Source organism: Salvia splendens, chromosome 15 (assembly GCF_004379255.2).
Source record: "Salvia splendens isolate huo1 chromosome 15, SspV2, whole genome shotgun sequence".
Taxonomy (NCBI): domain Eukaryota; kingdom Viridiplantae; phylum Streptophyta; class Magnoliopsida; order Lamiales; family Lamiaceae; genus Salvia; species Salvia splendens.
Genome location: NC_056046.1, coordinates 12,126,805 through 12,415,162, shown reverse-complemented (window position 1 = coordinate 12,415,162; position 288,358 = coordinate 12,126,805). Strand labels below are relative to the sequence as shown.

General features: G+C 38.8%; 20 protein-coding genes, 2 long non-coding RNA genes and 1 pseudogene across 32 annotated transcripts in view; 12 read left to right on the top strand and 11 right to left on the bottom strand.

Annotated features, from left to right (window-relative positions):
* Positions 1–7,825: 7,825 nt before the first annotated feature.
* Positions 7,826–9,625, top strand: LOC121767531 (growth-regulating factor 8-like). The gene is made up of 5 exons (XM_042163815.1): positions 7,826–8,101; positions 8,170–8,298; positions 8,385–8,546; positions 8,649–8,895; positions 8,989–9,625. The coding sequence occupies exons 1-5, from the start codon at positions 7,843–7,845 to the stop codon at positions 9,434–9,436; spliced, it is 1,245 nt and encodes a 414-aa protein (XP_042019749.1). The 5' UTR covers positions 7,826–7,842; the 3' UTR covers positions 9,437–9,625.
* Positions 9,626–11,916: 2,291 nt separating this feature from the next.
* Positions 11,917–14,297, bottom strand: LOC121767453 (protein IQ-DOMAIN 17-like). Its single transcript, XM_042163720.1, has 5 exons — positions 13,885–14,297; positions 13,624–13,815; positions 13,309–13,548; positions 13,088–13,240; positions 11,917–13,017 (listed from the first exon to the last, which is right to left on the bottom strand). Exons 1-5 carry the CDS (start codon positions 14,020–14,022, stop codon positions 12,364–12,366), a joined length of 1,377 nt encoding a protein of 458 aa, XP_042019654.1. The 5' UTR covers positions 14,023–14,297; the 3' UTR covers positions 11,917–12,363.
* A 6,171-nt stretch (positions 14,298–20,468) lies between these two features.
* Positions 20,469–23,298, top strand: LOC121769474 (uncharacterized protein At5g39865-like). Of its 3 annotated transcripts, none has more exons than XM_042166290.1 (2): positions 20,469–21,598; positions 23,139–23,298. In XM_042166290.1, exon 1 carries the CDS (start codon positions 20,642–20,644, stop codon positions 21,566–21,568), a length of 927 nt encoding a protein of 308 aa, XP_042022224.1. In that variant the 5' UTR covers positions 20,469–20,641; the 3' UTR covers positions 21,569–21,598; positions 23,139–23,298. The 3 variants fall into 3 exon arrangements, with proteins under 3 accessions (XP_042022224.1, XP_042022226.1, XP_042022225.1); XM_042166292.1 differs by lacking the exon at positions 23,139–23,298 and adding an exon at positions 22,588–22,995; XM_042166291.1 differs by lacking the exon at positions 23,139–23,298 and adding an exon at positions 22,137–22,995.
* A 9,025-nt stretch (positions 23,299–32,323) lies between these two features.
* Positions 32,324–33,928, bottom strand: LOC121767615 (NAC domain-containing protein 43-like). The gene is made up of 3 exons (XM_042163935.1): positions 33,656–33,928; positions 33,276–33,550; positions 32,324–33,146 (listed from the first exon to the last, which is right to left on the bottom strand). Exons 1-3 carry the CDS (start codon positions 33,837–33,839, stop codon positions 32,595–32,597), a joined length of 1,011 nt encoding a protein of 336 aa, XP_042019869.1. The 5' UTR covers positions 33,840–33,928; the 3' UTR covers positions 32,324–32,594.
* A 34,791-nt stretch (positions 33,929–68,719) lies between these two features.
* LOC121766618 (alcohol dehydrogenase-like 4) lies at positions 68,720–71,766 on the top strand. The gene is made up of 9 exons (XM_042162901.1): positions 68,720–68,832; positions 68,915–69,051; positions 69,148–69,197; positions 69,906–70,237; positions 70,346–70,428; positions 70,771–70,908; positions 71,055–71,150; positions 71,231–71,392; positions 71,485–71,766. Exons 1-9 carry the CDS (start codon positions 68,751–68,753, stop codon positions 71,593–71,595), a joined length of 1,191 nt encoding a protein of 396 aa, XP_042018835.1. The 5' UTR covers positions 68,720–68,750; the 3' UTR covers positions 71,596–71,766.
* Positions 71,767–73,729: 1,963 nt separating this feature from the next.
* LOC121766711 lies at positions 73,730–83,166 on the top strand (annotated as a pseudogene).
* An 822-nt stretch (positions 83,167–83,988) lies between these two features.
* LOC121767924 (glucan endo-1,3-beta-glucosidase 11-like) lies at positions 83,989–87,044 on the bottom strand. The gene is made up of 3 exons (XM_042164254.1): positions 86,905–87,044; positions 85,705–86,816; positions 83,989–84,510 (listed from the first exon to the last, which is right to left on the bottom strand). Exons 1-3 carry the CDS (start codon positions 86,960–86,962, stop codon positions 84,436–84,438), a joined length of 1,245 nt encoding a protein of 414 aa, XP_042020188.1. The 5' UTR covers positions 86,963–87,044; the 3' UTR covers positions 83,989–84,435.
* Positions 87,045–93,761: 6,717 nt separating this feature from the next.
* Positions 93,762–98,256, top strand: LOC121768314 (serine/threonine-protein phosphatase 7 long form homolog). Of its 4 annotated transcripts, none has more exons than XM_042164784.1 (6): positions 93,762–94,913; positions 95,354–95,449; positions 96,010–96,870; positions 96,951–97,038; positions 97,117–97,548; positions 97,617–98,256. In XM_042164784.1, the coding sequence occupies exons 3-6, from the start codon at positions 96,212–96,214 to the stop codon at positions 98,124–98,126; spliced, it is 1,689 nt and encodes a 562-aa protein (XP_042020718.1). In that variant the 5' UTR covers positions 93,762–94,913; positions 95,354–95,449; positions 96,010–96,211; the 3' UTR covers positions 98,127–98,256. The 4 variants fall into 4 exon arrangements, with proteins under 4 accessions (XP_042020718.1, XP_042020717.1, XP_042020719.1 ...); XM_042164783.1 differs by having other exon boundaries at positions 95,250–95,449; XM_042164785.1 differs by lacking the exon at positions 95,354–95,449.
* A 3,822-nt stretch (positions 98,257–102,078) lies between these two features.
* LOC121768316 lies at positions 102,079–103,687 on the top strand. Its single transcript, XR_006043346.1, has 2 exons — positions 102,079–103,190; positions 103,268–103,687. It is a non-coding gene; the product is annotated as an uncharacterized LOC121768316 (long non-coding RNA).
* Positions 103,688–121,196: 17,509 nt separating this feature from the next.
* Positions 121,197–122,133, bottom strand: LOC121767763. The gene is made up of 2 exons (XR_006043198.1): positions 121,750–122,133; positions 121,197–121,393 (listed from the first exon to the last, which is right to left on the bottom strand). It is a non-coding gene; the product is annotated as an uncharacterized LOC121767763 (long non-coding RNA).
* Positions 122,134–130,875: 8,742 nt separating this feature from the next.
* On the bottom strand, positions 130,876–134,879 carry LOC121769047. Its single transcript, XM_042165706.1, has 6 exons — positions 134,025–134,879; positions 133,735–133,897; positions 133,454–133,630; positions 133,284–133,367; positions 131,884–131,965; positions 130,876–131,510 (listed from the first exon to the last, which is right to left on the bottom strand). Exons 1-6 carry the CDS (start codon positions 134,348–134,350, stop codon positions 131,071–131,073), a joined length of 1,272 nt encoding a protein of 423 aa, XP_042021640.1. The 5' UTR covers positions 134,351–134,879; the 3' UTR covers positions 130,876–131,070.
* An 11,564-nt stretch (positions 134,880–146,443) lies between these two features.
* On the bottom strand, positions 146,444–147,304 carry LOC121766710 (brassinosteroid-responsive RING protein 1-like). The gene is made up of 2 exons (XM_042162974.1): positions 146,888–147,304; positions 146,444–146,524 (listed from the first exon to the last, which is right to left on the bottom strand). The coding sequence occupies exons 1-2, from the start codon at positions 147,302–147,304 to the stop codon at positions 146,444–146,446; spliced, it is 498 nt and encodes a 165-aa protein (XP_042018908.1).
* Positions 147,305–150,964: 3,660 nt separating this feature from the next.
* LOC121766709 lies at positions 150,965–151,342 on the top strand. Its single transcript, XM_042162973.1, has one exon. The coding sequence runs from the start codon at positions 150,965–150,967 to the stop codon at positions 151,340–151,342; it is 378 nt and encodes a 125-aa protein (XP_042018907.1).
* Positions 151,343–174,301: 22,959 nt separating this feature from the next.
* Positions 174,302–178,169, top strand: LOC121766366 (metal tolerance protein 1-like). 3 transcript variants are annotated; one of them, XM_042162645.1, is made up of 4 exons: positions 174,302–174,574; positions 175,125–175,205; positions 176,267–177,553; positions 177,742–178,169. In XM_042162645.1, exon 3 carries the CDS (start codon positions 176,267–176,269, stop codon positions 177,539–177,541), a length of 1,275 nt encoding a protein of 424 aa, XP_042018579.1. In that variant the 5' UTR covers positions 174,302–174,574; positions 175,125–175,205; the 3' UTR covers positions 177,542–177,553; positions 177,742–178,169. The 3 variants fall into 3 exon arrangements, with proteins under 3 accessions (XP_042018579.1, XP_042018578.1, XP_042018577.1); XM_042162644.1 differs by lacking the exon at positions 175,125–175,205 and having other exon boundaries at positions 174,303–174,574; positions 177,694–178,169; XM_042162643.1 differs by lacking the exon at positions 175,125–175,205 and having other exon boundaries at positions 174,305–174,574.
* Positions 178,170–179,536: 1,367 nt separating this feature from the next.
* On the top strand, positions 179,537–182,057 carry LOC121769170 (soluble inorganic pyrophosphatase 1-like). The gene is made up of 9 exons (XM_042165890.1): positions 179,537–179,651; positions 180,041–180,173; positions 180,254–180,282; positions 180,681–180,746; positions 180,883–180,990; positions 181,255–181,320; positions 181,395–181,515; positions 181,598–181,679; positions 181,783–182,057. The coding sequence occupies exons 2-9, from the start codon at positions 180,047–180,049 to the stop codon at positions 181,823–181,825; spliced, it is 642 nt and encodes a 213-aa protein (XP_042021824.1). The 5' UTR covers positions 179,537–179,651; positions 180,041–180,046; the 3' UTR covers positions 181,826–182,057.
* A 344-nt stretch (positions 182,058–182,401) lies between these two features.
* Positions 182,402–184,038, bottom strand: LOC121767445 (mitochondrial import inner membrane translocase subunit Tim13-like). The gene is made up of 2 exons (XM_042163709.1): positions 183,844–184,038; positions 182,402–182,775 (listed from the first exon to the last, which is right to left on the bottom strand). Exons 1-2 carry the CDS (start codon positions 183,955–183,957, stop codon positions 182,629–182,631), a joined length of 261 nt encoding a protein of 86 aa, XP_042019643.1. The 5' UTR covers positions 183,958–184,038; the 3' UTR covers positions 182,402–182,628.
* Positions 184,039–203,109: 19,071 nt separating this feature from the next.
* LOC121766562 (B3 domain-containing protein Os03g0120900-like) lies at positions 203,110–206,345 on the top strand. 2 transcript variants are annotated; one of them, XR_006043032.1, is made up of 3 exons: positions 203,110–204,392; positions 204,627–204,707; positions 205,266–206,345. XR_006043032.1 is itself a non-coding variant. In XM_042162830.1 (2 exons), exon 1 carries the CDS (start codon positions 203,424–203,426, stop codon positions 204,390–204,392), a length of 969 nt encoding a protein of 322 aa, XP_042018764.1. In that variant the 5' UTR covers positions 203,110–203,423; the 3' UTR covers positions 205,266–206,345. The 2 variants fall into 2 exon arrangements, 1 of the variants encoding a protein (XP_042018764.1); XM_042162830.1 differs by lacking the exon at positions 204,627–204,707.
* A 7,698-nt stretch (positions 206,346–214,043) lies between these two features.
* On the bottom strand, positions 214,044–226,443 carry LOC121769353 (heavy metal-associated isoprenylated plant protein 30-like). Its single transcript, XM_042166133.1, has 3 exons — positions 226,235–226,443; positions 214,605–214,680; positions 214,044–214,524 (listed from the first exon to the last, which is right to left on the bottom strand). The coding sequence occupies exons 1-3, from the start codon at positions 226,397–226,399 to the stop codon at positions 214,202–214,204; spliced, it is 564 nt and encodes a 187-aa protein (XP_042022067.1). The 5' UTR covers positions 226,400–226,443; the 3' UTR covers positions 214,044–214,201.
* A 1,676-nt stretch (positions 226,444–228,119) lies between these two features.
* Positions 228,120–234,603, bottom strand: LOC121769352 (protein NTM1-like 9). The gene is made up of 6 exons (XM_042166132.1): positions 234,052–234,603; positions 233,124–233,428; positions 230,224–230,523; positions 229,816–230,121; positions 228,830–229,171; positions 228,120–228,628 (listed from the first exon to the last, which is right to left on the bottom strand). The coding sequence occupies exons 1-6, from the start codon at positions 234,206–234,208 to the stop codon at positions 228,419–228,421; spliced, it is 1,620 nt and encodes a 539-aa protein (XP_042022066.1). The 5' UTR covers positions 234,209–234,603; the 3' UTR covers positions 228,120–228,418.
* An 18,837-nt stretch (positions 234,604–253,440) lies between these two features.
* On the top strand, positions 253,441–263,088 carry LOC121768179 (nuclear pore complex protein NUP98A-like). Of its 2 annotated transcripts, none has more exons than XM_042164561.1 (13): positions 253,441–253,581; positions 253,878–253,943; positions 254,730–255,032; positions 255,877–256,461; positions 256,822–257,049; positions 257,143–257,771; positions 258,295–258,376; positions 258,500–258,560; positions 259,373–259,511; positions 259,601–259,717; positions 259,839–260,007; positions 261,088–261,141; positions 262,148–263,088. In XM_042164561.1, exons 2-13 carry the CDS (start codon positions 253,928–253,930, stop codon positions 262,849–262,851), a joined length of 3,087 nt encoding a protein of 1,028 aa, XP_042020495.1. In that variant the 5' UTR covers positions 253,441–253,581; positions 253,878–253,927; the 3' UTR covers positions 262,852–263,088. The 2 variants fall into 2 exon arrangements, with proteins under 2 accessions (XP_042020495.1, XP_042020496.1); XM_042164562.1 differs by having other exon boundaries at positions 253,457–253,581; positions 253,853–253,943.
* A 1,541-nt stretch (positions 263,089–264,629) lies between these two features.
* LOC121768159 lies at positions 264,630–268,906 on the bottom strand. Of its 2 annotated transcripts, none has more exons than XM_042164540.1 (5): positions 268,534–268,906; positions 267,672–267,806; positions 266,786–266,842; positions 266,074–266,208; positions 264,630–265,006 (listed from the first exon to the last, which is right to left on the bottom strand). In XM_042164540.1, the coding sequence occupies exons 1-5, from the start codon at positions 268,789–268,791 to the stop codon at positions 264,941–264,943; spliced, it is 651 nt and encodes a 216-aa protein (XP_042020474.1). In that variant the 5' UTR covers positions 268,792–268,906; the 3' UTR covers positions 264,630–264,940. The 2 variants fall into 2 exon arrangements, with proteins under 2 accessions (XP_042020474.1, XP_042020475.1); XM_042164541.1 differs by lacking the exon at positions 268,534–268,906 and adding an exon at positions 268,217–268,409.
* Positions 268,907–270,076: 1,170 nt separating this feature from the next.
* On the top strand, positions 270,077–272,830 carry LOC121766568 (MAP3K epsilon protein kinase 1-like). Its single transcript, XM_042162837.1, has 5 exons — positions 270,077–270,324; positions 270,426–270,560; positions 270,803–271,208; positions 271,990–272,104; positions 272,425–272,830. The coding sequence occupies exons 3-5, from the start codon at positions 270,898–270,900 to the stop codon at positions 272,557–272,559; spliced, it is 561 nt and encodes a 186-aa protein (XP_042018771.1). The 5' UTR covers positions 270,077–270,324; positions 270,426–270,560; positions 270,803–270,897; the 3' UTR covers positions 272,560–272,830.
* Positions 272,831–273,693: 863 nt separating this feature from the next.
* The window catches only part of LOC121768023 (nucleolin 1-like), a 29,019-nt gene continuing 14,354 nt past the window's right edge, over positions 273,694–288,358 (bottom strand). Inside the window, exon 7 of the mRNA XM_042164363.1 lies at positions 273,694–275,073. Within this exon, the coding sequence (XP_042020297.1) occupies positions 273,822–275,073 (1,252 nt within the window). The 3' untranslated portion in view covers positions 273,694–273,821. The remainder of the gene's footprint in view (positions 275,074–288,358) is intronic.

The following is a 288,358-nucleotide window of genomic DNA, read 5'->3' as shown; positions in this document are numbered from 1 at the left end:
ACTGGTTATCTATTCGTGCAAGGACACGTGACTCTAACGCCCACACCCAACTCAAAGAGGATCTAATTGAGCACGTTCAGGCAAACTTTAGCGGAGGAAATTATTAAATTATGTGTTTTTATTTTTTAGGAAATTATTAAATTATGTTTTTTTACGAATTTTATGTTGTAAGTTTATTTTATTTAATGAAGTGTGTTTTTATTAATTGAATTTGGTTGGAAATAAAAAAAATAGGGATGTCAATTTAGCCCGCAACCCGTGGGCTGACCCGAATAGCCCGTCAAATTTATAGGGTTAGGGCTGAAAATTTCCAGCCCGATTAGCCCGCACCCGATTAACCCGCAACCCGTTAGGGCCAGACCCGAAAACCCGATGGGCTGGCCCGGAAACCCGATAAAATTTATATTGTTCTATTTGTTTGACTCTAATTCGACACTTCATTGATTATTTTATAATACAGATTAATGAAAAAATAACTTTCCATTTTATATATTAAATATATAAATTATATATTAAGTTTTTATTAATATAATAATAGATAAATGAATTAGAAACTTCAAATTCACTAAAAAAATATATTTAAATTTCTAAACATGCTTTAAAATTTCTTGATGTTTATGTTTTATGTTGCATAAATCTCAAATATTAGTATTTGATCATGTTAATATTTGAGTTTAGGCATATATCTCAAATTTCTCATAATTAAATATTTTACATTTTATAAATATAACTAATTTTCACCATTATTTATTGGATTGATCGCATGTTAATTTTATCGGTAGCAACCCGATTAACCCGATGGGCTAGCCCGAAACCCGAGCTTTTAGGGTTAGGGCTGAACTTTTATAACCCGAAAAAATAACAACCCGATTAGCCCGCACCCGATTGACCCGCAACCCGAATAGGGTTGGCCCGAAACCCGGTGGGCTGGCCCGATTGACATCCCTAAAAAAAATGAAATTGAATGAATAGTAATTTAAGGGACGGATAAGGGACGGAGGGTTGCGGGTTCCGTCCCTTAGTTATGAGATGGAGTAAAAAAGGACAGTGAGCCCCTTAAATAGTAGTTTAAGGGAGTATAGTGACAGCGTAGTGGATGACCTTACACACAACCTAGGGGATTTGCGTGCCGCATCCTGCATAGTAGGGATATTTATAGTGCTTCACATATTAATATATTTCAACTACAAAATTCGAATATACTGTGGTAATTGCTGATTTGATTTTTGCTATTAATGCCAACACAGTTTTTTATATTTGTTGTAACTGTTTGCTATTTTCACAAACACATTTTCTAATAGCTGCTAATTAATACTCCACAAACACATTTTTTGGTAGCTGCTAATTGATGTAGCAGTTTGGTATAAATGCAAACGTACTGTGGCTTTTACATTGGGGGAAGTTATAGGTAATGGTGTAGTACTCCATATAGAATTAATTGGCTCTGATTTCGATTATGTTAAATAAACTCCGTGCGGTCCTTTCTCAATCGAGAAAATAACATGGGCTTGTTATCAATTTATTTTGCAAATTAAACAACGGACATAACCAAGATAAATACTTATTCCAATTTCTAAAAAATAAAGAATTTGGAAGACGTGTGCTATAAGTTCTAATGTGAAATTTATAATATGGGACAGATATGAAAAAAAAAGTATGAGTGAAGTATTACTCTGGAAAATGGTCAATTGGTAATAGAAATAAAATTACCAAAAATATAAATTCATAATTAAAAAAATAAAATAAAATATAAAAGTGAACTATTTTTATTGGAGCAAACAAATGTGCCCAGCAAAAGAATAGGATTTTAGTCTCGTATGAAGATGAAAGTCCGATGGGATGTTATTCTGGATATGATGTTGTGCCACAGTACCCCTTTTAATTTTTATAGAAATTGATTTGGATTCATAATATTTATATTTTTAATGCTGCAATTCCCATGTTTAAAGTTATGAATTGTTAAAATAGTAAGTATATATTCAAAAAGTTAGTATTTGTGTTTTTAAAAGCTACTAATACTACATTAAAGTGGAAAACGTACCATTTAATTAAAAAATGTAAATAAGGACAAATGCTTATGTTATTTTTATTACTATGATTTATTTAAATTTCATTAGTCAATTTTATTACACTGTACCATATTAATAGATGATCTTATCCTAACAATTTGTCAACAACAATGCCATATAACATTAAAAAAGGATTTGAATAATCAATGGTTTCGAAAATACATGAACTGAGCCAAATAAATATGAAATGAAAACAAAAAATTGCGGGTGAGATGAAACTAAAGTTCGGCTTAATAATTTACAAGGCAACAATTCGCGCTGCTATTTCACTGTTTCATCAATTAAATCAACCATACTTTGAAATAAAATTCATAAAAATATAGGGGGAAGTGGTGGCAAAGTAGATCCAATCCAACAAGATTGAGCAAAAGGAGAGAGAGAGAGAGGGTCATAAATCATAATCATAAATGAAAGGTGTACATTTCTGGGAAAGGTAAGAAGAGACAGAGAGGGGGTAGGGAATTTAAAGCAACGGTCCCCCTCTTCCTACGCCCGCCACGTCATCACATAATTCAGAATAGCAAACGGCGCGCACGATAGAAAGCGACGCCCGTCACATACATCCAACAAAATATCACGAGGAGACAAATCCATGGGGGTAAAAACATCTTCATTTACAGCTGTCTAACATTGAGCTTTTACTATTAATGAAAAGTACCTAAAGTCAAACTATGACTTTTTAGTTCTTTCCGTTTTATAATTATTCACCTACCTTCTTTCAGACTTATAGCCCTAGCTGCTTTACACCGTTGACTAGAATACTCTTTTACATAAATTATACTCCCTCCGTCCCGCACTACTCGCACTTATTTCCTTTTTTGGGCGTCCCAAATTACTTGCACTCTTTCCATTTTTAGTAAAAATTTTCACCTACAACCGTCATTTTTGACTTTCCTATACACTCATTCCTTAATCTCCGTGCCGAAAAGGAAAGGAGCGAGTAGCCCGGGACGGAGGGAGTACATTACTTAATCTTTCACTTTCACACATAAATAATTTCACATATAAATAATACATGATCTTTTTTATATCATTTTTTGTACTTATAAATCACATTTTTGGTATCTAATACAATTTTCACTTTAAAATACCATCTAAATAAATTTATTTTTCCATTTATATCATGAACGGTATTTTGGGCATTGACAAAACTAGTACCAAAAGTGATATTATAATATTTTCTCTCATTCTCCTCACTCTTTATACTATTATTATTAATTTGATGTTATAAATTAATAATTAATTTTTTTAATATCATTTAAATATACTTAATCATAATTATAGTTATAATTTTATTTAATTATTATAATAATATTATTGTTATAATAGTAAAGACTAAGCAGTAATTAGTAATAATTATTATTTTATATTAAATTAATAACTAATCAATATAGTCTTAATCAAAATTTAAAATTGTGAATTGTATTCATAATGATAAAGAGTTGAATATTTTTAGTTAGGTGTTTCAACCCTAAAATGAGTATAAATAATTTAATTAAAAATATTCAATTGATTTAATTACTTTAAATAATTAATTTAATTAGGTGGTTTGTTATTGGTTTATATTACGAATGCAATTAGATGTATGTATAAAACATAAAAAAGAAAGAAGAAAAAGAAGAGAAAAGAAAAATAGGAAACTTAAACTAAGGAGAAGAAAGGAAGATAAAATACTAAAAAGAAAGAAGAAAATGAAGAAAAGAGAAAGAAGAATAAACTAAAGAAGAAAAAAAGAAATAAGAAAGGAAGAAAAAAAAATCACATATTTGGTTCTATTTAATTTAAATTTCTAAAATTATCCTCCATAACAAAAAAAAAATCATATGTTTGGTACCTATGATTATTTTTGTCATGGGGTACCAAATACGATATAAAATAAAGATCATGTACCATTTATGTGCGAAAGTGAAAGATCAGATATCATTTATTTAGTTCACTCTTTTTATTTTCCTCTAGATGGAGTAGTACTCTCCCCCTCCCATAATAGATGATATATTCGTAGAATAACACGGGATTTTAGGAAGTGTTGGTTTGTGTTTTAGGTGGAGAGAAAAAATAATATATTTATACTAATGTGAGATAGAACTTTTACTAAAAAAGGGAAATGTGACATCTTTTGTGGGACAAACTAAAAAGAAAAGTGTGATTTCTATTATGAGATAAAGAGAGTACTTATTTACTTCCCTACCCCTTCTTCCACCGATACAAGTTGATTGGGCATAAATTTTAAGAAATACTCCATCCGTCCGTGAATAGGAGTCTTATTTCTTTTCGGCACGGGTTTTAAGAAATGTTTTAAAAAATAGGTGGAAGAAAGTTAGTGAAATAGGGGTCACACTTGCATATATTAGTTTTAAATGATATGTGAGTGGAATGCGTGACCTCTTTATTATTTATAATAATTTTGAATCCGGACTCCTATTCGCGAACGGACCAAAATGAAAAAACGGGACTCCTTTTCGCGGACAGAGGGAGTATAGAAGATAGTAAATGCGAAAATATTAATAAGAAGTGGGTCCTATTTTTATATACTCCTAGTTTTATACATAAAATGTGAGAGAAATAAAGTTAGTGGAATATGAAGTCTATTACAAAAAGTAATACAAGAACAAATGAGACATTAAATAGTGGACGGATAAAAATAGCAAAAATAAGACGTTTGTTGGTGAATAAAAAGAATAATTAAATCATTTTCATTTTTTCTTCAGCCATGTCACGTCTCGTGTTAGCAGGAAAAAAGATTAAAATATAGGCAACTTTGCATAAGATGACATTTTAGACATGTAACGTTTGGAGAAAATGTTAGGTATTGTTAGAGATTTCATTTATCTTTGCATATTATATTTTATAAGGTAAGTGAAGAGAAAATAAAAAAAATAAGATATTAAAATAGAAAAGAAAAAGTTAAGATAGAATACCAAAAAAGAAATCACTCATTTAACTTGTAACATTCAGAAATAAATAAGAATCACTTAACAATAGAGATAGACCGAGAGACTATAACATAAAATTTGATTCATATTTCAAAATTTATACTATTAAATTTATTTAATAAGTAAGGATTATCAATTAGGACTTAAAAATAAAATAATACTATATATAAAAAATAATAAAAATAATACTAGTAAAGATATAATAAGCAAAAATATTGAAATTAATAAAAAAAATGTAAGAAAAATTAGGAAATAAAGAATCATTTCTTGCATTACCTTTCTTATTCTCAAAAGTACTACTTTCGTTTATGATAAAAAATAAACCAAACACACAATTTTTTTTAAAAATAAATCATAATACTTTCACGTAACAAAATGTTGTCAAACAAACAATATGCTATGATTACAAATATTCATATTTTGTTCGTGAATATTAAATCATTGTGTTTCATTTGCATTAGGCCATCTGCACCGTGGATTAAAAAAATAGATTCATTTTGTCCCGACAAGATAAGATGTGAGCGAGATGCGTTACGAGCTTCTTCTCTAGCAGGTGTTGTGCGGCAAAGGGGAGGGAAGCGAGACAACTTGCCACACATAAATTTAAGAGTATATCAATCAAGTAATAGCTTAAAATTTAAAAATAAATCGAAATCAAATGAGAATTAAGTATCTAAGAGCATCGTTAACGCTCGCGGCCGGGCCGCAAAAAGCGAGTCCCGGCCCGAGCGTCGCGTTGGAGGGGGAGGATTTGCGGCCTGGGCCGGTCCGGGGGCTGCAGTTGCGGCCTGGGGACGGTCCCGGGGTCCGGCCCGGGCTCGCGTTAGATGGTTCGGGATGGGACGCAACGCGGCCCGACCTAGGGTTAATCCGTGTTCGGGCCGGGCCGCAACGGAATTTTGATTTTTATTTTATAAAAAAATTGAATTTTTTTATAAATACCACTCCATCCATTTTCATATACATTCTACTACATTTGTCTTCCTAAAATTCGACAAAATGCCTTCTCGTCAAAGATTTTTCGAAGCTGAAATGTCCCGATTGTTAGAAGAGGCGGTGCCGACAATCCAAGAAGAAATCAACAACGAAGTGGAATGATACCAAGCTGCTATTCAAGCTTGGAACGAACAACAAATCCGGGTACCACGTTCTTGGATGTATATTCACCGAGACCGTGAACAAGCTACTTTGCAGCTTTTCACAGATTATTTCTCTACCGATCCACGATGGAGTGATCAGATGTTCCGTCGCCGGTTCCGGATGCGGAGGCCTTGTTCCTACGCATTGTCAACGCAGTTTAGCTCGCGACTCGTATTTCTGCCAAACCACCGATGCTGTGGGCCAGCAAAGTATACCGACGTTGCAGAAATGTACCTCTGCCATATGTCAACTCACTTACGGTACTACATCAGATATGTTCGATGAGTATCTCCATGTAAAAGAACATACTGGACGGGAGTGCCTAGCTAAATTCTGTCGGGCAGTCGTTCAAGCATTCAAGGATACATACTTGAGAAAGCCAACGACCGACGACGTTAAGAAGTTGGTGAACTTGCACGAGCGGACCCACGGGCAGTGGAAGAATTGTGCAACAGCTTGGAGAGGACAATACACTAGCGGACACAAGGGCACACATCCCACGATTGTGTTGGAGGCCGTAGCAGACCAACGATTGTGGATCTGACATGCCTACTTTGGTGTAGCGGGGTCCAACAATGACGTCAATGTGTTGAACGAGTCTCCATTATTCAATGACTTGTATGTCGGGCGAGCGCCGAACGTAGAGTTCACGGCCAACCACCGTCGGTATAGTATGGGGTACTATCTGGCAGACGAGATCTACCCTCGATGGCCCGTGTTCGTGAAGACTATCACATGTCCGACAACAGAACGGAGGGCATTATTTGCCCAAAGGCAAGAGGCGGCTCGGAAAGATGTGGAGCGTGCATTCGGAGTCCTCCAAGCACGGTGGGCTATTGTGAAGGGAGCGGCCCATGGTTGGCAGCGTTCACTAATCGCCGACATCATGTATGCATGTATCATAATGCATAACATGATCGTTGAGGACGAGGAAGAAAATGTCACTTTGTGGAGCGACAATCCACTCGCCAGCACCGCGAGTGACTACGTTGTCACTGCCCCTCCCGTGCAGTGCCTTCCTCCCGACATCCGCAATGTCATGGCCCTTTCAGCTGTGATGCGCCAAGAGAAACAACACACTCGCCTCCAAGCCGATCTAATCGAAGAGATTTGGACTCGCACCAACGTGTTCCGACATTGACGATATGTTTTTAATGGTTTTTTTTTTGTATTTTTAAATTTCTATGTTGTAATTTTCAATCTTCGATCGAAAATTAACTTTTTCGTGTTATAAATTTCCGGCGTTTTTTATTTTACGTGTAAAATAAGTTGAAGTTGTGAATAGTGTCATTTATAAGTTGCGGCCCGGGTTGTGGCCTGCAGAGTTAGAACAGTTGTGGCTTGGGACTCAAATTTTAAGGAATGATAACGTGGAGGAGACTTGAGGGCCGAAACCGGACCGGGGTTAATGATGCTATAATCAACTGTGCATTTTAACCTAAGTAGTACATAGTAGAAAAAAGATACGTTTTGGGTTGATGTATATTGGCAAATAAAGGACATTGGGTCGTATAACAGTTATAAAAGCAAATAAAAATGATAGTACTACTAGAAATCGGAAAAGCTTAGATAAAGTAAAGAATAGTAAACCATATGATAAAGTATGTTGTATATGATGTGAATGATATAAGTGGGGCCAGCGCAATATGGGAGGAATGTGCAATGTAACGGGGGCGGATGTTGGAATCATAGGATGGAAAATGCCAAAACCACAACACAAATTCCCAAATGGCGGCACCCTAATCACCCAAATCATCAATATCTCTCCCCCTCCACATATTTCATATCATACCAACACATGCCCCCTTCCCTCTTTCTCCCTCACCTCTTCTTCTCACTTCTATCGCTTTTTTTCATTATTAATGAGGAATGGAGACGACAGAAAATCACTCTCATCTTCTTCACCCTTAGATTGTGAGGTTGGTTTGGGTCTGAAGATGCAGCTGCCGCCCTATTCCTGTAAGATTTCTTCCCCTTTCTGCTTCTCATAGATTTTTCTGCTAATGTTACCCGCTGTGACGACGCAGGTGACTCAGGTGGTGTTGGTGTTGGGCAGTTTCTCAACGGCTCTAGCAACCCGCCGCACTTCTATGACCTTTCTAATGGCGCGCTTCTCCAAAGGTCTCTCGACAACGCTGCTGCTTCCAGAGCTTACGGTCTCTCTCTGGAATTTCATTTGTGTTTTTTTTGAGTGGGAAAAGAAATGATCTGTATAATGATTTTGATAATTGATTATTGGCAGGAGGAGGCATGATGCCTGTGTGTGGAAAGGCCCTTTTCACAAGCGCACAGCTTCAAGAATTGGAGAGGCAGAAAATGATACACAAGTACATAATGGCCTCCATCCCTGTTCCCCCTCAACTCCTCTTATCCACCTCAACTCCTACTCCCTCCCAATGCAACAGTAATTAGAATCTGTGTCTTTGTCTGCTATGTGTTTGTATGAATTGAAATAGTTAGTAGTAGTCCTGAAAGAATTAATAGTGCATGTTTGGTGTGGGTGTAGCATCATCGGGTGGTGTGGAATTGAGGTATTCAACAAACGGGTCGGATCCAGAGCCATGGAGGTGCAAGAGGACAGATGGAAAGAAGTGGAGGTGCTCAAGAGACGTGGCGCCCGAACAAAAGTACTGCGAGCGCCACGCCCACAAAAACCGGCCCCGTTCAAGAAAGCATGTGGAAATCTCACCCCACAAACCCTCTGCTCTGCCATCTCCAAGATCCACTTCTCAATTCCCATATGACCAGTCCAGGTCGCTCTCCAATTTTTCTTCATTAACTAATTTACAAATCTACATCTCTTCTCATCCAACTTTTGTTAATATACTATTTGACATGTTGTGCAGATGCATCGAGTGGTTAATGAGAGGTGGCAACAGCGACCCGTCAAAGCAACAATGGGAGTATAATAAGAATGACAACAACAACAACAACAACAACGCCTCTGTTTATCACCCGCAATTTTCCGATGAGAGCGCCACGGCTCAGACGAGGCTGTTCATCGACGCAATCAGCAGCAATAAGGAGGAGGCGGAGAAGAAGCAATGGCAGCCGTCGCTGAGCCTGTCGATGTGCGATGAAAAGGGGGATTTAGGGATTGGGATGATGGTGAAGAATCAGTGGGTGAATCCGGTTTCGTGGATGAATTCCGGTGGGCCGCTGGGAGAGGCGCTGTGCCTTGGAAACGCTAGTACGACTTCCAATTTGACATATCCTCGTAGTTATGGGTATAGCAACAGCAATACTAATAGCAGCAGCGAAGATGGCAGCCATGCACTCAATTTTATTGGGTGAAAGGTCAAGGACGAAGTTGAGGCAAGAGCGTAAATGGCCTCTCATTTTCCTTTTTGCTTCTGTCTTCATTAAAGCTCATTTACTTTTCATAACTGCTACTCCATCGTTTAATTCTTCTTTTGTCTACCTTTACTGCACTGTAACCTCTTATTTCTCACCTAATCTTTATAATTACTCCATGCTTTATTATTCTAACATGCCAAATTATCAAACACTACATTCTAAACAAGGATCGGATAGGTTGTAACTTGTTAAATTAATTATTTCTATATTCATTTGCTTCCAAAATCGAACTAATTTCATTACGGCAGATGATTCCATCCTTACCCTGGCCATAAAGTCCGCCAATTGATTCAATTCACGACAACAATGGACAACTTTCACGTTTGGAACATCCTGGATTTGAAACTTGATGGTGTCCACCATTCCACAATCCACATCTATGTTAAGGAGGTAGCAAGCAGTTAGGATGTCCATTTCAATAACAAGATGATCAAAACCTCGAGAGTTTACTAGCACCAACGTGTTTCGCCCATGTAGTACTTCTCATAATAACTGCTTTTGCTATCGTAATCCACATTGTTAAAAATAAAATCATTTCGTTGTTTCCACACATTCACAAGCTATTCTAATTTTGCTCATACTTTTTCAATAACGTGAACTTTTGAAAAACTTTATCTTACCCAATCTTTCTGAGTTTTACCAAATATTTCGAATATATTAATTTTATACTTTACTTTTATAATATTATCAAATCTATAACTACATTTAGTTTTCTGCGCCAAATTAATTACTAATGACTAAAAATTATATATTCAAATCACATATCAAATTTAAAATAATATTTTAAAAAGCTTATCTTCTTCTTCTTCTTCTAATTATACTTGATCCATAATTTTAATTTTTTTGGAAGATAATTTTATGTAAGTCTCTATGTCATACCAAGAATCTAGCATAGAGTTGACATTTTTAAAAGATTGAGATATATGTGAAAAAACTGTAAAAGGTTGCCATAGAAACTATAACTTGGATAACTAATTAACGAATCCATATGAGCTATTGCATTTTATTTTTATTTTTATTTTTATTTTTATTTTTATGGGATGAACTGTTACATTTTTAATTAAGTTTCATTTATCTTTCAATATCCATTTGTAGATTCAAGTTCAAGTAAAGAATTTGCTCTACATTATTTGAGGAAATATAGTAGGAGTAAGACTAAGAGAGTTTGTGTATGTTTGAAACGTACAATTTTCCCTTACTAAAGAATAAAGATACTCCGAGGTCACTACTTTGTGATTTTAAATTATGTGTAATTCAGGCCTTGTTGCCGAACCAAATTCAACAATTAATGCTTTCTACTATTTCATTTGTATAAAAGCCCATTATATTGAAGATATCATAGGCCCATGAAATATAAAATTTGGTGGAGCCCATTAACAATATACTATTGTCAGTAGTATCCCAATTATTGTCACGATTTACTCAAGGACCTTCTTTTCGAAATAATTTTTATTTTATTCCAAGAAAATTAAGTCGAATCGTATTGAAATGGGGGCTCATAATATGTTAATATAAAACTTTGTGTTTATAATTAGCTTTCTTTATATATGCTATGCACTTCTATGATCTATCCAATGAATAAGTTATAAAGCCCATACCTGAATTAACACAAAGTTCAGTTTAGCCGATTTCTACAATTTAATCACAAAACATTACATTAAATCTCGTGTCGAATTAGAAATATTGTAGTTAAAGTAGGACGGAGGGAGTATATGTATAGATATATTTTCAATGTATTTATTTTAGTACTCCCTCTGTCCCGGCTAAAATAATAGTACATTTCTTAGCCGGCACGAAATATTAGGAGTTATTAATTAATGTGGTTAATTGAAGAGAGAAAATGAGTTGAATATTTAATTGGAGAAATGAAAAGTTAGTTAGGTGTTAATTGAAAAAAGAAAGTTAGCACTCTCTCTGTTCGCGAATAGGAGTCTCGTTTTTCATTTTAGTCCGTCCGCGAATAGGAGTCCTTGTTCACTTTTACCAGAAATGGTAATAGAGTCTCACCTTCCACTAACTCATTCTATTCACATTTCATTTAAAACTAATACATACAAATGAGATCCTTATTCTACTAACTATTTTCCATTCACTTTTCTTAAAACTCGTGCCTCTCATAAATGAAACTTCTAATGTCGGACGGAGAGAGTATCATATATTAGTTGAAGATTTTGTGTGTTACTAGTACACTTTATGTTTTGACTCGAGATAGACTAAAAATGCAGTGAATATGAAATCTCTTATTTGAAACTCTAGCTCCCCATTGGTACGGGCCGGATAGCTTTAGGAGTTTCCCATGTATGAGAGTTTTGGGCTTTCAGCTGCTGAAATTTAGTCTTTCAATTTAACATAACCGACATTGCTTTACAAAATCCATTGAAATTTGAAGGCATGAGAAAATATTGGCGCAAAAAGAAATTTGACTATTCAAAAGGCGAATTCACAACTCAAAGTACCACCATCATCACCTCATATCTTGGAAGACTAAAAATAAGATGGAGATCAAACTTCCACTCCCCACATGGATTGAAAGAGTTTGTAAAAAAAGGGGATAAAGAACTATAGTTTTTTAACCGACATTCGAATTGACAACTAAATACTGGAAATATAATTCATGAGGTACAATGACTAAGCTGAAAATGAGATGCTTAGTGGCGCTATTTTAGCATAAACAAAATAAAAAAAAAGGAAAAGAAAATCCAAACTAGAGTTGCCAACTAAATTAGTTATTCTTTCTTCAATTTTGCTGCCATTAACTCCTCGTCCTTTCCTTCATCAAATTTTAGGAAACATGAAATTGAGGCTGACATTGTCACCTGTCCTACTAACCGTTATTTCTGCACGCAAATACGCATCCAGCATCTTCATCTCAACCACCGCCGGAGTTCCGTTGTCGAGCACGGAGATATCTCGCCGCCCACACTCTCTGTGTAGTATGAATAATTAGACTGTTCCTCCATCCCTACGTACCCGGCCTGAACGCTCTTGAAGCTCGGACTTCTTTGATTCTGCCCCACGTTATTGCTTCCGAATCCGAAATTCAAGCAATACGGTTCCGGTACGGGGTACGAGAGGCGTTTCCTGGCCCCCGATCCGCCGCGCTCTCGCTCCGGCCCGCTCTGCGATCGGATTCTCGCCTTCGCGGATTCAGTCGCCGCCATGTAATTAGGTTTCTCAGCGGCGACGCGGTGCGCGGAGCGCAGTGACGGCGTATTCGCAGTGGAGTAGCTGCGCGGGCGGATTTGCGGCGATCTCGTTCTGGATGCGAGAGACGGCGTCGACGGAGCGAGCGATTTGTGGTGGGGAGAAGCAATTGAATGGCGGTGTATGGGGCTCTGGCAGAGGGATCGGCGGCTGTTGGTTGTTTTGAGGGAGTCGATCTGGACGGTTTTGATGGAGGATCTGCTGGTGGTCTCCCACTGCTTGGTGGCCATCCACTTATCCAGCCAGTTTGTTCTGTTGACTAGCTCGCTTTCGTCTCCGTTGTAGGCGCTCCTGTCACTGTCCAGTAGGTTGTTCTGGAAAAAAAATCAATCAATTTTCCGTTGCATTGATTCCAAATTGAAACAGGATAAATTGATTAATGACCTGCTGAGCGAAAGCTAAAGCCAAGGACTTTTCATGCGCCAATGCTGCTTCGTTCCTGGCTTTTAGTATAGCTTCAAGCTCTTCCAGCGTGCGCGGGCACTCCAATTGCGGCCTCCATTCGTCAGTCACGCAGCTTCCCTCTGTCTCTGTGGACTAAGAATTTATCATGTGAGAGATATATAGATATTTTTATGAGTTGGAGTGGAGTTATGGTGTTTTACTCTAGAGTTTCTGTGTCTGAGGTACTTAGAGGAGTCCCGGAAATTGGTGGTCTCTGCGAACATGGAGCGTCTCCCGGAGTCATGGGAGAGGCGGGCGCGATGATCGCGTACCCGCGCCTGAACCCGCAGCAGCGACTGCATGCATTTCATGGTCATGTTAGCTTGCTTCCTTACGTTCTGCCCTCGGATTAGAGCCTGCAGCTTCACTATTCCCTTGAGCGCCACTAATGCTCTCCTCGCCTGCAACCACTTAAACCTAAGTCCCCCTCTCTGCGTAATACTCGTGTATACTCCTATCATTTATAGATAAACTACCAAATAGCCTCTGAAGGCAGTTTGAATGACTCTCGCTGCTCCCGTCTCATTGGAGCTCATCCGGATCATCCCCACCGCAACTTTCGCAGTCGCCACCTCGATGGCATGCCTCTGCTCAGGATGCATCACCGGAGCTTCTGCGGCATTGTTGTTGGAATGTTTCCTGAACAGCCATCTCCTCCTCTCACTCTTCTGTGCAATTCCGTCATGCCAAACTTGTCAACAATACGAAAAATCTTGTATTTATAGTATGATATATACCTTGGCTTCGTCATCATGGTGGTGGTGTTCAACTTTCCTGCGGCAGCTCTTGCTATCGGCATCATCGGAGTCTTTGGTGGGAGAACGGAAGGCCCGTTTGACGGCGGTGAGCCAGGAAGTAGAGCTCTTCTTGGCCATTACATGTGCAGGAAAAAGGTGAAATATGTAATTCCTTCAGGATTCATATATAGAACAATTATTGGTAGGGGAATGGGATTAAATAGTAATGGGACTAATCTTTGATTGGGTGCTTATCTGTTTTGCAGCATCTAAAACTGTATAAGCCTCTATGGAGAGAAGTAGGTATTTTTGTAGCGGCATGGTGACATAAAATTTAGCGAGAGGAGAGGAGAGGAGAGGAGAGAGAAAATGATAGTCATAACATAAGATTCCAAGGACCCCATAAAAATAGCAGCGCATTTCTGATTGCTTTTACTGTGTTGCATAAATAATGGCTGACTCCCCCTTCAGGGCTTCACGTGTTATGTCATACAAATGCAATTGTAGCTGCGCCTGAGCAACCACGAAAGACACCCAAAATATAATTACGAAATGGGGTGTGTGTGTGTGTGTGTGTGTCACACTATATTTTTATGTGGATTTTAATTTACCACTCATGTTTTCTTACCACACCTGTAAATTAATAAAGAGTATTGGATATCCCTTAATGTACTTTGTAATCACGTGTGTTTGTTTCCGATGGAATTTTTCGTTATTGGATTAAATAATGCAGGTCCTGGCGTATAAAAGTTGGAGCAATTATGTTTACCGAATTCCGACGACGTTTGTATATTAGGCTCCATTTATTTAGATAAAATTATGGATAATGATAAGAGGAGCATCAAAGTATGTGAATCATTGAACTCGGTCGACTAGAAAAATGTAATGGATATAGAATCTGGTGATTGAAATGCTATCTATGCAAATAACGTTAATAAAGAGAGCTCCATTAAAAGTGATACTATTTGTTTATGTATATATGAGCTTGAAAGTGTGTGTGTGTGTCAGTGTGTGCGTGGTGTTTGTATGATTATGAGAAGCGGCCAGTGTATGATTGCCTTTCTCGATACCACCTCGCCCCTTACCATTTGATGTTTTCGTTGTCGCATTGCACAGAGAGAGAGAGAGTTCTCCTTTTAATAAGCTTTTGCCATCACTAAATCTTTTTTGTAATCTCATTTTGCATTCTAAAATTAGAATCAATCTAGGCCAGAAAAGAAAAACTCCGAAACTGAGAAAAAAAGAAAAGATGAAGAATATAAAGATTGGAGATGATAAATCCACAAATCCGAATCGGTGAGTGCAGGGAATCAGTAAGTATTGTTTTCTGGATAAAAGAGACGTTGGATAGTTGGTGCTTTTTAAAAAATGGACCGGTCAAACTTGTTTGCTTCTGCTATTTCAGTTTCCCAATTTCTAAATTAAACTATTCCAATTGTTTACCTTTTTTTTATTTTCTCAAGTCGAATGCATCTGAAAGTGAAACTGCAAATTCGCTGGAGAAATAACCGTCCTTAAGTCTTGCCGCACAACTTCTCATTCCTTCATGCATCGGACTTAAGGACTGATGGAGGGTTCAAATGGTATTTATTGGATGACTGAATCAATGAAATAAGGTGATTCACACCCTCGTTGTCCGAATTCAGGGGTTTTTAATTAAGATGACATGAGATAAATACACATTTATTTCACACCATCTTATATTATTTAATAAAGATTGCATGAGATAAAATTATTGGATGCAAAATTTGTTGATAGAAATCAAGGGATAAACGCCACTCAGAATAGTGAGGGGGTGGTGGGTTGGGTTATGATTTATTTTTTCAAATTTCAAATTTCAAATTCTGTAAATACATTTCATTTTTCATTCAACATATTTATTTCTAATGAATTAATTATTCTAAAAAAAAGAAATCGATGCAGAATGAAAATGCCATTCTCAAGCAGCCATGGAAATGATCGTAGATGTACTGAGAGCACCCGCAACGCGTGCCGTTGCGGTGCCTTATTTCGTTTCGGAGGAACGGAACCGCGGCGGCACGCGTTGCAGCCGCCCGTGTCGTCGCCATTCCGTGCCGGGTGCCGTTCCCGCGAGACGCGGCACGACACGTTCCGCCACGCGCCGAGGCGATGTGGCGGCCTCCCATTCGACGCGTGACGCCCACTCGCTGCCCCGCGAGTGGGCGTCGTCACGGTGACGCAATAATTCGATTTTTTTTTTAATTCAAATTTAATAATAATAAAAAAAATTTGCAACGGTATTGTTACCGTTTTTTTTTGCCGTTTTTTATTTTTTTTTAAATTTATTTACTCTATAAATACTCCTATTTCATACTCATTTCACTCACAAACACACATCTATTCCTCTCAAATCCTCTCTATTTCCACCCCAATTTTCATCTCAAATCAACTCTGTTTTTCTTCTCCCAAATTTAATCAAACTAATTGTGTGCTTTTTATTTTTTTAAGTTTAAGTTGTAACTTTGTTTTAATGTTGTGTGTTTTTTATTAAAGTGTGTTTGTTTTTTTATTAAAGTGAGTTTGTTTTAATTGAATTGAGTTGGAAATAAAAATAAAAAAATGAAATTGAATGAATAGTAATTTAAGGAACGGAGGGTTGCAGGTTCCGTTCCTTAGTTAAGAAATGGAGTAAAAAAGTACAGTGGGGCCCGCAAATAGTAGTTTAAGGAACGGTTTAGGAACGGTATAGGAACAGCGTTGTGGATGGCCTGAGACCGCGAGGATGTTTCAAGACTATATAGGCTGCTTGATTTAATCATGATTGCCTTTCCTTAGAGAACAGAACACGCTAAAAAAACCGAGGCTTTAGAGTGTCCACTATAGGCGAACAACCCCAATAGCCCGCCCTTTTTTGTCCACGGCCTCAGTTTATTTGTCTGCGCCCATAAAAAAAATTGTCCGCAGCTATAAGGTGGACACTTCCAATAGCCCTAAAATTTTTAGCCACTTATCATTTTTTTTCGTCTATATTAAATCAATTAAAATTATCAGAATGTAAATAATTAGAAAACGAGGTAATTTGGACCGAATATTCGTTGTATTCGAAACGGTAAAATTATACAACGAACATTTAAAAATAATACAAATAAAAACGCCGCCACCGTATACTCGGTGGCGGAGTCGGATTCCTCCTCCTCTTCTCCGCCGCCTCCCCCGCTGCCACCGGCCGCCCCTGCCAAATCCTCATCAGACAAGCCTAGCCGGGGCTGGATCCGACTTATGAGTTTCCAGTATATACCCTTGATAATCGGGTCGGTTGCGGTCTCGTAGAAACGACAGTTTTCCTACAGTTGTTTCATCAACTGCACATCTAGGTTTTCCCTCAAGACCTCGTGGGGACCAGGGGCTATGGGTTGCGGTATAGGGGCAGGCTGCGGGATGCGCTATCCAGATGCAGCCGACCATATGCGGGAGGAACTTCCAGCCACTCTAGCACTTCGGATAGAGGCATGTTGTCCCGGAGGGCGTGGGCGCCTAGAGTGTGTAGCGGAGGGCTCTTCGGTTTGCTCGTCGTTGAGGTCAAATGATTGCGAGCCGTTGTTGTAGTCCCCGGCTATGTTGTGTCTAGTACGCTTCGCCCCAGGAGCTCCTGCCCGCTCTTGCGCACAGATGACCTTGAATTTCGGACAGTGCTCGAGAACAAGATACTCCTCCCACATGGTGAACTTCGGCCAGCCTTCCGTGTTGAATTGGGTCATAGACAACGCCTTCACATCGGCTTCGCTTCGGCCACTCTCAGCACTAAGCAGGTTGTTCTCGTATATGCCCGCGAACCGCTTGGTGGCATGCAGAATCCTAGACCACTTTTTGCGGAGCTGTTCCCCGTCACGTGGTTTGATGCCTCGAGGTTTGAACACGTCGTATGCCAACAGGACGCGCTTCCAAAAGCTCCCCATGGTCTGATCGGTGCCCACTATGGGGTCCGATGTGACGGCATCCCACGCCCGCGCAACAGCAATGGACTCTGCTTTGGTGTAGTGCGTGGCTCGTCCACCGCCGGCGCCGCTGCCTCGCTGCCGCCGCCGCCGCCCTCTCTGCCACCGCCGACGCCGCTACCCGCGCCCCTGCCGCCACTGCCAGCGCCGCTGCCGCCTCTTCCGCCGCCCCCACCGCCATTGCTTCCACTCGCCCCACCGGACCCGTCGAATCTCGTCGGAACGGGCATATCCACGCGTGCTGCCGGCGTATTCGGTATGCCCGGACTAAGCAGACTCATCATCGTCTCCAGTGCGTCTCGATCTGCATCAGTGAAAGGAGATTGGCTGGAATGGAAAGGGGTCTCCGACCGCGGATGGTTAAGCGCGTCCAGGTTGGGTCTGTAATCTCCAAACGCCGAGCGGTTCAAATTCCTCTGAAAAGGTTGGGGCGTGGGACTCGACCTCCACGGCTGAGATGGAGGAGGAGTTGGACTCGATCACCACGGAGGGGGAGTTTGATTCCAACCCCACGACTGGGAAGGATAGCCGCCATATCCCGATTCGTCAGTGCCCGGTGATTCATCGTCTCCACCGTGCATTTTTTTAGAGTGAAAGTGTAGAGAGTGAATTAATGGAGAGTGTTTGAATTTGGTATAAAATGGGTGGTGGAGGAGTGGTATTTATAATACAATTTTCGAAAAAAAAATTCCGGCGCACTATAGGCGCGACGAGGTGTGACCGGCGCGTCCTCGCACTCTTTTCGCCGGAGGGCCTTCTGCCCCAGAAATGGCGTCCGCCTCGGGGCGTACACTGCCTGCACTATAGGTCGGTGGGGCGACGACAGAATGGGGGCGGCGGCGTGCCGCCCCTATAGTGGATGCCCTTAGTGCCGCAGCCGAACAAAAATTTGAGCTTTCCTAGGACTAAAATTTGTATGTTTATAATTTTTCCTTCTCGACTATAATTTCCTGGCTCCGTCCCTAACCTCTAAGTTGCCAATACAACAGGACGAGAGTGCTTTAGAGATTCTGTCAGAGGAGAATGCTGCTTTTTGAGAAATTTTTTTTGCTGAGACTGACCTCCAATGACGCTCACATGTTGGTGAACATGCATGAGTGTGTTCATGGTTTACCCGAGATGCTTGGTAGCATCGATTGTATGCACTGACACTGGAAGAATTTTTCTGTGGCATTGATGGATGCATTCACTAGCAGCCACTTTGGTACACATTCGACTACCGCGATGGAGGCGGTTGCGACCAACTTATGTGGGTCTAACAAGTGTACTTTGAAGTCGTTGGGTCTCATAACGACTTCAATGTGTTGAACGAGTCCCCTCTGTTCAACGAATACTGTGTTGGACACTCACCAGATATACCATTCATCGGCAACAGCAAGCCGTACAATATGAGCTATTATTTGGCAGATGAGATTTACCCACGATGCCCAGTGTTCGTGATGACGATAACGTGCCCGAAAACCTCAAATAGGACGTTGTTTGCTCAGAAGCATGAGATGACTCGAAAAGACGTGGAATCCTCCAATCACTGTGGGCTATAGTTAAAGGATAGACACATTCGTTGTACTGAAATATAATCTCTGACATCATATATGCATGTATCATAAGGCATAACATGATAGCTAACGGACAACATTGTGACTGTAGTAAATGACACCCCCCCTTCCCCCTCTCTCCCCACACTGCGCCCACAATTTCACGAGTTTGCAGCCCTCCATGCTTCTATGCGCCAAAAACAATTCCACGCAAATCTGTAAGATGACTTGATCGAAGAAATATGGACAAGCACCAACGTTTTCTAGAATTGACACACTTTTTCATTTTTCTTTTTAGTTATTTTAATTTTTAAGTATTTTTTAATTTTTAATATTTTTAATAAAGTGTTTTCATGTTATATATTACTATCTGGTATTTCAATTTTAAAAGTAAAATAATTAATATTGCAAATTAATGTTCTAGTATGATGAGAGAGTGTTCATTATAAAAATTAATGATCTAGAATAGATAAAGAAGGGAATAATGACATGACTTGACTAGAATCATGCTAATAAGGTTAGTACTACAAATTAGTAGAGTACTAGTTAATTCATTGGTTTCATGGCTTTGCTTGGCTACTCTGCCAACTCGGCCCATTTCATAACTCTTTGTCAAATTCTCCCTAAAAACAAAATTTACCCCACTTGTGAACCCAAAAGGCCAAGAAATCATTAATTTTTTTTTATTTTTGCCATAATCATGATTTTATTATTAAAATTTATATAAAATTATTGTATAAAATTTGAATTTTGATTGTGATCGGTACATATCAATTTAAGGGGGAAAAAACGACTGGCGACTGAACCAACTAATAAATTCAACTTTTGCAATTTTATTTAGATTCGATTATTCAGATCTTCTATATTTTATTCCTGGAAGTCAATCGTAGCGAGTTTGATTTGTAACGTTAATAATGAAACATTAAATGGTGCTTCATATTATCAACACTAGCCTGTTCATAAATGAAGTTGACTAACCTTCAATTTTGTGCAAAGTCCATTCTCGAAATGAACAAATATTTATGGGCAATGGCCAACATTTAGGAAAAATATTTGACTATATTAACTGATTTTTGTAAGAATTACGCTAACTTCCAGATGCTAAGATATTACGGAGCTATGGCTATGCTTTAAATCCCCAACTACAATGAATCTACCTTCGTTTTCAAATCAAACCCAATATTTTAAGCGCTAAAAGCAGAACCTACGCACTTCCAGATTTCAAAAATTGAAACTTCTCACACTCACAAACAGAGTAACTAAACAATGGGTTGTGTTTCCTCCACGCTGCTCAGCCAGGAAGAAGAGTTCTCCCAAATTGGCGGCGCCGCCGCTTTCAGCAACCACATTGTGTCCCTCACCTCCACCACCTACGGCTTGTTAACCCTCGACCCTCCGCCGGCGCAGACCACCACCGTCGCTCCCACGCCATCCCCGCCGCCAAGGATAACGCTCGGCTCTCTGTTTCCCAGCCCGCTATGCGAGCCCCGTTCCCTCCGATACGAGAGCATCAATTCATGGGACCTTATGTCTGGCCTCGACGCCGATCGTATCTCCCACTCCCCGGCGATTAAATTGACCGCTAATCCCTCGGGGAACGAGGAGAATGCTTGCCCCAATGTTAGGGTTTCTAATTCGTCCAAGGAGGTTAGCGATTTGGGGAAACCCTCTGCGGTTTTGGAATTGATCGATCGGTATGAAACGATTAGGCCGCCGAATGGGGAGAACAAGGTGGTGATCTATACGACGACGTTGAGGGGAGTGAGGAAGACGTTCGATGACTGCAATTCCGTGCGGTCGGCGCTGGAGGGCAATAGGGTTTTGGTATGCGAAAGGGATATTTCAATGGATAGAGGGTTTAGGGAGGAGTTGAGGGAGTTGATGAGTGGGAGAGAGCGTGAGGAGACGATCCCGCCGCGAGTGTTTGTGAAGGGGCGGTACATAGGCGGAGCGGAGGAGGTGATGAGGGTGGTGGAGGATGGCCTCTTGGAGGAGTTGCTGAAGGGGGTGGAGAGAGCCAGGGAAGGGTATGTCTGCGAGGGATGCGGGGGCGGGAGGTTCTTGCCGTGTTTTTCTTGCAACGGGAGTTGTAAGATGGTGGTGGCAGCGGCAGAGGATGGAGGGGAGACTGTGGTTGCTAAATGTAGTGATTGTAATGAGAATGGTTTGGTGCATTGCCCTATCTGTACTTGAGCTCTTTGACCTCCTACTTATCTTATTTAGGTAATTTTTAATCAGTACTTTGTCTAATGATATTTAGCTTCATGTTTTATGTTTTGATGCATTTTCTTTCTTGCTTGCTTGTGTTTCTTTGTTTGATTGCGCGCGCATGAGTGAAAGTAATTATAAAACAACATCAATAATAGTAGTATTTAAAAAAAACACCCTTTTTCCTTTTAAAGGTCAGGTGCCTTCATTATATAAACATTTGTAAAGAAAATCTTGATTTTTTTAGTATTTTAGTATTTGCACAAATGGAAATACAACATATTGTTTAGTTTTAATCTGTTGTCATGTATATTATAATGTACAATGACTCTTCTAGTAATCAGTGATGTATGGGTTCCATGACATGCAAGAATAGAGTAAACATGGATATATTTAGGTGAGTGTAGGTTGCTGGTAGAGAATTTTGTCAGAAGTTTCTTATAACTATTGCTTGGTCATTTTAAATACATGAATGTCTAGGTTAAAAGTAATGCTGGCTGGCCTTTTCATTACCATGGTTTGATGGTTGCAATGTTTACTAATCTTGAAATAGGAGTCGCCGATGTCCCTTACACAGCTGCCAGAGGAATTTTCACAATTTCTAGTAGTGATATGAAACAGGAAATATCATGCAATCTTTAAGTTTCTTATGCACTTTTCTGATTAGGACATCTTCTGGAGAAAGCTAACCTACCTGCATCGATTATGTGATGTTCCTTATTTGAGCCTCGTGACTTGAAAATTGTCATCCAAATTTATTCTTTTTCTTAATCAACTGTTATATGAGGCTTTAAAATTATCTTTAGGGTGATAGTGCCAGCCATTTGTATTATTGCCTTAGTACAATTATCTGAGGATCCTTCTTTATTAAGATCCATGGTTGGATATTAACTACAGAGATCTGTAGGGGCCTTTTGATACTTGATTGTGAAAAATTCCATAAGAAAACAATAAGTGCTAGTTACATGTGATTGCTCTAACACTAAAATGTTCAAGTGTAACAGCTTGTGATCTGAAGTATTTTTTTTACAAGAGTCCATGTCATGCCTTATAACTAGAAGAAATCGGAGGTCCCATTTTAGAAGATCATTCCATAAGAAATGAGGATGTTAGCTATACCATAAACATGTTGTTGTCGCAATTTAGTTCTGTTGTCATGTAACATGGGCTTGAGATCGTTTTTATTTAACTTGGGGGAAGAGGAGATGTGGGATTTGATTTCTGAACCCGTCTGCTTATAAAGAAAGCCTTCACCGCTTCGATGTCCCTGAAGGGGCAGACTTGTGATGGTTTTGAGACATCATTAATGGAATGAATATATTCCAAACTTCTTACCCCCTGTAGTCCTAGATTCTTCTGTGTCAATTTGTTCTCGACTTCCAGTTCTGCTTTTTTGGCGCTTGATTTTGTTACTCCTTTGTTCAGCTATTGAATTTGATTATTATTTGGGTGATATCATAGTGTTTTCTGGGGAAATTTAGCTTCCGAATTTGACTAATTTGCTATCAATGGTACCTATGCAAATTTGTTTCCTAACATTGATATTGTGGTACAGAATTTGTATGTATTAGTGGGCCCGGCTGATGGAATGAAGCTAAATATGAGATGACCTTGAATGATATTTATCGGAGCAACTTATTATGTTTGTGTTACTAATGGATAAATCAATAATACTACTATATTGTTTGGGTACAATAAATTGGCTTCTTATCTTACGCTAATCTAAACTGCATTATTGATTGGGGGATAATATTCAGTAATTCAGTATTATTCCAGTTCTTTCACCTGTTCTTAGAGTCAACAATTTTTGGTGGCTTTAGAAGAGAGCATCCAAAACATGGAAAAGAAAATGTTAGCACAAATCATCTTACTTTTGAGCTATGAAAAAAAAAACAAGTTAAAAGATAACTATGTCTATGCGTATAGAATCTATTTGAATTAATGATATGTAGTTTAGCCATAACAATGTATAATCAGCTATGGTTATTAATAATATGTTGATTATTTCATTTATGATAACAAATTTCTATAGGTAATCAGAGAAACAACGTTTTTTTCCCTTTTTCTGGAAACGCCTCATTTGTAAGAGAAATTCGGTTTACACTTTAAATGTCCCCAATCTTTTATAATTTATTTTGATTTTGTCTAGTACTAGTAGCTAGGTTATTGCGAAGTTTAGTTAAAATTTGATCCGTGCTAATTGTGAAACTCAGTAAAAAAATTATAAAATTTGAATTTATTCTCAATTATCCCATGGTGAAAATTTATGGTCGCCTACGTGTAATATATTGTTCAACGTTTTTTATTAATAGAAAAAATTGTTTAGTTTTTTTCAGGCTGTTTTCAAAATTGTGAAACATTCCAGAATTTTACTAAAAAATTGCCAAATTTATAGTATTGTCTCATTACATGCATGTGTTATCTCAAAAAAAAGGAATTTTTTTAAGGCAGTTGATTATGGTGCATCCGCAACCTAGCTGATGAAATATAGCATCTTACAAAATAAAAAAAAAAATCCCCAAAATTAAGACTGTTAAATTTTAAACTTGTAATCTGTGTTGATTCACTAAAAACTGACTGATCCCAAATCCAACAACACAAAAGATGAATCCAAATTGAAGTCTGATATATTTCAAATTTTATACTAATGTATATTAAAGCAGCGCCGATGCTACTGTATATGAAAGGAGACAAAACAAGTGTGTCGTATTGAATTATAGAGTATTTTAAAATATCTATCGTAGAAGTATGCACAAACGTGATACATATCCATAATAAGTAATATATTTAAAATTTTCGAACTATGCTCTATATTGAAATATTTTCATCAACTCAATGTATGTGTTGGAAAATCCGATTTCAACATTAGGGTGCATCTATATAGTAAGGCGATAACGAAGTTTGTTTTTATTCAATGGTTTGGCGTTAAAAGATTGCTATCAATAGGGTGAAAGAAAGTGAGACATCATACACAACAATTGAATATTTTATATCAAAGTTAATATAAGCATGAGGAATTTGTGCTGAATAGATATATATTAGTCGACCTACTTATGATTAGCATCAGTTGAAAATAAATAGAATTAAAGTGCTGATTATTGGCCCACAACTTCATCTTGAGCTATGATTAAACAAAACGTTGTTGGTCGATTATTATTTTTCTCAAGGTAGGCCCGTCGGTTAAACCGCATATTTATTCTCCTCTCCCATCTTGGTTTTATTTTTCAACATTTATTCTAATATTAATAGAGCATAATAAATATGGTAAGGTGTTATTTATGGTGCTTTGAAAACGACGATTGGATGGGACAAAATTATATAGTTTTGTTTTCAAGATTTGGACTCTTCGTAAGATGAAATCGTCATCAAATAAGAGTTGAGGTCATGCATAGTAGTACTATGTCTTCTATACCTTACTATCCAACCCAGAACTAGGTTATACTCGTATGTTGATGTCATAAATATAAGGATAATGTATATCAATAATGGGATGTATTCATTTTCTTTTCCTATATTTCCTCCTTTTTCCTTCTTAATATCAGCCATTAGATTAGAGAAATGGACGGTCAAGATCAACATTGGGTAATTAATCACGTGTTGCATTATTTGTCCTATTGTGTGCATTATGAGGGTACAATAGTAATCTAATAATGGCTGGAAACCGCTACGAATAATGCACCACATGGTCACGAGTAATGCATATAATTGACTATATAATGCACAATATGTGACCTGCAATGCATACGAATAAGATGTACCATGTTATGATGTTTGGACACACGTTTCTTGTTTCCCCTAAGGGTTTAATAAGCTTAGGGGCTAGGGTATAGTACGTAGACACGTATGTAATCTTCACATGGTAATGAGTAATGGATATAATTGACTATATAATGCACAATTTGTGAACTGCAATGCATACGAACAAGATGTGCTGTGTTATGATGTTTGACACACGTTTCTTGTTTCCCCTAAGGGTTTAATAAGCTTAGGGGCTAGGGTATAGTACGTACGCATTAATAACAAATTATAAAACGATACGAATAATTCACCAAATTGTCACGAGTAATGGATGCTATTAACTATATAGTGCACAATATGTGAACTGCAATGCATACGAATAAGATGTACCATGTTATGATGTTTGACACACGTTTCTTGTTTCCCCTAAGGGTTTAATAAGCTTAGGGGCTAGGGTATAGTACGTAGACATTACTAAATGCACGTATGTAATCTTCAATCCGTTGATTAACCCATATACACAATACCTCTAATAATGCATAATATACTGAGATAATGACAATTAACAGCTACATAATGCACTACCTAAACCAAATAATGCACATACGTATATTCCAATAACAACAATTTGTTAGTAATGTCTACGTACTATACCCTAGCCCCTAAGTTATTAAACCCTTAGGGGAAACAAGAAACGTGTGTCAAACATCATAACATGGTACATCTTATTCGTATGCATTGCAGTTCACATATTGTGCATTATATAGTTAATAACATCCATTACTCGTGACAATTTGGTGAATTATTCGTATCGTTTTATAATTTGTTATTAATGCGTACGTACTATACCCTAGCCCCTAAGCTTATTAAACCCTTAGGGGAAACAAGAAACGTGTGTCAAACATCATAACATAGCACATCTTGTTCGTATGCATTGCAGTTCACAAATTGTGCATTATATAGTCAATTATATCCATTACTCGTTACCATGTGAAGATTACATACGTGTCTACGTACTATACCCTAGCCCCTAAGCTTATTAAACCCTTAGGGGAAACAAGAAACGTGTGTCCAAACATCATAACATGGTACATCTTATTCGTATGCATTGCAGTTCACATATTGTGCATTATATAGTCAATTATATGCATTACTCGTGACCATGTGGTGCATTATTCGCAGATACCAAAATGTGGTAGTTACTTTTCCGTCAAATGACAATAATAACCCTGTAATGCATACAACCACCTTCTATAATGCAACACGAAACCAGTTTTATAGAATCAATCTGATCCGTTGATGCCTTAGATCTAACGCGTAATATTAAGAAGGAAAAAGGATCTAAGATGTGAAAAGGTGAATAACGCTCCCCTATCAATAATATTTTAACTATATAATTGTAAGTTCATATATAAATTTGCACATTAACAAATTTGATTTAAAATTTTATTCCACAAGTATCAAATAACAGCCTATAAGAAATTTTGTTGAGACTAAATTTTGCAGCCAGAAAGTATTCTTGGTATATGTATTTCTCAATGTTTAATGTATATGTATTTACATATCGCGAAAATTATATTCCACCTATCTCTTGTTAAGTGATTCATATTCTTTTTTTGGACGTCCAAGCTAAGTGAGTCATTTCTTTTTTGTTATAACTCTTAAATCTTATCTCACGTCGACTTGGTAATGTTCCTAGCTCATCTATGTAAGTATGGATAACACTCCTCCTTATAAGTCCTTTTAAGTGGTGAGTGACCCATTTCTAATGCCCAAGTCAATGATGAATTTTATCTCTTTATCTCTTCTCTTGCCTACCCACGTGATGGAAGTCCGATGTGTCCTTTCGGCCACACGTGAGGGGGCATGTTAAAACTCTTAAATCTTGTCCCACATCGACATGGTAATGATCATAGCTCATCTATATAAGTATGAATAATCCTCTCCATTGTAAGGTCTTTTAAGGGGTGAGTGACCCATTTTTAATAGGCATTATCTCTCTTACATTTTTCTCTCTATTTTTTCATCTATCTTACTTTATTCCTTCCACAACTAATAAAACTCCCTTTTCTTATATTTTGTGCTAAAACAATGTTTCACTTAACGAGGGACATAAGGAGTACTTATATGTTATAATCACTTATAACCTGAAAATCAAGCATTAACGTAGATCAATAAAAAAGAAATTAAATATTTAAAATTAAGAATAGTTCATGTGAACAATTAATGATGTATCAACGTTAACAGATAATTGAAGTGTCGTCATAATTTGAATTTTTTTAGTTTATATTCTGAACTTTCATTATTATTTTAAAGACGCGAACTTTACATTTCTTATCAATCATGGTCTGCGTAATTGAAGAAATCTACAATTTAGGTACGGAACATTTAAAAGAATAAATGGAAGATGACGTCATTTATCAAACAGTTGCCGAAATTTAGGTCATGAACCACCCATATACAAACAGACTTGAACTGCATCAAAAGGCCCTAACTTTTCGCTGTGTAACAGCAGAGGCCCCTAACTTTTAAAAATTCCATCAGAGGGATCTAACAAAATATGTAATCACAAATCGTGTTTTTTCAGACCATAACAACCTCATTGCTTGGAAGGGCAAAACCGCCCTTTTGTATGGCCGCTACTGCTGCATGCACTGTTGATGGGACATGCGAAAGTAATTGATGTGACAGCAAAGCATGGTTCTTGTCCCCTATTATTTTCCCACGCTCGGACCTGCATTGTAATTTATTAAGCCGAAGTTTATTTTCATTTCACCCGCAATTTTTTGTTTTCATTTCATATTTATTTGACTCAGTTCAAGTATTTTCGAAACCATTGATTATTCAATTCCCTTTTTAATGTTATATGGCATTGTTGTTGACAAATTGTTAGGATAAGATCATCTATTAATATGGTATAGTATAATAAAGTTGACTAATGAAATTTAAATAAATCATAGAAATAAAAATAAAATAAGCATTTGTCCTTATTTACATTTTTTTATTAAATGGTACGTTTTCCACTTTAATGTAGTACTAGTAGCTTTTAAAAACACAAATAACTTTTTGAATATATACTTACTATTTTAACATGGGAATTGCAGCATTAAAAATATAAATATTATGAATCCAAATCAATTTTTATAAAAATTAAAAGGGATACTGTGGCACAACATCCCATCGGACTTTCATCTTCATACGTGACTAAAATCCTATTTTTCTGCTGGGCACATTTGTTTGCTCCAATAAAAGTAGTTCACTTTTATATTTTATTTTATTTTATTTTTTTAATTACGTATTTCTATTTTTGATAATTTTCTTTCTATTACCAATTGACCATTTTCCAGAGTAATACTTCACTCACACTTTTTTTCATATCTGTCCCATATTATAAATTTCACATTAGAACTTACAGCACACGTCTTCCAAATTCTTTATTTTTTAGAAATTGGAATAAGTATTTATCTTGGTTATGTCCGTTGTTTAATTTGCAAAATAAATTGATAACAAGCCCATGTTATTTTCTCGATGAGAAAGGACCGCATAGAGTTTATTTAACATAATTAAAATTCAGAGCCAATTAATTCTATATGGAGTACTACACCATTACCTAACTTCCTCCAATGTAAAAGCCACAGTACGTTTGCATTTATACCAAACGGCTACATCAATTAGGAGAATGGAATTATGAAGACTATACTGTTTGACAAGACAACCCCTGCACATGCAGACTATGTGCAGGCATAGGGAGCAAGTGTAGTACGTAAAAGGTCTAAACTGCCCTTCAACCTATTTGGGCATTTTCATCCTAAAAATGGCAAAATATACACGTTTTGTGATTACATATTTTGTTAGATCCATCTGGTGAAATTTTTAAAAGTTAGGGGCCTCTGCTGTTACACAGCGAAAAATTAGGGCCTTTTGGTGCAGTTCACTCAATAATAATAATAATAATAATAATAATATAAAAGTTATTCGTTAACAAAGAATTGAAATTAAAGGATAAATATATACCCTAGTTGGATATAATCAACCTTAATAAATTAACTACAAAATTAAACTAAAATACAACACAATATATTGGACTTAAAGATGTCTTAAAAAAAGTGGTACTACTACACAACTAGGATGATGATGATGATGATGATGATGGATAATGGTCCGGATGAGATTTAGTGTTTTACTAGTATTGGTGTCTCACCGTCAAATTGCTTATTTTAATACCACTACTTATCATAAAATAAAATTCATCCTAATATAAAAATTACATAGGAGTAATTAAGATATATTCCCTATGTTTCATAAAAATATGAACATTTAGAATGACACGGGAATTAATGCACAATTGATAAAGTAAGAAAGAGACAGAAAAAGTAATTATAGTATTGTTAGTGAACCAACATATTAGATAGAAGGAAGTTACTAAAAATAGAAAGAGGATAATTTTATAGGACATCCCAAATTAGAAAATCTTCTTATTTTTATAAGACAGATGGAGTATTTATTATTTGTGAAATAAAAAAATTATGTACCATTCTATTTGTAGGGATCAGACTAGCTTTGGATTCACTATTTACCGAGACCTCTTTGGTCTTGTACAAGATAGCTCAGTCAAACTATCAACCAAACGACTTATTTACAAGCTATTACAAGCTATTACAACAATAACTAGTCAATTATCTCAAACTTTCAATCTTGGACCAAATGCTCTAAGATTTCACCGAGAACCTGCACACTTAATACCCAAGTTAGTAACACAAGGTGAGATCCTCTCGGATCTGAAACAAGTAATGCAGAATATAGAGAGAAATCAAAGGAATCGCACAGATCTTGTAGCTATGGCTCAGCCACCCGCTAATAGTACAGATCTATTCACCAAAACCACGATCCAAGGGAGCAAAGTTGAATCCAACCGTGAAATCCTTCACACACCACGGATTATAACCCTAATCCACTCCACAACACCGGATCTATCCACTCTCGGAACCACTCACACAGAAAACCTCTCAAACAAGAAACCCTAACTCCTCTGGAACCCAAGCAGTTGCTTATCTCCACCCACACCCCCGTTTAATCACTCAAACACTTGTGATAAACCATCGTGCAACAATCAGAGAATCATCAGAGAAGAAAACCCAAGGGAAACTCAAAAGACTTGAGAGAGTGAAGTGAGAGGATGAGAGAGTGCAGAATAATCTGTGGCGGTGGAGAAGTGGAGGGGGTATATCAGATACGGGATGGGCTAGGGCAACACACAGCCCACACAATTACATGGGCCAGAATAATTCCCAGGCCAATAATAATAGTCCACCAACTTAACAACCCAATTAATCAACACTATTAAATTGATCAACCCTAATGATTATTCTTTATGACATTAATTTAATTTTACAGTAAATAATTAAATCTTGTTAGGAATAATAAACCCTTAAAAATAAGGATAAGACACGATATGATTAATATGTATTCAACCGAAAAAGCTATGATATTAAAGACATTTGAATAATTAAGCAGAAGAATAATAAATTTAAAGGCATTTGAAAAGCTAGTCCATTATACCGTCTAACACGTCTAATTTAGAATCTAAATCAAAAGTTATAGGATTGATTGTGTACGGTGTGAGAAAGCTGTTTATACCTTTAACTGGTAAGTCTAAACTGAAATAATTTTATAATCGAATTTAATTCATCACCTATATATGTCACAATTTATACTAGTACTACTAGTTTTGCATGGCAACAATAAGCGGAAGAATGTAGTTGACACATCCACACCGCATATATACAACCAATATGACCTCACTATGCATAGTGATCAAATTTTATTTGTATTAAAAGAGAGCTGCTTCTTTCCACTTCGAAATGCAACTTTGAACGTCTACTTGGGATTTGTTTATTTAGAGAATTTTGAAACTCCAATTTTATCCCACTTTTTTTTATTCCCACATATATGTACGCAGTGTTTTGTACATTTTGAATAGTAGTATTCTTATTTAATCGTAAATGTTTAGTATATCTCTCAAGTCCCAACAAAATTTTTCTAATTACACCATCCCCTTCATTATTAAGCGTATACTTTGACTACACTTATGCCGGGTTTGGTTGCCAGGATTTTGTCTAGGAAAATAATCTGATTTCGTAGATTTCAAATTCATGTGTTTGTTTCGGTTTTATTCAAATTGGGAAAGTAATCAGAATTCCGAGAATAAAGAAAGTTAGTACAACTTTCTAGGATTCTGAATCCTAACTTTTCTTAGGTATTCTTTTTTCCCAATTTTAGGATTCTTACATATTTAATACAATATAGTACTCCCTCCGTCACACTTTAGGAGTCGCAGTCACTTTTCTGCACCCGTTTTATAAAAATGATACTCCCTCCATCACATTAAAATATGTGCATTTTTCATTTTCGTCCGTCCCACAAAAATAAGTGCATTTCTTTTTTGTAAAGTTATAGTATCAATTTAATAATATAGGTTTCACTATCCACTAACACTACTTTAACTATCATTCTCATCTCCTCTCTTACTTTACCAATTTTGCCTTTATTCCCGTGCCATACTCATTGCCCATACTTTTATGGGACGTATGAAGTGATAAGTAGTTAAAATGGAGAAATGGTAAAGTAAGCGAGAGAATAATGTAGAGAAGATTTCTAAATTCTTAGTAAACTAATAGGTATAGTTTCCTAAATTCTTAGTAAACTAATTCAGATTCATCTGCACATATTCTCTGAAAATGAACAAACAAACCGATCATCGAGAGACAAATTGGAAAGGGAAAAGAAAATAACGATACATCCATTATTGGTTAGCTAGAGAGATGAATGATTAAACGAGTAGACAAAAATAAAACTAGAAATGATAAAACTTTCTGAAACTGAAAGAAAGTCTTGGTGGCCATGTGTAATGTAGTAGAACCGATGAAATCAAAATGTGGCAAGAAAATAAATAGGAATATAGTAGGTAAAATATCACCTAGAAGTTAAAGCAGTTTTCCCAGATCAATCAACTGATCTCTTTTTCTTATTTCCTTTCATGTATTCTCGTATCTTGCTAGACAATGATGGCTCATCACAATTATTAGAGTACTAACAATACAATGATACATACATACTACACTTATATACTATATATATGTAATGTATGTAAGTATCTCATACTGATCCATTCCCCCTATAAGTGTATAACTTACACATAAACAAAGCCAACAAACACGTATACGTTTTTCAATTTCAGTATCATTACCACCCAAACCCTTATTTTTCAGTATTATCATACAGATAGGTGGCACAGTGGGTCCGTCGACGAAGACGACAACGCTGACGACCTGGCGAACGTCCACAGATCCGTCTCATTCCCCCTATCCGAATTATTCATGTTCATCAATTGCTGAACCTGTTCATCGTGATCGAAGGAGAAGGCGAAGTCGTCGCTAGGGAACTGTTTGGGAGGCTGGCCGCCGTTGAGCTGCGACGCCACCAACCGGTCCAGGGTCACCCATTCGCTTTCCATCTCATTTGAAGGAGCCTTGAAGCTGCAATCGTCGTTGATGTTCGGGCTCTCGAGGAGCTCCGGGAGGTGCAGGAAGGCGGCAGCGGGCTGGCCAGGAAAGTGCATTGTAGAGTGATCGGTTTCCTGCTTGCAGGAGCTGGATCTTCCCATATTGTACATGATTAGTTGATCCAAAACGCCGTCGTTTCGTGGGAGGATTGAGGGTGATGATGCGAGAGGGCTCTCTACCGCCTTGTGGTAGTTCTTCTTCTTGAACACGCGGCACACCACCCACCCTTCCTCCGGCACAGTGTCGCCGGCTAGATTGAAGGCCTGATCCATTGATTCATGTTAATTATGATAGTTGGTGGTAGTCATGATGAATAATACATGTTCGATCATGGGGAATTGTAAGTTAATGGCGGAATGTTTGGTGAATGGGAGTTAATGACATGTGAATACATTGGTGGAGTCGAGGGGAGTGTTGTCGTCGAGGCGATACTCGTGCATGATCCAATCGGATTTCTGGCCGTGGGGGGCTCTCCCGCGGTAGAAAACAAGCGTCTTCCGCATTCCGATCCGGCGGAAGTTGCTGTGGATGACCTTGTCACGCCCGGTGGCCTTCCAGAATCCAGCGGCCGTGGCGCGGTTGGTCCGTGTCCCTGTCGGGTACTTCTTGTCCTTGTGGCTGAAGAAGTACCAGTCATTCTGTGGAGTCGATCCTATCTTGCACTTCTCTGCAGAACATGATAAGAACACACAACACATTTTAGGTCAGATAACTCTAAGACAGATGAGTTATCTACACTAGCAAACAAACAAACAATATATGCTTACGATACCTTGGATCTCCCATGGTTCGAGTTTGTTGAGGTCGACATCGCGGATGACGTCAAGGTCGATTTTCTCGGCGGCGACTTTCTTGCGGAGGTAGTAGTGGAGGAGCTCCTCCTCGGTGGGGTGGAAGCGGAAGCCGGGGGGGACCTGGGAGTTGCCATTCACCGACAGGTTCATGTCTTGAGACATTAACTTTAGAGAGCGAGGCAATAAGCTGAGAAATAGACCGGTTTGTGTGAAAAGATGGAGATATAAAGGGGAAAGGGGTGGTGTGTCTAAAAAGGTTTGGAAGGGATGATGATTTATATCAAAGTGGTAGCCTTAAAATGCATGGAAACTTTTGGTATCATGGGTTTCTGTGGGCCCTTAATTACCAACCACCTAAAACAAGAGATGTAAGAAGAGGGGCAGGGGGAGTCCATCCATAAACGTGACACTCGACCTTCAAATCTTAAAGAAAAGCTCCCTCTAAACCACCACTATCTCCCAAGAATCTATTTCTCTCTCTCACACACACACGTACTCAATTGCGCAATGTACTCGTGGACCAATCCTAACGACATGAGGCCAAAGAACAGAAATGATGTGGGACCAAATTTCCTTATCATAAAATGCTTATATACCCATATGATACTCGTATTCTTGCGTTATTGCACTTGCTTTGTGTTACGGACTCAATTCCCACGTCGGTTGTGAGAACAACTGGTGTGGGATATATAGACTAAATGAACTCTCTCATCTAACAGGCTAGTTTTTTGGGTTGAGTTCTCCTGTTTGGTTTTTAACAACTGGTGCTTTCATTGAGAGCCCAAACGGTTCGGAGCGGTGGCCGGGCAACGAACTCGCCGTGACCAACGAGTACCTTTGGGCCCGACTCGGAGTGATGGCGACTAAATGGGCTCTCTCACCTAACAACCTAGTCTTTTAGGCTGAGTTCTCTTGTTTGGTATGTAAGACTTTGTCTCGCTAATCAACTACCTGCATCTTCTGTTTTATTTTTTCCTCATCTTATAATAATAGAACTTGCGCAAAGTCTTATGTATTACTGTATATGGTTTATGTGAAGACGAGTATGTTTCCGACGTGTATAGGCAATCCTCGATGCATACGTCTCAATTCAAATTACTCTTTCACTTGCGTGGGAATCAATATGATCTTCCGTTTATGGCATCACTCATCCCGCATTGGTGAATAAAAAAATTTGATTTTATGTAAATCAATTTTAATTAGTTTGAGTCTTTTTGAAAGTGATAAAAACAAATTCATGCAAACTTGGTTATGAGAGAAGAGAATATGCATAAAAGAGAGAGGGAAGATACAGAGGAGAGAGACGAAGGAATGTCTACGAAGAGAGAATTAAAAGGAGCAAGAAGTGTGGGAAAGGAGAGACTGAAGAAAAAGACAAACTGAAAAATAAAATTCAATTTTATTATATAGTTATTCTTATTTTATTTTTATTTTTATTTTTATTTTTATTTTATAGTAGTACTCCGTATTTGATTTTTTATGAATTATCATTAGCTTACATAGGCCGGAGTACAATATTAAAGGCCTTGAGATAGTCGTACATTCTAGCTAATATTCTATGCTATTGTATCCCTGCATCTAAACTAATTCTTAAAATCTAATTGGCTTTTAAATTGGTTGATACTTATAATTAAGATTATAAAAGATATAAGATCGGAACGCATATTTTTTTAATTTATTTTTACAATTTCTAATTAAGGTGCATTTTTATTTGAAAAACTTGTAAAAACCCTCTTAATCTCTTCAGTTGACACTTTTAAAACTTTATTAACCAGCTTATAAGTCAGACCAAAAACCCTCTTATTCTCTTCATCATAATCTTAACAGGTACACCTGTTTAAGGTTCCAAGATAGATCATGTTCTCAACATAATGATTATTCTGCTAATTATTGGGCCAAAAATTAATGTAAAATTGTCTCGTTTTAAGAGTTAATTATCTCTTAATTAGAAAATAAAAGTAGGGGATAATAAAAGTAGGGGATAGTGTTGCCCACGGTTCGAAAACCGGCGGTTCCGGTTCGGAACCGCCGGTTCCGGTTTTGGCGGAGGCGGAACCGGAACCGGACCGTGAGGCTATTTCACGGTTCCGGTTCGAAAACCGGCGGTTCCGGTTCCGGTTCGGAACTGCCGGTTTTCCGGCGGTTCCGATTTTCGAACCGGCGGTTTCGCGGTTCAATTATTATTATTTTTTAAAATTTGAAATTTGGCTTTATACAACAAATCGGAACAAGACAATGCATAATTCAAGCACAAATAAGACGAATAAGGAGAAAATGAAATAAATTTTATTGATTTTGAGTTGTAACGGGCAACGATACATTACAATTTACAATACATAAGTATACAATACAACAACATACAACAATGTAATATAATTTACAAGTGTCGTCGCCTCGTCGGACTCGGAAGGTAAATAAAAAAAACATGAAATGGGGGGGAAAAAGGAAAAATTGAAAAGGGCTTGCAGACAAAGAGAGAGAATTGGGAGATTGAAGTGAGAAACTCTTATTAACACAAGAGTGGGGTAAATGTAAATGAGGATAGAGGGGGGTATTTATAGATAAAAATGAGGGGGGAAATGGAAGAATTCGAATTTGAAATTTGAAAAAAAAAAATTGAAATTTCACAAAACCGGCGGTTTTTGCGGAAAACCACCGGAACCGCCGGTTTCCGGGACAAAACCACCGGTTTCCGGGATAAAACCGCCGGTTCGGTCAACGAACCGTCTGCAAAAGCTGCGCCATTGTCGCCTCGTGTTCCGCGCAACCTCGAAAGCCACTGAACCGCCGGTTAACCGCCGGTTTTCACGGTTAACCGCCGAAAAACCGGCGGTTCCGGCCGGTTTTACTGCTGAAAAGCTGCCGCCGCCGGCCCCATCCCCCATGCCTCGATATACGCACCTAAACCGGCGGTTCCGCGGTTAACCGCCGGTTCCGAACCGTCCCAAACCGCCGGTTCGATGACGGTTCCGGTTCGAAATATCTTGAACCTGAACCGGACCGCGACCTGAATTGCGACGGTTCCGATTCGGGAATATTGCCACGGTTCCGGTTCGGAACCGGAACCGGAACCGGTGGGCATCTCTAGTAAGGGACGTAAACATATCAGAGCATCCACAACCGTGCTCTTGCCAGCGGCACGGTTGTGGGCCCGGCCCCACTTTTTCTGCCTGCTCTCTGGCAAGAGCATAACACCCACAGCTGTGCTCTTCCGCAAGGACGAGCACAATTATTTAAAATTCAATTAAACAATAACATTTCAATAATACTAAAATTCATTAAAAAAACCTAAATAATATTACAAATGACAAATAAAATAAAAACGACATAATTAAAATCCTAAAAAAATAAAATTACATAATTAAAATACTAAAAATTAAAAAAACCACTACGCGTTGCCGAATTTCGCCCACATGTGTTTGATTAGGTCTTCTTGTAGTTGATTGTGGATTCGGGTATCGCGCATTGTGTGCCTTGTCTCGATTCTTTGGCCGACCGTCGTATGCTCGCCTCGGCGTGGGGGAGACCTCGCTGTTGAGCTTCCGGCTTCGTCCTTCTGCAACGGCGTGATACTTTGCCGGCCGGCTGCATCTGGACCTGTTTGGAAGAATTCAACACGTGCGGACAATGTGTTGACAATTCGCATGAACAAGCGCTTTGACATGCGAAAACGGCGCCTGAAGTAATCTGCCGGAAACCGCGGCTGGTCGGCAAAGTAGTCGGCAATGAGCCTTTCGTGGGCTCCCTCCCGGTCACGATGAATGTAGCGCCGATTTGATCTGGTTCGTTGAGGAGGATGAGCGGAGGTATTCGCCGCGACATATGCTTCGTAAGCGGCACGATGTTGTTCGTAGTATTCTTGTTCGTAGTATTCTTGTTCTTCGCGTTCCGCTTCCGCCATAATATGGGTGAAATCCATTTGAGGTTTTGAATGAGGGATGAATGTGTTGATAGTTTGTATGAGAATTAAGAATGAGAGATGAATGGGAGATGAATTGATGTGATAAATGGATGATTAATTTGTGTATTTATAGATGATTTTGGGGGAAAAAAATAAAAAAAATAAAAAAAATTCAGAAAAAACGGGAAAAAACGGCCATATTTTTGGGATTTGGAAAATTTTATTTTTTTAATCATTTTATATAATTTAAAAGTGATTTTTAAAAAAAAATTTAATTCAAAGGCAACGGCTATGCCGTTGCCCAATCATAAGCCGCCACGTCGCCTGCTCGCTGGCACGGACGACGGCCTTCACTCCCACTGACTCAACTTTATTTTACCCAAATAATACCCGCAAGTGTACGGGGTTATCGTAGCAAATAGCAAGCAAGAGTATATCGTATCCCACAGAGACAATTAAGTGTAAACCTAAGTACCACGAACAAACTTCAACTACTATCCAGACAATCAGGAATTTTGGTTTTGAAACTAACAACTAATGAAAACATGTAATTGCAAAGATTAAAATAGAACACTTAAACAAGAAAGCAAGGAAGCAAGTTGTGTAAGATGATGGAGAAATATGCAGAATTCAAGGATCCGATGCACAACTCATAGCCTAACCCAATTAAAACCAATTTACCATTTAAAGTCTCTAGATTGTTGAATCAATCACAAAGGTAGATTAAACCCCCTCCGAGGTGAGAAATCTGTAGATTAGGTGTAATAAGTGAAGTCCCCTTCTAAATCTTAGACCTAACTCCCAAAGGTTTGATTAGATTAAAGATCTCACTCATAATCTCAACTCTCCCGAGTTTTATTGAATTAAGGTGTGAATTATTCTTCTTTCAAGATTAATTAATTCATCTCCCGATTACTCTATGAAATCTTAACACTCCCAATTGGTGATCAAGCAATTGATAGGAAAAAGCACAAGAATAATTCAAACAATTACAAGAGCAAGATAAAAACGAACTTAATTGGATTAAAACTATGAATCAATGCATCTTCACCAAGAATTCCACATAAAGGGTTTGGTTACTCATGTTCATGGCGGAAATCAGACAAAAATTAAGAAAAACAAGAGAAACCATGATACGAATTACAATTGGCGGAGGAATCGAAGCTTGAATCTTCAATCTTCTTCCAAGAGTTCTTCAGAGAGAAGGAACGTGTGTTTTGCGGCTGGTAGAGAATGCTTTCTTTCGTTGCCCTAGCTTCTCTCTCTTACGTTGGGGTACCCCACTCCGTACGTTGGGGGCGGCCACGCCGTGGCTTGGACCGGCTTCATTATCATCGTTCATTATACGCTCGTACTCCTCAGCATCCCCACCACTCCCACCACTACCACCAGCGTTACTCATTTCTAGGTGTTGATCTTGTACAGAAATTAAGATAGAGAGAGTACTCGTTAATACAAGTGGTGCGAATGAAAATGACGGGCAAGTCGCGTATATATAGTGTTTCGGAAAGAAAAAATAAATAAAAATTCGCGCTAGGCGATTCGGACGCTGCAATAGCGCCTAGCGGATCGCCTAGCGCCACGGAACCGCCGAGCGGCTGCAATAGACCGCCTAGCGCACCGCCTAGCCGAGCGCTATTGTGGATTCTCTTAGCGACAACTAGATAGCCAATTACATGAGTCCGAACAAAAATATTAATTGATGCTAGAGGATAAAGAGCATCCACTCTTGCGAACGAGTACGGATGTGGGCCCGGACCCACTTTTTCTGCCTGCTTTTAGGCAAGAGCACAACACTCACACCCGTGCTCTTCCGCAAGGACGAGCACAAGGGTCCCACCATTCCATTATTCAATTTAAATAAAACATTTCCACAAAATTAAAATATATTAAAAATACCCGGAATAATATTACAAAATACATTAAAAATTAAAAATTACATAATTAAAATCCTAAAAAATAAAAATTACATAATTAAAATCATAAAAAATAAAAATTACATAATTAAACTCCTAATCAATAAAAATTACATAATTCAACTCCTAAAATAAAAAACCACTACTCGTGGCCGAATTTCGCCCAAATGTGTTTGATTAGGTCTTCTTGTGTGCCTTGTTTCGATCCTCTCACCCACCGTCGTATGCACACCTCGGCGTGGGGAAGACCTCGCGCTTGAGCTTCCGGCTTCATCCTCGTCGTAAAAGCTAGCCGCCATCGGTTCTTCGTCGGCTATAATCATGTTGTGTAAGATAATACACGTGTACATGATGTCGGCGATATTTTTCACGTACCACAGCCGAGACGAGGCCTTCACAATGTTGAATCGGGCTTGAAGGACCCCAAAGGCTCTTTCGACGTCTTTCCGCGCGGACTCTTGACGTTGCGCAAAAAGAACCCGTCTCGGGTCTTGCGGGTTGCTGAGCGTCTTCACGAAAGTCGACCACCTTGGGTAGATACCATCGGCGAGATAGTAACCCATGTGGTATACATTTCCGTTGACGGTGAAGTCGATCGCCGGTGCTACACCATTCAACACATCATTGAAGAGAGGTGAAGAATAGAGCACGTTCAAGTCGTTGTTGGATCCGGAAACACCGAAATATGCATGCCAAATCCATAGGTGGTAGTCGGCGACCTCTTCAAGGATAAGTGTTGGGCCGCCGCCTTTGTGGCCGCTTAAGTGTTGCCCCCTCCAAGCAATCGGGCAATTCTTCCACCTCCAATGCATGCAGTCAATGCTTCCAAGCATACCGGTGTCACGACCGCAACTTCCTAGTCAAAGAAAGCGCAGCTATTTCGCGACTAAAAATTCTAAACTGTCTCAACACATCCTCATAATTACGGAAATTAAGGAAATACTGTCTAAAAGTCATCAAAAAGCAAATTATTACATCAGAGTGAAAAGGGGGACATTGTCTTTACTGAGACAAAGCTAGGTTTATGCAGCGGAAGAGTTCCAAGACAAGTATAACATGTATGGAGACATACTATACTAGCTACCCTTCTTTCATTCCATCTTCAGTCCCAACACCTCCTCTGCCTCGATCGATCAACCTGCACATTAAGGAAAACAATATGCAGGGCTGAGTACTTGATATACTCAGTGGCTTATGCCGAAAACTGTTTTTCTTTTAATTGTCTGCCAAGCTGAGTGAACGCGGGGTTTTTTTCTGAAAACAAGTCCCGGTCACTAAAATCTGTTATTTCTTTCTGAAATAGACTGCAGTCTTTTAACTTTCTGATGATATACCATGTCAAGCTGTGTGAATCGGGAATGTGGCCACATTCCACGATCACTGGGTCGGCCAACCTGGCGCTAGCTCACGACCCACGAACCGGCCAACCTTGCGCTAGCTCACGGTCCCTATGTGTACACTAGTCCGAGTAGGATTTACTGACCTACTGGGACCCGAATTCGTCTTAACCATGAATGGCAATCACAAAATAAAACATGGCATGACAATTTATTCAAAGTTCACACTCATTCTCATAGAGTTCTGTAAATAAAAAGGAAAGAAGCCCACACATAATGTAGGATAGAAAAGCCCACCTCGTTTGCTTAACTCTTTCAAACGGGTACTGTCTGACTTGAGATTTACTCGTCGGGCGACGACGCCCCTTTTCAAAAAAAAGGTACTTAAATTAGGCTTTAAGTAATTATTCAAATCTTGCATGAATGCATGCCTAAGCGTGCTCTTTTATTTTAATTTCTGCCTTCTAAAAAAAAATTAGAAATCTTAAATCTTTAATTAAATCGGCGATTTAATTTTCTGAAACGGGCATTAACATTTTCCGCATTTTTCTTAAGTATTTTTAAAATACTTTCTGGGACTATTAAAGTTAGCTTAATTCATTTATCGCAAAGCTATCCCACACGGTTTAATATTTCTTTTCTTCCGTTGCTTAGGAAATTAAATTCCATAGATTAAATTCTGTTATGAGCAGTGGCCCAATAATATTTAACCTCTGCGGCCCGAAGAAAAAGATATCAGGCCCGACCTGTTTTAACTTGTAGTGGCCCGTTTAAAAATTCTTTTCTCTTCTTCCTCCTTTTTTTTTTTTACACAAGGAGCCCAAGTTTAAATAAATTGGCTATGGTCCAATTCGAAATACCCACCTAGCCCAGATTGTAAAATGGCCCAGATCCTTACTCTTCTTCTCCATCGGCCATTCCCCTTTTCCCCCAAAATCCCAATTCCAAAAGAAAGGAACCCTACTCTTCTCTCTTCCGCTTTCGACCTGGTCGGATGTCACCAGAGCACGCCGCCGCTCACAGGCGTCGCCCCTCGCTCCCCAGTTTACGCCAAGATCCCCCTCTTCCCTTTCACGTTTCGCTGAGTCCCTTACGACGACGTCGGCGTTAGGATGCGAAGCCACCGCCGCCGCCAGCCGTCAAGGACGAGCAGCCATCTTGCTGCTGCCGTTGTCGACTCCTCGGCGGGTCTGCAGAGTTGTCGCCTTGTCTTCGGCGTCTCGAAGAACAGGGCCACCTCCTGCGGTGTTGCTCAGCCCGAACTCTCTTCGCCGACACGCTCGCAACTGTCTAGCGGCTTTCGGGATTCAGCCGACACTTGCTCTCGTCCGGCAGCCTCGACTAATAAGCTAAGTTTTCCTTCTAGTTCATAGCTTATTTCGTGGATTTCTAAATGACAGTGGCTACGCGACAGTTGGGAGTGATGATGCGTAGTGTTTAAATGGTGTTTACTGCACTTAAATGTGGGAGCTCGAGTTACTAATCTGGGCAGCCCTTCAGGCTACGACATACTTGATTGAGCATTTTTGTTGTTGGATGCTTATCCTATGTTATTCCTGAACTAGATGGCAGGGGTGTGTTAAAATCATGCTGTCCTAAAAGGTCATTCTAGCATGCTTCGATTTTCTATATGATGATATGGAAATCAAAACAAGTTGGGACTGAGTGAGGTTACCTTCTCCTCACAATGCTATGCCTTCCCCTTCTGCTAGCCTTGATCTCCCCCACTCCTCCCCTTGTTGCTCAGTTTAGTGAGTATTTTGTTATGGGAATGAAGGGTAGAACCGAGGGGAGTTGGCTTATTTATGCCCAGCTTGTAACTGAAAGCTGCACAAAGGCTGTTCTTTTGCAGCTCTGCAGAGCTTACCCTGTTCTCTTGGCCTCTTTTGTAACTGATTCTGTTGTGTCATGGCAGTGGTTGTTCCCTCTGCAACTCGCAGGGATGTACTCGTGCATTTATTGGCATTGTAGCCTCTTATGTTATCAATTTGCAGGGTGTTTTGGCTCTTGTTTGTGACTGCCTACTCACTGAACTTTGTGTAACCTTTTCGCAGGTACTAGCTGGGGTACAAGTGGTTAGGATTGGAGTGAAAGTGCTGTGATTCTCTGTGCTTTGCTGCACTTGGCAGCCTGCGGTCTTACCCTTTTTAGCAAGTTGTTGGTCTCCAAACCTTAAAGTAGTGTTGCCCCTTTTCTTGTTTGTTTTGCCTATCAAATGCCTTATCTTGCTACAACATTTGCTTATTGTTCATTCTTGTTGTTCCTGGCAGGAAAAAGGCTGGCTACACAGGGCTCGTTTCCAATGCCCCAGCCCATCGGCCTCTCCGATTCTGGGTCGAGACGGCTCGCGCTGAAGGCCGATGAAGTTCACTAGGGACTCTTGATTGTTGTAGCTCGATATGAACTCCTTTTGTCTGCCTTAACAACCATGTAGTATCTAGAGTTGTTGGTGTGTAGTTCGTTTTTTTCCTTTAATTTCATCGTTAAAGATTGTAGTTCTAGTTTGAGATTCTGTAATTTGTAATTTGTACCCTTTCTCAAGAAATAACAATACTCTTTTCATTCGAAAAAAAAAAAGTTCTAGCGTTTTATTTCATAACTCCCGAGAAATCTAAGTCTCGGCTATTACATTCTACCCCCCTTAACAAAAATTTCGTCCCGAAATTTTGTCTCGGTTAGGCAAAAAGCTGTGGGTATTTCTCTTTCATCTGGTCCTCGAGCTCCCACGTCGCCTCCTCGCGGTCGTGGTGCTTCCAAAGGACTTTCACTGTCACAATATTTTTACTTCGCAGTTCTTTAACTTTTCTGTCCAGAATTGCTTCTGGCTTTTCTTCATAGCTCAAATCTGGTTCTAACACCACCTCTTCTTGGTGCACTATGTGTTTGGGGTCAAACACGTACTTCCTCAACTGTGATACATGGAACACATTGTGAACATTCCCGAAACTTGGCGGGAGCGCTAATCTGTACGCCACAGGGCCGACTGTTTCTAGGATCTCATAAGGTCCGATAAAACGCGGTTTCAGCTTGCCCTTGACGCCAAATCTGGTTATCCCTTTTGATGGGGATACTTTCAGAAAGACCTTGTCTCCTGCTTTAAACTGTAAATCCGTTCTGCGAGCATCTGCATAGGATTTCTGTCTATCTTGAGCTTCCTTGATTCTCCCTCGGATTTGTCGGACAATTTCTATCATTTCCTCTACCGAGTCCGGTCCGAGAATCCTTCTCTCACCAACTTCATCCCAGTAAAGTGGTGATCTGCACTTTTTCCCATATAATGCCTCGTATGGAGCCATGTCAATAGTTGCCTGGTAACTGTTATTGTAGGCGAACTCTATAAGTGGAAGTACTGACTCCCAGCTCACTCCACGGTCGAGCACTACAGCTCTTAACATATCTTCCAATGTCTGGATCGTCCTTTCGGACTGTCCGTCCGTCTGTGGATGGAACGCTGTGCTGAAATTCAGCTGAGTGCCTAACTCTCGCTGTAGGCTTATCCAAAATCTAGAAGTAAATTTTGAATCTCGATCTGAGGTGATCGTTACTGGGACACCATGTAAACGTACGATCTCTCGCACGTAGATCTGTGCCAACTTGTCTGAACCGTATGTGATACGAATTGGTATGAAATGAGCGCTTTTGGTGAGGCGATCGATTACAACCCAGATGGCCGTGTTTCCCCGTTGTGATTTTGGCAATCCTGTCACAAAATCCATTGCTATATGCTCCCATTTCCATTCTGGAATCTCGAGAGGCTGCAACTTTCCATAGGGTCGTTGATGCAAAGCTTTCACTTGCTGACAAGCCAGGCATTTTTCCACAAATGACGCTATGCTTCTCTTCATGCCATCCCACCAAAATTGCTTCTTCAAGTCCTGATACATCTTCGTACTTCCAGGATGGGCAGTATAGGGTGTCTCATGAGCTTCACTCATGATCTCATTTCTGAGTGTCTCCTTATTGGGTACGCATAATCTCCCTTTGAAAGTGAGAGCATTATCCGCCTCTTCGTGGTAGTATTCACCTTTTCCCGTCCTTACTCTGAGACGGATCTTTTCTAGAGCGTCATCGTCTCTCTGGGCTTCCACAATTCTGGCTCTTAAATCTGGTTCTATGACCAAGGTGGATATTCTGCTGTCCACTGTCTCCGGGGCTCTTACTATTTCCAGTCGCATCTTGGCGAATTCCCGGATAAGCTCTTCCTCTTGTGTGAGGAAAACAGCTGCTTGAGGCGCTGTCTTTCTGCTCAAAGCATCTGCTACTACATTGGCTTTGCCTGGGTGGTAGTTTATACCACAGTCGTAGTCTTTGACTAGTTCCAGCCATCTGCGCTGTCTCATATTCAGATCCTTCTGTTCGAAAAAGTATTTGAGACTCTTATGATCTGTGAAGATCTCACACCGAACTCCGTAGAGGTGATGTCTCCAAATCTTCAGTGCATGGACCACTGCTGCTAATTCCAGATCGTGCGTCGGATAGTTCAACTCGTGCGGCCTCAATTGACGTGACGCATATGCTATCACCTTACCCCTCTGCATCAGCACGCACCCGAGTCCGACCTTCGATGCATCTGTATACACCACATAGTCGACTCCCGCCTCTGGTACGGCTAGCACCGGCGCTGTGGTCAACTTTTCCTTAAGCAATTGGAAACTTGCTTCACATTCTGGGGTCCAGTTGACTTTAACTCCTTTCTTGAGTTGTTGAGTCATCGGCCTTGCTATTTTAGAAAACCCCTCAATGAATCTTCGGTAGTATCTTGCCAGTCCTAGGAAACTTCGAATTTCATTGGGCGTTGCTGGTGACTGCCAACGTTGCACGGCTTCAACTTTAGCGGGGTCTACTCGGATCCCTTCTGCTGTCACTATGTGTCCAAGGAAATTCACTTCATTGAGCCAGAACTCACACTTGCTGAACTTAGCATAGAGTTTCTCGGCTCTTAACGTTTCCAAGGTGGCTCTCAAATGTTCCTCGTGTTCCTTTTCGTTCTTCGAATAGATGAGCACATCATCTATGAAGACCAGAACGAACTTGTCCAGGTACGGGTGGAACACGCGGTTCATTAGGTCCATGAACACAGCTGGAGCATTGGTAAGCCCAAAAGGCATTACCGTAAATTCATAATGGCCATATCTGGTGCGGAACGCAGTCTTTGGTATATCGTCTTGTCGAACTCTCAACTGGTGATAACCCGATCTCAAATCCATCTTCGAGAACACTCCAGCTCCTTGCAGCTGATCGAAGAGGTCGTCGATTCTCGGTAAAGGATACTTGTTCTTGAGGGTTATTTTGTTCAGCTCTCGATAGTCGATACACATCCTTAAGGTGCCATCTTTCTTCTTTACAAAAAGTACTGGTGCGCCCCACGGCGACACACTGGGTCGAATGAAGCCCAGGTCTAGTAGTTCCTGTAATTGCATTTTGAGTTCCTCTAACTCCCTTGGTGCCATTCTGTAAGGCGCCTTTGATATTGGAGCTGATCCTGGTTCCAGATCGATGCTGAACTCCAATTGCCTGTTTGGTGGCAAGCCTGGTAGCTTTTCTGGGAATACATCAGGATATTCTCGTACTATTGCCACGTCCTCAATTTTCTTGTCCTTTTTCTCTTCTTCGTTCAAAAAGACGAGGTACGCAGGGCATCCTTTCCTCATCATGGTTGTTGCTTGTAGGGCAGAAATAATCGATTTTCGTTTCCTCATGGAGATCCCATGAAACATTACGGGTTCTGTCCCAGGGTATTGTAGCGCTATCTGTCTCTCCTTACAACGGATTGTGGCGTAGTTCTCGGCTAACCAATCCATTCCTAGTATAATGTCGACGCTCCACATCAACATCACATGTAAGTTATGAGCTACTAGGTTCAGGTTTCCCATGGAAAATTTTATGTTTGAGCACGTTCGTGTGATATCTATCAGGCCTCCTACGGGTGAGGACACCCTCATACTATGTTCCATCACGTCCGTAGGCAAGTTCAAAGTATCCACACAAGATGTTGATATAAAGGAGTGTGATGCACCGGTATCAAACAAAAGGGCGATTGGTACGTTGAGGAGAGTTCCCATACCTGCCAAATTGCCTTGCTCCCGTTTCCCTTCCCCGGCCCTGGCCTGCTTCTGCTGCAGTGCGAAGGCTCTTGCCTGTGGGGGAAGTCTCGGGCGTAGCTGTCGCTGAGGACGTGGTGCAGGGGGCATCGCCTTCTCTCTCCTTGGTTCAACCTGGAGTGCCCGCAGTTGCGGACGCTGTCCTCCCATTCCAGTCGCCTTGCTCGGGCAGTTTCTGGCAAAATGTCCCTTCTGCCCGCAGTGGAAACATCCACCAGTCCCGGCCTTACACTCGCCGTCATGTCTCTTCGAGCATCTCGCACATAGAGGTGCCTGGGCTCCGCGCTCCGCAGCTGGAGTCGGGGCAGTTTGGTACCAACGGTTCTGCTGTGGCTTAGGGGCAAACTGTGGTTTCTTAGCATCAGTCGGGACTCGGTCTCCTTCCCAATTCCTCTTTTCTCGAGGGAACCGCTGCTGTGGCGGCGGTGGAGCAGTGGTGACATGTGTCGTCGGCCTCTCTTTGGGCATAGCTGCCTCAATGTCCAGGGCCCGGCCCAATGACTCGACATAAGACAGACCTCCATGACTGGCCAGAGCCATTCTTATTTCCGATCTCAGGCCAGTACAAAACTTTTCGGCCATTTTCTCGTCCGTGTCTACTAGTTCAGGCGCATAGCGTGACATGTCACAGAATAACCTATCGTACTCGGTCACTGTCATCTTTCCCTGTTTCAAACTGTAAAACTCCACCTCTTTGGCCTTGCGGTAGCTCTTGGGGATGTACTTGCCGTACAGCTCATTCTTAAACTCCTCCCAGGTCAGGTGCTCCAACTGTTCGCGAGTCATAACCTTTCGCCTAGCTTCCCACCAGAAGTCGGCGGACTCAACCAGCTGAAACTTCACACATGAGAGTCGCTCTCTGTCGGTGCACCGAAGAAAATCAAAGATGCGCTCGATCGCACGTACCCAGGTCTCGGCTGCAGCAGGATTCCCCAAACCGTTGAAGACAGGTGGGTTCTGTTTGAGAAATGTTTCTTCCACTCGCCTCTCCGGCACTGCAGGAGGCGGTGGTGGAGGAGGTGGCGGTTGTGCTCCTGCTTCCCCAGCCTGGTCTCTCCTAGGTACCTGCTCTGGTACTCGCGCGTACCTTCTCGGCCTGCCTGCTTGTCTTCTGGGAGGCATTCTGTTTATAACACGATATCAGTACTAGTTATTCACTTTCATCAATACAGAGTGTGTATCTCTTTAGGATTCATTTCATATCTTATGCATTTTCTTTCATGCATATACTTAAAATAAATCAATAGGAGCCATAATTTGTGCAGCGTCATATGCATTCATCATAGAGTGGAAAATTGCCTCTCGCGAGGTCTTAATATCTTTTACACATGACATCATCGAAGTTCTACAAAAGAAAGGAAACTAATCTACTAAGCTAGCACGGCTATGTCCCGTCTGACCGACCCCTACTCCAAGTCACTGTCGATCCACATCGGGTCGTCGTGGCTCGTCCCAGGGAGGGGCATCTCTATAGGTGACCATACCTCCTCCTCGCCCTCGGAGGCGACGACCGGCTGCGGGATCTCTGGGGCCATGTAAGGCGCCACTGGTACGTCGAGGTCGGAGACGAAATCCTTGTCCACATGCTTGGCGTAGTAGTATAGCCCCTTGTAGAACGCCTCATCTATTGGGTGGAGGGGCTGCTCCAACTCCTCGGGAAATGGCTCCATGGGTGGTGGAGAAATCTCTGGTGGTGGCTCGAGGGGCTGTGGAGGGTTGACCCCCACTATCTGGTCCGTGAGACTGCCAATCTGCGGCTCCTCGTCATCATCATCGTCCCCTACTATGTCCTCCTCGGGATCCTCCTCCTCGGGATCCTCCTCCTCTGGATCCTCCTCCTCTGGGTCCTCCTCACTCTCTCCACCCCCGACACCGCTCTCTAACTGCTCAACCTCGTCGCTGGACCCCGACACATCTCCCATCTCTGCCCTACCTCTGCGACGGCCGGGAGCTCGGGACGACTGTCCCTTCTCGAACACTCCGTCTGCCGCCCGCATCAGGGCCAAAGGTGGCAGGCTACGGAACCGCTCACTACCCGGGGCCTGCATGTCTGGCGGGGGCCCGTTCCCAAAGTGGAAACACCCTGCCGAGACTGCACTCAAGAAGCCCGGCATGTCTCCTATCGGCTCATAGGTCGGAGGCCGCGAAGAAGTGTACAACTGGGCTGTGGTTGCCATCCACCCCTGCCACTCCGGTGGGAACAACTCCACCAGTCTCACGATGCCCTCGTAGGGTTTCACCCCATGCCAATTCGCCTCCTCCCATAGCTTACCATAATGGGCGACGAATTCGGCGAGAGTGTCCCCGTGGCAACGCCGGTACGTCCTGTAGTAACGTACCACCGCATCTGGATCAGCACCTGTCCGGAGTGAGCGTCGGTGGGTAAAACGCTGTCGTGCCATCTCTACATAAAAGAAGAAAAGCCCTCAAAACGGCTCGTAACTGAAAGTATGCATATACAAGTATGCGAAAAGCTGTAAAAGATGGTATGAACTGAGTCGTTGTCTCTCGAAGAGGTCGTACTAGGTTCGTCTGTGGCTATGTCTCATAACCGGCTGGTATACACATATATCTATATATGTACTATCTGTATGCTCAAAGGAATGGACTTCCTTTCTTTGCTGTCTATTGATATTGCAACGATACTTTCTGGTTCGTTGTTGATTGATTTTTTTTTTGAAATTCTGTGGAATTAGGGGTTCTCCCTAACTGATGAGTTCAGTTGGTCTCGTCGCCGTGGAAGGCGGTAACAAGCTCTCATTCTGCTAATACTTGATTTCTGCATGTCTCACCTAAGGTACTTCTCTAAAGCACTCTAGGTTCACATACATAGTCCCCATGACATCTATACATTCATGTCAAGCTCATAAAACACAGATACAGTAAGCATATCTCATGCAAAGTATCAGCTATCACGTTGCATCTTGCAAGCATTTCAAATAAACATTTTCGTTCCCATGAGGGCTGTGAAAATTATTTTCTTTTTCTGGAAAAACTTAGAAAATTTCATTTTCTTTCTCAAAATGGAAAAATATTTTCTTTCTCAAAATGAAAAAAAAATTTTCTTTCTTCAGAATTCTCTTTTCTGGACGAGCGGGCATCGACCCCTGTTTCTGGTGCAGTTGATCGTGTCGAGCTGAGGTGTTGGGATCTTGTACTGATCATTCTGTTCACCTTCTAGCCTAGTGCTACTGTTCTGGACTGAGGCTTAGAAAGAAGGTTCTTGGGTCAGAGCGAAAGAAAAGTGCTCTGATACCACTCTGTCACGACCGCAACTTCCTAGTCAAAGAAAGCGCAGCTATTTCGCGACTAAAAATTCTAAACTGTCTCAACACATCCTCATAATTACGGAAATTAAGGAAATACTGTCTAAAAGTCATCAAAAAGCAAATTATTACATCAGAGTGAAAAGGGGGACATTGTCTTTACTGAGACAAAGCTAGGTTTATGCAGCGGAAGAGTTCCAAGACAAGTATAACATGTATGGAGACATACTATACTAGCTACCCTTCTTTCATTCCATCTTCAGTCCCAACACCTCCTCTGCCTCGATCGATCAACCTGCACATTAAGGAAAACAATATGCAGGGCTGAGTACTTGATATACTCAGTGGCTTATGCCGAAAACTGTTTTTCTTTTAATTGTCTGCCAAGCTGAGTGAACGCGGGGTTTTTTTCTGAAAACAAGTCCCGGTCACTAAAATCTGTTATTTCTTTCTGAAATAGACTGCAGTCTTTTAACTTTCTGATGATATACCATGTCAAGCTGTGTGAATCGGGAATGTGGCCACATTCCACGATCACTGGGTCGGCCAACCTGGCGCTAGCTCACGACCCACGAACCGGCCAACCTTGCGCTAGCTCACGGTCCCTATGTGTACACTAGTCCGAGTAGGATTTACTGACCTACTGGGACCCGAATTCGTCTTAACCATGAATGGCAATCACAAAATAAAACATGGCATGACAATTTATTCAAAAGTTCACACTCATTCTCATAGAGTTCTGTAAATAAAAAGGAAAGAAGCCCACACATAATGTAGGATAGAAAAGCCCACCTCGTTTGCTTAACTCTTTCAAACGGGTACTGTCTGACTTGAGATTTACTCGTCGGGCGACGACGCCCCTTTTCAAAAAAAAGGTACTTAAATTAGGCTTTAAGTAATTATTCAAATCTTGCATGAATGCATGCCTAAGCGTGCTCTTTTATTTTAATTTCTGCCTTCTAAAAAAAAATTAGAAATCTTAAATCTTTAATTAAATCGGCGATTTAATTTTCTGAAACGGGCATTAACATTTTCCGCATTTTTCTTAAGTATTTTTAAAATACTTTCTGGGACTATTAAAGTTAGCTTAATTCATTTATCGCAAAGCTATCCCACACGGTTTAATATTTCTTTTCTTCCGTTGCTTAGGAAATTAAATTCCATAGATTAAATTCTGTTATGAGCAGTGGCCCAATAATATTTAACCTCTGCGGCCCGAAGAAAAAGATATCAGGCCCGACCTGTTTTAACTTGTAGTGGCCCGTTTAAAAATTCTTTTCTCTTCTTCCTCCTTTTTTTTTTTTTACACAAGGAGCCCAAGTTTAAATAAATTGGCTATGGTCCAATTCGAAATACCCACCTAGCCCAGATTGTAAAATGGCCCAGATCCTTACTCTTCTTCTCCATCGGCCATTCCCCTTTTCCCCCAAAATCCCAATTCCAAAAGAAAGGAACCCTACTCTTCTCTCTTCCGCTTTCGACCTGGTCGGATGTCACCAGAGCACGCCGCCGCTCACAGGCGTCGCCCCTCGCTCCCCAGTTTACGCCAAGATCCCCCTCTTCCCTTTCACGTTTCGCTGAGTCCCTTACGACGACGTCGGCGTTAGGATGCGAAGCCACCGCCGCCGCCAGCCGTCAAGGACGAGCAGCCATCTTGCTGCTGCCGTTGTCGACTCCTCGGCGGGTCTGCAGAGTTGTCGCCTTGTCTTCGGCGTCTCGAAGAACAGGGCCACCTCCTGCGGTGTTGCTCAGCCCGAACTCTCTTCGCCGACACGCTCGCAACTGTCTAGCGGCTTTCGGGATTCAGCCGACACTTGCTCTCGTCCGGCAGCCTCGACTAATAAGCTAAGTTTTCCTTCTAGTTCATAGCTTATTTCGTGGATTTCTAAATGACAGTGGCTACGCGACAGTTGGGAGTGATGATGCGTAGTGTTTAAATGGTGTTTACTGCACTTAAATGTGGGAGCTCGAGTTACTAATCTGGGCAGCCCTTCAGGCTACGACATACTTGATTGAGCATTTTTGTTGTTGGATGCTTATCCTATGTTATTCCTGAACTAGATGGCAGGGGTGTGTTAAAATCATGCTGTCCTAAAAGGTCATTCTAGCATGCTTCGATTTTCTATATGATGATATGGAAATCAAAACAAGTTGGGACTGAGTGAGGTTACCTTCTCCTCACAATGCTATGCCTTCCCCTTCTGCTAGCCTTGATCTCCCCCACTCCTCCCCTTGTTGCTCAGTTTAGTGAGTATTTTGTTATGGGAATGAAGGGTAGAACCGAGGGGAGTTGGCTTATTTATGCCCAGCTTGTAACTGAAAGCTGCACAAAGGCTGTTCTTTTGCAGCTCTGCAGAGCTTACCCTGTTCTCTTGGCCTCTTTTGTAACTGATTCTGTTGTGTCATGGCAGTGGTTGTTCCCTCTGCAACTCGCAGGGATGTACTCGTGCATTTATTGGCATTGTAGCCTCTTATGTTATCAATTTGCAGGGTGTTTTGGCTCTTGTTTGTGACTGCCTACTCACTGAACTTTGTGTAACCTTTTCGCAGGTACTAGCTGGGGTACAAGTGGTTAGGATTGGAGTGAAAGTGCTGTGATTCTCTGTGCTTTGCTGCACTTGGCAGCCTGCGGTCTTACCCTTTTTAGCAAGTTGTTGGTCTCCAAACCTTAAAGTAGTGTTGCCCCTTTTCTTGTTTGTTTTGCCTATCAAATGCCTTATCTTGCTACAACATTTGCTTATTGTTCATTCTTGTTGTTCCTGGCAGGAAAAAGGCTGGCTACACAGGGCTCGTTTCCAATGCCCCAGCCCATCGGCCTCTCCGATTCTGGGTCGAGACGGCTCGCGCTGAAGGCCGATGAAGTTCACTAGGGACTCTTGATTGTTGTAGCTCGATATGAACTCCTTTTGTCTGCCTTAACAACCATGTAGTATCTAGAGTTGTTGGTGTGTAGTTCGTTTTTTTCCTTTAATTTCATCGTTAAAGATTGTAGTTCTAGTTTGAGATTCTGTAATTTGTAATTTGTACCCTTTCTCAAGAAATAACAATACTCTTTTCATTCGAAAAAAAAAAGTTCTAGCGTTTTATTTCATAACTCCCGAGAAATCTAAGTCTCGGCTATTACAACCGGGAAAGCCATGGACTGTTTCGTGAAGACGAGGCAACCATTGGCAATCATCGGTGGTGGGTGCCCGAAGGAATTCATCACCGAAAGCTGAACGAACGCCCTCGCAAAAATTTTTAAGACAAAGGATTCCAGTGGACTCACCGACATGCAAATACTCGTTGAAGAGGTCGGCCGTTTGCCCAGAAGCGAGTTGTCGGATGGCATACGTACACTTCTGCAACGCCGAGAGACTTTGCCGACCGGCTGCATCTGGACCTGTTTGGAGAATTCAACACGGGCGGACAATGTGTTGACAATACGCATAAACAAGCACTTTGACATGCGAAAATGGAGCCTAAAGTAATCTTCTGGAAACCGCGGCTGGTCGGAAAATTAGTCGGCAACGAGCCTTTCGTGGGATCTCTCCCGGTCACGATGAATGTAGCGGCGAGTTGATCTAGGTGGTTGAGGAGGAGGGGCGGGGGTATTCGCTGCGACATATGCTTCATAAGCGGCACAATATTGTTCGTAATATTCTTGTTCTTCGCGCTCCGCTTCCGCAATGAGATGGGTGAAATCCATTTGAGGTTTTGAGTGAGAGATGAAGGTGTAGATAAGTTGTATGAAAAATATGAATGAGAGATGAATGAGAGATGATTTGATGTGAAAAATGGATGATGAATGTGTGTATTTATAAATGATTTTGGGGGGAAAAAATCAAAAAAATACAGAAAAAACGGCCATTTTTTTGGGATTGTGAAAAAATATTTTTTTTGGTATTATTTTCGATTTTTAAAAAAAATAACAAAAAAATAATTTTCCAACGGATATGCCGTTGGCCAATCAGAACGCGCCACGTCGCCTGCTCGCTGACACGGACGTGCTCGATGCATCGAGCAGCGTAGTGCCAGCGGCGGACAGCGTCTCCATGCCGCTGGCACGGACGGACGCGTCCCTACTCGCCGATGTGGATGCTCTAAGATATCTGCCCTTTTGACAAATTAAATATTTTATCTATTTCTAATTTGTTAATCAATTTTGGATCGAGGAGAGAACTCCATTTTCAATAGTGTCATACTTATCTTGGAGGAATCGCTTATCACCGCAAACACAACTTCAAGTTTGGTTTATCATTTCAAAACTCAACTCCAAAAAGGACCGGTGGTGTGTTTCCTTTTATGGCTAGGTGGCACTTTTTAAAACATTGAAAATAAATTATGGGTCTTATACCCTCTGCAACAAATGGTTGATTTAAGTGACAATAGAGTGCAAATTATAATTCTCTAGTCTTTCTTCTCAAAAAAGAAAAGAAAAGAAAAGAAAAGAGATCATATCATGCTAACTTGCATGCTTTGCGACACCATTGTTTTAACAATTTTGTCCATTACCCTCGTGTAACACTTCATTTTAAATATCTTTATTGGTGCTTATATAAATGACCACATGTTTTATTTTGTACTCATTTAATCGTGTTATTGAATGATACCGGAAGCCTCTTGTACTGATACTCTCAATTTTCAAAGCTTGGGCAATATATAACTCAATAATTCACTGACTTTTATGTACTACGTTATTCTATACTCCGAAATTATTATTTTCCGGAGCTTGAAGTGTACTTAATTGTTTTTTCAAGCCGCCATCAATTATTTTAGGAATTTAAAAGTACGTAATTAAGCTGTTACATATATTTATATAAAGTAATAAAACTGATATGCACAGTTCCACTAAACACAAACCATGCATACGTTCACTCATTCCCCTTTAATTTTATTATTTTGATTAGATGTGGATCAACTAGCTCCTATATCTAAAGTGAATTTAGAATATACACATTTTTACAATAATTATAGATCACAATAATATACTAAAGACATTTTAATTAAATGAGATTTTAGATATTATGTAAATAAATGTTTTTTATATTAATCTAATCCTCCATTCATAAAGAATATAAATTAAATAGGTTCCTTGGCTAGAAATTTGTTGGAAAATAAAGTTAAGTGCAAGTATGATATTAATAAGCAATGGAAAAATCTGAAATGACTAAATCGAGCAATTAGCATTGGTGGATTGACATATAGAAACAACAACGAGATTGAGATAGGTTAACAAGATGATACGATTAATTAGTTGGGGGTAAACTAATTGTCAATCTTGTCATTCTTTGTTGTGTTCATATTAAAAAAGCCTAATTAGTTGGGAGTACTTGTAACACAGAGATTTATCGAGGAATAAACGCTTGCGAGCACAATAAATACTAGTGTGGAATTATGGACCACCTTTTGGGCTTGGAATTAATTCGGCTGGGCCGTTTTAATTGATGGCCAGTTCTAAGTGTAATGAGTCCAACTCTTCTTGGCCCATTACTTATGGAGCGATTACCCGATGGCTGCCACGTGTCATCTTCACCCGGATTATGGCGCTGAGCCGTTGGATTGTGAGGTGTGTTTTCTCTGAGTCTTTAATCGACTCTCAACTCTTCACTCACTCATTCGATTCACTATTCTCTCTCTCTCTCTTCTCGAGCTTTCGCTCTGCCTTCTCTCTAAGAAACTCTCTCTCTCTCTCTGAAACTCTGGCCGATTTTCTTCTCCGATGGCTTCGATCTCTTCTTTTTGGTGAGGATCGAGTGTTATCTCTCAACCTCTGCGTTGATCTGGAGATTTGAGTGAGTTCAAACGGTTGAGGTCCCTGTGTGATTTCTGGGAGGTTTATCGGTTGGTTTCTTAGATCCGTGAGATCCGAGGGTTCTTGAGGCCTTGTGGCTGTGATTGAGTCAGATCTGTGGCGTGAGGTGGCTGTAAGTGGTAGCAGTCGGGTAACCCTAGCTCGGGGTTTAGATTGGTTCCACGGTGCTCCCTTGTGACTTGTTGGATAGGACGGAGGAGGTCCTTGGCCCTGGTGTAGTCGTGGTTGCGACCTGAGCCATTTCTCTGTTCCTTGTGTTCTGTTTTTGTGTTTACAGTTTTAGATCCATTCTGGATCTGTTCCTTATATTACTAACTGATTTCTTGAGTGTGCAGGTGAATTGTGGTGAGAAGCCTGGTACTATTGCAAGAGGTTAAGTCTTGTAATAGATTAGGGTTTAGTCTACCAATTCTTGTACTCCCTGAATTGTTCTTGTTTGTAATATTTGGTGTTGTACTTGGCTTGTACCTTCTGAGATTAGCCATCTCAGTCTCTGTCATATAAAAAGAGGTCCCGGTAATTAATGAACCCCGAGTAATCTGATCCCTACAACTAGCAATTTATTTTGCCCCAATATGCGGTGCCTTTATGTAGCAGAAAATTGATCTCACTAATATTTGCGAGCACGTAGTATCCACAAAATATTCTACTAGTATAAAAAGCCCTGGAAAAACATTCACCACTTTTTTTTTTAGTTTTCCCCCCATTTTTTTTGCAACTGAGGGGAAAATGGTGACAACCACTTAGTGCTCTTCAATTTGCGGAACAAAGTGCTCGCAAACATAAAAGCCAAAAACAGTGACGCCAGGGACGGATCTAGCTTACTGCTAGATGGGGCAAATGCCCCTGCTCATATTTAAATATATATATAAATATAACTTGCTATAACATTTTTTTGTTAATTTTCCATCAATTGTTTTTCTTGAATGCTTAAATTATCTTCATGTATATTTTTGCCCCTCTTACTAAATTTTTTTGGCTCCGTCCTTGAGTGACGCAACTTAAAACCGCCAAAAAGATATTATGTGTGTTTCTTGGCCTCACAAGCTACTAGTACTCCCTCCCATTGAAACAGGCCATTTATGATTTATACAAATTTTAATGCGTAATTGGTAAAGTAAGAGAGAGAAAAAAAAGTACTAGTTAAAATTGTAAAGTTAATAGTGAGACTCATAAATAATAAAGTAAAAGAAAATAAGAAAAAAACTGTCACAAAATGAATATGAAAATATGATCTATTTCTATAGGACGGAGGAAGTACAATATTTCATTGATCAATATGCTATGTTGGTTGCCCTTTAACGGATTAAGAGAATTACATTTTTTCATCGATCACTATAACGGATTAAGAGAATTACATTTTTTTCATCGATCACTATGCTATGTTGGTTGCCCTTTAACGGATTAAGAGAATTACATTTTTTGTCCCTATACTTTATCTATGGTTCTTTTTCTATAGTCATGTCTCTGAACGATGAAATAATATATAGCTAGAAGTTTGAACTTTTATACTCCATCCATCTCATTACATGTGCAATATTTATTTTGGATATAGGTTTTTAGCAGTGAAATAAAGAAGAAGGAAAAAATAAAATAAGAGAGAGATAGGGTGTTACATTTTACTACCATAAAAAGAAATGTCTCACTTGTAATAGATAGAGAAAGTGGAGTACTACTTATAACTTTGCACACTATGCTATGTTATTATCCAGCAAAAACAAAAGAGCTTTTTCCCCATTCATTAGTGAAGCCATATTTGAACATTGATATTTGCAGAAACCCAGATTTGTAGAGGCGAAGGGAATCAAAACAAAGAAAAAGTTTTATCCCAATTTCTCTAAGAAAACATTTCATACAAGAAGAATTAAGCTCAGATAAAATGTAAATGAGACGCTAAAGATTCGAATTTGGAACATCAATTTTTGCAGAACGAGAGAAATCAAGAGAAGCACCAACAACAAATAGCCCAGCGATCGAATCTCCTTGTCAAATGTCGTCTGGACGGTGGCGCAACTTGAAGAAGGGGCGGTGCTAAGGTGTTGGCGGCGTCTTGGTGGTGGCGGAATAGTTGAATGGATGGATGGGGTGGATGGTGGGGTAGGGTTTTGACTTTAATTAATTTTAGTTTTTTAAGATAGATTTTTTGGCAATTATTGAAATAAAAATATATTTTGGGTAAAGGGTGTTATGATTAGTAGTAGTAATTTATTTTTAATTTTGTGCTTGGATTCAATTTTTATGATTAGGAGTATATCAGAAAAGTGGCATTTGTTGGAAAAGTGAACCTTTCTTGGAGTCAACATTGAATCCAATAGAATTCTAATAGTATAAAATAGACTAAAGTCCCAAAATGGTCATTAATATATTGTGTTTTGTTTTGTCCAAAAATTATCTTTTGAATTATTTGGTCCCTCACATTTGAAATCGGATCACATTTGGTCCATTTTGGACGGTTCCGTCAAATTTTTGACGGATTTAATTACCGGGTCACAAATCCGTCACCTATTGGGAGAAACTGATCCGTCACAAATCCGTCACTAATTTGAGTAGGGGAGATTTATTGCAATAGGTAGGGCGGCGGCGAATCAAAGGTGGAGGCGGGAAGGGGATGCAGTGGTTGCAACCAAGGTAAGAAAATTATTTTATTGAAATTTTGGGGGATATTAACGACTTTGCAAAATTCTAAATCATCCAAGACATCAAATAAACAATTAACTAGGCATCAGAATCGCTTAGGAAAGTGATTTTGATAGATTACTAATTTGAAAATATTAAGAAAGTTGATGAGATTTTACATTTATGGAGTACTATTAATTAATTAAATTCAGTTAGGTAATAGTTATAATTATCGAATTAACGAATCAACATACTAACTAAGTATTTTTCTATTACTATATCTAATATATTCATTATTTTCCTAATACATAACTTTAATAATTAAATTAAGATTAGTGACGGATCAGTGACGGAATTATGACGGATTAGTGGCGATTAGTGACGGATTTTGTGACGGATTAATGACGAATCAATTTCTCCTAATTAGTGACGGATTAGTGACGGATTTATGACCCGGTAATTAAAACCGTCAAAAATTTGACGGAACCGTCCAAAATGGACCAAATGTGATCCGATTTCAAATGTGAGGGACTGAATAATTCAAAAGATAATGTTTTGGACCAAAATAAAAAAACGCAATATGTTAAGGACCAGTTTGGAACTTTAGTCTATAAAATACTACTATAATCTTTGGTCTTTTTTTTACGGTACTGATTAGTACTCCATATTCGTAAATCTCGACAGCCGCCAGAAAATTTACATTAAAATTAATTAAATAAAAGATAGGTTATATAGCTTAAACTATGTGAAAATGTTAAAAGAAAATAAATACATGTGAGTGAGCTAATTTACTGTTAAAATTATTTAAAATAAAAACACTTAATGTCGCCAGAAAATTTACATTAAAATTAATTAAATAAAACATAGGTTATATTGCTTAAACTATGTGAAAATGTTAAAAGAAAATAAATACATGTGAGTTAGCTAATTTACTGTTAAAATTATTTAAAATAAAAACACTTAATGTCGTTATATTCATAATTAATGGATTACATTCCAAAAATAATCTATTAATATTAAAAATAAAATTTTAATTTATGGGATTAAATCCTAGTGCTGCAGCCTGCAGTCATTCAACAAAAGTACTACATTCATTATAAATATTTTTTGTTGAAATGACCGAAAACCATATTTTTATTTATGCATTTCCAACCAAACAATTATTATTCATAGAGTAGTGTTTGGTGCATTGCCCTGCAGGTTCCGCTTTCAATTTCTTTTTATTCTTCAATTTTAAAAAAATGTTGAAATGGTCAAAAACCATGTTTTTATATATGCATTTACACGTACTCAATTATTATTGATATGAGTAGTGTTTGAAAATATATTCGACAGTCGTCTATGCCCTTTCTGGTGCCTTGCTTGTGTTCCCTTTGAATCTGCTTGTATTCTTTTATTCAATTTCATTTGCTAGTGCTAATACATAATTTAACGATTATTAATTTCAGTTAACTAATTCAATTAGGAATTAGGTTTTAAAATTTTATTTAATAGTAATTGATTAATATTAGGACAGATTAATATTCCATATTTAAGTTGTAAAATTCTTCAGTTTTAATTTTTCTGTAAATATTAATTACTACTATAATTTATCGTATAATTATTTTATTTAGAAAACAATACGAAGAGTTAAAAAAATTGTAAAACTGAAAACCTAACATATTTACACACAATCAGAGAGCAAAAGGATATACTTTAATAATAAAGTATTGATTACGCAAGTTCCTGACTATATCTCACCACTCATTGCCAATATAGTAATTTTTATCAAACATGAGTATTTCCACTAATAGCCAGTACATTAAACAATTTCTTCTACCTTTAAGATTATTTGTTTTGATAGTGCAAGTTAGTGTAACAAATAAATAACCTTAACCAAATAAATATGGTTTGCAATTATTAATGCCATGGAAAATTGATATTGGAGGGGTGATGATTATTTTTTGATAACGAATATAACATCACTAATGCAAAAACAAAAGATTAAAAGCTGAAAATACCGTTATGAGGTCATTACCATGGTGTTAATATAATGATGATTTTTCCTCAACGAAATTCCCAACTTTAATCATGAATTTAGCCAACAATTGACGAAGCAACCACTTCCCTCCCTTTTTTTACTTACCAGCACCACTCCCCTTCTATCTTGTCTCCCTCATATTTTATTCCATTTAATTACTTGTTGTTGGTTTGTATTTGAATTTCTTCTTCTCTAATTATATTATCAATTTGAAGTCTACTTTCTGTGTTCAATGTGTAAATCATTTTACTGTACGTAGTTACAAAAAAACTGACGTGGGTGTGATGAATTGGATGAAACAATAGTGTAGATTCTTTGTGTGTGTGTGTGTGTGTGTGTCTGCATAATTTTTTCAAAATACTACGCGTTGTGGTTTGCATGAGAAGCAAACTCAAAAATTCAATATTCTGTCACTGTTCCATCATACATAATTCTCCACTCTTAGTTAATATAGACACATCATATCTAATATTGGAATGAACGACACGATACTAATTAAGGCAAATTTTAAATTATGTGTTTTACTTAATTAAAAGTTAATTCTAATAACCGAAATAAATAATAATCATATGAGGAATGATGTGCTACATACTTTATGTGAGCTCCTTATGTGAGCATTGCTATCGTTTGACGCACGTTTAACGTTTTTCGTTTTGATTCATATATTTAGTTTGATTCTAATCCATTAAAAATGTTATTGAGGTTTTTTAATTTCACAAAATTCATAAAAATTAAAGCTCGATTTGTTCGTTTTCTCTATAATTTAAAATAAATTAATAAAATTACAAATCGAGCTTTGATTTTTATGAATTTTGTAAAATTAAAAACATCAATACCATACCATTTTATAATGTATTAGAATCAAACCAAATACTTCATCCGTCCCACAATAAGAGTCATATTTTGTCATTTCGGTTCATCCCACAATAAGAGTCATATTTCACTTTTACCATAAATTGTAAGTAGATCATACATTCCACCAACTTATTCCACTCATATTTTATTATAAAACTAATATATATAAGTGGGATCCATATTCCACTAACTTATTCAACCTATTTTTCTTTACATTTCTTAAAACTCGTGCCATAACTAAATAGGACTCCTATTGCGGGACGGATGGAGTATATAGCAGTATAACTCAAAACGAACAACATTAAACGTGCGTCAAACAAGAATGATGCTCCCATAAGATATGTAGCATATCATTCCCCGTAATCATAGAGTCATTAATACCTAAAATACCATTTTATTTTTATTTTAATATTAAAAATAAGTTTCAAAAAATTGATAGTTTAAAACTGAACCAGGAGTATTTAAAAAAAATAATAAAAACCTAAAATAGTTCTTAACCATGCCGCCCTCAGCCCAATTCTGACTAGTTCCCTCACTCAGATAGCCTGCCTCTGTCACTGGATGAGCGCTGATAGGAGGTTTGCGGTGGCGGAGAGTCAACGTCTACCATTCCGACGACAATAGGTCATCGGAGAAGAAAAACAACATTGTTAAAATTTTCATCTCAAATTTAGGAGAGAATGGCTACTAGTATAATAATTTTAAAAATTGACATCAGATAAGAATGATGATTGATAAATCTTGAATTGTTTGAATTATTTAGTGTATAATAATGGGTTATGATGTATATTGACATGTTATAAAACCTAACTTAAAATCAAACTAAAACTAAATAATATTTCAGGCTAAACTGACCCATGTCATTTTTTGAATACATACAAATGCAATTTTCTATATTAACAACCCAATATCTTGGCCCACTTCATTTTCACTAAAGGAATTACACTTCGTTAGGGCTATACCAATCCATTTGCTCTTAATCGTAAGCCCAGCCCGGCCGCGTGAAGCTTTTCGACCCTTTACTGGAAGTCCAACGTTGTATCGCCGTGTGAATTTACAGAGTAATAATTCACCCGGCCAAGTGCAATTTTCTGGACAGCGCAGTGTTCTTATAACGACCATAACTTCTAACGAACTCCGATTGAGGCGTGCGAGATACCGACGCGAAGCTCTTTCAAAGACAAAGAGATTGGTATGCATTAAGGGCTGATTGGACTTCAGAATCGCCAACAGAATTGCCTCGAACTAAGGCTGTTGCACATTCATATATTTTGTACCTTTTTCTAATTTTTTTTCTATCACATTTCAATAAACATGTCAAAATACAAAATATATAAATGTAGCCCTAATAATGTTAAACAAAGGCGAAAAATAATCAAAATCATCCAAGATGACTCCCTAAAACCATATAAAATCCAAGTATGTCAGGTACATTATGATTTCGTCCTGATTATGAATATCAAATTTTATTAACAATTAATAAATTTTTGAAAAGAGTATTACATTTAAATAGAGATTAATGAATTCGAATTAAATGTAATTAGTTCATATATATACAAAGCCTTTAGATATACGCAAATTTCGTCCTTTTCATTTAATATCATAGTGTCAAATGAAGATCAAGGCAAATCAATATAGTACTAATATTTATATGAATCAATATAAGAATCTTAATAGTAGTTAATAAACACTAGTACTAATATTTATATGAATCCGCACATAATTTTTTTTGCTGCAAGTCCTTATCTACATTGATCACAAGTTGACTTTCATGTTAAATACTTAGTCCTATTCATAATATATATATATATATAGCTTATGTGCTCAGTGTCTCACATGATTTTCCTTAATATACTTCCAATATTAGTATTCAATTTGAGATTTACCAAGAATCCTTATTTTTAAACAAACCACTTGGGAGTCTGAACTCAGAGAGAAACAATCTGTAAAGTAATAGGTGGAATCATTATTTGGTGTACCCAATCCATGTGGAAATTGTAAATTAGGTAGTATGAGCCAATCATTCCACGTGAACAATGTAAAGTGATATTAGCGAAATTGTTATATTAATTTCTTTTCTTTGCAACTTTTTGAGCTTTAATTCATTTTTTTACAACGTCTAATGGGATTTGACCAATTGGGACATTAAAGCGGCACGGGTGAGTCAGTTCAGTGTCGTAATTAAGAAATTGAGAAATTTTTTTTATAGAAATATATGTATAGTGTCAGTATATGAAACACTATCTATTACAAAAATTATTCTTTTCAATAATATGATAATACTCACATCATTAGATACTCAATGGTCCTATTTCAATTTCAGAGATGGAGCTCAATTTATTAACCAAATAACTGAATTAAAAAAAATTAAAGTGGGAGTGATTAACTCTAGCTCTTTATTTATATCGTAAATTTATTGGCATTCTATCTGCCCGAACATCTCATTATCAACCCTTCTCTCAGCTCTATATTTGTTCAGATTGGGATTATTTCTTATGATGTTGACACTAAAGTTAATTAATGGTAGTTTGGACCTCCAATATAAAATTCCTTCATCCACCACCAAGGGCAGATCTATTTGGAGAGGTTAAGGGGCAAATGCCCCTCCTCAACACATTTTTTTTAATTATTTTATTTTTTTCTTTTTCCAATTTTCTCAATTTCCTTTATAAATGCCCCTCCTCAACACATTTTTTTAATTATTTTATTTTTTTCTTTTTCCAATTTTCTCAATTTCCTTTATAAATGTCCTACCTGGAATTCTTAAAATTTCCTTATATAAATATTTTTGCTTCTTCTGAATTGTATTCCTGGATCCGCTCCTGTCCGCCACTCCAACTAATTACACATAAATTATATTCTAGCAAAAAAATTAGTAATTAGATTAATGAATTTTATTGCAATATCTTCATTCCACGTGAACCACATTAAAGCAAGATAAGCTTTCATAAATGCAAACAGTTGTGATTGGTTGGAAGGCCACCTTACGATGTATATCTGCAAATTGGCTTATTCACTTTAATGAGGAAATGAATGTGGATCTTTCTTTTAGTGAAGATAGTTTAATTTAGCAATGTCACATTATATAGCACTGATTTTGCCTATTAAATTTGGTAGTCCAAAATAAGGTTGACTTGCACACTCTCGGTCCCTCTCCCATTGATTTAATGGAGTTCCTATCTCATCGTTTACTTTACACAAGAAATTATTCTTGATCTATAATGTTCAAAATTCATATATTCGTCATTAACTACAAAGAAATTGTTCTAGATCTATAATGTTTGGATAATTATTTACAAATTAATTAAAAAAACAAATATATAATCACAGAATAATACACACTAGGTCGTGACACAAGTTTTAATAGATATTATATTTGTTCAAGAAAATAGTTTATACTTTTTCTATTTTATATCTTCTACAAAAATTATGTCATGGACACAGATGATGATGCCACCTTACATGCTCTTATGCAAATGTAGATGGAGGTCTTGCAACTAATCCAAAGATAGATAAAAGATACAATTATTCAACAAAGGTCGTATTCTGCGATCGAGGGTGTTGTTATGGACTCAATTCCCACATCAGTTGTGAGAACAACTGGTGTGGGGTATATACACCAAATGAGCTATCTCTCCTAACAGGCTCGTCTTTTAGGATGAGTTCTCCTGTTTGGTCTGCATCAATTGGTGCTTTCATTGAGAGCCCCAAATGGCTCGGAGTGGTGGTTGGGGAGCGAACTCGCCGTGACCAACGAGTATATTTGGGGCCGACTCGGAGTGGTGACCCACGAAATGGTGGTTGGGCAAAGGATCCTCCGTGACCAACAAGGACGTTGGCCCTTAAAGGAGGGTCTAATGTTACAGACTCAATTCCACATCAGTTGTGAGAACAACTGGTGTGAGGTATATAGACTAAATTGGCTCTCTCTCCTAACATGCTAGTCTTTTGGGATGAGTTCTCCTTTTTGGTCTGTATCATGTATACATTCACCGAGACATTGAAAACACTATTTTCTAGTTGTTCCAAGATTGTTTGTTGCGGAGCCTTGTTTGAGTGATCAGATGTGTTGATCGTTATTTCTTCATTGGCTGCTCGCACGTGTATATCCAACAATACAAATTTAAGAAGAGGTCTACACCGTTAATGCTCTTATGCTATCCAAATATGTGACCATGCGTGAATTCACAATTCACATGTTGATGGGAACTCAAAGTCAATTCGCATACATAAGGTCATCCACAACCCTGGCCCGGATTCAGGCCCCAAGTCCTCTTCACGTCATCATTATCCTAAATTTGAGTCTCTACAACTCCTCTAACCCTGCAGGCCTCATCCCATGTCACAACTATTAAATTGCACTATTCACTGCTACAACATATGTTACTCGTAAAATAGAATACGTTGAACAATTAAAACCGAGAAAATTCATTTTTATTTCAAAAATAATAAATTATAAACTAAAAAAATTAAAAATCAGAAAATTGGGGGTCCGTCGCCCCTCTTCTCCCTCTTCCTCCCTCTTCTTCATCTCCCCCTCCCTCTTCTTCCTCTTCCAAATGAAAAAAAAAAATCAGAAATTGGGGCTTCGTCGCCCCTCTCCCTCTCCCTCTTCTTCCTCTTCCTCCCTCTTCTTCCTCTCCCCCTCCCTCTTCTCCTTCTTCAGAAATTGGGGCCCCGGGCACGTATAACGCTGGGCCGGGATGGACCCTGGGCGCTACTGCGTCACCGGGCGCGGCCCAGGCCGCGAATCTCCCTCCTCCAACGCGCGGTGACGCGGGCCGGGACCCAAGCTCGGTTCGGCCCGCCGCGTTATCTCTGCTCTAAGACATGGAGATCCTCGTTTAGCATTTGTTGATGGGATATCTCTGTCAATTCACAATGAAGAATCTCGATTAAGGACAATTTGTGACGGCACGGAAATTAATGCATTATTGATAAAGTAAGAGAGCAAAGAAGAATGATAACTAAAATAATGTTAGTGAATAGTGGAATCTACATTATTATTATTAGTGTTTGTTGGTGGGCCTTAGTGGTATAAGTTATAAATAAGTTGATGTATATGATTAATGAGTTTGGGAAAATTTTCTATAAATGAAAATCAGATATTTTTATGGGGTAGAGGAAGTATGAAACTATTTTCTCTCTCTTTTCATACTTAAACATTTTCAAAGGCTCGTGATAACGTAGGGAGATGAATATTGTGCGATTGTAGAAAAATTTTCATACCACCGATTTTTCCGCCATTGGCTACTACTTGTTTATTCTTTGGATTTGAAACTTTACGCGTTAAATAAGATGTGAATAATCAAATTAATAATTTTGTATATTAGTAATGTAATGAGCACGCCATTTGAGTAATGTGAACGTCAAGTGTACGTATGAGTGATTGGTTTACATTGATTGAATCGAGATTAAAATATCTAAACCATTTTCCAACTGCATGTGCACGAGAGGGTGATTTTGGCCGTTAAAAACGTCATCCATCCCAATTAAGATGACTCATTTTTCTTGCACGTGTTTCGAGAAAATGATACTTCTCCGTCCGCCATTAGGAGTCCCGGTTATTTTTGCGCACTTTTTTTTATAAAAATAATAATAAATAGGTAAAGTGGAGAAATGATAAAGTAAGAGAGATAATAATATTAAGAAGACTCTTCTCAATATTATTCTCTCTCTTACTTTACCATTTCTCCACTTTAACTATTTATTACTCTCCCCATCCGCCATTAAGAGTCTCGGGTCACTTTTGCGCACTCTTTTTATAAAAATGATAATAAATAGTTAAAGTGAGGAAATGGTAAGGTAAGAGAGAAAATAATGTTGAGAAGACATTCTCAACATATCATATCATATCCGTTTATTGTTCATATTGATTTAAAAATAATCCAAGCCCATATAATTTTATCTATATATTTACTTTTATTTCGATGAATTGTAAAGGAACATTGAAAAAAAAACTTAATACGTACACTATAGAAAGAGCCTCAGAAATTCGATTTTTTTTATTTATTTAAAATCATATACCAATATTCAACTGTTAATAGTATTTAAATTTTGCGTAGCCGACAATAAGATCTCCCCACATCAACAAATATTCAGAAGCTATATTATGGAGATGCATGGATATAAATTAATCAATACAAACAGATGAATAAGTTTCTTTCATCGAAGTGTCAATCTAAGATCCAATTGAATGATTTATTAATATGTTAACGACGGCATTCTTTATTTCATTTTAGAGACAGCACAGATTTGACTTCTTCATTGTCTAAACCGAGTTATTAATTAACATGATCTGATGAATTTGGACGGTTTACTTAAATATATTTGTCCCCGTCGACTATATAATTTCGATAATGACCGAATTCGTATCGAAAAATTTTCTGATTATTGATGTTCAATAATATGTTGGATATGAAATTAAAAATAAGATGGGACAAAGACATGTAAAATTATGACTTATCTAGACTTAGGTATTGTTTCCTTTCATTGTCTTCCATTTGATAATTAATTATGATCACAGTTCATTAGATGGCGTGCAATTAAAATTCTTCCGATCAATGTAGTTTTTCATACATTTCAATGGAGGTCAAACAATTTCAGCCTCGTTTTGAAAAGTTGAATACTGGTTGAATTCCAAATCACTGAAAAATCTTTATTCCTGATCTGAACATGGCTTTAGACTTTTAGCTGTTTAATATTCTTGGATTGAATGTCAACCAATCCAATATAAAGTTGCTTGATTATATTACTAATTCATTTCTCTATTTTCGTTACCTTTTTAATTGTAAGATCAATACCAAAAATTTAATTTGAATTTGAATTTTTATTTTAATTATGATTTTAAATAAGAAATATTTTTAATGCTATAACATGTTGACTTTATTACTTGTGGGAGCTCAATAATGCCAAGTTTTGTCCTCCTATTAAAAATAGGCAGGCCCATATCTAAAAATAAATAAAAATAGCCAGGTCAATAAATGCTTTTCTTAAATGTAAATATGTTTAATTTATTTCGATTTGCTTGGCTTGAAAATGAGCAAGTTGACCAATTGATACAACGAATCAAACAAGCATGAGATAAAGATTCACAACATGACAACGTATTAACGATTCAGATAAAATTTAAATGGAAATAAAATATTGGGTATAATAATTCAAACTCGAAAGCCACCACCTGTCATATTTTCCCCCCTATAAATAACATGCCATAATTCATCGAATCTTCACATATATTACACACACACACAAATTCACACAAACCATGGGCAGTTTGGGAAGCAACAACAATTATGAAGATGGTATTATTTCGAGTGACACCGTCGGAAAAGTTATAACATGCAAAGGTACATCATTTATAAATAGAGCTAATATTTTTATCTGAATATTAATTTATTGCAAGAGGATTGTAATGATCGAGCGTTGCAGCGGCGGTGGCGTACGGGGCGGGGCAGCCGCTGGTGGTGGAGGAGATTCGGGTTGATCCGCCTCACAAAATGGAGGTCCGAATCCGAGTGCTTTTCACTTCGATCTGCCACACCGATCTCAGTGCTTGGAAAGGAGAGGTATCGTCAAACAACATTTATTCATCAATTTTGAATTCTGTATTTGATTTTCTCCTTATTAACAAGCTTTGTTCTTCTTAATTTAATTTTTTGAAGAGCGAAGCACAACGAGCCTTCCCTCGGATTTTGGGCCACGAAGCTTCGGGGTAAGAACTGATCATAATTAATGGCCGGCCTTCTTAAGTTCATATCACTAGAAATTTCCGGTTTTCACTCCCTCAAAATAATCTTTTTATCAAAAAAAAATTACAAGATTTTCAATTTTTTTATGTGTTAATTAGAGAAATTAGTAAAACACATGAAAGTAGAATAGGTTAGCCTAGTAGGTTTCTAGAGGGCGGAGTTTAGTTATATTTTAGGTGTTGATTTTAAAAATAGAGATTTTATTATCATTATATATAAATGTATTAAATAAAGGATTTGTACCTTGGGAGATACGTCGATGTTTTAGTGTGGTTGTCAGATCGTTAATATTTATAAAATATTATATCATAGATTATGACTATTTCATAAACCAAATCAAGAATAAGATTTTCTGCAGCGATAACACCTAATAAATAACAAATACTATTGTATTAAGATTACAAGCCAGCTATATGAATATTGACAAAATCAAGAATAAGATTTTTCATAGGCTAGATATGCATTTATTAGTCAAGGGAAAAGCCCAAAGAGAGATGATTGGATGAATATTTAGTTAGTTTTAAGATAAAGTTAGTAATCACAATAACAATATAAAGAAGTAAGTATTTATACTTGTTTTCGAATTTCACATAATAGGAAAAGGATGAGCCTATTATATGCATAACACTTTAAAATAAGCGTTTGGTTGGGGCATATTTATTGTGATGTAGAGTGGTGGAAAGCGTGGGAGAAGGTGTGAGCGGTTTAGAAATAGGTGACCATGTTATTCCCATTTTCAACGGAGAATGCGAAAAATGCGTCTACTGCAAATCAAAGAAGACTACCAATTTATGCGAGAAATTCAGAGTGAATCCGATGAAGAGCACGATGGCAAGTGACGGAAAGTGCCGATTTTCGACAAAAGACGGGAAGTCGATCTTCCATTTCCTCAACACTTCCACCTTCAGCGAGTATACTGTGTTGGATTCAGCATGCGTCGTTAAGATTGATCGCATGGCCCCCTTGGACAAAATGACTCTCCTTAGTTGTGGAGTTTCAACGGGTCAGTATTATTTAATTATAATATGAGTGTAGACTAAGGTGAAATAAATTAAATTATATAATGAGAAATTAATGGGAATGACTTGTGTGTGATTGTGATTCATTTCAGGTCTTGGAGCAGTGTGGAATACGGCTGACGTAGAGGAGGGGTCAACTGTGGTGGTCTTCGGTCTTGGAGCTGTCGGATTGGCTGTAAGTTTTTCAACCCCCGATTTTGTTATCTATTCGTAAATACTTTACTTAATAAATTAGTAAGTCTAAATGTTTCATTTTACTCTTATTTTTAATATAAGTTCTTTAATTTTTTTTAATAATTAATGTAAAGCATTCCATTTCATTGAACACGAGTTTTGACAAATTGGATCATTAATCTAGATCCATCGCAAAATGTAGTTCATTATCCAGCTTGCCTTTTTCTAGATTCAACGTGGCAAACCGGCAATTCCGGTTATCGGGTCATATTTTAATACATATAAATATTATCATAACAAGAGTAAGCTCTCAATAATAGTAGAGAATTGGATTATTGTGTAGGTGGTAGAGGGGGCAAGGACACGTGGCGCATCTAGAATTATTGGAGTGGACATCAATTCAGAGAAACAGATCAAAGGCAAAGCAATTGGCCTTACAGATTTCATAAATCCCAAGGAATTGGACAAGCCAGTTCATGAGGTACTTGAACCAAATTAGATCTCATACTATTAATTTATCAAGTTTCAAAATTGAATAATACTAGTATTTAGTGTTTTACTAATTTTCTTTGATGAAGGATATGTATATTATATAGTGTATTAATTTTAAAATAAAAATTGATGCAGAAATTAAGGGAAATGACGGATGGAGGTGTGGATTATTGCTTCGAGTGTGCAGGAAACCTGGAAGTTCTTCGAGAAGCTTTCTTGTCCACTCATGATGTAATAATCTCCTCTAATTTCTTTATCATAATAAATATTGACTTATTTTCTTCTCTGATAGTAATAAAATATGGGTGCAGGGGTGGGGTTTGACAGTACTTTTAGGGGTACATCCATCACCAAGATTGCTGCCTCTCCATCCAATGGAGATGTTTGATGGGAGAAGATTAGTGGGATCAGTGTTTGGTGACTTCAAAGGAAAATCCCAACTGCCTCATTTTGCCAACCAGTGCACCAAAGGGGTAAACACACACACAATAAATATACTATATTTACACTTATATTTGTTTGTAGTATTTCTCTACTAAATGAACATTCTATTCTTGTATTTCAGGAGGTGAAATTGGAAGAATTCATCACTCATGAAATGCCATTTTCCAAGATCAATGATGCCATGCAGTTGCTCCTTGATGGCAAGTCATTGAGATGCCTTTTACACCTTTGAACGTTTTAAATATTATTGGTGTGTTGTTATGTAAGTAATCATTGTTGTCATAAATAATACTCCATATATCTAAACATATTTTGTGTATTTAGTGGAACTACTCATGATATAATACCTGTTAGGTTGGAATGACTACCACATGATTATATATTGATTTGATATATATGAGTATATGACATCTCCAAAGTGCATACTCCTGCAAATTGAAGGGAAATTAAAGAAGTGCCATCATTGAGGTACTGGGGAGCTTTATTAATCTTGGAAGATGGCATCTCATTTGTGATGAATCCTATTAAATTGGTGTGGAATCGACTTATTGATATGAGGAAAAAGAGAGAGAAGGATGAAGGGAAAGAAGAAAGAGAGGGAAATTAAATAATTTTAATGGGAAGATAAAGTAAATAGACTAAATTACCTTCATGGCCATAAGGGTATTTTTGTTAAAAAAATAAAAAAAAGTAGCTTAAATAATATTAAGTGAAATTGACGAACCTAAAAAGATATTTTAAAATGTTACCAAAAAATGATAGTTTGGCAAAGTTTGCGGACTGAAAAATTGTTCACTCTTAATATTATTGAATACAAAAACTACATATATGCTACATAAATTTTACGTATATATAGGATAAGATATGTTAAAATTTACTAAGAATTATGATAACAAGGCTAGTGAATAATGAGATAGTGTTATATATAGTGAAAGGATTTTAGAAGAATTTGAAATTTTAAAGCACAACAGTGGAGTGGATGCACTTATTATATAAGTATTCTTCCCTTTTCTCCAAAAGATTGAATATTAGTAATTAATAACCTATGTAAAACGTATTAAAGTTTAATTAACACGAATGCATTTCAATATGTGCCTCAGGCCCTCAGTTCAAGTTCTCACCAACAACCAGTAGTATAATATTATGAGATTTACATATAAATCTTTTGCTTGCAATGTTTGCTGTCTTTTCAGAGTATATGATTATTAATGGAACCATCCGGACACCGGTTAGTAATGAAAAAGACACTATTCAGTTCCAGCTCTCTATTGGTCTATGAACAGAGGGTTTTTGCATGTGTGTCGTGTGCACGTGTCTCTCCTTCCAAAAAGATTTATAATTTCTCACTAATGCAACAAATATTACAAAGTATAAGCAGCAAGAGCGGGGTCGAACAACAGAGACTAGAGACCTACTCGAGATTGTTTCTACGACACAATCGGAAAAGGGATCGGCTGCTGCCTGATACGAGGCATTACCATATTTCTCATATCTTCCATATCTTTTATTTAGTTATCTTTTTTATTCATAGTATCTTTTCCATATCTTTGTTTTCTTATTCAATAAGTTAGGGTAGTAGTATTCTAGTATTATAAATAGGAGAGATGTTATCATTTTAATCATTCAATGAATATATGATTTAGGCCAAGTCCCTTGCATAATACGTTGAATCCTTAATCCCTACGCCACCTGCTGCCCGACGGAATCTCACCGCGCGCAGCCGGGACGTATATCTGATCTGCAGTCGCCGAGCACAGCCACCCAGATTCTTCCTCCGCCGACCCTCACGAGTGCCGGATTTATCTCTTCATAGTTGTTCTCCGTTCTACCGAACGTTAGGGATTTAGGTCCTTAACAACTGGTACTTTCATCCTGCTCTCGACCTCCCACCATCTCGAATCAAAGCTACACCGCTGCCTGACGGAAAACATTCCGCGCACAGTAACTGCTTTGGTTGTCGAGCCCAGCCTGCCTGCCGAGCTCTAGCCGTTGGACAACCTTACTTCTCCAACGCCTGACGGGAAGGATTCCCGCGCGCCGCGTCGAAGTGATCTCATCCTCCGAGTTCTATTATCATGTCCTACAACTATCATCGCCAATTCGACCACAAGCATGTGTCACATAGCTACGCCGGAGTTGGGCGCAGTGCACAATACATCCTGGATCGGCAGCAGCTATCCCGACCGCCTCACCAAATGGAGTCGGTCCAGACCTGCCGCCCCACCAATTGGGATCCTCCCAGTAACCGAAGACTCATGGATTTCCAACCCTATGATCCACCACAACCACCACATCTCCGAGAACCGCCTTCTCGACTCGAGATGCCACATCAACACACCTAAAAACAGCCACCACACAACACCAATATGGAGCGTTATGAACAATTGATCGACCTATTGGATGCCGCTACCTCCAGGTTGGAATCACGTTTTGAAGAAATTGATCGACGTTTGACAAAATTGCAGGCGTCAAGAGCAGCGTATAGACCACCGCCCAGGCGTCGTCCAACCTGCTGGGATCCGCCATTCCGAACGCAAGGTCATCATGTTGAAGAGATTCGCGCTCCTCCGCTGCCGGAGCCACCGCCACAGTACACGCCTTTACCGTTTCAACAACCGACGGTTGTGCATACCCGTATGCCTACTTGTTGGGACACTCCCGACCAGCGCCAATCACGGAGAAATGCGACCCATGAAAAACCCTATGGTGTGTCCCCTTATGAACAGTCGTCGCCAACACCGCGACAATATTCTTGTTGGGACCCATCAGGACAGCACACAAGGGAAGCCGCTGATTCCCGACACGTCTTATATTCTGTTGAGGCAACTGTTTCTGGAGGAAAACGAACCACTGGGCCTGGTATTAAGCCATATTTGACGTCGTATGGGGAGACGAGTGTTAATAAGGAAGTGGATCACAAAAGACTGCCCATTACATGTTCGAAGATTGATCACGCAGATGGCAATGACATTAGAGCAACAACAAATGAGCCAATAGATGAGGTGGGTAGAACTCTCTTTTTTGGGAAGACTCTTGGAGCTGAGCCCAAAGTAATCGGGTCGTTGGATTAAAACCTTGCACCCGGGGACCAATTAAACGAGTTGCCAGGCCTACCACGTGCGAGACTCAAGATAGAGGACGGGCCTTTCAATGAGGAGGAAAATTATGACCATTCTGCTGTCCTGCAGCTACCTTCGTTGTCTGCTGCTATCTCATGCTCAATGACAAGGATTGTGGTGAGAATTGGATTTGTCGTGGGAAGTGTATTGTTGAGAAAATTTTTCAAGGATTCACTTTATGTTGATAAAAGGAAATTTACATGTGATTCGGTAGTTGATGACAATGGAACTGCATTGGCTCGAATACAGCGACCGTGCACATTTACATTTGATCCCGGAGGAGATAAATCGCCAAAGCTTCTTCTTTCAACTCTTCGTTGCTTTGTGGTTCACACCTTGATGACAAGGTGGATTTTAACCGTGGGGGAGTTGATACGAGACATTGCCATATCTTCCTATATCTTCCATACCTTTTATTTAGTTATCTTTTTTATTCATAGTATCTTTTTCCATATCTTTGTTTTCTTATTCAATAAGTTAGGGTAGTAGTATTCTAGTATTATAAATAGGAGATGATATTATCATTCTAATCATTCAATGAATATATGATTTTGGCCAAGTCCCTTGCATAATACGTTGAATCCTTAATCCCTACGCCCCAACGGAATCTCACCGCGTGCAGCCGGGACGTATATCTGATCTGCAGTCGCTGCCCGACGGGTTGGAACCCGCGCACAGCCACCCAGATTCTTCCTCCGCCGACCCTCACGAGCGCCGGATTTATCTCTTCATAGTTGTTCTCCGTTCTACCGAACGTTAGGGATTTAGGTCCTTAACACTGCCACGTATTCATTAAGTGGGTTAAGACTCTAATCTACTTGACCTGGCGGAATTAAACTGGAACTATTTACCTGACCTAGCGGATGGGAAAAGTACGAACACTTGCATGACAACCAAGCTCATGGCAACTTGTAAACTGGAGTTAAACTAACTAGAACACCTATGATTGAAGGAACATGCTGAAACTTCCCAAAATAGGCAGACAAAGATGCAAAAGCAAGTGGGGACCATTTTTCCTAAACTGGCTGGGGCTGGCAGAAACTGTGAAAAGCAAAAAAGCAAAAGCAAAAAGCAGATCTGATTTCTAACAACCTCTTACTTCATCTTCTCCAAACAACCAAGTAAAAACAGAGCATGGAACAAAGCTTCAACACTATTGGCGAAATAAAACAGAGCATGCTTCAAAACGAGACGTAAACACAAAATTCAAGCTAGAACTGCCAGATCTACTCTCCTGTGTCAAGCAGAAAGTGGAATAAACACAGATTAACCTTGCATGCATAACCTAAACTAATAGATCTCATAAATCGAGCACATGAATAACTAGATCTCAACCTCTAAACTACTGAAAATCATGTAAACATCATGAATCTAAACATCTAAGCCACCAATTGCGAAAAACATCCAAGAAACATGAGTAAATAGCATCATCAATATGAAAATAAACACCAAAAGCTTCATAAAACTGGAAATAAGTCGAGATCCAACGGCGGAGTCGTCAATTCCTCCGATGAAACTCGAGATCTAACTACATCATCTCAAAAGCGGTAAAGAAAGCAAGGATCCAACGTCGGAGTCGTCAATTCTCCCGTCGAAACCATTGAACTAAGCTAAGAAATCAGCAACTAAACTAAACTAAGCTAAGAAAGCGGTGGCGTTAAGCGCCTATGAGAGTTTCCTACCTAAACTACGAAAATGGTAGCGTTAAGCGCTACCTTCTTCATTCATGTTGGTCCCTTTATATAGGGAGGCTTCAAGCTCAAATCCCTAGGGTATGCTGTTCATGATTTGACGTTTGTACCCTTAAAATATGAACTTTTAAAACTGCTCATTTCTTCACTTTTTCTGCTCCATTTTCCCTGCACCGGGTAATTTGTGTGCGTTCCTAGGTCCGGCAGATTTTTCACGCACCTGCTCTCCTGATAATTCTCCTCGATCTAGCGGATTTTTGACAATTTTTACTCCTTTTCTACTCATTTTGCATCTGCTCGGTCAATTTGCAGCATCTACTTGACCCATCAAATATCTGCACATTTAAGCTCAAATTTGCGCATTATCTCCCGCAAAAAGCATGTAATATCACCCAAAACCAATGCATGAAACGAGCCTTATCAGTGTCTGTGGCTTAAAAGAAGTAGGGAAATTTTAGGATCTACCAGAATCTTTAGAGGAGGGCAGCCTTGAAGAGTTCAGAGTGTCTGGTGTGTGTTTCGGGCGTGCATTAATGTTATCACTGTTTTGGATATTTGACTATTTTCTATGAAAAAAAAGTAAATACAATTCTGGAGATTTTGAAGTCGATATTGTCTTTAAGCATTACTTCTACGTTAGGATGTGCATAACCACATTAACTAAATTTGAGTTCTTTCTATTTCAGACTAATGGGAGTAGAAAACAACGCAAACTTGATGCTGATTCCCTGAGCATTGAATCAGAGGATAATGAAGATCATAGAGTAAAAGATTCAAAGGATGCTGGGAGTAAGAGTTTTGAATCCCATCCAAGAAAGCGGAAAGCAAGAAAACGCAGGCAACTTGCTTTACAGGAAAGACGTATTGTCAGGGGCGGCGAAGAGCTGGCTTTGTTAGTGATGACGAAAGTGAATCATTTTCTTATTCAGTGAAGAAGAAATACAGGGTGGTGGGACATCTGGAGTTGGCGGTGAGGTCTCAGCTAGTTCAGATGAGGTCCAGTAAGACTTCAGCATAATTGACACTGCTTAGTGAGCAACTCTACACGGCTTAGGCTACTGCAAATTTACCTATCATCAAGTGCAACTATCAGGTTAAAGAAATCGTTAGTGAGCAGCTCTACACGGCTTAGGACATCTTGTTTTGCTTAGGTTCAAAGTGTTAAACTTTAACTTTACGCAATATAAATTTGATATTGTTGGTTTCTTTAGGGAATTATGATCCATGTCACCATGAACCCAATATTAGATTTGTATAAATGGAACACTAGACTTGGTTTACTGTGGTAAGCATGTCTTGGTTTGGGCACCTTTATTAACATTTTATTTAATTTATTCATTATTGAGTTTATCAAACAATCGATTTCTCTAGCGTAACACACGCGCACTATTTAATTACAAATTGGAAAAGCAAAGGATGAGTAAGGTGTCACAGAGTAAAATTACCCGACCCAAGTTGGAGGGTGGACTAAGCTTGCGAAAGCTCCAGCTAGTCAATCTCGCCTTTGGGATGAAAGCATGTTGGGCGATTTTCAAGGATTCGACTTCTATGTGAGGAAGATTGCTATGTGCTAAGTATAAATTCGATCCCTCGAATGATTTTCATCCAAACATAGTTGTTGCTTGCACACCGTTTTGGAGATTAATATGTAAATCTTGGGCGATGATGTATGATAGGCTGATATGGTCTCTAGGGACGGGCTGATCTGTCAAATTCTGGAACCATCGTTGGGTTCCGACTTTAGATGGTCCTGACAAACACAGATTTTGCATGTTTTTAAAGACTAGATTTGACTTGTTTTAAATGTCAATCATGAAAATTATGTTCTTAAATTGCATATGTTATACATTTGGTATTTTTGACTTGTTTGTTGATAAATGATAGAAAAAGATAGAAAAAGGTGAAAAAAGGCCAAAGTGCAGCAGCCTCTGTTCGAGCCCATTCTGGAAGTGATTTTGAAGTCTAATCAGTGCCTACTAGATACCAGTCTCTTCGTCTTCGAAAGAGCTTCGTGTGGATACCTTAAACATCTAAATCGGAGTTATGTGGAGAAAGTTATGGTCATTTTACAAACATCGCGCAGTGCAGTCAAAATCTGGCGGAAATTCACGGAAGAAAAGAAATTATTATATTGTGAAGCCAAATCTCTCCTATTTCTTGTAGGGCACGAAATTTATCAAAAATAAACCCTTTTCCAACCTATAAATACCTCTGAACCTAATTCATAATATTTATCTCAGAGTCTCCAATCCTTCTCCTTCTCTACACCTCTTTCCATTTCATAATACACTCATAATTCATCCATCTTCCATTGGAGCGGAGCTCTGCAAATCCAGGTAAGAGAAGACTGAAGATTGAAGATTCAACCTTGGGTTTTATCAATTTCTTTCATGTCTCGTACTTTAATTGTAGTTTTTACTTGTCTATGAGTAGAACATCTTTTGTAGAATTTTTGGTATAGATATTCGATTGATTTTCCTTGTTAGCTCTTGCAGTTATTTGATTTATCTGGTGTTTTCTATGTTCAATTTATTAGCTATCTCTTGAATACATGTCAGAGTTGATTAGAGTACTCGAGAGACGAAATAATTGACTTGGAAAAATGGATAATTCACACCTTAATTCAATAGAACTCAGGAGAGTTGAGGTTTTGAGTGAGGTCTTTGATCTTATATGCTTTTAGGAGTTAGGGGTTTAAGGGTTAGAATGGGACTTCAATCCTATCACCTAATCTACAGGTTTCTCACCTCGGGAGGGGGTTTAATCTATAATTGTGATCGACTTAATAGCTTTGGAGATCGTAATTCAAGGAAGTCGATTGTGTTTTTGGATCCTAAAATTCTACATTCTTAAGCCTGCTTTGTATTATTTCTTTTTATGTTTTCCATTTTTTTGTTTATTTCTTTCAGTCTAGTTTAATTAATCAACCCAAAAATCACGTGTCTATAGATAGTATATGACTCTTAGTATATGGTAGTCAGTTGTAATCTTATTCTCTGTGTTCGATATCCGGTACTGACCTTTAGCTATACTAGATCTACCCTGTATGCTTGCAGGTATTTTTAGTGCTAATAAATAGTGCATCAAGTTTTTGGCGCCGTTGCCGGGGAATATTATTACTTTAAGCTGATATATGTTAGGTTTATTGCATTGAATGATAGTTTTGCAGAATAGAATGATACTCTGAGTTGATAAAATGATACTTTTGACTGACTGATAAAATGATAAAATGATATATGTTAGGTTTATTGCATAGAATGATAGTTTTGCCGGATAGAATGATACTCTGAGTTGATAAAATGATACTTTTGATTGATAAAATGATAATTAAATAAGATTTTACGTATTTAAATGAGCGAAATTTGTATATCACGGGAAATAAGATTTTACGTACAACTGAACCTCATACATACGTGTAACTGAACCTCATACATCTGTATATCATGGGAAATAAGATTTTACGTATTTAAATGAGCGAAATTTGGATACGTAAATTTTATCATGAGCGAAATTCAGAAATTAAATAAGCGAAATGACATATTTACCCTCTGCGCCTTTTTTATGAAGGAAAGCTAAGTTTGAATCTAGATCACGTGATTTTAAAAATGTGTGGTCCAGATTTAGTTATAGGGTTATTACGGAAATTGGGGTTATCATTATAATGCACATATTCATCCTTCTTAATATGGGCCGTTAGATCTCATTCATCAACGGTCCAGATGATCTGCATTATTATATTATAATGATACATTATTAGTCGGTGTGCATTATTCAACTGAAAATCTGCATTATTACACTATAATGGTGCATTATTAGTCGGTGTGCATTATTCAACTGAAAATCTGCATTATTAAATGACACGTGGCACCAATCTAACCGTCGGATGACAAAATCGTGGGGCTGAGATCAAAAAGAACAAAGAACAAAAGATACAAAAAGGAAATAAATACATCCTTATATATATATATATATATATATATATATATATATATATATATATATATATATATATATATTGTGATCATATAATAACCCTCAAATCACGTAATAACCCTATAACCAAATCTGGACCACACATATTTTCTATTCTTATGGTTCAGATTCAAACTTAGATTTACTTCATAAAAAAAAGCGCGGGGGTAAATATGTCATTCCCTCATTTAATTTCTGAATTTCGCCAAATATCACGTAAAATGATAAAATGATATATGTTAGGTTTATTGCATAGAATGATAGTTTTGCCGGATAGAATGATACTCTGAGTTGATAAAATAATAGTATGTCATTTCTCTCATTTAATTTCTGAATTTCGCCAAATATCACGTAAAATGATAAAATGATATATGTTAGGTTTATTGCATAGAATGATAGTTTTTCCGGATAGAATGATACTCTGAGTTGATAGGGATTAGGGACAATACAAATCAACGCTGGTTTGCCCAGTTTGTGACAAGATATCTATAACATTTGATCCTTTCATGTACCTATCATTGCCTCTTCCTTCAATAGCTACTCGATCTATGACTGTAACGGTGATATATGGTGATGGTAGTAGCCTTCCTATGTCATTCACTGTTAATGTTCTGAAGGAAGGAAACTGCAAAGATCTTATCCAGGCGTTAGGTATTGCATGCGGCTTACATAGTGATGAATACTTGCTCCTTGCCGAGGTAAATATATATGCAGTTCTTGTCTCTCATGTTAGGGCTTTTACATAGTCGAGTCATGCCAGCTTATCTGAAGGCAGAATTTGACTTTTGTCCTGTAGGTCTTTGAAAATCGGATATATCGATACTTGGAAAGTCCATCAGAACCATTGGCTGGAATTAAAGATGATGAGCACATAGTAGCCTACAGACTTCCAAAGAGGGATGCTGATTTGACAAGATTAGAGATACATCATCGATACCAGGACAAGTGAGTTCCTTTAATGCAGGCATCTCACAGGCTTGTGTGGTGAAATTGATGAGGAACTATCTCTTTTACTCTGTGCTACACTAACACTCAGTGCTATACTATCTAGATGTTTTTGAATAAAACTAGTGCAGACTTGTCTTACAATAAGCATATAAAACCATTCATCTTAAATTCAATTTACTTGCTTTTTTTGATAAACTAGTTATTAAAGTGGTTTAGTAATTCTACTTGTGTGGGGGTGAAGAGAGCCACTTGGAAACACTATGATGGTGGTTTTAGCTCTAAATTCAGTCGTGGAGTATTATAGAAAGTAATAGAATAACTGTAATGTCATTGTGAAAAGCATTCTATCCTTTCCATTGAAAACCCTTTTCTGTCAAACATACATCTGGTTGCTACTTGATACATTTGATTCGTTGGTTTCACCTTCAATCATCTCTTAATGGATATTTTCTTCAGCGACAGTAAGCTGTTCTTGACGCCATTAGTGACAGACTTGGAAGATCCACAATCCGGAGCTGATATTTATCTTGCAGTTAAAAGAATGCTTTCTCCTTTGAGAAGAAAAGAATTTTATACTTCAACAAGTATGGACTATAGCAGAGAGAATGGCTCCTTCTCCGGTAACACATGCACCGACCAATTAGGACCAGAATTTCAATCAACAGGGGAGGTAGAGGGAGAGGAAATGCCCAGTAAGGACTTCACATTTCAGCTTTGCATCACTGAAGATAATTGTTACAGCTGGAGGCCTATAATGAAGAATACACCCATAAGACCTAGTCGTTTGGCAAAATTCTTAGTTGAATGGACTGAAAAAGAACATGAGATTTATAGTGCTAGCTAAACAAATCTCAAATTTTCGCGAACAAACGCAAGCAAGAGGCTGTCTCTCTATTTTCTTGCTTAGATGCATTTCTGAAAGAGGAACCTCTAGGTCCTGATGATATGTGGTATGTAATTACTGAAGTCACTGTATTTTTTATTGTATTTTTGGGTCTGTTGGCTTTTCTTACCGGCTTAAACTTGGATGCAGGTATTGCCCTCAATGCAAGGAACATAGACAAGCTAGCAAAAAATTAGATTTGTGGAGGTTGCCGGATATACTTGTCATTCACTTGAAACGGTTCTCGTACAGTAAATGGCTGAAAAACAAACTTGACACGACTATTGATTTTCCCATCCACAACCTTGATTTAAGCAAATATGTGAAGAGTAACGATGGGAGACATATGTATAAACTATATGCTATTAGCAACCAGTATGGTGGCCTTGGTGGTGGACATTATTCTGCTTAATCTGGATTCAATATGCTCAACTAATTAACATGATTGTAATCATCATTCGTCAGTCTAGTTTTAGTATAACATATGTTCTTCCATTGAAATCCAAGAATTGGAACTCTTCTGTTTGTGTGGGTTTTTGGTGCATCTTTAACATTGCAATGATTGTATTTGCTTCACATTATGAACTTCTTACTTCGTGACTAAACTCAGATTTAATATACCTAGTTGCAGTTAATTGATGGGGAAAACAAGTGGTATCATTTTGATGATTCTCATGTGTCAGCAGTGAGTGAGTCTGAGATCAAGACATCTGCAGCTTACCTATTGTTCTATGAACGAGTTAAAACATAATTCCAAAGGAACATCTTATGAGCCATCAGAGCATCTTGTTCCTTTGTGATGTGTGGCTGATGCTCTTTTTGCTCTAGAAGGATATCATGCTACCTGTTTGATAAAGCAAACCCGCGCTGGAGATGACAGTGGGCAAAGGTATTTTTAGCCGTGCTAACGGCAAATGTGTGTGAAAATAGAACTGCAGTGCAATCCACACAAGAGATGGGGACCGTACACAAGAAAGGCATATATATGATACTATCTATTATTTGCAAGGGATTCAAATTTTGTAGGCAAGTTGTGGATGAGGCAAGGTAGTTGATCTAATCTGCAGTCATTCCTTGGTTGCAGTGATGATTTAGGACTTACTTTAGTTTTACCTAATCGAAAAAGTTCTGGCTTGCTTTTCTATTCTTTTGAAATAAAACGCCTACCAAATCTGAGAAAGTCAGAAAATTGTTAAATTTACTAGATACTCCTACTAGTAGATAAAGTCTCTCTCTCTCTCTCTCTCTCATGAAAAGTTAGTTGTGTTTGTGGTGTGCACATGGAACTCTCAGTAGTATATCGACTGAAACTGTTCATGCATTGTGATTCTGAACCAGCAGCAGTTTTCTAGTTACTATTTAATTAAAGCAAAAAGTTGAGAATGCAACTTTAATGTATCCAGCTTTAGAGCATCAGCCAGGGGGAGGTGCGGGCCGGGATGGGACGGCAAAGGGCCAGTTGTTTCTCGGCCACGCGCCAAATTTCTCGTACTTGCTTAAATTTTAAAGTTCATACCATTTCACTTTTTATAAAGAATTGATTGCCGATTAATGTACGTATATTCTTATCCAATGTACAATTCTACTTTTCAATATTCAGTTAAATGAATCCTCCCCTCATTGAGAAAGATGATTCAGCATAAAATAAATGCAAAGGGGACTGTTTTCTCTCTCTTTCCATTCAATAATTTGATTCGAGGTTGTTCGACAGTCCAAACTCTCCACTCCCCACATATTTTTTCTTTTGCACCGCTTTTTCATCTATGGTTATTTTCGATCTATTTGCAACCCACAAAATTAAATCAGGGGCAAAACAATCTCACATTTTGATATGTAATGTGCATTCAGCAATATCTTTAGAAAAACAATACTAATAAATAATAAAATTGAAATGCAACATCATGAAGTGATTAGAAAGTCACTAACCGAATTTTCAGACAACATCATGAGATGATTAGAAAGCGGAGTATAAATTTCAGGATGAACGAATAATATTTAACATAGGATCCCAATTCATCAAAAACGAATCATAATAATAATTAAAGAGGTGAAATAAATAATAGTGGGGGTCCATGATCCACAACATAAAACTAAATCTAGGGTAATAACAAGAAGAAGATGATTGAACATGTGCTTTTAGAGCTCATACCCTAGACAAGAAAAAAATACAGAGGAAAAAGCAAGACTCAATGCTATCCTAAAGTAATAAGGATCAATGCACATCACTCAAATAATTTAGACGGCCTTCCTAAAAATTCTTCATACCACTAATGAGGATGTCGCCTCAACCCTCGTGGGCTTACTCCACACTGCAAAAGGAAGCGGTACATAAGCTGCTTTGTCGTGTTCGAGTGAAGGATAAGAAAAATATGACAATGGAATCTGCCTTTTCCTAATCTGAAGCCCCCTGTTCTTCCTTTTCAAGTTGTCTCTGTAGATTGATTCCCTTGGAATTATGATCAGAGATGAAATGCTACTAAGGCTGAAACCATCAGGCACAAAATTGATAATGCCCCTTGGAAAGGAAGTCTCTCCTGCAAATTAAGCAGAGCACATCTTCAGCAATCAACAGCAACTCTAATCCTCAGATTTTCTATCATAAATGAGTATTAATAGCCATGGCATTGTAAAAGCAATATGTTGGATATCCCTTCATCTAGATGCTAGTACTTTCCTATTTCGATGAACCAAGCGCCATTTTGCTACAACTTTAACTTTCAACCACATATATATACCAATTGGGTAAAAAGTAAACCATGTGGAGACTTTGCAAATAAGAGTATATCCATCCATATATACTGCTGAAAGTCTGAAACATTATCGTTCTGCCTACACCAATATCTGTTAGCCTAAACATAAACCATAAAGAGAGTAGTATTTTTTTGGTATCTACCTTTATGTCTCAATACAAATTTACCTAAGCTAATTTTAAACCAATTTGGTAAAGGGAACAAAACTACCCTCTCGCACATACTACGCGCGAGAAGATTCACATTCTCAATAAGAAAGATTCACCTTCAAAAGCAATACAACATGGTGGGAGGGATTTAGTGTGAGGAAAAATCATAAGGCTGTGACATCCAAGAAGAATAAGGCATGATATAGTCTGATTTCGAATAAGCAGTCATATATATATAGATGCATTTCTTGGTGATATGTTCTATACCCTTCTAGTCATCTCCTAACTCAAATGAAATTACATCATTTCAGTAGGTTTTTCCCGTAAATCCAGTAGCACTAGAACAACAACCGACTGATAGTTTTCTACATTACCACACTAGCCAAAAAAACCGAACACAGATTTCTAATATCCCCAACTTGATGGCTGGAATATAGACTATGCATAACATTCTAAATCCTTTCTTCAGATCCTAAGCAAGCTTCAACTGTCAAATGAGATCCTTCTTCCCTTCTTTTTCCTTAATAATGAAACTCCTAGCAATTGTGTTTCGATGATATAATCATATACTGTGCTTGGTTGAATTCAACTCACTCCAATCACAACCTAGTTCAACGTTGTATTCGTTTTCTCATATCAAGAATTCAAGATCCAGAAAACCTTCCTCCACCATTTGATCCTAGTATTTAATTCCTACTTCAATAAACTAGAGATCTAATCTACAATCACCTCAAATAATCAAAATGTTCCTATCCGATTAGTGCAACAGCGGCAGCAATCTAGATCGCAGTAAAACTGGAGAGAGAGAGAGAGAGAGAGAGAGACTGACCGCGTCGTCGGCAGTAATTGCCAAGTAGCCGTTGGAAGAGTTGTCGGCGCCGACCGGCGAGAACCCTGACAACGCCGGGACGCCATCAGACACCGAAGAGTTGGTACTCACCAATCCCGTCGTATTGAACCCCAAATTATAAACCGGCGTGCCATCGGGCTTAAACAGCCCGAAATTCCTCTCGGAGGCCGGGCCGGGCTTCTGATTCTCATTAAACAAGGCGAAAACGTGCACATTCAAGTCCGCATTCGGCCTCATCGGCGTCCCCTTCTTCGCGGCGACCAGCTTCAGCAAATTCCCGTTGTACTTGCGCGCATTATCCGGCGTGGCCCCAGCCTCGTCGGCGTCCCCCTTGGACGGCCACCCCGTCTCCGAGATCTGCAGGCACACCTTCTTATACCCTAGCTTCTCGATGGCCGCGTAGGCCGCGTCGACCTGCGCGTGGAACATGTTGTCGTAGCGGAGGCCCGATCCCTGGTCCACCATCCCCGAGCCCGGCCCGAACAGCACGAAGTCGAGCGGCACCTGCTTAGGGTTCGATTTGTAGGCGAAGAAGGGGTATGCGTTGACGAGGAAGGGAGATCCGACCTTGCTGTGGAAGTCGAGGATGCAGGAGAGCTTCGGCGCCAGATCGCGGCGGAATGCGCCGGCGGAGGGCGGGTAGGAGACGTCTAACACGGCGAGGTTGTGTGCGGTGGAGACGGAGACCTGTTTGTCGAGGTTTAACGAGACGAGGGCGGTGTGGATGGATTCCATCGCCGGGAGGAGGTTGGAGGAGAGGGCGGAGTCGTTGAGGGTGAGGACTTCGTTGCCGATGGCAATGCAGGTGATTTTGGTGGCGGGGAGGTAGCACTGGACGTTGGACTTGACCCAGGCGAGGGCCTGCTTGGGGTCGCGCATTCGGGCGAGGTATTCGTTGCCGAGGCCGACGATGAATTCGACGCCGGTGTTGGCGAAGGCTTTTAAGACTCGGGGGTCGGCGTCGTAGAGCTTGACGCTGCGAACGCCGATGGATTTGACGAGTGGGACCACGGATTCGGGGTGGGGGAGGTTGTTTGCGATCTGGCCGTAGTTGATTCCCAGCGGAGATGCCGCATTCAACAGCAATGCCGCTTCATAAATATATATGTGCAGTGTTAATTACTTAATAATGTGAGCTTCAGAGAAATGAAGAAATTATTTATCCAGAGCTAATTTTACCTGAGAAGAGGGAAATCGGGAGCGAGAAGGAGCGGCGGAGGGGATATATTAGCTCCATTGTTAGCAATGACGGTGAAGAGAGAGTGACGTTATTTTGACTGTTGAACCTTGTCTCTCTGAGTCAGTGTCTCTTAAGAGTGTCCACTACAAGGTGGACACGCCCAATAGCCCCGCCCCAGTTTTTGTCTATAGCCCCAGTTTTGTTGTCCATAGCCCCAAAATTCTATTTCCGCCACTATAGTGGACACTTCCAATAGCCCCAAAATTTTATAATTAAAATAATCGCATTATAAATAAATAGAAAATTAGGTAATTATTAGGGCCGAATATTCGTTGTATTTCAAACCGGTAAAATTTTACAACGAATATGTAAAATAAAATACAACTAAAAAATCCGTCACCGCCTACTCGGTGTCGGAGTCGGCTTCCTCGTCGTCTTCTTCTTCACCTCCTTCTCCTCCTTCTCGTCTTCTTTTAGCTCCACAGCCATGCCAACACCTTCATATACTAACATGGAGTAGATTAAACAGAAAACCGAACACTTTCAATGTTTAATTATTGCTGTAGTGGAATAGAAACACAGCTAGCAAAATATAAACCCCAAAATCAAGTAGCTCTAACATAGTAAGGAAGAAATTTACCAGTAAATTAGCAGCAGAGAAGCTCAAAGGAGAGATTTCTCGGGACCGGCGAATTCGCCGCGGCGGTGCACTCCACTATAGCCGCCGCGCCTATAGGCGCGGCTATAGACCCCTCGCCGCGACATCGCCGCGCACACGGCTATCGCGCGTCCGCCGCGTCTCCCCCCCTCGCCGCGTCCACCCCCGGGCCGGACACCTTCTCCACTATAATCCGCCGCCCCACCGCCGCGCCTCGCGGCTACCGCCGCGCCTATCCATAGTGGATGCTCTAATAAAAACCTTCTTTTTTTCATTTCAAATAAAAGATAAAAACTCATAAAAGAGGAGTACTCTATTTTCTCACTTTTTCGAGTCAGGCTGCAATTTTTACTTTACTTTTATTGCATCATTTCTTTTGGGTTACCTCATTTCAACTTTTGTGAATGATTACCATCAATCAATCACAAATTAACATCTTTTAATTTTTATGCCTAATTATTTCGGAGAAGGATCCTCTACTCTGTAGGGACGTCAATCGGGTCAACCTGTTTGGATTCGGGCTAACCCGATCGGGTTGTCGGGTCATTCGGGTACGGGCTATTTGGGTTATGATTTTTTCGGGTTGTAAAAATTTAACGCTAACCCTTCGGGTTTCGGGCTAACCCGTCGGGTTATTCGGGCCAAAGTGTTTTCAAAAAGCTCGCATAGTCAAAACACTAAGTGAGCTACATATAAACTACTTTCATGTCAATCTATGTTCAAACTTAAAACTAAAGATATTACAGTACGATAAGTAGTCAAATATCACCAAGGTTTAGCCCATTACATATTTAAGAGAAACAACAAAGTACAATTAAAATAAAATCTAAGCATTTGAATGACGCTCTTCCACATCAATAACGTTTGAAGCATCAACTGGATCATTGGCATCGAGCTCATAGTCTTCATCATCTATTAAAACAAAAGATATTATATAGTTTTTGATAATTTAAGATAAAAAAAACTTACCAAAAAAAAGATATTATATAGTTTTTGATAATTTAAGATAAAAAAAAACTTACCATTGGAATATCCACGCAACCAATTACGTAAACAAATAAGAGCTTGCACTTTTTCAGGAAGGAGCCTATTTCTGTATTTATTCAAAACATGCGCTCCAATACTCAATGAAGATTCTGATGCTACCGTTGTTATAGGAATGCTTAGCACATCACATGCCATTGTAGAAAGTTCTCCAAAGCGGGATGCATTATCTCTCTAATACTTGAGTAAATAAGCTCACCATTTTCAGCCATCTGACCTTCCTCCAAACAAACATCCAACGGTGACTTTGCTTCAGAAGTTGCACCTGCTTGATTCTTATATATCTACAACGTTAATATTAGAAAATAGTCAAAGTCATAAATAAAATAAGCACAACTATAAATGCATGAAATATTTGAATAAAAATTAACTTACAAAAGTACATGAAATATTTGAAAAAAAACTTACAGCAAAGTCGTCTTCCTCCAAATTCAACAATGCTTGATTAATTTCTCCTCCCCTTACTTCTTCACCCATGAATTCAAGTTCTCTGACTTGAGAACGAGAACTTCCACTACTAGCTTGAGGAACTTTAAATAAAGATACCCCAACACCCCTTTTCTTATACTCATCATATAAAGCATACAATTTCATCTTCAGCTTCAAAATTTTATCCTTGCTTGTAAGAGGATCAATTCTTGAATAAAAATAATCCAAAACTTTGAACTTCATTCTCGGATCAAGCACTGCTCCTATAGAGAGTATTTCACTATACTCTTTCCAATATTTATCAAATTTCAGTTTCATCTTAAGAGCCATAGACTTGACCACTGCATCTTGATATTCGGACATTTTATTCAATAAAGATGCAATCTTCCAGATTTCCATAAATAGAGATTGGAAGTAGGGTATGATGAACCAGAAATCAAAGTAGTGATATTATAAAATGGCTTTAAGAATCTACACATCACTTCTCCTCTTACCCACTCTTCCTCTGTCGGGCATTGCGTATAATTCAAATCTTCAAATCGCAACATATCAAAAACATGCCGGTATTTAATTCCACTATAAAGCATCAAATATGTGGAATTCCAACGAGTAGGCACATCCAAGCAAAGTGAAGAAGTGAATTCAACACCAAATTTTTTAGCACATTCCTTAAACTTCATCAATCTGCCTTCAGATGCTTTTACATATTTAACACTGCCTCTAATCTTTTCTGTAGCATCACAAGCAACTTTTAACCCTTCTTGAACAATAAGGTTCAAGATATGTGCACAACATCTAACATGAAAATATTCACCCTTGCACAATAATGAGTTTTGTATTTGAAGCCTGGTCTTCAAAATTTGAACCATAGTATTATTGGCAGATGCATTATCCAAAGTTAAAGAAAAAACTTTCTTCTCTATCTTCCAATTTACCAATATATCAAAAATCTTTTGAGCTAATTCGGGTCCACCATGCGGAGGAGGCATAGAACAAAAGGCAAGTATTTTGCTATTTTATTTCCATCTATCGTCCACATAATGCATAGTCAAACAAATATAACCCGAATTAGTGCATGCAGTCCAAACATCTGAAGTTAAGCACAACATCCCAGAAAGATTATTCAGTCTAATCATTAGTTTCTCCTTTTCAGAATTATACAAGTTTATCACATCAGCGGCATGAGTATTTCTCGAGATGAATTTTACATCAGAGTTCAAATAAGCGTGATAAGCTCTCACATGTTCAAATTCAACCCAATTCAATGGAAGTTCATGTGCAACCATTATCTTAGTCATCATCTCCCGACAAATTTTTGGGTCTATTACTTTAGACCTAGCATTTAACTTACCCTCATGATCACGGAACATAACATTCAAATTTCCAAACATTGATTTTTTCTCACACACCCTCAAATGACGACTAAAAGTAGAAGTTTCGTGTTTTGTACCTTCATATGTGTATACTTGATCACAGTGATTGCACGTGACGGTAAACTTTCCATCCTTATTGGGCTCTTTTGCCTCCGTAAAGTGATTCCAAACGTCAGATGTTTTCCTTTTCTTAATTTTAGAATAATCTAGAATCTGTACATCTTCATCACTTTCTTGAATTCCCTCAACAAAACTTGGAGATGAGTCTTCCATATCGATCAACTGCAACATAAAAAGTAGAAAACAAAATCTATATATTAATAGAACAGTCTTCAACTTCGAGGTGTGGAAATAAGAATGCTCAAATGTGAGAGAAGAAAGCATACCTGATGAATGAGTTCTGGCGTCAAGTTAAATGTCACACTGTTTGATTGAAATACAACAAAAGAAACAAAAATGGGAGGTCTAATGTTAATAAATAGAATAACCATGGACCATACTGACGTTATCAAAATTTATAATAACGCAAGTTTCAGCTGATGCAATGGAATCAAGTTATATAAAGATTCTCGGTTAAGTATAATAAGTATTAAAAATACAACACAAAATATAATCGGTTAATAAATGAGGTTAGTCTAATTAAATTTCTTTGACATACTATATTCTTGCTAAAACAGTCTTTGTTCTTTCAATGAATTTCATCATAGCAAAGAAGAAAATAAGAGGGAGAGCCTTAAATTGTAGTCGAAGAGGAATAACTAAAGTAAAAAAATACTTTATTACTTGTATGATTAGATCAAAAGTGTTATCAGACATGATTTCAATATAATTCAAATGTACCATTGTATCTAAAGAATAGCTACGAAGAATAAGTAAAGGAAAGGAAAAACTCAGTATCGTTTTTCACCTTAACTCAACACCGAAAGCACAACAAGAACCACAATGGCCCTGATAATTAGAAAACAAATCAGGTAAGAATTTCCAAATATGATAATTAAAGTATGAGGAGTAGGGAGATAAGAGGAGCAAGTTACCTGATCTTCAATTTGAGAAAGACGTGACGGAGTTGGATTTGAGAAAAAGGCAATCTGAGATTTGAGAAAGATGTGAGAGAGTTGGATTTAGAAAAAGGTTGCGCATCAATATAAGATAAGAAACCCTAGATGAAGTTAAATCCCTAAATATTAATATTAATTTTTTTTTAAAATAGCAACCCGATGGGCCAACCCGCAGCCCGACCGGGTCAACCCGAATAGCCCGATTTCAAAGTCGGGCTACAAAATTGCAACCCTAACCCTATATTTTTACCAGGCTATTCGGGCTAGCCCATCGGGTCCGGGTTATATTGACATCCCTACTGCTGTGCACCAAATACGGTAGCGTTTCATTACCAATTCTTCTTCAATTTCATTTTTATTGTATTAAGAAGTAATACATACTGTCTTTTCTCATTTAGGTATTATTTTTTGTTTCTTTACTTATTTTTCCATCTACAAGATTATCATGCCATGGGAATAAAATTAGTTGTCAATTGTCACGCCCAAAAATTAATTAAAATTCAAACTTTTACTTTACATTTATTTACTTCTAAAATAAAATATAATAGGGAATTATTGTTGGGAAAATTCAAACTTTTCAAACGAACACCTTTAAATGTCTTCATTTATATAAAGTATAATTCATAATGAAATATCTAATCATAAATAATCACTCTGAATAATCATTTAAATTTTTAAGTGATTATAATTGAAAATATAATGTTATATGCTGCAAAATTAGGAAAAAAAATGTGTGATGAGCATAATATTAAAAAAATCCCATACTAAGATTTCCCTATATTTCACTTTAATTCTTTGTTATAATGTTAATAGATTTCATTTTTCTTCTCAATGTGTCACGACCACCACTCCCTAATAAAAGAAACTGTAGCTATTTCGCGACTAAACTTACTAAATGGTCTCAAGCTCATCGTAATTAAATACTCAATTCAAGGGAAACATAATCTTAATGTGAGAAGGGTACAACCACATCGAAATCAGAGTAGTTCACTAGTGCATAGTCTTTTCTAAAGCAGTTCTTAACTTTGCAGCGGAAGGTATCAAGACGAAGTAATATTTGTGAAGACATATTAAATCAGCTACCTCACTACTTATTTAATTTTCTTTCCCCAACACCTCCTTTGCTATGACCACAATCAATCTGCACATTAAGAAAACAATATGTAGGGCTGAGTACTTGGTATACTCAGTGGGCTCATTGCCGAAAACTTTTCTTATTTAGTTGTCAGCCAAACTTGAGTGAGCTCGGGGTTTTTCTGAAAATAATTCCCGGCCACTAAAACTTTTTCTTTTTTCAAAAGTAGACTGCACAGTCATATAACTTCTCAAGAAATACCATATCTGATTTGTGTGAACCGGGAATGTGGCCACATTCCACGACGGTCACTGGACCGGCCAACTCTGGCGCTAGCACACGATCCCTATGTGTACACTAGTCCGAGTAGGGTTTGCTGTCCTACTGGGACCCGAATTCGATTTAACTTGGTTGGCATAACCAACAGATATGTAATCATAAATAAAACAAGGCATGACAACTCATCTAAAAAATATTCACGTTTTCACATAAAATCACGTTTTGAAAGAAAAGCCCACCTTGTTCGCTTAAACTTTCAAATGATGTCCCTTGACTGGATTTTACTTGCCGTGCGACGACGCCCCTTCATAAACAAATAATATACTTACTTTAGGCTTAAGTAATTATTTATTTAGCGTGTATGCATTCCTAAGCGTGTGCTTATTTTTACTTCCTTCTTTCTGAATCCATAAATCTGTAATCATTAAATCAAGCGATTTACTTAATTCGGGAATTTCACCGAATTTCTCGAGTATTAGTTAAATTCCTCGATTTTTTTTATCTCTAATGATTACCCACTATTTTATTTGGTAAAACATTAGGGGAGTCTATAAAGAATTTCGATACTTTAATTAGCGGCTCACGCGATCTAAATTATCATAAGTCCAATTTTAAATTTAAATCCTCTTGGATTTAATTACTTAAGTAAATTAGGATTCTTACCTTGACTATTAAAAGTCCAATTTAATCATTTATTGAACACTGCTAACACGACCAACACTTTCCTTCCTTCCGTAGCTTACGGAATTAATTCTCATAGTCTCAAATTTGTTTAGGGTAGTGGCCCAAAATTAAATAGAGGAGTCCAATTCTTTGTTGATTAAACTCCCTGGCCCAAACTGAAAAGGCCCATATTAATTGGATTACCTAAAAAGGCCCATTTTAATTAAAGCAAATAATGGCCCAAAACTAAACATACACTCCCTCCCACCGTCAGCTTCTCTTCCCAATTCTTCCTCACATTCCAAAATTCCCAAAATGGAACTAAATCCCCAACTTCTCTTTTCTTTCCAAAATCCCGAAGTCAGCATTTAGAATTGGGGAAGGCAGATCCCTAGTTGAAACCAGCACATCAGCGGCGAACCCTTCGGTTTGGAGTGAGGAGCAGCGGCGGTTCCCTCTCCGTCGAGTTTCTCTCACTCCCGTGAATTTACCGTCAATCACCAAGTTTATCGGATGTCTCTTCCGGCGCCACCGATGTGTCGGCCCTCTCTCTCCGGCGAACCCGTCGTAGCCACCGCCCCTTTTCTCGCGGCGGAGGGTCATCGCCGGCGTGTTGGGCTCTCGCCCTTGCTCCCAGCTGCTCGTGGATGTTGCGAGCAGCAGCTTCCCCCGTTGCCGCTATCTCGCGCTGTTGCTGCTGGTCTATTCCGGCATCGGCATCGGCGCCGTTCTGTTCCTTTACGGTTCAATCCCCATTTCCGAAAGCTAAGTTCATTGCCTTTATTCCTCTGAGCTTGGTTTATTACTCGTGGGTTATGGGCAGTCGTTAGGTGTGTGCATTCCTGAGCAGTACCAAAGCTTCCCCCAAATCCATGTCTGCTCTTTTCTTTTTGCTACTGCTATGGTTAATGGAGGAAATCGCGTATATAGGCCACTTGGCCTTTAAAATAACGCAAATGTACCCATTTTGTTATCAATTCCATTTATGGGAAAAACGCCGATGAAGTTGGCGTGTTCATAAGTAAAAACGCCATTGAGATTGGCGTGTCTATACTGTAAAACGCCATATGTTGGCGTTTTACAATGACACCGTATTCTGCTCGTATTTTTAACCAAAATACTTAAATTTGAACACGCCAATCTGGATGACGTCTTTACTAAATAAAACGCCAAGTTCATTGGCGTGTTTAACTTAAAAACGCCAACCTGATCGGCGTCTTTACTAAAAGACGCCAACACCATTGGCGTCTTTGTTCAGAAGCATATAATAGCAGCAGACAGTCGCGAAAAATTAACCTCACAGACCAAATCCTTCGCAAATTTTCTCTAGCAGCGGCCAAATCCTTCGCAAATTCGTCCGTGTCTTTGTGATTTCGCCCTCCATTCATCAATTGGTGCTAGTTTTCCCCAAATTCGTCCAATTTATTCGGTTAGTATGCTTATCTTTTACATTATTAGAGTAATTGTTGGATACTTAGCTAGGGTTTGTAATGTGTTGCGATTTGAGTTGAAATATTGTGCATATGGATTATTTGTATGACGGTAGTGTTCATAAGTAAAAACGCCATTGAGATTGGCGTGTCTATACTGTAAAACGCCAACATAGTTGGCGTTTTACAATGACACCGTATTCTGCTCGTATTTTTAACCAAAATACTTAAATTTGAACACGCCAATCTGGATGACGTCTTTACTAAATAAAACGCCAAGTTCATTGGCGTGTTTAACTTAAAAACGCCAACCTGATCGGCGTCTTTACTAAAAGACGCCAACACCATTGGCGTCTTTGTTCAGAAGCATATAATAGCAGCAGACAGTCGCGAAAAATTAACCTCACAGACCAAATCCTTCGCAAATTTTCTCTAGCAGCGGCCAAATCCTTCGCAAATTCGTCCGTGTCTTTGTGATTTCGTCCTCCATTCATCAATTGGTGCTAGTTTTCCCCAAATTCGTCCAATTTATTCGGTTAGTATGCTTATCTTTTACATTATTAGAGTAATTGTTGGATACTTAGCTAGGGTTTGTAATGTGTTGCGATTTGAGTTGAAATATTGTGCATATGGATTATTTGTATGACGGTAGTGTTGATTATTATGTTGGATTGTTTGGGTTAAGTGAATTTGTGTATAAATTTGATTATAAACCAAAATCGTAGGGTTTGATAGCTTAAAAATTGGGCAAATTGATTTGGTTTATGTGGGTTTTGGTTAATGTCTTTTTTTAGTTTGAAATGTTAATTTTGTGTACATTGTTAGGTTGAAATTGAAATTATTAGGTTGGTTAAACTAAAATTGGGTAAGTTGAATTGGTGGAAAATTGATGTATATTGTTTATTTGAACTGTTACTTTTGTGTAGGTGAATTGTGTTATGATGTGTAGGTGAATTGTGTTATGATGTTGAAGTTGTGTATTGTGAATTGTTTGATATAGGTGTTCCATTTTGTGATATTGTATTAAATTGTTTGTAATAATTGAATTTGTTTAGGTTTGTTTGTTGTTTAATTTGGAATATGAATGTTGTGTAGGTGATTTATGGCATCTTCTTCAACTTCTCGTCGTCGGCTCTTATGTGGTCCTGAGGACCCCTCCGTATTATATCTGCAGAGACAACACGTCTCTAATAACATATGGGCATGAGTGCCATCGGAAGACGTACGGTGTAGAAGATACGAAGGAATCATATGGGATGTTCCCATAAATCCTCGTGTTTTGGCGGTTATAGATGAGATGGGGTTCGGCGGGATGTTGAGGTGTGGTCAACCGAAAGACATTGACCAACATCTTATCACCGCTTTGATTGAACGTTGGAGGCCAGAGACTCACACGTTTCACTTTCCAGTCGGTGAAGCGACTGTGAGCTTAGAGGACGTGGAGGTCTTATGGGGCCTCAAAACTGACGGTGAGCCTCTGACGGGTTACATCCCCAGTAAGGATGTCAACTATTGGAAGGATGTTTGTTTGGATTTTCTTGGCTTTATTCCAGATGCAGTTGATCTAAAAGAATTGAACTGGAAGCAGACAAGCTTATCAAATCAACTGCGGATTGAGTTGAGTGATGACCACGAGCAATACATGTACAATCAACGTGCTCGTGTGTATTGTCTGCTGTTACTGGGTGGTCTACTGATCCCGAACGCTACCGGTAATAAAATTCCCTTCTTCTACCTTCAGTTTTTCATGGATATAGAACAATGTGCTAGCTATAGCTGGGGAGGTGCGACTCTTGCCTGCTTGTACCACAATCTATGTGAAGCTGCACTTGGTAAGAGGACCGATGTCGGGGGAGCTCTTACATTGTTACAGCTGTGGGCTTGGGAAAGAATCCCAATTATTAGACCGCAGATGCTGAACCCCGCGCCCGTAGACTACTTACCATGTGCAGTCGCGTAAGTTGTCCACTAATTACTCTTTTAAGCATAATTTTTATTGATTTTTGTGTTGTTCGCTCATAATTTAATTTTTGTAGATGGACTGGTCGGGCCTCTTATGTAAAAGCACCGGGGCATTGCATTGAAACTTTCAGAGATCAGTTCTCAACAATGCATGCCAATCAGGTAATTTACGTAAACTAAATTGTTGCTAGTGTGTTGTTTTGATTGAACTTGTTTTGACTAAATAAGTTTCATATCTAGTTTATTTGGAGGCCGTATGAATCGCGAAATCTGCCGGATGTTTGTGTTGCCGGTCGTCCTATATGGACGTCGATGACAACACTAATCTGCTGGAATATGGTTGAGCCACACATGCCACAGCGGGTGTTGCGACAATTTGGGATTGTCCAACCTTATATCCCGATTGTCGACCGGTTCCACGGATCTGATTTTACGAAACAGGATCGACGTGGCAAAGCAGGTCGGAACTGGGTTCAGTGGCACGCCAATCATATACAAGATTGGCATAATAGGCACGACACGGTGTATGTTGATTTGGAGTACTCAATGGTGCCTGTTGCTACCGATGAGTACATAGATTGGTTTCGCCGGATAACCGTGGTGTACCTAACAAAACCTGGGGTGCATTCTCATGAGGGCTTCCATGAAACGGCGGCCTCTCATCACTACGCGGTAGATTTCAACAACTTTTCTTTGTTTAATTTCATAAGATGAAATGTAATTAACACTGAAAATTGTAGGTGGAGACCCTTCACAAAATACGCCACTTTCTTAGGGAGCAAGACATGTCAGGACGGCCGGATTTATTCACCATCTCGAGAATGGTTGAAGATGGCCTCCAGATATGTGGGGAAGCTGAGACGATGGACCACCGTCCTTCACAGCGCTCTGAGCTGGACCTTGACATGCCCGTGCGGCAAAAAGCGAAGCGGCGTGGAAAGAAGAAAGTTGGTGGAGAGTCGTCATCATCAAGGATGGATACCCAGTTGGTTGATGATTCTGATGACGATTTTGTGGCTTCACCTCCACCAAGATCTGCCGTGCGGGGTCGTCACTCAGTCAGCCACACGGGTGGTACAGGAGAAGATTTCGGTCTCAGCGATCAACAAACTCCACCTCGGTCTTCTGCGAGAGACGACATTGATTTAGAGAATGCCGTCGTTGAAGATACTCCTCCGTCTAGAATCCCTAAGACCAGCATCGGGAAGGGAATCCGTAGTCTGTTTATGCGTAAAAGGCGAGACGAGTGAACGTTGCCCGAACTTTTTATATTGGTGTTTTTACATTGATTTGAACGCTTTATATAAGTAATTTGATATATTGTATTGATATTGGTGTTTTTTCATTCATTTGGCGTATGTATATTAGTAATTTGATAAATCCGCTTTTTTATACGTGTGCATGTTGATAATTTGAACTCGTATAAGTTGGATTGGTACATTTTTTTGAAACACGCCACTCACGATGGCGTTTTTAACTTGAAACATTTTTCCAATCTTTTGCCACGCCAAGGCTGAGCTTCTGAACAAACACGCCAAGCTTACTAGGCGTCTTTTGAAACACGCCAACGACGATGGCGTTTTACCTATAAAACGCCATCGTCAATGGCGTTTTTTTAAACACGCCACTCAAGATGGCGTGTCTAAGTCCGAAATTTTTTTTGCAATTTTCTGCCACACCGAGGTTGAGGTTCTGAACAAACACGCCAATCGGCGTTGGCGTCTTTAAAACACGCCAACGAAAGAGGCGTTTCTAGGTAAAAACGCCAACTTAGATGGCGTTTTTAACACAAACCCGCTAACTTAGATGGCGTTTTTTATTAAAAACGCCATCTTGAGTGGCGTTTTTAAAAAACTAAATTTTACATTTTGCATATTCTGTGACTTGCCAAAATATTAGTAAAACAAAGCAATGTTCTATTCAATAAATAACTACGACGCCGCCAAAATATAAGTAAAACAGAACAAACAGAACAATGTTCAATTCAGCTAAATAGTTGTTACACATTCAGTTGTCTCGCCTTCTCCGGGTAAAGAAGCTACGGATACCCTTCTCGATTCTGGCGGTGGAGAGTCTAGACGGAGGAGTATCTTGCACAACGACATTCTCTAAATCCACCCCGAAATAATCGTCTCGCACAAAAGACCTAGGTGGAGAATGTGGGATATCACTGAGACCGATGTCTTCGCCTGTACCACCAGTGTGGCTGACAGAATGCCGACCTCGAACTACAGATCTTGGTGGAGGTGGAGGCATAACATCATGATCGGCATCATCAGTGTGGCTGATAGAATGACGACCTCGAATTGCAGATCTTGATGGAGGTGGAGGCATAAAATCGTCATCGGCATCATCTACCAACTGAGTATCCATCCTTGAAGAAGCATTCGGGCAGTTGCGTCTGTCGTGCCCTGGTTGACGGCAATGTTTACATCGGCGTCGGGCGCGTGGCTGGTCAGCTTCACGGACATCCATCTGATTAGGAATCCTAGTAGTACGATATCGATCTCGACTTTTAGGCATTAACTGGGCTCGTGAACATTGCAAAGTCCATTCAGGCACAGCCCAATAATCTTGGTGTCTGATTGGATTGAACACCGTAGAATACTGGTGTACCCAAACACTTGTGCGGTATACGTTATCAACAAGCGACAGCATGGGCTCGTTTCTAAACCGCGCAACTGCCGCTGCATGTGAACATGGAAGCCTCCACATCTGCCACTTTTGACATTTGCAGTTCGACTCCAAGTACTTTACCTTCCACTTATTACCGCCCTTTCCACCAATTCGACGCTTTGTTCGAACCACGTAAAGCCCTGCAATTGTGTTTGGGACTCTCACATTATGTAATTGACCTTTTACATCATTTTTGCACACCTTTGCATGGGCCCACGGGGTAAGTGGTGTGGCACACTGTGTTGATGCAATTGACCGCTCATTAAACCATTCTATTGTCCTCCAAAATATCAGATCAATGCAAGCTTTAATTGGGAGTTGTCTTGTGCCTCTCAACACATTGTTGTAAGATTCAACCATATTAGTGGTCATCTCACCCCATCTTTTGTGTTTGTCATACGCCAAACTCCATTTTTCTAACTCCACGGCATCAAGGTACTGCACAGCCTCGTTGTTGATGGTTCGAAGTAAACGACGTCTGATCTTAAACTTGCGTTTCTTTGTAGCAATACCAATTTTCCAAACAAGTTTTTTTACCATGATGCCTTTGTGATTCTGCAAAACATTTTTTCTAACATGTACCAAGCAAAATCTGTGATGCCCCACATTGGGTTCTTCTTTCCATATGGGAGAATTCATTGCATCTATGATTCCCACATGCCTATCAGATATTACACATATTTCATGCTTGGCTACGTGAATTCTAATACGTTCCATAAACCAATTCCAACTTTGTATGGTTTCCTCATCAACAATGGCATATGCAATAGGCAAACATTTCTTATTAGCATCAAATCCAACGGCAATAAGAATTTTACCTCGATATCGTCCACATAGATGAGTTCCATCAACGGTTAAAACTGGTTTGCATAGTTGAAAAGCCTCCACAGCTGGACCAAAAGCCCAAAATACGTACTTGAAAACCTTGTTCATACCGTTGCTTAATCTTTCATCATGTAACCATTCGACAATTGTGCCAGGATTTTGTCTTTGCAACTCATTCAAATAACCTGGTAAAACTTTAAAATTCCACGCCCACGAACCATACACAAGCTCAATAGCTGTCCTCCGAGCATACCATGCTTTCTTGTAACTAACTTTCACATGAAATCTATTTTCAATATCCGCGACAATTGCTTTTACCTTGTAGCAAGGATCGTTTTCTATCTGATGTCGAACACTCAACGCTATCATACCCGACGAAAGATTAGCGTGCTCATTATAATTACGATCCCCCATGCAAGTATGAGCAGTGCTAAACACTCTAATTTGCCAGTGTTCATCATGCTTCCTCAATGTTGCTCGGTACTCCCACAAACATGGCGGTAAGGACTTATCTTTCGGATTTCCTTGTGGCCACTTACAAACTGCATGCCATCTCTTTCCTTTACTTTCAACAACTGTATATTGTCGGATTTTTTCCAAATGCCAAAAAGTCACAGCTGACTTCAATTCCAATTTGGTTTTAAATTTAGTATGCAAACCGACATTGCTCGGATCTTTTTCACTCCAATAATGCACATTGAGATCATCAGACTCAAAGTTTTTTGGATCAAAACTATCATATGGACCTGGTAAGGTGCGAAAATAGTTCATACCAGGCTGTGGGAACTGTGGAACTACTCTTTCTCGTACTGCTCTTCCTCCAATTGATGTTTCGCCAACCACTGTTTCTCCAACCGGAATGGATGTACTTGGAGCAACAAATTGGTCCTCATCCGACGAAGCACCATCTGAATCTGTACTATCCGGATCGACATCTTCAGAATCATAAGGTGATTGTGGATCAAGAAAGTCGGCTTTATCAAGACCAATTATGTCCTCAACCACAGCTGGGTTGTCACTGTCCCCTAAATGCACGCCTCCAATATCAAAATCTTGTGTTGTATCGAAGCATGGTTCTTGGCCTCTCGTAGACGTACCAACATCAAAATCTTGTGTTGCAGCGAAATATGGTTCTCGACCTCTCGTAGACGTACCAACATCATTACTCATGAGATGATGACTATGTTGTTGAGTAATTGACGAATACTCAACATACAATTCAATTTGACCTCCTGTAGTCATACTCTCACTAAACATTAGTGGCATGTATACTTCTTCTAGTAAAATACCTATATACGTGATTGAAGATCCATAGAATATATGACGTTTCCATACTATTTGAAGTTTGTTTTCAAATATGTTTATCCCCATTCTTTCACAAATTGTTTCCACAAGCTTTTCGTAGGAAATACTTTCATCCAACATAATCAATCCTTTTGCAAAAGGAGGATCATATGAAATAACTGTTCCGGGAATTATATTTCCACCCCAATATAAATGGACACACCACGTCATACTATCTGCATTAATGTCAAACACAAATATTGGTCAAAAATATTTCTTTACAGTACACTACAATATATACTATCATAACAACCTATCAAATATGGGTAAAAAATTAGATATACTACAACATATAATACCATAACAATTGGTCAAAATATTTCTATTAATTACAATACAATTTATAATACTATAACAATCCATCAAATAATTATTTAAATTACACTACAATATATATTATCATAATAATCCATCAAATATTGGTAGACTAATGTTTGGAAGAATGAGTTAAAAATTAGATATACTAACCGATTGCGAGTACTAATATTTGGAAGAAATGAGCGAAAATAGAAATCTACACGCTTCAATCCACCACCGGGTTAACCCGACCAAGGCAAGCGTTTTCGCGTTTTTCAGCTTTGGGAAGGTTTTTCGCGTTTTGGGGAGGGAGGAAATGTGATTAGGGTCTGCGATTTTGGGGGAGATCTGAGATATATGGTTCAACCGAAAAACGCCGATCAGGTTGGCGTTTTTAAGTTAAACACGCCAATGAACTTGGCGTTTTATTTAGTAAAGACGCCATCCAGATTGGCGTGTTCAAATTTAAGTATTTTGGTTAAAAATACGAGCAGAATACGGTGTCATTGTAAAACGCCAACATAGTTGGCGTTTTACAGTATAGACACGCCAATCTCAATGGCGTTTTTACTTATGAACACGCCAACTTCATCGGCGTTTTTCCCATAAATGGAATTGATAACAAAATGGGTACATTTGCGTTATTTTAAAGGCCAAGTGGCCTATATACGCGATTTCCTCATGGTTAATGCACCGCTGTTTAATGGCCTACTTCTTATGCTTGTTATGGTGTGAGATCTAGAAGCATGCTCCTATTTATAAATGTTGCATTTCTCGGCTTTTGATGCTAACTCTATGGTTCTCTAAGTATGCTTCTAAATTCTAAGTTCTTGACTGCCCATGGTATGTTCTAATGATGCAGAGGGTGTGTAGTTTTTACTGTTTCCTCCCATTCACTTTATCAAGATTTGAAATGAGCTCTAACATGCTTGATGCTACATTATGATAGAACTTATGTTTTAAGTTTGAAAGGAGGTGGAGGTTACCTTCTGTGCATTGCTCTTGATTCTCTGCTCCTAGACTCGATCTCTCTCTCACTCTCCAACTCACTGTTTTGCTGATTGGAAAAATGTTGTGGTAAAGGGAGTGAGGCCGAGGAGTGCACCGCATATATAGGGATCTTGTAACTGAAAGCCTGCAAGGCAGATTTTGGTGCAGAAATGAAACCTCAAGTTTGTTTTCCTACAGCAGATGTCCTTCTTCTCAGTCCCTTGCAGCGCCTTTAACTGATTCTGGTGGTGATTTGCAGGTGCAAAAGGCGGGGCAGAGGCTGTTAGTTGAAAACTGCAGAGCTGATGCAGTGATCCCCTCTTTTCTTAGCTTGGAGCAGCCTTTGGTCATGGTTGGGAGTGCAGTGGCTGTTGGAGCTGTAATGCAGAGTTGCTGCAGCTTTCCTCTCCTTTCCTGGCTCGTGGCTGCCTATGGTGATGGCTGGTTGTGGCCGATGGTAGCCCTCGGCAGTTAGGCTGCATTCGTGGTCTAGGAAAGAGGTGGCTTGGTCTCGTGAAAGAAATAGATTCAAGGCGTTTAGCTCTTTTTTATCCCTATGTATATTTTTCTCTTTTTTTTTCCCTTTTTTTTTGTGTACACTATATCATAGCTTGGAATATATCAATGTTGTATTTTATTTACTTAAAGGAATAAACGAACACGTACTCATATTTTTTTATTCGAACCTTGCTCGTTTCCTTCATTTCCAGATCGACGTTCGTCATTAATCGTGCAAAACCGAACATAAGGATTTTATATTTCTCGAAATAAAGTAACTAGAAAATGACATTTGTTCTGTGGTTCGATAAAATCTTAAAAGTTAAGCTCATTAGATGATGGCCATTACACAATGTGTTGTTAATTGGTAATTAATTACTTATACAAATATGATACCAATTGGTACAATTATTGGAAGAATACTTGCACCAATTTATTATAGTAGTAGATTATTGATGCCCATGCTATAAAATGAAACTAATGGATAAAAGGTGATAAGAAAAATAATAAAAGAAATAAACGAAGTTGCAACTAAATTTTTATAAGAACTTTATTACTTACTTGAATATTTGAGAAGCAGATTTTATACAATGAAGTAGAGTATACGATAATAATGGGGAAAAGGTGATTTAAGTCAATTTATTCAATAAAAATAAAAAATGAATCTAAATGATAAAAGGCGATGAACACTTAGCAGTATACAATAAAAATGAAATTGAAGGAGTGGCAATGAAACGCTGCCGTATTTGGTGCACAGCAGCCTCTGGTGAGGTTGAGACACAACATAGGATCCTCTTCCAATTATTTCACCCAAACGACAATGTAATAACTATAGCAATTCAAATTGCACATATCCCAAGAGCATCTCCAACAATTACACTAAACTCAATCTCATTTTAGTGTAAATGTCACACTAAGTATTGATAGCACTCTAACATTTATACTAAACTCAAACCCAAAAGAATATTTCCCACTTACTTTTTTATATTTTTCAAGCATACCTATATAGTTTATCTAAATTACATACTTATCCCATTATACTTTATCAATAATTTAAATTAGATTAATTAATATAATAACATTTATTAGGCATTAGCATAATATTAGTACAATATAAATTATTCTGTCAATTTTCAAATTTAAATAAACAGTCCTTAATATTGAAAATTATGTACGTGTAGTATTGTGAATAATAATAATAATGTATATATAGTATTATGAATACTACTCCTTCCGTCCCAAGGAAGATGACCCCTTCCTTGGGCGATACGTGATTTTATGCACATTTATTTTGTGTGTTATGTGGAGAGAATAAAGCAAGAGACATTGAATAAAGTAGATATAAAGGGGTTTCTTCTTTTAGTAATGAATCATCTTTGGTGGGACAAACTAAAAAGGAAAGTGGGTCATCTTCGGCGGGACGGAGGGAGTATTAATTTAACTTTTCTCCAATTACGCGTGTAGTAGTATTGAGTATGACTAATACTCCCTCCGACCCATAATAGATGTCACACTTTCCTTTTTAGTTTGTCCCACAAAAGATGTCACATTTCATTTTTTAAAAAAAGCTCCCTCTCACATTAATATAAATATACTATTTTCTCTCTCCACCTTTCACACAAAACATCACCTAAAATCTCGTGCTAATTCCCAAGTGTGTCATCTACCTTGGGACGGAGGGAGTATTAATTTAACTAAAAATGTGTATTAACCTAATATGGGCCCAGCCCACTAATTATTAATTAACTACATATTAATATAATTAAATTAGGTTTTTTTAATATAATTAAATTAGGTTATTATTTCATATCTTCTTCTTCTCCAAGCCGCTACGCTTTTTCCAATAAGTTTTTCTGTTCTCTGTATTTTAATTTATCTTCCTTCCCTTTCTCTATTTAGATAAATATAAAATGATTTGGACTTGAATGCAATAAATCAAAACCTAAAAAGTGTTTTTGGTATAGTTGTAGTGTAAACCTAAAGATAAGTATTTTTTCTTCAAAAACTTATAATGGGATTGGTTTTGCAATAGTGTTGGAGGTTATTTCCTACTGCATTTTAGGCATTGCAGTACTGTCGGAGATGGTCTAAGGGCATCCACAACCTCGTCCCGGATTCAGGACCCAAGTCCCCTCCACGTCATCATTCCCCTAAATTTGAGTCCCAGACCACAACTCCTCTAACCTTGCAGGCCCCATCCCAGGCCACAACTATTAAATTGCACTATTCACAACTATAACTTATTTTACTCGTAAAATAGAATATACGTTGAAAAATTATAACACGAGAAATTCTTTTTTAATTCAAAAATAATACTCCCTCCGTCCCAGATTAAGAGTCACTTTTTGCCATAAAAGTCCGTCCCAGTTTAAGAGTCATATTTAAAATTTTCCATATTTGGGCATACAATTTTACCCCATTCTTCATCAAAATTACATAAAAATGTCATTCTCTACATTAAAATAAACCAAAATAAAAATCAAACATTTAATTACACACTCTACCATCTCACTTCATTTATTACACACTCCAAAAAAGTCAAAAGGGACATGCCTTCAACCAACTCAGTTCATTTATTACACACTCCAGCATCTCACTTCATTTATTACACACTTCACAATCTCACTTCATTTATTACACACTTCAACTCTTTCTTAAAACCCGAGCCATAACAATAAGTGACTCCTAATCCGGGACGGAGGGAGTAAATTATAAACTAAAAATTGAACAAAATAAGAAAATCAAAATAAGAGCTCCACTTCCAAATTTCCAACATATAATTATAAATTATATAAACTAAAAAAAAAGAAGATGAAAGAATCAAAATAGTCTACATTTCCCAATAAAAATAAGAAAATCAAAATAGTCTCCACTTCCCAACATTTATGCACGCCTCTTTCACTCTCCCTTACCCTCTCCATCTTCTTCCTCTTCCTCCTCTTCATTTCTTCTTCCATTCTTCTTCGAGGATTGAATTCCAAATGCAAAAAAAAAATCAGAAAAGAAATAAATAAACAAAAAGGAATGGGGTTTGGGGCACGACCCAGGAGGCTCCAACGCACAGCAGGCCGGACCCTGGGCGCGGCCCCGGGACGCTACTGCGTCACCGGGCGCGGCCCAGGCCGCGAATCTCCCTCCTCCCGGCCGCAGCATTGTGGATGGCCTAAACTATTATTGACCCAGCATGAAATTTAAAAAATATTACTATAAAAAAGATAGATTAATAAAGTTAATGGTATTGAATTTTATTTTTATATATTATAATTATATAGATTTAAAATTAAGTTAGTGAAATATAGGATTTACTATCAAAAGTAGTAAAAATGAAGTGAGACAATTAATAAAGAATTGAGTAAAATAAAATTGGGACACATAATGGAAGACGAAGGGAGTATAACTGTAATTTAAAAAAAGCAATCTAATGAATGTAGTCAAGTTGTATGAAACTGATATATCCTTAATTAAATGATTAGGGTTCGATCTTTGATTTTGAATATGGAGTAATCTTAAATCCTTGTCTCAGCAATTTTAAATGTTTAGACCAATTATCCCATTATTTGAGGTGTCTACAAATGAGAATAGTTACCGGGTCTATTAGTGGATACCCTTGGTGCAAAAAAATAAAAAGGGTTTATAGCCGGACTTTAACATCAATTTTGAATGTTGTGAATGAAAAAATACATGAACTTTTAGTGTTTTGTACTTTAACGTACAAGTATTATGAAAAATCCAATCATATATGACATTTCCAGTGATAATTTAAAATGACGTGGATATGATACAAAAAAAATAATATTCCATTAGAATAACAAGTTAGCACATCAAACCAGGGAAAGGATCCCCTGCTGGGCACAGCAGGGGCTGCCCTTAAAACACAACATTTTATGCACAACATGCAGCTGTACTTGTATTTATTCTTTTTCTTTTTCCTTTTCTTTTATTTAATTGTGTCGGTGGGAAATAACACAACACCTGCCCTGCACAATAGGGGATCCATTTCTCATCAAACCATATCGTTGAAGATTAACTAGATGGATTTTTTTGTATATAATGTGATACTTTCTAATTTTTATGTGTTTTTTAATAAAATAATAAGTATTGTTTTACTTTAGTTAGTCATTCTGGCATGTCACCTCGTATTAAGTTTTCATACTTAATTTGAGTGAAATTTAAAGTATTATAATAGATCGCCTACATGCTAAGAGTTCATATAATTTTTACCTACAAAGTTTTCATACTTAATTTGAGTGAAATTTAAAGTATTATGATAGATCGCCTACGTACATGCTAAGAGTTCATATAATTTTTACCTACACGTAACTTGAATTATTCTATGATTAGAGTATTTTTCGGAATTAACCCATTTAAAAATACGCTTGTACTAGTAGCTAGGAAGAAATTAAGGAAAACGAAAGTTTGGCACAGACAGCAGTTGATAGATGCTAGAAAGATCTATATGTAAGTTTTAAATTGGCCGGGCTTATTGATATGTGTGATAGCATGTGCTCTTGTTATAGTAGTCCATCATCTAACTCTTTCTTAATTCTATATATAATTATCATTCTTTATTGTCATAGATTTTTATTCTATCTGCTAGCTAGATTACAACCGGAGGATGTCTAATAAATAAATACATATATAGTGGTAGGGGAGTGATCAATTACTAACTCACTCTCTAGTTGCTAACTACAACTAAATTAAGATTATTGGATTTTAGAAATCTACTGATCTAAAATTTACCATGTGTAATTTTTGTTTTTGTTAATTAAATCGAAAAAGATAAAAAAACTACCAAATTAGGGTTTTGGATGAAAATGTCAATATAGTGTTTTGAAAATATCAACACAATGCTTTGAGAATGTTAACCCATTGCTTATGTCAACACATTGCTTAAAGAATGACATTCTACATGTATTACATTGGCATATTTTATATATTATGTTGACATTTGTTGATGTACGAAAAAATTGAAATTTTTTGATTTTTTTTTAAAATTTTGACATCGGAACATATGCAATGAGATCTCGTTAGAATCCTTATGAAATTATCTTTAATTTGATATATGTTGTGTGAAAAATTAATTTAAATCGAGAAAGTTATATGCGTTTTAAAGTTATGGGATCTTTTTCAAAAGTTAGTTTAACTAATTTGTTGTAAATTGACCTTAATACCCTTATTGACGTTTTTCATTGATCGTATTGACATTAAGGGCTGATGATCTAGGTCCTTGATTTGAATATCTAAGGACTATTATTTAATTGTAGTTAGCAATTAAGTATTGAGTTACCAATATAACACTCCCCTATAGTGATATTTCTTAACATTCATTTTTTAACATTTTATTCTTTACACTTTACCTTATTTTGTCACATATATTTGTAACAAAGTTAAACATAGTTCACCAATATTTACATTAATTAACTTAAAAAGATAATAATACGATTCTATTTTCACTCACAAAACATAGGACCAGACTTTTTAAAAAATTTATGTAGTACCAACTCTCAAGATATGCACTATTTTTGTGTGATGGATGGAAGAAGCATAAAATGTTGGGGTTTGGAGCCCCTTGCACATCAGAAGTTATGCATTCACAAATAAATCATAATTACAAATCTATTTGACCGATTATGTGATCACTTAACTACATGTTAAACACAGAATTGCATCCAAGAACGCACATAATTCATGTAAAAGGAATTAAAACCTAAAACATGAATTCCTACGGTTTAGAATTACCGATCTGATTCTCCAAAGAATCGTCGATTGCTTGCGCCTTCTCCACGTGATGTTCTTCATACTCAACCACGAACTTTCAAATCTGTATTCCGAACTCAGAATCCGACCTTTGGGTGGGCAAAGCTTGTCAGAATCGAAAAGGACTTGATTAGAAAGGAGACAGAACTCTAGTTCTGTGAAGAACCGATTTTTTCATCCACTCCCAGAGGGGAGCACGAAATTATGAGTGTTAATCTCTCTTAATTTTCTTTCTAATCTCCTTTTATATAGAGTTATTATGGGACAGATTAGGGATCCATGGAGGTTGGACTTAGGCCAAACATGTTGGACTTTTACTAATTAAATTGAGCCCCAATTTAATACAAGTCCAACAGAATATTATTATCAGCCACTATAGTAAAATAATATTGACTGCCCGTTCAATCCCAAATTACGAGTAATCCGGACTTTACCTCTTTAATTTATTATTTCCCATGTTTAAGATATAAATATCCATTAATTAATTTAAGCCTGCTATTTGACTTTAATTAATTAATATCTTTTTCCAAGAGTTGTCTAGTTGAAAATCTTTATTTATTATTCTGGAATAAATTTCAACCGGCCGGGTTTCTGAATAATAAAACCTTTTTCGAACACATCTTGAGGATATTATCAAACTGGACTCACCCAGCGCACGATTCATTGCAATAACAATACTATCACCTCTAGACATTGATCACCACTACCCAAGATACCAGGATTCTTGGATTGCAAAAACTCCGCACCATTTGATAAATCAAAGTAGTGCATAATCAATATCGTATGTTCAATCTTATGTCAACAATGATTAAGAAATAACAATCACCGAGACCTCGTCTTTCAGTAAATACCAAGAAAGACTTATCTCAACTGTTAGATCCTTCAGTGCTATACCACACCAGTGTCGTTTATTTCCAAAGGTAAGGAAACATGCGGATTGACACTGCAACCTTTCACGATAGGTAGCCAAAGCCTATCTAGGTTGTGAAATTATTTTTTCTCTTCTACAAAGAACCGACTGCGTCACCTTCTGTGAACGTCGTTCACGACCAGTCTACTATGCAGAAGAATTAGACTTATTTGCTTCTTATACATTTAAATGTTTGAGAAACATCTTATAAATGCATAAGCAAACACCAATGCGATAAAATTAACTCTTCTCGCCTTGGGTTAAAAATGGATTGTAGAGTTTATTGTATACAAGCAATTCTATCCGTGCAACATGCTCGAAATATGTTTTTTAGTATATCAATCCTAACATAAAATCATTTTGAGCTTTATTTATTACCTTTTTAAGATGACTATCCAAATGTGTAAATTCAATTAATTCTATTTGTAAATTATACTAATTCAGGCTCATAAATTTTTAACATTGAACTCATTTAGTTGGTTTCTGGATTGCAAGACATAACCGGGCGTAATAGAATCCAAAAGACGAAATACATAATGAAAAAAACACAGAAACAAAATTACAACGGAAAATGAAACAGTAAACCGTGAACAGTATTAGCCGAGTCGAGGAGTCCTCTTTCCGCAAGACGAGATACGTCTTGGTAATGCTCTTGGATTGGTGTTTCGTCCCCAAAGATAAAACGGTTACGTCTCTGATGAAGCAGCACTGCTATCAGCAGAGCTCCGACAAACTGGATAGAGGAGATGAGAGTTTCGATAGAAGAACAATGTAAACGAGAGAGAGAGCTTATGAATGCATAGTGTTTTTTGTGTATTGGTGTGGAGATGCATGGAATGACTAGCCTATTTATAGGCTCCGTCCACTGTAGGGATCAACCAGCCATGGTTGTTGGCATCATTGCGAGGCTGTAACCGACGAGCGTTACAAGCCGTTACGAGAGCTGGAGAGGTTGATCCTGGAGGGACGTATCGGGACACGCTGCGCATTTAGGTTCGTTCACGACGTGGACTTCATCACGTGTCAGCCACGTTGGCTTTACCGCGTCATACTGACGAGATGTCAAGGACACGAGCACGGGCTCGGGCTCGAGGCTCGCGGCGTGGCGGGCGGCAACGGCGCGCGTGTGTAGGTTCTACAACCCATCTTAGTCCATTATAATTATTACATGTAATAATCCTTTTTATTAGTACTTGTTTAATTACTTTCAATATGAGATAATTAACTCACTTAATTAATTCCATGAGTTCTCTCATAGCTCATTTAAATAGCTCACAATTTTGCACAATTTTAATCCATTATTTATCATTCACCGGGAATTGGATTTGAGAAAATGAATATGTCACGGTCATCTACTCCGAACGTAGATCGACGCTATATCATTTCATTTTACAAAATTAAATGTATATTTAAAATTATCCTTGGTCAAAGTCCTTTGACCGGGCATACTATTCCTACAATTAGTACATCATTCAGTTTACAAATGGAGTAGCAAATATGAATTGTAGTACTAGTATTTCATATTATCAAGTATGAAGACTTGCCTAAGCCGTATTTAGTTAAACTAAAGTTTGTACACCTTAACTTGACTCGTATAATAGAAATTAAATAATTATGAGGGTTTGGGTTTTATGTTGTATTATCGGAGGATTTTTTGTTTTGTGACGAAAGGATCCACTTTCACATTGTTGCAGAATATTTGAGCTTGTTTAGATTCTTTGTCTGTGATGTGACAAAATAGAGCAATTGTGTAATCGAGATAAACAGAAACGTAAAGAAGACACAGATTTACGTGGTTCACCAACGTTGCGTTGGCTACGGCCACGGGCGGAAACGGAGAACAAATTGTATTCAGATTGTTTTCAAAGTATAGAATTATGCGCCCTACTTCTATATAAATAGGCACGCAGACGACGGGCTAGGCCTAATACAAAATTAAGACCTAAAACAGAAACATGTCAACGAGACCCCGTTCGGCTAGCGGCAAACTATACGGATTAAAGGCATACTAAAAGCCTGCTTCACCATTATTTCCCTCATTTGTTGTTCATCATACACTCCATATTTTATTTTCGCCATACAATTTAACAACCATAAAAAATACAATTCATTCCACCGTCTGGTCACAGAATAAGTTTGTTTTTCCTCAACAAGAAATTTTGGCAAATATTGATGAGTAGGATATTATGTACTGTATATATAGAGAGGTGTGTACATACATGTAGTAGTGTCATCTTAATATAAAGAATCTGTTTCCATTGTTGAGCTCTTCCTTTTTTGGGATGTCAAGATATTTGATGATAAAATAATAGTAAAAAAGGTGTGATTCCTTGACATTTTGGTGATACTTTTCTTGAATTTTGGTTGCTTGGCCTACAAATATCCTCTTTGCTGCTTTCTTTTCCGCTCATACGCTCCTACAATCTTCATGTCATCTTTACTGGATAATCATCACGATTGGTGAGGGAACATGTTACATATACATGCCATAATTAAAATTAATTGATTCTTGAGAAATAGAATCATTATTGTTGGTGATTACTGCGACTGTAGAAAGAGTGGATCGCCAAAGATTAATAGTGCTAGCAAAAAAACACCACTTAATTACAAAAATTAAATAAAGTGCACTCATCTTCTCCCCACTGTCATCATGCACTGCAGCCTCTCAAAATAAAAATGCCGAACTACATAACATAATCTATATTTGACTCAAAGATGATTTTTGGAATATACCTACATTAGTTTTATTTAATTATACTAGTACTTCATTTCAACATTGACCTGACATTTCACCACTAATATGAAATTACGTAAAATCAAATAGATGCACATAACAACGAGTCTGAAACCGATTTCGATTCCAACTCAATTGTTCCCACTTCCCAGACGGTACTAATCGAAACCGTATAAACAAATCTGTCAGCACCTCCAATTTACATATGACAATTAGTGTTGCCAACGGTTCCAAAACCGGCGGTTCCGAGGAATTCGGAACCGGAACCGGACCGTGAGGCTATTTCACGGTTCCGGTTCCGGTTCCGGTTCGGAAGCGCCGGTTTTCGGACGGTTTACACGGTTCCGGTTCGAAAATCGGCGGTTTCACGGTTCGGTTTTTTTTTTCTATGTAATTTGAAATTTGGACTTATACAATAAATTGGAACAAGACAATGGATAATTTAAATTGAAATAAGACGAATAAGGTGAAAATGATATCAATTATATTGAATTTGAGTTGTAACGGACAACTATACATTACAATTTACAATACATATACAAGTATACAACATACAACAATGTAATATAATTTGCAAGTGTCGTCGGAACGTAAATAAAAAAAAACATGAAATGGGGGGATAATGGATGAATTTGAATTCAAAATCAAAATTTAAAAAAAATTGAATTTCAGAAAACCGACGGTTTTGGCGGAAAACCGTCGGAACCGCCGGTTCGGTCAACAAACCGTCTGCCTCGTGTTCCGCACCGGAACCGAAAACCGCCGGTTTTGGCCGACAAAACCGGCTGAAAAAGCTGCCCCCGATGCCGCCTCGGTTTTCTCACCGGAACCGTGAAACCGGCGGTTCCGAACCGTCCGGAACCGGCGGTTCGGTGACGGTTCCGGTTCGAAAAATCTTGAACCGGAACCAGACCGCGGTTCCAAATGCGAAGGTTCCGGTTCGAAAAAATTGACACGGTTGACAATATTAAAATTTAAATATTTCTAGGACCTCCAATTTACACACGACAAGAATCTAACGGTCATGGTTTCAAGAATGGGGTTCAGTTCATGCTCTTTTGCCAATTCGCAGATAATGGTAAAGGCTTGTCAACTAACTACCCCTTGCACACTTGTCGTGTTATCATCGACATGTGCTTACAATAAAGTATATACATGCGACAGCTATTACAACTCACGACAAAACATGGCCAATTTCCAAACTAGTTTGGTTGTGCATCAAGGTCGGTGCAAGTGCGTGCAACCTCCAATTATAATTCTACCAATGTTGGTACTCTGCATTTTCAAACCATTCCTAATATTATTCACCTTCACTTGAGCACCAAAAGAAATGAGAAGGCACGTTTCATTCAGATGCACAATACATCCCCTCATTTAGTTTTGATGGAAAAAAATAAATCCAACTATGTCTGTCTGTCTGTCTAATCCTTGATTTCAAATGTGTCCATCAATTTCTAATCAGATCTGGTGACAGCCTATCCACCAAATTGTGAACAAAAGTGATGTAGGCATCAAATGGCAAGTGATGAATGGGCGAATTTTTGATGGTAGTAAATGCAGGTAAAAGAAAATATAGATCACGACACAAGGAATTACGTGGTTCGATTTACTGAGGTAAATCTACATCCACGGGAAGAAAGGAGGGCAAGATTGTATTGCTTGATCTGGTTTACAGCTTACAAATACAGACTTGCTATATGATATTTGATGTCTAGAGAGCTCTCTTTCTTTCTCCTTAGTCTATCTGATCTAAGTTCTATTTATACATTGAACTAAGATCGTGGCTTGCATCACCACTAACTAGGTCGTGGCTTACATCATCACTAATAAGATCGTGGATGTCGTGGAGGTCCTGAGATCCTGCATGGGTCCACCACTAAATAGATCGTGTAGTGGAGGTCGTGGAGGTTCTGCATGAGTCCACTATCTCCCAGTTCGGTTGAAAACTGAGACCGAACTGCTGAACTATTGCCGAGCAGCTTTTGCCGATCTGAGAGTAGAGCTTGATTGGTCGGCTTTTACCGAGCTGTAGGCTGGGGCCGAACTCTTTGGTAATGCCGAACTGATACTCTTCCTTGGGCTTTGGGCTGATGGGCCGTCACTGCTATTGGGCTTGTTTAGTACGTACCCCATCACTACCCCCCCCCGAAAAGCGAAGTGAATCACTTCGGCGAAGCGAGTCACTTCGGCATTCTGGATAAAGGTACGGGGGAGGCTGACGTTAGGGGACGTGCCTTGCGCGTGACTGCATTAAATGCGACAGTAAAATCCGGCCGTTGAATCCTGAAAAGGTGGGATTCGAAACGGTGCGATGATTTTGAAATCTTCTCCGAATCTGATAAATACGTCCTTTCTTCATCATTTGAACACTTTTGCTATTGCTTCTTCTGCATTCTCTCTCTTTTGCGTAAAAATTTCCTTCCGCTTTCAAGAATTTCTTCAGAATTTCTTCAGACTTTCAAAGAGTAAGAACTATGTCTTCTTCTTCTTCTTCTGAGTCAGGTAGCGGTAGGAAAGGGGGTAAGGGGTCTTCTAGCCGGAAAGAATCCGGGGAGAAGACCGTAGAGTATTTTCACAGCATCTTGAGTAAGGATACTGTGATATCCCTACACGAAAAATATTTTTTTCCTGGGGGGAAGGTTGCGATTCCCGACGACCTTCATAGGGCTGACTCGCCGCCGGAGGGTTACGCCACCGTTTATGAAGCCGGCTTGGAATGCGGGCTTCGTTTCCCTCTTCCCCCTGCCTTTGTAGAGCTGCTTGATTTTTTTCAACTCCCTTTAGGTCAGGTGACTCCGAACTCTTGGAGGCACTTATCGGCCTTTGCTGCCGAACTGCGTAGGCTAGATAAGGATCTGTCTCTGAGGGCAATCCTTAATTTCTTCCAGTTTAAGAGAAAAGGATCTTGGTTTTACTTGATCCCTTTACAGCCTTTTAGGGCCTTCTGCAAAACCAAGTGGCCAAAGTGGCAACATCGCTTCTTTTTTTATAATAGGACAACGGCTCCGGGCTTTCCCTGGAGAGGGCCGAAGTCCGTGATTCCTCATCCTCGGTTAGAACCGTTGGACGAGCTCGAGGGCGAGCTCAATAAGATTCCTATGATTAGGAAGCAGTACCTGGAGTCTGAGCTCGTCAAGGGCGACTTCGTGTTCGACTCCTCGTCTTCGGACGAAGAGACCGAGGGTGAGGAATTCTTTTTTGTGCCTTACTGCTTTTGTGGCGAAAACTAACCTTGCTTTCTTGCTTTTTGGCAGTGAACTTGCTAAATAAGATTAGCCGCAAATCCTCCGAGCTTAAAGAGCCGGAGAAACAGAAGGCTACCAGCTCGGCGCCTGATGCCGAGAAGAATCCGAAGAGGCAGAAGACCTCTTCTTCGGATCCAAAAAAGCCGGAGTCCACTTCGGTAAAGGGGAAGGGGAAGACCCAGAAGCCCCCAAGAGCGCCGGAGAGAGACATCGTCTTGGCGCCCCCTTCGGAGCATGTCTGTGAGCCTTTTGCATGGCCAACGGACTTTGCCGAGGTAACTTCTCTTCTTGATTCTTTGGCTTTGCTTCTTTCCTATGTTTTTTTGGTGGCCCCTCTGTTGACTCTTTCCTTTTTCCATTTTCAGAGGAATAGCATGCTCAGCAAGCTCGTCGCGGTCGAACTTTCTAAAGCGTCCAGCGACTATGCTGAGATGCAGAGGAAGTTGGCGGCTGCTCGTCACCAGGCCGAACAGGCTAAGGCAGACTTTGAGAAGGCCAGAGCTGCTAGGATCTCGGCCCAGGATGAAGCCCAGTTTGCCAAAAACCAGCTCGTCATCCAGCGAGAGCAGACGAAACGGAGGGATGCTGCCGCCGTGGTTGCCCAAGGGGAGGTTCTCCGTGTTTTCGCGGAGAAACTCTTTCTGAGCAATCAATTTTCGGCCTTTGTCGGTGATCTGCTGAAACTGATGACCGATAATGCCGAGCAGGGGCCCGAAGTCGTCCTGCCGCTGTACGGCCGAGAGATAGCAGCTCGTCTCCAGAGTCTGCCGCTCCTTGAGGAGCTTGCTTCGTCCTCGGTCCTGCTTTCTGCTGACCGAGTTCGTAGTTGCCGAGCTGACCGGGACGAGAATATGGAGGCTATCTTTGCCTCCTTAGGGCCAGTTTCACCCGCTCCAATTTTCCACGGAGAGGGTGAGACCGAGCAGCTTGATCAGCAGACCGGAGACAGGCAGGCCGAGCAAGAGGTGCTGCTGATCGGTGATGGGGGCACCGAGCAGGCTGGGGGGAGCAAGGAGGCCGAGGCTGAAGCTGAGGCAGACAAGGAGAAGGAAGCTGAACCTCACCGAGGAGCCGGAGACGAAGTTGGCGGAGTATGATTTCGTCTCCCTTCTCTTAGTTTAGTTTCTTCCTTGTTGTAAAATGGCCTTGAAGCCCTCCTTGTGTAAAAAATTTTTTCTTATGAATGAAAAAATTCTTCTTTCTACACTTGTGTCTTCGTATAGCTTTTCGTACTCTCTTTTACTCCTGTTGTGGTTTACTACCTGCTCAGTAAACTGAAATGCCGAACTGACATAGCTGCTTTGTATTCTTAACTCTTAAGGAGCTGGAGGTACTTCACTGGAAGCGGCTGTACTCTTCCGCTTTAGACGAAGCTGAGAAAAAAGCCATAGCTGACCAGATGAAGAATGACGAACTCTTGGCTTGTTTAGTGAAGCTGGAGGCCGACAATAAGGACTTAAAGTCCGAAAAGAAAGATCTGGAGGCCGAGCTGAATACTGCCGTCGCTGAGAGGACTGCGTATGAGGATTTCATCAGCAGGCGCGGGGGAATGACCATCTCTGAAGTTCAGGAACGAGTTGACGAACTGTGGGAGGAATATCATGTACTCCGGAGGAACAATGCGCTGGAGAGCTCGGCTTGCCAACAAGTCGTGAAATCATTGCGGCGCTGGGCTTCTCGGTACGACATCATTCTTTCCCGGCGTCCCTCAATCGAGAGATTCCTTAGGCATTTCCCGCCAACAGATGGTCGCACTCCAGCTCGAACCTCTGATTCACTTGCTCAAAACCCTACTCCAAGTCAGCAACGAACTCAGGAACAACCGGAGACGTCAAGACGAGGACGGACTGAAGTTCGCAGAGGAGCGGTGACTATGAGTGAGCAAGATCGGCAAATGATTCGTGAAGAGACTCTTCGCCGCCGAGGTGCTAGAGCTTCCCGGGCTCAGGGAAGAGGCGGTAGGTCGATTAGAGCATCTCGTCGACCTGCTTATTCTTCAGCTGCCCGGAATGACCGAACTCGGCTTCACGAGGATTTTGTGAATAGATGGCTCAACTTTAGCAACCAGGGACAGTAGAATAGTCCTTTGTAATGGCGTAACGCCTTCTTGTAGGGCAGCAGAATTATATGCCGAACAAGATTTAATAAATAAAATTTTCATTTCGCTTCTATCACTGCGTATTTACAGCTCAGCGAAAAAATTTCATCGTGCTCGTCCTCGGTCTTATGAAGTAAACTTCTTTGACCGGACTCGTCCTCGGTCTTATGAAGTAAGCTTCTTTGACCGGACTCGTCTTTGGTCTTATGAAGTAAACTTCTTTGACCGGACTTGGTCCTCGGTCTTATGAAATAAACTTCTTTGACCGGACTCGTCTTTGGTCTTATGAAGTAAATTTCTTTGACCGGACTAAGCTTGTGTCCTAATTTGGCGAGTTTTATCGCTCGGATCGGACTTTCCCTTGTCCTAATTTGGGGATCGGACTTTCCCTTGTCCTAATTCGGCGAGTTTTATCGCGTGGATCGGACTTTCCCTTGTCCTAATTCGGCGAGTTTTATCGCGTGGATCGGACTTTCCCTTTGTTGCAGTTCGTTTCAGACGAACTGCTTGTTTCTTAAGCTGAATTGTGGTCTTGTATCCTCCTTAGAAGCTTGGACTCACAATCGTTGGCTTATATATGTTCTAAAAAGGGGATCAGCCTTCGAAGAACAAGATACCTCAGTAACATTTGTAAGAGACGACACGCACATAGACAGACAAAACGCACATAGACAAACAAAACGCACATAGACAAACAAAACGCACATAGACAAACATGAAAAACAAGTAAAAAACAAAGAAAGCACATACCCCTAGGACCGAACTAGACACAAGACTGACTGACCGGACTGTCTCTTACAAATGGAACTTCTTGAGGTTGGAAATGTACCATGTTCGGGGTACTTGTTCTCCTGACATGTGAGTCAATTTATAAGACCCTTTGCCGAGGACTTCTGACACCCGATATGGACCTTCCCATGTGGGTTCGAGTTTGCCCAGCTTTTCTGCTCGGCTTACTTCGTTGTTTCTCAAGACGAGATCTCCCACTTGAAATTGCAGCTTTTTCACCCTTTGGTTATAATACCGGGCTACTTGCTCCTTGTACTTGGCTGCTTTTATGCAGGCCAATTCTCTTCTTTCTTCGGCCAGATCTAGTTCGGCTCTCAGTCCGTCATCATTCATTTCTGAGGAGAAATTTAGAGTTCGGGGACTGGGTACGCCGATCTCAACCGGAATCACGGCGGGCGGGCGGCTTCTCAGGATTGAGACGTGGCCTCAATCGGTCTTGCACCGGAGTCCTTTGAATCCTTTCAAAAGGAGTTCGGCGAGGATGTCCCTGATCGCCAAAAGGAGTTCGGCGAGGATGTCCCTGATCGCTATGATCGGGCTTCCTCCCGTCTCCTCGGGATGAGCTGTCTAAAGACCGTTTGCGACGGTCTGCCCCATCGGCACGGGAGAACTGGTCCGCAATGTCCCACATCTCTTGAGCTGTTTGCGGACTGCATTCCACGAGCTTTCTGTAGAGAGCTCCGGGCAGGATTCCATTTTGGAATGCCGAAATGACAAGTAGATCATTGAGATCATCTACTTGTAGGCATTCCTTGTGGAATCTCGTCATAAAGTCGCTGATCTTTTCGTCGCGACCTTGATGTATAGAAAGCAGCTGAGCCGAAGTGATTCGGGCTTCCGCTTTCTGAAAGAACCTCCTGTGGAAAGCATCCATTAGATCTCGGTAAGATCTAATCCTGCCTTGGGGGAGGCTATCGAACCACCTTCTTGCGTTCCCGATAAGCAGCTCGGGAAACAGCTTACACATGTGAACCTCATTGAGACCTTGGTTCGCCATATTATACTGATAGCGTCCCAAGAAATCATGAGGATCCACTAACCCGTCATAAGTCATCGACGGAGTTCGGTAGTTCTGTGGCAAGGGAGTTCGGGTGATATCGTCCGAGAACGGAGTCTTCATTGCTCCGTACATGGCGAACCCGACATCTCTTCGGTATGGAGGAGATGGAGTTCTCCTGTGATTCCGGTACCGAGGAGGAACAGGAACATGTCGGGGTTGAGGATTCTTCTTCCTGGAAGACACGGCACTACTGCGGTAGTGACTTTCATGTCTGGATGAGGAGGGAGAATCCACCGTTTTCGTCTCCGGCTTTTGGCCCTTTTGCATGAAAATTAAGAACTCTTCCTGCTTCTCGGCCAAAAACAACTTGACAGCCTCGTTCAAATCGGGCTGCTGGGAAGACTCGGTGCGATGAGTCTTTGAGCGGCTTGTTCCTTCTCCGTGAGAACTGGAAGTAGATTTCTCCCGAGGCTGTTTTCCAGACCTGCGGGCTGGACTAGCTTCCTCATGGTTATCATGAACGGTATTATGGGTGTTACGTGATCTGGTATGCATTTTTTTGGGGTGGAAAAAGGGTCAAAAATTCGCTTTATCACAAATTTGGTTCTCTGTTTCCCACAGACGGCGCCAGTGATGAATGGGCGAATTTTTGATGGTAGTAAATGCAGGTAAAAGAAAATATAGATCACGACACAAGGAATTACGTGGTTCGATTTACTGAGGTAAATCTACATCCACGGGAAGAAAGGAGGGCAAGATTGTATTGCTTGATCTGGTTTACAGCTTACAAATACAGACTTGCTATATGGAGGTCCTGAGATCCTGCATGAGTCCACCACTAAATAGATCGTGTAGTGGAGGTCGTGGAGGTTCTGCATGAGTCCACTATCTCCCAGTTCGGTTGAAAACTGAGACCGAACTGCTGAACTATTGCCGAGCAGCTTTTGCCGATCTGAGAGTAGAGCTTGATTGGTCGGCTTTTACCGAGCTGTAGGCTGGGGCCGAACTCTTTGGTAATGCCGAACTGATACTCTTCCTTGGGCTTTGGGCTGATGGGCCGTCACTGCTATTGGGCTTGTTTAGTACGTACCCCATCAGCAAGTATTAAGATTAAAATGAAAAAGTAAAGTTAGAGTAGTAGCAAAAGCTCAAAGGGATACATTGGAAAACTATCATCCATGAGTAAATCTCAATCAAATTGGAAGTACCTACAATCCGTATAGAATGACATACTCAAACACACACCATAAACACAATTTCAACAACAGATTCATCTATGGGCCGTCACCAAGGTCTCTATGAACCTCAAACCGTCGAATTTTGGAGCATTGCTTCCCTTCTCCATGGATTTTACCTTCATAACCCAAACACAATCACAATATATTAATAACTAAATAAATTATCTCATGTTCATGCTAGTGTATGAAGATTTTGGGGATTAAATTACCAATGTCGAATTTTTGCATACCAATTAAGCAACAAAAATAATTTTAAAAAAAACAAACACAAAGTAATTCTGCGTAACAATTAAGCCACAATTTCATCTGCTATCGACATTCTCCAAAAATCACTATTCGTGAAGACAGAAAGGAAAAAGAAGAAGATCTGCAACCAAATATACGAAAAAACATTGCGATTTTCTTTCTTGCGCGAAAAAAAAGGTTCAATCAACCAAAATAAAGGCTGTATATTGAGATGAAGAATTAATACCCGGTCGGCGGTTGTAATGGCAGGGGCAGGGGAGGCGGCGGAAACGGAGGAGGAGAGAGCGAGGGACGAAGCTGCGATGAGCGACGCGACGAGAGTAGAAGAGGCCTTCATCATCTCTTCGTGGCCGTAGATCTGCTGAGCAATGGTGGAAATCCGACGAACAACCGCTCGCCGGATCTCGTGTTAAATATTCGCCCTTTCTCTCCGAATTTCGCACCTTTCCTTGATAGGAGTAGTAATTTAATCAACCTAGATTTTGCTTTTTTCAAATAAATATTTGGGCTATTTTCGAAATATGTTTCCCACCTTTCAAATTTTCCATTTACACACTCATCAATTTTGAAGTTATATAAAATAATTTTTAAATGTGATGTTTTGTTTATAATTTATAGTCTATAATTATACTACGAGTATAAAAAACATGGAGTATTTTCACGTTTTTATAGTTCTAAAAATATAGTACTACTGTACAAGATTATATGGAAAAACTTTTTAGGTCCTTAATTATTTTTGAAGGATTCATTTTTGGCAGATTTGTCAAAAACGTCGGCGTTCACATAGAAAAAGGGGAAGTCAAATGTAAAATAAAGATTTGTCTAAATTGTCGGCTATCGATTTTAAAATTTGAAGTTTCACTGGTTTATATTGTTTCTTAATTTTAAGTTTTACAGAGTATTGTATTAAATTAAAGATAATTTTAAGTGATACAATGTTATTTTTTCAGCTCGCATGTTGTTATTCATTGAACATTGCGTTGATAGTTGTTTTCTACTATAGGAAAAATACAAAGAATGCTATGAAATGTGAACACTGAATTGATATGGACCATATGGTCATATTATCCAACTCATATGATAATGTTCAACTAATACTTTTCGGATATTCATCTGAGGTGGATTAATCAAGCTAAAAATAATCTTGTACATTGTCTAGGTTAATCTTTTCTATAACTAATAATCCTATAATGATAGGATACAAATAAAAAAAAATCAAAATCTATAAGTTTGAATAATGATAAAACAAAGTATGGATTTCATATAACATTTATGACGAAAATTATTGTCAATGCCACCAACACATATTAATACTTACCACTATTATTTTCGAACTCATTGACCATGTTAATTAGGCCGACGCATACGATTCCTAGCCTGAATTTTCTTTTAATACTTTTAACCCCAAATACAGCCCAAGGTCAAGCCCAATCCCAGACCTTTTGAATTTTAAACTTTATTCAATATGTGTCACCTTATTTAACCATCCTACTCCAACTTGTCAAAATTTAACTCAATACGAGTCGATGTATTCTTATAGGAGTATTTAAACTTGATTGATTGACATTTGAACTTCGAATTAGCTGCATTGAAGGTTGCTTTGTAATTTTTATCTGGTTTATGGTCTAATTATTCTTTTAATAGAGCATGCTCGGGATTGTGTCGGAACCGTCAATAAAAGTGGAGTCAATAGCTATCTGCATACAAGTTTAAATGAAACTCTTCTCATAATAATATAGTAGGAGTACAATATTATATGATACACTTCATGTAATATTCTACTAAATCTTTTCTCTTTGAATTTTTTTTTGAACAACGACTTATTTATAATAATAAATACTTATTTATTTATTGGTGGACGATGATGGGTACACATCGCTTACATGTGACTACATGATTTTGTGTGCAAAACTTAGTAAAATCATTTTTTTCTACCTAAAAAAAAGGTAATACAGCATGCACGTTGTGTTTGTTGCACAAAATCTCGTATAAATAAATCATTTCCAAGTTCCACTGATACTGGCCAAAGCCAGTTACATAAATTTTTATCATAGTGAGATAAGTGCACTATGTTACTAGCAGCTTTCAAATTCCAAACAAATAAATGTTTCCTTGTATTATTATATTTAAATTATATATATTCGTCGTAGCACCACCTTTAGCGTACAGTCCATGTGCTATTGCTGACTTGCTGTTTTATATAAGAGTATTTCGTTGAGGGATTTTATATTTTTCCAAAGTTATCTTCCAAAAAGGGGTGGCCATGCAGTTGAACTTATCCTTTTTATTTTTTACAATCTTTTCTTTGTTTATATATTTTAAAGTTCCAAGTTCAATTTATTCCGAGGAAGGAAGTGGTGAATTAGAGCAACATCTCGGTAATACTTAATGAAACCTGACAATCAAATGCATATGAATAAGGGCACGGTCACACTAGATGTGTTGAAACTAGCTAGAATTGAATCAAACGTGTAATTGGAAATTAAATTACAATAGAACCCTCTCATTTCTTGGCGCAATGACGGGTTGGATTCCAGCATCTCCTAGGTCACCATAACTATGATAAGTACTATTGAGTAAATATGAAACAACTCAACAACCAGATTTGGGGTAGGCTTGAGACTCATGTAAAATTGAAAAATGGAGTAGAAGAGTGAGGAGTTGAGACTTGAGAGAAAATAAATGATTTAACAATTTGAGAGAACGCAAGAGTTGTGTTATGTGTTACTCCTATGATGTATAACTTGTTTGTGATTTTAAAATGGGAATGGGACTTTTTACTTATGAAAAATTGGGTTAAATTATAAAAACATTCAGTTCTATGCATAAAAATAGGGTGTCAATCGATGGTTAAGATTCTATTTTCCTTGAACCGAAATCAATCCAGTGGAATCGATATATTGGTTTTGGTTTAGTTGTGGGACATTGGTGTCATGGTTTGAAACCGAAATCGCGGCCTGGTTGAATTAGCGTTAAGTTGTACATGTATTGGGACATTGGTAAATGGTGTTGGAAGAGTTGATATTAAGGAATTGCATGAAGAAGGGAGTGCACGAGATTGCTTTAAGGATAAGAGCACGGGATCAAAACCACAAATCATAAATGATACATTGCCAGCTAATAGATCAGGGGACCGCATTTGTACCTTCAAGGACGTGCGGATGAGAGGAATAAAGGAGAGAGAGGTTGGTTAGGATTAGTGATCTTAATGAGATGTTAGTGAGTTAATCGTAACAGAATATTGATTCTGGATTGTTCCAAGTATGTGTATAAATACTGGTTTTGTAATCCTCTTATTCAATCAATGAAACAGTGCTACTAGCTCTATCTCTCATATACTATTTCCAGCTACATTCTACATAACTTTCATCAACATGGACTTTGGTTATTCTTTTCATGGTATCAAAGCAGGATCATTTTGATCCTGTCTCTATTCTTCTTTTTTTCTTTTTTGTCTCTTATCAAAAATGGCAAACTCCAGCTCTTCGTTTGGAATTATTGCTCAGAGTCAAGGGACTCAACCCCTTTATGCTCAGCTCCCGCCAATATCAGTGAAGCTGACTGATGCAAACTTCCTGATGTGGCAACAACAAGTGGATGTCACAGCCTATGGGTATGGCCTGAAAGGATATCTCAATGGCGAGAAGAGACCTCCACCTCCGACGATAATCACTGCAGAAGGAGAAGGAGGATTTGTGGTAAATGAAGAGTTCATCTCGTGGCAGAGGCAGGATAGGAGAGTGGCATCATATTTACTGTCTTCTCTCTTAGAAGGAGCCCTCGGTCTGGTTGTTGGACTTAGATCAGCAAGGGACATCTGGAGTGCCCTTGAGACAAATTTTGCTAGCAGATCTACAGCAAAGATAATGCAATATCGGCAGCAAATGCAAAATCTGAAGAAAGACTCACTGACTATGAGTGAGTATGTTGGAAAATGAGGAATTACTTTGATCTTCTTGGATCAGCTGGTTGCAGAATCTCCGAGGATGAACAAGTTCTGCACATTCTTGTAGGTCTTGGGCAAGAATATGACCAAGCAGTGTGTGCAATTAGCTCTAGATCTGATTCATGGAATTTGGGATATGCTACTGCCTTCCTGCTCACTTTTGAATCAAGAATGGAGACAACAAGATCTCATTCTTCCAGCACAGAAGGCTCACAGCCTGTTCTGAATCTGGTGCAACAATCAAACTAAAAAAAGGATTTTACTCAATACAATTCCAAGTTTGATTCAGCAGATGGAAGAGGAGGATCAAGAAACTAGAGAGGAGGGAGGGGTGGAAGAGGTTTTGGCAGGGGAAACAACAAAGTAATCTGTCAGTTGTGTGATAAGCCAGGGCACACTGCAGCAAAATGTTGGCACAGGTTTAAGAAAAATTATGCTCCTCCACAGTCACAATTCAGAGGAGGTGTCCCAAATCAGCAGCAGGGGTCCTTCTATCCTTCAACACACCTTGTTCAGACAGTTGCGGCAAGGCCTCCTCCATCTCTCACTTCTTGAACACCTTCTGAGTTTGGTTTTGAACCAAACGCATCAACTAGCTGGTATCTAGACTCTGGAGCTACACATCATGTCTCTGGTGATCTGAGCAACCTCAACATTAGCTCAGAATATACTGGAGGTAAAAATCTTCTGCTTGGAAATGGATCTGCTATTTCTATATCTAACATAGGAGAATCTTTTTTGAAACCTCACTCTGCTAGTTTTTCCAGAAAACTCACTTTGAAAAACATCTTACATGTTCCTAGCATAACCAAAAATCTCTTAAGTGTGTCAAAATTTGCTAGAGATAACTCTATTTTTTTTTAGTTTCATCCTGACTTTTGTTTTGTCAAGGATCTGGGAACCCGGGAAATCGTGCTCAAGGGAACTTTTGACAAGGGATTATACCACTTCTTCGTTGACCATTCACCAATCAAGAGAAGCTCTAGCGCCACCATCCACTCTTTTCCCATTCCATTCAATCAAGGCTGCCCAGCCATTCACTCAGTCAGCTCAACTGTTCCAACAGCTAGTAGTAGTTCAAATCACAATGCTAGTCTTGTTTTAACCTTGTGGCATAATAATAGACTAGGACATCCTACTCTAGAAGTTGTCAAAAATGTTAAGAGCTGTAATATCCCTTTCAATTCAATAAACGATTCTCAACTTTTTCATTCATGTTGCATGTCTAAAGCTCATAAATTGCCTTATAACTCATCAGAGTCAACTGTTTCTTCCCCCTTGAGCTCATATACAGTGATCTTTGGGGACCGTCCCTAGTTGTTTCAAGAATTGGTTACAGATATTATGTCTCATTTGTGGACCATTATTCAAGGTTTACCTGGATATATTTGTTGAAGAACAAGAGTGATGTCTCTGATATTTTTAAGCATTTTAAATCCTTGACAGAAAATCTTCTTCAGAAAAAAATAAAGTACTTTCAGTCTGACTGGAGGGGAGTTTCAAGGGTTAACCTCATTTTTTAAGGAGAATGAGATAACACATAGAATCTCATGTCCCTACACTCCTCAGCAAAATGGTTTGGCTGAAAGGAAGCATAGGCATATAGTGGAGACTGAGCTTACACTTCTGTCTCAATCTTCACTTCCAAATAAATTCTGGGATGATGTTTTTATTTCTGCCGTTTTTCTAATCAATAGGATGCCCTCTAAGATCATTGATAACATATCTCCTTTTGAAAAGTTATATTCCAAGAAACCTGATTATTCAGCTTTGAAAGTTTTTGGTTGCTTGTGTTTTCCTCTGACCAGGCCTTATAATAAACATAAACTTGACAACAGGTCTGTAAGATCTGTATTTTTGGGGTATAGTACATCTCATAAGGGGTATAAGGCTCTTCTTCCGGTTGGGAATGTGATAGTGTCCAGGGATGTGGTCTTTGATGAACAAGTTTTTCCTTATTAGTCATTTTTTCCTTCTGGTGGTGCTCATATTTCTATGTAGCCCAACCCTCCAACTATGCTTGTTCCACCAGCACAGCCTATCTCCGCTCCCACTGTTTCATCACCTTCTCCCCATTTATAACATGTTTCTATCAATTCTCCTGCTGATACTTCTCATTCACATTCCTCTAGTCATTCCTCAGACACATCCCCTCTTCATTCAGATTCTGATGATCAGTCATCTACCTCAGTTCCAGATGCCCCACTTGTTGAGGAACCTCATAATTCTGGTAAGCATCATATGACCACAAGGTCAAAGTCTGGAATTTTTAAGCCCAAACTATATACTGTGATGGTTTCTTCACACCTCCTTCCAAGATCAGCTCTTGAGGCATTGTTTATACCTATTTGGAAGACAGCCATGTTGGCTGAATTCATTGCTCTTCTCAAGAATAAAACCTGGATTTTGACTACTCTACCACCTGGGAAGAATCTTATAGGTTGTACATGGGTTTTTTTTTACCTTTATAGGTTGTACATGGGTTTTCAAGCTGAAGTTTCATCTCTCTGGAGAGATTGCTAGGCATAAGGTCAGGCTTGTGGCTCAAGGTTTTTCTCAGCAACCGGGTTTTGACTTCAATGAAACATTCAGTCCGGTTGTTGAGCCTGCTACTATCAGACTGATTCTCACTATAACAGTGTCTTTTGGCTGGGAGGTTACACATCTTGATGTGAATAATACATTTCTCAATGGTGAGTTGAAAGAGGACATCTATATGAAGCAGCCTATTAGTTTTGAATATGGAGGTCCTCATCTGGTCTATAAGTTGAATAAGGCCATCTATGAGTTTAAGCAAGCTTCCAGGGCATGGTCTTTACCATTCATTCAGTGCTTCTTTCTCTTGGCTTCAAGCAGTCCAGAGCAGATGCCTCTATGTTCATCAGAAAAAACAGGTTCTGAGGTTATTTATCTCCTAATCTATGTGGACGATATGTTGATCACTGGAAACTGCCCTGCTGCGATTAAGAAGGTGATCAATCAGTTAAATGCTCAGTTTTCTCTAAAGGATCTTGGAGAGGTGAGTCTTTTCCTTGGTGTGAAAGTTGTCAAAACTGAACATAATGGCCTCCATTTGTGTCAGTCAACATATATTAAAGATCTTTTGAAGAAAGCTAAAATGACTGGTGCGAAAGGCTGTCCTACCCATATGGTTTCTAGTTGTGAACTCAACAAAAATATTGGAGAACCAGTCTCTGATGCTAAGCATTATAGGAGCATTGTTGGTGCTCTTTAGTATGCAGCCATCACTAGGCCAGACATTAATTATGCAGTAAATAAAGTGAGCCAATACATGGCCTCACCTCTTGATACTCACTGGAGAGCAGTCAAACGAATCTTGAGATATCTGTCAGGGACTTTGGATTTTGGCATTCAAATTCATAAATCTAATGGTATTCTATCTGCCTGCCTTCTCTGACTCAGATTGGGCTGTAGATTTGGATGATAGAAGATCCACAACTGGTTTCTGCACTTACTTTGGTAGAAGTCTCATTTCTTGGTGTGTTAAAAAAGTAAACGGTTGTGGCTCGTTCTAGTACTGAAGCTGAGTATAGGAGTTTGGCTCATGCAGTAGCTGAAGTGACCTGGCTCAACTCCATGCTTGGAGAGTTGAAGGTTCAAGCAAAATCAGAACCAGTAATCTGGGTTGATAACATAAGTGTTATTGTTCTTGCTTCTAATCCGGTCTTGCATGCCAGAACCAAGCATATTGAGCTTGATGTCCATTTTGTCAGAGATAAGGTTTTGAATAGAGAGCTTGAGCTTCGGCATATTCCCACTCAAGATTAGATAGCTGATATTTTTACAAAGCCTCTTGGACAACAACCTTTCCTGAAGCTGAGAACAAGACTTGGTGTAGTTTCTCTAGCCTCACTCGGGTTGAGGGGGGATGTTGGAAGAGTTTATAAGGAATTGCATGAAGAATGGAGTGCACGGGATTGCTTTAAGGATGAGAGCACGAGATCAAAACTACAAATCATAAATGATACATTGCCAGCTAATAGATCAGGGGACCGCATTTGTACCTTCAAGGACGTGCTGATGAGAGGACTAAAAGAGAGAGGTTGGTTAGGATTAGTGATCTTAATGAGATGTTAGTGAGTTAATCATAACAGAATATTGATTCTGGATTGTTCCAAGTATGTGTATAAATACTGGTTTTATAATCCTCTTATTCAATCAGTGAAATAGTGCTACTAGCTCTATCTCTTATATACTATTTCCGGCTACATTCTACATAACTTTCATCAACATGGTCTTTGGTTATTCTTTTCAAATGGTAATGGTTCCAAAATAAAAAAATCGCGGATACATTGGTTTCATGGTTTGGGTTTAATTGTGGGACATTGGCTAAAGCATGCATTCAGTTAAAGGTGCATGAGGGCCCACAAAATTGCTGGCATATCCATTATATAACAACTCAGGTTTGATTGTATGCGCTATAAATACAAGTACACAAACTCAAACCTCTAATTTGCTACAATTCTGCAAAAAAAGCAAAAAAAAAAAAATTGTGCGAGAATTTGGTACGACGTAGTATTAGTAAATAGTTGATCGAAAAAGAAAAGAGGTGTGAAAATGAAGTTTTCAATAATGAGTTCGTTCGAAGCGGCATGCGCAGAGATGTTGGGATGGTCAACCTCAACCTCAAGTTCAAGTTCAACCAAAACATCTTCTCCTCCAACTCCAATTCCAAAGACACCAGATCAACCAAAGCTGGGCGGAGCTGCAGTAGGTCGTTTTGCACCGGAGTTTGACGGACTCAACTGCTTCGAAACTCTCATATCATCCACATCATGACATCAACTGAGGAGGTCACCTAAAATATTCTCTATTTCATTCATACACTTGTAAAATAGGAGTATCAATCTCATGATTCTCATCTCTGTTGTGATTGTGAATATGATATAACTATGTTACAGTGAGTATAGTGCGAATTCGTTAAGAATATACTATTATCTTAATTTTGTGTTGTGTAATGTTTCTTGGTTTTACATATATATACATGAGATGAGTGAGACATGGGATAACTTCAATTAGCGGCTCTTGACATAAGGATAAGACGATCTACTCGAATAAATAATAACTTCAACAAATAAAGAATATATGATCGACCATCTACAAGATCAATTTCTGCAAAATCCATACAAATATATGAACGGAAGAGACAACGAGAGACTTAAAATTTAAATAGGTCATTATATTATTTTTGCTATATTTTTATTAAACTTATTAGACCAAAAACTTTAAAATTGAACAACGGTTCAAAATCTTAACCGGGACCCCAACGTTGCAGGCCCGAAACAGCCAAGCTTCTTTCCTCGACCAGAAACATGAAAATATATGTATGATTGCAGCGTCCACAACACATGAATGATGAACATAAGTAGTACTAGATTCTATTCATATCATCTGTCAACAAAATTATCATATATTGGGATATTAATGAATTATAGGGATAATATCATCACTACATGGAGAAATAGGAAATAAAAAAGAATGAAATCTGCCTCTTTATTTCGCAGCTACAAATTTTCAACCAATGCCAATTCCTTGTGTGGGACTTTGCTTTACTACGCCACATAGAGGAATATGTATCCGTCATAACCTCTGCCCCGTTCTTGCAAACTTTCTTGCAACCCCGAAAATAACAGCTTTCGTCAGAAGGCCTCTTTCAAGGGAGCAAGCCAGGGCGATGGCTCCACCAATGACAAGACCCTTTGAGATGCCTCTGCGCGATGGCTTCTCTGTGGATACTAGATCCTTGGCCTCTGATGCACTAGTGCTTACACTCTCCTGGCTTTCCAATGCGTCCACATCAACTTTAGCGTTTATTTGAGCCATTCTTGCAGAGCGCGAGAGTGGTGCTCCGGATGCCCTGTGCTTCTGGTACGCACGCAGGCCAGGGTCGATTTTCTTGACAGCACCCCACATCCCTTGCCGGATACCAAGTTTTGCAATCTCCCATGGTATCCCCATGTCTTCGTAATGGAACAGTAGAACCTCACACGCAGTCGACCGCCCATCTCTCTTTGATTCAGCTGAATTCACCAAAAGGGAATTGTCATCAGATTTTTCAAACTCAGCAAAACAAATAAATATCTAATTCAAAGTTTTCTTGCCAAAAAGATCTCTCAAGTAACGGAAGCTGTTTCATTTTTATTTAGTTCAACCAAGTAGATAAAAAATAAATTATGGAAAACTTATGAATGCGGATTCAAGAGATGTCTTCCTCAAATATTCCTATTTAGTAACTTCATAGCATTTTAATCATTTAATACAGAAATACCAAAATAAAGAAAAGAAACTAACACACTTTTTTTTACACAATAAAGATATCAGTCTGCAGTTAGCTTATTTAGATTGCAACATTACAGCAAACTAAGTAAATTTACTAACAAGAAAAATCAGTACCTGCACGAATGCACCAACTAGAATAGTACAAATCAACTCTTCTTGGTTTGTTGCGACGAGTAATGGAGGACCGTGGCACACCCTATATCATGAAGTAAGAATATTAGCAAGACTGCCAATGAAAATGAATTGAATGATAAGAGTAATAAAATTTGTTTTCTAGCCTTCAATTCATCAACAGGGATGTACAATGTCATAGATACAACTATATCAATTGAATGATAAGAGTAATAAATTTTCTTTTCTAGCCTTCAATTCATCAACCGGGATGTACAATGTCATAAATACAACTATACCAAGGGGTTCATTATAACTAGTGCTGATAAATCGGTCGGTTCGGTTAGAACCGAACCGAAAACTCGGTTAACCGAGCCCAAACCTAACCGAAATTGAAGCACCGGAACCGAAACCGAATTGGCCTCGGTTCGGTTCGGTTCCTAACCGAATAGGGTCGGTTCGGTTCCGGTTAACCAATCGGAACCGAATTAAAAAAAATTTATGTGGTTGACAAGTATTGATCCTTGGATGTTGCACACGAAGATTTCCCATCTTGGCCACCACTTGGTTCTTAGCTGCGCGAGGAGCTGATGAAGACGATGATGGTACTGGAGGGATTGAACTGACGGAGCTGATGGTGGAGGCATGGAAGTGGCTGATGGGGTTTCCTTTTTAAACTTGATAACCTTATCCTTGATGGAGCTCATCTCGAGGCAATGCAACATTAGTAGACTTTTGGTAGAAGATGAAGCAATAATTCGATCAGCAAGCGACTTCAATCATGTCTTCAGCTTCGTTGGAATAATTCTCAACAAAATCGACTAGAAAATAAACTGTTTCCCGAAGAGGTTGAAAGTGGTAGTTGTCGAAACAATTGGAAATGAGAGGATGAGAATGGATCTGTTCCATAGTATTCAGCAACGACACGAGAACCGATATCGGTTAACCGATTGGTTCTCGGTTAGAACCGAGAACCGATCAACACATGCAGAACCGAGAACCGAAATAACCGAAAACCGAATTGGGCGGTTCTCGGTTAACCGAGAACCGAGAATATCGGTTCGGTCATCGGTTAACCGACTAACCGATGACCGAATTATCAGCCCTAATTATAACGGACTAGCCTAACAAGCAATATACTAGAATAACCCTAATCAAATTGACAAATGAGGCTGGTGTAAATTAACCTAAATGCTTGAAAATTTCTGAATTCATAGAGCTGCAAGAAACTAAGCAATACAAATTTACAAACTAGGAATCAGAAGAAATATTTAGAAAGTTATGTTATACCATGCATACAAATAGCAATAATTTAACCAACTCTACAAATTCAAGACTAGAACTAACAGAATGGAAGTATATCCGTCAACTACAAGCACCAAGATGTCAATTTCTCCTCTTACCTTTGTTATACAGTAATAGTTTCCTCCAGACTGCCAAATTCGACGGCCAATGATGTACTCTCTGTCACTACAAAAGAAGGGAAACTGGACACCAACAAAAATAACACGATCAGCATTTTCACAACACAATCAGAGCACAAAAATTTGCACGAAGAGAAACCGCCCCCTACCTTGCGTACCCACTGAACCACCATTGTTCCGGTTGTGGGGCATTCCTCGAGAGTTTCAGATTGTATAAGCATATCATCCCATTTCGCTCTGAACTCATCGTCCCAGAAGAAATCTTTCAGCATTTCAGGGGTGGCATCTTCGTAAATAGTTCTACTACGATATTGTGGAGGTCCAGTCTATGAGCAGAAAATGCAATATTTATAATCCAAAAACACCCTATGCAATATCAATTCATGATCAAAATGTATCATCTAGAAAATGAAATACTATATATGTATACCTCAAGATCTCTTCTCCAAGCTTGATAGCTCATATTGGGGGTGGACCTATCCATCATTTGGATCCAAACAGGACCACCATCTTTTTCCTCAACTAGCCTGTGAAAATGCTTGAGATCATCCTCATTCACAGCACTCGTTTTCTCAGTCTCCAACTTTGACGAACTAACCACATAAAAATTCAACTTATTAAGGGATAGATAAAAACAATAGGGCAAGCCCTAGGGCATCCCAATTGACTCAAACAAGCCAGTCAATCAATCAAATTCTGCTAAAGAAAAGTCAAATTCACCTGTATTCAAAGCACGGAACCGAAGACTCGGATGAGTTACTACCCTCAAGCGAGAAATGCCGCTTCAACGAGCTGAAGCTCGGGATTGAACCAACGAATTGCGACAGCGCCGCCGCTGATTTCTTCGCTTCTCCGTCGTTTGCAACGGCGGAATCAAGAAATCCCACACTGAGACTATTTGCCCACTTGGGCTTCCACGCCCAACCCAGAAAAACGCCGACGACGATCGCCGCCCAGATGGGGGTCGCCAACGCCATTAGCTCAAGCACCATTTCCCCAATTGTAGGCTTTTGCAAAATCTCAAGAAAAGCAGAAACCATCGCCATAGAAGTAGGAAAGCAGCAGAAACCCTCGATTCAATCGGCTATAGATTTAGCCTTTCAGCTCAGCGATGAGCCGAGGGTTGGCGGAGAAGATTGAGTAAGCCCCCAATCCACCCAAATGCAAAGAGGGGGCAAATTTAGACCCAAAAAAATCGAAAGAGAAGAAAGGTGGATAAGGAGTAGCAATTTATACAAGAAACAATTTAATTAAATTAATGGTACTAGTTAAGATGCCAAAATCCTTCGGAAAAGGATAAGGAGTCGAGAGAGGCGTTGCTGAGATTGCTGTAGGCCCGCTTGTATTGAACTTCACAAGAATCCCAATCGCAGCTTTTGTAATCTTCTGAATAAATATTCCAAGTCACCAAATAGCCGCACAAAATTCTCAGAAATTTAGCATTTATGGAAAAAGATATGTAAGTAATAATTTGAGGAAGAGGACTGTTTTGGTGGAATGGTAGTAATATTTTGTTTAGTGTTGTTTTTGAAGCTTAGATAGAGAAAGAGACTGATAATATTGACTGTGGCGTTGGTTGAATTGAATATATGTATATATATATATAGTGAAATTGGTGGTAAAAGCGTTGAAGCTAATTGATGTGTGATCTCATTTTACACGTTTGAGGAATTTTGATTTATGTTTGACTAAATTGTGAGCGAGTAGTGCACTAGTTTTTATTCACCGTCCATTCTCACGTGTTAGATCTATTGATTAATCTATATACTGATTTTATTTGGATTGATTAATCTACACTGTTAATCGATTAATTAATCATATAATTATTGCTGCAACGTCGAAGAAAGGATCCAAAAATTCTATTTCTGATGTCAAGTCATGATTTCCCTTTTCCGTATTCAAGTTCAGCAATCTAGGGTTACATTATAATTTAAGATTGAGAGTAATTTTTAAATTCATAGCTAACCGGATTGAAAATTGATTGTATAAAAATTTGAATTATAACCCTAAATATTTGTGTTTCAAGCTAATCCAATGGACTAAATATGATTCAAACCAAATACGAAAATTAATTTGTTTATTATTTATTTAAAAAATTTAAAGATATTAATTGTATGGTAAGTATACATGCAAATTCGATTAAGTACTAGTATAAAACTTTTTAAAAAACGTGACATTACATAAAAGTAACGGTTTAATAATCTTGAATACCATATAAGAAAAAATTATGATGAATATTTGCATATTAAATTATTTAATTTAAGATTTGGATAAATAAAATAAAAGTACATTTTTAATAAATTTTAAAGCTTGCTATAAAATTGAAAATATTTATTATTGTGAAACTTGTTTATTTATCTAGCATTATATATTAATAAAAACTATTGTCCATATATAGTAACATTTGGATGGTTATTTTTTTTAGTTATTCATTTTTTTTATCTAAATCACTATTAAAGTTTGAATTAATTGCCAAACAAAGTAATGAATAGACAATAATTGCATCGTAGATCACTCCATCAGGATTTGGGTCGGGGCTAATCGGATTAGATATTTTATTGGGCTATAAATTCCAACTCTAACTCTATTGTATATAAATCTAGTGGGAACATTTTTTAAAATATTATAATTAAATTAAATATATAAAATAAAATAAGTAACACAAAAATTAGATTCTGCGAGAATGATGCTTATGGATTGTACTCAAATAAAATACTATTATGGATTATACCCAAATAAAGTATGTCGCATAAGTAGTTATTTATCGTTTGTTGGATGAAAGGAGTATGTATGTAGACATTGTAGAGATCAAACATTTTTTTGTGGATCTATTAATGAAATTTAATTTGCACTGCAAATTTGAAATATTATAGGACTTGACGTTTGCAACGAATTAATATAAATGTTTTTTTTTGTAGGTTGTGTGTGGACGGAAACATGTACTAGGAGTACATAAGAATGTCCTTTTATATATCTTCATATCTAAAGATCAATAATACATAATATTAAATTGTTAATGACCACAAGTTTTTACGTTCGAAGTCAAAGTTGGAGCCTAACCATTATTAAAGTCCATGGATCATAACATTTTGTATTTTCTTTGGTAATTAAATTAATTTTATTTAATACTTAAATTCTAAGTCAATAAAGTTACATTGAGACAGAGTAGTTGGATATACAAAAATTCAGTTTATTACAGATTAATATATATAGTATTTCGGTGGTGGGTCTAATTCTCTAATAAGAAAATAATTACTTTTACATCCTACTTGCAAACTACAATAAAAATTGTCAACACAAATAACATATATAGTAATACCATTTGAAAGTGCAATGTGCTGTGATTTAATATTGTTAGGGAGACAGTTCAAACTTCAAACCTACTCGGTTGTATCGTTCAAGCCTCTCGATATTTCGTAGAAAGAGCACATGAGTTCGCCTAGTATGAAGAAATTAGGGTGATGGATTAAAATTTTAGGGCTTAATCAATTATATAGTACTCCATTTGGTTGGTTTAATAATTTTAAAACCGGATAATCTAATCCCCTCCCTTGGTTATGAGGGTTTAAAAACCCTTACGGATCCAAGTTTTATAAAAAAAATATAGTACTAACTTTATTTTCATTCTCATATAAATTATGATGGTATTTTACATCGATAGTCAGTGGCGTATCCAGGATTTTCAATTTGGGGGTGCAAAAATAATTACGACTTAAAATTTAAAAATGTGACTAATCTTTTTTATTTTCTTTGTTATGATTTTTCAATTATTATTTTTAAATAAAATATTTGTCTTATTTTTTTTATCAAAAATTTCATTTTAAATAAAAATAAACTAGTAGTATTATTTAGTATCACATAAATTATACATTTGAAATACAAGTATCCATGTTTTGTTAATTAGCAATATATAATATAGACATGAATACAATGAGAAGGTTAGATTTATAAATATGGAGTATTTTATAATACTTATTTCAATTTAGCAATTTATATTGAGCTTTTTTTAAATTGCAAAAATATATACTTTATATTAGTCACATAAGTATCTATTAAAAATGATTAATGGAAGTTAAATATGTAAGAATGCATAATTAAATTAAAAAAGAGCAAGTTAGTGATTAAACTAATAAACATATTTGTTAAAAACAAAATAACTAATAAAACTTAAATGTGAATTGAGATAAAATAAAATTGAATTAGATATGATATAGATTAAAACAAAGTTAATTTGGAGAAGAGAAAGTGTAAGTAAAAATTAAAAGTTGGAAATGTGCTCATTAATATTCGAACTCATCCCTCTTGCTTGGAGATTGAGGCAACTTACCACCGGGCTACCAACGAAACTTGCAAAAATAGGACTGCATATAGTATTAATACACAAAAGTTTGGGGGTACAGTTGTACCCCTTGTTCCAATGTGTATACGCCAGTGTCGATAGCTTGCATAAAAGAAAAATGAATGGGATGTGTGAATGTGGGGTCTTGGGATATATATATATATAGAGAGAGATATTTGTGATCATATGATAACCCCTAAATCACGTAATAACCCTATAACCAAATCTGGACCACACATTTTTAAAATCACGCGGTCTAGATTCAAACTTAGATTTACTTCATAAAAAAAAGTGCGGGGTAAATATATCATTTCCCTCATTTAATTTCTGAATTTCGCCAAATATCACGTAAAATGATAAAATGATATATTTTAGGTTTATTGCATAGAATGATAGTTTTGCCGGATAGAATGATACTCTAAGTTGATAAAATGATACTTTTGACTTACTGATAAAATGATATATGTTAGGTTTATTGCATAGAATGATAGTTTTGCCGGATAGAATGATACTCTGAGTTGATAAAATGATACTTTTGACTGACTGACAAAATGATAATATGATATATGTTAGGTTTATTGCATAGAATGATAGTTTTGCCGGATAGAATGATACTCTGAGTTAATAAAATGATACTTTTGACTGACTGATCAAATGATAAAATGATATATGTTAGGTTTATTGCATAGAATGATAGTTTTGCCGGATAGAATGATACTTTGAGTTGATAAAATGATACTTTTGACTGACTGATAAAATGGTAAAATGATATATGTTAGGTTTATTGCATAGAATGATAGTTTTACCGGATAGAATGATACTCTGAGTTGATAAAATGATACTTTTGACTGACTAATAAAATGATAAAATGATACTTTCAGCCAATAGAATGATAGTTTTGCCGGGTAGAATGATACTTTCAGCCGATAGAATGATAGGTATTTTTGGTGTATAAAATGACATTTTTATTTAATAAAATGATACTTTTACCCGATAAAATGATAATCTAAGCGGATAAAATGACAGTTAGCTTATAAAAATGATAGTTTAACTGAAGAAATTGCATATAAGCTGATAAAATGATACTTTAACGTGACAAAATGACATAAAACTGATAAAATGATAGTTTTGCCGGATAGAATGATACTTTCAGCCGATAGAATGATAGTTTTGCCGGGTAGAATGATACTTTCAGCCGATAGAATGATAGGTATTTTTGGTGTATAAAATGACATTTTTGTTTAATAAAATGATACTTTTACCTGATAAAATGATAATCTAAGCGGATAAAATGACAGTTAGCTTATAAAAATGATAGTTTAGCTGAAGAAATAGCATATAAGCTGATAAAATGATACTTTAACGTGACAAAATGACATAAAACTGATAATATGATAGTTTTGCCGGATAGAATGATACTTTCAGCCGATAGAATGATAGTTTTGCCGGGTAGAATGATACTTTCAGCCGATAGAATGATAGGTATTTTTGGTGTATAAAATGACATTTTTGTTTAATAAAATGATACTTTTACCTGATAAAATGATAATTTAAGCGGATACTCTGAGTTGATACCTTATAAAACAGATAGAATGATAGTTTTTACCTTATAAAAATGATACTCTGAGTTGATAAAATGATATGTTTACTGCTTTGTGATAAAATGATAGGTTTATTTCATAGAATGATAGTTTTGTCGGATAGAATGATACTCTGAGTTGATAAAATGATACTTTAGACTGACTGATAAAATGATATATGTTAGGTTTATTGCATAGAATGATAGTTTTGCCGGATAGAATGATACTCTGAGTTAATAAAATGATACTTTTGACTACTGATAAAATGATAAAATGAGCGAAATTCAGAAATTAAATGAGCGAAATTTGGATACGTAAATTTTATCATGAGCGAAATGACATATTTACCCCCGCGCTTTTTTTATGAAGTAAATCTAAGTTTGAATCTAGACCGCGTGATTTTAAAAATGTGTGATCCAGATTTAGTTATAGGGTTATTACGGAAATTGAGGTTATCATTATAATGCACCCCTATATATATATATATATATGTGTGTGTGTGTGTGTGTGTGTGAGCTTGTTAATCGAACTTGTTCGCCAACTTTCGATCAAGCTAGTACATGAGCCTCTAATCGAGGTCCAAAAATGGGTTGATCAAGACTACATTTTGAATGAACATTTACGAGTTTTCAATTCGAGCTCGAAGATATTTACTCAACCAAATTGTCTGGTGGCCGCTTACTAGAAAAGCCACGATCTACCTAAATCATTTTATTAGTCGTACTGTTGGACACTAGCTATCAACAAATATTGAAAAACCGATTGTTATAGATTCTAGAATCAAAATTTCCAACATCAAATGCATAGTTTTATACACGATAGCATTTATGAAAGATAAATATTTAAATTTATTACTCCCTCTGTCCCAAGAAAATTGTGTCACTTTCTTTTGGCACTCGTTTTGAAAAAATCGAAATAAATAGTTAAAGTGAATAAATAGTAAAGTGATAATAATATATTATAGAGAAGACTCTTACCTATATTATTCTTGTTTTAACTTTGCTATTTATTCCTTAAATTATTTATTACGATTTTTTTAAAAATGAGTGCAAAAAAAGAAGTGACTCAACATTCTTGGGATAGGGGGAGTACCTGCTTTAAAAAAACAAATCACAGAAGCATAAATGATAAAGGAAGAAAAAAATGTGATAGAATATATGAAATTCTAGAGAACTACGACGCCCTATATGTAAAGAGGTGTCACACATCAAAAAAAAAATTAGATGACCCAAGATCCAAAACCTTTTACATTTACAGATATTAGTATTTTGAAATTATCCAGACAAAAAGCATAATGATTCCGAATCATATCTTAGGAAAAAGAAACTCGCATAAGAAGGGGAATTAACAAGAAATTTCCATATAAATACTTATAAAGCGAGGATAAGTGATGTATACAAATACATATTGGAATGAGGTCAAATTAAAGAGTGTCGTGGGGTCATAAATAGTATAGTGAAAAAATGGTTTAGAGAATGAAATTATAGATAGCATAAAACACAAACTTTAATCATGGAGAATTTGAAAGAATAGTAGTAGTAAAGTTATTTAAAAGTGTAGTCTCTTGTTATCGTGCCCATTAGAGTATTACGCCACCAAAACGTTAGAAAGTGAAATGTGGCTATACATCAACTAAGTAATGCCTAAGAATAGAGATACAATACATATATGTAAATAGAGTTGTTGGTCTAAATTTCTCTAACTAGCTTCAAGTTAGTTACACTAAAAAATTGAGCACGTACATCAACAAATTGTTTGAACAAGTTGTTTACTTTCCCTATCTGATTTAGTATTTATTTAGTAAATTACATATGCATCTTGCGTTATTTATATTTGTCATGTAATCAACTGAAAACAAGTAAGTTTTCATTCAATTCCATATGTTATCGACTCATCATAAATGAATATGAGTTTTTGAAAATCATGTAATTATGTATAGCCTGTGACCACACCTAATTTTTAATACTATTTGTTTGCAATTTGCGTGAAGGTTGTGTGCGTGTTTTGCGCAACATGTGTATAAATACATGCATTTTAAAAACTTGTACGTATATATTTACTCCCTCATTTCACAAAAATACATATTTGTACAGGTGGAAAGACCAAAGAAACAGAAATTAAACTCATTATGTTTAGCGTGTCTTTAATATTAGACGATATTGGGGTTTCTGTAGTAACTATTATATGTGAAAATCATGTGTTTATCTTTTGTGGTCATGAATTAATGAATTATTATTTATGATACAATATCACGAGATAGATATATAGTATCATTATCACAATTTCATGTTTTCACAGCTCCACACAATAGTAGTATGAAACAAATGACGTGGAACAAACCATGTGAAGATGTTCAAAACCTTCAATTATTAATTGCTCAAAGGAAAGGAATCTGATTTATAATTGACTAAATTGTAATAATAATGTTAGTAAAAATGTTTGAATTTCCTGAGGCAGCTTCAAAGACTTTATGTGTATCGTATAATTAATTTTGAAGACGAAGACCAACGATTTTAAATGGTTCAATTCAATTTTATGCAGTCTTTGAAATTCTCAAGTATAGTTTGAACAATTCTAGAAAATTCCATTGTTTTATCATCTAAATTTTTGTGATGTGACCTATTTGATATCGATGAATCATATTAATATAGGCATATCGATACGTTGAATCCTAGAAACATGGATCTAAATAAATGGACGGTATATATGTACTGTTGCAAGTCAAAAATAAAATTTTAGTGCTGAAAAACATGAATAACTAACTTGTGGCTTATACTCATTTGTGGTATGCCACGGTTCACTTTCACCGTCTACCATATCTACACCTACCTACGCCGGAGGTAATAAAGTTGTTGATGATACATCTACGAAATTATGGACGAAGCTAGGAATTCAATTCAGAATGGACAAAAATATGTACTATTCCATATGAAGAAAATTTTAAGAGTTGGAGCAATTTTGAAGGAAATTGAAAATTTTGAAAAATTGAAGAACAAAATGGTATAAATAAAATAAGTTGAGAGCGGACATTTGACCCTTATACTTGTCAAGTGGCTCCTCCGCCTTGTTATATGAAGTTGTATAGGGTGCATCTTTTTTCTCATCACTTGAATTTTCGCTCAAGAGATTTAAATGATGCCCAATCTAAAGTCACTTTAATCTGGACGGCATTCTGCCACAACGTCACTGCCTACTGCTCCCTCCGCCCCATAATAAATAGCATACTTGAGAAATGGCACGAGATTTTAGGAAATATTGTTTTGTGTATTGGTGAAAAGAGAAAATAGTACTATATATATATATTAATGTGAGAGAGTTTTTTTCAAAAAAAGAAATGTGATATCTTTAGTGGGGTAAATTAAAAATGAAACTGGGACATCTATTATGGGACGGGGGGAGTACTTAGTACTCCATCCGTCTCACTTTAGGAGTCTCATTTGAGTTTGGCACGGGTTATAAGAAATGTAAGGAAAAGTTGGTGAAAAAAGATAGTGGGAATGTGAGTCCCACTTTTATATGGAGTATTAGTTTTATAATAAAATGTGAGTGGAAAAAAGTTAGTGGAATGTGGAGCCTATAACCATTTATAGAATATTCCAACCGGGACACCTAAAAATTATAAACCGGGATTCCTAAAGTGGGACGGAGACAGGGGCGCAGCCAGAAATTTGTAGGGACGGAGCAAATTTATCTATGAAGAAAATTTAAAAACTTAAGGAGGAGCATTTACTGACAAAATAAAAGAAATAAATTATATGAAAGGCAATATTTATATAGGGGAGAAAATATGAGGTGGGGCAAATGCCCCTCCTAAGGCATGAATAGATCCGCCCCTGGCGGGAGAGAGTATTATTTTCGCATTTTATTCTAGGTTTACTTGAATGGTTAGCTCGTGAACAACTTATTGAGTGATTTTACTTGAAATATAAAGCATTAATCACATACATAATTCTAATTCTTTCTATTATTAGTAATTACCGTATTAAATATAAAAATACTTTTCTTTATCATTGTCACCCAATGAATATGTTGTGTTATTATGGATAAAATAATTAATTTTGTATATATACATATATAAATTTAGAAAATTTGTTATGAATAAGCTCATGAATTTCGTATGATAAATAAGCCTGAGCAAAACACCTCGGTTTATGAATAGCCGTCGATTAGAGGAACATGTGTGCATTGTACTACTAAACTTTTATTTTATCATTGTATTTAACAATGAAATAATCTCTGTAAAAGCTCGGTAAATTAAACCAGGCAGATATATTAAATAAAATCGTATATATATAGTATAAAAAATTAAAATTGTACAGAAGAAATCCAGAAATTCAAACTCATAGAATTTTAGTCACTCACTCTCTAGACTTCACAAACCTAAGACGAGTAATTAAAACAATTTTTGTAGGGTAGCTAGCTAGATGGCCTGCCGTCCAATGTGAAAGCTGCTAATCATTTGGTGCATCATTTTTAGACCACAATTTACAAGTATCCTATATCAAATTTCAATCACAATATTTTACTATTATTATAATAACTAAACATTTCCAAATAGTAATAAATTTTTCGATTTAATATCATTTTCATCAGCTGTCATTTTCATTTTCACTTCAATAAACCCCGACGTCTCTATTACCGACCATTTTAGTTCATGATTCATTTATACCCACACATATCTTCAAACGTGCAATGTCAATCTTGTCTAATACTCATAGTAGTCTTTGTGTATCAATAGTATTATATTTAGACGAGACGTGTATCATCTGCAATATATTTATGTGGAAAACTTGGACCGTTTGTAAACGTTATTTCTATTTTAGTGATCTACTAATTTCTTCCAGTAACCTATTAACTATTAATATATCATAATATAACAATGAATACGTAAGCCATTCAATATAAGTTCTAAGTTACTACCATTAAGGCACTTATTTAAAGCCATTTTTAGTTACGTGTCTCTATATGTATATTTTGGTGCAATTATTAGAAGAATATTAGTAATATTTAACACCCCCTTTTTGGCCGAAAACTGACGCCATTTCCAATTTCATTTGCAATATGAGATCAAATCTGAAATTATAAAATCCTAACTTTATCTCAATTTCTGCGCGCTGTAAATCAATCATTTTATTTACCTAGTTATATAAACTTAATTTTAACCATTTTTGAAACATATTGGTTCATTTATTTGACTTCTTAATCTCAAAATTCAAGCTGAAAATTGATACGTATAACAAATCTAAACTACTACTACATATTAAGTTAAAATTTCCATTCTCCAGCAGAAATTATTGCCAGTCCATATTAGTATTAGCTCATGTTGCACAAAAGAGTTCATTGTTGGGCTGAATCTATATAAGCCCATCAAATTTTCGGCCTGATCCAGCTGTAGTTTATGAGCCTAGCCTATTCTAAATGGACTGGTTTTTATAAGCCGCGCCTATTGGGCCATTCTTATATTGTCCCGAGCCAGGACATTTTTTTTTATCAATAATACTCCGTTTATTGCCCAATTATAAACTGACTTATAATTTATAAATTTAGAATGACACCACTATATTTGTATTTTCTTATGATTAAGGAGTTTTAATTCGTGATTGATAAAATAGATGATTGAGTGTTTTTAATTTCGTTACTAGAATGTCTACGATCCCATCCTTTCAAATTCTCATGAATCAAGCAAAATTAACCCAAGTGATAGAAGAAATTAGGAGGAGTACTATTTTTTTGATACATAATCCTCAAAAGTAAAGATGCTCTTACAACAATTCAAGTGTTCCCAACCGGCATACATGATACTCATGATGATGGGTTTCCACGTTTCAAATTAGGCGCACACACTCTCTCTAGAAGTTTGATAGTATTGCCTAAAATTAAGGCAATTTGTTTGAGTGTATTGCCGAAAATTAAGGCATATGCTCCTCAGCAATATCACTAGGAGAGAGGGGGGTCCCAAATTATCCAATGCTACCCAGCCTCGAAAGTTTTGGCATTGAAGAAATCTAGCTATTTATTTTCACAGTCACAATTTATGTAATGTAAGTATCTTAAAACAGAGATAAGATATGGCAAGTTAGTAGGTACTCTCTCCGTCCCATTTAAGATGACACGTTTCCCTTTTAAATTTGTCTCAACTAAGATAGACACATTTTTTTTGGAAACTTTCTCTGACCAATTAATACACACAACCACTTTTTCTTATTCTTATTAAAATATTCATCTTTCTTTCTCTATCTATTTAAATACTTACACCCACATTTTCTCTCTCTAATTCAATACATTAACCAAGAAATGTGTCATCCGAGACGAGACGGAGGGAGTACAAACTAGGGCTGCAGCAGCCAGGCATGTGGGAAAGGGTGACAACATTTTTTATTTCTTATGGTGTCCACTATGGGCTGCCCGCGGCTATAGCCGCGGGTTGGGGCGGAGGGCGGGCTGGCTATAGTGGAGAGGCGCGGGCGGACACCGAAATGGGGGCGGTAGGGGGCGGACGGGCTTCAGCCGACTCCAGGGCGAGGACGCGGCGAAATGGGGGCGGACGCGGCTATAGGCGCGGCGCCTATAGTGGCGGCACCGACCGCCGCGGCTATAGCCGATTTAAATTTTTTTTTTCATTTCAATTCACCTATAAATACACCACACTACATTCATTATTTTCACACCATTCCAACTCTACATCTATAAAAATTTCTCTCAATACAATTTGGGGTCGGAAATGAACAATTTGTGGAGAGATCGCTGGAATGCTCTGATTCAACAGGTGCAACAACAGGCCGATAAATTTGTTCATAATTACTTGAAACATTTCTTGCTCGGAAATTAGTGATTTGTACTAGATTAAATGTAGTGTGTAATTTTAATTTTAATTTTACTTCGTATAGTCGTGTTCTTCTAATTACGTATAGCCCGATAAATTTGTTCATAATTACTTGAAACATTATAAAATGAAAGTTGATTATAAAATTTGGAAGCTATTGGAAGTGTCCACTATAGCGGCGGACACAAAATTTTGGAGCTATGGACAACAAAGCTGGGGCTATGGACAAAAACTGGGGCGGGGCTATTGGGCGTGTCCGCTTCTATAAGCGGACACCCTTGTGAAAATGAATAAGATGAAAGTGGTTTCTAGAAAGAAACAAAAGAGAGGAAAGAATTGGAGTGTCGGCCAACAAATGATGATCCATCATCGACAATTCAACACTCACTCCAACAAGTCAATAAAATTCAAAAGCAGCAACACCACACCACATGCACTCATCTTCATCCTCCACCACCACATGACAAGCAAAATCTCCCTAAAATTGAGTATTCAGTATTCACAAATAGTAGTACTAAAAACACTTTGCTAATGCCATTCAAAGCCTGCAATTCCTTCCCTTACCAATTCAAACTCTACCAATATACTAACAAAAATAAAATAGAATTAGCTAAACAACCTATATGAGCCACTACAACATTTTCAAAATGTCAAAACCAATTCTCCCTTCTTTTATCCCAACTAATTCAGTTTAAATCAAAGCAACAGAGATCAAAGCTAACTCAAGCTCTATATATACCAAATAATAAAATAAAATAAACTAGGAATTAGGAATTTGATTAGATCTGAGAAGATTAACTCTAGGAGGCAACAACATGGATCTACACAAAGGACAAGTCACCTGACCCTCATCAATCCACGTGTCCAGACAATCCCTATGGAACAAATGCCTACAATTGCAAAGCTCCCTCACCTCATCCCGCCCTTCTATACACTCCAAGCATATACTACACCCCTTCTCTCCTCCGCCGCGGCCCACCAATTCCTCGTACTCGATTACGGGCACCAGCTTCTTGATCGCGGCGGTCACGACGTGGACCCGGATCGGGACCAGCGAGGGGGAGGAGCTGTCCAGAATCAGGATGTAATTGTTGGTGGAGGAGCCGGATTCGGGCGATTCCTCCTCCGGCGACCGCTTGTAGAGGCCGAGATGCGTGAGGGCGGCGATGAGGATATGGTGGGCGTAGGAAATTAGGTTGAGGAAGAAGGCTACGGTGATGACTTTCGGAACCTTTATTGCGTAGAAGAGGATACCCATTTACTTGATTTTTTCGGACGGCCGGCGGCGGAGGAGAAGGGTAAGATCTATGGTGGTGGTTTATAATTATATAGTGGTGGCTTTTTTCTGGAGGCTTTGAGCGACATTTAACGGCATCCACAATAGGCGTCATATGCTCCGCCACATCATTATTCTATCCTCCTATCCTTCCACCTGTAGTGGAATGCCCTAAAGTCCGCCCTATAGGTTTCACTACTATTTTGTTAATTAATTTTATGTCTTCAAATATGTTATGCAAAATTATCAAAAACACTACGATTAAAGGCAAATCCTAGATCACTAATTAAAAAAATTACAGAAGTTAGAAATAAAAAACACTACGATTAAAGGCAAACACTACATTACTAATCCTTCATTCCCAGCTTGCGGCGCAGATCATCAATCATCCACTTGAGGTATTCGTCTTTGCCCGGGTCCTCGCACTGCATGAGGGCATGGTGCGTGTCCAATAACGTCCTCCGGTTGGCGGCCGCCACCAACTCCGCGTAGACATGTCCCGCAGCCGATGTCGGGGTCGGGGTCGCGATCTGGGTCGGGGTCGGGGCCGCGGCCTGTGAGGATGTCGCCTTCGTCTTGCCCTTGTTCTTGGCAGCCTTTATGCTTGTCCTTCAAGGGAGCCAGGAGTTGTAATGCTTGAAATCGCCGTACAATGAAATGTACGACGCAGGCGCTTAATCGCGCACATCGGTCAAACTCTCGCTGTTGCCCTGCTCCCTCAAGCACTTCTCGTACTCCGACGAGAACAAATTGACCTGCTTCTTCACCTGATCCCAGTGCTTGCGGAGCTGCTCCCTATGGCGCTTGTAGGCGGCCGCCGGCTTGGCCTCGTTGTAGCGATCAGCGATGCGCTCCCAGTACGCGATTTGCTTTTGGTTGTTAGCAAACACCGGGTCCTCTGAAATATCAATCCAACACCGGGTCAAGATGATGGTTTCATCCGGGTTGTAGTTCGTCCTCCCTGGGGCGAACTCTTCATTCTTCTCCGGAGGTGGAAACTTCTAAGCCCTTTGCCTGTTCCGCTTCTTCTTGGTGGCGGAGCCCGAGGCGGCGGCAGAGGCGCGGCGGGGTGGGGCGTGGGCGCGGGTGGGAGACGGCTCCATGTCTGACAACCCGTATGAATCCGTACTGAAATCGGGATCGTACTGGGTGTTGGAGTCAAAGGGTCGGTATTCATCAGGGTCTGTACCCGGCCACCATGCACCACCACTGAACAGCGGACTATTCGAACTTGGGTAATCACCGGGATTCATTTGTGGAGAGGAATGGGAGAGTGAATGGAAGAGGAAGAGTGAATGGAAGAGTGAAAGTGGTGTATATATATAAATTTTGGAGAATTTTAAAAAAATGGAAACTCGTTGCATCGTCTGTGGTATCGTCCGTGTGGCCATCAGTGGGGCGGACGATACCGAGGACGATGCGTGGTCGAAGGCCTATCGTCCGCGGACGATGCGTGGTCGAAGTCCTATCGTCCGCGGACGATACATAGGGCGCGGACGATGCCCGATGCATCGTCCGCATGGCTGCAGTGCATCGTATCGTCCGCCCTACTGTGGATGCTCTAAGTATTCTTGTTTCATATGCATATAAAAACAAATAAATAATACTACTACAATACTAATAATCAAAACACTATTTTGGGGTCGCACCCATAAGAAGACTACTTGGTTAATTAATTCTTAAATTAACTAATACTTATAATGGAGAAAATTTGTTTAACATGGTAACTTTAAAAAATTAGAAAACTTTATGTGACACAATTTAACTAGACAAAATTTTAAATTAATTCTTTGCAATTAAGGTCGTGTTAAGTTTTACTACATTTCTTCTCTGCTGAATATAAAGAAAAGTGTAGGATTAAGATAAATTAGACACGTTGAAAAGTCTTAAAATTTCTATTAAATTAATTATACGAGATTAAAGACTGTGTTAAGTTTTACATTCCTTTAAAACTAATTGTGTTCACTTAGTCAAGTGATGTGCTTTGTTTGGCAAACAACCTTTTGGCACGGACTGTGTGCTCAATGCACCGACAAGAACTGTATGTGAACATTGTCACACATGCCATGAGTGACATGTATTATGTGGAATATTGAGTACTAAATAATGATGTGTGCCTACTATAAAGTTATGCATACTACTCCATCTTAACTGTTTTTTTCTCTTTTTCTCAAACTTTATAAATTTTGTATTGTATTAAACCGAGCAATATACATTATGCATATCTATTACTAATATTTTATAGTAATTTGTGTGCTATTTGAAGTGGTGGTCCGTTGCATATAACTGAGACGTTATTGTGTTGAAAAACATTGAATGGCCCTCCCGTGAATCAAACGCCAAACCACACTCCAAATTGGAATATTAACACGTTATGTTTGTTTTATTGCCTTCTTTTTAACCCGAACCCAACCACTGCTTTTCTTTAATTATTACCTGCACAATTTTATTTGTATTATTTTTTCAGAACCCATTTGTACTACTCCATATTATTCATTGTTAAATATCAACCTGATATTGTTAATTAAAGGTAGGAAATAAATGGTTTAAATACCAAATTTATGAAGTAATTAATAGCTAACTAGAAAAAACTTTCAATATATAGCATACTTATAATAGTACTACTACTATATATTAAAACTAGACTTAATTGCCTGTAAAAATATTATATGTGCACTAAATTTAAAATTTTTATTAATTTTTTACTCTCTTCTTATAAGTATGATTAATAACGATTCTTTATTTTCATTGGCAATGACTTGAATACTTAATTTACCTTTTAATTCAAATGAAGCTATTTTACAAATTGAGTTGAATTTTATTGTTAGAATTTTGAAAGGTAATTATTTTGAAAATAAAATAGATGAAGTAAATGTAAATCATGTATAATCAAATCAAATTATTTCAAAAATATAGTATAACATACTGTATGAACACAGCCCCTCTCGTCATCGTGATGCCCTAAGAAATTGGCATGATATGCCCCTCAATAAAATTCAGCAAATTAAAATGCAAAAATAGAAGCATATCTTTTTAGATAATCGGTTGGCCAAGCAATCAGTGGCGGATCTACTAAGGAGCAAGGGGTACAACTGTACCCCCAAATTATGACATTATTATATAATCAATAGATAACTAAGTTGATTCCCTAGCCCAGCTGTAAATTCTTCCACTATCAATGGATTGCCCGAAGTCGATTCCCACTCATCTCGGTTTTTTTAATCCCTTTTCCTCTTTATTTTAGCTTATTCAGTTTGGTAAGTACTTTTTCTCCTCATTTTAGCTTCATTTTATTAAGTACTTTTCCTATTTATTTTAGTTTCTTCATTTCAATAAGTACTTATTCTCCTAATTTTAGCTTCTACTACCTCTGTCCGCCATTAGGGGTCCCGATCACTTTTGCGCACTCGTTTTATAAAAATGATAATAAATAATTAAAGTGTAGAAATGGTAAAGTAAGAGAGAGAATAATGTTAAGAAGGCCGACCCGCGCGAGACGCCGGCGGCGACGGAGAGCAGCAAGGCGGCCGCGGTGGCGGGGACCGCAGCGGGGGCGGAGATGGCGATGGCAGTAGTGGTCGACGGGGGACTCTGTACACAGAGGCGGAGTCTGTTGCTATTGCTAGGGCCTGGGACGTGGTCATGACGGATGCCATAGTTGGCACGGATCAGACCGACGTACACTTCTGGAAGCGCGTCCTGGCGGTGTACAATGAATTCAAACTGCCGTGTAGCGCCGAGCTTACACACGACCAGGTCCGGAAGAAGTTCGGCAGGATCACTACATCCCTCAAGAGGTTCATTGGCATATACGAGAACCAAATGCGCACTGCTGAGAGTGGTCGCAGCGAAGCAGACATAAAAACGTTGTCGATGCAGTTGTACAATACTGAAGGCAACCCCAAGTTCGCATACTGGGAAGAATTCCTCGTTCTGCGGAACTCCCCAAAATTCAGAGCCATCTGCGAGCAAGAGATTGCTCCTGGGCTGAAGCATACAAGGCGACAACTACAACAGTAGTAGCGGCTCACGTCCCTTCGACTCAACGACGATGTTTTGGAGGAGCCCCCCTCGTCACTCTCCCGGCGCCCACGTCCACAGGGGAAGCAGTCCTCAATCCGAGACGCTAGATCGGCCTCCCAACACTTTGTTGCGGGCGCGTCTGCATCCCGCCCCGAACCGGCCCAAGTGGCGTTGAACAACACCCTGGAGGTGCAGATGATGAAGCAATTTCAGGATACCTTGTCCTTGTATGAGAAGTCGGCCGACCCGCCCACCAAGCGGATGTACTACGGCCTCATACTGCGGCTGAGGTCGAGGTTGGGGTAGGAGGAAGCGGCGGCGGCTAGAGCTGAGGGCGGCGACGGTGACGGCGATGGCGATTCAGCTGGTGAAGAAGAAGCGGCGGATTCTGATGACGCCACCGAGTAGGCGGCGATGGCGGTGTTTTTTCGGTGTTTTGTTAGTGTTTTTTTTAGTGTTTTTAAAAAAATTTGGTTGTATAATTTTACCCATTTCTATAATACAACGAATATTTGGTTTTAATTTTGGTTTTTATTAAATTATGCATTTTTTATAATTATTATAGTCCGATAATTTTTATTGTAGTTAAATTAAAATAACTCAAAAAATGAAAAAAAAATTAATATTTGGTGGCTTGGGCTTGTCCACTATAATGTGAATAAGTATTTTTTGTGGTCCGAACAAGTTTTGTAGACTAGGCCAAGTTTTGTGGCTTGGCCCAGGGCCCAACTTGGCCTTGGGCTATGGGCTCTACTATTGTGGTTGGGCCCTGGGCTCTACTATTGTGGAGACTTCAGAAGATGATGGCATTCTAGAAGGATGCCTACCTGTCCCAAACAGTTTTTATATTTAATTCCAGAGCTTCGTAACTAACTACTGCCGTACTGCATGGGTTTCCTTCTAGAAGAAATAGATTTGATTTAGTGCCAAGTTCCAGTCTTTCAGTTATGTCAGATCAGGATATAATTTACACTTTAATATCATTGATATTTTATTTTTATTTCAATGTAACTAATTCAAGCTGTTAGACAAACTATTTTGTATACTATTACTATTAAAGTTTGTTCGAGTAGTGTCGAACAATTTTTTCGTTTTAGCAAGTATTTTGCACTTTTATTTAATCTCAATATATCATCAAACGGATTTATTTAACCTGTTAGCGTGATTAATAAGAACAAAATAGTAATAGCAGAATGTAGATTAAAATCCATTTTGGTCCCTTATATTTCCCCTAAAATTCTTTTTGATCTCATACATTAAGTTTGTGATCTTTTGGAATCAAACTATTGTTTTGGTACATTTTGATCCAAAACAAGGTCACAAATTTAATGTATGAGACCCGAAAAGAATTTTATGGAAAATGTACGGGACCAAATTTGGACTTTATTCCTAGATTATAATTAAGTTAATAAATTGATCAAATATTTTGACTGTTAATTTTAACGGAAAATGGTTATTTTGGACCAAAACCTATGTTTGGGACCAAAAGGTACCAAAACAATATGTCAAGAACTAAAAGGTCATGAACTTAATGTATGAGACCAAAGAATTTTAGGGAAAATGTAAGAGACCAAAATTGGACTTTAGTCAAGAATGTATTGCAGGAAACTCAAATGCTATACTAAAAAAAGGGTCTTGACTATGTTTATGTTTTATGCCAAAATTGTTATATTGAGTGTAGCCCGTCGTCTATGTGCCTGTTTATATAGAAATAGGACACATAACTCTGTAATCCAAAAACAATTTGAATACAATCTATTCTCAATTTCCTATCCGTGGACGTAGCCAACACAACATTGGCGAACCACGTAAATCTTTGTCTCTTTACGTTTCTTTTTGTCTCGATTATACAATTGCTCTATTTTGTCACAACAATTATTACAGCAGGAAGCAAAATATAAATTACACATTTTCAAAAATGAAACTAAAGAAATTAAATAAATACTCGCTTCTCTTATAACATTAGATTGGCAATGCAATGTGCCCTTGCTACACCTGTATAGTGGAGTATTACATACTGCTAGTATATTTAAAACCGGGCTGCAGCCCATCATTACGGGGCCTAGATTCAGCTAAAATTTACTCGCAGCCCAACATGTATAATTTCGGGCGCTTTTAGCAAATTATTCAATTGATTCAATATGTATGTTAAATGAATTAATTTAAAAACCCAAAAATTACATAATTGAAAAATATATAAATAAAAACCTAGAAATTTAAAAATTACACATTTTAAATCCAAAAAATTACTCTTTGGGCGGCTACGGTGGAAATTCCAATTGACCCTGAGAAACTCAAGTGCTTGGTTATGTATATACATGAAGTGTCGTCAATTGTGGCCGTGAAGAACATGGTTATTAAAGTTTTATCCGCCCCTTGGGTGGGGGTCGTCTGACTTCATTCGCCTCGTTCCCTTCCACAAGCTCCTACCGCCTTCTCGTTCCCTCCCTGACTTCCTTCACTAGACATTTTTGCACGGTGAGAGAGATGAAGATATGGAGAAAAATAAGAGAGATGAAGATGTAGGCAGTGTTTTGGTGTGACCATGTGAGAAGAATGATTGTGATAAAAATGAAGTATTTATAGGTAATTATGGAAATATAAAAATTTTAAAAAATATTTGAAAAAAGGGGGGGAAATGACTATTTTTTAAAAATATTTTTTTGTATTTTTCAAAATTTTAAAAAGTAAATAAAAAAATAATGTCAGATATGACCGTGAGTGGGCATCTCGCCCCAATACCAGAGCCCCACGTGGGGGGGGGGGGGCGTGGCGTACTGGCTTGCCGCTCCTCCTCCCAGTGCGGGCTACCTTCCGCGACAAGCCAGCAGCAGTGCTGGCTCACCCGCGGCTCGTCCTGCCAAGACGAGACTGAGACACGGTTGAGCTGCGTTGCAGCTACCCTTATGCCTGGCTGTACGCTTGGTTTAGCCATCACGACATCTTCCCGTGGCACGCTCGTATCATTATGTTTGTTTTATTGCTTTTTTTTCCAATAATTCAAACGACAGTTTTTCTTCAATTATTATCTGCACAATAATTCAAACGACAGTTTTTCTTCTTTTTTACAATAATTCAAACGACAGTTTTACTTTTGAGAACCTCATATGTACGTACTACTACTATATTGATTATTAAACCTAATATTTATTAAAAAATATGATGACTTTATCTTTATTGATTATTGTACAAGGTACTACTAGCCAAGATAAATGGTTCATTAAATGGCAATTTCGATTATGGAGTTATAATTAAATACGAAAATATTATACGTACACTAAATTTAAAATTATAATATTATTCATTCTTTGTTTTTAGAAATATGATTTGTAATGATTTTAAATTTTCACTAATAGTGACTTGAATCTTAACCTATTAATTCAAATGAAATTATAACCATTGAGTTGTTAGATTGTGTAAGGATATCAAATAAGAGTAATTCTGTTATCTTTTGTGTGTAAAAATTTCAGTTATATGAACACACACAGTTTGCACCACAGGAATGGCGCGCAGCTTCCATTTAATCAATCTCCTCGTCTTCCTCTCCATCTTCACCACATGCAAATCCTTAAGTCTCTCGCTCTCTACTGAATCAATGTTGATCGTCGATTTGTACCAATTTTTTTCAGTCAATCGATCGATCCTATTAAAGAATGAAACTGCATTTGATTAATGGAAATTTGAAATAAAAAATACGCAGGGTGGACCTGAGTGTGTGTACACGGTGTAATTCAGAACCGGGTCGATCTTTAAAGGCGGCACAGATTCGATCATCAGAGTAGCTATGCACGACGCGAGCGGCGGCCACGGGATCGGGATCAGCAATCTAGTGGCATGTACCCCGGATACAACTACTTCGAGAGAGGAAACATAGACATCTTCAGCGGACCAGTCTGCAAAATGAACCTCACCTCCGACGGGTCCGGGTCTACATCGAGGTCAGCACCACCGGAGCCCACCTACCCTGCGCGCAACAGACTTTCACCTTCGAGCAGTGGCTCGCCGCCGTATGAGCTCACTGCGACTAGGAATTACTGCCCGTCGTCCTATGGGAAGCGGCGGTTTGAGGCTTGTCATCTGAGAGTATCTTCGGGTCGGGTTTCCGGGCACGTGGTTTTGCGGGTTTTTAAAATCGGGTTGCATTCGAATTGTGAGTGTGGTGGGTTTTACCTTTTGTTGTAGGGAATAAATGTTGTAAAAGGACGGGAATGTCCTTGTTGTTTGTCTTTATGACGTGATTGGGGGTAGCGATAAAATGTTCCTTTCACAAAGTATTACGAATGGTTTTTGTTTGAGATCTATCAAACGCAACCTTGATGATTTGATTTGAAGTCTAATCTCGTTGTATGATAAAAGGCTTACAAGTTAAGGTGTGTTTGATTGTCATTACTATTATCGTCACGCATCCATTAATAAAGATTGGTGTTTTGGTGTTCTACTTAACTCTCTCACAATATGTAGGCTGTACTTTTTTTAGTAATGATTATTAAAAATTTATACTCCTATAAAGAGAAAATAAATCAAACATTTGAACTTTAAAAGTGGAAAGTAAAGCTCAGGAATCTATGGCTGTGAGTGCAAATGTATTGGGTAGACAATAACTGAAATGTGAACAAACTTATTAACTTAAAAGAAAGGTACGAAGCATATTAAAAACAAAAAAACAAAACGACTATAGCTTGTTCATGCAATTAGGTAAAAAAAGTACTTCCTCCGTCCCTAAAAATTTATCACTTATTTTCATTTTCATCTTTTCATAGAAATTTGTCACTTTTCACTTTTACAATTTTTTTATAGTGGAACTCTCATTTTACTAACTCATTCTCACTCATATTTTATTATAAAACTAATATAAAAGTAGGATCAACATGTCACTTAACTTTTACAACTCACTTTCTATTACTACATTTCTTAAACCTCGTATCGGGTGAAATAAGTGACCATTTATAAGGGACAGGGGAGTATGAATGTACCATGTTGACATAAGAAAAGTTGTCTTTTTGTATTTTTCTTAACAAATATTGTAAGTTAATTACGGATCTATACATATCATTCCTACTGACGTTCTAGCAACAAAAAATTATTGAAAAGTAGTACTCCTCCGTCCCTCAATAATTGTAACTCTTATTGTGGGCACGTGTTTTAAAAAATGTAAAGAAAAGCTGATTGGAAAAGTTAGTGGAATGTGAGACCCACTTTTTTATATTGGGTTTATAATAAAATGTGAGTGAGGTGAGTTAGTGGAATGTGTGACCTACTTACTATTTATGGTAAAAATAAAGTATGTCAATTACTATGAGACGGACCGAAATGAAAAGGAGTGATAATTATTGTGGGACGGAAGGAGTAAATGCGAAGGGGGTGTTAGAAATAATGGGAAGAAATTCTCAAGCCGTGTACAGGCGGTACTCTAACTATTACGATCGAAAGGAAACTTTGCAACAAAAAGAGGAATGAAAATTACAATGGAAATCAAGCAAACCAAATTTATAAGTCGAGTCGAGGAAAGCCCTCTTTCCGCAAGACAAATTACGCCCCGGCTAGTGCTCATGGAATGGCGTATTGCCCCCAAAGATAAAACGACTTCCTCCTAGTGTGTAGAAGCAGCTCAAACCCGCTAGGCACCGGCGAACTTGATGGAGTTCCGAGAATCGAGCTAGACAATGCTCCTAAAAAGCTAACTAGAATGCTTGAGAGCTAGAGAGAAGATAGAATGTTTTGTTTGTGTGTCCACATCTCTCAAATCCACATGCCTTATATAGGCACAAAAGAGGACATGGAAGGTCTTGATCATAATCCACCATTAAGCAAACCATTATGCAAAAGGTGGTTAAAAGAGATGGAAAGCCAAAGGATTGGCCATATCAAAAGTTTCCATCAATTTACACGTTTTTTTTCCAACAATCCCCCACATTGGTTAGAGCGCTGCAAGCTCAAACCAACACTAGATACAAATGCATGCATGCAGACTCTATGCTCAATTCTCGAGAAACAATATTGCATTTGGAATAGTAGCTTGGGGCTTTGAACTTTCCATAGTCAACACTATCGGGCATACCGGCGGCCTGGTGGACGTGATGCCTTGAACCATTCCTCCTTGGTGTATACCGAGACAATAATATTGACACAATATTATTTACAAACTCATCAGTTCTCACGTTTGTGTCCTTTACTGGCCATGGAACACCACTTTGGATTCATAAGTGATTCACATGTTGAAGCGGCCCACACTTCTTCACTTACATAGGTGATTCTTTTACAAGTATCCTGCAATACCCACCTCCTCGAGGTTTCTAAGAATCATTAAAAGTCAAAACTTAGCCTCTTACCACATGCAGGTTACAACACTCAATGCTTTCTAAAGAATGGGCGAAGATTAAAAATCTTCCGAGTGTTACAACTAGATTTATATAGCTTCGTTTTCCCATTGAACCAAGCCCATGGGATCTCCAATCGTATGGTTGGGTTACCACTATAATCATCTTTTAAGATGTGGTTTTCAGTCTCATTCCTTTCAGCAATTTATGCATATGATCACGGTTTAAACATTTTGTTAACGGATCCGCTAAGTTATCCACTGACTTTACATAGTCAACTGAGATAATGCCACTTGTGATCAACTGCCTTACGGTATTATGTCGCCGACGAATATGTCGAGACTTACCATTATAAAAGCCACTTTGTGCTCTACCTATAGCTGCTTTGCTATCACAGTGTATCAATACTGCGGGCACTGGCTTCTTCCAACATGGAATACATTCTAGGAAATTTCTGAGCCACTCGACTTCTTCCCCTGCTTTATCCAAAGCGATAAACTCAGATTCCATGGTGGAACGAGCAATACACGTCTGTTTCGTTGATTTCCACGAGACAACACCACCCCCCACAATGAACACATACCCACTTGTCGAAAATAAGTCTTTTGAATCAGAGATCCAATTTGCATCACAGTACCCTTCAAGTACTTGGGGATATCTTGTGTAATGCAACCCAAAGTTAATAGTATACTTCAAGTATCTCAAAATTCACTAGGTGACCTTCACCTATGAACTTTTCATACTTGGCCAATATAACATTTTCACACTCAAATTCTAGTGAAAATCCATGATTTACTAGAAGTGAGCCTGACACCAAATTATTTCGGATGTCTGGGACATGCAGTACATCCTTAAGGGTAAGAATTTTTCCAGATCCTAATTTTAGGAACACATTACCCACACCAACCACCTTAGAAGAGGCTTGGTTTGCCATACGTACTTTTCTACCTCCAACAGATTTGTAGATAGAAAAAACGCTTCTCTCGGAGCACACATGACATGTGGCACCCGTATCAACAAACCATTCATTTGGATTGTTACCATGGTTCACGTCGGAGACCATTGCGACCACCTCGTGATCTTTGTAGTTTATAACAACACGTTCAAATAATTTGCACAATATTGTCTCCACCAATAAGTACACAATTATATCGAACCATATGTGCATTCGTATATTCAACAAGCCATGCATCCCAATTACTACTACCAAGTCTAAATTGGTCTTGCTTGTCAAATGACAAACGATAAACACAATTCTCAAGAGAGTAGATCTCAAGGAATTAACCATTTCGTAGCCCATGAACATTGGTACTGTTCGTTTCTTCATTCCAGCTTTGGAGCTCATGTTTCCTCCAACTTCAATTGGTATAATCCTGTCTTAGAAGAGTACACTAATTTGTCCTGCGATTGTTAGAAATAATGGGAAGAAATTCCCAAGCCGTGTACAGGCGGTACTCTAACTATTACAATCGAAAGGAAACTTTGCAACAAAAAGAGAAATGAAAATTACAATGGAAATAAAGCAAACCAAATTTATAAGTCGAGTCGAGGAAAGCCCTCTTTCCGCAAGACAAATTACGCCCCGGCTAGTGCTCACGGAATGGCGTATTGCCCTCAAAGATAAAACGACTTCCTCCTAGCGTGTAGAAGCACCTCAAACCCGCTAGGCACCGGCGAACTTGATGGAGTTCCGAGAATCGAGCTAGACAATGCTCCTAAAAAGCTAACTAGAATGCTTGAGAGCTAGAGAGAAGATAGAATGTTTTGTTTGTGTGTCCACATCTCTCAAATCCACATGCCTTATATAGGCACAAAAGAGGACATGGAAGGTCTTGATCATAATCCACCATTAAGCAAACCATTATGCAAAAGGTGGTTAAAAGAGATGGAAAGCCAAAGGATTGGTCATATCAAAAGTTTCCATCAATTTACACGTTTTTTTCCAACAGGGGGCTATAGATCTAGATCGATCAGGAAAATTTGAAGCTTTATAATCCTGATAGAGATTATAAAATTCATGCTGTTTACTTGTGCACTTTTCACATGCACTAGATAATAGTACGGAGTAGGGATGTCAATGCAGCCCACAACTCGTGGGCTGGCCCGAATAATCCTCTAAATCTATAGGGTTATGGTTGAAAATTTCTAGCCCGATAAAATTACAACCCGATTAGCCCGCACCCGATCAACCCGCAACCCGTTAGGGTCAGACCCGTAAACCCGATGGGCTGGCCCGAAAACCCGATAAAATTTATATTGTTCTATTTATTTGACTCATAATTGGAAAATTTCATTGATTATTTTTATAATATAGATAACTAAAAAAATAACATCCAATTTTATATTAAATGTATAAATTATATATTAAATTTTTATTAATATAATAATATATAAATAAATTAGAAACTTCTAATTCAACAAATATTTAAATTTGTAAAACATGTTTTAAAACATGCTTTAAAATATTTAAATTTGTGTTTTATTTTACACAAATCTCAAATATTAGTATTTGATCATGTTTGTGTTTGGGTTTAAGTATATATCTCAAATTTATAATAATTAAATATTTATATTTTATAAATATAACTAATTTTCGTTATTATTTATTGGATTTATCGCATGTTAATTTTATCAGTAGCAACCCGATTAACCCGCTGGGCCAGCCTGAAACCCGAGCGTTTAGGGTTAGGGTTGAACTTTTATAACCCGAAAAAATCTCAACCCGATTAGCCCGCACCCGATTGACCCGCGACCCGAATAGGATTGGCCCGAAATCCGATGGGCCGGCCCGATTGACATCCCTAGTACGGAGTATGGTTTTGTACAGAAACCAAATTAGATTTGGTAAAATTGAGTAGAATTTAAGTGGTTCTCGCAAAAGCAACAATATTGCCAGGAAAGGACAAATATTTTTTTGGCAAAATACATATTGGGGATTTGTATTAGGACTATTAACGTTTAGAATAAAGATAAAACATGATTGTCTTTAAATTTTAAATTTAATTGAATTAAATTGAAAATTAGTTTTGATATTAGTTAGTATATTATTCTATAGCAATAAAAAAGAAATCATATGAAAATTTACTGTGATTTTGAACTTGATTTGAAATAATTATACAAAATAAAAAAAATATTTTTTCTTAAAATTGTTTATATTTAATCTAAAATTTTAATATTTTTATAAATAATTGCAGAATGATTAGTATGTTGTAATTTATTTTAAACAAATTAATATTTATAAATCAATTTTCAATGTGAAATAACCAAAATGTTCAATTATGTATATATAATTTATGTACATTTATCATTATCTGAAAGTTTATTTGAGTAGGTTCTTACTAGTATTTTTTTTGTTTTATTCAAGCATTTGCACTTTTATTTAATCCCGACATATTATCAAACGAATTAATATAAACTGGACGTAATTAATAAGAACAAAATAGTAATGTAACATGCTTTAAGGAATTTTGAGAAAGTGGCTAAACTATTTTATACTCCATATAATGATTCTTTTAGTTATATTGGGACACTAGGACAAGTTTTCCACAATTTAACTTGTGAATTCCTCCTTAATATTTTAGTTTTTAATCTTAATATTTCCTTCTTTTTGATATTTCAGAAGGGATGGTGGATTTCTAGACCATCCTACTTGGACTTGGGTTATTCTAAAGTCTAAAGGGACTTGAGCATTTATTTATATTAAAAATGCAGTACAACTGTAATTATAAAGGAAAATAACCATTTCTTATACCACATCATCTGAACTTAACACAATTACATTAGGAGGCAATGAATTAGAGCATCCACAATGGCTTTCGCCCGGCCATAGCTCAGCCACAAATTTCTCCTGCCACATCATCAGCACTAAAAATCCTCTTGCCACATCATCAGGACAAGCAAATAGCCCAGCAATAGCCCAACTGCGTCACTCCTAATTATATAAAACAAATAATTGACAATCACGCAAAATACGGAATTAAATTTACGATACAGATACGGGAAAATTCAATAATATTATTTAAATTAAAAAAATTACATTAAAAAATACATTAATTTTTTAAAAAAAGTACATTAAAAAAATACATTAATTTTAAAAAAATTATATTATTAAAAAAAAACCCGAGCTCCGCCTCACTCCTCGCCTCCGTTGCCGCCGGTACCCCCCCGTGCCCCCCCGGTCTTCAAATCTTCACGCATGCTCACGAGCAATGAGTGAAGAAAGCTCTTCTCCTCGGGGTCCTCTGCCATCTTCCAATAGGCTAAGATCTTGACCATCTGAGCACGCGCTTGTTGATGCGCGAAGAATTTGAGATCCTCTGTCGACTAGCCAAGGGGGGATGCCGACTGGACCTCCTGGGACCCCCCGGCGCCCCCTCTCCCGTTGCGCCCGCCTTTGACCAACCGGGCGAGTTCGGCGAACGAACGATGGAGAGGACGGGAGCTCCTGAGCACCCTCGGAGAGGTCGTGGGAACCACCGCTGCTGCCGCTGTAATCACCGGTATAGTTCAGTCGTTGCTTCTTAGGCTAGCCAGCGTCGACACCTGCCCGGAACTTCTCGGAGTCATTCAACACCTCATAGCAGTTCCGGTAGGTGAACTCCTTATACAACCCTGGCTCGGGGAAGGCTTTCTCTGCTATCCTCCTGCAGTCATCCTCCGTTTGGCCACTGCTCTGCATGTGGAGGGATACCCGAAAATCGGGATACCCCAGCCCTGATTCGGTCCCACGCCTTCCGGCACTCCTCCCCGTTGCGCGGCCACCCCTCCGGGCAAAATGCCTTGTAGGCTGCTGCTATTTTGACCCACATGTTGACGATCCTCTGATTGTTCGAAGTGAGGGGATCATCGCAAACACTCACCCATGCCTTGGACAGCGCGACGTCCTCCGCATCCGTCCACCTCCTCCGTACCGAGTAGTCGTCCTCAACCGGCTGCGACGACTCACTGACCCTCTTGCCCTTCCCCTTGCCCTTCTTCTTTGGGGGGCCTCGACCCCGCCCTACTCCCCCCGTTTGAACGGGAGTTTCCTTCGCACCGAGAAGATCAAACCCAAACTCCTCTAAGGAGAAAGTCTCATATTGCGTGAACCGCGCCTCCGCTGGGGTTGATGTGTGCGAAGAAGCAGTCAAAAAATCAAAACTAGGGCGATAGACGTTTCCCCCCCCCCCCCCCGGCGTCCCCTGCGTCGCCGGTACCACTCCCGGCATCATCTGCATCCCGAGTGCCCACCCCGGCATCGCCGGTAACCCCCCCGACATACTCCCCCCGGCTGCCAGCCCGGGCATCATCTGCTGCCACGGGTACATGTTGTAGTACCCGGGCATCGGACCTCATCCACCTCCCAGGGTACCGGGGGAGTTTGAGACCCGCTCGTCATTGGAGTACCTTCGTTGTTGTTCACCATTTCACGTTGTTGATCTTGTACAGAAATTAAGATAGATATAGTACTCGTTAAAACAAGTGGTGCGAATGAAAATGACGTGCAAAACGCGTATATATAGTGTTTCGAAAATTAAAAAAAATTCACTCGCCGGTCCGGAGCCTGCAATGGCGGCGAGCGGACCGGCGAGCGCATCGCCCAACGCTCGCGAATCGGCGTGAGCTCACCGATTTTTTCACCGAAAATGGCGCTCGCCGGTTACAATGGTTCGGCGAGCGCCGGAGATCGGCTAGCCGGTCCGCTCGCCGCCATTGTGGATGCTCTTACACATTTTTAACTATGAAGACTAAAGAAAATACTTCTCTTACAACATTAGAATTGACCAATATGCCCATGCTAATCCTGTATATATATAAGAGCATCCATATCGGTGTCTCGATGCGGTCTCGTCTCGCCCAATTACATTAGGAGGCAATGAATTACACATTTTTAACTATGAAGACTAAAGAAAATACTTCTCTTACAACATTAGAATTGACCAATATGCCCCTGCTAATCCTGTATATATAAGAGCACCCGCATCGGTGTCTCGATGCGGGCTCGGTCTCGTCCCGGCGAGAAGAGACCGCATCGAGACACCGATACGGGTGCTCCGTCGCGCCTCGTAGCCCGGGGGGAGGGGTGGTTGGCGGGTTGTCTCGCCACGCGCGTTGGCTACGTGTCGAGCAGCGGTTGGGGCGTGATGCCCACTCGCCGGCTCTGCGAGTGGGCATCGATTTTAGGCTATTTTTAATTATTTTTTTAAAAAAATCTGAAAAATAAAAAAATAATAATATTTGACCGTTTATTTCGGCCATTTTTTTTACCCTTTTGTTGTTTTTTTCCTTTTTTTCCACGTTCATCTATAATAACCCAATTCCCCTACCATTTTTTCGGATGTTGTAATTTTCGTAGTTTTTAATGATTTATGAATTATTAGTATTAATTTAATATTTCAATGAAATATTAATTGAATTTGTTGGAAATAAAAATAAAAAAATGAAATTGAATAAATCGTTAAGGGATAAGATGGTTAAGAGATGAAGGGATGTAAGTGTTGTCTCTTAGTTAAGAGATTGGATAAAAAGTGCAATGAGACCATAAATAGTGAAGAGGTGAGAAGGTATTGAGACAGAAACGTGGATGGCTGAAAGATTTGAAAAAAAATGAGAGTATTACTTTAGAAACATATGCATTCCGATCCAGGCAGCAGCCATCATTACTGGGTCCAGATTCGGCAAAAATATAATCATAACCCAATAAGTATGATTACGGCAAATTGATTCAATCAGATACTCCGTCGTTTCAAGTTGTCTTTGGGTATACAATTTGTGTTATCCATTTCATAACAACAGTTGATCTCTTGCTTACAACGCTTCAATTTCCATATCACCGCAAAATTACCCTTTTCAGAATGCTGAAGGTTAATATTTAATAATTGAAGAATACGACAATTAATGAAAGATTAAAATGAAAATTTCTATAGAAAATTATTTATGTATAGCTAATATGAGTAGAGGGATTCCCCCTTCTAGCTTAATGTTAGATTTGACCCCAGTCGAGCTACTCACCCCACCCATATATAGTGGCGGATGCATGATTTTAACGATACGGAATTCAAAAATAATTTATAATAAAATAAATATATATAATTAAAAATAATGTTTAAATATAAAGTCAAATAAATCATATCATAACATTTTGCTTCTATTTTTCATCTTCTGGAATCGCTGCATAATAGTTTCATTAGTGACAATAACAATGACATCCTTTTCAATGTAAGGAACTAAGTATCAATAATAGTTAGTCTCTCAAACTATTACTTAGAGGACTCTTGATGAATTTCATTGATGAAAATGTTCTTTCCACTAAGGCACTAGCAACCGGCAAGATCAATGACAACTTAACTAACAATAAACTAATGGGAAATTTTCATGCTTTCTTGTAGAAACCATCTTCTAAGCATGACAACCAATCCCAGATACTTGCGAAAAAATTTCATCTATCCAGACATAAAAAAAAGCTTTTAGGTTGATTTTCAAGCTCATTCAAAGCAACGCCAAAAAATTTTGATGGATAATAATTAGCAAGGCGAAGCAGTTCTCCTAATTAAATAATGTATTGATCACTCATGTTTGTGTGTATGTAGTAGGAGGTGGAGTATGAAATGGTATAGGTGATCCTCATTAGGTCGGGAGTTGATCCTAATTGTCTTTTATTTATTTATTTTGGACCAGGTTAATTTAATCTTTGGATTCATAACTAATTAAATTATTTGGGCAATGTACTTTTGGGTCGTGGGCCCAATTGATAAAATTCATATATTGGACAAATAATTGAAGTACTAAACATGCAGTCTGAACTTTTGATTTAATAATCGACCTAATCCTTCATCCTAATGGAAGAGCAGTTAATTAAGTCCGACAATTAATTAAATTCACAAGTTGAATATCTAATTGTATTTTATTAATTATTTCATTATTTTGGATTTGATTTAATTAGTAAATTAGTTCATAATTTTATTTAAATGTGTTTCAGATAATTTGAGAATTTAACTTTTATATGGGCTCCTAACTTAATTTATTTTTTTGTATAATTAGATCAAGGACTCAATTATTCTGAAAATAAGAATAATTTTTTGATTTTAGCACATACTTGCTTGGCTGTATGTATGTCTTGATCCAAGAATTCGTGTTCTAATTTTAATGTCGAAAAATTTGTTTGTTTTGACACTCTTTATTCATAAGACATATCAGAAAATATTACACAACTGTTATAAGTTACCTGAGCTAGCTCAATATTGAATTATGGCCCCATCATGATGTCTTCTAAGTTGTTCTTAAAGCAATTAATAGTGATCAGGGCCGTCCCGACAAAATCAGAGGCCCTGTGCAAAAATCTAAAATGAGGCCTACCACTATAGAAAAAAAGACAATGCATTTTAAAGCTATATAATAATTAAAGAAAAAAAGACAATGCATTTTAAAGAAATATACTATAGAAAAAAAGACAAATTGATGCGTTTGCGCTGCTCCCAATCGCAATGGCCGACGATGGCAGGCGCTGCAGAAGCGATCAACGATGGCTCTGGTGAGCTGGTCCCTGTTGCGGCGTTTGTCGATGAGGAACACCGAACACGAACAGGCGGCTCCCAGGTCTACGATCGGGAAAAGAAACCGATCAGAATTGGAGTCACGGTGCTAGAAAAAGGCCTGAGCGTTGCTATACAAGAGAAATAGCTTTGTTTGGCTGAAAAAATAGGAATACATGTATATGGGCTGAAATATTTCAGAGGCCCCTGAAAATTGGGCGCCCTGTGCGGTCGCACAGGCCGCACGGACCTGATAGTGATACACATTTGCTACGTAAAGTAGTTAACTCGTGCTTTATCTGTTAAACCAGTTATACACTTTGGCACGTAAATAGTTTAATCATATGACGTTTTTATTATATTTGTACGTGATACAAAAATCGTGCAAAATTGGTAACAATGAAACTCCTTGGATTAATGTCTCGCTTTTTCGCATATAATTTCGTACTAATACCTTTTTATATTAATTGTTAACATTTTTCATAAACTTCTGTATTTTAATTTAATTTTAAACGTGTTAACTAGAGTTTATTATACCCAAATAGAAGATATAATCTTGGTTGCATTACTTAACAGTAATTGACTATTAAGACCATTTCCAATCATTTACACCAAATTAACTCAAACCCATTTTTTAGTATATGTCAGGCTAAAAAATAATTTTACTTCAATCATTTACACCAAATTTAAGATTTACACCATTTTTTGGATTTTGTCTCACAAAACTTTTGCAGTAACACCGAATATGGTGTTGTGTCACAAAAAACCCCAAAAATGGGTTTGAGTTTAGTGTATGGTTGGAGAAGATTTCTACACCAAAACTCATTTTTGATATATGATTGGAGATGGTCTACGTCTGATGATTTTATTATAACTTTTGGTTTCAAATGATAGTTATGGTATTTTCAAATAAAAAATTTGACAGCGGACCGTGAGTGAGTCAAAAAACTGAATAAATTTATTTTGAACGTAATATATTTAGTACTAATTTGAAACAACCGTCCACGTTGAACGTGAACTTACCATCATTTTTAAATATTTTCCCCGAATAAAATTTTCACTCTAAGAGGCAGCCCCGTCATTGACAACGGTTATGATAATGATGTAACGAGAAAATAAGTTAGCAATATATTTCCATGATGAATTCAATATATCTTTGTCTGCAAAAGACTAACTGATTATGCAAATATGACATATTGATTTCTGAAAATTGGACAGTGACAAGTAGATAAGAGCATCTGTAACGGTGGACGGAAGGCATCCGTCCGTCCATGCCGCTGGCAAGGACGAGCTCCGCCGCCGTTGCGCTCGCGCTGCTGGCACGGCGCTGCTCGATGTATCGAGCACGTCCGTGCCAGTGAGCAGCTAACGTGGCGCGCACCGATTGGGCAACGACATAGCCGTTGCATTTGAATTTTATTTTTTTAATTAAAATCGGTTTTAAATTAAAAAAACTGATTAAAAATAAGAAAAAAAATATTTTTCCACTTCCCAAAAAAAATATATCCGTTTTTTACCACTTTTTAATTTTTCCCCCCAAAAATACACATTTCATTTATAAATACCCCCACTTTCACACCAAAAAATTCACACCACACTACACAATTCTCATATTCATTCTCACATATACATTCTCATCTTCATTCTCCCATATCCATTCTCAATCTTTCTTTCACTCCTACAACATAACAATGTCCGACTAAGGCAATAGCCCACGGGCTCCCACGGTTGGAACCCCGAATGGTTCTCTTCACAACCGTTTCATAGTCCGGAAACGAAATATTCGGCCCCTCCTCAAACCCAAAGTTCGGGCATTCCAGGTGGCTACCGGCCATACCCAATCGACGACCAAGATGCCCCCGAAGGGCAATACAGGTGGACACCCGAGCCTAGGCCGACCGCCCCCTCCCAAACTCCGACTCCTCCTACTCGCGGTGTCCGCACACCGTACACTCCGGTGGAGATGGATAAATTGTTCGCGGTGTACTTGGAAATCTCCGAAGATCCGGTGGTTGGCACGAACCAATCCGGCGATCACTTTTGGTGGCGCATCGCTCGCCGGTACAATGAAAACCAGCCGCCGGGAACAATGGAGCGCAACGAGAGTATGGTGCGCAACGCCATCTACCGAGCCAACGAAGAAATTGGCAAGTTCAATGGCTATTTCCTCCCGGAAGAGCGGTCGGCGGGGAGCGGCCGGAGCAAGGTCGACATCATCACTGCCGCGATGAGCACCTACCAATCCATGAACTACAAGCCATTCAAGTACCTCAACGTTTGGCAGGAGACGCGGACGCACCCGAAGTATAGGGGAGGCATAACATCCTCCTCTAGCGGCTCCTCCAAACGGTCAAGGTCGGTATCCCTATCCGACGCCGGCTCCGAAGAAGTGGCTAGCCAACTCGCCGGAGCTAACTTGGGTAGCCCTGACGCCGGCCCGAGCGGTTCCCAACGCCGACCGCAAGGAAGGAAGAAGGCGGCGGCCAAACCGCCAATGCTACCGAACCCGCTCCCGTTCCCGTTCCCGTTCCATATGCGCCACCTCCACCCCCCACCAACTCGTTGTGGACCCTCTTGGTCCAACTCAATATGGCCGATAGGTCAACTATGACCCCCTCGCAACTTCGATCGCATGAGGCCATGATATTGGGCCTCCAAAGACAATAGGGGGTAGTGCCGCCGGATGAGTAGTCTTCCACGGGGGTATTTTTAGCTTTTAATTATTAGGAGTTTAATTATGTAATTTTTAATTTTTAGGATTTTAATTATGTATTTTTAAATTTTTAGGATTTTATTATTTCATTTTTATTTTATTTTATTTGTCATTTGTAATATTATTTAGGTTTTTTTAATGAATTTTAATATTATGGAAATGTTTTTGTTTAATTGAATTTTAAATTGAATTGTGCTCGTCCTTACGGAAGAACACAACTGTGGGTGCTGTGCTCTTGCCAGAGAGCAGGCAGAAAAAGTGGGCCGGGTCCACAACCGTGCTCGCTGGCAAGAGCACGGTTATGGGTGCTCTAAAGCCATTTTTCATCTGTTTTTATTTTTTGCATAAGAACCGCTTTATTAAAATTTGTATTTTCTCTCTTCATTAAAACTGTCTTTGTCTGGAGAAGATTAGTTTTTTTATGTAACTGTGACATACTGATTTCGGGAAATCAATTTTATTATTCGAAAAAATATATGAATTGGTTATTGATGACTAAAAACACAACCATTGTCTCCCTTCTTTGAAATAGTCAATATTTGCATAAGACTAGTTGATTATGTAACTATGACATGGTACTATTTGTTGGTTCTATTTTATCATTCAAATAATTTGAAAATTGCTTACTGTATTTTTCATCTATTTTTTTTATTATTTTTGTAGTTGCTCTCTTCGTCCTAATAAGCAGAACCCGGTTTCTTATAATTATAGTAGTTTTCTTCATTCTTTGAAATAGTATCTGTTTGTGGAAGACTACTATGTAACTATGAGATTCTAATAATCCATTTAAAAATTTAAAAATATTGAATTTGGTTGTTAAAGCGAAAAAGATAAAGCTATTTTTCAACTATTTTGAAGACATTTCACTATACAGGCCAAAAAGACATTGTTAAACTTTGTCAAACAACTTACAAACATCCTCTAATATTTTTTAAAAAAAATTAACGTCGTCGTATTAAAGATATACTTCAATATGTAATACTACTAATTAACTAGGTAGCATACTAAACAGTATAGATAAACAATTATCTAAACTTATATCTATATTGACATATTCGAATCTGGGACACATTTAGTGATTTAGATCATCCCTAATTCCCAAGGGGACAATTTGAAAGTAATGTGACTGAATTATCTCAAGCCCAAACTCATTTCAAGTCCAGGCCCAAGAAAGAATCTCCAGCTCGATGATATAAAGTTCAGCTCATTGTTGAAGCTGAAAAGCGTTACTTTTCTGTTTTAAAACGGCTAGGTTTTGTCGTTTCATCTCTTGTATTGTGTTTCATATATAAGGGGGAATCAGAGAGAGAGAGTGTGAGCAGCACATACAAAACCAGACAACATTTTCATTTTCGTTCGGAGTTTTACAATTGAAATAGGGGTTTTCAATTGAGGGATTAGCTTTAGAGATTGGTTTGATTTGTATTGAGATTCCTTGTTTCTGCTTTTGAATAAAATCACCTCCTACTTCGTCCGTGGATGTAAATCTCGCAAGAGATTGAACCACGTAATTCTCGCGTCGTCTAATCGATATATTTGTTCTTGATTTAACAAATTGGCGCCGTCTGAAAAGTTCACCGGTCGAAATGATTTTGGGCTTTGGCGAATCAAGATGAAAGCCCTACTGAAACAGCAGGGGCTGTCCGAGGCGATTAAGTCGGATACGCCAGAAATTGTAGAAGGAGAGGATGAGAGAATCTTGGACAAGAAGAGGGAAACGTTCGAGAAAGCTCACAGCGCAATCGTGTTGTGTCTTGGAGATAAGGTTCTTAGGGAGGTATCCAAAGAGACTACTGTTGCTGGGATTTGGGCGAAAATGGAATCTCTCTACATGACGAAATCTCTTGCGAACCGCCTTTACATGAAACAAAGGTTGTATTCCTACATGTTTCAAGATGGAAAGTCCGTCGAAGAACAGTTAGATGATTTTAATAAGGCTATAGACGATCTTGAAAACATAGACGTTAGCCTTGATGATGAAGATAAGGCTATCTTGCTTCTAAATGCACTTCCAAATCCTTCGATCATCTCCGAGATGCTATGTTGTATGGGAGAGAGAAGACCATCACTCTAGACGAGGTCCAATGTGTTTTAAAAGCGAAGGAACTTCAGAAAGTTTCTGGCTCGAGCCGTGATCAGGCCGCAGAGGCTCTTGTGGTCAAGAAATTCAAACTTAAGAAGCAACTTAAAGGAAAAGATAATCAAGGCAAATCACATATTTTGGGCCAGAAGCAGGGTGAAGAAGTAAAGGAAATGAGGAAGTGCCATTGGTGCCAAAAACCGAGTCATCTCAAAAGGAATTACTACGCATGGAAGCAGAAGCAGTCAGAGTTGAATGGCGAGGCAAGCACGGCTGATTGTGCAGCTGAACTAGAGCCGGCACAAGTTCTTAATGTGGCTGAGAAGGAGATAGCTGATTCTTGGATCATGGACTCGGGATGCTCTTTCCATATATGCTCGCACAAGGATTGGTTTGAGAATCTTGTTGAGGTCGATGGATCAGTTTTGTTGGGCAATAATCAGGTATGTACCATTAAAGGAATTGTCAATATACGTTTTAAAGTTCATGATGGTTCTGTTAAATTGATCACGGGTGTAAGATACATACCGGCAATAAAGAGAAATCTCATTTCTTTGGGAATGTTAGAACTGCAGGGCTATTATTTTACTTCATCTCATGGTTGTATGAGGGTTTGTAAGGGATCTGTAGTTGTAATGACTGCCATTAGGAGGAACAACCTTTATTATCTTCAAGCTGAAGTTGTTGTTGGGAGCTCTTGCGTAACTGAGGATGACAGCTTAAATATGTGGCACATGAGATTGGGCCATGCTGGGGAAAGAGGAATGAAGGAGTTGTTGAAGAGAGGCTTGATAAACGTCAGTGATCCGGGTTCAACGAGATTGTGCGAATCATGCTTATTGGGAAAAAGTAAGAAACTGCCCTATAGTTCGGGTAAACACAGTTCCACAAAACCTCTTGATTATTGTCACAGTGACTTGTGGGGGCCGAGTCTAGTCAATTCTGTAGGGGGAGGAAGGTATTTCATGAGTATATTAGATGACTACAGTAGGAAAGTTTGGATATACGTTCTCAAAGAAAATCAGAGACTTTTGATAAGTTCAAAATCTGGTGCAAAGCTGTGGAGGTGGAAAAGGGGTACAGTCTGAAATGTTTAAGGACTGATAACTGTATGGAGATCCTGTCTAGCGAGTTTGACAACTTCTGCAAGGAAAGAGGGATTAAGAGACATAGGACCTCACTTGGGAATCCGCAACAAAATGGGACAACAAAGCAAATGAATAAGACTTTATTGGAGAGGGTCAGATGCATGATGCATCTGGGATTCCTAAGAAGTTTTGGGCGGAGGCTGTCTTTACTGCTGCAAAATTGATAAATAAGTGTCCATGCTCTGCCATAAATTTTGATATGCCCGACAACATGTGGTTTGGTAATCCTGGGAGCTATGAGAAGCTGAAAGTCTTTGGCTGTAGAGCTTACGCTCACATTAAACAAGGAAAATTGGAGGCAAGAGCTTTGAAATGCATTTTCTTGGGGTATCAAGATGGAGTGATGGGGTACATATTATGGTGTACTGAACTTGGTCATCAGAAGATTGTAATCAGTCGTGATGTTGTTTTCAATGAATCAGAAATGCCCTACAAGGTTGGTGATACAACAAAAGAGTCTATTGAGTTTGTGGATTTTGATCTAAATAATCAGAGTGGTCAAAGTGGCAATGATTATGAATCAGTCCAGATAGATTCAGATCAAGAAAGTGAACCACCTAAGCAGATACCTGAAGCATCAAACGATCATGACAGAAGAAGTGATTATTTGTTGGCAAGAGATAGGACAAGAAGAGAGGTCAGACTACCTAGTAGATATAGAGATGCATATTTTGTCTACTATGCACTTTGCATAGCAGAAGAGTTAGAGCTTACAGAGCCAAGTACTTATAAAGAAGTCATTGGCACAAAGGATAAACATAAGTGGATAAAGGAAATGAACAAAGAGATAGAATCCTTGTTGAAGAACAAAACGTGGATTCTTGTTTTAAGATCTCAGATTCAGCAAAGGCCTATTAGTTGCAAATGGATTTATAAGAAGAAGGTGGAGGTTTCACAAGATGACAAAATTCAATTCAAGGCAAGATTGATGGCTAGGGGTAGAGGAGGGAGTCGATTATAATGAGATCTTTCCTCGGTTGTGAAGCATAGCTCTATAAGGATCTTATTGGCAATTGTGGCCTGTAAAGACTGGAAATTACATCAATTGGATGTAAAAACCGCCTTCTTGCATGGAGAATTGGAGGAAGTCATATATATGGAGCAACCACAGGGCTATGTGAAGCCCGGTGATGAAGACAAGGTTTGTATGCTCAAAAGGAGCATCTATGGTTTGAAACAGAGTAGCAGACAATGGTATGTGAAATTTGATGATCAGATGTCCAAGATGGGGTTCAAAAAGTCAGCTTTTGATAGATGTGTGTAGATTAGATTCAAGATTAGGAAACAAGTAGCATATCTCCTATTGTATGTTGATGATATGCTTGTGGCTGGACCAAGCATATCAGAGGTGAATCAGGTCAAGGTGGAGCTTGAAAGTGTCTTTGAAATGAAGGATGCTTTGAAGTTACTTCGTTACAGTTAGATGATTTGCCACTTCTAGTCATTGCCCCCTTTGGCCGTTAGTGTACTTCGAATTAATTTTGCTTATCATTAACATCTTGGTAGCTTCTTTCGATCCTCAGTTAAACTGCTGGATTGGGGAGAAGGGGGCCACAGGACAGAGGCTCAAATACAAGCTCAGTATAGGTCTGCAAGTTAGTATAGGTCTGTGCAGAGTAGGTGTACAAGTTGGTGGCCATTTGACTAAAATGCTCTTAAAGGTTTTTGAGCATTTTTGGTATGAAAATTGGCTACAAATATACGATATGTGATTATATTTAAAGTTTGGGTCGTCTGACGATATTTTTTTTTATTAGGGATCAGTAGTGTCACAAATAAAAAAGTTATGGACTTTTAAGGTAGTTTACTCTTTATTGAAAAATCTTTATGGAAAAGGGAAAGTATTTAAAATGGATCTGAAAACTGACGAGTGCATTTAATTGTCATCCCAAATTACCAGATGACCATGGTCCATGGATGTCAGCCTGTCTGTCACATTACTACCCATTTTAAATTAGCATCATGTCAACTACAATACGAAATAAATCCAACCACACCTGATATCGATATGTACACCTCCTCCATAAATCCAACTATATGAGTCGAATATGTACTTTAAAATTCATAAATTAATCGAAACTAATAGTATTATACTCACCCCAAATAAGAAAAAAAATCCACCCAATGTAAGAAAAAAGTTATATTAATAAGTTTCGGTTTCAAGAAAAAAAAATCGGAAAAAGCATAAATTAAAGCACCCCCAAACTCCGGAAACAAAAAGATTATGTTATAGATCCAATCATTCTCGTAGCCAAAAAAATATAAATAAAAATATAGAATTTAGCTGTTGGAAATTAAGTAGAGCAGCTGCCACAGAAAAAGCCCATTCCAAGTTTCCAATAAAACCAACTCTCTCTCTCTCTTTCTCTCTGCGCGCTGCTGATTCATCTCCGCTCGGCATAGTACTCACGCCCTAACCCTCGCAAACTTGAGAGTTTTGCCGCGAATCGTTTCTCTAAAGGTAACTTTCTCGATCCTCCTTTTATTAAGTGATTTTATACTGACATTACTTTTTTTTGAAAAAAGCACAAAAACAATACTCTAATTACTTCCTTGTTTCGCATCTATCTCCTTACGCACTATATGATTTTTGTTAATTGGTGTCTAAGATCTAGTTTCTGATAATTCCCTCCCGCAATCAATGGAGGCTGTTCGATTTGTTCCTAGTTTTTTTTTCAATAAAAATGATAGTGGTTGGACCCCTGGAGATAATAATGTCTCTTTTGTTTTCTACCTTTATTTTTTTTATCGCGTCCTCATTTTTGTATCTATTTGGATTTAAGTGGCATGTTCAGCTCATGAATTTATATACACTAATTTTGTCGTTTCCAGATGTTCTGTTTGCGGGTGTAAGATTCCTTTGATGGATAGTGATAGTCTGGATATGAATTAGAACCATGAAATATGCCTGTCTAAGTTTTACTTCGTATTTTATTTCTTTGCATTGCTCTGTTTGGATGACTGAACATCAGTTGCATGATGGTTGCTCACTGGATTTAGAATTCTTGTAGCCACTCCTCCCTCTTCCAGTTGAGTCTCTCTAAACGACAAAAGCTCAATCCTCATCTCTCAAATCTGTATATCAAAATAAGGTCTAATTCTTTCAATTTCTGAGTTTCCAAAACTGATGTATATGTATGAATATCTGCACCTTATTATTTGTTGATCAGTTTTGGTGTATACTAATATGAAATAAATTCAGCATTCTAGCAATTTTTAGGAAGCCACGTGATAGCACTCTTAGTTTATAATAATCTTGCTAGGAAACTATTGACAGCATGGATTAGTTACTTTTAGCTGTAGAGTAACTTTTATTAATTCTATTTTCTAGACCAGAAAGTGAGAAAATAGGAGTTTGCATAGCGCCATTAGTTAATTTATGAACTGGTTCTTCTCTTCATAACACTCAGCTTCAAGTCTCTAAGGCCTCACTTTCAAGATCTTGTATCTTTTGTTGAAGCACATGTTCGGCATTTTATGCTGCCAAGATTGTATACTGTGCATTAAGTCTTGACTTATTGTCGTGTTAAGTTTAAGTATATTGATATAACAGAAATCTCAGTTGTAGTGTATTAGATCCGAATTGCTATCTGGCTCGATTTAGCACATAAGTACGTATTCTCTTCTTTTCTTCTTCAATATATATTGCTTGATATTTATCAAACACATTTTGACCATTGCCTGTGCATTTTTTTGTTAAATTTAGCTTTAGCTGAATTGTTGGTGCCATTTTATGCTGCGCTTGGGTTGTTCTTTTGTAGGCAATGGATTTGATTGGTGCTTGGGACTTTAAACTTCAATTTTTTGGGTTTCAGCTTGGTTTTTAACTACAGGCTCAGTGCTTAGCCAGTGTAGGAATCTTCATAATATAGTTTACCTGCCATATCACCTTTGGAATACATTCATTTAAAATTATTCATTACGGGGTGTTTCAAATTTATGCTGCCTGGTGTAAAGTTGTTATATCAAAGGCTTACCATCTCATAATGCTAAGTCTTAATCGTATTGGAGCTAATTTGATATTGTATAGTACTTTATGCTTGTGATCTTGATTTTTCACCTTATGATGTGCTTGAGGGGTAACTTCTTGAGAAACTCCCGGTAACTATATTATTTAGGAGATGGTTGACTGGTGAAACTTTCTTGTGTTTAGATGGAGGCACAAAGTTCAGTGGAAGGGCATCTCATTGAGATTTGTACTGATGCACCATCTACGGAGAGGGTCTCTGGTGGAAGCAAGGGTTGTGAGGGTGCAGCGTGTGGGTTCTCTGATGCCAAGACAAGCTCTAAGGATGCACAAGAACGTTCCGCCTCTATGAGGAAACTTTTGACTGCAGTTGCTTTATGTGTCATCTTTATGAGTGTGGAAGTTGTTGGGGGTATCAAAGCCAATAGTCTGGCAATATTGACTGACGCGGCTCATTTGTTATCAGATGTTGCTTCCTTTGCTATCTCTTTGTTCTCATTGTGGGCCGCAGGATGGGAAGCTACCCCGCGCCAGTCATATGGATTTTTTAGGATAGAGATACTGGGGGCACTGGTCTCAATTCAATTGATATGGCTTCTTACTGGGATCCTTGTCTATGAAGCTATTGTGCGACTTGTACAAGAGAATGGTGAAGTTAAAGGCTTTTTGATGTTTCTGGTGTCTGCTTTTGGACTGCTTGTAAATATTATCATGGCTGTCTTGCTGGGTCATGATCATGGACATGGACACGGGCATGGCCATGGACATGGCCACGGACATGATCACGTGCACGCTTCAGGACATGACCATCATGGACACGAGGATCATGATCATGGCTCAGAGGATGACCACACACACAGCCATGGAGTGACAGTCACCCGGTATGATCGTTCTACACAAGGGCATCACAAGCATGATGAACATCATGTACACGCTGTAGATACTAGCGAGCCTTTGCTAATCAAATCAAGTGAGGACAGCAATAAGGTGGATGGTGGACACAAAAAGAAGGAGCGAAATATAAATATTCAGGGTGCTTACCTTCATGTGCTTGGAGATTCCATACAAAGTGTTGGAGTTATGATTGGTGGAGCTATTATCTGGTATAAACCTGAGTGGAAAATTATCGATCTTATATGCACTCTCCTTTTCTCTGCAATTGTGTTGGGAACCACAATTAGGATGCTGCGCAATATTCTTGAGGTCCTCATGGAGAGCACTCCCAGAGAGATCGATGCCACAAGCCTTGAGAAAGGTCTTTGTGAGATGGATGAGGTTGTTGCAATCCATGAATTGCATATCTGGGCGATTACTGTGGGGAAAGTGTTATTAGCTTGCCATGTCAAAGTTAAACCTGAGGCCGATGCTGACATGGTTCTTGACAAAGTCATTGACTACATCAAGCGAGAATACAACATAAGTCATGTAACAATCCAGATAGAGCGAGAACAGGCCCCGTAATTTAGCAATCAGGTGGACTTGTTGAAACATTATAGTTCCTGGAAAATATTCATGTTCTATTAATTTGGGAACCACTTTCGTTATCTATTTTCATTCTATGCTTTTGTTACTTTGTTCTTCCTAATGGCCTTCACATGATTTGCTTTCTCCAGAGTTCTATTTATAAGGGTATTACTTACTGGAAACCTACATGTGAGCAGGCATCTTTGTTGAGATGGTGAAACTCCCTTCGTTTGCACTGGTTGAAAAGGTTAAGGAAACTCCATTCTATATGTGATGCATTGCTGAATGACTGTGTTCCCCTTCCTTGTATGGGACTATAAACAAAGGGCAAGGGTCTTTGACTTTGCAGCTTCATTGCACTTTAAGAAACTTTGCACTTGGAGATATTTAATATTCTGCAGATTTATAGCGCCTGCGTTTGCTCATCTTGGTTTAGATTGCTTGAAACTTTATTTGCACGTTTGTTACAAAGTTTTAGCCCAAACTTTGTCTCTACAATGACTTCTTAGAACTTATAATTTCCAATTCTTATATGTATATATAATTTGCTCAGTTCTATTGATGAATGACTAGTGTGATTTCACTCGTACCTGAAGAATGAAGGTCCATAACTAGTGTTATCTCACTCTTTGGTCTCTGATATTGTGAATTTTTGTAAGCTTTTTATTTTTTATTTTACCATGATATCTTTGATTTTTGTGTGTTTTGTAAGTTTTTGTTAGCAATTACACCTCAGAAACTCCCCCTAAAGAACAAGTAAAAAAAATTTATGGTCCTAAAAATTAGTAGTAAAAATATTAAGGTCCGTTGAAGAACTGAGATTGTCATTCAAAATTGTTCAGAAACAGAGTGTTACTTGACCCTAATTAAGGATGTTGGTCTTGTATTTATGTAAAATAGTGCTGGAGATCTCGTAATTTTGGCATTTGCTAATTAGTGTTGTAGAACAAGATGGGGATCACAAATTTTTTCTTGCTGTTTTGCATACAAAGTTTGGAGCAATTGGTATAGTTGATCCATGTTGTTGGGCATAAAAATCCATTTTGTCATTTGAAGCAATAATTGAAATTTGAGATGAATAAAAGATCATTAGCATGGTGGAGGGGCATTTCGATTTACTAATGAAAAAACGCATGACCTGATGGCCATCCACTATTCATTTATCCAATGTTGACAACACCAAAACGGATTACCAATTGGGACTTTACGTTACTCTGCGCCAAATTATACATCAATAATATTTTTGGACTAAATCAAGATTTGAATAATCCATGAAAATCTTTGACCTTTTCATATCCTATGTCACCATGTAGAGGGGAATGGATCCTCTCCAACTCACAAAAACGCGGAAACAAGCAAGCATTCATAAATCATTAAAATGGATCATACGGATAGAGTCCAAAGTAGAGATAATTGTTTTGTTTTTATCTGTCTCATATTTTATCCAATTTCGCATCGAAACTCTTGCCTTTCCCCAAATCTTTAGTTTTATAAGTATAGATAGAGTATAAATAGAGATCCCCTTCAAACAAAAAGAAAAGAAAAAACAGTAGAAATGTAATAGAACCACGTCAATGAAAAAAGATACTAATGCTATCAAAATACAAGATAATTACAAAAAAACATGCATGACTTGATCGATCGGTCATCCATTAGTTATTATCAAATAGTATTTGACAACACAAAAGGAATACCATGCTTCTTTATACATAAATACACTACAATAATATTTTTGTAGTAAATCAAGATTAGAATAATCCATGAATATCTTTGAACATTTGATATCCCGCACCGTGTAACAGAGAGACACATTATAATCGAATATTTCGTTTATCCAACTCACAAAAACGCGGAAACAAGCAGGCATATTCCTAAATCATAAAAATGGATACACATTATATAATCGAAATAAAATTATAATGTATGGTATCGTGAGAACCCACTATACCTTTATGCTGATTGGACTCTACGTGGAGTTGACAATCCTTTCATTTCATTTTCTATATAAACCCAAAACAAACCCCTCTCACAAACCCATCACCCCATTTTCCTCCCATTTTCGCGATTTCCTCCCAATTTCTGCTCTCACCACTCTCCTACTTTTCCGGTACGCTTTACTTTTCTTCTTCAAATCATTTTCTTTCTCTCAACTTTGTATCACGAATCTATAGTTCACACAATTTGTTACTCACCCGATCTTCATGTGCATTAACTGTATCGATCATTTGTTACTCCGATTTTGTTCATATCACTGTGTGATTTGCGATCTCTTTCTTAATCCATTTTGATACACGCATCGGATCTGTTTCGGGAAAATGAAGAAGATATTTCCCGCTCTGACATCAAATTAGTGTTTATAAACGTATTTGAATCAGTGATGTTAATGTTTTAAGTTTTCTGATGTCATGATAGGAGCGTATAGTTCGGGAGATTTCTGCTATGTGAAACGAGTGTTACTTCAAAGGTGCTTGTGTCTGATTTATTGGTTTGATTCAGGAAAATATGAGCAACCAAAATGGGAGCGAGTCCTCAGCTAAAAAGAAGCCAACTCCCAAACTGAATGAGAGGATCCTCTCATCTTTGTCAAGAAGATCAGTTGCTGCTCACTCTTGGCATGATCTCGAGATTGGTAATTCAATGTTTTGGACCTATTTTGTTGATAGTTCTTTGCGATGCTGTGATTAACCGCTTCTCTGTATATATTTGCAGGACCTGGAGCACCAGAAATTATTAATGTTGTATGTAATCTTTATCTTTTATCATACTACTATTGAAGCATGAGATATAGTTTGATGACTAACTCATGTCTTCTCATTTGAAATCTGAGATTAACTGTGCAGCTGCATCTCGGCACTATAGATATTCTTCTAGTTGTTGGATAATTTAAGGCACATTGCATATTTCTGTATGTTATAGATTTGATGATCTTAAGATTTTTGCATTAGCGTATACAGTACATGATTACTTGCTTAACATAAGTATAAGCCTAATGGAATTCGTTAATAGAAGGTGACAAATTTGTGATGCTTTTGATGCTCAAGCAACCTTCTCTTTTTGTCTGATTATTGGCTAAAGAAGCCTTTCTGTTTTGCAAATTCTTTCATTTCTTGGGAAATTGAGTTACCTTTCATTTCAGGTGATTGAGATTCCAAAAGGAAGCAAAGTGAAGTATGAGCTTGACAAGAAAACTGGCCTCATCAAGGTATGATTATGGTATAGTGTTTGTGGTATTAGTACATATGGGTTTGTTATGAAATATGAAAACATGCATTGCATGTTGAACATACATTCATGCACAAACAACTTTTGATTTATTGTTTTAAATCATGACCATGCAGGTTGATCGTATACTGTATTCGTCGGTTGTCTATCCTCACAATTATGGTTTCATTCCTCGAACTCTATGTGAAGACAATGACCCCATGGATGTCTTAGTCATTATGCAGGTAAACAATTTTATCAAGTATTCATAATAGTACGCGGGTGTTTGCTGTTGGTGATAGCTTAGACAGATAGAAGTAGTATAATGCTAATCTAAATAAGTTTGATCATGTAATCCCTTAAATACTCAATCCTATATATATCTTCAATCCAATCTTTATGTCCCTTCCTGTTCAATACACCAGGCATAGTTTCAGGATTTCCAATCTTGTTATGTGCATCTGTTCAACTATTCTGACCCTCCTGTAATAATGTAATCTCCTTTGCAGGAACCTGTGGCTCCTGGTTGTTTCCTACGAGCCCGGGCCATAGGCCTGATGCCAATGATTGATCAGGTACTGCAATTCCACCAATAAAATGAAATGCATTGTTTCTATTTGTTGTACACTAAGTTTCTTTGTCTGGATAGGGAGAGAAAGATGATAAGATCATTGCAGTATGTGCTGATGACCCTGAGTATCGCCACTATACCGACATCAGCCAGCTCCCACCTCATCGTCTTGCTGAAATCCGGCGCTTCTTTGAAGACTGTATCCTTTAATAAGTTTCCAGTTTCATTTTTCACTAAAGATAATTTTAGGTGTACAATGAAATTTCTTAATCAGTAACAAGATAAGAAGAACGAGCACAAGGAGGTTGCAGTCGATGAGTTTTTGCCTTCAGGTACCGCCTTAGAAGCCATCCAGCACTCCATGTAAGTTTTTTCATTATCGTTGCCATTCAAATATCCATCTTTTTAATTAGGAAGTAGCTTCATAATTCCCGTCCTGTAAAATCTGAATGTGCTGACCGTGTAGGGACCTTTATGCTGAGTACATCATGCAAACCTTGAGGAAGTAAATGAATTCAAGGGAAAGATACACACCTTGTTTTTCATGATTTGTCATTGTAATTTTGTTTTGTTGAGTGATACTACACAAGATTTCTGATGAAACAGCTTGTAATTTGTTACATGCCAAGGGAAGCATGGCATAGCCCAAATGCCAGTTTATCTTTTCATACTTTGTTCATCAAAACAATTAAATGTTTTGTAATTCTCAGCACCCTTTATGAAGAATACCCATTTTGAACATCTTTTCTGTTAACTTGCAAGTGTTTATCTTTGATGATAGTTTCTGGCAAATTGATCATTGTTTTGCCCATTGCTTACGACTGAAATCTGTCTACGTAACATTTATTCTAGTAGACTCTGTATACGTCGAAATATGACGTTTATAAAAGTCTCAATTAAGAGAGTATGATTTGCATGTTTCCACTGAAACTCCTTTCACCAAAATTTAGTTTATGCAAAGACTGAAGCATAACCATAGCACAAGCTTTAAGCACACAGTTTAGAATAAATCGACATAGCTTAACACAATAATAAACATAAAGATTATTTGGATAAGCTACAGTTGAAAATTAGGCAGCACAAGCTTTTGGCACACAATTTAAAATCAGCATAAAGATTATTTGGATAAGTAGCATTTCAAATCTAGGAAGCATAACAATTGTACAGCTTATTCTGAGGTGCATTTTTACTATATTCCAAAAAAAACTCTGGATACGACCTTGAGATGAAGAAATACAAAGACATAAAGGAGCACAAGTCTAAAAACAATCATCCTTCAACTCTGCAATGGCTTTCGTTCAGGAAAAAATGTTCAGCGTTGGTTAAACAAGGCTTTGCCAATGATACCAGTGGCCTCAATGTAACGATCTACGCACCTGGAGATGCAACTGCTCTCACTCCCACTCAAGCTACTGCCTGGTTTGGTGATACACTTGTCAAAGCACTTCCCTCGAACAGTCTACACGGCAGTTACACAAAGAAGTTTTATAAGGAACACATAAGAAATGCACAGAAAGAGTCACGCATTTGAATAATTGAAAGCTTAAAATACAATATGAATTTAATCTTTTTTTCATGGATAATCAGTTTAGACTTAAACACTGAAGTTTAATCTTTTTAACCTAGGCCCCAATATATGTAGTGAATGACATCATATCATCAAAAAGCAGTTTCTTTCACATAAGTTAAATTACTCTCATCTCCTTCGATGATAAAATTGTACAATCGAGAGGGCTTTTGTGATTCTGAGCAAAAAAATGGATGTGCAAGCTTGAGCAGGATAACAGAGAGAGAATCACCTTTTAATGAATCTCTAAGTTATCAACAATACGTGTTGAAACTGAAACATAGCAGCAGTTTCTAGTAGATTCTTGAACTAGTCTGCTGAGTCCATCTTAAAAGATTTCAATGTAACCCAACCCTATCCAGTTTAATGGTCGCCCTTAACATGATACAGGATCATTTTAAAGGTGGTGCTAAATGGATAAATCTAATGCAGGACCTCCTCTTTTCTACACTACAAGAAATCTTCAACTCATCCAAAGACAACTTGGGCTAAACAATATGAAACAAACTAGATATGCCAGGAAATTGCATTTTTTCTGTCAATGCATATATGAACATATACTTCAAGCAATAAACCAATCACTGATTAAAGCCAATCAGATATGTCTAGCCAAACTCCAGTCCAAAAACCTATGTTTAGCGACCTAAAAAGTGTCTAATTAAAGGTTTAACCAAGTTGATGCCAAAAGATTATTAACAAATAGTATGAGAGGCACATTAATAAACCACATGCTTTAAACAAAAAATCGAACATGAACATACTGCCCCTCTTCTATCGTAGAACACGCTGAATTCAATTGTATTATTCCCATCTACGGGGTGGAAAAACCAACATATAAATGGAGCATCTCTCAAAGTTCATGGACGACTATCGAATTGAAAATTAGGTTCGATTTGGGAATATTGAGAGACTAACAGAAGAAGGGAGACAATGTGGGTAATTGAAATTAGGGAGTGATACCTCGAGAAATTCTTCGGCATAAGCCTGCTCAAGCTGAGTCCTGAGCTGACTCATGATGTCATCCGTTGAGAATTTTGGAGATGATCCGCTTGAGGGCGAGGAGAATGAATCCATTGATCTGCCGATCGCCGTTTTTCGTTCACTCTAAATCGTGCTTCTCTAAACCCTAGCTCAAATTTGGTTGGTTCACTTCCCTTTCTCATAAAACCCTCCTCCTTCCAATATTAGACTTTTACTCTTTTGCCCCTTAAATTAGTAATAGTATTAGTATTCCTCAAATAATGATTTCATTACATTACTCGTATAAAAAGGGATTAGTATTATCACCATTTGAATCCTACTTATATTCTTTTCTTTTGTTCTAAGCTCATTTATTTCATGCGCAATTTTTATTATTAGTAACTTTTTTCTATACCTAGTCCACTAACATTGACACATCTAAACATCCCAAACAATGGGCTGCTTGTGATCATGGATTGTAAATTGGTTTTGGGCCCAGCCCAATCACAAAGAGGAAAATGACAACTTGATGGCTACATTATACTCCTATATATATGGCTCTATATATCGACCTCAATTTCAATTCAGGTATATTAATTTATAAATTAAATTATCCAAGTTTAATTAATGGAACATCATGAATTCGCATACACTAGAGTGTGCCTCTGATTTTTTGGATAACAAGAAAAACTATTAGATAAGGAAACTTCTCTATACAACTAAGAATTCTCATACTCATAATATAATTTATATTTTAAAAGTTGCCCACATTTACTTTAGCTATACGTTTATTGTACTCCATATTTTTGTGTTTTTCACCAAATAATCACGGTTTCAATAAGAGAAAAATAGTTAATTAGGTTTAGTTTACGTATAAATTCTTTACATTAGTATATCATGAATTGGAGTGAGTATATATTTAGAGGGGCGTGGACTTGAATAGGTTCATGAAAATGATCTCCATACCTCAATCTCAATACATGAAATCCATCATGATCAATCAAACAGTAGCTGAAACTGAAATCTCAAGGATTTATATAGTAACTTCCTTGTCACATATAATCGTCCCCAAACAAATTTAATAAATTTATTGCATGGATTTTGACATCCGCTGATTAGTTTCAAGATCAAGAATTGCTCAATCAAGAAAGTTAATATGATAATTAAATAGGAAGTGGAAAGTTGTCAATACAGATTTCAGTTTATCCAATGAAAAGAACATTTTCCAAGAATCCATTCCCACCCAACCACGTGTACACACACAAAAAAGAATGAATGAAAGAGAGAAATTAAAAAAAAAATTATCATCAAATGCATACATTAATTAATTAATTAATCTATATATACAAGTACTATTGCTATTTGCTAGTGTGTGTGTGTGTGTGTGTGTGTGTGTGTGAGAGAGAGAGAGAGAGAGAGAGAGAGGCAATGATATGATGAGATTTGGAGGTATTGAGAGAGAGTGGTCCATGACCTACAAAGGCTAGAACCAAATTGCATCGGCCTGCAAGTTGCAGCTCTGCCCATTACATTTTTAAGTTATCTCAAACACTTTTTCCTTCCTAAAACTAATATACAAAAGTTATGCTTCATATGTCTTTATGAATCGACTTATCTGATCAATCACAATACATGTCTCTACTCTTACCATTTTTCTTTCCCATACCTTTTAATTGTTCATGTTACTATCCCAATGATTAGGTACGCATATCTTTGTATAGAACACATTTTTATTGTCTTTTATATCTATCATATATTCCTGTAAGAGTTTATCAGATTTTAGTTTTAATATTAGGGTTTTAGTAACTAAGTTCTGCTTGGTCATTTACTCGATCGATCTCACATACACTTTTGCTTCATTTGTTGATGCTCTTTTAGTTTGAAGGGTGTTCCTTTTGGACTTGTTTTACTTGTTGTAGACTTCGTCATTATTTACTTATCGTCTTTTGAATGGTTTGAGCCTTTCTTTTTTATAAAAAATCCATTACTTGTACTTACAAAGATGTCGTTTGTATGTTTAACCCTACATGCTGTTTATTTGACCAGGTGTTCTTTAAAAAATCAATCAGTTTTGTCTTCTCAATTGAGCATATATAAGTAATTAATTATATAGCATATATTTCTTTTAAATGATAAGAAATGGGTAATTCTTTGTTATTTTAAATGATGGTGTATTCTCATTTCTCCATGTGTTACACTTGCAAAATTCGAGATATATCTAAACGACAATATAAATTTGGCATAATAGTCGACCAAATGAAGTAACCTTAATTAATTTAATACAAAAAATACTTTTGAAAATGGTTTTATAGTCGGTGATCGATATCCCTCAAGATTCGATATGCATTTAGTTTTTATTATACTTTCCCATGAACTTATAAAGAAAATTCAACACACAGGTTGATCCACTTTATTTTTCAAAGACTAAGTATGTAGTTTCAAAAGTTAGAAACCGACCAACTTGGACCATACATAATGTTCTCATAAAGTTTTAGATGATATAGTAATTAATTAATAAATAAATGCGACTACAGAACCTTGTCAATAAAATAAGTCTAATCTTTGCGCTTTTTTCCAACGTGGGCTAGTTTCAAATTTAATACTACTACTTATATTCAACAAATTAATTAGTACAATAATAATTTTTTTGAAATATTATTATGTTATATTATAAACATATTTAGTCACAACCCTATTTTTAGAGGAGTTCAGTGATTTAATTCAATAACACTGTTCTGTTTATCGATGATTGTGCCGTATCAATTTTCCAACTATCCTTGTTCGGAATCCTCTTAAATTACAAAATCCAGTGAAAGCAATAGTTTAGTAATGAACAAGCAGATTAAAAAATTGCTATAAAAATAATAAAATGAATAAACTTAAATTAATAAAATTTCAAAATAAGTAAATTGATAGAGCTAGGTCCCCCTAAAATAAGTATAGAGGTTGTCGTCGACTCGTCGCTAACAAATTAAGATACATTTCAAATAAATTTCGTAGGCCAACTTTCTTTATAATGCTCTCCAATCACAATTTCCGTGATTTAATTTATTTAAAATCACTTCCACATCATCCACGAGTAATTATCAGATACAGCATGTGTTAATAAAATTAATTAGTTGTAATAAGACAAAACGACATCGGCTGGAACTTGATGGCTCAAGGCAAGTAAGTTCGAATTTCAAAACTGCCTCAAATTAATTTATTAATCACACTTTAACGACGACTAGTTAATATAATTAAGTCATCGCTACAATAGGAGCATTAACCAGTTAATTAATCACTCGATAAAAGTGATTAACATTTACTCGATGATAAATTATTTCGAAAAATACAATCGTCAGCATGGTCAGATTTGATGACGACGGAGACATCTCAGTTGCAATTGTCTATTTATAATTAATTGTTTCTTAAGTACATTAAATAATCAAGTGCAATTATATAAAGGAGCATTCAGTGACGTGTCGAAAACTTCATTAGCGTTTGTCGTTTTTATGTTGAGAAGGATGAGTTCATCAATGGCGGTGCACTCAGTAGGTAGGTTTATATTTATGGAATAACCTAAAAACAGATTCTAGTAACAGCGGAAATGTTCGACTCATATCTAATATCGTCAATGTGTGTAAATTCCAACTCAAATAAGAAGAGATTCTCATTCTTGCTGTTTTAAGCCAATGATTATTATTAGGTGAGTTAATTTTTAGCTATATAATTCCATTCTTTGAATGCATTTAATGATTTTATGTTAATCCACCCATGTATAAACTCATACATATAGTAATGTTCAAGTAAAACCTTTTATATGGTAAAAGTTAGGACCTATTTTCGGCCATTAGATAGTATTGTTACATCCTATAAAAATGTGAACTTTTAAAACGACACTAGTTTTAATACACTTTTAGTATGTAGAAGCGCGATAAAAAGAAAAAGTGATTGCAACATAGTACTACCTCCGACCCACTCAAAATGTCCACGATCTTGAGTGGCACGAAGTTTTAGAAAAAAATATTTAGTGTAATATATGCCCTACATCCCCCATTAATTGGCATCGGTTGACTTGACATGAGTGTCAAGAAATGTAGTGGAAAAAGTTAGTAGAATGCGAGTCCTACTTTTATATATATCAATTTTATACTTCCTTCGTCCCTTATAATTTGTCACCATTTGACCCGGCACGGATTTATAGAAATGTAATAAAAAACTAGTTGAAAAAGTTAGTAGCATGTGGATCCTACTTTTATAAATTAGTTTTATAAAAAATGTGAGTGAGAATGAGTTAGTGAAATATGAGGTTCATTACCAAAAATGGTAAAAGTGAAAAGTGACAAATTTTTAGGGACGAACGAAAATGGAAATAAGTGACAAATTTTCATGGACGGGGGAGTAATAAAATATGAGTGAAATGAGTTAGTGGAATGTGAGTATATTACCAAAAGTAGCAAAAAGTAATGGTGTCAATTAGTTGAGAACGGATGAAAAAGGAAATTGATGTCAATTAATGGGAGACGGGGGGGCGTAGTAAAGAGAGGAAAGGCTGTTGGGTATTTTAATGAGGAGAGAGGAGAGATGAATTTGATTCAAAATATGGAAATTGAACATCTTAAATGAGACAAATTAAAAATGAAAATTGGACATATTGCGTAGGACAGAAGGAGTATATTGTTAGTGGAGAAAATAAGTCTTTCTCACTCCCACCTCATTAGGAAAAAAAGTATTTTTGAAAATTGGAAAATTTATAATTTTAAGTGACATATCTCCACAAGGCATTCATAGTTAGTTTCTTCATGATAGATTAGGTATTTCTTATATTCATTAAGTTGCTTCGGGTGTTACACGCGATTTATTACCCAAAAAAAAAACTAGTTCAAATTTTCAAAGATGAAGAATCTATGTATGACAATGCATCTCTCTTTCTGGATGAATGCAAACCCAAGTTCGTATCGTGGAGATGACAGAATTTGAATTTTTTTCAGTGTAATTTATGTTTTGTGCAAATATAGTTACTTTATGCTTTAAGCCTTTAATTTAAGTGTTATCACATATTCACATTCTCATAATATTAAAATATTTATATTAATCCTTCCTATATATTGGGACCAGTTATAAAGTATAAACACATTTTTAACTTTGAAACAAAAAAACTCATTTTATCATGTGAACTCAAGTAATTACACTGTTAAATTGACTGTATTAGAAAACTGATATCCCAGCCGGCTTCCATGAACACTCATTATATACAGAACAAATATAAACATGTGTCAATACAAAATCAGTTTTAAATGCAAAAAGATAAATTAAAAAAATAGTAAGTCATTATGATAGAGCACCTTAGATCATTTTTACTTCGGTTTTGTTTTAGTTCATTATATAAAATTCAAATTTTAAATTCATCTTAAAATTCGAGTTTTATAGTATAATGAATTAAAAATTCTTCACCTTTGTACACAAATATCCCATGTATCCACACCAAACCGACTTTTGTACTTATACATATATACGTTCAATTACAAGTAGCCATCCACGAGATATATACCTATTTCGACAGCAACCGTCCTATAATAATACACACAATCTCATGTTCAATTGGAATAAGTAATGGTCCTCCACCTCATCTATATAATAGTATTAAAAAATCATGCATAATAATAGTAGTACATTTTTCCCAAAAATCATCTCCACACCACATAGCTTTAGAGCATCCACAGTGGGACGGACGATAGTCCGCCTGATGTATCGGGTGGGCTATCGTCCGCCACTGTAGCCATACGGACGATGCCCACATGCATCATCCGTTCCCTATACATCGTCCGTTGACGATGGCGTCGGAACACGCATCGTCCGCAGTATCGTCCGCCCCACTGCGGGTCACGCGGGCGATACCGCGGACGATGCAACGCATTTTCCGTTTTTTTGAAATTTTTATCTATTTAAACCCCCATTTCTCTTCCATTTCCCACACCAATAATTCTCTCCCATCTCTCACTTTCCCCACACACCAATATTTCACTTCCAATCTTTCTCACTGAAAAAAATGAGACACAGCGACGACTGGAGTACCTCGGAGGGCATTACTCGAGCCTTATTCGATTGCGTTCATGAGGCTGCGGCGGAATGCGTGTCCGAAATGGAGCGCGAAGCGGCGGAGCAGGCCCAGGCGGTGCGGATCCCATGTCCGATTCGACGTCAGACGTTTGTCCGCCGCGAGCACAACGTAGTTCACCAACGTCTGTTCGCAGACTATTTTGACGAGCAACCACGGTGGGGCCCGACGATTTTTCACCGTCGTTTTAGAAAGCGGCGAGATCTTTTTCTCAGCATTGTCCAAACGTTGGAGGCACGTGATGAATACTTCCAGTATCGGGAAGATGGCATCGGCAGACCCGGACTTACGCCGTTGCAGAAGTGCACGGTTGCTCTCCGGCAGTTGGCCTACGGCACCACGGCGGACATGTTCGACGAGTACCTTCACCGGGGAGACAACTGGCCTCGAGTGCCTGAAGAATTTTTGTAGGGGAGTTGTGGAGGCTTATAGCAACACCTATTTGCGAAAGCTGACTGCTGAGGATTGTCAGGCCCTGATGAAGATGCACGAGACGGCGCACAACTTTTCTGGAATGCTAGGGATCATTGATTGTATGAACTGGGAGTGGAAGAATTGTCCGACGGCGTGGAGAGGCCAATTTACCAGTGGATACAAGGGCAGCCACCCGACGATGATCCTCGAAGCCCTCGCTGATCATCGGCTCTAGATCTGGCATGCTTACTTCGGTGTAGCGGGGTCGAACAACGACATCAATGTCCTCAACTCATCTAACCTCTTCACCGAGCAATGCAATGGCAACGGCCCGGCCATCGACTTCACTGCCAACGGACGCCAATATCATATGGGGTACTACTTGGCCGATGACATATACATGAGGTGGCCTGTTTTTTTGAAGACGATCAGCTGCTCAATGAGTGAGAAGAGAGTTTTATTCGCGCAAAAGCAGGAGGCTGCGCGGAATGATGTTGAGCGGGCATTTGGTGTGCTCCAAGCGCGGTGGGCAATAGTGAAGGGTTCGGCGCGGTTCTGGTACAAGGACGTCATCGTCGATGCCATGTATGCGTGCATCATCTTGCATAACATGATAGTCGAACACGAAGGTGGAAGAGTCACCGATTGGGGCGATGATGAAGGTGGATCTAGCTCCAGCACGGCGGCCCCGCCCCACGTTCGAGGATTACCGATGGGCTTCAAAGAGGTTCTATCTAGACAGGCCTCAATGCGCAACCAACAAGACCATGCTCAGCTCAAGAACGACATGATTGAAGAAGTTTGGGACCGTAACCGCCGTTGAGAATTTATAGTTTTTTTATTTCGTAGTGTAATGTTTGACTTTTAATGAAATGAAGTTTTTTTTTCCAATTTTTGTAGTGTTTTAAATATTCAAATAAATAAAATGCTTAGGGCGGACTATAGGGTATCCCACTGTAGGTGGAAGGGTAGGAGGATGAAATGCTGATGTGGCGGAGCATAGGACGCCCTATAGGGCAGACTATAGGGCGCCCTATTGTGAATGCTCTTATATTGACAAACAACCAATTAAATAAAATTATTGTATTAGTATCATTTTCACGTAAAGACAAGAAACATAACATAGTAGTGAATTGTAAGAAAGAAATAGATGAATTTATTCGGTTAAGTTGTCCGGACCAAACAGGGTGAATTAAATAAAAGGCACGCACCAATGTCTCATGAAGTTGGAATCAAACTATACATGTGAAAACAGAACATGGCATTCTCAGCTCTTCTTGGCTACCAAATTTAATTCCTCTTTTTTCTTCTTCAATAAATCTATACCTGGCGGTATGGGGTTATCATTTTAGTCATATTTTTTCGTAAAAGTAGAACTTTGTTTATTGATGTTTGCCCAAAAGTATGTTTTGTTTCTAATTTTTTATATGGGTCAATTCAATTTTCAATCATATATTTTAATGATTTGCGTCTATTTTTGCTGTCTTAGTCTAGGTGACGTATTTGGTGAACAAGTCAATCTATCATAGATTCTAGTATATCTTTCGATTTTAATTTTTTGTTTATTCTTGAGTGTAATAAGTCTCTCTTATTGAAAGTTTTGCATAATATTAAATTTCCCAAAGAATATGGAGTACATGTTTTTTAATGTATGGAAAATGAAAGTGGGCTATTTAACCTATTTTCTATCTTAATATTTGAGATTGGTTTCAAAAGCATGTCATCCTATGGATAACTGAAATCGTACGTACTTGAGCTTTGGACATTTTGATTAAAAAAAAAAAACTGGAGCAATATTCTGATTTGAAATATGACTTTTATACGCTCGCATATCTCAACCTTATTTCATAGTTGAAAAATAGAATTGCATTCGAGATTCATTATGAGAAAAATCTGAAGGATATAAAGAAGAGTACTATTACAGTCTCAATTTGAAAACAACATACTAATAACATCCACAAGAAATCTGTCTTACTTTTAAAATAACACTACAAAAAAACATTTTTTAGAAACACAAAAATTGAGACGCATTTACTTGTGCTGAAATTTTTTTTAAAATAAATAAAAATTAGGAAGCAAAAGAAAGTGTTTAAATAAAAGACAAATTAATCTAATTTTTTACTTTTTTAGGACACTTCCATTTGTGTCTTCTAATTAATTATAAACGTCTGATAGCTATATTTGTTGTTATAACCGTTTATAGTTAATTAATTATAGGGATATTGACACATAATATCATGAAACTTTCAAAAGTTGGGTTTTTCCCACGAACTTTGAAATTGACAAATAATATCACGAACTTTACCTCGAGTTTGTTATTTCCCACCAAAGAAAAAATTTCGGCCCAAGTCTGTTAGGATTGGCACACACAAGGCTTTCACACACTCAATAAGATCACACACACACTCACTGTTGTATGAGATCACACAATGCAGAAAACACACACACTCACACTTTGAGTATTGAAGATGATAATCTTGGAGAGAAAACTGGAAAACTCTTTATTGATAAAACTCTACTCTAAACTACATACACGGTGAGCTATTTAAAGCTCTATAATCACGTAGCAACTGCTACTAACTAACTACAAGAAGAATCAAGAAAGCAAGAAGAATAACCGCTATATCTCAGCTAACTAACTGCTGCTCCAACGGCTAGTTCGGCTAGGTTGCTTCTACCTTCTCGGTTCAAGACCGAACTCCTTCCTCGGCTTACAACCGAACTCCTTCTCGGCTTACAACCGAACTCTTCCTTCTCGGCTCATTCCAGCTCAACGCCGAGCTTCCTTACCGAGCTTCCTTACCGCTGAGCTTACCGACTTCTGCCTTCTTCTTCTTCTTCTTCTCGGCTAGTTCCAGACTAGTTCCAGCTCGGTAAGCCGAGCTTACCGAACTCCTTTCTAGCCGAGCTTCTTCCAACTGAAATGAGCACTCCATTATTACAATTCTCCACCTGAGGGCTCATCTCAGTTCTTGCACAAACATTGATCAATTTCTTGCAATGATCAAACTTGTCTCTACCTAGAGACTTTGTTAGCATGTCAGCCGGATTGCGCAAGGTGTTAATCTTAATCACCTTCACTCTCCCCTTTTCAACTGTATTCAGCTTGGATTTGTCCACCAAAATCCATGTTTTGTTCTTGAGTAAAGACTCTATTTCCTCATTCATGGCTTCAATCCATCTTTCTCTATCTTTACTCTGCATAGCTTCTTTATATGTGAGTGGATCTGCACCATCAATACCTTCAGCAGCACACAGAGCATAATACACAACATCAGAGAACTTTGTTGGTGGCCTTGTTTCTCTTCTAACTCTGTCCCTTGCAAGCTGATAGTCTCTGATAGAGTCTGATATAGACTCACCAGCCTGGTTGCCCTGAGTTGGAGCCTCTTCTTTATCTGAATCAGACTCACTCCCTGAGTCAATAACTCCACCTGCTCCTAGGCCAACCCCCACAGGCTCCACCTTGAAGAAATCACCCTCATCTTCATTGGAGTCCGGCTTATCTTTCAGGTATGGCATCTGATCCTCCAAGAACACCACATCCCTACTCACCAAGACCTTCTGCTTACCGGGCTCAATACACCAGAGCCTATACCCCTTAACACCCCTCTGATACCCCAGCAAGATACATTTCAGAGCCCTAGCTTCAAGCTTACTTTGCCTAGCATGAGCATAGGCCACACACCCAAACACCTTGTATTTTGAGTAGTCACTATGAGCTCCATACCACATGTAATCAGGAGTTTCAGATTTCAGGGCAGTAGATGGGCATTTATTGATGAGATAGGCTGCTGTATACACAGCCTCACCCCAGAATCTGCTGCTCAAACCAGACCCAAGAAGTAAGCACCTCACCCTCTCTAGGATTGTCCTATTCATCCTTTCCACAACACCATTTTGCTGAGGATTACCAGGAACAGTCCGGTGCCTCTTCATACCCTTCTCTTTACAGAACAGATCAAACTCAGCAGACAAGAACTCTAGGCCATTGTCTGTCCTTAAGCATTTAACACTTCTACCCTTCTCTAGCTCAACCTCCTTACACCATATCTTGAACTTTGTGAGTGTTTCAGATTTTTCTTTAAGAATATATACCCACAACTTTCTTGTATAGTCATCAATGATAGCTAGATAATACTTTCCTCCACCAATTGAACACACCGGTGAAGGCCCCCAAAGATCACTATGTATGTAGTCTAAAGGGGCTGTAGAAGAGTGAATACCTGTAGGATAGGGTGCCTTCTTAGCCTTTCCAAGTATACATTGCTCACAGGGGTCCATCTTGTTGAAATCTCCAGAGATCAGACCCTTCTTGATGAGTTCTTTCAAGCTTCCTTCGGCTGGGTGGCCCAATCTCTTGTGCCATAGCATTATGGAATCATCTGACACTGCATTGCTTTCTCCATCAACAGCCTTAGCCTTCAGATAATAGAGAATATGCTCTCTGTCAGCCTCCATCATCACTGCATCTCCAGATTTCACAAACAATTTTCCTTGACTCATCAATATGGTGAACCCTTTCTGTTCCAGCATTCCCAATGAGATGAGGTTCCTCTTTACTTCTGGAATATACCTCACCCCAGTTAGGATCTTTATAGAGCCATCTTGTAGGCTTAGCTTTACCTTCCCTATTCCTTTGATCTGACAAATGTGGTTATTACCAAGAACAACCGTACCCGATGCTTCTTGAAGATCATGAAACCAGCTTCTATTGGGGCACATATGGAAGCTGCACCCCGAGTCCATTATCCACCTATGACTGACCCCACTATCACTGATATTCATGAGTTGAGCCGGGGGATCAGCACTCTCCACACAATCAGATTGATTGTGTCCCTCAGAGGCCATCTTTCTCTTCCATGCATGACAATCTTTCTTCAAATGTCCAGGTTTCTTGCACCAATAGCAAGCTCTGGTTTCCTTCTGAGCATCAGAACTTGAGGGTTTAGGGCCCTCAAACTTCTTCTTGAAGTTCTGCTTCTTGAACTTCTTCACATTCAAGGCCTCTGCAGCTTGAACATTGGAGCTTGCAGAGCCTCTGTTGGCTGTCTTCTGGAGTTCTTTGGCCATCAAGGCTGAATAGACTTCTGCATAGGTGATAGGTTTATCTCTTCCATAGATAATTGCATCACTTAGCTGGTCATACGAGCTAGGCAAGGCATTCAAGGTGAGAATGGCCTTATCCTCATCTGAGATCTTGACATCAACAGATCCCAGGTCATCAATGATCTTGTTGAACTCCTCTAGCTGCTCAATGATGGACCTATCTCCAGAAAAACTATAGGCATACAGCCTCTTCTTGAGATACAGCCGGTTAGCCAAGGATTTGGCCAAGTAAACTTCATCTAACTTGTCCAAGATCTCCACCGCAGTCTTGGCTTCTTGAACTTCCCTCAAGACCTTATCTCCAAGGCACAGAATCACTGCAGAATGTGCCTTGAGCTGCATCTCCTCCATCTTTGCCTGAGCTTTTTCATCAAGCACTGGAGCCTTTCCTTTCTCCTCTGGTTTTGCAAAAACTGCCGCCAAGCCTTGTTGAATTAAAACCGCCTTCATCTTCATCTTCCACAGGCCATAATCATTCTTGCCTGTGAACTTTTCTGCATCAAGCCTTGCTGCCATCTTTGAAACCGGTTGATCCTCTGCAAATCAGTTTCAATATCCCTTTCCCACAGACGGCGCCACTTGTTAGGATTGGCACACACAAGGCTTTCACACACTCAATAAGATCACACACACACTCACTGTTGTATGAGATCACACAATGCAGAAAACACACACACTCACACTTTGAGTATTGAAGATGATAATCTTGGAGAGAAAACTGGAAAACTCTTTATTGATAAAACTCTACTCTAAACTACATACACGGTGAGCTATTTAAAGCTCTATAATCACGTAGCAACTGCTACTAACTAACTACAAGAAGAATCAAGAAAGCAAGAAGAATAACCGCTATATCTCAGCTAACTAACTGCTGCTCCAACGGCTAGTTCGGCTAGGTTGCTTCTACCTTCTCGGTTCAAGACCGAACTCCTTCCTCGGCTTACAACCGAACTCCTTCTTGGCTTACAACCGAACTCTTCCTTCTCGGCTCATTCCAGCTCAACGCCGAGCTTCCTTACCGAGCTTCCTTACCGCTGAGCTTACCGACTTCTGCCTTCTTCTTCTTCTTCTTCTCGGCTAGTTCCAGACTAGTTCCAGCTCGGTAAGCCGAGCTTACCGAACTCCTTTCTAGCCGAGCTTCTTCCAACTGAAATGGGCACTCCATTATTACAAAGTCGATAATGGATTTCTCTTTATCTCTTATCTATTTACCTCACGAGTGGAAGATCGATGTGTCATTCCTGCCCACACGTGAGGGGTGTGTTAAAACTATTAAATCTTGTCCCACATCGACTTAGTGATGATTTCATCTCATATATATAAGGATGGATAACTCTCCCCTTTATAAATCATTTTAAGGGGTGAGTGACCTATTTCTAATAGGGCCATTACTTCCCCACAAAATGAAACATAGAAAAATTAAAATCAACTCGCCGCGTTAATCTCAACGGTTTGTTCCCAAAAACTAAACACTAGCTATATGTATACCGTAGCATTTTTATTTATATTACACACATTCAATTATGATCAATATTAGACATGACACAAATCTACAGCTTTAAGTATAATTTGTAGAACTATTTTGAATTTTGGAGCACAAACGTCGAAATTCTTGAAAATTTACATTTTTGTCATCGTGACCAAGAATCCATCAACTGAAAGTGGAATTGTTTCGCTAGATTTCCTAGTATAATAAATGAAAATAGTGTTGGCACTTAAAATAAAAATAACTATAACAATATCTCATATCAATGTCACGTAAAAATAAAATTGAAACTAGTGGTATATAAGTTTCATAAGCCCCTAATTTTATTCCCGATTATTTTAGGATGAAACCCTATTGATTTCTATCATATTATTAGAGTGAGTCGCCGATTGTAGACTAAATTTAACTAATACTATAAATCTAGACTGAAACTAAAAAAATGAATGACCCAATAATATTTTTTTGGGCTTTAAATTTGGGCTAATTCTAATAATGGGCTGGCCCAATTTTATTAGAAAAAAGTTCAACACATCCAATGTTCACTTCGAAGGGTTTAAAGGAGAATGTTAACATATGAAGAAAAAAATAACCATAAAAATATCTCATATTAATTTTAATGAAGAACTAAAACTACTATATAAATTCCATTGACTGACTTTTCTTATCATCAAGAGATTTTAGAATGGAGCCATGTAGAATCCTCGCTTAATCTTTTAAAAGATTATCAATAATTATTAAACTCTCAATTTATTGCTTGATTGAAATAGAAACAATTTACATTTAAGATAGGCTTTATCGTCACACAGATATAATTGCATTGATTGGAATAAAAGAGCACAATCATTAAGTCATTTTGAATCCCACCTTATCATTGTATTTTCCACGCCAGAATTCAACGAGTTTGATTCAGTTTTTTAAAGTCAAAATTTTCAATCGCAAGCCAAAATTGAATAGGTTTGCTAAGTTTGATTGTTTTTTTATAAATAAACATCATTTATAAAAAATAATTTCGAAGTTTAAACCATAAAATATACTTATCAATCCATAAATACACGTAGAAAAGATGTGAGGAATATTGAAATTAGAAACAAGAAATTGAAAAATGAAGGCATAGATGAGGGACTTGGGATTTAGGAGTTAAATAAAAAGGTATTAAAGCATATTTAGTGAATGGGTAAATAATTAGAGGAATTAGTTGTAAAAAAAAGTGGGGGTTTTGATTGAAATATGGAATCTGAGATATGGGATGTAAATAAATGTACCACAAAAAATGGTGTAATTAATGTGAAAGAGTTATTATTAGGCATTAGATGTATATAGGTGCATTAGGGGAGGGGGCACATAGACACACATACTTTAACTAATCATGCTACCAATGGTCCACAACTCTCCTTACAAGTCCACATCCACACGCCCCATACGCATACATTTTAAGATATTGTCTAGCCCTTGTCACGGGACACTTGTACCATCATAATATATAGTATATCAAGATTTAGGGCACCCACCCACATTTCTCTACATTAATCCGACATTTCCCGATTATAATTTTGTTTATACAACCATAAATACAATCTAATTTATGCCCACAAAGATTATTGGAGGAGGGTCCAACAATAATTCTACTTATTAACTTTGAGGACTATAAATGATAAAGACACTTTGCTAAATAAATCACGAAAAATAGTCAAATTCTGGTTTGTCTCGTACTTTTCAAAACTGGAATGATAAATCACCAAGGTTTAAAATTTTGCAATTAACGTTTTTCCAATGACGTGATGATGTGGCAACCAGACTTATCTACGTAGACAAAACCTGACACATAACGATGTCGTGTGGTTTACTTAGAAACGATGGTTATATAATTTTGAAATTTGGTTGCCACGTCATCACGGGTTTTATCGGAAAAACGACATATGAGATAATTGCGAAATTTTGAATCTTTGTGATTTAAAATTCCAATATTGAAAAGTATGGGAGAAACCATAATTTGACTATATTTCATAGTTTATTTGACAATTTGCCAAAAACATATACTCCTAGTATAGTAATTTAAGGGTTGTGGGCTTCATCAAATCTAATGTAAGATCAAATTTTAAGCAACATGGATGTTTAGTGTGTATGTGTGTGTTTACAATTAGGTGATATATATTGGGTAAAGACTAATGGTGGTCCTGGAAAAGAGTGCAACACTGTTCACCTAAAGAAATAAAAGAGCTTAGGCGAGGGCAAGAAATGGAAAGTGAAAGAGTAATGGCAATGACAAACTGTTTATTACTTTTAATCGCATCTCAATCTATAATCATAAATCGCCCTCGCTTTTTTCTTGTATTTGTATTTATTATGTCTAATGCATGTGAGGCAAAACCTCTTTTGGTCCCAAGTGAAATTTTATTTATTTATTATCAATTATTTGTATCTGCATTTTTATTTTCAAGTGTATTCAGTTTTTTTTTTTTTTTGAGAATTCAAGTTGTGCAGTTGTTTAATGAAATTAATTGTTTTACCTAAATGCTACAGTACGTAAATAATCTAGTTGGTCTAGGTAGCATCAATTTTAATAACGTGCGACAGCGAGAAGTATATGGTGAGATTTTCCTACATTAAATTGCATATCGAAAATTTAAAAGACGAAAATTATATCAAATTAAATTTTGTTCACGTAAACAATCCTTGATTGGATTTAATTTATTCATTATCAGTTGTGTGCTATATCAATAATGGAAATCGGAAAATGAGTACAGCTTGTAGTTGATGTTTTAGTATACCCTTTTTAAGTTGAAAATACTAACAATTGAAGGTGTATGTATAAATTAAGTAACTCAGATTTTCCTCTCATCTACCGCTCTGGTTGAATATTAATACATCAAGTCAAATCACAATAAATAAATATATGGTTTATTGCTATACCTATAAGCTTTGATTCGTGCAGAGTTCACTACGATAACAAGTTATTTAAGTGTAGATTCGAGCTTGTTGAGAAATTATTTTATATAATTAGACTATAATGATTCACTTAATTCAACTTAAATATTTTTTAAACAATAAAACAGATTTGAATACGTCTAATTTGATAAAAATAAATACTAGTATTTTAAAACGGGTTGAAAATCAAACATAGTTGAAATTCGTTAGTATTTTAGCAATTGAACCCTTTTTGCCGACAATACTCTACATGGATTATTAATGACATGTCGAAACGAATTCGAACCTAAAAAATTTGCTGAAACTCAAGCCGATGAACTCATGTGTGACATCAGTCAATTTATGTGAACAAGTCTCTCCCACATAAAAATTTGATCAAAACTCATAAAATCACATAAAAATTTGATCAAAACTCATAAAATATGGCGTAAAACACTATTCAAAGTTGAGGAATCCGGCTTATCATTAAAATAATATTTATTTATGTCGGTGTAATTAACATGGAAAAAGTAAATGTTACTTAATACTGTAGAACGTGTGCGAGAGCAAGACTTTCTCCTAATTAAATCCTACTAAAAACTAAATTAAGGGTGTTGTACGGACTAAATTTTGAACAGTAAGTCAACAATACTAATAATAATTGTAGTAATAATAATAATAATAATAATAATGTAAGTAACCCTAACTACCAAACTACTTATATTATTAACATAGACGTGGCATTAGTTAGGAACACACACTAGTCTACAATTTAATTAAATTAACATGCATCATACTATATATATGCGTGTGTGATTAATTAATCATGGTATGTACTATAAATTAATATTCACCACCACAAAGCTATACCTATATACTCTGTAGTTTAATTATTTAATCCTGGCATAGATAATTAATTGAGCAGCTCTCCGACAAGTTACATAATTGCAAATGAAATTTCGAGCTAAACAGCTGGCTTTTAATTTATGTGTAGATATGCTATGAAAGTTACACATCACTGAGGAAGTAGTATATTAGTATATTTTAATGCTTCTAGTTCTTACATTTAAAAGTGACCAATAATTGTTTGTGTTTCTAAATTTCGAACCGGAAATATTGTAAATTGGAATCTTAATTAGTCTTTGCATTTCGTCGAAATATTCTACCTATGAGCATCTTACATATGGATTTACATGTTTATATATTAAATCTATTTCTCTATAGAAGAAGAATTAATTAAACTATTATCTCCATCTATGCCAGATGAATCGTTGTATATATTTAAAAGAGTCATTTTAAGAGATTCGAATGCATGTCGCATCCAGCAGCTTGATTCAAGAATAATAGTACTACATTTCTATTGATTAATTTAAATTTAATTTTATTAGAAGAAATGCACCGTGCAGTGCAGCCTGCAAATGCATCCGTTACTACACTAGGAATACTTTTAAATAATCTTACCTTTATAATTAGGCATAGTTGGATTTGAATAAAATAATGGAGGTGTTAGTTTGATGGGTGTAGTTGAATATTGTATATATATCTAAATTGTATAGACATGTGCATATAGATACAGAGTATGTGTATGCATAGAGTATGGTGATAAAATCCACACATATGACAAGGACGAGCTCACATGAACCCAGCCAGGTAATCGATGGGCCCCCACTCCTCCAAAAACAATTCCTTTTCACTTTTAGCTCTATTTCACCAATTAATTATTTATTGTCTCAATTCTGTTTTAACAATTTAATTCAACGTCAAGTAGTGCTATCTACTACACGTTAATAACACATTTTATTAGACTGCATAATTCATTACGAGTAATTGTTATAAATACTCTTCTAATCAATAAGCTCACAGAGTCTTGCTTAGTGCGGAATATATATTTCTACAATTATATAATACACATTCTTAGGCATGATTATATATAGGCTTGGGATGTCTCCTTAGAAACTCTTGTTAATTAAGTATTTAAAATAAAGATTGTAGGACAAAGATAAGCATTTTATATATTACTCCTATACTATAAAAAAGGAGAACTTAAGTGCACACTACCACTTCAGGGAGACCACATAATTAGATATGCATTAATCACATCTAATTCTCACTTAATTATAAATGATCCAAACGGATCTTACTTTATTTTAGGGGTTAGACTTGCTCAGTTTTGATAACATTTTACTTGAGTTAAGATTGAGTATGTCTATGTTTCTATACTTTGATATATTGACCATTCCATGCGAGAATAGACTTAAAATAGATAACAAAGTCCAAACTCCAACACGAAGATCCGTTGGGAGTGTCCTGGAATAACTTATCCAAGCCAGTGATCCTTGACCCGCTGACTTGACAACAATGCCAACCCAACGACCTACTTGGATGTGTCCGAGACTAGAGAGTGCCCAATGTCGTGCTAGAATTTTTGCTATGCAGAAACCCTAGATCTCTTGTCTTGTCAAGCCAATCTCCTCCTATCTATATAAGGAGGTCCTTGTGGACGATTTCAAAGACTCTTTTAGACCTTTTCATACTTTTAGACACATCTTACACCACTCTAAACATCATCTACCATATTCCATATACCTTAGTTCATATAGGAGTTGAAGGATTAAATCAAGCACCGAGGATCGAGCTTCATTGAAGGCGAGGACAATAGATCCTATCTCACGGGTATATCTAGTTTGTTTTCTTATATCTTCTTTGTTTCATCGCTTAATAATTTTAAGATATCTATCTATAGTAAGCTGAACTTATAGTAGAATTTTATGGGATGAGAGTACTTGACTCAACAAACTTTTGGTAATTATTTACTCAAACTCTAGACATCGTTTTGTTTTAATTATTAATTTCATCTAAATTGGCTATGCGACCTATATTTAGATACTTCTAATTATCTGACAAATAATTGAATGCATTTATTTATACATGCTTATACTAAAATTTATAGAAATGTTCGTGTGAACACGCACATGTATACAAAATTACATGGGAAATAGTATAAAAGTAGTGCTAGCTCAAACTACAGTATAAAGTAAATTAGTTCTTCTGGTCACTTCTAATTATTTTTATTTTTCTATGTTTTAATATAGGAAATGATACTCTTTAATTTTCTGGTTAATATTTATTTTATGGAGTATATATGTAAAAAAGAAAAAGGAACTCAATATATTCGATGTTTCTCTCTCCTAGGTAGGAATATATAAATTGAAAGAAAATGGGTAAGCTGTGCAAGTTCTGGGGTGGGCGAGACACCCCACCAAGAAAATAACCTGCATCCATTATATTCACTCACACACCCACAGATACATTCATTCTCACCTTTCTCTCTCTAAAATCCTATCTTTGTTTTTTCTTTAATTTATTTTTTCTCCCTTTCTTTCTCTACTCGCGAGAAAGGTCAACAACATAGTAGAAGAGGAAGAAGTAGAAGTAGAGAAAACATAGATGAGAATCGAGACGAGACTCATTTTTTCATCTCTCTAAATCTCAATTCCCTCTTTTCTCCATCTTCCAAACCCTAAATCGATGCAGATTTCGACTTAATTCGACTCACTAATTACCATCATGTCTTTCCATCCGAGGCCATACAGCAGCTACGGCGAGGGAGACGAGCCGGAGGATCAGGCGGCGGCACGGCGCGAGGGCAGCAGCTCCGGCGCGGCGGCGGTGCAGCGCGAGCACATGTTCGACAAGGTGGTGACGCCGAGCGACGTGGGGAAGCTGAACCGCCTTGTGATTCCGAAGCAGCACGCGGAGAAGTACTTCCCCCTCGACTCCTCCGCAAACGAGAAGGGTTTGCTCCTCAATTTCGAGGACCGCAACGGGAAGCCGTGGCGGTTCCGCTACTCGTACTGGAACAGCAGCCAGAGCTACGTGATGACTAAAGGATGGTCCCGGTTCGTGAAGGAGAAGAAGCTCGACGCCGGCGACATCGTCTCCTTCCAGCGCGGCGTCGGCGAGCTCGCGAAGGACCGCCTCTTCATCGACTGGCGCCGCCGCCCCGACGCACCGGATCTCCACGCCTCGTCCAGCATCCCCCACCACTTCTCCTTCCGCGCCCTCCACCACCACCCCTGGAGCCCCTTATTCATCCCGCCGACGCAGCCCGCGCCGCCGCCGCCGCGGGAGTATCTCCACACGACGACGCACCACCACTACCACCACCCGCCGACGGGGTACGGGCCCTACGCGTACGGAAGTGTGGTGAACGGAAGCCCGTGCCCCCCGGGGTCGATAGTGTACCTGAGGGGAGGAGCGGCGTTTGGAACGGCAGCGGCAGCGGGGCCGGGGCAGAGGGAGCAGATGGTGTTCGAGTCGGTGCCGGTGGTCCAGGGAAAAGCTGCAGCAAAGCGACTTAGGCTGTTCGGCGTGAACATGGACTGTCCTATCTCTGACTCGGATGAATGCGATATACTGTCCTCCTCCGCGGCCCACCACCAGCTGCTGGCGGCGCCGCCCTCCCTCCGCCCGCAGGATCACGACAAAGGGAAGGGATCCATGTCTTTGGATTTGGATTTGGATTTGGATATTTAGGTATTTTGCATTGTTGAGTTTGGGGATTTTGAGTATTCTATTCTCTTTGTACAATCAAATCAAAGAATGCTGCAACTGGATAAATAGATGAAATGAAACACACATTTCCCTTCAATTCCCTCGTTATTTTATGTTTTTTGTATCTATACACACTATTCCTATTCCTATTTCCATTTCTATTTCTATTTCTACTTCTATTTCTGCTGCTTTCTAATTCTTTCAAAATCAACAAAGATTGCAGAATTATCCCTTTTGTCTTAATTGCTTATATCTCTTCCACACCCACAACTACTGCTGCCTTCGCAGCTTTTGGAGGTACATGTACAACTATCATCTCTTATTTCCTTGCATTTATCATCACTTTCTGTTTTGCTGCTCTTCTACTTTTTTTACTTTTCACCAATTCTCTCCTTCTTTCTCTTTAATTCTGCCAATTCGATGTAATTCCTAACTTCTCAACTAAATGTTTTCACATTTGCATGCTATATGCATATATGGACTTATGAGTGTGATGAATTAACAATTTTATTTGAATTTAAGGTGTGCTTTTGCTGCCTGTTGGTGTAGGTAATCTAAGTATTCTTGTTAAAATGAAATACTTAGGTTGTTCTTATCTTTTTAGATAAGAGTAGAGCCTAACACTCATTAGAGATGTTTTTTTTCATTTTTTATACTATACTAGGGTGTGATTGAATCACAGACATTATGGAAAGATAGCAGTTAATAGTCCTTAATTGGTAATTAGTGGTTCATAAAGCATACTACACACACACACACTTATACACAATCTTGTGCCTGACATATGCAAGCAACATTTGCTTCTAATCCAGTTTGAATATATATAAATCATGGTGTGTGTGTGTGTGGTTTCAGATGAGTAAAACACGACGCAAGAATGGAATCGGGATAGAGATTGAGAGAAGATTAAGGTATGTATGTATGTATGTATGTATGTATGTATGTATGTATGTATGTAGGTGATGGAAAAATAATTATGTGGAGATATATAGAAGAATTAGCAGTTTGATTTGATAGTGAGGGGGAGAGGGGAAATTCAATACTACATCTTAATGAAAACTTGTAGCAATATAATTGGTGAGTTTGGTCCCTACATGAGATGAAAAGAGTATATCTATATCGTCATCTCCACACATGATGTTAAATGGTCAATTACTTAGAAACCGATGTTTCCTCTTCGACTTGACAATATCATTTTTCCTCTACCTTGTCATGTCAATTGTGGCTGTGGCCCTATTTTTATTGTTTCAAGATTGTGCATTTTCATTTAGGACCTAAATTTTTATGTTAGTTGCGAAATCATGAAGCTAGCTGATGGTAAATTCCACCATTTTTGGCATTAATTACAAGTATTTGTAATTGCTGAGTAAATATACATGAAGAGACTTCCCATGAATATGTGATTATATTTTATATTTTTTTCATCTCAATTCTATATGAAGGCTGTCTATTTTGGGAGTATCAAATAACAGAATGGCGTTAAATTGATAAATCTCGAGCTATGAGCATGTAGTGCAATCAGTGGACCTTTTTTCTACTTCTGGTATTAGCTGCTTGTATAACAAGTGAAAAGCTTTCTGCATCTGTATCTCTAGCATAAAGAGGGGCATAATACACACACACACACACATATATATTTATACATTTTGTGTGTGTACTTTGTGAAAAATTGTGCAGGACCATGCTTTAGTTGCTTGCCATTGCTGATATATACTCGGTACCAATAATCTTCTTTTTTTTAATGCTGATATAAATGGATATTGTATAACATATACACTGTGGCCACTCCAGCCTATGATTATAGCACAATTTAGTCAAGAATCATTACCTCATTTTACTTTTGTAACAGATCTATAAGTATGTGTGTGTTTGGAATGAAACCTAGCTAAACTCTTGTGAATAATTGTATTTGTGGTATATGAGTTTTTATTTGAAGTTTATATTGTAATTGTATATGAGAGAGGTGGTGGTTTGCTTAGGTCAAGAAGAAGCACACACTTTACAGTAGAATAAATGTGAAGTAGAGAGAAAAAGAGAAAAAAGTTAACCTAAAATAACCATGCATGCTTAAACCTTGTATGCATGTGCAGCATCATATGTCTTATTATCTCAATTCAATTGATATGCGGAAAATGCTCTGGCAGCTTTAAATGTTCGATTTAACTAAATATGATTCTCAGATTTTCATAATTACTAATGATGCTCTTGCTGTCTGAACGTATGCTGGTGCTGTGATGAGCCTGATTCAGTCTTTAAGTACTACTAACCCCTTTAATTTACATATGCTGCTATCATATTGAACTCATCTGAAGAAAGAACAAAGTTTCCTTTCTTTTTTCCCGTTTATTGAATCCTTTTCGTTTTCTTTAATTTCCCAGTTTCCGTTGTAGTAAAGGTTGTAATGACGCTTGACCCTTAAATCTTCAAATTGACGTCTGAGGGTTTTGAATTTTTTTTCGTTTATTTTTTAATAAAATAACCCTAGTTCAGCAATTTTTAAAAAATTAGAACACATGTTCTAATAAGGTATGATCATCAATGTGTAGTTGTATAGAAGAAATTGATTTGCAAATCTTATAATTAAGTACTCTAGAATATAGAAAACTCCCATGCATAGAATCCCTAGTGGATATTCCTTAGGTTTCAATTTTAAATCTCACTTATGCTTCTCAAATGTGATTTATCATTCTTGTATGGATTGAAATGAGTATAGATTCTCACAACATAACACACAAAAGAAGGACTCTAACCACTAATGGAGAAAACCTACCTACATGGCAAACAAAAAAATGGAATTTGTACATATATGCTCAGCATATATTTTGTTTCGCAGTGAAGTAATCATAGCATAAAATTACGCACATATTGAAATTTGTAATTCGTCTCTGGATTAATAATGAGTGTCCAATTCTTAGGTAGCAATATTGTGGGCATAACATAATGGTTTGTGCTTGTCTCGGGGAACAAAACTCTACTTTCAGAAGTAGCAGTACTAGAATCTTGATCAGTCACTAACATTACTGACATTCTAAATTTAATGAGAATTGGATCTTGTAGCATAATGCATTAACTTTTTATATGTGAATCTCAACTTCCGTAGACCTATTGTGTATTGATAATACACACACACATGATGGAAATGTAACTAAAAAGAATTGCAGAAAAATGGGACTTAGTTTTCAGTTAGGTGCAGTCCCAAAGTTGTCACAAGCAAAGCAATTCTTGCGATGTGACAATCTAGTTCAAAAGTCAAAACTGTACAACATCCCAAAAATCCCACAACTCCAAGAATGTATATATGTGCCTGTCTCACTAGCTAACAAAATATTAGTCTAATCCAAACCCCTTCACCAATATAATACTCCTATTAATATGAATATAATTAAGTAATACTACTAAGATATTACTACTAAGTAGTTTAATTAGAAATTTCACTCAGCATAAGTACTTACTAGAAAGATATATAGAGAGTCCGGCTGTCACAGTGAAGAGAGAGAGAGAGAGAGAGAGAGAGGGTTGCAGCAAGGCAGATTTCTCTCACTTTTTGGGGGGAATAGAGGATAGAGAGGTCCCCATGGAAAAAAAACAAGGTTTAGAGAGAAGTAGGTAGAGTAGTAGGTTTCTTTATGTTGTGAGTAATATGTGAGAGGGGAATGGGAAATGAATGAGTGTAGATGCAGGCTTAATTCATGTTAGTTTAGGCAATGAATGAATGTAGGTGTGTAGGATGGGGGCAGACCCCCAATATATATGTTTCATTCAAATATATTTGTTTAGAAATTAGAAATGAAGATGGAAGAATGAAGCATCTAGCAGAATAGTAGGTATTGATGATGATGGGTGAATGATAGTAGTAATACACTACACATTGTCACATACATATATATGTATGTATGTATGTATGTATGTATGTTGGATTCCATTCCATCTCAGCAGACAAAGCTAACGGAACCCATGCATATTCACAAATCCCTAGAAACACAGCTTTTTCATCTAATTCCCCCAACTGCCAGCTACCTGACTTACTCAGTCTGCATAATATCTCCTTCCTCTTGGATAATTACTTTATCCATTATCTATATATACTTAATTAATTACCACTTGGAATCATCTACTGGTCCGTTTCATATTTCAATATCATCAATCAGAATTTTTAATTGCACACACGTTATTTGATTTGATTTAAATGAGATGATGAATTATTGTTTGTAACATCTATGTTCCTTGGTTGAGGGACGACATATATATGTGTGTATATGGTATGGTCGGGAAATATGACACTTTTTTTACCACTTTGTTAGTTTTACTTTTTGGGAATTCACATGGTTGCTTCATTCAGAGATGAATTTACAATTCTATATAAAACTCAGCAGATTAGGCCGTATAGTTATTTTAGACTAAAAGACAGTTCCTTGCGTATCACCATACTACACTTTTTAAGGCCACCCTTCATACATATTTGTGAATTAAACAGAAAAATTAAAAGAATGGATATTGCTTAAATAAAATTTTGAGTGTTTAATTGTGTAATGTAGCTTGTGAAAGGTCTTGCTTGTTCATAGATTCTCAGCTAATTAATAATTTAGTTTATTGTTTAAATATAGAAAAGTTGCATATTTGAATTTGATGCATATATTGCATGAATTATTAGTGCATTCTTGGGTCGATATTAAGTGAGTTAAAATTGTTTGGGCCTATAAATTTTGATGTTGTTATGTGGAGAAATAGAAGAATTGGATGGAAGAATTTGAAGAAAATTAAATAAATTGGGATGGGATAAGAGAAATGAGAGAAGAAAAGTATTTATAGAACCAAGAATTTAAAAAAATAGAAAAGAACCATTGAAAATTGCTAAAAATGATAAATATATAGCAAAAACTTAAAATCAGCACAATGGTTAATTTATATAAAAAAAAAGTGGTCAGTCGACCCTAGGCTAACCGACGCACCTCGATCGCGTGTAATGCACAACACAATAGTGACACAATCCTATTCATATTAACACAACACAGTAATAACACGGTAACGACACAAACTCAACATGATACAAGAACCACACGATTACAATATGAAACGATTCAGTCATTTTGTGGTGTAATATACCCATCGACGTGGTAGTGACCATGGTGGCGATGACAAGGAGTGGAGGGGGTGCAGACTTGCAAAATAGATAATGAAGACAAGGAATGGAATGAATGTAATGTATGGAAAGTGAGAAAACAAAATTATCGGGTCCTTATTAGGTCGACTCAATGAGGATACAAGCACGATAAGACTTGACACTAATTCATTAATTTATAGTACTACTATTTTTTACTCCTAATTCAGTTGTCTATGCATTTTTAAAGAATAACGAAAATGAAAGAAAAAATTTAGAATTGCTGCGAATATAAATATTTGGATTCGTAATTATTATATTTGGTTTGAACATTGTTAAGCTGGATACTCAAATAGCTTATAGAAAATTCATGACATATTTAAAAGGGCACGACCAATAAAATTCTCAAAATATAACTAAGACTATAACAGTATATATGTCAATGTTCAACTCTATTAGTAAATCATTTACAGTCATTTTTGAAGCATAGGTGTCTAGGTGATGATGCATACGAAGTATTCCATCAACTTAATTTTTTATTTTGCAGTGGCAAACAATATCTCTTACGTAGTAGTTTAAAATTATTCAGAATCGTGCCTTGTTTGTAGCCTTTTATTACACCATATCTTTATAATTGTTAATTAGTGTTCGTGTATTTTAAGAAGGAAACACGTGGGGTTAAATGCCATTTACCCTAGCTAGTCATTAGATTCTTGATTCCAATACATAGGGATAAATAACTAACATGTTGTTTTGTTGATTTTGATTCTATTTCTTCCTGTACTAAAAATTAGAGATGTCCCTCATGTTTTGGAAAGGCGTCCTTTGCTAGTGAGTGAAATAAATATTTTAATTAGCTAATTGAATAGAGCTGTAAGTTGTACAATGTGTTTTTTTCTTTTTAGGTTAATATGTATCAGCATCTACAAAAGGGTGTTTATAGCACGATTTAAAGTTTACTAGGACTTTAATTAATTAATTAATTAGCCTAGGCCCTACTAATTCATTTGGGATTTATATCTGTTTGCCTCGAACATATTTAATTTGAAGAGTCATAATCCATTTTCACCCATGCATGTTTTGGTAGGCATAATCATATGCTACTCCAAAATGAACATTAGGTTCTTAAGTATGCATAATTACGTAGCAAATGCGACGACGTGTCCACTCCCTTCTTCTAATTAATCAAACTTAATTAAATCTTTCCACAATAAAGGGAGATCAGTTATTATAAATAAACCGATTATTAGTATTAATTAATTAATGTCTCCGTCAATTTAAGGACTAAGATCGAGAGTAGTGATAAAATGGAAACTCTAAATATTGTATAAACTTCAAACTATGATCTGAACCGTTAAAAATATCAGCAGATGACAAAATAGTAGCAATAAAATATGTCAGCACAGTTTCAACACAATGTCAACACAGCATCAACCGTTGACACTGTGTTGACATTTTTTGTTGTTATTATTTTATCATCTGTTGACATTTTGTAATGATACAGATTATAGTTTAGAGTTTGTACAATATTTAGAGTTTGCATTTAATCACGTCCCATAAGATTGTTTTTCATACCAGATTAGGAGTACTTCTTTAAATAAAAGTCAACAATTCATTCATCAAGCATCTAGAGAGAGATAAAGGTTGGCAAAGGACCAAAATTTTCAACATACTTTTCTAATTGGTCCACAACATAATTACACGATAATGTACCTTCCATTTGTAATACATTTTATTATAATATATACATTTAATTCATAGTATGGAGATGGTGGTGTTGCCTATGTGTGTGATGTGGAGATGAGGGGAGAATAAGTAAAGGGAGAGAGGTAGGATTAGAGAGTAGTAAAGGTGTTAAGAGAGAAGGGGGGCTGGTCTGGGCTGTGTGTAAAAGATATATTTATAGAAGTTATAGGTGTTGTTGTTTGGTAATGTAAAAGGAGAAATGTTACATTTGAATGCAAAAACCTTACTTCACAGTTCACACTGTCCCCACTCTAAACTCTTCCCATATCAAACAAACACATATTTCCCTACCCTCCACTCTATTTCGCCCAATTCTTTAATTCTAGTATTTCTTTTCTCCTAATAAATTTAATTCTTATTACTCGGGTATTTCAATTTAAGTAGTAATTCAAAAAAATGAAGACAAACGTGGATTGCGACAAGTAGCTTTTTTCCAAATTTGATTTAAAACGCGTGCTATCATATTACTACAAATCTCAGAATATATCCCATTCCCATGGCTATGGACCACGTATTTCTTTTTTTCAATTATATGTATTTATATACTACTATACATTGTGTTTATTTTTATTGCACCAAACACTGGACCCCCGTGAATGATCCCTTTCTCCCTCCATTTCTCATTTGGCGTTATCCTCTTCCTTTTCCAATAACTTTTTTATTTTATTTGACAAACTAATTATAGTACGGCTACTAAATGTTGCACTATTTTGGTTAATTCTCAACATTTTGTATAAATAGTAGCAAAATAAACATGACTAAATTTTGTATGGAAAATTTCTATTTTAATGGAGTAGAAAGAAATGGAAAAATAGAGAAAGGGGGAGGAATAAATTACAAAGGTAAAGCTAAGGGGGAAAGGCAGAGGCTATATAGGAGCTAGAAGCTAGTTTTTCTCGAATCCAGCAAGGTTATTCTTCTATTTTTAAAACCCAAACAGATCCTTTTCCATGAGTATGCTCACTTCCTATTTAAATGATAAAAAAAACTGCTTTTTATTTACCAACCCAAACTTCATTAAAATCTAATTGAATGCTACTGAGCCCAATATATTTTGAGGTGTGATGAAACAACATCCTTATACAGAAGATTTGTCAGATGAAAAAAATATATAGGTTTAGCATTTAAAAAAAAAGTAGAAGAAGAAGCTAAGGCAGCAGATCCCAGAAATGAAACAGCAGCAGCAATAATAATAACGAATTGTAGAGGTTGACAGCAACTTGTCATCACAGCCGTAAACAAGACTTGTGCATTTTTCTCAAGCAACCAATTCTAGTGGGACACATTTTACATTTATAAATATCACACTCACATTTTTATTTTATTTTTTTAAATATTTTAAAATTAAATTAAAATGAGGGGCCCACACGCATTAATTGGTGGATTGAGGCAATGTATCACCCAAAACTCCAAGACCAAATGCTCTTGTCCCCACAGGCCACCCATCCCTTTTCCTTTCTATTTTCGTCTCATCACATTCTCCTTTTTATACTACTCTTTTAATTCCATTATTAATTAGCACAATTCATTCCTCATAAATATATACCAACTCCTCTCCATCTAACATATCCTACTCTTTTCTTGTAAGTATCGTCTCTGTAATGGGGCATTGCCACATGAGAATGCTTATGCCCATGTGAATTTATATATATAGGATAGGATTTATCATGAAATAAAAGCATCACTTTGTGTACAAAATCCAAATAATTTGAACTTATCGTATAAAGAAATTGCACTTTCGTGGTCCTGTAGAAAGCGTAATTTACAACAATTTATAAGATCACAAATTTACTTTATACATTAAGGTTGGTAGGGTTTAAACAAAAACAAGTTTTTATAAATTAAAAAAAAATTGATAATGAAATTTCACTTTTAATATGTATGCATTAGTTGGAAAATGTGTATTAACTCAAATTTGAAATTTTTATGGAATTTGAATTTACGACCATAGCTTCATTTAAAATTATTGATTTACTATAATTAATTTTCATGATCTAAAGGCTAAAAATAATTCCTAATTTTGAATATGGTTTTTGTTTTGGCCAACCTACCAACCATATTGTTACAGTGTAGAATACTTGCATTGAACGTATAAAATAATAATATTGAAAAAAAAATAAAATTTTGTTCACTTTGGAATCCAAACTCAGATTTGCATTCATCCAATAAGAGAATGACATCTATAATAGATATTTACAAGATTAAATTGGATCCTGGCGAAGTAATATAGGCCAGGGCGATGATTGTACCCCAAATTTATTTTTTAGCATAGACTAAAGGATCAATATTCATGGTGGATATTCTACCTTTCTCGGGCCGGTTCGATATAAATATTGATGATTGGGCCCATATAGAGTCCAATGAAGCCCAAATTCATAGCTTGAATTAGCTTATGTTACTTTGTAAGATCATTTTGGCTGTGTTCAGATAATCAAAGTCGTCAATTTAATGGAATTTAGATTCACAAAACAAAATCCCTCGAGCAAAAGTTCAAAGCCCAGCCACGTTAAATGGGCTTAAGCAACCCCTTCAATTTCTTTTTATTTGGCCCAATTTATTTATGATACGAAGTTCCTTTGCGGTGAGACACTATCTCTAATGATTCGCTTAAAACTTATTTTTGAGATTATTATTTTGTAAATTGCAAAAATACAAACTCCCATTCACGCAATACTCACGTAGGCACATCTTACTATGAAATGCAAGTCGATTAGTGAACCATTTTCTCTTTAGTCAACAGCTTGATATTCGAGTCACTTAGTATGCGTTCTTATAGGTGTGTATAATTATTTCAAGGAAAACATATGGACTCACAAAGTCGAATGTAATATATACAAACCTTTTTTTCTTAAAATCGAGGTAAAGAACAATGTAGATTGAATCTGAAATCTCTTCAATTCACACAAAGAGGTTTACCGATTGCATAGTCATAAATGAAACAATAACATTACATAATATGACATGCATTAACATTGTCGTCGTTGAAGAAGTTGCTAACTTTGTCGTCACCACGGTGGGTGACGGGCAACGAGCCGTGGCGGTCGGGCATGTTGTAGCCGTGGCGCCAATAGTTATAGCTCTCCTTGTACTCGACAGTGGTGTCCTTGAAATAGTGGTTGGCCGTCGTGAAGTAGAGCGGCGGGTTAGGGTACGGCCAAAACTCCGCCCTCTTTCCCGCCCTCCGCACCGCCTTCAGCACCTTATTCCGGTCCACGTATCCCATAACCGTCACCTTCTCCATCTCCAATTCCACCTCCACTGAGTCCACACCTGCTCAATCGCACCGATTTTTATTATAATTAATTTAAAAATAATACTCCCTTCGTCCCATTAATCGTGATAATATTTACCTCGGAGTTTGTGAATGGCCTCTTTTACAACTCTCTCGCATCCAGTGCAACACATCCTCACTTTGAGCTCCACTGTCTGTAAAGTGGCTTATTAATTCATAAACTAAAATGTGCATTTTTTAAGAGATTCTGTTTCCACTACTGTTTACATTAATCAAACGCATATCCATCCGTTCATTCACCTTTCTTCTTATTCCACTTCCATTTGTTCCTTTTGTTATTTCAAACATATTATCACACATTAAAGTGGATTTAATTAATTAAGTTTATCATAAACTCAACCATGTCTCCATTTAATCATATTTTAAAAATCAAATACGGCGCGCGCGGAAGAACAGGAAATTAAGCAAAACAAATAAAAAAAATCAAAGGGTTGCAAACAAACTATTTAAGCTATTAATCAATGATGAATCCGCGAATTTCTGATGTTAGTAAATGCTGGTAGAGAATAAAGACTACGACACAATGAATTTACGTGGTTCGATTTACTGAAGTAAATCTACGTCCACGGGAAGAAGGGAGGGCAAGATTGTATTGCTTGATCTGGGATTACAGCTTACAACACAGACTTGCTATATGATATTTTATCTCTAGAGAGCTTAACCCCTCTCTATCAGATCTAAGTTCTATTTATATATTGAACTAGATCGTGGCTTGCATCGCCACCCTAAGTCGTGGATGTCGTGTAGGTCATGGCCTAAGATCGTGGATGTAGCGTAGGTCATGGCCTACGATCGTGGCCTGAGTTGACACCACGTGGTAGTGGGTGTGTTGGAAGTTGTGGAAATCCTGTATGGGTCCACTAACTCCTTGTTCGGTCGAATACTGAGACCGAACTGCTTTGGTTGCCGATCTGAGAGTAGAGCTTGATGCCGACCTGAGAGCAGAGCTTGATTGGTTGGCTTTTACCGAGCTGCAGGCTGAGGCCGAACTCTTTGGTAATGCCGAACTCATACTCTTCCTTGGGCTTTGGGCTGATGGGCCGTCATTGCTGTTGGGCTTGTTTAGTACGCACCCCATCACTACCCCCCCCGAAGGGCGAAGTGAATCACTTCGGCGAAGTGAGTCACTTCGGCATTCTGGATAAAGGCAAGGGGGAGGCTGATGTCAGGGGACGTGCCTTGCACGTGACTGCATTAAGTGCGACAGTAAAATCCGGCCGTTGAATCCTGAAAAGGTGGGATTCGAAACGGTGCGACGATTTTGAAATCTTCGCCGAATCTGATAAATACCTCCTTTCTTCATCATTGAAGCACTTTTGCGACTGCTTCTTCTGCACTCTCTCTTTTTTGCGAAAATTCTCTCTCCGCTTTCAAGAATTTCTTCAGACTTTCTTCACCTTCAAAAAGTAAGAAAAATGTCTTCTTCTTCCTCTTCGGAGTCGGGTAGCGGTAGGAGAGGCGGTAAGGGGTCTTCTGGCCGGAAAGAGTCCGGGGAGAAGACCGTAGAGTATTTCCATAGTATTTTGAGTAAGGATACTGTGATATCCCTACCCGAAAAATACTTTTTTCCTGGGGGGAAGGCGGTGGTACCTGACGGTGATCATAGGGCTGACTCCCCGCCGGAGGGTTACGCCACCGTGTACGAGGCCTGCTTAGAATGCGGGCTTCGTTTCCCCCTCCCTTCTGCCTTTATAGATTTACTAGATTTTTTTCAGCTTCCTTTAGGCCAGGTGACTCCGAACTCTTGGAGGCACTTATCGGCCTTCGCTGCCGAACTCCGTAAGTTAGGAAGGGATTTGTCTTTGAAGGCGATCCTTAAATTCTTTCAATTTAAGAGGAAGGGGTCTTGGTTTTACTTGATCCCTGTACAGCCCTTTAGGGCCTTTTGTAAAACGAAGTGGCCGAAGTGGCAAAACCGCTTCTTCTACTATGATAGGACCGCGGCTCCTAGTTTTCCCTGGAGAGGGCCGAAGTCCGTTATCCGTCATCCTCGGCCTGAACCGTTGGACGAGCTCGATGGCGAGCTCAACAAGATTCCCATAGTTAGGAAACAATACACGGAGTCTGAGCTCGTCAAGGGCGACGTCGTGTTCGACATCTCGTCTTCGGACGAAGAGGCCGAGGGTGAGGATTTCTCTTTATCTTTATGCTCTACTGCTTTAACGAAGAAAATCTGACTTTGTTGTTTTTTTTTTTTTTTTTTTTTTTTTTTTTTTGACAGTGAACTTGCTGAATAAGGCTATCCGAAAGTCCTCCGAGCTTGTGGAGCCGGAGAGGCAGAGAGCCCCTCGCTCGGCGTCTGAAGCCGAGAAGAATCCGAAGAGGCAAAAAACCTCTTCTTCGGATCCGAAAGAGCCGGAGCCGTGCTCGGCTAAAGGGAAGGGGAAATTTCATGAGTCCCCAAGAGTGCCGGGGAAAGACCTGGTCATCTCCGAGGTGGTTGCAGACATCCCGGAACACGTCCCTGAGCCTTTTCAATGGCCGACGAATTTTGTGGAGGTAAGCTTTCTGACTTGGCTTCTTTTCCACATTTTTTGATGGCCATTCTGTTGAGTTTTTTCCTTGTTCATCTTCAGAGAGCCAAGCTCGTCTCTGTGGAGCTCTCCAAAGCATCCCACGACTACGAGGAGATGCAGAAGAAGTTGCATCTTGCTCGTAGTCTGGCCGAACAGGCTGAGGCCAAATTTGAGAGGGCCCGAGCTGCTAGGATCTCGGCTCAGGATGAAGCCCGGTCAGCCAAAAACCAGCTCATCATCCTGCAAGAGCAGACGAAGCACCGGGAGGCTCAGAAGGAGGCTGCCGCCGTGGCTGCCCAGGGGGAGGCTCTCCGTGTTTACACGGAGAAACTCTTTTTGAGCGGCCAGTTCTCGGCCTTTGTCGGTAGTCTGGTAAGGCTAATTACCGATAAGGGCGAGCAGGGGGCCGACGTCGTGCTGCCTCTGTACAGCCGAGAGATAGCAGCTCGGCTTCAGAATCTGCCGCTCCTTGAGGAGCTCGCTTCATCCTCGGTCCTGCTTTCTGCAGACCGAGTCTGGAGTTGTCGAGCTGATCGGGACGAGAACCTGGAGGCTATCTTTGCCTCCGTGGGACCCGTTTCACCCGCTTCGACTTACAACGGAGAGGGTGAGGCCGAGCCGCTGGAGCAGGAGGCCGAAGTCGAGCGGGCCGGGCATCCGGAGAAGGAAGCCGATCAGGAGGCGGAGGCGAGGCCGGCAGGATGCGAGGCCGAGGCTGAGGTAGCTCAGGAGAAAGAAGCTGAACCAGACCGAGGAGCCGGAGACGAAGCTGGCGGAGTATGATTTCGTCTCCCTTCTCTTAGTCTAGTTTCTTCCTTGTAAAATGGCCTTGAAGCCCTCCTAGTGTAAAAAATTTTCCTTGTGAATGAAAAATTCTCTACACTTGTCTTCGTATAGCTTTTCGTACTCGCCTTTATTCCTGTTGTATTTTACTATCTGCTCGGTACAGCTGCCGAACTAATATAGCTGCTTTGTACTCAAGGAGATGGAGATACTTCACTGGAAACGGCTGTACTCTTCGGCTTTAGACGAAGCTGAGAAAAGAGCTATAGCCGATCAGACGAAGAATGACGAGCTTCTGGCTCGTTTAGTGAAGCTGGAGGCCGATAATAAGGACTTAGAGTCCGATAAGAAGGATCTGGAGGCCGAGCTGAATACGACCATTGCTGAGAGGACTGCGTACGAGGATTACATCCGTGTGCGCGGGGGAGTGACCATATCAGATGTTCAGAGTCGAGTTGACGAACTGTGGGAGGAATATCATGTACTCCGGAGGAACAATGCGCTGGAGAGCTCGGCTTGCCAACAAGTTGTGAAATCATTACGGCGCTGGGCTTCTCGGTACGACATCATTCTCTCCCGGCGTCCCTCAATCGAGAGATTCCTTAGGCATTTCCCGCCAACAGATGCTCGCACTCCAGATCAAGCCTCTGGTTCCCTTGTTCAAAATCCTACTCCAAGTCAACAACGAACTCCGGAACAGCCGGAAACGTCAAGACGAGAACGGGCTCAGGAGCAACCGGAATCGTCAAGACAGGGACGGACTGAAATTCGCCGAGAAGTTGTGACTATGAGCGAGCAAGATCAGCAGATGCTTATTGCAGAGACTCTTCATCGCCGAGGGGTTAGAGCTTCTGGGGCTCGCGGAAGAGGTGTTGGGTCGAGGATAGCATCTCGTCGGCCTGCTTATTCTTCATCTGCTCGGAACAACCGAACTCGGCTTCCAGAGGATTTTGCAGATAGGTGGCTTAACTTTAGCAACCGAGGACAGTAGAATAGTCCCTTGTAATGGCGTAATGCCTTCTCGTAGGGGAGCTGAATTGTCTGCCGAACGAGATTTAATAAATGAAATTTTTTCCTTTCGCTTTTATCACTGCTTACTTACAGCTCTGCGAAACAATTTCATCGTGCTCGTCATCGGTCTTATGAAGTGAGCTTCTTTGATCGGACTCGTATTTGGACTTTGAAGTAAGCTTCTTTGACCGGACTCGTCTTTGATCTTATGAAGGAAACTTCTTTGACCGGACTTGGTTTGTGTTCTAATTTGGCGATTTTTGTCGCCGGGATCGAACTTTCCCTTGTCCTAATTCGGCGAGTTTTATCGCGTGGATCGGACTTTCCCAGTTAACCGAAGTGGTCTTATGCAGTAAACCTCTTTGACTAGACATGGTCGTCCTCGGTCTTATGAGGTAAACTTCTTTGACCGAACTTGGTCGTCCTAATTCGGCGAGGTTTATCGCGTGGATCGGACTTTCCCTTATTGCAGTTCGTTTCAGACGAAGTGCTTATTTCTTAAGCCGAATTGTGGTCTTGTATCTTCCTGAGAAGCTTGGACTCACAATCGTTGGCTTATTGCAGTTCGTTTCAGACGAAGTGCTTGTTAAGCTGAATTGTGGTCTTGTATCCTCCTTGGAAGCTTGGACTCACAGTCGTTGGCTTGTTGCAGTTCGTTTCAGACGGACTGCTTGTTAAGCTGAATTGTGGTCTTGTATCCTCCTTAGAAGCTTGGACTCACAATAGTCTTTAATAATCGATCTAAAAAGGGGATCAGTCTTTAAAGAACGATATACCTTGGTACCATTTGTAAGAGACGACAAGCACATAGAGACAAAACACATAGAGAAAAAATGAAAAAGATGAAAGAAGAAAAAAAAACTTTAAACTTTTTTTTTAAAAAACGACAAGTAAAAGGTACAAGTAAGAAACAAACAAATAAAAACATATACCCCTATGACCGAACTAGACACGAGACGGACTGACCGGACTTTTGTCTCTTACAAGTGGAACTTCTTGAGGTTGGAGACGTGCCATGTTCGGGGTACTTGTTCTCCTGACATGTGAGTCAATTTATAAGACCCTTTGCCGAGGATTTCTGACACCCGATATGGACCCTCCCATGTGGGTTCGAGTTTGCCCAGCTTTTCTGCTCGGCTTACTTCGTTGTTTCTCAAGACGAGATCTCCCACTTGAAATTGAAGCTTTTTCACCCTTTGGTTATAATACCGGGCTACTTGCTCCTTATACTTGGCTGCTTTTATGCACGCCAATTCTCTTCTTTCTTCGGCGAGATCTAGTTCTGCTCTCAGTCCGTCGTCATTCATTTCTGAGGAGAAATTTAGAGTTCGGGGACTGGGTACGCCGATCTCCACCGGAATTACGGCTTCAGTGCCGTACACCAGACTATACGGAGTTTCACCGTTGGAGGTTTTGGGTGTAGTTCGGTAGGACCATAGGACTTGAGGGAGATTTTCTACCCATTGTCCTTTGGCTTGTTCTAACCGAGCTTTTAACCCTTTCACCAGAATCCGGTTCGTTACTTCCGTTTGTCCGTTTGCTTGGGGATGGGAGACCGAAGTGAACCGCTGTTGAATGTTCAGCTCTTGGCACCAATTCTTGAACGTCTTGTCGGTGAACTGAGTCCCATTATCCGAGATGAGGATGTGGGGTATGCCAAATCGGCACACTATGTTCTTCCAGACGAAGTCCAATGCCTTTGAGCTCGTTATCGTAGCTAATGGTTCAGCCTCCACCCACTTCGTGAAGTAGTCCACGGCAACGATAAGGAATTTCATTTGCCGAGGAGCTTGAGGAAGTGGTCCCACTATGTCTATGCCCCATTGCATGAAAGGCCAAGGGCTTTGCATAGTGTATAGATCGGTCTGCGGCATCCTTGGGACATTTGCATGAATTTGGCACTTCGTACACTTCTTGACGAGCTGCACTGCCTCTTGTACCATGGTTGGCCAATAATATCCCCATCTCAGAACTTTTTTAGCTAAAGCTCTGGCTCCGATGTGGCTACCGCACGATCCTTCATGAACTTCTCTGAGGATGTAGTCCGTCTCTTCTGGTCCTACGCACCGCAATAACGGCTGGAGGTAAGACTTTCTAAAGAGGACTCCTTCATGAAGTTCGTACCGAAGTGCTCGGCACGTGATCTTCCGAGCTTCTCTCTTATCCTCGGGCAATTGTCCTTGATCCAGATACTGCAAGATCGGCGTCATCCAGTTCGGCGAGCTGGATACTGAATGTACCTCGGCTTCATCAATGCTTCGATGCATTAATTCTTCCGCCTTTGAGCTCGGATCTGAGGCCAACTTACTTAAGGTATCTGCTCGGCTATTTTCCGCTCTGGGAATGCGGATTATCCGAAAATAGGAGAAACTTCGGCTGATGCTTTGCGCTTTGTCCAAATACTTCTTCATTCTCTCGTCACGAGCTTCACTTGTACCCAACATGTGATTTACTATGACTTGTGAATCACAATGGACTTTGAGAGATTTGACGAGCAGACTTTGCGCTAACTGGAGTCCGGCCAGGAGGGCTTCGTACTCGGCTTCATTATTAGTAGTGGGGAATAGGAACCGAAGTGAGTAGGTTACCTCGTGTCCGTCGGGAGCGACAAGTAAAATACCAGCTCCACTTCCCATCTTGTTTGAAGCTCCATCCACGAATCCGCTCCAGCAGTCCGGCGGCTCTACTTCGGATTCCAAGGGCTGTGCTAGTTCGGCATTGGCAGAATTCTTCTGTTCGGCAATAACAGGAATTGCTTGATCGAACTTTGCTTCTGCAAGAAAATCTGCCAAGGCTTGTCCCTTGATGGCTTTCCGAGGTAGATATTCAATTGTGTGCTCTCCCAACTCTATAGCCCACTTGGCGATTCTGCCTGATGCTTCTGGTTTGGTCAACACTTGCCGAAGTGGCAGATCAGTTAAGACGCATACCTTGTGAGCATAGAAGTATGGCCGCAGTCTCCTTGCTGCATTTACTAATGCCAGAGCAATCTTTTCCAGAGGTTGATACCTGGTTTCTGGACCTCTTAATGCTCGGCTTGTAAAATAGATGGGAAGCTGCTTTAGGCCTTCTTCTCGTACAAGCACCGCGCTGATGGTTTGATCCGATGCCGCTAAGTATAAGAATATTACTTCGGCTTCGGTTGGAGCAGAGAGAATAGGAAGCTCGGCTAGATAACTTTTGAGCTCGTCAAAGGCCTTTTTCTGCTCGGCTCCCCACTCGAACTTTGGTGCCTTTTTCAACACCTTGAAGAACGGCAGTTGCTTTTCGGCTGCTTGGGAAAGGAATCGATTCAGTGCGGCTAGACATCCGGTTAGCCTTTGCACGTCATGTATGGACTTCGGCATTGCCATGTTCTGAACGACTTGAACTTTTGAGGGGTTTGCCTTGAGTCCGTCCTTTGAAACCCAACAACCCAGAAACTTTCCCGAATCTACCAAAAGGTACACTTTTGGGGATTAAGTTTGAGGTTGGCTTTCTTGAGCACGTTGAGAGTGGACTTGAGGTTGTGCTCGTACTCCGAAGTGCTTTTGCTTTTGACGACTATATCGTCAACATACACTTCGACCTCCTTTCCAATCAGGTGCCGAAAAAGCTTGTCTACCATCCTTTGATAAGTGGCTCCGGCATTCTTTAAACCGAATGGCATCTTTTTATAAGCGAAAATGCCGAAATCAGTAATGAAGGCCGTTTTTGAAGCGTCAATCTCATCCATTAAAACTTGATGGTATCCTTTGTACAGATCAAGAAAACAAAAAATTTCAAAGCCTATCAAAGCTTCTACTTTTTTATCTATGTTCGGAAGGGGATAGCAATCTTTGGGACAGTGCTTATTTAGATCGGTGAAATCTATGCACATCCGCCATCCTCCTTCCTTTTTCTTGATCATGACAGGATTGGCCACCCACGAAGGATACTTCACTTCGAATAACACATCCGCCTTCAATAATTGACGGACTTCGTCATGGATGACTTGACTTCGTTCTGCCGCAAAGAGTCTTTGCTTCTGTTTTATCGGCCGGACCGAAGGATCAATATTTAACCGATGAGTGATTACCTCGGGGGGCACTCCGGTCATGTCCAACGGAGACCATGCAAAGACGTCTTTATACTCCTTGAGGAGCTGGATGGTTTTTTCCCGAAGTAGAGGCGTTCCCGCGAAGCCGATCTTAACCGTTCTGGATGGATCGTCTTCGTACAGCTGAACTGTCATCGAATTCGGCTCCGGTATGACTTCGGTCATTGCCTCTGACTCCGGCTGCTGTGATTGCTATGCTTGGTGGTGCCGATCTGACTGCTCGGCACTTCTAAGCGCAATTTGCAGACATTCCTTTGCTCTCTTTTGGTCACCTCGGATGACCGCTATCCCTCCTTTAGTAGGGATCTTGATGGTGAGGTGATAAGTGGAGCAAATGGCCCGAACTGTGTTGAGCCAGTCTCTTCCCAGGATGACGTTGTACGGGGACCGAGCTTTCACCACGAAAAACTCAATCATCGTACTGGAGCTAGTAGGCGCTTTCCCCACCGTGATCGGAAGGCTGATAATACCTTCAGGGCGGGTGTCCTCCTGGGCGAAGCTCTTCAGGGGAAGCGGAGCCGGACTGAGCCGAGCTGGGTCCACTTCTAGTTTGTCGAAGCACTCTTTAAAAAGAATGCTGACTGACGCTCCTGTATCCACAAACACCCTGTGGATCAGTTTGTTTGCCACTCCGGCTTGGATGACAATGGCGTCTTGGTGAGGAGAGATGGCCGGGACGGGATCAGCATCCGAGAACGTAATCACTTCGTCCTGCTTCAGCCTTTTATGCGTTGGCTCCTCTCGATTGGAGCCTCTGCGCTCTGACTTCAGGGACGACTTGGTCTTCCCGGCAGGGAGAGCGTCAATAGTCTGGATTACTCCATCATATTGCGGCTCGTCATCGTCTTCGGGATCCGGCTGCCTTTTCGGATCCTGAGGAGCGCAGTTCGCACCTCTCTGCTTCTTATTCTTCTTTGACTGCTTGCTTTGGTATTTTTTCAATGTCCCTGCCTTCACAAGAACATCGATACCTGCAGCCAAGTTTCTGCACTCCTCGGTATCGTGACCGTGGTCTTGATGGTAGGAGCAGTAGTTATCCTGGGGTCGGCGCGCGGCTGATTTCGTCATCCGCTTTGGCTTTTCGAACAGGTCAGAGTGCAGTTCGAAAATTTCCGCTCTCGGCTTGTTCAGCGGTACGAACTGAGCGGGCGGCTTCTCGGGATTGAGACGGGGTCCCAATCTGTCTTGCACCGGAGCCCTTTGAATTCTTTCAAATGGAGTCCGGCGAGGATGCCCCTGATCGCTATGATCGGGCTTCCTTCTGTCTCCTCGGGATGATGAGCTGTCTAACGACCGTTTGCGACGGTCTGCCTCATCGGCCCGGGAGTACTGGTCCGCAATGTCCCACATTTCCTGAGCTGTCTGCGGACCACACTCAACGAGCTTCCTGTAGAGAGCTCCGGGCAGGATTCCATTTTGGAATGCCGAGATGACAAGCAGATCGTTGAGATCGTCTACTTGCAGGCATTCCTTGTGGAATCTTGTCATAAAGTCGTTGATTTTTTCGTCGCGACCTTGACGAATGGAAAGCAGCTGAGCCGAAGTGATTCGGACTTCCGCTTTCTGAAAGAACCTCCTATGGAATGCATCCATTAGATCTCGGTAAGATCTAATGCTGCCTTGGGGGAGGCTATCGAACCACCTTCTTGCGTTCCCGATGAGCAGCTCGGGAAACAGCTTGCACATGTGGACCTCGTTGAGACCCTGGTTCGCCATGTTATATTGATAGCGTCCCAAGAAATCATGAGGATCCACGAGTCCGTCATAGGTTATCGACGGAGTTCGGTAGTTCTGTGGTAGGGGAGTTCGGGTAATATCGTCCGAGAACGGAGTCCTCAATGCTCCGTACATGGCGAACCCGACATTTCTTCGGTATGGAGGAGATGGAGTTCTCCTGTGATTCCGGTACCGAGGATTCTTTCTCCTGGAAGACATGACACTACTGCGGTAGTGACTGTCTCGTATGGAGGGAGAGGGAGAATCCGCCGTTTTCGTCTCCGGCTGCTTTTGGCTTTTTTGCAGGAAGGTTAAGAATTCCTCCTGCTTTTCAGCCAAAAACAGCTTGACAGCCTCGTTCAAATCGGGCTGCTGGGAAGACTCGGTGTGACGGCTTTTGGAGCGGCTAGTTCCTTCACCGTGAGAACAGGAGGTAGTCTCCCGAGGCTGTTTCCCAGAGCTGCGGGCTGGACTAGCTTCCTCCTGGTTATCGCGAACGGTGTTACGGGTGTTACGTGATCTGGTACGCATTTTTGGGGTGGAAAAGGGTCAAAAATTCGCTTTATCACAAATTTTGTTCTCTGTTTCCCACAGACGGCGCCAGTGATGAATCCGTGAATTTCTGATGTTAGTAAATGCTGGTAGAGAATAAAGACTACGACACAATGAATTTACGTGGTTCGATTTACTGAAGTAAATCTACGTCCACGGGAAGAAGGGAGGGCAAGATTGTATTGCTTGATCTGGGATTACAGCTTACAACACAGACTTGCTATATGATATTTTATCTCTAGAGAGCTTAACCCCTCTCTATCAGATCTAAGTTCTATTTATATATTGAACTAGATCGTGGCTTGCATCGCCACCCTAAGTCGTGGATGTCGTGTAGGTCATGGCCTAAGATCGTGGATGTAGCGTAGGTCATGGCCTACGATCGTGGCCTGAGTTGACACCACGTGGTAGTGGGTGTGTTGGAAGTTGTGGAAATCCTGTATGGGTCCACTAACTCCTTGTTCGGTCGAATACTGAGACCGAACTGCTTTGGTTGCCGATCTGAGAGTAGAGCTTGATGCCGACCTGAGAGCAGAGCTTGATTGGTTGGCTTTTACCGAGCTGCAGGCTGAGGCCGAACTCTTTGGTAATGCCGAACTCATACTCTTCCTTGGGCTTTGGGCTGATGGGCCGTCATTGCTGTTGGGCTTGTTTAGTACGCACCCCATCAATCAACATCATTAAATCATAAATAAATCAAGCTCAAACATTTGAATTAGATGAAGCCCTCTTTATGGATCCTTTAACAAAAATGATCAAATTCTTCAATAGCAACCGAGTTCAAAAAACGCTTCCCTTTCAGCTAATTGATCGGGCGTTCTAGTCATTTAGAGGGTTTATGGTGTAAGTAATTTCAAACAAGAAAAACACAAACATATGTAATCTAGAAATACATAATATTAGCATAATCATCACAATATAATAAAACTACATGGCATAATATATTAGTGAGCATGAAGAATTTCTATTGATGCATGTAAGTTCCTTAACATGAAGATATAGATAAGAAGAATGCATATATATGTTATAAACCTGAAGAGAGAGAGGGCGGCCCTTCTTAGGCATGGGTTTGAAATGAGTGGAATTTGCAGTGTGATGATGAAGATGATGATGGTGATGATGATCTTGATAGTTCACAAAGCAATATGTCAAGGCAGAAAACAAGGAGCCAAATAGCCTCTTTACCAACTTAGCCATTTTTTGGAGAGAATATAAAGAGAGAGAGAGAGAGAGAGAGTAAGTTGATGAAGAAAGGATTAGCAGACTAATGATCCAACTTGAACCCAAAATTATTCCTCAAAAAGGCATCTCTTGCTTTCTTCCTTGTCATATATTCCGCACAATGTTGTCTGTTTAATGCAACTATTCCCTTCCATCCAATTCTTCTTTTATTTCTATTTTTTTTTATGTTAGTGCTGTTTTGAGGGGTCTTGTTTTCGTGGCATGTCGACTAACTCTGCAATATTCTTTTCTCTCATCAAATATCTAATTCCTTGACACCATTAATAATAGTAATAAAGAAAAGATTGATTTTTGTGTATAAAATAAAAATGACCCTTTTGGGAGGGAATGACATCTGGACTATAAGGCCACTTTCAATCTCAAATGGCTGCTGACACTACTTAATAACAGAATATTTCTGCAGATGGACTTGATATCGTGAGTTAAAATACAAAGTTATCAAATAATATTCTATTTCATATAGCAAAAATCTACTTTTTTGTTTCACCTTCTTTCCTCAACATGTACAATCTACCATCTTCCATCCATTGTATTCTACAAATTATTCCCTCGCATCAAAATCATCTGATGGCTACACTTGTGTAGTCTCGTAATTTATAAAGATATAGGAGAATTTTTTTATTTAAAAGTATTGTTTTAAATTTTAATGCATAGTAATAAATTAATAATGACTGTGAATCCTTGTGATTTTATTTTAAAATTATGATTATTTGTCTGTTTATTTAATTTGTGCAAATATTGAGAAAATTGGGTGCTAAGTATAGTATAATACTGCATCACGTGTGCACAAAAAAATCCTACAAATATTGATGGGAGAGATCGAGATAGAAATGATATGGACTAAAGCAACAAAGATATTGGTTCCATTATTCCCACGATAATTATTGTTATCCGAATTCTTACTAATGGATAGGTGCAAATTCTGTATTTCATTATGTATTTATGTGTTTCATTTAGGCGCAGTTAATTGGTAGAATGTATATAAAGAATCGGTCGATAGCAGGTGAGGTGAGCTAAGTTTTAGCATCTTATTATTCGGCTCGGGTCGGTTCGATTCGGTTGCACCCTGTATGATGGACATGTTGATAAATGAGAATAAGAAAAATGCTAATCTACGATACAGAACAGAACCAAATCAGCATAAGAGATCGGTTTGGAATTTTATTGATGTTGACCAACTGCAGAGATATGAGCACCCACACTTTTCTTTATTCTTCATGCTGTCTTTACTTTGGAAATATCAAACAGATACAGTAACATGTGTGCCTCAGATTTCAACCAATGGCTATCGACAATGTTCGCCTAAAATGAAATTGCATTTCAGTTTGTAACATAGCCAATACTTTTTTCAAGAAAGAGCATTGATGATGATGATAATAATAATAATAATAATAGTGCTATTAATTATTATAGCACGACTAAACAAACTTGAATAAATAATGTAAAAAGTGTAGCATATAAAAAATAGGAATGTCACAACTCCTCTTAGTCCTCTACATCCCCACCACTCCACTTACAAAATAAAAGTGATAAATTTTTAACCCTAAACTAGAAAATTTAATTCTAAACCCTAAAAATTGGGCCACAAACATAATAATAAATCCCAAATGATAATGAGTAAAGGACATGCTACAGCCTATACTAGCACTGTCTCGGCCCCATACTTGAACACAAATTGTGCAAAAGTGTTTATAATATATAGAAAAATGCTTTGTATAATCTAGACAGATTATTTTACTGGATACACATCTAAAATAATAGCTCCATGGACCATGTCTGAGTAGAATTAGAGGAAGTCTGAGAAAGTTAAGAACTTCCTAAACCACATCATTTTCATTATGCAAACATTAACTACTAACGGACATCGATATCTCTCTACATGAACTAAATTTATGCAGGAAAGTGTGTGGTTAGAAAGAAAGGAACAATGTAATGCTAATAATTAAGATTGCCACACATAATTTACAGGTCGGCCTAGTAGAGCTGCAGCCTGGGGCAGATCCATATCCCCAGAAGAACAGATAGGATTATAGCTATGTATACGCCGACAGCATACACTTTCATAGAACCTGAACCTCCGCGAATAGAGATGCCTGTTATATGAGGGGAGGGCATTCTTAGATTGCTGTTTTGTCCATGTTTTGCAGCTAAGTTTGGATCATTTTTGTGGGCAATCTCGGCATCCTGAGACAGAATAGACAGGAAGGTTTATCAGTAACTCTAGTAGTACAAAGATGACATAATGCAATATGAGATGACATAATGCAATATGGTTCCCAGAATATAACATTTTAGATACGGTCGTCCCTTTCAGTTATTGGTATGCTTGAAATCTTAAAATATTTAGTTTAAGTCACACATATGTAATGTATTAATGGAACTCACCTGTTTGCTAAGTGATTGCAATTCATCTTCCTTGGATCTGTCGCTATACTTGGAATCTGGTCTGGGACTCAACCAAAGGCGCAGTCGCCTTGGAGCAGTTCCCTGGGATGTAAAGTCCATCAAACTGGGTGGATTTTGTGGCTGGCGAGATCGAATCATGATTCCAGTTTCACTAACAGGAGTATTGTCATCTTTGCTCCAATTAGGGTGGCAAGATGTCTCAATTCGTCCAAGGAATGATCCTCCAGCTGTATTTGCTGAAGAACCCACTTCTTCAGCAGCATAGCAGGAACGGGAATGATCGGTGGATGATACTCCGGAAAAGCTTGGAGATTTTTCATCCTGCAGGTTGTCAGTAGTGTAATGAGCATAACATGGCAGGATTAGAAGTATCAGAGCTGGGAAATTCCAAGCTCAATAGTCAAAACACAGCTAAAAATTATGCAAAGTATTTGTGTTTAAAAGGAAAGCTTGGAGCATGATTAATCTACAATTGCTACAAACTTGAAGTGCAATAAGTTCAAGATACTAAGGGGTGGTTTAGTTTCATTTTCTGTTCTAATTCCCTTTATTGAGTATTTACAGTACAGTTTACCAAATAGTATAAGAATTTGTGTGGAAATAAAAAATATACTGTACATTTGATGAATGATTTTAAGCCTTTTGAAATATTGGTTTGAAAATGAAATGTGTTTGGGTGACTATTGCATCTTTTGATAACAAATAGTGGAATCCAGTTCAAAGTTTCTTCGTACGAAATGGTATATGTAAATGATGGGTCCTAGTGTGAGTAAGATAAGGGATCAAAAGTTTTAGAAATTAGTATTTTAAGAGCAAATAAGAATGGTGCAATCATGTATGGAGCATTGAGCTTAACTAAAAAATAGGAAAAGAATATTTGAAAATAAAGAAGAGAGACTATGCTACCGCTGCTCGAACATTGCCATGTGTTTTATGACACATGAAATGAAGTTACAGAGTCTCACCTTACTAAATGCAATTGGTGCTTGATTTGGATCATAGGTCTTATTGCTAGTTGACGCTTCATAGAAGCAGTTTCCATAATTTTGAAGTCCCTCCAATAGGTCTGACAGGGATGCATCTGGTTCAGATGCGCCATCTTGAAAATGCAATCCATTTCTTTCGTAGCCAAAGTCAGCAGCAAAGGGCGAACCAATGGGATCCACCAAATCTGCATGAGTGTGTGATTCAAAGGCACCCAAGCCCTTGTCATCAAATTGATTGTGGGTGGCTCCTTCATGCACTGAATCAGCTCGCAGAGGCAGAGATACCTGATAATATGGTGGTAGAAAAGCTAAAGTCTGAGTTCTATTTTAGTTATAAAAGAGAAAGATGAAAATTAGCAAATGATATTCCAAATATTCATATGTCACCTCCATTGCTGTTTCTTCTACTGAGTGATCGATACCATCAGATGCACAGCTTTCAACAGGTGCTAGGTTAGTAGGAGTCAGACAGTCCACCGGATCCGTCAACCACTTCTTTACATCTCCTGGTTCCTTAACCATCTGCATATCCAGCATCGATGGATCTCGAAACACATCTGAAGATACATCATCAGGAGAAGATTTATCTGTAGATGGGACTGAGCCAATATGATCTACTCCAGTGCATTTCAAATTGTCAAGCCTCTCATCTGCCTTGTGGAACAAGCGACATAGAACATAGTCACCCTGAAGCAATGGGAAAAAAGAATTAATTACAAACAAAATAGCCAGTAATCTAAATCACAAAGGTGCAGAAGCAGTGGGCATATAAGCCATAAGTATACATCGGCTTTATATCGCATAGTAAATTCTTTTGACCTGAGCCCTAAGGGGTTGGGGTCCAGTACTGTCACTGCAGGGTGTAAATTAGAGGTATTTTAGTCAATTCCTTAACTAATTTTCAGGTTTTCAGGAGCATCTCAATAACAGACTAAATGGACAAATTGATGTTGCTAGAGACTATATAGTTGCACAACTCCGGTAGCTTGTTAGCAGTCAAATTGTGCATATTGTCATTGTCAGTGACTCAGTGGCATGCTCAAGCAGTCTATTGACCAAATTATAACTACTGAAGATGCTAAATAATACTCCCTCCGTTCCAAGAAAATGGAGGCGTTTCTTTTCGGCACAGAGATTAAGGAAAAAGATGTTTAGTGTTGAGTGGAGAGAGAATGAAGTAAGAGGCATGATAAAGTAGATAAGTGAAGAGAGAATAAAGTGGAAGAGAGAAATTTGTAAAGAGAATAAAGTAGAAGAGAGAAATTTGTAAAGAGAATAAAGTAGGAGAGAAAACAAAATAAGGGAGATTAAATGTGTTAACTTTTGCCAAAAATGGAAATGCCTCTATTACGTTGGAACGTCCTAAATAGGAATACGACTCTATTAACGCGGAACGGAGGGAGTAATAAAAGTCAATTGATGTTAAACAAATGATTTGTGCAAACTATAAACAAAATTACTACTGTACAAGATAATCTCTAAAGTAGTTTGTCAAGCACTACCATGACATATTATACCCTCTACATATGCGTCTTAGAATACTTAACTTAGTTAGTGTTACAATCTTTTATGTCAAACCAACACGGTATCAAACACGATTCGAACATGATAACCTAATTGACTCGTCAATCCTACTCAGAAGTTCTTGGTCTGAGGAGAAGAAACCGCTGCGTGTAAAGGATATTTATACAAAGGAGGGAAAATAAGTTAATCACACACATAACAAGCTACATAGATGATTGAGACTACTGAAGGCTTGTTTGATACAAGGGAATCATTAGGCAAGCAAGAAACAAAACTACTGAAGGAACAAAGACTAGTAAGATGATGTCGAGGCAGCAAGACTTAAAATAATATGAAAGAAATGCGAGTACTTATATTATTACACGCAAAAAACTAACTGCATGCATGGACCAATTTTGGTGTGTGTGTGTGTGCAAGTTAATAGAAATCCTCATTATATTGGATGGACATGGAAAAGAATTGGTGGGATCATATTTGTGGAAGACCCATCAGGAAACTGATCAAGTGAAACCAGACCTAGATCACTTCATGGTCTTTACTTTACATATAAACAAGTTTAGTTCTCAATAACCTCCCTTAAAATGTTTGCTATAAAACCATTGCTTCCCACATAAAACCCTCATTCTTCAAACAGTAAATGTCTCATCACTTCGAACTTATCACCCATCACTTCAACATTTTTCCTTACGATGGATTCACTCATGGAGTAACTTGCCAAAATGCAAGATTTGATCATGAAAAATTAGATATTTGGCCAAATCCAGTCCTATTGTCAGTGTTTACCTTGTTTAGCTCTTCTTGCTAGTGCCATCTAAATTCTTTATTTCAAGTAATTAAGGACATAACTAACACATTAAGTAGGAGTTCATTTACCAACTCATGTTTGGATAGTGGAAATTAGTTGGTTTTAGCTGTCACTTCTACATTACACAAGGGGAAAAAATATTTCCAATCCCTGTATGTCATGACTTAAATTGGAAACATATTTTCAAGATCACACCCAAAACCTAAGGCAATATGAATCTATTAGTTTAGAAATAGGAATTTAAATTCGCATCACTATCTTTTTCTTCAGTTTATTAGAACTATTTCATTAGTAGATTTTATTATCAGGTATATATACTTCCATATATAAATTCCAATAATGAGGCCATGGAATATTGAAATTCTTGTGAAATCCTGCAATTTCCAAACTAAGACTTCCTTGAGTTAGTTAGGATACTCAAAATCCAAGTCAAACTTATAGAAGTTTTGATTGAAATTTACCACACCTACAAAATTGTATATTATTAACAGATACAGAAGCACAAATCAAGTACTCCATAATAACATCAGTTTAGGAAGAAGCTAGTCAAAGCAGAATTCAACAAGTGAATTTTCACTTTCAAGTCAGGTAATTCCCAAACAGACAGCAATCTAATTTTGAGATGGAGTATGGTTTTGAATATGGCAAGTATTCGACAAATAATCGACAAACTGGTCACAAAAGGCATACACCACTACAGGAAAGACCACCAGTATGTTGTGAAAAACAATTAGTCAAAAAGAGTATGACATGTTGATGAACAATCTAGGTTGATATCAGTATAGCTAGGTTCACATTTTATTTTCTAAAATTACCAAAACTACATATACCACGTAAAAGGAATTTAGCATGGAACCTGAAAATAACAAGTATGTGACTATGTGGCTTTATAGTATTATGCATATGTTTCATGTATGTGCATGAGAAGACGAGCAAGAGACATGATATGATTATTGACCTGTCCAGGACCAGTGCCATCAAGATCTGGTTCAGTGGCACGATACTCATGCATTATCCAATTTGTCCGTTCACCCTTTGGAGCACGGCCCCTATAAAAGACTAGAGTTTTCTTCAACCCAATCACATGAGAATGGGAGTGGCCTGAGGGGGATGATTTGCGAGATTTTATGGTACGATCCTTTCCTGTAGCTTTCCAATAACCAGCTTCTGTGGCTCTATTAGAACGATACCCATTTGGATATTTTTTATCGCGGGGGCAAATGAAAAACCACTCTGGGTCATCAGATTTTATAACGGAGAGTGCTGAACAAAATCAAACAATAAGGAATGAAAATCTTCATTTGTTTATGCATTAAAAAAAAGCAAACAGAAGTGAAGTTTAGTCTACATATATGGCCTTATAATCCATAAGAAACTTCCATTATCTAACTAACCCTCACTAAATGTAGCTTGATCACACTTCAGGTTACTTAGAAACTATGCATAAAGAAGTAAAAGTAGGAAGTGAAACTTGTGACACCAGAAATTTCTCGAGCCTAAGTCAAAAGGGATTGGTATTTCTCTTAGTATAGTTTACAAGAAGATCCAAGCTAGCAATATTAAACAACAATTCAGAATAACATTTTACCTAGTCAAGCTCAGAAGCTCTTCATGCTCAACTTCATTCATTCTAAGAAAATTATAAAGGTGAAATTTTGGGTGACGAATCCTACAAGCATAAAGTAGATTACTAAATTGATCTACACTACAATATGTATGAACAGTGTAAACTTTCAATTGAGTATCAGACAGAAATAGCAGTTTCTCCCTAGTTAAAATACCAATTTGACAAAACAACAAGTACCAAAACTATTAGATGCCACCACATTAGGAGAAAAAAAACGTCAACAACAATGAAATTTGAAAGAGAGTAACAAAAAGCATACCAGGGAGATCCCACGGCTCCCATTTACAGACGTCAATCTCAGGGATGACCTCAACTTCAGAATGACGGCCGTTGATCTTGAGCCTCAGATAATGATTGACGAGCTCCTCATCCGTGGGGCGGAAGCGGAAGCCCTTGGGCAAAGCCTCCAATTTCATCACATTAAGCAGCAAAAATCACCGCAGTTGGAAAATTACAGCAAAGCAAGGGAAATTGGTGGAGCTATTAATCCCTAGAATCGATTTACTTTTTTGGGTTGAGCTTTTTGGTTTCACGTGGTGGGCAACAAAAAAAGGTGAAGAGCAGTAGTAGCCAATCACGATATCCTCTATAATTGCTTTCCGACCTCGATCACTGTAACAATCACTCACTCCCATACCCAATGCCTCATCTATTAGAAACAGTGAAAGACTCGTGTTTTTGGACACATCAATATATAAAAGAATTATCTTTTTTGTCATCTTATGGTGTTTGTTAGATTCTCTTCATTTCTCCCTTTAAAAAATTAAAATCTGGGTACAAAAATATTACGAGTCTGAAACTGAGGACGTAGATTATACATGGGGTGGACAGTGGGGAGGTCCGTACGAATATCGATCGAACTAATTTACTCAGATTGAAAGTAGCTCGTTCTTCTGTGTGAGGAAGGGAGACAGTTGTTTTTTAATTTCCTTTTATTTTAATTAATTTCTTTTTAAGATATTTTTGTTAGTTTTTATTCTATATAAGTTCATATTAGGGTATATTCTATTTGATTCGGCATTTATCTTGTGCCAGTAGTAATTCGAACCCTTGATTTATTGGTAGGAAAGAGAACTTCTTATTAGTAACAACCTAGAAGGCTAGAACCATTTAAACCATTTCTAACGTTATTTTCAGTTGCAAGACACATGGAGTAATCACGTCATTTGAATCAAATCCAAAAAAAACATATGATCAATTTAAATCAATAAGAGCCTCTGTAATAGGGACGGATGTCTCGACGGACATCCCAAAAACACCTCCTATCACGTCATAAGGATATTCCACAGCACTGCCACATCATAAGGACATCTCACTGCACAATAGCGGACATCCCCAAGGACATCCCTACGGACAAGAACAATAACAAAAATTCACAAATTCACAATTATTCAATTTACGAAATTAAAATTTCAACACGAATACTGGAAAAATGCAACCATTTTATTTCAAAAAACATACATAATTAAATATAAAAAAAATACATTGTTCAACGTGCACTCCTTCGCGCCAACAACTCTTCAATTATATCCTGCTGGAGTCGAATATGGGCTTCTTGTTGGCGCATGTCGGCAAATGCACGGATCCGATCGGCGTCTCCATGAGGTATCCTCATACGTACATCGGCGGTGGTCACGCCGTGGCTTGGACCGGCAGCATCAACATTATCATTGGCTCAATCAGTCAGTGTTGGGCCTTCATTTTCGACAATCATGTTGTGCATGATAATAAATGCGTACATGACATCAGCGATGCAGTCAGGATACCACAGCCGTGTTGGACCCTTCACTGCCGTCCATCGAGCCTGTAGCACACCAAATACCCGTTCCACATCCTTGCGCGCTGCCTCATGACGTTGCACAAAGTAGATCTTTTTTTCGTCTATTGGGCATCTGATCGTCTTCACAAAGACATGTCACATAGGGTATATCCCATCCGCCAAATTGGAGATATACCTTCACTCTTCGTAAGTATTCGAATCTCTCTCGGGCAGTGATTGACCTATGTTGGCGCAGTCCACGACCACCACGTCAAACACTACTTTCTTAGCCAAGTCCTGAGATTGACCTACGGCCGCATTATCGCGGTCTTCATCCCCGCCGTTCTGCTGCTTCTCGACCTCGACGTCGACGTCGGGAAATCCACCAACCATAGTTGCAGTACCACCATTCCGCATTTACCAAAACCAACAATTAGCGGCAGAAACGAATTGAACTGTTCTCTGGATTGGAGAATCGAACTACTATTTAGTTATCGGATTTGGGAGGAATGCAACAAAGGAGGCAGCACAGAGAATCAGAGGCGTAGATGAGAGGTTGTTGTAGAATTTACGTCACACAAGTGAAACGGACTAGTCAATAGAGTGACTTGAGTTTGCTATGATCTTCACTCGCACTCTAATTTTTATTTATTCAGATCTGATCATAATAAAATTATGTGTATATATTTATTTGAGTTGAATAAAATTATTTGAGATAACTACATTTTGACATTTTCAGTGTTTTATAGTTTTCTGTTAAGGACCTAATTCCTTAACGTCGATTTCCCCAGAAAATCAAGAAACGAGATGTTGTCGTTTGTCGAGCGCCCGACGTTGGGTCGTGACTTGGACGGCAAAAAGGGGCGGCTGAGCGCGAGAACAGTCTCGTCGGCAGCCTTATGAGAGGTTTCTTGAAGCATAAATAATTGAGCCAATATCGATAATTTCATGTATTCATTGACTGAATAAAGTGATAACAATAACTCCTATTTATAATGCTACTGACTTAATGAACAAGAAAACAAAGATATAGAAAAATATATGCAAAACCCTAATATATCTAAACTAAATAATAATAGTATAAGACTCGTATCAACTCCCACACGGTTAAAATCCACCTTGTCCTCAAGGTGGGAACCACGAACCAAGGATGAGAGTTGAAAGCAAAAGCTTTAGCTAGACGTCTCCTCTTGGATCAAACACATATCGAACAGCTGAATGTCTCCCTTTATCACCTCCAAGAATGCTCAAATATGGTGTGCCATTGCACGGAGGGATGAATCGTGTATCGACGTCGAGTGATGTCGAACGATGAACAATACTTGGGACATTGCCATCAAAGAAATCCACGTAGAAATAGGCAGTTATCCTTACACCAGTGCAAACACTTCCTCTCTTAAACCAACAATTTGTAACCTCCGTCGATGACATTTGAGCAACATTGAACGATGCGATTATCTTCTCCACTTCACCAATAGAACCATCCTCCTCTTTATCTTCTAGCAATGTCTCCTCCTTTTCACCAATCTTCTCATCATATACCCCAACGAGCACTTGCGGTGACTTATTGTCGTTCATGACAATCCCTTTGTTCTTGACGAACTCTCCAGGGGACTCGTTGTTTGGAACATCAAGAGGAGCGCCATCATTGTGAACATCGGTAATGTCATTGGGAACATCATCACCGAATACTATCGTGGGAGTATTATCAGTTTTCTCTTCGGCTAAATTCTCATCTTGAATGTTCTCCTCAAACTCCTCCCCATCATCCGCATAACAGAGAATACGTTGTTTACACACATGTCCCTCAGCCATTTCTCGGGACAGTGCCTGCAGAGACCCAACCTGGATCGTTCTGACTTCTCCGCCTGGGAGACCCGTATTAGCGGCAGGCATGGCTGCTCCGGAGTTTGACTGGTCACACGTGCAGGCTGACTGTACAGGTCCCGCGTTGGCTTTTCGGTGAAGTAGCGGGGCTGGTGGGAGGCGGGCTGGACTCGCGCTCTTACCTCCTCCCGAGGGCGAGGTCGGTCCCAGCACGTCTCCGAGCGTCGAGCCCGGTCAACGGTCGGGTAGCCGCGGTCCTGTTGTTGCGCTGGTGGGTCCCAGCACGTTGGGCGGTGCCGCTGCGTTGCGGTTGTCGGGTAGCGATCAAACCCTAATTGGGTCTGATGATCTCCGCGATCAGATAGGTGGCCACCCCCCTCGACGTAGCCACCGCGGTGTCGGGGCCAAGCGTCTTGCGCGCGATCGCGGCACCCGATGGCCTGGTATCTCGGCCGTGGGCGACGATCAGGTGGATCCAAGTGGTGTGAGACGTAGGGTGATTCTGGATCAGGCCACTACGGCGGGCGGAGTACTTCCACCCGGCTGCTCGGAGGGTCCCAACTAGTTACACGGCGAGGTTGGGCCGGCTGGTAGGGACGGAATGGTTGTGTGGCCTAAGGGAAGTCGTATTGACGACGACGATAGTCGGCGTAGTCGTATGACATGTTGACGGACTGAATCGTGGTTGCGGTATAAATGGTGGTGATTTATTTGGGGATATGGATGAACGCAGACAGAGGATGCTGAGCTCTGGATGAAAGCACCAGTTGTTAAAGACCTAATTCCTTAACGTCGATTTCCTCAGAAAATCAAGAAACGAGATGTCGTCGTTTGTCGAGCGCCCAACGTTGGGTCGTGACTTGGACGGCAAAAAGGGGCGGCTGAGCGCGAGAACAGTCTCGTCGGCAGCCTTATGAGAGGTTTCTTGAAGCATAAATAATTGAGCCAATATCGATAATTTCATGTATTCATTGACTGAATAAAGTGATAACAATAACTCCTATTTATAATGCTACTGACTTAATGAACAAGAAAACAAAGATATAGAAAAATATATGCAAATCCCTAATATATCTAAACTAAATAATAATAGTATAAGACTCGTATCATTTTCCAATTACATATTTGTGGTTTTCGTTTTTTGTTGTTGGACGATTTTTTTGTATTTTTTGCAATTATTGCAAGAGAAGAAACATTTCAATTTTGCATATGCAAATATGAGTCTGTTATGATTTCGCGTCATATAAAAAACAGAAGAGTGAATTACACCTTTGATCCCTGGATTATGAGTTTTTTCACGAATAAGTGTCTAAACTTTAAAAATATCACCCTTGATCCCTGGACTATGTCATAATCACTCCGGATGTAATTTTTTTCATTATTCATGGTGATTTTTAGGTAAAAATACCCCCCAAAGCAATTTCATAGTTGGAGGGCAATTTTGTCCATCCATAAAAACAGGATATCTGGATACCGGGTATGATATTTTAATCTCTCTAGTATTAAGTTTGATATTTTCTTATAATTTGCGTGCTTGAAATAATATTTTTCAATTCATTTTTTCAATCATTTTACATCAAATCCTCTTTTGCTATCTTTCTCTTAAATTTTTAGAAAGTACAAAATTAAATTAAAATACTTGTATGACATTATTAAACATATTAATTGTAAAAATTAAAATTAAAAAATTATTATCAAAATGACTTGTAGCTAAATTTATTTTTATAATGGTTTGATTATTTTTTTTAATATAAATTATAAATTGAATTATCAAAATCACTTTTTGAATCTATTTGTGCTTTTTGATGAATTAATTGCCCATCGAATATTGCAAGATTTCTCATATTTGTATACGTCAGTTTTTTAATTATTTTTTTTATGTTCTTGATTATTTTTAATTTAATTATAATTAAGGTCCACTATATGTACTTTATTTTTAAGTATCTTATTTAGTTAATAGTTACTTTAAATAATTAAATTTATAATTTAATAAATTTGGTGACTTCAATATAGTTTGAGCTGATGAATCTGAATCGGCTGAATTAAAATCCTATGGTCAATGGTTATTTCATCACTATGACCCCAACCCTCATGTCATATTATAATAGATATATATTGTAATAAGGAATTGCATGTTGCTAATTCATTCATAAATTGCTAATTATAATTAAACTATATGCATTGGATTATTAAATCAAATTATAAAATTATCCAGCCATGAATGAGTATCAATGCCCGCAGACATGGACGAACCTAGCGTAGGCCAAGCCACCGCTCCAGCGGGGGCTTGGCCGGCACCGGACCAGTGTTCTACCATGGTTGCCATGGAGTGTGTGTGTACCAGTATTCTATCCACTACTGAGTCAGAATACATTGCTATAACAGAAGCTATGTGGCTGAAGGGAGTGCTTTCTAAACTTAATTTTGTGAAAACTCCTCTTGTTGTGTTCTCTGATTCTCAATCTGCAATTCAGTTATGTAAAAATCCTGTTTTCCATGATAGAACTAAGCACATTAATGTAAGATTCCATTACATTAGGGATATTGTAGAAAAATGTGAAGTTTCTCTTTTAAAAGTGCACACTGATAAGAATCGAGCTGACATGGGAACTAAATGCTTACCACTTGAAAAACTTCTTTTCTGCATCAAGTTTTTACATTTTGACCTAGGAGAGGTGCATGTCCCGGGGGTAAAAAGACCTCAGTCACTTAATCTACTGTGGTAAGGATGATTAGTGGCTAGAGGCATTAAGTCCTATAGACTATTGGGTGCCAGCCCCTCTGGTGTCTATTAGGCAGACCTGGTGGTTTCCCTATGCTTATGAACTTTGTTCTTTGGTGCTATGGGGACTACCTTGTAGGCTGTGATGATTTAAACCTTAGCCAGTAGTGCAATTGGTTTCTCAGAATAATGTCTAAGGTGAAGTATGTTGGTTGTATTGGGCTATTAAATGGTGGACTATTATTTAGGCCTGGGAAATTAAGTGGCCCAGATGACTGTGGGTTTCTGACTTGCCCTAGCCCACTTCCCATGTGATATACACCCCTCTCCTCACTCTCACCGCCTCTTGATTCTTATTCTCTCACTCTCTCTCTGCTCTGTGTGTGTGTCGATTGTGATTCCCTCTTTTCTCTCATCTTTGTGATGATCTCCAGTTGGTTTTCACGGTAATCTTTCATGGTTTTAGAGTGATTGATCTTGTGTGAGTGATGGTGAAGGCAACTGCTTCGTTTTCCTGAGTTCTGGAGAAACTAGGGTTTCTTATCTTGAGAGTTTTCTGTAAGGTTTGTTCGGTGAGAGGTTAGATCCAGTGTTGAGGAGTGTTTTGGGGTTGGTTTCCGGTGTGTGAGGTGATTCACTTGAGGAACCTTCGGTGCTCCCTTGGATCTTGGTTCTGGAAGAGTAGATCTGCCCTATTGGCGGGTGGCTGAGCCATATTTGTGATCTATTGTGTTTTCGGTTGCTTCTTCTCTATTTCTTTGATCTTACTGCACTGCACTTGATCCGAGAGGATCCTACCTATTGTACTAACTAGGGTTTTGAAGTGTGCAGGTTCTCGGAGGCTCAGAAGCGCATCCGGTCAAGGAGTGTGCGGTCCGAGTTAGTTAGCTATAATCTGTTATAATAGCTAGTTCATTTGCATAAAATCAGTCGCGTGGGTGATAGTTCGACTGAGCTATCTTGTACAAGAAAAAGATGTCTCGGTAATTAGTGAATCCAGATAAGTCTGATCCCTACAATATGAATAAAAAAACATGGCAATTTTGAATCAAATAATTTCCATCCATACAATAACTTATGAGAAAACCGAACGCCATTGAAGGTGTACTTAATTAGAAAACAAAATTTCTCACAAGAATTGTAGATGCCAAATCGTTCAAACCAAGTTTTGAATTACTTGAACTCATAAATTAATTCAGCAATAAAATATTCATCCAAATCCATAAAATACAAAACTTAGATTTTGTGGATTCACAAAACAGGCTAGAACACGAAATCTCAATTCCCCTTTTCTCAATTCTCTGAGAATCATCAATAGAGTGACTCTGATACCACTTGTTGGAATAATTAAGTGAACAATTACATAAACCTCTCTACAATGATTAACCAAGAACGATGGAGAATGAGCACAAACCATAAAGCGGAAGCGTACCTTGATGTATGTAGAGGGAGTACAGAGATATCGAACCGTTTTTCTAACGTTTGGGGATCATAACCGTCAACTAATAGAAAATCACAAATTGGTATCTACACTTATTTCCATAAAAAATAAATACATTTTAGTCCAAACTTTAATCTTTATTGGATCACTTTATATAGAACAACTGAAAGATAGTCATGCACTTTAAATTAGTTATGTGGAAACTCAAATTTCTAACATATCGCACCACTACCGTTCTTGATTAATGGATGAAAGAGTAAAATATTATATTAATTCACCCGTTATATTGATGTATATGGTTTCGTATGCCTCCAATCAAAGTATTATTTTTTCTTTACATAAATTGATTGGGCCTAGATTGACAAAATATATATAGAAAAAAGGATCGATTTATACGAACATAAATGTGCAAACGCGGCATCATAGAATTCACCGTATAATTAATACGGTAGATAGGTAGGTCCATACCATACATAAAACAAAAATCCCATAATAAAATCAAAGATCGTATATTGTGTACATATTTAATTCAACATCCTTCCCCTCCCAATCAACTAAATACAGACAAATTTAAAATTCATATAAATACATATACTAATTAATAGGATTGAATAGTAGCAATCTCCAAACTCTACGAGTGGAATTAAGAAGAAGCCGTCCCATTTTCTGTAGGGACACATCCATGCATGGGTGCCGGTGCCCTCTGTTATTCCTCCATCTTTCACGTTTTAATCTCTCACTATTTTAATAAAACTCTGTTTCACGCTTCCATCATTCCTACTACACTACACTCTTCCATTTGGCATTCAATTCAGTATTCCATTTGTTTATCTCATTTTCCATGTATCACTCTTAATTCTTAACCTAATTATATAGTATATAAGTTTCATATACTCTATAATTGATCATAATGAATATTAGTAGAATGTAAAATATAACTCCATATACTATACTTTTGAATTTATCAACTCTAATAGTTACGAGTTTTTAATTATTAAAAGTGATAATAAATTTAATTGGTCCTCCAAACTTTTTATCTTATAAGCTATTTTTATTTTTATTTGAACGTCGTGACTCATGATAATTTATTAAAGCGTGCGATCCACAAATTAGTGTCGGTCAAGTATATATTTTTGGGAAGGAAATCCATTAAAACTTTAAAGTGTTTCAGTGAATGAAACAATGATTCCGTTAATTATACGTCTGTTTAAACTAAACAAATCTTTTAACTTGGCTTTAAATGTTTCAAGGACTTGATACAACTCCGCACTGGCCAGTGTAGAACAAGGGGATATAGTTGTACCCTAAAACTTACGGAGCAGATCTCCTACTTCACCTTTCATACTCTATTCCTACTCCACCTCTCACAACTTAATAAAATAATCTTATAACATGTAAGTGATGATGAGATTATTTTATTAAGTTGTGAGAGGTAGAGTAGGAATGGAGTATGAAAGGTGGAGTAGGAGATCCGCTTAGCAAAACTTGGTGCCTTAAGCATATATTGTAGTAATCCTATAAGAATCAAACCTTTGTAGTCCAGCGGTAGAATGCCACTTAGTCTACAAAGAGACCCAATCACCCAAGTTTGATTCCCGGTTGCGAGAGCTTTTTACAGTTATATTTTCTTGTATTCGTTTGTTCATCATCCTATTTTGAAGAATGCCTATTTTCTCCATTCTATTTTGAAGATTGCCTATTTTGTCTTCTTATTCGATTCAACTACTCCATATTCTCTTTTATTTTGCTGCATTTTATTTTTTAGTTGTATTCTCTTTTATTTTGCCGCGTTTTATATTTTAGTTGTATTTTAATTTTACTCCTTTTCACTTGTAGTTATATTTTATAGGAGACTTAAGTATTTTGCTGTAATTAATTTATTCTACTTTCTGCTTTGAAGTTATTATATTTCTATTTGTTTTGTAGTTATTACGTTTTTAATATAAAAGACTTTTAAGTAGTTAACATATACTTAGTTATGAAAAAATGATTTTTTTCTTAAATAATTTTTATTTTTTATTATATTTCTATTAATAAAATTCACAAATATTTTATCAATTGTTTAGTTATGGAGTATATTGTTTTATTTTTTATTTTATTTTTCAAAAATGGCTTATGCTTTGTATGAATAATTTATGATCAACAGATTTACTAGTATTTTATTTAACAAAATGAAATAAAAATGCTCGATCGAATTTTAAAGGTCTAAGGTAATGAAAATATTGTAAAATTCTTGGATACGCCACTGCCACTCCGTGATGTAATTTATCGAAATTTAGCCGTTCCATTGTCCCACTTTGAAATTTTTTAATTAGTAGTCATTTCTATCATCAATTTCAGTTTTAATTTAATTTATTAATTGGGGGTGCATGATGGGGTACGTACTAAACAAGCCCAATAGCAGTGACGGCCCATCAGCCCAAAGCCCAAGGAAGAGTATCAGTTCGGCATTACCAAAGAGTTCGGCCCCAGCCTACAGCTCGGTAAAAGCCGACCAATCAAGCTCTACTCTCAGATCGGCAAAAGCTGCTCGGCAATAGTTCAGCAGTTCGGTCTCAGTATTCGACCGAACTGGGAGATAGTGGACTCATGCAGAACCTCCACGACCTCCACTACACGATCTATTTAGTGGTGGACCCATGTAGGATCTCATGACCTCCACGACATCCACGATCTAATTAGTGATGATGTAAGCCACGACCTAATTAGTGATGATGTAAGCCACGACCTAGTTAGTGGTGATACAAGCCACGATCTTAGTTCAATGTATAAATAGAACTTAGATCAGATAGACTAGGAAGGCAAAAGAGAGCTCTCTAGACATCAAATATCATATAGCAAGTCTGTATTTGTAAGCTGTAAACCAGATCAAGCAATACAATCTTGCCCTCCTTTCTTCCCGTGGATGTAGATTTACCTCAGTAAATCGAACCACGTAATTCCTTGTGTCGTGATCTATATTTTCTTTTATCTGCATTTACTACCATCAAAAATTCGCCCAACCATCACTGGCGCCGTCTGTGGGAAACAGAGAACCAAATCTGTGATAAAAGCGAGTTTTTGATCCTCTTCCACCAAAAAAATGCATACCAGATCACATAATACCCGTGCTTCCGTCCGTGATAACCATGAGGAAGCTAGTCCAGCCCGCAGGTCTGGAAAACAGCCTCGGGAGAAATCTACTTCCAGTTCTCACGGAGAAGGAACAAGCCGCTCAAAGACTCATCGCACCGAGTCTTCCCAGCAGCCCGATTTGAACGAGGCTGTCAAGTTGTTTTTGGCCGAGAAGCAGGAAGAGTTCTTAATTTTCCTGCAAAAGGGCCAAAAGCCGGAGACGAAAACGGTGGATTCTCCCTCCTCATCCAGACATGAAAGTCACTACCGCAGTAGTGCCGTGTCTTCCAGGAAGAAGAATCCTCAACCCCGACATGTTCCTGTTCCTCCTCGGTACCGGAATCACAGGAGAACTCCATCTCCTCCATACCGAAGAGATGTCGGGTTCACCATGTACGGAGCATTGAAGACTCCGTTCTCGGACGATATCACCCGAACTCCCTTGCCACAGAACTACCGAACTCCGTCGATGACTTATGACGGGTTAGTGAATCCTCATGACTTCCTGGGACGCTATCAGTATAACATGGCGAACCAGGGTCTCAATGAGGTCCATATGTGCAAGCTGTTTCCCGAGCTGCTTATCGGGAACGCAAGAAGGTGGTTCGATAGCCTCCCCCAAGGCAGCATTAGATCTTACCGAGATCTAATAGATGCTTTCCACAGGAGGTTCTTTCAGAAAGCGGAAGCCCGAATCACTTCGGCTCAGCTGCTTTCTATACGTCAAGGTCGCGACGAAAAGATCAGCGACTTTATGACGAGATTCCACAAGGAATGCCTACAAGTAGATGATCTCAATGATCTACTTGTCATTTCGGCATTCCAAAATGGAATCCTGCCCGGAGCTCTCTACAGAAAGCTCGTGGAATGCAGTCCGCAAACAGCTCAAGAGATGTGGGACATTGCGGACCAGTTCTCCCGTGCCGATGAGGCAGACCGTCGCAAACGGTCTTTAGACAGCTCATCCCGAGGAGACGGGAGGAAGCCCGATCATAGCGATCAGGGACATCCTCGCCGAACTCCTTTTGGCGATCAGGGACATCCTCGCCGAACTCCTTTTGAAAGGATTCAAAGGACTCCGGTGCAAGACCGATTGAGGCCACGTCTCAATCCTGAGAAGCCGCCCGCCCGCCGTGATTCCGGTTGAGATCGGCGTACCCAGTCCCCGAACTCTAAATTTCTCCTCAGAAATGAATGATGACGGACTGAGAGCCGAACTAGATCTGGCCGAAGAAAGAAGAGAATTGGCCTGCATAAAAGCAGCCAAGTACAAGGAGCAAGTAGCCCGGTATTATAACCAAAGGGTGAAAAAGCTGCAATTTCAAGTGGGAGATCTCGTCTTGAGAAACAACGAAGTAAGCCGAGCAGAAAAGCTGGGCAAACTCGAACCCACATGGGAAGGTCCATATCGGGTGTCAGAAGTCCTCGGCAAAGGGTCTTATAAATTGACTCACATGTCAGGAGAACAAGTACCCCGAACATGGTACATTTCCAACCTCAAGAAGTTCCATTTGTAAGAGACAGTCCGGTCAGTCAGTCTTGTGTCTAGTTCGGTCCTAGGGGTATGTGCTTTCTTTGTTTTTTACTTGTTTTTCATGTTTGTCTATGTGCGTTTTGTTTGTCTATGTGCGTTTTGTTTGTCTATGTGCGTTTTGTCTGTCTATGTGCGTGTCGTCTCTTACAAATGTTACTGAGGTATCTTGTTCTTCGAAGGCTGATCCCCTTTTTAGAACATATATAAGCCAACGATTGTGAGTCCAAGCTTCTAAGGAGGATACAAGACCACAATTCAGCTTAAGAAACAAGCAGTCCGTCTGAAACGAACTGCAACAAAGGGAAAGTCCGATCCACGCGATAAAACTCGCCGAATTAGGACAAGGGAAAGTCCGATCCACGCGATAAAACTCGCCAAATTAGGACACAAGCTTAGTCCGGTCAAAGAAATTTACTTCATAAGACCAAAGACGAGTCCGGTCAAAGAAGTTTACTTCATAAGACCAAAGACGAGTCCGGTCAAAGAAGTTTATTTCATAAGACCGAGGACCAAGTCCGGTCAAAGAAGTTTACTTCATAAGACCAAAGACGAGTCCGGTCAAAGAAGCTTACTTCATAAGACCGAGGACGAGTCCGGTCAAAGAAGTTTACTTCATAAGACCGAGGACGAGCACGATGAAATTTTTTCGCTGAGCTGTAAATACGCAGTGATAGAAGCGAAATGAAGATTTCATTTATTAAATCTTGTTCGGCATATAATTCTGCTGCCCTACGAGAAGGCGTTACGCCATTACAAAGGACTATTCTACTGTCCATGGGTGCTAAAGTTGAGCCATCTATTCACAAAATCCTCGTGAAGCCGAGTTCGGGCGTTCCGGGCAGCTGAAGAATAAGCAGGTCGACGAGATGCTCTGATCGACCTACCGCCTCTTCCTTGAGTCCGGGAAGTTCTGGCACCTCGGCGGCGAAGAGTCTCTTCACGAAGCATTTGTTGATCTTGCTCACTCATAATCACAGCTCCTCTACGAACTTCAGTCCGTTCTCGTCTTGACGTTTCCGGTTGCTCCTGAGTCCGTTCTCGTCTTGACGTTTCCGGTTGTTCCTGAGTTCGTTGCTGACTTGGAGTAGGGTTTTGAGCAAGTGAATCAGAGGTTCGAGCTGGAGTGCGACCATCTGTTGGCGGGAAATGCCTAAGGAATCTCTCGATTGAGGGACGCCGGGAAAGAATGATGTCGTACCGAGAAGCCCAGCGCCGCAATGATTTCACGACTTGTTGGCAAGCCGAGCTCTCCAGCGCATTGTTCCTCCGGAGTACATGATATTCCTCCCACAGTTCGTCAACTCGTTCCTGAACTTCAGAGATGGTCATTCCCCCGCGCCTGCTGATGAAATCCTCATACGCAGTCCTCTCAGCGACGGCAGTATTCAGCTCGGCCTCCAGATCTTTCTTTTCGGACTCTAGGTCCTTATTGTCGGCCTCCAGCTTCACTAAACAAGCCAAGAGTTCGTCATTCTTCATCTGGTCAGCTATGGCTTTTTTCTCAGCTTCGTCTAAAGCGGAAGAGTACAGCCGCTTCCAGTGAAGTACCTCCAGCTCCTTAAGAGTTAAGAATACAAAGCTGCTATGTCAGTTCGGCATTTCATTTTACCGAGCAGGTAGTAAACCACAACAGGAGTAAAAGAGAGTACGAAAAGCTATACGAAGACACAAGTGCAGAAAGAAGAATTTTTTCATTCATAAGAAAAAATTTTTTTTTTTTTTACACAAGGAGGGCTTCAAGGCCATTTTACAACAAGGAAGAAACTAAACTAAGAGAAGGGAGACGAAATCATACTCCGCCAGCTTCGTCTCCGGCTCCTCGGTGAGGTTCAGCTTCCTTCTCCTTGTCTGCCTCAGCTTCAGCCTCGGCCTCCCTGCTCCCCCCAGCCTGCTCGGTGCCCCCATCACCGATCAGCAGCACCTCTTGCTCGGCCTGCCTGTCTCCGGTCTGCTGATCAAGCTGCTCGGTTTCACCCTCTCCGTGGAAAATTGGAGCGGGTGAAACTGGCCCTAAGGAGGCAAAGATAGCCTCCATATTCTCGTCCCGGTCAGCTCGGCAACTACGAACTCGGTCAGCAGAAAGCAGGACCGAGGACGAAGCAAGCTCCTCAAGGAGCGGCAGACTCTGGAGACGAGCTGCTATCTCTCGGCCGTACAGCGGCAGGACGACTTCGGGCCCCTGCTCGGCATTATCGGTCATCAGTTTCAGCAGATCACCGACAAAGGCCGAAAATTGATTGCTCAGAAAGAGTTTCTCCGCGAAAGCACGGAGAACCTCCCCTTGGGCAACCACGGCGGCAGCATCCCTCCGTTTCGTCTGCTCTCGCTGGATGACGAGCTGGTTTTTGGCAAACTGGGCTTCATCCTGGGCCGAGATCCTAGCAGCTCTGGCCTTCTCAAAGTCTGCCTTAGCCTGTTCGGCCTGGTGACGAGCAGCCGCCAACTTCCTCTGCATCTCAGCATAGTCGTTGGACGCTTTGGAGAGTTCAACGGCGACGAGCTTGGAGAGCATATCGTTCCTCTGAAAATGGAAAAAGGAAAAAGTCAACCGAGGGGCCACAAAAAATACAGGAAAAAAGCAAGGCCAGAAAATCAAGAAGAGAATTCACCTCGGCGAAGTCCGTGGGCCATAAAAAGGGCTCACAGATATGTTCCGAAGGAGGCGCCAAGACCACGTCTTTCTCTGGTGCTCTTGGAGGTTTCTGAATCCTCCCCTTCCCCCTTGCCGAAGTCGACTCCGGCTTCTTTGGATCCGAAGAGGTCTTTTGCCTCTTCGGATTCTTCTCGGCATCAGACGCCGAGCTGGTGGTTTTCGGCCTCTCCGGTTCCTTAGATTCAGAGGATTTGCGACCGAGCTTGTTTAGCAAGTTCACTGCCAAAAAGCAAGAAAACAAGGTTAGTTTTCGTCGTCAAGGCAGTAATGCATAAAAAAGAATTCCTCACCCTCAGTCTCTTCGTCCGAAGACGAGGAGTCGAACACGAAGTCGCCCTTGACGAGCTCAGACTCCAGGTACTGCTTCCTAATCATAGGAATCTTATTGAGCTCGCCCTCGAGCTCGTCCAACGGTTCTAACCGAGGATGAGGAATCACGGACTTCGGCCCTCTCCAGGGAAAGCCCGGAGCCGCTGTCCTATTATAAAAAAAGAAGCGATGTTGCCACTTTGGCCACTTGGTTTTGCAGAAGGCCCTAAAAGGCTGTAAAGGGATCAAGTAAAACCAAGATCCTTTTCTCTTAAACTGGAAGAAATTAAGGATTGCCCTCAGAGACAGATCCTTATCTAGCCTACGCAGTTCGGCAGCAAAGGCCGATAAGTGCCTCCAAGAGTTCGGAGTCACCTGACCTAAAGGGAGTTGAAAAAAATCAAGCAGCTCTACAAAGGCAGGGGGAAGAGGGAAACGAAGCCCGCATTCCAAGCCGGCTTCATAAACGGTAGCGTAACCCTCCGGCGGCGAGTCAGCCCTATGAAGGTCGTCGGGAATCGCAACCTTCCCCCCAGGAAAAAAATATTTTTCGTGTAGGGATATCACAGTATCCTTACTCAAGATGCTGTGAAAATACTCTACGGTCTTCTCCCCGGATTCTTTCCGGCTAGAAGACCCCTTATCCCCTTTCCTACCGCTACCTGACTCAGAAGAAGAAGAAGAAGACATAGTTCTTACTCTTTGAAAGTCTGAAGAAATTCTGAAGAAATTCTTGAAAGCGGAAGGAAATTTTTACGCAAAAGAGAGAGAATGCAGAAGAAGCAATAGCAAAAGTGTTCAAATGATGAAGGACGTATTTATCAGATTCGGAGAAGATTTCAAAATCATCACACCGTTTCGAATCCCACCTTTTCAGGATTCAACGGCCGGATTTTACTGTCGCATTTAATGCAGTCACGCGCAAGGCACGTCCCCTAACGTCAGCCTCCCCCGTACCTTTATCCAGAATGCCGAAGTGACTCGCTTCGCCGAAGTGATTCACTTCGCTTTTCGGGGGGGGGGTAGTGATGGGGTACGTACTAAACAAGCCCAATAGCAGTGACGGCCCATCAGCCCAAAGCCCAAGGAAGAGTATCAGTTCGGCATTACCAAAGAGTTCGGCCCCAGCCTACAGCTCGGTAAAAGCCGACCAATCAAGCTCTACTCTCAGATCGGCAAAAGCTGCTCGGCAATAGTTCAGCAGTTCGGTCTCAGTATTCGACCGAACTGGGAGATAGTGGACTCATGCAGAACCTCCACGACCTCCACTACACGATCTATTTAGTGGTGGACCCATGTAGGATCTCATGACCTCCACGACATCCACGATCTAATTAGTGATGATGTAAGCCACGACCTAATTAGTGATGATGTAAGCCACGACCTAGTTAGTGGTGATGCAAGCCACGATCTTAGTTCAATGTATAAATAGAACTTAGATCAGATAGACTAGGAAGGCAAAAGAGAGCTCTCTAGACATCAAATATCATATAGCAAGTCTGTATTTGTAAGCTGTAAACCAGATCAAGCAATACAATCTTGCCCTCCTTTCTTCCCGTGGATGTAGATTTACCTCAGTAAATCGAACCACGTAATTCCTTGTGTCGTGATCTATATTTTCTTTTATCTGCATTTACTACCATCAAAAATTCGCCCAACCATCAGTGCACTAAATCATTCAGAGTTTATAATTAATTTTCGAATTTGCATATTTTAAACTAATTTTAGAGCTGATTATTTAATTGGGAATGTTGATTAGGGTTCGTTTACGTGAGTAAAAGTAATGGTGAGATTCAATTGCATACTTGAAAATATATCGAATAAATGATGCACATCACAAAGGTTTGCATAGCTACAATTTTTCATTTGATTACAAATCTTAAACGTTTTTGGAATAAGTCTGATTGCGACATGTTCTATATGATTATATTCCCCTTTAATTAAGTGTTGATAGCAATAACGCAACCACGACGTACTCGGCTATCTCTGTCTTGATCAATTCCACTCAAGTTTTAAAGTTGAATAATGCTAAGCGGCCACATTATTGTCAGCCATAAATTAATTAAATAACAAAAAAATTGATTTTTTTTCAAATTTTTGGTTTAATACTACTTGATTTTACTTTTATATCGTCTTCATTATATGTTGCTCAACATGTTAGTGTTGCTTTTTCGTAGTTTTTGCTCAACTTATTACTACTGTCATTTCTTGATTGTTGCTCAACGTATACAGTAATTCGTGATATTAATGTGTTTTACGTAATGAAATTCAAAGATAAGTATCAACTCACAAGTCCATTCACACACATATAAGTTTATATCGGTAATTCTAATTTTTTATACATGTAAATTGACTAAATTAACTCTTTATGGCCGGCCACATTATGGCCATTTAGCATCAAAAGTTACCACTCACGTGACCAACTCATACACACACATATCATTGAGTGGCCAAAATCATTTCTCTGTGAGAGTTGCGCTTATGTCGTATAGAATATTAATTATTAATTATTGTACTAGTGTTCAATTTGAAAATAGATCAAAACATTCCATGCGTCCACGAAATTGTGATGTGTTGTGCGGTGAAAATCAGATATTTTTTTCACCTTCAATTACTTAAGTATTCCCTCCGGGAAGATGACCCCTTTCTGGGACGGCACTGAATTTTATGCATACTAATTTAAAAGTGTTAAAGAAGGGAGAGAAAAAGTTGTTGGCTATTTAAAAGTAGGCTAATAAAGTAAGAGAAATAAAGGGTTGTTGAATGTTTAAAAGTATGAGAGATAAATAAAGTAAAAAATGAAGAAGATAATTGAGTATTTTAATTATCTCCTAACTAAGAAATTGGTCATATTGGTTGGGACGAACCAAAAAGAAAAAGTGAGTCATCTTTGATGGGATAGATGAAGTAGTATTTAATATTATATTGGGTAATAATATAAAGAGAAAAGATAAGTCGACAAAATTTGTATATATAAAATACCCTCAAGTTTTAAGCTGATTTTTATTTATACCGGTTTCTTATTAACTGAATATTATTTTTGTAGTACTAGATTACCTTTTTATTATAGTATTAGTATTTGTAAAGTCAAATCACTACTAATTACAAGATTTATCTATGGTATGAATTTATAAATAATCATGGTAATGGAAACGTTCCATTAATCAGGCAAATTTCATAAATTGAATTTCTTTCTAAAATTTCTATCAAATTAATATTATTTTAAAAATTGAAGTGATATCGTTAGATTTCTATCCAACTATTATCATGAAGGAGTATCCTTTATTTTAAACTATTATATACACTCTATTTAGTTATAATTTTTGAGTGGAGGTATAAAGTACTCCATATAAGGAATTCGATAATTTACAGTACTCTATTTAAAAAGTTATACTATCAAGTTTAAAATTTTGAATAATTTTAGGAGAGATAACGTGAATTCCATATAAGATTTGAAATGATATAACCGCGAGTCTCTAATTATATTCAAATGTCAAAATTACTCTTTTTCATATTTAAATATTAAGAAAAACGAGAGATTAAATTCAACCACTAGATTATAAAATTGTGTGATCTATATAAAGTTATTTAGTTATGACTAAAGATATGAGTTATCATATGATTACAGTGTATGTAATTATAATAAATAATTGTAATAATAATTTAATATACAATCAGATCGGATGAGTTTATTGAGTTAGTGTTTTGGTAAAACAAATTATAATAATACACTATCATTTTATAATAATTACATAATGTCTTTCTAATAAATAAATGATATAAAATACTTAATTTTCAAAACTGAAATGCCAGAACTAAGTTGGGATATCGTCAGAGACTCAAAAGTAAAAATGTCCTTGGTACGAAGAAATAACAATGACTAATTTAACAAATATACTAAATTATTTAATAAAAATTTTCAATATAGAATGCAAAACTTCACTAATAAACTGATGTTTTTTGTTCTTATATGTAATGTTTTGAACGTATGAATTTAGCAACATTTTTTTAAGTGTGAATTTGATTTGTTTTTTCTAATAATATATGATAGTATTATTACGTAGTTAGTAATATGCGGCCAAAATAATAACCTATGTTGAAACCATAAAAATACTATAGTAAATAAAATTACAATACAATATTATATAGTACAATATAAATATTAATAGAAAACCATATTTCCATAATCCAAATTCCAAACTAACAATTGAGAAAAATAAAAAATGAGCCCATAACAACTCTAAAAGCCCATCTTAAGTCTTACGCGATCGATCCCCAAATAGTCGGTTCCATTCTCTTAAAATAATTGATTTTCGTCTTTTCTTTCTACATTTCTCCAACTCTTCGCTGCTTGTCTACGCGACCCTACTCGTCGATTTCCGCCTTCGCGCTGCCGGTGGATCCCTCGCTCTCCCGGATTCTCGTCCAAGGTATCTCCCCGCTCTTCGTTTAAACCTAATTTTGTTTTCCGATGCTCTTCATTCTTCTTCTTCTTCTTCTTCTTCTTCTTCTTCGAGCTACAGTTCTTTGATTTGTTTGTTTATCGCTCAGTATCGTGTTAATACTGCTTCTGTCGTCTTAATGTTGTTTTTGTTGAGGCAAATTATAATAATGTCGATATCTCGGTGCTTATTTGTTCATTGAACTGATTGTTGTATTGGGGATGCGTGTTTGAATTTCGTTTATTGATGTTCTGAATAGGTCTGTTTTCCTACTTGCTGTTCAGATTCCAGATAAAAGAATACGCACTACTGGTTTTCTTTTTTCTGAAGAATAATGTTCGGAAGCAACCGTAAGTGCTTTATCCCCTAACGTAGTCAGTTTTGTATATTTGTTATTTTGTGTTGCCACATTGGTTATTCTTTTGATTACTTTATATTGCCACATTGGTTATTCTACTCTGGTATCTTTCTGTGGAAAACTCTGCTTAAGAAGTATGTCTATGTCTCCTCTTTACGCCTTTGAATCCATATATCATCAACAACAAATTCCTAACGTGAGTTTGTCAAGTATTGCTTAGGTAATGATAATGGTATTGGGTATGAGCATGATTGCGGATGATAATGAATTTATTTTGTTGTGTTATGGTAACAGTTCATCCGAGCATCGTACATGACCTAATGCTGCTTAGGGCTTCCTATTCTCTTAATTTATATGATGAATAAGGAGAGGATGTTTAGATCAGGGAGAATAATAAAGACATGTAGCCAAGAGTCTTGTTTTGAGGGAAATTTTTGAGGAACACATACGATAAGGATTTACATTTGCTAAGGACTTATATCTATAGAGTCTGTACATCTAATCTAGTGAGTGAGTCATTCTCCAACTTCTCATCTGTGTAAGGCCAACATTAAACCTTTGTACTAACTTCTTTATGAACTACCATGACATCATTTAATTGTTCAATGTGATCTATTTGTGTTCCCGAGCCCTCAAAAGTATTACTTATAAAGTCATATGCGAGATCAAATGTATCATTGTTTATTTGAAAAATGGGAGAATACACAATTGAAGATCTTTTATACAGTATGCTCTTGTTTATGCTTGTACATTCTGACTTTTCCTTGTTCTGTTGCAGCTTTTGGGCAGTCGTCTAGTAGCCCATTCGGGTCTCAACCTGTTTTTGGGCAAACTAGCAGCGCTACTAACAATCCTTTTGCCCCTAAACCTTTTGGTGGCAATACTAGCCCTTTTGGCTCGCAGACAGGGGGTTCTATTTTTGGCGGCATGTCTACTGGTGTTTTTGGTGCCCAATCTTCTTCTCCTTTTGGATCCACTTCTGTTTTTGGTGCTTCATCATCACCTGCTTTTGGAAGTGCAACCCCAACCTTTGGAGCTTCCACAGGGTCTGCATTTGGAAACACATCTTCAGCATTTGGTGGTGAGTAGCTGTATTGATGACACGAACTAGGTGTAAAATATGGTTGGCCCAGTATCCATTATTTGCTTGAAGCAAGTGTTTTTGCATTTATTAAATTTTTTTGTATTATACTAAGTTGCAGTCTATACACCCTGGTTTTAGAATTGTGCTTATACATATGCTTTTCAAAATCAGAAAATCCAGCATATTGCCTTCTCATATGATGGTTTTGTGATAACGGAGCAAGGCAAAAAACTTAGGCTGTTTTTCTCTTTCAGATAAAGGGCTTGGATGTCCTTAAGACTAACCCTAAAAAGTACTAATATTTTTCTTCTTTAGAGAATTTTGGCCCGCAATTTTCAACGCTTCGTTTTTTCTCCTTCTCCCTCTTTTTGTCAACATTAAACTTTAAAATAATGAATTTTATTCAGTTAATTTCAAATTTCTTCATTCTTCGTAACCGCTACCACTGTTATCATGTTCTCAACCCTAGTGTTTACATGAATTATTTTTTCACTGCTTTGGGTGAGATTCTGCTTGCTAATTTCTTGACCTAAAAATGAATGGATATATCATTGCCCACAACAATATAAAGCATGTGGACCTTGAAATACATTATGTGGTTCTCTGGTGGACAGGTGGAGTCCTGAAATTCAAGACAATTTTCACAAATGGAAAACGTAAACGAATTAATATTTTTAACTGATGAAGTTCATGATATAAAACCAAAAGCATGGACTTATTTATCCTTAAATTGACTAAGAGTTTCACTTATCAGACATGTTTCATGAATAATCATCATCTTTTAATTCCTTTAATATTCTTCAAACATACTTGTGTTGAGTCAAATTTTTTTGAATTATAGGGTCCTCAGTATTTGGACAGAAGCCCGCATTTGGTGGTTTTGGATCTAATACTACTCAATCAAGTCCTTTTGGAGGTTCATTCCAGCAATCACAGCCTGCCTCTGGGAGCAATTTATTTGGCTCATCTACACCTTTTGGTGCTCCTAGTCAACCTGCCTTTGGTGCGTCAAGTAGTCCTGCATTTGGGGCACCCAGTACTCCAGCTTTTGGTGCAACTAGCACCCCTGCCTTTGGTTCTACTGCAAGCCCAACATTTGGCAGCACAAGTGGTGGCTTTGGTGTGTCAAGTTCTCCTTTTGGATCAAGCACTCCAGCATTTGGTGCTTCTTCCACTCCATCATTTGGGGCTTCTAGCACGCCAGCTTTTGGTGCCACAGCTTCTCCTGCTTTTGGTGCAACAAGCAGTCCGGCTTTTGGTGCCACAACCACTTCTGCATTTGGTGCTTCAAGTACTCCGTCATTTAATTTCGGATCAAGTCCTGCATTTGGCCAATCAACATCTGCATTTGGCCAATCAACTTCTGCATTTGGAAGTAGTCCATTTGGTGCAACATCATCCTTTGGAGCTCAAAGTGCTTCATTTGGTAAGCTAGCTTTCCATGTCCGAATGTATCATTCTAAAGTCAAGTCCTATTCATGAATGTATCTTTATACTGAGCAGAATGTCTAACCTTGTTTTGATTGAGCAGAAAAAAACGTATTTGAATGAGTAAATTTGAGAATAACATGTCATATACTGGTTAATTTGTTTTTCTGTGGTGATCAATTCCATTTAAGCTAGTGTAAGGGGCTTGCACTTGCTTTCCATACATGAAACTTATTGAACTTAGTTTGTTCATTTTACTTTGCACAAAGTTGTGTGGGAACAATGTCAAGTAGAGCAGGTTTAAAAACAATGTCAGCAACTGCTACTTCTGACTATTTGCTTGCATAATTTGTTACAGGAGCTCAGACTACAACGCCTGCATTTGGTAACTCAGGATTTGGCCAGACTGCTTTTGGAGGGCAACGGGGCGGGAGTAGAGTAACTCCATACTCAGCAACACCCGAGACAGATGGTGCCACAGGTACACAGCCTGCTGGAAAGCTAGAATCTATCTCAGCCATGCCGGTCTATAAAGATAAAAGCCATGAAGAACTTAGATGGGAGGACTACCAGTTAGGAGATAAAGGTGCTCTTCTGGTTTAAATTTATGATTCTTGCCTGAAAGAGAATTTATTACTTAATATTTAGCTGAATGTTTTTTTTTCTGTTAAAAAATCAGGAGGGCCAGCTCCTGCCGGTCAGGCTACTGCTGCTCCTGGATTTGTTGGTCCATTTTCAGCCACACCCACTCCTTCATTTGGCCAGTCATCTACAAATCCCTTTTCATCTTCAACACCTTCCAATCTATTCGCTCCTAAAACACCAGCGTTTAACAATTCAGGCTTTGCACCTTCAACTGGTGCTGCCTTTAGTTCTTCACCTTTTGGAACATCAAATACAACTAGCCCTTTTGGCTCTACATCATCAACAACAACCTCCTTATTTGGTGCAGCTCAACCATTCGGAGGCAATACCTCTTCTTCTCTTTTTAACTCTTCAAGCCCATCTCCTTTCGGATCACCATCTATTTTTGGGTCTTCATCATCACAGGGGACTGGGACTGCATTTGGTACCAGCTTAGGGTTTGGTAACACTCAGTCTTCCCCATTATTCCAGTCAACGACACCTACACTTGGACAGAGTAGTTCACCTTTTGGACAGACAACTGCATTTGGTCAAACTACCTCAGGTTTTGGTCAGTCAAATTTGTTTCCTACACCCTCTATGGGTTTTAGTGGCAATCTGTTTGCAAGCAGTTCATCACTTCCAAGCAGCACTGGTGGCGCGTTGGGATTTGGTCAAACAACTGTGAGTTCTTTATGACTTCTCTTCTTGTTCTTGCTTGTAGTTATATATTTTAAGCAAACTTAGCCAAGGCTTTTAAGTGAACTCAAAATGAACAGGATGATAGCTGATTTCATAATGCCATATGCTTTGTCAAAAAGCAATTTAAGTATCTCTCTCTGAGCACATGCTTATGTGCTAAGCTTGGGATCTCTTTGTCGAAGGACATGAATGTGCTACATAAAATATTTAGATATTCAGTTGAATTGTAGGAGTTCGGTATGGACATTTAATAAAATTTTCTAAGTAAGCATATGGAGACTTGAGAATCCATAAATTGAACTGTAGTCCTTTGCCATGTATGAATGATAGCTACTAAATAAATAAACATATGTTGAATGAGGATGATAGAGGTTTTTTGTTGCCATTTTGTGTAGGAGATTATTTTTCTTGATATCCAGAAATTTATTTGGTCTCCTCTCTCTCTCTCTCTCTCTCTCTCTCTCCCCGTCATTTCTAATATACTCTTCCTTTCATTTCTTTGAAGCCTTCTATTTCTACTCCATTTCAATCGGCACAGCCGGCTCCTGGGAGCTTCAACTTCAGCAATTTTGGCCAGTCACAAGCAGGTAATCATTGTTGTGAATTTTCAGTTTCACCTGATAATGTCATTTGCAAGTGCTCTCTCTCTCTCTCTGTGTGTAGCTTTGACAATGCAGCATCCTAGTATTTTAACGATCCTGTCTTTGCAGCTGCTCCAAGTGGCTATACTGGCACCCCTGGCATGTTCAGCAATACTGCTTTTGGACAAGCGTATGTCACTTTTTTCTTATCTTACACACTAGTTACGAAAACTAGAATTATTGGATGCATACTCATTGTGTGATTGATCTTGCTTTTTGATTAGTTTTGGTAGCTTATTTATTCACCGTACATGCTCTTGCTCTTTCTTTTAGTTGTTGTGGAGGGGTTTGTTGAAGGGTGAATATGGTTGAAGTTGCATTTTATTTGCTGGGCCATGTGCTCTATTATTGCCTATTACTATCTAACATGTCAGTCTGTCTACAATTAGGTTAACACTTAGGTTCAGTTATTTAGAATGGCGCCTTGGTTCTGGTTGTTTTTATGGCCAAGCATGTCAGTGAATGACTATCTTATGTCTCATGACCTAGCTCTATCCCTCGGTCACCTTCCCATCTTACTTACTCCCTCCGCCCACAAAAAATAGTCCCATTTGTGGACGGCACGGGTTTTAATGAGAAATTGGTAAAGTAAGAGAGATGGGAGAAAAAGTAGATAAAGTAGGAGAGCAAAAAAGAAAAAGTAAGAGAGGAGAAAAAGTGAATAAAGTATGTGAGAAAGTTTCCATTTTTGAAATGGGACTTTTTTTTGTGGACATCCGAAAATGGCAAAATGAGACTATTTTTCGTGGACGGAGGGAGTATAATTTTTTGTTGACTTTGAAGCCATAATGGATTTCTCTTTGATTGTATGATGAGCTTGAAATTTTGTTGGTGGGTTTTTGTGTCATACAAGTCTCTGCAAAACCAGCTTCAGTGGGGCCAGACCTTAATCTCCTCCCTCCTGTACTGTGTGACGTGAGTTTCTTTGCTTTCATTTTACAGGCCAGGCACGCAAACCACAGTTGCTGCACAAGCAGCTCCCATTACAAATCCCTTTGGAACTTTACCTACAATGCCTCAGGTGTCAATTGGTCGCGCGGGGATTTCCTCTTCTCTTCAGTATGGTATTTCTAGCCTGCCAGTAAGTATTATTTCACAGAACTTGAGCAGGTTAGAGAGCTTGCATGATGTCTTGGGGCATTTTTGTGAATACATCTTTTTTTATAACAGGTTGTTGAAAAACCAGTTCCTGTAAGAATATCCTCTCTTTTAACATCTCGACACCTCTCCCAAAGGCGTGTAAAGCTTCCAGTTAGGAAATATCACCCTAAATCCAATTGGCCAAAGGTTAGATTACTCCTAAATGAAACTCAACATGCATCAAATATGTTATCTGATCAATTTTTTATGCAACTTAAGGTATTAGCTTTCTGATAGACGGGTTCCTTCTATTTTCAAATCCTCCCAGGTGCCTTTCTTTAATGATGATGAAGAAACAGCAAGCACACCAAAAGCAGATGCTCTGTTTGTGCCAAGGGAGAATCCTAGAGCTCTAGTGATCCGTCCACTGGAACAGTGGCATTCTAGATCCAGTGCAGAGAAAACAAAGACCACTGGCACTCCCATGCGTGAAAATGGTATATACCAGTATCTTCTTTGCCTTATTGCTGGATTGTTAGTAATAATGTGATTATGCATGATTTCTAGGTAACTGTAAGTAGATGTTTGGATATGATGAGTGGGAATATTTTAGTACAAGTACCTTGACATAATTTGGTGTTATTCTTTGAGCTTGCATTGTCCTCTATGCATGTCTGTATGTTTTGGTACATATAAAACAAATCTTTTCACTTGAGTTTTTGATTTTGATCTTGTGTATGAACTTCCAAAGAAACTGTCTTGCACAAAGTGCTTTTATTTAATTACTTTGATAATCCATTTCTGATTTCTGACATTTGTGAATGATCCTGTGGTTATAAAGGGCCCGATGGACTCCATGTTTTTTCATGACATTCTGAAACATGTTAATTTGTCAATGATGTTCTTGATTATGTAATGTCTTGTATGCTCCCTATGATGTTGGAACCCTTTTACTGGAGGGGTGAGAGGCTTCAGTTATTATTGATATATTACATGGTATTATTGTTGAAAATTGATTTGTTGAAAGATCTATCCACCAAATTGGGAAGAAAACATTCTAGTTTGAGCTCTGTTGTTCCTTCCATCCGACCTAAAATTTTGCGAGCAATGATTACCGTAATGTAGTATTGCCATACATTAAGACAATGGTATGCAATAGTCAATATTGTGCTGTTGGTGTGATTCTGTAGAATCAGTATCATATGTGGAGATGATTGATGGTTCATCAGAGCTCACGTGGAGGGTTAGCTAAATTCCAAGTAAATCTATTCCCATCTCAAGGACTGCTGAGACTGTCATTAATGGAGTTTGAATCCCATATCATAATACTATTACTAGAGACATACATTTCGTTGTTGCTTTACTAATAACATAGTTGGGTTGGATATTGAGATCGTGCCTGCGATACTGTTTAAGTTATTCTCCCCTCTTTATCTTTTCCTCCCTACATGAATTGTTTTCTCTTGGATCTGGTATACCTCATACTTGAGGGCTTAACTGGACTTGTGGCTGTAAGTGTGTTTATCTGTTCACTTTTGTAGTTATCTTCATCTCCAATTTTCATTGGTAATGAACAGGTGAGCTTCATGATGATGGCTACAATTCCATAAATGGGAACAGGAACAAAGATGGTAAATATGCTCTTCTTCCATTGAGATTTTGCTAATATCATGTACTTCAGATTTTCATCACATAACATTTCTGCTGGTTCTTAAAATAGGTTTTATTCTGTGTTTCTCTTCATTGTTTTATCTTCTTTGAAAGTTAAATCTAGTAGTTGTATGCCTTTTCTTTTATATTAAAAAGAAGATAAAATCGTTGAATTGTTGTGGTTGCTCATTGGGCTATGGTGTTGTGCCTCATTTAGTAAGGGTACTTAAATTTAATGACATAATTGTTCAGAATCTTATACTTGCCCAACTCAACAGCATATATATGTAAATTTGTGTACTAGTGTTAAATTACATTCTTGACAACATCAATTTAGTTATAGAGTTGAATGTTTAATCTCTCATTTGTGCTGCCAGAATCTGATACAGATATGCATCATTGGATTTTGTTAGTTATTATATTACTAGCACTATTTATTTAGTTGTTAGAGATGAGTTCAAATTTTAGAGTTTGATTTGGTTTAGGATATTAAGTATTTATCCTTTTAGAGTTTTATTCAAGTTGCAGTTTTTTAGTCTTATAAATAAGGCTTTGGTCCCTACTTTTGCAGGGTTCAGTATTTAAGTTTAGTTAAGCTATTTTTGCTGTGGCCTTTTTGTTGGATGACCCCTTAATCATAGGAGTATTTATATTTATTTATTTCCTATCTCTGTTTTGTTTCATTGTTATCATGTGGCATGTGCGATATGCTTTGTATTTTGAGATATTAGCGAATGCATATGATATATCCGCCTATTACTCTGTATCCGAATCCCTTCATTCTAGATTCATCAAGAGTTGCTAAAATTGGCAAACATATGAAAGAAATCATGAATCAGTTCCACTACTTTGGCTAATTTCATAAAAGAATCTTCATATTATTTTGTAGTTATGATCCCTTATTTATGTAACATTATGCACTTAACATTTCTCTTTTAATAAAAAATGTGTGAATCTTTGCAATCTGATTAATTGTTTGTAATTCAGCTTCCCCAAGAGAAGATTCAGTGGAAAATGGTCTGGCTAAAGAACAAGCTAATCCTGTAAAAGGGAACCAGAAAGCTAATGGTGTCCGTGATGGTCTTTCCACAGAGAAAGGTGACTCATACATAACTCTTACAGGGCATCGAGCTGGTGAAGCTGCTATAGTTTATGAGCATGGAGCTGGAATTGAGGCACTGATGCCAAAGCTCCGCCACTCTGACTATTATACCGAGCCACGGATCCAGGAGTTGGCTGCAAAGGGAAGGGCTGAGCCAGGCTATTGTCGCCATGTGAAGGATTTTGTAGTGGGAAGGCATGAATATGGTAGCATCAAGTTCTTTGGGGAAACTGATGTGCGGAGGCTAGATCTCGAGTCTCTGATCCAATTCAACAATCGTGAGGTGATAGTTTACATGGATGAGAGCAAGAAACCCCCGGTTGGACAAGGTCTGAACAAGCCTGCCGAGGTTACACTCCTAAACATAAAATGCTTCGATAAGAAGACAGGTCAGCAATATGTGGAGGGGCCAAGAATCGGCAAGTACAAAGAGATGCTGAAAAGAAAAGCTGAGGATCAAGGTGCTGAGTTTGTTTCTTACGATCCAGTGAAAGGAGAATGGAAGTTCAGAGTCAACCATTTCAGCGCATATAAGCTTGGCGATGACGAAGATGAAAGTTGTGAAAACGTGCTTACTTGTTTTAGTTGACGCATGAGTATGTGTGTTTTGTTTGTGAAAATGCTAGTAGTATGTTGGTAAGTTTGGTTTGAGTTAGCAACTTTTGTATTAAGTTTTCACTGGTAATGTTTCAGTTAAACCTTTGGTTCATTGTTGTTTAGTTTCTACCTTTTTTGGAGAGAGAATTATAAAACAATCTTTCCCATGTCAACTGTATCACTTGCATCTTATCTGAGATATACAATAAGTTTATGAACGTTACTTAGACGCCATGGCTGTTACTTACATTTGGCCACTTAAAAGACTCCAGATATTTCATACATATATGCATGCATGCGAGCAGAATATGAAAAAAAAAATGTATGAAAACTGATCTAAATTTCATAAAGTTAAATAACTGAGTTACATTAAACGCATTTGACTATCTTATAGGAGTACTACCTTGTTGAGCATTTGAAAATGTTTTCTCCCTGTGTGATGAGCCCCCTTTAGACTTCTCATTCTTCAAGTTTGCAAGAAAATATTAGTACATTGGACTTCTCATTCCTCGTATACGATTCAATCTAATGCATCCCGTTTTCTATGTTTAGACGGCGTCTGTTCTTATATATATAGGGTAAAAAACATGAAATAAAGGCGAAACTTTTTGTACTAATTAGGGGTGACAAATCATGCGTGTTGTGTCGTTATCGTGTCGACACGATAACTACAAACACGAACACGACCCGCTACCCTCAGACACGAACACGCACGACACGAACCACTTCGGGTCAACACGACACGATAACAACACATATATGACACGACACAATAAAGACACTATAATAATAATATTATAATATATTAATATTATTTCTAATATTAAATTTTAAATTTTAATTTTAAAATTTTAAAATAAATAAAACAATAATAATATTATAATATATTAATATTATTTCTTAACGTGTAACACGAACACGACACGAAGTTTTCGTGTCGTTATTGTGTCGACACGATAAGGACACGAACCCAATAAACTTTGACACATACCCATTAATTTCGTGCGGGTTCGTGTCGTATTATCGTGTCGTGCCAAAAATTGTCAGCCCTATTTCTAATACAAAATAATGATTAAACTTTTTGTACCAACATAAAACATTTTTGCTTTGTATAAGCAAAGAGTTGACAGCATTTAAACATACTAATGAAAGAATTTAAACATACTAATGACAGAATGCATTAAAATGAAACACAAGTACAACTTTTTGTACTACTACAATTTACACAAACTTTAAATTGTTTGTACAGACATGAAGCAGTAGGAAAGCATTTTATATGCATCATGTAATTACCACGAAGATTGACGAACTTATGTTCGGAGAACTCATGATTTATATAGAAGTTTATTTTTTCATTCAAGAGCTTATAAATTCAGCCAAACACATTCTTAATTGCTGAAATATTACCCAAATTTGTATTTGCATTTTCCAAATTGAAAATTGCATATTAATTTGTACAGGATACTGAGCTTAGGTTATTATCAACTTATTGGACACTATTTCAAATACCATAACGTAATCTTTCACATAATTTCAAATATGGCACACTAGTGAATGTTGATACCACAAATGTTGCACCCCTCTAGAAATTTAAGTGCTAATTCAGATTTATTTCAAATATGGCACACTTCTTCTTTGGAGATGCGTCATATAAATCAACACAATCTACAATAGTAAATGGACTCATTCATTGAAAACATTAAAATGGTGACCCTTTCAATTTGTAGGGGGGGGGGGATTACATTTACAGCTGAAGTTGTAGAATCTGTATTTAAGCAACAATTAATAAATAACACTAAATTATAGAGTGTACCAATTATTTGTCGTGTAAGAACATATACTTGTCATTTTGGATTTACAAAGAAAAGGAAAGAATAACACACTTTTAAACACAAGTATTGCTAATCACTTTTGCTGATGTGCTCACCTCCAACACCATCGCCAGATATATTGACCAGCATCAAGCAGGCCTTCAATGTTACGATCTGAAAGCAGTAACCAACGTGTCCCAGCTTTGCCAGTGGCATACATATATAGTGCACCTGCAACAGTTAAAAAAGATACACCGGATTTGGAATGGCCTACTTGTATATCCACTCATTTGCTCGCCCCCCAGACTCGTCCATATCTATGAAGATGCTTACGGCCTGCACAATATGCACAAATTTGAGGCTATCAGATCGATAACATTAATTCCTAACTCACACATTAAATCACATTGTATTATGGCATATGCTTAAACAACCACAACTGATCTAACTGTGCATAATGAACGTTCTGTAAATGCCGTGAAATTTCACATGCTTAGACTAACAATGTCTCCGTGAGAAGTCGTTGTCCAATTAGAAACACTCGATACAAAAAAATAATCCTCCACTTCCCTTCCCGTATGGGTATCTGAGCACAAGAATAGCAAGTCCGTACACATGATGATGCATAAATTAAGTAATCAGGCTACCAGTGTAACTGACCATCCTTACTCTTCCTTGAAAACAAGTTTGATTCCCACTGTGCTCTTCCGAAGCTTAATTTTTGGCTTTTATGAGATTATAAATGGATAGTTACCCTTGGACTAATCCACCTATAGCGAAGACCATTCAAAAGCACTACACTCTATTAGGCAGAAAGGAGAAAAAATTTCTGGCAGCTTATGGATAGCAGTTTTCGAATTTGAAACAAGAAGTCGAATACCAAGCATCAAGTGATTAGTTCAAAAAAGAATACGTATGTCCAATTTTTGAGAACCTTGGAAGTGGAGTATAAGTTTACTGGAGAATGCGTTATCCAAGACTACCACAATTTTTGTATGTAAAAGATTTAGGGCCACAACATGAAAGAAATACTTGAGATCTCAACTATTCTTTAACTAAACTGTTTCCTCCATCCCATAAGTGAAGTCATCTTATCCTTTTTACACATTAAGAAAATGTATTTATTGTACTTGAAAAGTAAAATTAACACAATTTTCCTACCGTACCTTATTTACTTCATCCAAAGCAAAAGATTGTTAATACTAGCAAATAAGATTAAGTAGGGATATATTGAAGGAAAATGGAATATAATGCCACCTTTTACATGGTAAGCTGGCTATTACTTTGAGATGGACAAAAAGGAATAAGGAAAATATACGTTAAGGAGAAGTTAGACATGCAAGGTGTAAGGAATGATACTTGTTGGCAGTAGAAATAAGAGATTAAAAAAACCAGGGATTTACCTTGCCAATCCGAGGCCGTTCTTTCACCTTCTGAAGACTGTTCCGGATATGTGAGACAGCGCCCCAACATTTCAAAGTATTTGCCACATCATCAAGTCTCAAAATATACTCTTCTTCAGTCAATGGGAATGATCTCTATGACGGAACAAGTAACACATAGCTGAGGTTGAGATGACAAAGAAAACAAACTAGAACTTTACTTAATTCACCCAGGCAAACTGTATATGACAGGTTTTTAAAGTGGAATATGATGGTACTACTATTTACTTAATTCACCTCATTTGTGTCATTGCAAGTATAAATGATGATGCGCACATCCTTTACCAATGCAAAACTTCCATCCTTATTGTCTTGAAACACTTCTAAAGAGAAATATAAATTTAAAGTGCTATGTATAACTACCTAAAAATTCAATGTTTCCACATAACATAGTAGGTTTTATTGTGAAATACTTACTAAGCTTGAGTTAAAAGTAGTTGAGAAAGGGAGTCAAGCAGGAGCAACGTTAATGTTATTTAAATCTAAGACATGCAAAGTTTGCCAATTTTTATGGTAAGAGTGCTTAGAAATAATTTTCTTATTTGTGGATGGGTGCATCAAATCATCAAGTGTAACCAGTCACTTCACCAAAAAATAAATATCATGTGGTTGCGGCATAAGGAAACAACAACAACCTAATCTAATATTGGCCAATGCAGAGAAAGCAACTGACCTGCTCCATGTACTTCCACATGACATTTAAAGCAAGGAGGTTTCTGCCCATGAATTCCTGTATTGGAGAACCAAAATTTACTCTTCTGGAGATCACAAATATATGCTCTTGGTTCTAAATGCTATACACAAGAACATCAGAAATTCATAAAAAAAAGTTGCTAAGATTTGTGGTTTCTCATTTGTAAGAAGCAGGAAATGTGAAATATAGCAGAGCACTGATACTTCTGTGAGACTTTAATTTTCAAACCATCAATCCTTCTACATCAGAATTACTACAGAGTGAATAATTCAATTTCCAAATTAGGTCGATATACTTTATTACTAACTTTAAAGATCCTACCTTTTTCTTTGTGAAGTTCAAGTAAATTCAAAAACTCCACTCAAACAGTCAAACCCATCTTGGCAGCTAGTGCTATTGTGTGTGAATTCAATACACCGCATAATAGTTTATAGGATTGATTTGTATCAATTCACGATAACACATCCAAGAGAACTTTAGTACACTTCCAGGGATAGTTCTGTATATCAAAACATGTGTGCAGGCTACATGAGAATGAGAATATGTAGCGCAGCAGTAGGAGGAAACTGATTATTTCCTCTTAATAAATCAGTTCACTTTATATTGTGGATCAACATTTGTTTACATGAACTTCACATAATTGTATAGTCAACATGCTTGATGAGGAAGAGTGAATGCAACCATCCACCATACATTCTATGGGATAAAATAAAAAGATCAACCTCAAACTAATAGGAAATGCTTAATGGTTTCAATTAGGATCATATGACATTTTGTGCATGGTCAGATTAGGCTTTGCTCATTCATGGTGAAGTGAATGTACTTCCTAACTGCATAAAAATAGACTAATTGACACTGAACAGACCTTCTTAATTAGTTGCACATCATAAGACCTTCCATATCTGTTCCGTATAAGAGTTGCAAGATCCATCCCGTTGAAACTGGAATCATCTCTCCCAACAATTTTTTCAAGCTCTTCCCTGATTAGGTCACTGTTAACCTGAAGACCAGAAATTATCATATATTTTCCATAAGTTCGCCAATGAACATAGACAAGTAGAAGCCATAATAAAGGTTTGATATATGTTCTAGCCACCCGTATGGAAAAGTATTAGGTGTCATGTGCTGATTACAGATAAAACAAATTAAGTTTACACTGATTGGGAATATACAAGAAAAAAGGCTATGATACTCCAACTGTTGTTTATAAACATATAAATAAAACAATTTCAAATGATTTGTGTGGAGGGACAGTTAACCTGTCACGACTTCACTCGTGACCACCATAAATCTCTAATATGTGGGATATATCAGTTTTATCGGAGTGTGTATGAAATTCAATGTATAGCTGCATCATAAGTAAATATGGTTCCTTATGCTCTCATGTAGAATGAATATCACAAAACATACATTATAAACTTTACCGTCTCCATCAAGATTCATGATTGGCTGCAAAAGCAAATATCAGAGCTATACATTAAAAGCGTTACACTAGCTGCCAAACCGCAAATATTTTGTTATCAAGCATATGCACAAAATAGGACACTAGGAAGCTAAAAAGCTTCGGAAAAGTATCAACGGGAGTTCAGGTCGTAGTGTTAACCACTCATTTATGCTTCTCTAAAGCTTAATTTCAATATTTGGACATTTATTTAAAGGGAAAGGGAAAGGGAAAGGGAAAGGGAAAGTAAAAGTAAAAACATAAGAAAGGAAAAAACTCGACTCACAGAATCACTACCGCTTTCTTCCCTCTCAGAGGCATCATCGCCTTCAACACTATCGTCCAATTTACCGGAGAAAACGACGCACGAATTCCTAGGGCGCGGCTGCGTAGGACCGCCGGTCGTACGCGTGCGGATGTGAGTTTCCAAATTCGAATACCCGAAACAGAGGATTCTGCAATCAGCAGCTTTCAGAACAGCGGCAAAAGTGTCTCCAGTCGCCGGCAGCCTTGCTGGAGGCCGGCTCGCCAAGATACTAGTCATCTCTGGAAGTTGAGATATCAGCTGTTTGGCCGTTAACCACTTCAACAATATGCAGGAGAGAGACTGGAGAAATGAGGACCTCAGGAAAATTAATTTTAACTTTTAATTTAGACTCTGCGTCAATAACTAACTGAAACTTGTAAGTTATGTAGTCGCATTTCCATATGGCGTCAACTAGTAGTATCTAATAGGGGTGGCAAATCGTGCGTGTCGGGTCATTATCGTGTCGACACGATAACGACACGAACACGATAACAACAAACACGAACACGACCCGTTAAGAAAACCTCAAACACGAACACGAACACGACACGAAACCCTCAGACACGAACACGACACGAACACGACACGAATCCATTAACGACACGAACCAATTCGGGTCAACACGACACGATAACAACACGTACACGAGATGACACGATAACGACTCGATAACAACACGACCTGATAACGGTTAAACCTATTAAAAATGAAAATAATAAGAATTAATAATATTAAAATATTATTTGTTAACGGATAACACGAACACGACACGAACACGTATTGTTAACGGATAACACGAACCCGACACGAACACGACACGAACACGACACGAAATTTTCGTGTCCTTAACGGGTCGACCCAATAAGGACACGAACCCAATAAGCTCTGACACAAACCCATTATTTTCGTGCCGGTTCGTGTCGTGTTATCGTGTCGTGTCAAAAATTGCCAGCCCTAGTATCTAATTACTGGAGGAGTACTACTTAGTTGAAATATTTTTATAAATTTAATTATACATTGAAAATGACTAATTAACCCCCCACCCCATTACCAATACACAAATTTGCCCTTTAATTTTTTTTTTAAAGGAAGATCAACGATGGTTCTCCATCTACCCCGAAATGACTCGGATCCCCGACCTAACGGTAGGAGGTGAAGCGTCTTACTACCGAGACGCGCTTCGTTGTCGGGTTGGGTAGGAACGAGTCTTCCTACCTCCCCCAACTCCTGGGTCTAGGCCAGTGACTCAACAACCCGTCTCGGTTCGTTGTCGGGTTGGGTAGGAACGAGTCTTCCTACCTCTCCCAAGCAAGGGTCCAGGCTATGCCATGAACAAGCTACCTCCCCCAACTCTTGGGTCTAGGCCAGTGACTCAAGAACTCCCAGAGGAAATTAATCCCCAAGATGGGTCGAACTCGTGACCTCTAGGATGGACGCGGTATCAAGTGCCGCTTAGGCCAAGGCGCTTGGATAATTTGCCCTTTAATTTATCTGTTAATTGATGTGTTAAAAAAAACTCAGAAATGAATACACGATCATCTCCATCTGTCCTCCGCCGCGGAACTGAACGGCAGAGAGTCTCCTTAGAACACTCCGCTGTCAACTGTTTCATCAATTTGTCGCGGATTTATATTCTCTATGTTACGTATCTTTGAATGGAGGCATAATTTTTCGCGAATTAGGGCTCCATTGTTGTTAGAACTCTCGGAGATGGCGCGGCAAATGACGACTTCCGCTTTCCACAAATCAAAAACCCTTGACAACAAATATGTAAGCTGTTACAATCTCTCTTGAGCTCAATTTTGTGATGAATGCTTTTGTTATTCTACTGTAAGTGATGGATATTTTTTCTGGATTAATTTTGAATTTAGATGCTTGGAGATGAGATCGGGAAAGGGGCTTATGGAAGAGTCTATAAGGGTTTGGATTTGGAAAATGGAGATTTTGTTGCAATCAAGCAAGTTTCCCTCGAGAACATTGCTCAGGAGGATCTCAACATCATTATGGTCTGAATTATCCTTCGAAATTCACAAACTGTTTAGTTAATGTGGCTAAAACTTGGTCTTTTTTATCCCTCGATTGTGACTTCCATGAATTCGGACTCTATGCTGATTTTCTTTTCAATTGCATGACGTCGTTTTCCATCTGCTGAAACTGAGCTCTTAATGTTGTTAACTATTTTATCTTTCCTACAGTATACTTAAATCTTTCTCATTAGACATTGTCTGTCTTCTTTCATTTGCTGAAGGTCTTAATGCACTATTCAACCTATGTAAGATAAATAAGAGGAGACAGGAACAGGCTGCAGAAAATGGGATCATTCCCCACTTACTGCATTTCATCATGTCAGATTCTACTCTAAGACAGTATGCTTTACCTTTGCTATGTGATATGGCTCATGCATCAAGAAATTCGAGGGAACAGTTGCGAGCCCATGGAGGACTGGATGTGTATCTGAGCCTTCTTGAAGATAATATCTGGTCGGTGACTTCACTAGATTCTATTGCTGTTTGCTTGGCCCACGACAATGAGAATAGGAAAGTAGAGCAAGCTTTGCTCAAAAAGGATGCCATCCAGAAATTGGTCAAGTTCTTCCAGTGCTGTCCAGAACAACACTTCTTGCACATATTAGAACCATTCTTGAAAATTATCACGTATGTCTATCGTCATATCTGTTATCTTATGTATTTTATATCTCATGTTCCCTCATGCATGATTATATTGTTCTTACAGATATAATCTTTAGCTTCGTTTGAATATGCTAATTGATGCATAACTTCTCAAGGAGTTAATTTTCTGGAATTAGCTATGGAAAACAATTACAGGAGAATTACTAGCATTTATTTCCTTCTCTAATTTGGTACTAGGGTCTAGGCTGAAATAAAACTGCATTCTGTAGAAAATACGAATAGATTTAGGGAAGAGAGAATGAAGTAGTATTGTATTGGCGAGTAACACCCTGTACATAGAAGTGGGGTACAATTGTTCCATTTGCATCTGAAATACTGCAGAAGTGTCATTGGCCTTTCCAGAAATTTTTTTAGTATCGTCTATAAGTCCAATTTATGCATGTGCAATTCGTACCCACTTTTCATGACCACCGAAATTTATTCTTGTTTATTTCGAAAGTGTTACCCACTTCCTCCAGAATTTTGGTCAACCCACTTTAATACCACAGTAATTAAACTTAACTCCAACCATGGATCTCAAACCAAACTAACATTCTTTGAATTATATAATGGGAACAGTTAAAGTGATGTGGGTTGTAGCCTTCCTGTCTGGGGAATAGGATATATATTTGATCTGGGGAAGTGGTTTAGTTTCAATATATGCACACCTTCTGTTGATTTGCTACTCATTTGCAAGTGGGGTGCATCTAGTGACAATTTCATCACTGCCTTTATTCAGTGCATCTCACAAAGGTTTATGATGCAGGAAATCTTCTCGAATAAATACTACTCTGGCAGTTAATGGACTGACACCACTGCTAATCTTGAGACTTGATCATCCAGATGCAATAGCTCGTCTGAATTTGCTTAAGTTAATAAAGGTACGTGACTTATATTTCCATATTGTGCTATGTCAAGAAAAATCAGTCTTCAGTAAAACTGAATGTCCTTAAATTTAGGAAAACTTTATGTGCTTTATTATTTTACTAGTAGGTGTTGCAGGGGAATTTGTGTAAAACTATAATTGCTAATTTACCATTTATATCAGACAGCACTCTCACACTACCACATAATGTACACAGTGGCTATCATGGAAAAAATGTTTCTCCTGTCTAGCATGTTCCACTGCTCTCATTTATCTACGGAAATCGAATGAGTGTCTCTATTTAGGCTCATATTGTACTGTTTTGATGCTGCGCAGGCTGTATATGAGCACCACCCGCGTCCCAAGCAACTGATTGTGGAGAACGATCTGCCTCAGAAGCTTAAGAATTTAATTGAGGAGAGGAGAGGAGAGGAGAGATGGACAGAGTTCTGGGGGCCAAGTTTTGGTTAAACAAATGGCCACTTCACTCCTTAAAGCACTACATATCAATACCGTTTTGTAATGTAAATTTTCTTTATTTATTTTTTCCGCTTGTGAAGTTTCACATCTTATTACCAATCGTAGTTTTGCTTTGTTTCTTTTCTTGTCTTTTTCTTTGGTGTTTTGGATAATTTTTATTTTTCATGCCCATCAAAGTTTTTGTAATTATTTTATTCTACAAACAAAACTGATGTGGCAACGCAATGTGTAATCTTATCTAATATTAGTATATTTTAATTTTCCTCTTGTATCATGTACAAAATGTGAAATACGACCATCTTTTGGATCATATTTCCAGTATAGTTCATATTATTGCCTTTAATTTGATAAACTCAAATTGCCGAAACACCTTGCTGATGTAACAGCTTACAAAGAAAAGTGTGCCACACTTGACAAACGAGCTAAGTCTCGAGTTTCATTTGCCACATCAATCGAAATTTTAAAACTAAAATTATTAAATATTAATGTATTTATCATTTTCTTACGATAAATTAAGTTAGGTTAGAAATTTAGTAATACAATTTGTCACTAAATAAACTGTAATCAAATCAAGAGCGAATAGATTTCTTTATTTACAACCCGAGTTGATATTACTGTGTCCAAAACAAAATGGGTGATGGATGCCAAAGACAAAATGGAGAATTAAGTTATAGTTTGATTATATATGATCATATTTCCAAAAGACCACATTGTTGGTACAAAACAAAATATATGTTGGATGTTCGTGGTATAAATCAAAGCCAATAGTAAGACCACACCTACCTGATATACATGAATTCTAGTTTATAATCTGATCCCCGACCTCGCCTTCATTATTGAGTGACGTATTATTTCCTGCACAAAAAATATTATTATTGCTCATTAAATATCATATAGAAAAAAGAAAAAAAAAAGCAGTGAAAGAAACCATGAAATCACGTTCCATATGCGTTCTCTTAACAAAGATCGCGACAGATACAAATTGTTTAGCATGTTCATGAAATAGGATAGCGGCACCACCGGAAACAGAACACGTATGTAAATAGAATTATGAAAGAAATATTTTCATTTTGAGAAAATGAAACAGAGAATTTGGATAGAGAAAAAGTATGTGTCATACCTATAGCAGCTTCAGGTGAAGAAATAATTGGATCGGTTGGAGTTCCTTGTCCCCCGCCACCACCTCCAATGCAAACACCACTTCCACCAACTTCATTAATTTCAGTATAGCTGCCCAGTATACCTCTTCCATTCTATTCCGGCCAAACACCTCTTCCCCTGGACCTGGAGTTGCTCCAACAACCACTTCTTCCACTGGAGTTCCCCCAATCACCTCTTCCTCTGGAGTTGCTCCAACCACCTCTTTCACTGGAGCCGCCCCACAAACCTCTTCCACAGGAGCAGCGCGAAGCACCTCTTTCACTGGAGCTGCCCCACAAACCTCTTCCACAGGAGCCGCGCGAAGCACCTCCTTCACTGGAGCCACCCCACAAACCTCTTCCACTGGAGCCGCGTGAAGCACCTCTTTCACTGGAGCCTCCCCACCACAAACCTCTTCCACTGGAGCCGCGTGAAGCACCTCTTTCACTGGAGCCTCCCCACCACAAACCTCTTCCACTGGAGCCGCGTGAAGCACCTCTTTCACTGGAGCCTCCCCACCACAAACCTCTTCCACTGGAGCCGCGCAATGCGCCTCTTGCATTAGAGTCGCCCCAAACACCTCTTTCACTGGAGCTGCGTGAAGCACCTGTGGCATTGGAGTTGCCCAAAACACCTCTATCACTGGAGTTTCCCCAAGCACCTCCTCCACTGGAGCTGCTCCAAACACCTTTATCACTGGAGTCTCGCCAAGCACCTCTTCCACTGGAGTTGTGTGAAGCACCCATGGCACTGGAGTTGCCCCAAACACCTCTACCACTGGAGTCTGCCCAAGAACCTCCTCCACTGGGGTCTGCCCAAGCACCTCCTCCACTGGAATTCCCCCAACCACCTCTTCCATTGAAGTTCCCCCAACCTCTTCCATTCGAGACCCCCCAATCACGTCTTCTTCCACCGGTGTCGCACGAAGCACCTCTGCCATTGAAGATTCGGGAGTTCCCCCAAGCACCTCTTCCATTGGAATCTCCCCAAACACCCCTTCCACTGGACTCGCACGAAGGACCTCTTACGTTGGAGCCGCGAGTAGCATATCTTCCATTGGAGTGCCCCCAAACACCTCTTCCACTGGAGTGGCTTGAAGCACCTCTTCCATTCAACTGCCCCCCAAAACCAGCTCCAGACCAAGCACCAGTCTCACGAATGCCACTTCTTCCGCCAAAGTTGTTCCAACCATGCCTCCCACCAATCCTCTCACTCTCACAGCATCTGCTACTGCCAACGCTATTTTGACTATCACCTCTTGGCCTTGCCTCTATCACAGACATGATGCCCTCTCTAAATTCAGATCCATGCAATGCTAATGCTCTGATAAAAGCATCCCTTTCCTTGAACTCTATATATGCAATACTGTGAACAGACAAGGCAATACTTTAATCAGTGGCATATACAACAGTGAAATTGAATAACAGAAGGCACAATACAAAAAAATTGTTAGAGTTCTATAGGTTAAAATCTAATTAGTGGCGTCACTAAATTGTTTGGATGACCTTAATCCAAGGATATGTAAACAAGTAGTATCACCTAAATAAGTGTGAAATCCCACTGTCTAAAAGACTGAACTCTGAAGCAATCATCTAATCACAAAAAAGGTAAATAAAAAGAGAACCAAATAATAGGCCAATACTGTTAATCTGGCAGGTTTTGGTAGCAAATGTTGATAAGATGACTATAACAGGCCATTTAAGGAAATTTTATTTATTTCCATCCTATTATATTGTTGAAAGCTTATAATTACCTAAGCCTTGTAATAAGCAAAAAAATGATAGAATAAGTAGATATCCTTTTTTATGGGTGTAGTAGAAACATTGAAGAGGAATATCGGGTGTATGTTGACAAAGATAGAACTAAACTAAACAGGCCAGTCACCCTATAGCAATTGGTGTGATGGGGTACGTACTAAACAAGCCCAATAGCAGTGACGGCCCATCAGCCCAAAGCCCAAGGAAGAGTATCAGTTCGGCATTACCAAAGAGTTCGGCCCCAGCCTACAGCTCGGTAAAAGCCAACCAATCAGTTCGGCATTATCAAAGAGTTCGGCTCCAGCCTACACCTCAGTAAAAGCCGACCAATCAAGCTCTACTCTCAGATCGGCAAAAGCTGCTCGGCAATAGTTCAGCAGTTCGGTCTCAGTATTCGACCGAACTGGGAGATAGTGGACCCATGCAGAACCTCCACGACCTCCACTACACGATCTATTTCGTGGTGGACCCATGCAGGATCTCATGACCTCCACGACATCCACGACATACTTAGTGGTGATGTAAGCCACGACCTAGTTAGTGGTGATGTAAGCCACGACCTAGTTAGTGGTGATGCAAGCCACGATCTTAGTTCAATGTATAAATAGAACTTAGATCAGAAGGAAAAAGGAGCTCTCTAGACATAAAAGATCATATAGCAAGTCTGTATTGTAAGCTGTAGAAAACAGATCAAGCAATACAACTCTGCCCTCTTTTCTTCCCGTGGACGTAGATTTACCTCAGTAAATCGAACCACGTAAATCTCTGTGTCGTGATCTGTATTTTCCTGCATTCATCACCATCAAAAATTCGCCCAACCATCACTGGCGCCGTCTGTGGGAAACAGAGAACCAAATTTGTGATAAAGCGAGTTTTTGATCCTCATCCACCAAAAAAATGCATACCAGATCACGTAACACCCATAATACCGTTCGTGATAACCATGAGGAAGCTAGTCCAGCCCGCAGGTCTGGAAAACAGCCTCGGGAGAAATCTACTTCCAGTTCTCACGGAGAAGGAACAAACCGCTCAAAGACTCATCGCACCGAGTCTTCCCAGCAGCCCGATTTGAACGAGGCTGTCAAGTTGTTTTTGGCCGAGAAGCAGGAAGAGTTCTTAATTTTCCTGCAAAAGGGCCAAAAGCCGGAGACGAAAACGGTGGATTCTCCCTCCTCATCCAGACATGAAAGTCACTACCGCAGTAGTGCCGTGTCTTCCAGGAAGAAGAATCCTCAACCCCGACATGTTCCTGTCCCTCCTCGGTACCGGAATCACAGGAGAACTCCATCTCCTCCATACCGAAGAGATGTCGGGTTCGCCATGTACGGAGCATTGAAGACTCCGTTCTCGGACGATATCACCCGAACTCCCTTGCCACAGAACTACCGAACTCCGTCGATGACTTATGACAGGTTAGTGGATCCTCATGACTTCCTGGGACGCTATCAGTATAACATGGTGAACCAGGGTCTCAATGAGGTCCACATGTGCAAGCTGTTTCCCGAGCTGCTTATCGGGAACGCAAGAAGGTGGTTCGATAGCCTCCCCCAAGGCAGCATTAGATCTTACCGAGATCTAATGGATGCTTTCCACAGGAGGTTCTTTCAGAAAGCGGAAGCCCGAATCACTTCGGCTCAGCTGCTTTCTACACGTCAAGGTCGCGACGAAAAGATCAGCGACTTTATGACAAGGTTCCACAAGGAATGCCTACAAGTAGATTATCCCAATGATCTACTTGTCATTTCGGCATTCCAAAATGGAATCCTGCCCGGAGCTCTCTACAGAAAGCTCGTGGAATGCAGTCCGCAAACAGCTCAAGAGATGTGGGACATTGCGGACCAGTTTTCTCGTGCCGATGAGGCAGACCGTCGAAAACGGTCTTTAGACAGCTCATCTAGAGAAGACAAAAAGAAGCCCGATCATAGCGATCAGAGGCTTCCTCGCCGAACTCCTTCCCCACTAAAGGAGGGATAGCGGTCATCCGAGGTGATCAAAAAAGAGCAAGAGTGTTTGCAGATTGCGCTTAAAAGTGCCGAGCAATCAGCTCGGCACCATCAAGCATAGCAATCACAGCAGCCGGAGTCAGAGGCAGGCGAAATGACCGAAGTCACACCGGAGCCGAACTCGATGGTGTACGGCACTGAAGCCGTGATTCCGGTTGAGATCGGCGTACCCAGTCCCCGAACTCTAAATTTCTCCTCAGAAATGAATGGTGACGGACTGAGAGCCGAACTAGATCTTGCCGAAGAAAGAAGAGAATTGGCCTGCATAAAAGCAGCCAAGTACAAGGAGCAAGTAGCCCGGTATTATAACCAAAGGGTGAAAAAGCTGCAATTTCAAGTGGGAGATCTCGTCTTGAGAAACAACGAAGTAAGCCGAGCAGAAAAGCTGGGCAAAATCGAACCCACATGGGAAGGTCCATATCGGGTGCCAGAAGTCCTCGGCAAAGGGCCTTATAAATTGACTCACATGTCAGGAGAACAAGCACCCCGAACATGGTACATTTCCAACCTCAAGAAGTTCCATTTGTAAGAGACAGTCCGGTCAGTCAGTCTTGTGTCTAGTTCGGTCCTAGGGGTATGTGCTTGCTTTGTTTTTTACTTGTTTTTCATGCTTGTCTATGTGCGTTTTGCTTGGCTATGTGCGTTTTGTTTGTCTATGTGCGTTTTGTCTGTCTATGTGCGTGTCGTCTCTTACAAATGTTACTGAGGTATCTTGTTCTTCGAAGGCTGATCCCCTTTTTAGAACATATATAAGCCAACGATTGTGAGTCCAAGCTTCTAAGGAGGATACAAGACCACAATTCAGCTTAAAAAACAAGCAGTTCGTCTGAAACAAACTGCAACAATAAGCCAACGATTGTGAGTCCAAGCTTCTAAGGAGGATACAAGACCACAATTCGGCTTAAGAAACAAGCAGTTCGTCTGAAACGAACTGCAACAAAGGGAAAGTCCGATCCACGCGATAAAACTCGCCGAATTAGGACAAGGGAAAGTCCGATCCAAGCGATAAAACTCGCCAAATTAGGACACAAGCTTAGTCCGGTCAAAGAAATTTACTTCATAAGACCAAAGACGAGTCCGGTCAAAGAAGTTTATTTCATAAGACCGAGGACCATGTCCGGTCAAAGAAGTTTACTTCATAAGACCGAGGACAAGTACGATGAAATTATTTCGCTGAGCTGTTAATACGCAGTGTTAGAAGCGAAATGAAAATTTCATTTATTAAATCTTGTTCGGCATACAACTCCGCTACCCTACAAAATGGCGTTACGCTATTACAAAGGACTATTCTACTGTCCAGGGTTGCTAAAGTTGAGCCACCTATTCACAAAATCCCCATGAAGCCGAGTTCGGGCGTTCCGGGCAGCTGAAGAATAAGCAGGTTGACGAGATGCTCTGATCGACCTGCCGCCTCTTCCCTGAGCCCGAGAAGCTCTAGCACCTCGGCGGCGAATAGTCTCTTCACGAATCATTTGCCGATCTTGCTCACTCATAGTCACCGCTCCTCTGCGAACTTCAGTCCGTCCTCGACTTGACGTCTCCGGTTGTTCCTGAGTTCGTTGCTGACTTGGAGTAGGATTTTGAGCAAGTGAATCAGAAGTTTGAGCTGGAGTGCGAGCATCTGTTGGCGGGAAATGCCTAAGGAATCTCTCGATTGAAGGACGCCGGGAAAGAATGATGTCGTACCGAGAAGCATAGCGCCGCAATGAATTCACGACTTGTTGGCAAACCGAGCTCTCCAGCGCATTGTTCCTCCGGAGTACATGATATTCCTCCCACAGTTCGTCAACTCGTTCCTGAACTTCAGAGATGGTCATTCCCCCGCGCCTGCAGATGAAATCCTCATACGCAGTCCTCTCAGCGACGGCGGTATTCAGCTCGGCCTCCAGATCTTTCTTTTCGGACTCTAAGTCCTTATTGTCGGCCTCCAGCTTCACTGAACGAGCCAAGAGTTCGTCATTCTTCACCTGGTCAGCTATGGCTCTTTTCTCAGCTTCGTCTAAAGCCGAAGAGTACAGCCGCTTCCAGTGAAGTACCTCCAGCTCCTTAAGAGTTCAGAATATAGAGCAGCTATGTCAGTTCGGCATTTCAGATTACTGAGCAGGTAGTAAACCACAACAGGAGTAAAAGAGAGTACGAAAGGCTATACGAAGACACAAGAGCAGAAAGAAGAATTTTTTCATTCATAAGAAAAAATTTTTTCTACACAAGGGCTTCAAGGCCGTTTTACAAGAAGGAAGAAACTAAACTAAGAGAAGGGAGACGAAATCATACTCCGCCAGCTTCGTCTCCGCCTTCTCGGTGAGGTTCAGCTTCCTTCTCCTTGTCTGCTTCAGCTTCAGCCTCGGCCTCCCTGCTCTCCCCAGCCTGCTCGGCGCCACCGTAGTCGATCTGCTGCGCCTCCTGCTCGGCCTGCTCATCGCCGGTCTGCCGCTCATGCTGCTCGGTCTCACCCTCTCCATGGAAAATTGGAGCGGGTGAAACTGACCCTATGGAGGCAAAGATAGCCTCCATGTTCTCATCGCGGTCAGCTCGGCAACTACGAACTTGGTCTGCAGAAAGCAGGACCGAGGACGAAGCAAGCTCCTCAAGCACCGGCAGACTCTGAAGCCGAGCTGCTATCTCTCGGCCGTACAGCGGCAGGATGACTTCGGGACCCTGCTCGGCATTATCGGTCATCAGTTTCAGCAGATCACCGACAAAGGCCGAAAATTGATTGCTCAGAAAGAGTTTCTCCGCGAAAGCACGGAGAACCTCCCCTTGGGCAACCACGGCGGCCGCATCCCTCCGTTTCGTCTGCTCTCGCTGGATGACGAGCTGGTTTTTGGCAAACTGAGCTTCATCCTGGGCCGAAATCCTAGCAGCTCTGGCTTTCTCAAAGTTTGCCTCAGCCTGCTCGGCCCGGTGACAAGCAGCCGCCAACTTCCTCTGCATCTCAGCATAGTCGTTGGACGCTTTGGAGAGTTCGACGGCAACGAGCTTGGAGAGCATATCGTTCCTCTGAAAATGGAAAAAGCAAAAAGTCAACAGAGGGGCTACAAAAAATACAGAGAAAAAAAGCAAGGCCAGAAAATCAAGAAGAAAGTTCACCTCGGCGAAGTCCGTGGGCCATGCAAAAGGCTCACAGATATTTTCCGAAGGAGGCGCCAAGACCACGTCTTTCTCTGGCGCTCTCGGGGGCTTCTGGGTCTTCCCCTTCCCCTTTGCCGAAGTGGACTCCGGCTTTTTTGGATCCGAAGAAGAGGTCTTTTGCCTCTTCGGATTCTTCTCGGCATCAGGCGCCGAGCTGCTGGTTTTCGGCCTCTCCGGTTCCTTAGATTCGGAGGATTTGCGACCGAGCTTGTTTAGCATGTTCACTGCCGAAAAGCAAGGAAACAAGGTTAGTTTTCGCCGCTAAAGCAGTAAAGCATAAAAAAGAAATCCTCACCCTCAGTTTCTTCGTCCGAAGACGAGATATTGAACACGAGGTCGCCCTTGACGAGCTCAGTTTCCGAGTACTGTTTCCTAATCATAGGAATCTTATTGAGCTCGCCCTCGAGCTCGGCCAACGGTTCTAACCGAGGATGAGGAATCACGGACTTCGGCCCTCTCCAGGGAAAGCCCGGAGCCGCTGTCCTATTATAAAAAAAGAAGCGGTTTTGCCATTTCGGCCATTTGGTTTTGCAGAAGGCCCTAAAAGGCTGTAAAGGGATCAAGTAAAACCAAGATCCTTTTCTCTTAAACTGGAAAAAATTAAGGATTGCCCTCAGAGACAGATCCTTGTCTAGCCTACGCAGTTCGGCAGCAAAGGCCGATAAGTGCCTCCAAGAGTTCGGAGTCACCTGACCTAAAGGGAGTTGAAAAAAATCTAGCAGCTCTACAAAGGCAGGGGGAAGAGGGAAACGAAGCCCGCATTCCAAGCCGGCTTCATAAACGGTGGCGTAACCCTCCGGCGGCGAGTCAGCCCTATGAAGGTCGTCGGGAATCGCAACCTTCCCCCCAGGAAAAAAATATTTTTCGTGTAAGGATATCACAGTATCCTTACTCAAGATGCTGTGAAAATACTCTACGGTCTTCTCCCCGGATTCCTTCCGGCTAGAAGACCCCTTATCCCCTTTCCTACCGCTACCTGACTCAGAAGAAGAAGAAGAAGACATGGTTCTTACTCTTTGAAAGTCTGAAGAAATTCTGAAGAAATTCTCGAAAGCGGAAGGAAATTTTTACGCAAAAGAGAGAGATTGCAGAAGAAGCAATAGCAAAAGTGTTCAACTGATGAAGAAAGGACGTATTTATCAGATTCGGAGAAGATTTCAAAATCATCGCACCGTTTCGAATCCCACCTTTTCAGGATTCAACGGCCGGATTTTACTGTCGCATTTAATGTAGTCACGCGCAAGGCACGTCCCCTGACGTCAGCCTCCCCCGTACCTTTATCCAGAATGCCGAAGTGACTCGCTTCGCCGAAGTGATTCACTTCGCTTTTCGGGGGGGGTAGTGATGGGGTACGTACTAAACAAGCCCAATAGCAGTGACGGCCCATCAGCCCAAAGCCCAAGGAAGAGTATCAGTTCGGCATTACCAAAGAGTTCGGCCCCAGCCTACAGCTCGGTAAAAGCCAACCAATCAGTTCGGCATTACCAAAGAGTTCGGCTCCAGCCTACACCTCAGTAAAAGCCGACCAATCAAGCTCTACTCTCAGATCGGCAAAAGCTGCTCGGCAATAGTTCAGCAGTTCGGTCTCAGTATTCGACCGAACTGGGAGATAGTGGACCCATGCAGAACCTCCACGACCTCCACTACACGATCTATTTCGTGGTGGACCCATGCAGGATCTCATGACCTCCACGACATCCACGACATACTTAGTGGTGATGTAAGCCACGACCTAGTTAGTGGTGATGTAAGCCACGACCTAGTTAGTGGTGATGCAAGCCACGATCTTAGTTCAATGTATAAATAGAACTTAGATCAGAAGGAAAAAGGAGCTCTCTAGACATAAAAGATCATATAGCAAGTCTGTATTGTAAGCTGTAGAAAACAGATCAAGCAATACAACTCTGCCCTCTTTTCTTCCCGTGGACGTAGATTTACCTCAGTAAATCGAACCACGTAAATCTCTGTGTCGTGATCTGTATTTTCCTGCATTCATCACCATCAAAAATTCGCCCAACCATCATGGTGCAATCATAATGCCAAGAAAAAATGAACAGAAGCAGGAGGATGTTACTTGCAACGATGTTCTGTTTTAAGGGTGTAGAATGCCAAAGGTTATGTTTCAGTTGCATAGCCAAATCAGGTACACGTCTAAATTACCCTAAAAAGAGGGGCCATTAAAAAGTGGTTGAATAGTTTAAGGCTTTCTAGATCTTTGCTTCAAGTGATATTATCTGCCAAGTATGCAAGTCAGATAAGAAATGTTTGTGACTTTGTGTAGGGGTCACACAATTAACAGGGACTGGCTTTGGTGGTGATAAAACCATAAAAAATCCAAGAACTTCAATCAACTACTGAAACAATTATTTACAGAGACGTCCTCAATCTACATGAATCTATGATTATTTTAGGGATTCAAAAACTAATAAAAAAGTGAGCTTGCAATTTTGCAGTAATGAGGAGAAGGAGATACAAACCCTCTAGCACAACCATCTTGATCTTTTGGAACAGAAACTTTTGAAACCTCACCACAAGAACTGAAATGCTCTTCCAGAGATTTCATGATCTGAAGCCATCAACTTGTTAAATTAATTAAAAAGATTTGAAAAGGCACAGGGGAGATAAACACACGGTGAAAAGAACATGTAATATGATGGTTTGGCGAATTTTTGATGGTGATGAATGCAGGAAAATACAGATCACGACACAGAGATTTACGTGGTTCGATTTACTGAGGTAAATCTACGTCCACGGGAAGAAAAGAGGGCAGAGTTGTATTGCTTGATCTGTTTTCTACAGCTTACAATACAGACTTGCTATTTGATATTTGATCTCTAGAGAACTTGACCCCTGTCTATCTGATCTAAGTTCTATTTATACATTGAACTAAGATCGTGGCTTGCATCACCACTAATGATGGTTGTGGATGTCGTGGAGGTCATGGAGATCCTGCATGGGTCCACTATCTCTTTGTTTGGTCCACTATCCTGCATGAGATCCTGCATGAGTCCACTATCTCTCTGTTTGGTCCACTATCCTGCATGAGTTGACTATCTCCCAGTTCGGTCGAATACTGAGACCGAACTGCTGAACTATTGCCGAGCAGCTTTTGCCGATCTGAGAGTAGAGCTTGATTGGTCGGCTTTTACCGAGCTGTAGGCTGGGGCCGAACTCTTTGGTAATGCCGAACTGATACTCTTCCTTGGGCTTTGGGCTTGTTTAGTACGTACCCCATCACTACTCCCCCCGAAAAGCGAAGTGAATCACTTCGGCGAAGCGAGTCACTTCGGCATTCTGATAAATGAAATTTTTATTTCGCTTCTAACACTGCGTATTTACAGCTCGGCGAAAAAATTTCATCGTGCTCGTCCTCGGTCTTATGAAGTAAACTTCTTTGACCGGACTCGTCCTTGGTCTTATGAAGTAAACTTCTTTGACCGGACTTGTCTTTGGTCTTATGAAGTAAATTTCTTAGACCGGACTAAGCTTGTGTCCTAATTCGGCGAGTTTTATCGCGTGGATCGGACTTTCCCTTGTCCTAATTCGGCGAGTTTTATCGCGTGGATCGGACTTTCCCTTGTCCTAATTCGGCGAGTTTTATCGCGTGGATCGGACTTTCCCTTTGTTGCAGTTCGTTTCAGACGAACTGCTTGTTTCTTAAGCTGAATTGTGGTCTTGTATCCTCCTTAGAAGCTTGGACTCACAATCGTTGGCTTATATATGTTCTAAGAAGGGGATCAGCCTTCGAAGAACAAGATACCTCAGTAACATTTGTAAGAGACGACACGCACATAGACAGACAAAACGCACATAGACAAACCAAACGCACATAGACAAAAAAGGACGAACAAGCACAAAGAAAGCACATACCTCTAGGACCGAACTAGACACAAGACTGACTGACCGGACTGTCTCTTACAAATGGAACTTCTTGAGGTTGGAAATGTGCCATGTTCGGGGTACTTGTTCTCCTGACATGTGAGTCAATTTGTAAGACCCTTTGCCGAGGACTTCTGACACCCGATATGGACCTTCCCATGTGGGTTCGAGTTTGCCCAGCTTTTCTGCTCGGCTTACTTCGTTGTTTCTCAAGACGAGATCTCCCACTTGAAATTGCAGCTTTTTCACCCTTTGGTTATAATACCGGGCTACTTGCTCCTTGTACTTGGCTGCTTTTATGCAGGCCAATTCTCTTCTTTCTTCGGCCAGATCTAGTTCGGCTCTCAGTCCGTCATCATTCATTTCTGAGGAGAAATTTAGAGTTCGGGGACTGGGTACGCCGATCTCAACTGGAATCACGGCTTCAGTGCCGTACACCAGACTGTACGGAGTTTCACCGTTGGAGGCTTTGGGTGTAGTTCGGTAGGACCATAGGACTTGAGGGAGATTTTCTACCCATTGTCCTTTGGCTTGTTCTAACCGAGCTTTTAACCCTTTCACCAAGATACGGTTTGTTACCTCCGTTTGTCCGTTTGCTTGTGGGTGGGAGACCGAAGTGAACCGCTGTTGAATATTCAGCTCTTGGCACCAATTCTTGAATGTCTTGTCGGTGAACTGAGTCCCATTATCCGAAATGAGGATGTGGGGTATGCCAAATCGGCACACTATGTTCTTCCAGACGAAATCCAATGCCTTCGAGCTCGTTATCGTAGCTAATGGTTCAGCCTCTACCCACTTTGTAAAGTAATCCACGGCAACGATAAGGAATTTCATTTGCCGAGGAGCTTGTGGTAGTGGTCCCACTATGTCTATGCCCCATTGCATAAAAGGCCAAGGGCTTAGCATAGCATATAGATCGGTCTGCGGCATCTTTGGGATATTTGCATGGATTTGGCACTTCGTGCATGTCTTGACGAGCTGCACTGCGTCTTGTACCAAAGTTGGCCAATAATACCCCCATCTCAGAACTTTTTTAGCTAAAGCTCTAGCTCCGATGTGGCTACCGCAAGATCCTTCATGAACTTCTCTAAGGATGTAGTCCGTCTCTTCTGGCCCTACACATCGCAATAACGGCTGAAGGTAGGACTTTCTGTATAGGACTCCTCCATGAAGTTCGTACCGAAGGGCTCGGCATGTGATTTTCCGAGCTTCTCTCTTATCCTCGGACAGTTGTCCTTGATCTAGATACTGTAAGATCGGCGTCATCCAGTTCGGCGAGCTGGCTACTGAAAGTACCTCAGCTTCATCAATGCTTCTGTGCATCAATTCCTCCACCCTTGAACTTGGATATGAGGCTAACTTACTTAAAATATCTGCTCGGCTGTTTTCCGCTCTGGGAATGCGGATTATCCGAAAATAAGAGAAACTTCGGCTAATGCTTTGCGCTTTGTCCCAATATTTCCTCATCCTCTCATCACGGGCTTCACTTGTACCCAACATGTGATTCACTACGACTTGTGAATCACAATGGATTTTGAGAGACTTGATAAATAGACTTTGCGCTAGCTTGAGTCCGGCAAGGAGAGCTTCGTATTCGGCTTCATTATTAGTAGTTGGGAATAAGAACCGAAGTGAGTAAGTTACCTCGTGTCCGTCGGGAGGCGATAAGTAAAATACCAGCTCCACTTCCCGTTTTATTCGAAGCTCCATCTACGAATCCGCTCCAGCAGTCCGGTGGCTCTACTTCGGATTCCAGGGGCTGTGCTAGTTCGGCATTGGTAGAATTTTTCTGTTCGGCAATGACAGGGATTGCTTGATCGAACTTTGCTTCTGCAAGAAAATCTGCCAAGGCTTGTCCCTTGATGGCTTTCCGAGGTAGGTATTCGATTGAGTGTTCTCTCCCAACTCTATGGCCCATTTGGCGATTCTGCCTGATGCTTCTGGCTTGGTCAAAACTTGCCGAAGTGGAAGATCGGTTAAGACGCATACCTTGTGAGCATAGAAATATGGCCGCAGTCTCCTTGCTGCATTTACTAATGCCAGAGCAATTTTTTCCAGAGGTTGATACCTTGTTTCTGGACCTCTTAATGCTCGGCTTGTAAAGTAGATGGGAAGCTGCTTTAGGCCTTCTTCTCGTACAAGCACCGCGCTAATGGTCTGATCCGATGCCGCTAAGTATAAGAATATCACTTCAGCATCTGTTGGAGCAGAGAGAATAGGAAGCTCGGCTAAATAACTTTTGAGCTCGTCAAAGCCTTTTTCTGCTCGACTCCCCACTCAAACTTTGGTGCCTTCTTTAAACACTTTGAAGAATGGCATTTGCTTTTCGGCTGCTTGGGAAAGGAATCTATTCAGTGCGGCTAGACATCCAGTTAGCCTTTGCACATCATGTATGGACTTCGGCATTGCCATGTTCTGAACAACTTGAACTTTTAGCGGATTTGCCTTGAGTCCTTCCTTTGAAACCCAACAACCTAGAAACTTTCCCGAATCTACCAAAAAGGTACATTTTTGGGGATTGAGTTTGAGGTTGGCTTTTCGGAGCACGTTGAGAGTGGACTTGAGATTGTCTTCGTACTCCGAAGTGCTTCTGCTTTTAACGACTATGTCGTCAACATACACTTCAACCTCCTTTCCGATCAAATGCCGAAAAAGCTTATCTACCATCCTTTGATATGTGGCTCCGGCATTCTTTAAACCGAACGGCATCTTTTTATAAGCAAAGATGCCGAAGTCAGTAATGAAAGCCGTTTTTGGAGCAATCATTCTCATCCATTAAGACTTGGTGGTAGCCTTTGTATAAATCAAGAAAAACAGAAAATTTCGAAAGCCGATCAAAGCTTCTACTTTTTTGTCTATGTTTGGAAGGGGATAGCAATCTTTAGGACAGTGCTTGTTTAGATCGGTAAAATCTATGCACATCCGCCATCCTCCTTCTTTTTTCTTGATCATCACAGGATTGGCCACCCAAGAGGGAATATTTCACCTCGAATAATACATCCGCTTTCAGTAATTGGCGGACTTCGTCATGGATGACTTGATTTCTTTCTGCCGCAAAGAGTCTTTGCTTCTGTTTTATAGGCCGGACTGATGGATCAATATTTAACCGATGAGTGATTACCTCAGAGGGCACTCCGGTCATGTCCAACGGAGACCATGCAAAGACATCTTTGTACTCCTTGAGGAGCTGGATGGTCTTTTCCCGGAGTAGAGGCGTTCCCCGCGAAAACCGATCTTGACCGTTCTGGATGATCATCTTCGTATAACTGAACGGTCATTGAGTTCGGCTCTGGTTGTGGACTTCGGTCATTTCGCTTGCCTCTGACTCCGGCTGCTGTGATTGCTATGCTTGATGATGAGCCGATCTGATTGCTCGGCACTTTTAAGCGCAATCTGCAGACACTCTTTTGCTCTCTTTTGATCACCTCGGATGACCGCTTATCCCCCCTTTAGTGGGGAGCTTGATGGTGAGATGATAAGTAGAGCAAACGGCCCGAACTGCGTTGAGCCAGTCTCTTCCCAGGATGATGTTGTACGGAGACCGAGCTTTTACCACAAAGAACTCGATCATCGTACTGGAGCTTGTAGGCGCTTTTCCCACCGTGATCGGAAGGCGATAATACCTTCAGGGCGGGTGTCCTCCTGGGCGAAACTTTTCAGAGGAAGTGGTGCCGGACTAAGCCGAGCTGGATCCACTTCTAGTTTATCGAAACATTCTTTAAAAAGAATGCTGACGGACGCTCTGTATCCACAAACACTCTGTGGATCAGTTTTGTTTGCCACTCCGGCTTGGATTGACAATAGCGTCTTGATGAGGAGAGATGCCGGGACGGGATCTGCATCTGAAAATGTAATCACTTCGTTCCTGCTTCAGCCTTT

What these genes read in the sequence shown, in the direction of transcription:
- LOC121767924 (XM_042164254.1), bottom strand. Translation starts at nt 86,962, where the DNA reads ATGGAGCTAATATATCCCCTCCGCCGCTCCTTCTCGCTCCCGATTTCC. An exon ending in CCCGATTTCCCTCTTCTCAG is followed by an intron (nt 86,817 to 86,904) that starts GTAAAATTAGCT and finishes ATATTTATGAAG; the next exon opens with CGGCATTGCTGTTGAATGCG. An exon ending in CAATTACTGCCGACGACGCG is followed by an intron (nt 84,511 to 85,704) that starts GTCAGTCTCTCT and finishes CTTAATTTGCAG; the next exon opens with GAGAGACTTCCTTTCCAAGG.
- LOC121766568 (XM_042162837.1), top strand. Translation starts at nt 270,898, where the DNA reads ATGTCAGATTCTACTCTAAGACAGTATGCTTTACCTTTGCTATGTGAT. An exon ending in CCATTCTTGAAAATTATCAC is followed by an intron (nt 271,209 to 271,989) that starts GTATGTCTATCG and finishes TTTATGATGCAG; the next exon opens with GAAATCTTCTCGAATAAATA. An exon ending in ATTTGCTTAAGTTAATAAAG is followed by an intron (nt 272,105 to 272,424) that starts GTACGTGACTTA and finishes GATGCTGCGCAG; the next exon opens with GCTGTATATGAGCACCACCC.
- LOC121769170 (XM_042165890.1), top strand. Translation starts at nt 180,047, where the DNA reads ATGAGCAACCAAAATGGGAGCGAGTCCTCAGCTAAAAAGAAGCCAACT. An exon ending in CACCAGAAATTATTAATGTT is followed by an intron (nt 180,283 to 180,680) that starts GTATGTAATCTT and finishes CTTTCATTTCAG; the next exon opens with GTGATTGAGATTCCAAAAGG. An exon ending in GAAGCCATCCAGCACTCCAT is followed by an intron (nt 181,680 to 181,782) that starts GTAAGTTTTTTC and finishes CTGACCGTGTAG; the next exon opens with GGACCTTTATGCTGAGTACA.
- LOC121766618 (XM_042162901.1), top strand. Translation starts at nt 68,751, where the DNA reads ATGGGCAGTTTGGGAAGCAACAACAATTATGAAGATGGTATTATTTCG. An exon ending in AAAAGTTATAACATGCAAAG is followed by an intron (nt 68,833 to 68,914) that starts GTACATCATTTA and finishes CGAGCGTTGCAG; the next exon opens with CGGCGGTGGCGTACGGGGCG. An exon ending in CCAACCAGTGCACCAAAGGG is followed by an intron (nt 71,393 to 71,484) that starts GTAAACACACAC and finishes CTTGTATTTCAG; the next exon opens with GAGGTGAAATTGGAAGAATT.
- LOC121767615 (XM_042163935.1), bottom strand. Translation starts at nt 33,839, where the DNA reads ATGTCTCAAGACATGAACCTGTCGGTGAATGGCAACTCCCAGGTCCCC. An exon ending in CGAACCATGGGAGATCCAAG is followed by an intron (nt 33,551 to 33,655) that starts GTATCGTAAGCA and finishes CATGTTCTGCAG; the next exon opens with AGAAGTGCAAGATAGGATCG. An exon ending in CTCCCCTCGACTCCACCAAT is followed by an intron (nt 33,147 to 33,275) that starts GTATTCACATGT and finishes TCAATGGATCAG; the next exon opens with GCCTTCAATCTAGCCGGCGA.
- LOC121767445 (XM_042163709.1), bottom strand. Translation starts at nt 183,957, where the DNA reads ATGGATTCATTCTCCTCGCCCTCAAGCGGATCATCTCCAAAATTCTCA. An exon ending in ATGCCGAAGAATTTCTCGAG is followed by an intron (nt 182,776 to 183,843) that starts GTATCACTCCCT and finishes ACTGCCGTGTAG; the next exon opens with ACTGTTCGAGGGAAGTGCTT.
- LOC121769474 (XM_042166290.1), top strand. Translation starts at nt 20,642, where the DNA reads ATGGGTTGTGTTTCCTCCACGCTGCTCAGCCAGGAAGAAGAGTTCTCC.
- LOC121766710 (XM_042162974.1), bottom strand. Translation starts at nt 147,304, where the DNA reads ATGGGTATCCTCTTCTACGCAATAAAGGTTCCGAAAGTCATCACCGTA. An exon ending in CGTGGATTGATGAGGGTCAG is followed by an intron (nt 146,525 to 146,887) that starts GTGACTTGTCCT and finishes ACTCAATTTTAG; the next exon opens with GGAGATTTTGCTTGTCATGT.
- LOC121769047 (XM_042165706.1), bottom strand. Translation starts at nt 134,350, where the DNA reads ATGGCGATGGTTTCTGCTTTTCTTGAGATTTTGCAAAAGCCTACAATT. An exon ending in TGGTTCAGTGGGTACGCAAG is followed by an intron (nt 133,368 to 133,453) that starts GTAGGGGGCGGT and finishes GTTGGTGTCCAG; the next exon opens with TTTCCCTTCTTTTGTAGTGA. An exon ending in TAGTTGGTGCATTCGTGCAG is followed by an intron (nt 131,511 to 131,883) that starts GTACTGATTTTT and finishes TGGTGAATTCAG; the next exon opens with CTGAATCAAAGAGAGATGGG.
- LOC121769352 (XM_042166132.1), bottom strand. Translation starts at nt 234,208, where the DNA reads ATGAAATTGGAGGCTTTGCCCAAGGGCTTCCGCTTCCGCCCCACGGAT. An exon ending in ATGGCACTGGTCCTGGACAG is followed by an intron (nt 230,524 to 233,123) that starts GTCAATAATCAT and finishes CCATTGCTTCAG; the next exon opens with GGTGACTATGTTCTATGTCG. An exon ending in TGCAATCACTTAGCAAACAG is followed by an intron (nt 228,629 to 228,829) that starts GTGAGTTCCATT and finishes ATTCTGTCTCAG; the next exon opens with GATGCCGAGATTGCCCACAA.
- LOC121769353 (XM_042166133.1), bottom strand. Translation starts at nt 226,399, where the DNA reads ATGGCTAAGTTGGTAAAGAGGCTATTTGGCTCCTTGTTTTCTGCCTTG. An exon ending in GCCGCCCTCTCTCTCTTCAG is followed by an intron (nt 214,681 to 226,234) that starts GTTTATAACATA and finishes GCCACTTTACAG; the next exon opens with ACAGTGGAGCTCAAAGTGAG. An exon ending in GGCCATTCACAAACTCCGAG is followed by an intron (nt 214,525 to 214,604) that starts GTAAATATTATC and finishes GCGATTGAGCAG; the next exon opens with GTGTGGACTCAGTGGAGGTG.
- LOC121766366 (XM_042162645.1), top strand. Translation starts at nt 176,267, where the DNA reads ATGGAGGCACAAAGTTCAGTGGAAGGGCATCTCATTGAGATTTGTACT.
- LOC121768159 (XM_042164540.1), bottom strand. Translation starts at nt 268,791, where the DNA reads ATGACTAGTATCTTGGCGAGCCGGCCTCCAGCAAGGCTGCCGGCGACT. An exon ending in AAGAAAGCGGTAGTGATTCT is followed by an intron (nt 267,807 to 268,533) that starts GTGAGTCGAGTT and finishes TCTGGTCTTCAG; the next exon opens with GTTAACAGTGACCTAATCAG. An exon ending in AACGGCCTCGGATTGGCAAG is followed by an intron (nt 265,007 to 266,073) that starts GTAAATCCCTGG and finishes CATATTGTGCAG; the next exon opens with GCCGTAAGCATCTTCATAGA.
- LOC121767531 (XM_042163815.1), top strand. Translation starts at nt 7,843, where the DNA reads ATGCCAAAACCACAACACAAATTCCCAAATGGCGGCACCCTAATCACC. An exon ending in GCAGCTGCCGCCCTATTCCT is followed by an intron (nt 8,102 to 8,169) that starts GTAAGATTTCTT and finishes GTGACGACGCAG; the next exon opens with GTGACTCAGGTGGTGTTGGT. An exon ending in TGCTGCTTCCAGAGCTTACG is followed by an intron (nt 8,299 to 8,384) that starts GTCTCTCTCTGG and finishes GATTATTGGCAG; the next exon opens with GAGGAGGCATGATGCCTGTG.
- LOC121768314 (XM_042164785.1), top strand. Translation starts at nt 96,212, where the DNA reads ATGGGGTTCGGCGGGATGTTGAGGTGTGGTCAACCGAAAGACATTGAC. An exon ending in TACTTACCATGTGCAGTCGC is followed by an intron (nt 96,871 to 96,950) that starts GTAAGTTGTCCA and finishes TAATTTTTGTAG; the next exon opens with ATGGACTGGTCGGGCCTCTT. An exon ending in CAACAATGCATGCCAATCAG is followed by an intron (nt 97,039 to 97,116) that starts GTAATTTACGTA and finishes TTTCATATCTAG; the next exon opens with TTTATTTGGAGGCCGTATGA.
- LOC121766709 (XM_042162973.1), top strand. Translation starts at nt 150,965, where the DNA reads ATGACGGATGCCATAGTTGGCACGGATCAGACCGACGTACACTTCTGG.
- LOC121768179 (XM_042164561.1), top strand. An exon ending in TTTTGGCCAGTCACAAGCAG is followed by an intron (nt 258,377 to 258,499) that starts GTAATCATTGTT and finishes CTGTCTTTGCAG; the next exon opens with CTGCTCCAAGTGGCTATACT. An exon ending in ATGGTATTTCTAGCCTGCCA is followed by an intron (nt 259,512 to 259,600) that starts GTAAGTATTATT and finishes TTTTTATAACAG; the next exon opens with GTTGTTGAAAAACCAGTTCC.
- LOC121767453 (XM_042163720.1), bottom strand. Translation starts at nt 14,022, where the DNA reads ATGGCCAAGAAGAGCTCTACTTCCTGGCTCACCGCCGTCAAACGGGCC. An exon ending in CTGCCTTCAGAGGCTATTTG is followed by an intron (nt 13,549 to 13,623) that starts GTAGTTTATCTA and finishes AAGTGGTTGCAG; the next exon opens with GCGAGGAGAGCATTAGTGGC. An exon ending in TCAGACACAGAAACTCTAGA is followed by an intron (nt 13,241 to 13,308) that starts GTAAAACACCAT and finishes ATAAATTCTTAG; the next exon opens with TCCACAGAGACAGAGGGAAG.
- LOC121766562 (XM_042162830.1), top strand. Translation starts at nt 203,424, where the DNA reads ATGTCTTTCCATCCGAGGCCATACAGCAGCTACGGCGAGGGAGACGAG.